Genomic DNA, 263,435 nt, shown 5'->3' with positions numbered 1-263,435 from the left:
ACCAAGCATCCATTTCATACACCTTTTGCTAGGATCTAACACTAAGTCATACTGTAGAGGTAGACCCCTATTTTCTCTGTACTATGGCTGAAGCATGGATGTAGTAGGGGCAGCTTTTGAAAAATCTCTTTACGGGCTCTGTTTCATGCTCTTGGAAAACTGGGAACTTAATTTTGGAAGCCATATCAGAAGGTACTTTCTCTGGTTACTTTGGCTGATATTGTGTAAACTATTTTGTAACTATTGCTGAATCTCAAAATATATGGGAGGTCCTTAGATCTAGATGCATCCCATGTCCTAAAAATTCTGTCTGTTGAAATGCTAATTCTGCTGCCAACCCTTGCTTACTCCAAGTGATGCGGGAGGGAGAAACGTAGTAATCCAAATTTAGAAGATAATACAAAACGCGTTAACTAACAAAACATATTGAGCGCATTTGCCTTTGACCAACCTGTTTCTAAACAGGTCTCTCTCAAGAACATAACTCATTTTAAATGATAGCAGGTAGAGAAGAGTGTGGTGCAAGGGGCATGTGCTATGCAGCGTGCACTCGGCATCACTGTGCTGCCAGCAAGGCTCTGGTTAATCCATAGTGCATGTAATCCACTCACCAATACTCAAGAGCTATCCACCTCATGCTAAAGGAATGAAAACAGTGACTGAGTTCTGTGACCAGAGTCTTGCTTTGTCAATTTATTTCTAAAAGCAGGAAAAATCCTCCAGCACTTAGTGTATTTTCATCTTGAAGGGTGGCTGGAAACCAATGTAACTGGTTCTGGTAGGAGAAGCAATACATTTTCATATCTTGAATTGCTTGGTGTGATCTGTTTTTCATTCTCAAAGTTAAACAGGTAAATCCTGAGAGTTACCATTTGCTTTTCAGGTCTGATATCACAACCATTGCCTTTACTCTTCATCGTTTCAAAGCTATTGCATAGAACAAATAGCCTAATACTGTTCACATGAACATCATCCATTATTTTTTTATATTTTCACATTATGTTTGTTTCATAAATTTGTGGCCTGATACGTATGTGGCAACAGTTTACTGCAAAAGATCCCATACAGCTTTATAGATCCTACAGGTGAGATACAGCAATGACTATGCCCATTGCTAACTTGCAATCTTAGCTTTTTTTAATTAGTTACTTTTGAAGGATGCTATTCTTTAAGACAGAAAACTAAGAAAAAAAAGAGTATGACTAACAAACTGGGGGGGGATAGCCACCAGGGTTAAATTTTTCAAATCTTGTCTTGCAGAGCACAAGTTCATTTTTCTGCTTGTAATGGGGCTACTGTTTTCTCTCTTAAGTTGTGTCATTTCTACATTAACTATATTATTCTTAATTACGGTTATGGATATTACTATATCTGGTAACTGCTGGGTGGCAAATAATGTTGCATCTTAAAGACCAAATATCTTGTCATAAAAAGACCTAATAATTAGCACCTTGCAACAGCTGCTGAGACAGATTCTCAGCAAAGCCTCCTCCTTGGTCTTGACCTAAGAAAAGAATTCAAATCTGTTATTGCTCTAAAGACTAGATATTTGTCTTCCCAACTCTAAGACTAATAATATTTAGGGAATTATTCTAGAGATAGATATGTACATAAGGAACAATTTCTCCGGCAGAATATTTTACTAGACTTATGATGCATTTTGAATCTTGTCTTGCAGCACGATCCATCCACCAGGAAATACACATGAAGATTATTTTATATTCATCTACTTACAGAGGTTCTCATTCTGCAGAGAAACTGTGGACACAGAAACAGCTGGTCCTTCATTCTGCACCCCTGAGAGGTGGAAACTCATGAGAACAGTGTGGAACTAACATTTGTAATGAAAGGAAATGTTTGCTTGTGTAAACAGTAACCAGTAATCTGCTTAGCGTGTATTAGCCCCTTCTTAACAATTGAAAATGCGGTAAGAAATTCTGGAGAGGAGATTATGGAGCTGAACATAGGTGAAGATGCTGTCAGCAGAGTGCGTGGGTGGGATATAAACATATGCACTGTGCATAAATGTAGGTCTTCGTTATAGTAGTCTCGGTTCCCTTGATTCTTTAAATACCAGGGATTTGAAATTCTTGGATTTTTTCCTTCCAGTTGGAGAAGGGAAGATAATTGTACCGAACAGTTACACCTTGCAGATGGCTAAACCAAGCCACAGGCTGGATGACAGAACCACGTAATGCCAGCACAAACAGAGCACGGACTTCCCAAGTGCCACAGAAGGTGGCACGTAACAGAGGGCGAGGGGAGCTGAGAGAGCGGGGGTGGAGGGGAGGCAGCCTAGATGGGGGTGATGTACGTTGCATGCCGCACACTCTTTAGGGACCTTTCTGTTCAAATCAGCTATAGTGGAGATCTGAGGGACTTAATGGAAGTTATCCCCGTGTCGTGAAGATGTTGGACAACCGGCTGGTGCCCATTGTGGCCAGTCACACTGAATCAATCCTGTAGCCTCTAGGCTTCCTGAAAATGGAGAGAAAGAAGAGACAATTTGGGCAGTCTGCCTTTTCCTGAAAGGTCTCTGAGGACCCTGTTTGTGGAGCTGGAAGTTTGGAGCAGCTATTCCAGAGCACAGCTAGAGAAGAGTGGCTGAAACCATCAGAGCTGGCTACGGCTTCATCTACAGGCCAACCAGCTGTGTTACAGGAGTTGTTGTAAGTGACCTTCCTCAGCCTGGACCTCTGTTTTAATCATTGAATTATAGTGCGAGGAGGAGGACTTGGGGAAGGCTCTTCACCCTCTAACTCTGCTTTAACAGGAATAGAGAGCTTTTTCATTTTGTTTAGAGAGGAAGGATGTTATTTAAGGTCAGTGAGGAAGGCATCTAAGCTATGCATCTCTCATTGGCTTAAAGTAAACATCCGTCCCCATCATCCTCCTGTCAGTTTTTGTAGGCAGCTAACTGTGCAAGGCTCTGGCTGTTGTGAATCCCATTTTGAAGAATTCACCATTCTGCCCAAGTGTTGCACAGGAAATTCAGGCACAGCCTTAACTCTAGGCTGTAAATTTTATCCCAGGGGATCAAGTGTTTCAAGAGAGCTGTTGAAATGGCAAATATAACAATACCTAATTCCTTTTGTTGGTCTAATTACCATTTCATTTTCATCTAGATGACACTAGATATGACCTCATTGTTTAGTAGGCAAATAATCTATACAGCAGAAAACAAGAACCTGTTAAGCTCCCAACTTAACTAGGAATCCTACAGAAGTTCACAATCAGCAAGAACATTACTGTAGACTTCCAGTGTCACCAGTTGTTTAAATGCCATTATAAATCAACAACTCCCTATCCATTGGTACTAGGATTTAAAAATAAACACCAGGTCCAGATCTTCAGTTGCTGCAAATCATAGTATTCACATTTCAAATCTGTTGGTGAATTTGCATTTAGTTTGAGAAATTAGTAAACAGCTCTGCTTGAATAACACTTTCACTTTGAGTGGTCCCCCTTACTCCAGTGATGCATTTCAGTGAGAAAAATAGTATGAAATTTGTACCAGAAAGACCAAGTGCTGTTCTGTACCCATAAAATAGGACAGCAGTGATTCACTGAAAGGAGACAGGCCACCTATGTGGTATGGTTGCCTGAACTTCAGTTGAGGAGCAGGGATAACTAGAAGAGAGGCTGCATGTAGTTGTTGTATGGTTGAGGTGAGGAAGGAGCTGTGATCCTGAGCAAACATGCTCCTGGGTGGTGAATGACAGGATGGGGACTGCTGCTGTTCTCTTCTCCCGCTAAAACATGTCCAGAGAAGGGGGCTCTAGCTCCATCTTCAATTGAAGAAAACAGCAAAGAGGAGGAACAAAGGCAGGGGCAGACAGTGAGAGCAGAAATTAAGCACATCTATGTAGTCACATTAGTTGTCTTCTACAGGTACAATGGTGACAAATTGCCCAGTGTCCCCAGTCAATGATTAGTATGCTCAGACCAATGCAACTCCTGATCAATTTTGAAACAGTTGTATGAAAATGAATTTCTCATAATACACTCAAACTCACACTCCAATCTTACAGTGATAAGTGAGGTCAATGAAAGTCTTTCCTTTGACTAGAGACCCTGGAGTACATCCTTCAAGCATGAGCTTAAGGCTTCAGAGAATTAAGGTTTCACACAACAGCGTAGGATGTGATGGTGAGGGCTCAGTTAAACAACCATCTCTCTACAAAGTAAGCATTCGTCAGGATTTACCACTTCTCTCACTATTGTGCAACAATCTTATAAGCAACTCAGCTGAACAAATTAACGAGGTATTTGAGACCACATGAGATGGCAATTGAAAGATAGATTCCATCCACCGCCCCCAGCCATTAATGTTTATAATTAAAACATAACTAGCGCTACTTCTTCAGCTAGAGACAATTTGCATAAGCAACATTAGCATCACGGTCTGCATAATTTGCGAAACTTCTATTGGCCTCCACAGGAAGAGACTGAAGGCCTCATTTAAAACACCAAAGTTGTGTGGCCAAAGTTGTCTAAATTGCAGCCCATCCAAAGATTCATATGCTAAAATACAAGCATCTCATCTCCGTTATAACTGAATCATTCTGAAACTAACTCACGTAGCTCATCCGGGAATTTGACATTGTATGTAGAGTGAGTTCATTTTAGAGTTATTTTTATAGGTCAGTGCTGACTGCTACAGAATTTTTTGTTGTTGTTTCTCAAGAAAAAGTTGCATGCACATTCTCATTGTGTATTTGCTGCTTTTCTACTTCTCAGTCATTCAGTTCAGTCAAATTCATACTACAGGGCTCGTTGTCTAGTGTTAAATGAATAGCCCGTAGCAATACACATTTTATAATACAGATTTTACTTTGATAAGCATATATGTTCAGAATTTGTCATTAGAGAAATAAATTCATACAAAGAGTTTTGACTAAATTCTTGAAGACTGAAGCAGATTTCCCAAACAAGCACTGTCAGTTCATACACTGTGCTGATGCTCTGCTATATTTTTGTTTCACTGCAGCATCTGATCTTGATTTAAATATTTGCTGCAGTTTGATATGAACCTTTCCCTAGCATGTTTTTCCTCTTGACTTCATATTCGTATCTGATAAATCCTATTCTTGTATCAGCAAAAGAGAAGCTGAAAAATGAGAACAGAATCAATGCATCCTCTTGTAGCTGTTTTGTGCTCCATTTTTTATGATTTTACAGCTTTGTTCCTCTGAGAAAGATTGCATTCTCATTTAGAATTTAAACCCAGATTACTTTCCTTTTGCTATGGAGAAGAAAATTAATGGTTATTTGGAAATATTTCAGTGTGAAAATTGAAATATTTCCCTTGAATAAGTGGTTTTGGTAATGTTAAAATATATGAAGCAAATTAATATTAATATGGAGCTAACACCAAGTGAGTTTAAATATTTTACCTTACTGGAAGTAAATTGGTTATTAGAATTAAATATAAGAGTTGAAGCAATTCTTTTGGTCTTTTATCACCAAAAATTGCTGAAACTGTCACATACCTGTGATTTATTATTTCCATGAGATTGAGTTTTCTGAAGGAAGAAACTGTTCCATGTTGTTTGTCTGTAATTTAGTTGGAACAGATATATAACTTTATTTTTATCTCTTCATCCTTTGGCCAGACTTGTAAATCACAAAAGTTGGAATAACCCTCCTCTTTGATCTTCACTTGTGCTTATAGGCAAGGCCAGTGACAATTAAACCGAGAGCCACATATAGGACGTCACAGCCTTTATTCACCTTAAACCAACTGTCCTTTTCTCAGTCTAATAGCAGCCATTGGCATCTACAGGTGCCCATTGTTTTCACAATAGAAATATGTGAATGTATTCCTAGGACATATGGGTAGTTGCTTATCACTTCTTGGTCCCTTTTTTTGTAATAGTTACTTTGTCCATTTTCTCAGTTAGATCTGCTCAAACCCCTCATGTAGAGGGACACCCTGTGCTCTGGGACCTTCCTCACTATATCTCATTTGTAAGATTTCTCATTCTGAAATAAGTAATTATGCAGCTTATGGTAGGTGTTTCTTTGGACCAGTACTGACATCTTTCCCAGCTCTGCTCTACTGCAAGACCAAGGACTCTTCACCTCCTGATACTTCCATATTTCTTCCCTTTGCCCCTTGTCCTGCTCCTGATTTCTCTGTTCCTTCCTCCTCTGCTGCCACGTTCGTATGGTCCCCATCTCCCTTTCCTTCTCCTGCCACTTCTCTGATCCTGGGCTTAGCCAATTCAATTACCTAAATTCAGAAAGACAAAAGTGAATAGTTTGCTGGATTTGAAAGCTGAATTGGCTTAGCAGGGAGCAGCTCAAGCAAGTACCAGAGGCAGTCTTCCCTTCTTGGCAGGAGCCAGCTGGTGCATTGGCTCTGTCTGTAGCATAACTTCACCTTAAGATGGGGGTCAGTGCAGCGAGGCCGTGGGTGCTGAGGCACATTTGTAATCATCTCGTGACTTCTGGGCAGCTCCTGCTTCCCTCCCTTGGGTGTGTGAGGGAAAGGGCACGGCGCAGTGCCAGCCAAAGCTGGTTAGTGGGTCAGTCAGCTGCCTCTGGCATGGGAAGAGACTGACCTTCACCTCCTCTGCCATTGCCTGAAAAAATATGCCATGGAAACTAGACTGCTGCTGCTTTTCGTTCTTTCAGAAGTCTTGTGTTTTGCAGTTTCTGTCTCTGCTGTGACAAAAGGGTGACAAAAGGGTGGTGGGTTTTTTTTTGTCTGTCCCCTTCTTCCCCCCACCCCAGTCTGCTCTCTGTATACGCCAGGCACGTATAAATGCCCCCTGATATACTTCCAATGTCTGTATGTGTGCCTTCTGAGAAATGCTGCAGTGGACCACACTGTTTACATTTTTAACCATCTTAAGTTGTGTACAAAACAGTAATTGTCACCTTCTCATGCCTTAAGCGCTTGTCCATGTACTGGGAAGGCTCAAAATCCCTACCTCCCCTTCCCTAATTAATTCTAATTTACGAATCTAGGCCACTGTGTCACACCACCACCCCATACTCACCACTCTTCCCCTTCTTTCCCAGCTGCCAAATGTTGGCTTGCTGTAGGGAATTTGGCTGTGGAATGATAGTCTGGTTATTTCACAACATAACTGACATCTGATCTTAATTCCCAGCTGGTACATTCAGAGAAAGTCTTAACTTCAACTTTAGCCACAGAGATACATCTGGCCCTGACTTGTCATGTGGAATGAATTATATTACTCCAAAAATAGGAGTAAATACAATGATTGTCCTTTCCCTAACTAAATATTTGCTTTGGTCAACCCAAGAAACAAGGTTGGTTGCTTCAGTCAATTTCAGAAGCAAAGAATAAAGTTTAATCTCACTGGAATCAAGTTCTGAATAAGAAAATTCCCTATTTCTATCCACCCCTCTTCCAGGGAGCGCTGTCCCTGTCTGCCAGCCTGCTGCCCACTAATTTCCCACTCAGCCCTTCTCAGTGTGCACACACACCTAGGCAAAGCATAGTCCCAGACCTGTTATATCTAGCTGAACTTTGCTCCTCATTTCAGCAAAGATGATGTTTGGTGTAAGACACTGCAGTCCTGATAGCTAGCAGATCAACCCCTTTGCCACCTCTAAAAGGGGATAGTATGTATCTCACTGCACAAGAGATGGGGCTAATACTGATTATTCCCAGGAAATACAGCAAGGTCACAGGAAGCTCATAAGGTCTGCAACACGTGCCAGGCAGAGGATTCACTCTCCTATGGCAAGCTCTTTTTTTTTTTTTTCACTGAATACAACAACAGTTTTTTTCCTACCACAGCAAAAGTGTTCCATCATTTCTGGATGCCCCATGGAAGGGGGAAGATAATTCTAGGCTAGCTCAGAAGAAACACCACTGCTTCTTTTTCCCCCACCCCAGGCATGCAACAGTACAAGCGAAGATTAACTGGGAGACTAGGAGGAAGAAAGAGTATAGGTAGTTAGGATAAGCAATCTTATCTTTAGATGACCTTTTTTAATCTCATTTGTTGCCAAGATCAACATAAGCACAAGTTCTGTATATTCAGAAAACAAAAAGACAACATGCTTGGTAGCTTTAATCTTTATCTTGCATTAAATTTGCCAAGCAGAACTAGAAGCTTAGCATGATTTCATGGGGGCATTTCAAAGGTCAGCTAGATAATCATGCCTTATGCACAGGAACATTTAGTGTATCATCAAGGTAAGCTGTTTTTCTGGCACAATTTAAGACACATATTTTGATATCTCTACTCAAAGAAGATTTTCATGTGGCTTTGCCTACCTCCATTCTACCATGAAAAAAAAAACCATATATATTTACAGAACAACTAACAGCATAAGCACTGAAATACAATTTTAGGTCTTTCGCTGCATCATAGGATTACAAACTTAGGTGTTACTCTATCACAAGCTATTAGCATAAATGATTTAACTACATAGACACATATATGCTTATAGACACACTTTCTAACTTTGGTGTTTGCTTACGTTTTTCAGCCTTTTTATGAGTACCAAGAGAATGCTGTTCTGTGTGGGGCCATGGAAATCCTGGCCCCAAAGAGCAGGGTGCACTCTCTGGAAATACCAAGATTCAGTCATGATTAGCTGCCACAAAGGTGAATACAATTTGTCTCAGTCCATGCCCATGGGCAGTTAACGGGCTGTTTATTCAATTTTGGCAAATCTCAGACCACAGCCTTTGCTGTAGACAAGCATATAGGAGACCATACTGCAGCCTACAGCAAGTGTTCCCATATCCAAAGCTTTATAGGCATCCATTTAATGGCTGCATTTCACATCTAGTAGTCACTGAGGTTGAGGTATGTTTAGTAACATAATTAAGATTATAATAGGGAACAACTGAAGTAAAGGTTACCCTTTCTATTTGCTATCCAGACATGATGAGAGGTTATTTCTTAAAGAGGTACTTGACAGCTGTGTGCTCTAAAGTCAGAGAGTTAAGGCATGCTGGTGCATGTAGGGAGCAAGGAAGCTGGCCTAGGGGCACATCTAGACAAGGGACGGGGTGAAGGTCAGAGAGAAAGGCAAAAAGATCAGTCTTGGGAGCACTGCTTTGTAGACACCTGGATCTGCCCTGTAGGCTTAGGAAGCCTGTTGCAACAAAGCGGGGTGACTTCTCATGACCCCAGATAGCTGTACAAGCTGCAGCACCTGCTCGGGGGTCATCAGCTGCTCTTTTCAGTGACTCATTACAGTAACTGCTAGAAGAAAAGGTGACACCAGCTGGGTTTACATTACCAGGACTACCATCTTCCTGGCATTAGGACTGCTACCACTTGTGCTTCTGCCTGTCCTTGAATGCCCTTCTTCCTTGCCCTTTTCCTTTGCCTTTTAGCCTTTGCAGGCAGCAGACTCCTTGCTCTCTTGCCGTAACACCAGGCAGCACTCCAGCCTTCCTCCAGCACATGCTGCAGCTCTGTTCCCATTAATCTGGCCAAAAGGCTTTTCAAAGTGGAAACATTGATAAACATGGGACTTTCTCCTGTTGTCAGATGCAAGCAATCTATTCTCTTCGTAGAAAATATCTGTTAGCAATGGGTAAGCTGTGAAAGCCAGCCCTTGACATCAATACTCCAAGGGCTGTCTGCCCCTTGGAAAATTAAAAATCCAGAAAAAAACTTTTAAGGGATGCCTTCTTAAAGAGGCATTAAGAGGTTTATTGAGTCTACAGCTAAAAATATTTTCATGTAGGTCACCTCTGATGGGTCAACTGAGATTAGTTATAATTCTATAATTCTTTCAAGGAGCATGTAGAGACAAACCATTCTTCCTGGATCAGTTTCTAAATTGGTGGGGTAGGGGTGTAGCTAGTTTGAAAGTGTCTTTAGACAAGTCAAGTTACCAGTCACTTTGCAAAACACAATTTCTTATAATCTACATTCAAATCCAGTGTCCAACAGAAAGAGCACATGGGAATTTCTTTTTCCCCATAGTTTGATAGGAAGGTCCCACTAGAAGCTCTTGGCTGTCCAGCTGTTAATCACTCAATGATGAATCCTAGAAGTACAAAAGGTCCGATGTCAGATGGAGGCCTGTTGTACACAGCTTGGCCAGTACACGTCCCAGACTGCTCACAAGCACTTTATTCATCCTGAGTTGTAGAGACCTAGGTCAGCTCTCAGTCCAAGACCTCAAAAAGCCTTTCAAAATGCAACCAACACTGATAAAACACATTCCTACAACTCCTAATCTTGTGAGTTGGCTGTGATGTTCCCTTACTGAGGGGATGCATCCATTCCTTTCCTTGTTATCTATTCGTAGCTTTAGTGAATCCAGAACTACTGTCCCAGTCTTCTACTTAAACCAACATCATCATTCCTTTTCCCTTCCTGAGAAATCAAACCAGACCAAAGCTGTAGTCCAAATTTGCCAACTCTCCTGACTGAAGCCATAGCATACTGCTTCCTAGCTCCGAAGAAAGTGTGCATACTTCCGATTTCGCTGCCTAAGAAACATCCACAGAAAACGTGGAGAAAAGAAAGTTGTCCCCTCATCTCATTGTGATCTTCCAGTTGCCGCTAAGTGACTAATTCCTAAGACCCCCACATCACCTTTAAAAAGAGCAAGAGAACTGAATGACTACTTAACTGTTTTCCAAATAAACCTAAGGAAATTTGTTCAGTATTGCCATCCTGGTCACCATGTACTATAAATTCAATATTAGATTATAAAATCTTTTTATTTTCCCAGAATGGAATGGACATGAGATTGTTTCCATTTCTGCCAAGATTTCTCTGTTCTCTTTCATGTATTGTTGCCCATCAGTAATGGACAGAATCTAAGTCAAAGAAACAGTGCCCTGCAGTACCAATAGGGAATAGTTCTATGTTGCATTGTTCCTAATACTTCTGTTTTTCTTGTAAAGAAAAATCTTATTCTGTATGACTCATTCACTGATATTCTGCCACCCAGAAGCCCAGCTCCCTAATAGAAAATCTTTCTGAGTTAAGTACTTACTGTCAACACCCTCACACCTTTTATTTCCCCAATAAAAACTCTGAACTCACAGAAGACTGCAGCTTATCCTCTCTCATCATGGTCTATTTTGCAAGGTGAACGAGCAGCCACAGAAGCAGTCAAAATAACACAACTGAGAAGCTGGCACAGAAGCAAATAAGCAAGAACGAACAGCTGAGTTTGGGGAAAAGAAGGAGATGGGGAAGTAACTGATCAAGGGAAAGTATGGCGGAACAGCAGTCTGAAACTGTTCTTCAGTATGCTAAGCTTTTTGTGGGATCAGGGATATGTACTGCCATTGCTCACAACAGAAATGGTTAAGTTTAATGCACACAAAATAGCTGCTTTAATTGAGTTTAAGAGACAGTCCTAATTCTATTTAAAGATTTTCTCTTTTGTTTAAAAACATTCCTGATGTCAAGCAAGCTTGATTAATTTGTAGTTTCCTGGAATGACAAAATAAGTTAGATCCTCAGAGCAATGCTGCCAAGCATGGCAATGCAACCAGGCTTGTCAAATGAACATTTCACAATTAGAAAATACTACAACATAGAGAAAGACTGTATCAAATGACCTTTAAATCTTGAAACAACTCTTAAAACAAAAATATAAGAAAAGAGATTATAGAGCAGAGGAGAACACTGCATGGCAGTAATGTCATTTTCATCAGTTCTTTGAGGTGTCTATCTCAAGCATATATGAATCTGCAAGTACAATCTACATAGCAGAAACATCTTTGCTGCAGCTTATAAGATCCAGTTAAAATCTCTGAATGTTGTTTGACTTTTAGTCCATTTTCTGTATTTCAGCAGTTTGATTTCTCTATGTAACAGCAGATTCAAAGGACCACAGAATGTTACCTCTGTATTCATTATTATTAGTGCAACTTCATGTGTAGAAAACATAACTCCTATTTTTCTCATTTTAACTCTTTTGCCTCCCTTTACAGAACAAAAAGCAGATCTAACACCTAACTGCTCACCCACTTCTTGCAAACCACACGGAATCATATATACAAACAGACCTTTTTTGGTTGATGCTTTGCACTTAAAACTAAGATTAGTTATAATCTAACGGGCAATGTATCACTAGATACTTACAGGAGGAAAAACATAGTGCTCAAGTATTTAGCTGATATAAATTGTCATAGAGCAAAAAGTGAATGGTGGTATAGCATTTACAAGTAAATACATGACAAGTACTCCAGTAACTATTGTTTTGCTTAACCCTACAGCTTTTCCTTTGTAATGCCAACAGCAGTAATCTGGAAAGCATGTCTAGCCACAGATTAATGCAGTCCTATTCCCAACACAGAGCTCACAGTCTCAGTAGCTGGAAGGTACACACACAGGCAATAGGAGTTCTGGTTTCTCAATTCCAAAGACAGCCTTATTAAGCCAAATTTTCCTTTCTTATTAACTTTTTCTGGTTTCATTTGCATGTAACAGCATGGAACGTAATGCTGATATAAATCAAGTGAGAGAAAAGCCAGGTGCAAGAGAACTAGAAATGGATTTAGTTTGTTGTGCAAGAAGGAACACTGCCTTGCAGGTCAGATTTTCAAAATCTTGCAGGATTAATTTCTTGATAAATTCTGACAGCCACATTTGACAGGCGCCTGGCTTTTGCAAATGCAACAGTATAATTAAAGGATTGTTTAACAAGAGTTACAAAGGTTAGGTCATGCGGTACTTAGAACGGGGCAAGAAAATAGACTCCCTATTACAGCTAAAGTGCCATTCTTTATTCTGTTTATTTGCTTTCTCCTTGCTTGCATTACTTACTTAGGCTATGAGGTGTCCTTTTTTAACCAAAAGCTGTTGAAATTCAAGACTGCTTTATCCCTGTGACAGAGGAGAGATGAAAAGCAATGCAGTTTATGCTCAATGTGTCCCTCCTGTTGAGGGATGACATCTGATAGTCACAGCTGTAGCCCTCAATTGGAAACCACCCCCTTGAAAGAGAAAGAAGCATCTGAAGTTGCATCAGTCACTGCAGTTTCAGTCTGTGAATGCAAAATGCGTTGCCTGAAACTGCAGCGTAGGAAACTGTACGCTTTTTTAAATTGCCTGGAATTATACTGCTATTGAGTGTATTCTCTAGCACTGGAAATATTGCCATAGGAAACATAAGTAGTGGATACTTCCTTATTATTTTTTACAATAAAAAGGTATTCATTTTGCAACACAGCAATTCTGACTCTGGTAATGACTATTGCAGGGCAAACCAAAAGCAATGGAATCACTGAAGACCAAGGATGTGCTATTCATTTGTAAAACATGAGCCTGGCCACAAGTTCATGCTGTAAATCTATGGAGCAGTTGTGTCTTGTTCATCTCCCTGCTACCCCTTTCTGGAGATCACTGCTCCCACATCAAAGCTGGTAAAAGCAATGGGAGCATACATTATTCGCTTCAATGTGGAGTCACACATTTTAGTTTAATTTGCTATGGAAATGCAAGGGTGACTGAGCTAGCCTGAATGACCTAGTAGTAAAGCAGATCAGAGGAGTGCTCACACAACAAGCATACATTGCTACTGCAGGACTCTGGCTGAGGAAGCAGGGACACCCATCCAAAACGTGGCAACTTCCCATCACTTGAAAACAAATGTTCTTTCTCCAGGTGATGGTCACATCAGGAATGAGTAAACAGTCATTCTGGTCAAAGATAGTGCTCCATTTGAAAAATAAATTTGACAAGAATAATGCAGGCTACTTGTTCGGCACAGCCTGTAGTGAATGTAGAGTGGTGCTTTGGAGAACCTTTACAGGCTATCTACAGTTTCAGTGCAATTCACAGTGTAAATACCTAAGTAGTTTAGGAAACATTAATGTTTTTTGAACATATGGCCCTCCATTATGAATAAGTTGAAGCTCAACAATGGATTTGGGCCCAATGGATTTGGGCCTATGAAAGGCAGAGCAGACCTACCCAAAGAGCATTTCGTGCCCAAGTGTACCACCATAGCTGAAGACTTTACATCGCTTGTTACAAAGGAAAGCCTTACCTTCAGCAGCAATCCAGAATATCACCCTCAGCTTGAGCTTCTGAGCAAAAAAAAAAAAAAAAATATCAAGCTGTACTTTGGAAGACTATAGCTGAGCAACAGAATAGTAAGGACTTGAACAATTTCACTCTTGTTAAAGTTTAAAGAGTGCCCCTGTGCATTTTCCTTTTCCTAGTGACCATTTCAAAAATCAAATGTAACTGTTGCAAAGCATAAAATGTTTGGCATATCAGTGCCAGTTGCACTTCACTACCTAATAGCAACGTGAACTTCACGGCTGCAGTATGAAAAATTAAGGCACTCTGGCTTGCTATTTAGAGATTTACATAACAATTTTTTCTATAGCATGCTAGCTTGAATAGCTGGGATTGAGAAGCTCATTTCATCTTCTCCTGTTTCTCTGACAGATTCCTAAGAGCACAAGACCTTTGGAGTTGCTTTTGCAATTGGAGTAAACCTCTCCCCAAATCACCTCCATGATGAAAGTACTCCTCCTGCCACAGCCCTTCAGAACACCCATCACTGACTTAGTAACTACTGGCTTAGACTTAAAATGCCCAGGAAGCTTTTATCTGTACTAACAACAGCTGGACGCCTTTCATGTTCATCTTCACGTAACTCCTTTAAGGACTGGCTTCTGTCTGTCTTCATGTTGATTTCTCATATGCATCCAAAGAAATATCATTTACTACCAATCTCAAAGTAGTGGCAAAGCGATTCAGTGACAGCTGAATTTATCCTGATTTCTACCTGCTATTTAATACTTTGCTGAGTACAGCATCTTCAGTTATGTGTAGAACATCTTCAGTTATGACCTGAGCTGTATTCATTATGAATATTCAGTGCAATTCAAGACAGTTGGTTTGAGGAACTCTCTGCTGTGATTTTTAAGAACAAACAGGAGAATGAAAAAATAATACAAATTTAATAAAAAAGAGAGCCCTAGAGCTGTGTACTAAATTCCAGCCTGCTCACAACCACATCACTAAGCCAGCCAATGCCCCCAGCACCCTCTTTACCCAGTACCGGCAGAAAGAAGCCAAAGACTCCTGGGATGCTCTTCTGAAGTTTTCCCTCCTCCTGGCCCCGAGACTTTTCTAGTCCGCAGCATCCACAGGAGGCATGGCGGGGAGGAGGACTCTTCATTCTCACCCAGTGTATAACTTGATGACTAGGCCACAGTCCAAAGAGATGGACGATGGGGATTTGAAGCTTTCTCACAAATGTGTTTTTCATCTTTGTTTGCCCAGGCCCTCATTCAGGGTCCTTCAATGTAAACACAAGAAATGCTCATCTGTGAGAAAATGAGACTTACTTCTGAGGCTTAATGTAGTCTGTTCAGATGGCATCTGAACACAGGCAGACTCAGACACCTTGCCTTCTGCTCCTGGAACACCTTCCTGAACAAGCCACTGGACATAACCAGAATTGCTTGCAGTACTAGGTCAGAAACTCCCAGGCCTGTCAGTGCAGAAGTTCTTGGGCAACAGCTTCTTTTTAACAGCCTCTTTCCCCAGCAATAGTCCTCTCTGTGTCAGTGCTTGATACAAACAAATTTCATTTCCTCTAAATCATTCCCACAGAAGATTTTAATTATATGCTTATTGCAGCTGCCTCTCATCTAAAAGTAAGTTTTTGCTCAGTTTTCCTAAGTAATAAAAGTAGCTCCCCTGTGCCTTAATTTCTCCTATTACTCTGATGCCCCCTTCCCATCTTACACAAATGATACTAAACATGTGGGCATCGGGTGTTCCTTGAGTGGATGTGTACTGTTCATCTCACTAGGTGGTCACACATACGTGTCCTGCTGGTGGAGTTACTAAACTTGCAACAGAAAACAAATAAGAGGATTAAGTTACAACAGTCTTGCAATGTCATTGTTGCTCTGCTGTGTAACTGAAGGTTGAACAAGTATGAAGGATGGGAGTTGGAGCTTGCAGTGGGAAGAGCACAGCACTGGACATGTGGTAAGCCCTCTCCCATTTAGTTCAGAAGAGGCTGCTGTAAGGGAGGAGGCTTTAGTAAATCCATCATAAAGACTCCAAGACACTAAGACAAAGACATTCTCTCCATTTCATAAGTATGGAAAGAGGAGGTTTAAGACCTTGAGTTGGGACATCAAGTAAATTAGAGCAAAACTGGGATTAGAAATGAAGACTTCTATTTCCCATCCACATGCTTAAACTTCAGAAAAACACTATCTCTCCTGGCGTACATCTGATTTGTATTCTCTTTTTAGAGACTAAGCCTACATCCCTAATTCATATGATCAGTCCCATAGAAACGAGTGAGAACAGAGTCAGGATCGAGCATTTAAATTGCAGTCTTATGGTTTTGTTGGCTTTTTCTTTTTTAACCCAGCACCTATGCTTTCTTAGCACTCAGTACCTAAGCTATGATAATAAAGATAATTAGGAACAATATCAGGTTACTATATTCCAAAGGCTCCAAATTATATTTAGCAAACAGGTACGCTTGCTACTGAAGGTATAATGTACAGTGTAAGAAACATATACAGAGCTATTTGCCAGCCTAATTAATGAGTCTGGTTAAGATAAGTCATACTACACCTGAACATATAACGTACTCTTGAAAGACTGTGACCTCTATACTCATTACAGGTCCACCCACAGGAGATGACTGGAGCCATTTGCAGAAGACACGTGACATCTGAACTATTCATGGGTGCTTTCATGATGCAGCTGATGATACATCCAGAATCATCCTGATACTGCCACATGCCAGCAGATACTGTACCCTAGTCCTTGTGACTGTCTGAAGAACTGTATTGCTAGCTATAAGTAGTAGGATCAGCATGGAGCTGGAGGTGGTCTGGAACCAAAAATCTCTGAATTTTGCAGTAGTCAACATGTGGATTTGGCAGCTGAAAGATGAACTGCTTCATTTCCAAATACTGCAAGTGCCACTAAAAGAGCCTGCTCTTCCATTTGTATATCATTTCAGAACTTGCAGGGCAGAGTGGCCTTGAAGCCTGGTATATAGTAATACGCAGTAGTAATGTGGTTTGTTAATCTCCATTACAGACGCCTGGGCACAATCAGGCCACTATGAATTGATACTGCTGTTCTCACAGAACCAGTCGTGGTATCTTACACACAGGGAAGGTTCAGTCAGTTTTGTGTAGTCACTCTTGGGTACCCGAGGGTTGTTCTCCCTGTGCCTTACGCAATCCATGCGGGCAATGGTGTAGGTATTGCTCACATCTCTCCCCGCTCCCTGTTGAACAGGCTTTCTGTGGTCAGAACAGCAGAAGAGCCTGGCTTCTCCCTTCCTGCACCACACAAGCCTTCAGGGAGCGCACTTTGCACAAGGAGCAACAGGCAGGATTGGAAAGACATGTCCTGAAGAATACTACGGTGGCTGCCACTACTCACACAAGAAGCCTTAGCAAAACATGGGGAAAGTCTCGGCTGCAATTTCTCAAGTGCTAACAGCTATTCTGTCTGCACTCCGTTCACATAATAAGAAATGCTATTCAAACCCTTGTATGAGAAAGTATTTCCTTCCCTTTCAGCAGTATATGCCTGCTACTGCACCAGTGTCTGGAATAATTGTGAAGGGGATTTACTCCACCCTGTGTTCACCAAGCATGGTCCACACCTGCAACTTGTACTCTCTACACTGTGAGCTGTAGGAGTGACATTTTGATGCTTTGAGTAACTATCCTCCTCAAGGCATCTGTCACCACACTTCCTTCTGCCTTTTCAAGTTCTTTCCAACCACTATGCTTTCCCACTGCCGAGTATTCTGCTAGAATCTAGCAGCCCCTTTTCCTCAGCATAGCTGCAGCAGCAGCAACTGGTAGGTGTCCAGGATATTTACCCCATAGAGGCTGTCATCCTGGACTGCCTATAATTACAGAAGAGGAAATAGTCACTTAAAATTCCTCTTGCTCTACCCCACACCTAGGAATCAAATGAGTGACTAGGAAAGAGCTCAGGAGACAAATTTCAGATTCAGACAACAAAAAACCCAAGGCTTCCTCTGAAGACTGGAAAGAAGCACTCTAGTTGTTTGATATCATATATGGTACTACCTACTTAGTCTGGAGAACGTGTGACACATGTTCAGCTGAGGACAGTGTTGGATGGCAGTACTGTTGTAGCTCAAGTTCACAGGTAACATGTATCAGGTACCGCCTGCTCCAAAGATGCTGACCAAAGAGAAGGAAGGAGGATTTTTCCTTGATTCTAGTCTGTAAGGATTATGTTCTTACAAACATGATAGACGTTTTTTCGCTGTTTAGTGTCTCACATAGAATGAAGGTAGTCCTTACCCCAGGATTGCCCCAGGAGTTAAAAATAAGAAGCAGGCATATTTGGGAGAACCATGCAAGCCAGTTTCTTAGTGTCCCAGATAAAGGCTTTCCCATCACACTTCCTGAGGTGTATGTTTTGAGGCTCAGGTGATATAACTCACAATACCAGACTCTCTGAGAATGCCTTTGAGAATGAGTCTAACCTTCACAACCGTCATGGGTATGTGCTCACATGCAGTCAGAATATAAAGTAGCGTAACTTGACAGAGGAACTGTCAGGACTCAGATCAACAGCAACTATTTTCTTGATCATCATAGTTAGCTTGACTCAAATCTGTTCTGAAGCAATAGATGACTAGTTAAGTGCATACGTATGTGATACATACCTGCATGAACATACAGAACATTGTCAGTTGTGTCACTAATGACATTGCTACTATCAGTTCCCACTCAGAGTTAGCACATTTTAACACCTTTATTATTGACACATCAATGAAATGAAGTATTAATGCACATGGTCATTTTAATATGTGAATAGCCACATTCCTGCTGATGAGGCTCCCGTAATTCAAGTCATGTATTCTTCAATGTCTGCGTCTTAAGTCCTAGTCAACATTTAGAGTAGTTTAGTATGGATCACATTGCTATATAAATCTACTCTTACCTTCTTTCAGGCCCCTTGTGTGGTGTTCCATCCCCCCCCCCCCCCCCCCAATTTCTGTGTCTTATGTTTCTGAGATCTTTAATGCTCCTGACTGCAGCAGGCTTAGTGCCAAGCCATCGCCCACTCTTGCAAGTAACCTGGCGCATTCATTTCAGCATCCAGATCCTTCCACCTCTAGCTGGTAAGCACTTCCACTCTTCCTAGACTGACTACCTTTATGCTGCCTTTCTGTGGTCATCCTGTCTCTTCCCTGACATTCTAGCTCGCTCACCTCAGTAGTGGACAAGTTTCTCCTTTTTTAATGGTTTCCCCTCAGTCTTTCTAATCCCTTCCTTCTGGCCTTTCCTCTCCCAGAAATTCATTAGTAAATGAGGCAGAAAGCTGCCTCAAAGCTGTGCATATCCATTCGGTTTTCTGTGTTGATGCAAGGCAATTTTTGTAATGACTGTGCAGCAGAGACTGTTGTTCTGTACCTTTCTGAACTAACATAAGAGACTGTCTAGGATGGCATATTTACTACTTTCTGAGGTAAGTAGTCTAGAACCATGAGCAACACCTGTTGATGATTAAAGCAACTCTAGACTCTCCTCAGAAGCCCAGTGGAGCAGCTCCTTTCTTTGCTAGGACCTTTTATTGCTATCTACACCCTCATTGTGAAAATGACTGCACAGCTATAGTAGCTAATTTCCTTTAACACCATTTTTTTTTTTTTTTTCCAAATTTCAAGCCCAGAGGCCAGATTTATAAAGTGTAATTGCTAGGGGATGCTGATCAGGTATCTGAGTGGTTTTACAAAAGTGCCTGAAGGGTAGGCATTGCAAAGCACACCACAAAGTCCCTAGTCCAATACTATCCCAAGCCTTTAAATCCACACACAGTTGCTCAGCCGCACACAGAAGGCTGAGCTGCTGCCTGGAAGCAGCGAAGCCTCCCTACATCACTACACAAACCTGGCTACACCACAGCCTGGCTTGTGCAGAGTCCGCTCAGTTGTCTTTTCATGTACACATGCTCCCAGTTAACTGGACGTGACATTCTGCAGCTGTTTGAACAGCAGAAAACTGATACGAAAGCGTGCATTTTAAAGGCCATTCAGGAACTCATAGGGTCTTGTGTGGTTTAAGGCCCATGACTTGAAGACTATCCATCCTCATACCTCTATGCCTGTATTTAGATTAAGAAAATACTAATATACTTTTAGAAGGATAATATAAATGAAAATTTTCTCACTGCTTCTCATCAGGGACAATTGTATCTGTGCCATTTCTACAGCAGCTTGCTTTGAGATAGATAAATTCAGAGGCATTTAGAAGGGAAAATAACTCGCAGCCCATAGCAGTAAAGCAGCCATATCCCGTTCACCTCCTATTAGGCTTCAGTTTGCGTGGTGTCGCAACCATAAAAATCACAAAAACTCCTGTAGAACTGATCTGGTTTTGTCGTACTGAATCACTGAGATGTTCAAATCAGGCTTCTCAAAAATAAATCAGTTTTATATGAGATAGCTGCACAACCTTTATTACGCAGAGATAGTGAAACCAGCATATCCAAAGGCCACTCAGTTGTCTGCCTCTCCTAACACACTGAAAACTAACAAATAGTTACTATAATACAGTGAAAGCCACACTAATTATTGCCTTGAAATGATCATTTGCCTTCATTGCCCTGATCTTACTTAAGTGACCATTTAAGTTATCCCCAAACTGTTTGTCTTCAACTTTAATGACACAAATAATGAACATAAGACTAATAATTAATAAGCATAATTAATTGATAGCATTGTTATATATCAATATTGAATTGTACTTTCTCCCATGAACACATAAATATGATCAACTGTCTCTGTCCCCCTTTAAAATGAAGGGTGACTGAAGCGAAGGGTGGCAAAGTAACTCTCCCAACTTCACCTATGGAAGCGGCAAGAGTTTGCAATGGAATCCAGATACCCTACATCCCAGGCCAGCACTGTGCCGACAAGGCCACATCGTGAGCATTTCCAATGAAACCTAGGGCAGATTAAGTTAGAAATTTCCTTTCTTTATGGCTCAGTCCCAGCCATAAACAGTTCTGCTACAAAAATTACCCCCAATTAAAAATTAGCCCTTTTTTTTAAATAAAAGCTGCTGTTAAAAATAGCCACAAATTCAAAATTGTGGGAGGATGGAATGGAGATAGAAACCTGCAGATAGCTAAAGCCATCCACAACCCAGTGGACAAATATTTACAGTGTGGCTAGCTGAGTTATGCAAGGTATCCCATACTGTCTCTGGTGGAATTATCATTGCACAATTTGTGGCAGGGGTTTACAAAATTCCAATCTGACCTTTCAGGAAAGCAAAGCCATTAATCCACAGTGCTGACTTATTTGCTGCTCATCTTCCTCTCACGTGATCTTTGCTTTGACTCACCAAAAATATGGGTGCACCTCTTGCGTTTTTCCTTTGAAGTAATACCACAGCTTGCTGATTATTTTTAGTTACTTGCCTTTTTATGTTCTTGCCCTTATTTCACGCGTAATGTATATGATGCATCAGCAAAGTGACCGCACGTTTCCTTATGCTGCTTAGGTTGGTGGTAAGGCAAGCTCATCTCCTCTGAATGTCTCTCCCTACATGGCCTGCTGGGAAATGTAGTGCTAATAATAAAGGTGATACATGACTTCTACGTGTACTCATGATCCAAGTCTGCTGAATTTGAAATGCTGTAGGGTATAATTTTAGAAGCACTGTAAATTTGTGAGAAATATTATATAGTAAAGACCTGCCTCAGAGTTGGCACACTGAGTGATTCGCATTGCTACTGAATTTAACGCTGAGTGGTCTTCTGCAGTCCGGGACACTGAGCAACGGGCTCTTTCAAGTACCAGTTATGAACACTTTAGAGAGAACACAAACCCTTGCATTCTGACCTTATTGATCAGGATCACATCAAAGAAATCATAATTTGCATCAATCCTGCCTCCTAGAAAGACCTTGACTCTTGTGCTTGCGTAATGAGAGGCAAGAGATTTATCTTCAGGTAGCCTTGTGAGGTGGATTACAGTACTTGTGCTGTTTTGACACATGGAAATTAAAGCACAGGGAGACTGCGTTAGTTAAGGTTACATAGAAATCCTAGCAGGAAAGGGATCAGATTCCTTAACATCCTGGCTATGAGGCCAGAGCACTCATTCCTGGTTACAAGTACCAGAAACAAAAAAAAAGATGGTGAGTGCCAATTGACAGCTTGATCCTCAGCCACATTCACTAGAAGAATTAAATGCTGTGTAACGATCATATGCTCAAACCTCATAGCTATGGCTCATGGTTGGGCTGAGTCAGTAAGAAACATTCCTGAAAGTTCACGTGTACTCACTGAACAGATGTAAACCACTAGCAGACAGCAGTGTTTTATAAACACCAATCTACTGCACAACTGTTTACTGCATTAATACAATATTACATGCTGTTGTTAGGGTACTACTACATCGGCTTCATGTAATACTTGTGGTAGCATTTACAAATTTCATGTCTAAAACTACACTGCAGTTGGCACCCCAACACGTGCAAACAGTCTACCTTCCTCTGAACATGCCCCTCCAACCTTGACACAGGTTGCTGTTACAATGGTTCAATAAATGGTAAGACAGAACATTGCCAGATTTATTTTTTTTCATTAGATAGATTTTGAAAGCTGAAACTCCATTTTTGTGTGTGCAACAGCATGCACACATCAAGACAGGGCAATTCTTTACAGTACCTTCAGCTAATAAATAGGCACATCTGACAGCAAAGACAAGGAGACACCTTCTGACTCTTCAGGAGTACAAAGGTACAGGAGTGCTTTTTGTAGTGACAGACAACAGAAATACATACCAAAACAGCATAGGAACAGCCAGCCTCTTCCCAGGGTTAAATCCTACTTTTGCAGATCTTAAAATGACAACGTTTTCCTAAGGCCAGCATTTCATTCTTTTTCTAAAACCATCTTCTTTTCCCAAGTTTCTTCTTACCCAAGTTTTATACAGAGGGGAGTCTAGTGACTTCTGTGAAGTTAGTCCCAGTTTACATCATTGCGAGAGAATCCAAACTTTTTCACCTACATTTCCTGCTGCTACTTCACAGGAACACCAAATAGCTATACATTCTGGGATCAGTTACATTACAGAATGGTCTAAGCCATTACAGAAAAGGCTGTGAACACACTCAAATAAACCAAGATACTGTTACAATTTTTCTTCTAAACAGAAAAAAGCAATCCACCAAAAATTACTTTGCAGGCTACATATTCTGATTTCCCCCCCCAACTCCTCTCTAGTTTGAGGGCAAGTGGTTCATCTGTTACAGCATATTTGATTTTTATTTAGCTCTAATACTGGATCATCCTCAGGTCGTTTGCACATACCCTTTGGTAACTGAATGATGTTCTACCAGCTTCACCATTTTTGTCGTAGACTACCCTGTTTGTGAATGATGCCTCTGAGCACAACGTGCTGACTGTAGTCTTTTTTTACAGGGAATTCCCAAACAAATGGCTTTCATGCATTTTGTAGTTCAGCTGTCTTTGAATTCCCAGCAAATCTGATGTGTCTCAGATATGTGAGATCTGAGTAAGCACTGGGTGAGCGATCTGCATGCACGCAGTAAATCCTGTATGTTTCATAGCCAGATGCATACGTCAGCTGTGCAATTTGTGCACTGTAGGTCCAACATCCCTACATTAGGATTTACCGCACCTGTAACACAGGGATGATTTTTCCAAGTGCAGTTAATCCAGGGCACTTGGTTTCTCAGCCACATTGGGCTCCAATTGCTCTTTCATTTGAAACATTATAAGGTAAGTGAACACATCCATTGCTAAAGAGATCACTCCAGTTATTGTTGCATCCCTTGTGGTAATGCCTGCCTGGCTTTTTGCTCTATGGAAGCTGATATTCCACCCCGAGATACATTTGTACAACTCCCATTAACTTAAAGAGAAAACAGAAACAGAGTTTTTCTATTGTCAATATGGCTCCCTCCACTTGATATATTGACCAAAGGCCATATCCATGCCTGAGGACTAAGTTAGGAATTTAAAAAACTAAATTGAAATTAAAAAAAAACAGTAATAGAGACTAGAACTCAAGTTTGTTTTGTTGGGCTTTAAAGTTATTTATTACTAGTATAGCTTAATGCTTTTAATAATCAGAAAAGACCAATAAATAAATTTTGCTTAGAAATTCGCTAGAAAACCTCACAACTCTACTTTCCACAGAAAATTGCAGCTTTGAATTATTTTGTTAAGCAAGGAAAAGAAGAAATCAGACCATTTAAAATGCCATAGGAAAGAAAAGAACAGGCACCAGTGCCAGAATGCCAGTTGCTTACAAGCTTACAGTATTATCTTAAAATACAGAATAATAGCTGCCCAGCTCCCTGTTATTCTTGTCAACCCACTTTTTATAAAAAAAAAAAAAATTAAATGGGAAAAGTTCTTTTAGATGTCAACAGATAGTTCTGATTTCTGTGTCTTAAAGAAACAGGCTCAAAACCAAAATTAGTATCACAGGGAATCGAAAATCGAACCTGCATTATTGACTTCTAGGGCAAGTCTTACTAGTCAACCATTGACTCTGGGATAAATTTTTCTCTCTAAAGGTTTTTTTTGGTGGTTTGTTTTTTTTTTTTTTTGCCTGACACATTCCTGCAAACCATTTTCATTCCATGAAACAATATCTTTGGTGTTAGTTTCTGGTGGAATTTTCCTCCCTACTCTAACCATAGTTTTAATGTCTGCAGTTTATTATTAATATGAACAAATGTAAGTAAACTACAGTAAAAGCATTGATTTATATATGCTGGTAAGATGGAACTATAAAAGCTGAAAGCAGTTACTGCCCTCAGCTGTTTGTACTGTTGCTTTTCCTGAGATTACTCCTGTAGACAGGACAGTTTGATAAGGGACACAATCTCTAGCTGGTTGCTGTTCACAATTCAGTAAACTTAACTGAAATTAGCTATAATTCACTCTCTAGTACTTAAAGACGTATGTTTTCCAAGTCATTGTACCCTCTTCCCTAGATTTACTGCTTCCTTATATGCTTATTTTCTTTCAAATGCACACCTGCTACAGACACTTTGTATCTGAAGCTCTCAAAGAACTTCTATTATATTTTAACACTATTACAGAAGTATACATTATTAAACACAAAATAAAGCAGCTGTTATAAGGCTAATAAGAGTAAACTAAACCAAAACTCATCACTGACCTTTCTAGAACTAACACAAGTCTTAATTTCATTGAACCACTGCTAGCTCTTCAGTTATACCAGACCAAACTGACCAAACAGTCCTCCTTTCTGTAATACAAACAGATCTTAATGGAGGTTAGAGTTTTTATACCTTCTTGTCAGGCACCAATAGGCCTTAAATACCCTGACAAGCAGCACCTGGGCTGTCTTTCCCACAAACCCAACTAGGAGTGCTGTTTGAGTTCTGCCCCAGGCCTCATCTGTACTGCTAGGTGGAGTGAGATTGGAGCTGCTGTAATACGAGGGATGAGCAGACAGTGGCCATGGTGCAGACTGTCCTCACTAACTGGCCACCAGCACTGTTGGGACAGGGTTGGTTTCTGCTGCCTAGTGACCACCAAACAAGGTAAGCTACTAAGTCAGCTCTGATGCCAGCCTGGAAAGTCCAGGGAGCAAGTCAGAATTGGCAGGAGATGTGCTGGGCCCCTGGGTGCTCAGGCCTGACCCCACCTGCAAGATGCCCCGTGCTGTAATGGAAGCTGTTACCCTGCCAGATACAGAGAGGTGGCACCCAAGAGACTGGGAAGAGGGGATCAGGATGAAGGGCTTATTATCTAAAATAACAGGTACGGGTATAAACCTGAGCACTGCAATGAGCAAGCGATGCGTGTTGCTGAAGAAGGTGGGCGTGTGCCCCCTTCCTTGCTCTCTCACCCTCCCTACGCATTGTGCTTGGGTTCCGAGCAAGGGCAGCAATGAGTCCCTAGTGCCCCGGCCTCCCGCTCTCTCTTCCGCGCGTCTCCTCAGCCTGCCATCTGCCCTCTTGGAAGCCGGGCCTTGGCGCTGCGGAGCCTAGTGCTGCGGGCTGAGCTCTCAGGTGACAGCCAGGGCGGCCGGCCCAGCGCTGCCCCAGCCCCAGCCGGCTGCCTCCCCTGGAGCGTGTTCCGTGCGGCGGCACGCCCGGAGCGGAGCGGAGAGGGGCTGCGAGGCGGGCGAGGCGAGGCCAGGCGGGCAGCCGTCCGGCGGCGGCTACGGCAGGCCGAGCGTTACCGGCCGCTGGCGCCGCGCGCTGCGGCTACCGCGCATGACATCACCGCGCAGGGAGCCCATGCGCCGCCGGGCCCCGCGCCCCCTCCCCGTGCGTGCGTGGGGGCGTGCCGGGGGCAGGGGCTGCCGAGCCGCGCCCGCCACCGCCCGCCCGCCCGCCCGCCCGCCGGAGCGCCCGCGGCCCCCGCACCTCGCCCCCCGCCCCCGCGGCCGGCAGGGAAGAGGATGGCGGAGAGCGAGGCCGAGACCCCCAGCACGCCCGGGGAGTTCGAGAGCAAGTACTTCGAGTACAATGGGGTGCGGCTGCCGCCCTTCTGCCGCGGGAAGATGGAGGAGATCGCCAATTTCCCGGTGAGGGACAGCGACGTCTGGATCGTCACCTACCCCAAATCAGGTAGGCGGACGGGCCCCGGCCCCCCTCCCTCCCTCCCTCCCCCGCCCGGGCTGGGGCTGCGCCTGAGGGGGTGGGCTGGCCGGCGGGGCGGCTTCTCCTCTCCCCCCGCTCGCTGGGCGGCCGGCGCGGGGAGGGGCGGGAGGCGCCCCCTCGGCCCCGGGCCCGCGGCGCCCTCCCCGCCCGGCAGCGGCGCGCAGCGGCGGCGGCGCCGCCGTGCCCCCGCGGGAGGCCGGGGCGAGGCCTGCGCCCTTCCGCCGCAGGCCTGTGCGGGGGAGGGGGGGGGGCTTCCCGTCAGGCCGGCGGCGCCCGGAGCCCGTCAGAGTTGGGGGGAGCGCCCGCCCCGGGTCCCGGGCACGGGTGGGGCGGCCCTGCCCTGGGGCGTAGCCGCCGGGTTTAGATAGAAGCCAGCGGCAGGTGCTGCCGCTGGAGGTCCTCGCCTCGGCGGTCCCGGTGCCTGCCAGCTGAACTGCTCGGGGGTGAAGGCGCTGCTCCAGGCAAGGGACGTCTCGCTCAGCGTAGATGTTGAATATCGGGAAGGTATATAGCGTGCATACGGATTCCTAATGCGGCGTCCAGGTTTGCTGTCCGCTCTACAGCCTTCCGTATTGCGCTCCCCAGGCCGCTCTGGGAGGACGTGTGCTCAAAGTACGTTCTTGCTGCGCTGTCTGAATTACCAGAAATGTCTCCTGTTAGCAGTGTAAGTGTGCATTTCTCCAGTAAACGCATCCTTTGGCTGTTTTATACCATTTGGGTGTCTGCTTTTGGTATCGTATTTCTTGATTTCTTACTCTCTCCGTTTCCAAGCAAAAATGTTTAAACAGAATTAACATGGATGTAGTGCTGCCTGCAAAGAGGCAGACAATATGGTAGCTTTGTAACCCACCTGGTAAATCCAGATAGACTCTATTAAGCGCATTTTTGAGTGACTTTTTTTTCCTGACAATAAGATGATCTCTTTCTAGAAAATTCAAAGTCCACTGGACGTAACAGATGTTAGCTCTGTAAATACCCTTGTAAAATGATGTTTCAGTATCATAGGATTCTGACTTATTTCATTGTTGTATGAATGGCTAATGCTTTTCAATTTCTTGGTGTGCTGCTTCAAACATATACACATTTTCTACAATGCAGCATCTATTATGTTATTTCTCAAGCAGTTTCAAATATTTCTCTTTACATCTTTTTGATCTTTCATTACTAATGATGCTGTTAAAGACTGGCTGGAGCTTGATAGCTGCATACGTTAGATAAGGGATAGTATGTAGACGGATGGCCCCCCAAATGCTAGGATTTGGAGCAGACAGCTACATCTTTATTCTTTTAAACTATTTTCTTAAAGATTTATAGCGTGTGGCAAGAACACTATTTAATTCTTTCAGTTTTAAGATTTCAGTTTTGCGAATCTGGGTTTACAATGTTTCTGTGTTAGTATCGCACCCCAACTTTGTATTGGTGGATCGTTAAATATCCTCAGCTAACCTCAGTTTTCAGCAGCCGGGCACAATATAGCGAATACATCAGCTGGCAATAGCTTAGTTTCAATGGCTATACAGTTGGCTGTGGAAAGCCAGCTTGCATAATCATATTTAATTTGCTGTTATTTTGTGAATATAGCAACATCCTATTAGGTCTCTTGGGGCCCCGGCTAAGGGCAGTGACAGTGAACTGTCCACTTACAAAGTTAGCAGCAGTACTTACTACAAGAGGATTTACTAATAGTCACTGTGGAAGAAGGAAAAGGAAGATTGAGAACTGGGGCACCAAAAGTGAAGGTACAGTCTTGTGTGGAGGAGCTGGGGGAACAGCCTTGGGATCAAAATAGGTGCCATAGTATTTTACTTGCCAGGAAAGAGAATACCTAGGTCTTGAGGAATCTCATGTCCTTGTCATGGGAATAGGCTCTAGACAATAATAATGCCTGCAAGCTCCACCTTTAGGTAGCCTGAAGTCTACTTGGAACTTGTTTTGTCAGCTGATCCTACGTGGCTTACAGCTTGATGCCTTATTTAGGGCCTCTGAATCAATTATCAAAGGGTCTGCTGACTAGGGACAGGCATGTCAGTAGAAATTAGGCTGCCCTAATATGGTTCCCATTGATTTAGCCAAGGTCATGCAGGAAGTCTACAGCAAAGCCAGAAATTAAATCCAGAACCCCAGGCTCCTCTGTATTACCTTAACTACAACTTCGTCTTCCTGTCTCTCAGTAGCATTGACAAAGATTTTTCTGTTTACTGGAGCTAATCAGAATTTTCATAATGTTGCTGTAATCAAAACAGTAGGTTTACAAAACAGATTTCATGCACAAAATATGATTATGTGGGGTGAAATACTTTGGCTTTTTTGGTAATCTTTAAAGGTAAAACATGGTTGGGACCACTTCTCTAGTTTCTGTTAATAAATTACATTTGAACAAAATTTCAAGAATATTTCTGACAACAGAATTTTAGGAAAAAGAAACATGCACCAATGTCAGTCAGGTTCAGTGGAAACCTTTGTTGTTGTTCTTAAGGAAATCGGTTTTGTTCAGTGTTTCACCAGCTCTCCATCTGCTCAGACTGTGCAAAATACACAAACAAGTCTGTCTGCTAGATGTGTGAGAGGCCAGAGCTTCTAGCTCTTACTGAGCCCTATGCTACAATCTAATAGCAGACGGCTTCATCAGTAGCTGTTGACCATATGTTGGTTTATCTGGCAAAGAAAATATCCAAGTGGCTTGTAGGGTCAGGACTGCTTCAGTAATCCTAGGGACTGATGAAATAGTATGTGTGCCATTTTGAAGACATTATACTCTGCAAGACTAGACAATACAGCTTTAAACATGTGAAATGGAGATAGTGCTTGGAAATAGTTAAGATATTGGTAAATTGGGAGGAAAAAGCTGGTCCAATAATGGTAGAAAACTGAATGTACCAGTGGCCTTACTGGAAATAATGTAATAAGCCTAATAGAAAATGACTCTGCTTTAATGTGATTTCCACTGATGGATGGCTAAATCATGACACTCCTTATATGTTTAATTATTCTTAACACCTGTGTCCAATGGTAACAGCTTTTGGGAGCTGCTGGACTAGGAGAAGCTTGTGCCTAAAACCCAGGGATTTATTTAGACATGTAAATATGTGAATGTGCATATATGCTTATACATATGCATATGGTAGAACTGTAATTACAGAAAACCTTTCTATCGTGATGCCTAATTTAAAATTAGGTGTGGTACTGCTCTTGAAGAAATTAAATCACAAGTTTCATCTTTCATGAAACTTCATAGTATAGAATGGGCAGGCTGAATGGGACACAGATTGACAGTAGCTGCAAATGTAAAATGGAATATCATTCTCCCTAGCATTAAATAATTGGAGCTCACGCAACAGATTGCTTCACAGATAAGATACAGATGCAACGTTCATAGGAAACACTGTGCCTCTGTCACAGCTTTCCTTGAACCCTCTCATACTGTGGCCTCTTGTACCCTACTTGAAAATTAAAATTCTCCTCTATGAACTTAAACTACAGAATTAACGAATAAGCAAATTCTTTCATGTCAGTCACCCCTTTCATTCCCTCAGTCACCATGCCAAGAGCTAGATTAGCTGTCTGTTCAGGTCAATGATTTCAGTGGAATTAAATCAGTCCCTAAAGTATAGTATTGAGTCCAGGTTCACTTTGTATTTTGCTGTGTCTTACGATGCTAACCCCTGACTGTACATGATCTGTCCATGTGCGTTACTCATAAGTGGTGTACAATAGCTCTCTTAATACCATCTTGTATCTGTTCTGAATGGATGTGCATTTTGCATTCTTGGGTCAAAGCCCACAAATTAATGCCTTTTGCAAAACTGGTAATTTGAGAAAGTGAGCTATTTACATTAATAATGAAGCTGTCTCTCCCACGTTGATTATTTTGCCAAATAATTTTTCTGGAGTTCTATGTGGGAAAATGTCAGTTGTTGGGCAAACATCAGCTTCAAGTCCAGGCAGTTCATGAGAACTCTTGCGTTTAGTGCCAGACAACAGGTCAGAAGAGCAAGTGCTGGATATGGCCTTTACCTGTCCGGAGGTGTTTTTTATAGATAGCATTTTGAATTTTCTTTGCAGCACTGGATTTTTATAACTACTCATTAGCTTGTAGGGAATATTATGGCTGACTCTAGGCTTTTGACTTAATGAAGTGCCAACAGTGAATTTGCAGATCAGTTCAAGGACAGCTTTCCTGTGTGTACATTCACTGAGTTCTCATCTTTCAAATTCTTTAATGCTTACCTCCGGTGTTATATGACATCAATCAGAGAAAGTTAAATTGAGTTGCCCATCATTTTATTTGCTTAAAAGATTCTGTATGTACAGAAGGTCATGCTTCTCATTGCATCTGTTGGTAAAGTACATTGCATGCATTGTGGGTTTTCTGTCTCCTCCTGTTCTTTGTGCCTCTCTCACTGCATGCATACCATTCTTTTATCCGCTTCCAGCACTCCTGAATCCAACATCTCCTTTTGCTGGGACACCAGTATGCCCCAGTCCCTTCCCCGGCTGATGGGAGGAGCTCTGTTCATTGCTCTGTCCTTCCTCTTTCTCTGCCACATGTCAGGGGCTCTGTCTGCGTTCTTCCATGGCCCATTTCCCTCATGCTATAATCATAGAATCACTTAGTTTGGAAAACACCTTTAAGATCATCAAGACCAACTGTAAACCTAACATTGCCAAGTCCATATCACCCTTCCTTCCTAAAACAGGCACCCTGCAGGACGCTCTTCCTATTAATCTTTCCATGCCAGGGACACTATGTGCCCCAGGCTTTTCTTCTGTTACGGGGAAACATTTGTTTGATCCATTGACCATTACAGCAGTGACAATCACAGCTGCTGGGCTGTGAACCAGATAGAGAGGGTACAATGTTAACCCCACTTTTCTTGTTTGTCTGATTATAAACTTCTGCTCATCAACATCTAGAATATTCTTTGATCAGACTCAGCACTCAAAAGTTACTACGCTTAAGGCAAAGGGAGACTTGAACCATTGGGGATGTAGACACACAGTTTTTCTTTGACTGTGAGATTAGTTTAAGGATTTCTTATCTCTGGCCTCTTCATCCGTCTTAGCTGTCTATGGGACCATGTTATAAAAATGTATTGGCAACATTTCTTGATTTAAGAAACACACCATAAAGAAAATGTACCAAATGACTATGTCTTGTGTGAAATGTTGCTTTGTTTGTCTTGTGCAATCTTACCCTTCATGTTTTCCTCAGACTATAAAAATCTCTTGGCAGGGATGTTATATTTATTGGCAAGGTTGGTTTCTGGTTCTTCTAAGTATTATTGTACTCCACAATAATACTCTTATTATTCAATATAAAGAGTATTATTGCTTGACTAAGGCTATGTGGCTACATGTGACATATGCTTGCAGGAGCGTCCTGCAGTCTAGGGACATCTGACCCACCAGCTAACTTATCTGCAGTTACCTGCCATAGCCATCAGTGAGTAGGTGACAGGTCTGCACAGAGCTACATCAATTGAGTATTATGTCAGGGAATCACTGTACCTGTGTCCTCTGTTACCTGCCTGTAAACAGTTATGGCTTGGTAAGTTGTACTTTTTTGGTGCCCTGGCTTGCTGCCTAACTGGCTAACACGTACTAGTAGCCTCTACGTGATGTGACAGACTGCTAAGCCTAAGCACAGGGAATCCAGTTCTTCCTACCTACCCAGATATGCATAGGTCCAACACTGCTGGCAGTCAGTCCTGATTTGCGCAGTCATAAATGAGAGGAGAATCAGGCTGAAAGGTTGTTCAAGGATGTGCCCAAGCTGTGGGAGTTTCCAGGCTGGGAGCTGTCAGACACAGTGGCATGAGGCAGCTGTGGTGGATTGCAGAAGTTTACCCTGGTAATGGCAAGTCTGAGATGGCCTTACGCCATTGTAGCTCAGGCTCCTCAGGGAACACTAGCATCTACATGGATATTTGCTAAATTAGTTGACTTCCCTTAATTTCCAGTGTTCTCATATGGAACTCCTCCCAAGAGTTTTGTTGGTATTATTTTGTAACAACAGTTTTGCAGTTACAAAAGAGCTAGATTCTGCTATTCTGGATTTATAGTCCTATTCTCTTTGCAGGATTTTGGTGCCTTGAGCTTAAAACATTTAAAGAATGAATGCAAATGTTACTGGCCCAGAGGCATGCCTCAAGAAATCATGAGGTGGGCTTAAAAATCAAGATATTTTTACACAAAATACATTTGTGATTCTTTTCCTTCGACCTCTGTTTCTTGAGGCAATATTATGCACGCTTACAAGCTCTTCCCTGTGACATGGAACGATAGGAAACCTCTGTTAGTTTTGTGAATGTGGATGAACAAGTTAATGTCTTGAAAATCAGAATATGATATTTAACTTTTTACAATAACATCACACTTACTTTGTTTCTCTGTCTTAAGTAATTTATAAATCTCAGAAATCATTCCATTTTAATGTGATATGAAAGTGTATCGGTTCTCATACCAACTGGCTGGAAAGAATGGACTTACGCAAAGAGAAAGGGAACAGCAAACTGCATTGGGTGATGGAGATGTGTTTTGTGAGCTGTTCTTTTAGGGACTGACGTACAGGGTCCATATTTGAATCTGATTTCATGCTCTTGGTGACTGAAGTCATCTTCCTTCCACCAATTAGAAGAGTAAATACTCTGCTTAAACTCACTCCATTGAGGACCACTCAGGTGCAGAAAATAACACCTGTAGTCAAGTGTTTGTGGGGGTTAGGGCCACTGGGTTCCTGTGCTTTGAAAGTCCTTTCGAAATGGGTCTATCTTTTGTTTTACTTATGTATAGCTCAAAATACCTTCTGGTATTGACTCAGTCTTAAATACTGCTAGGCAAAGAAATGATAAATACAAACATCAAATAATAAGTAATTGACGACAATGTTAAGTTTGCCACTGATGCATTTGACTTGATTTCAGTGGGAGTAGAATTGGATCGGTCCTTATGGGCCTCAAACAGGAAATAAAGGTGGAGAAGAAAAATCTGTTGTTAAGAAACTCGTTTTTGTTATCTAGCTAGCAGTGTTTCTCTCATGAACCTTTTATCAAACCAGTGAAGAGATGTTACTAGAGAAGGAACACAGTGTTCAGAAGAGGAAGAATTCTCTAGATACCTAATAGGTTTCGCTGGGTCTTTTGCAAATGTAACATAATTGCTTCCCTGCTGTGAAGTAGTGCAAAACTCAAGCAACTTGCTTTTTGAAAGCAGGGTCGGGGGGGGGGGGGGAAGAAAAAAGATTTTACCCTGTGTAAAAAGTGTATTCTGGACATGAGAAAGATGATAATGACCTCAAAGACGAAAGAATTAGAAAATTATGTACATCAGCCAAACCCAACAGCCAGTCATTCTCATTTCATGTTAATGCTCATCTTTCATAATGAAGATATTAATGAAAGGAAGCAAAATGCTTAAACATTGGACTGAATTTGGTTTAGCACACATCATTTTTCATTCTTATTATGCAGTCTTTTATTAAATGAAGACTTTCTCTTGTTCGGTACGGTAGGGATTCATACACCCTATGCTGAGGGGAAGGAACTACCCCCTGTATTGTCCCATCAGTGCCGCTTTAGAAGTGGTGCAAGGTTTGGTACACTGGGCATGTGATACGACTTTTTAGCTAGAGATTCTGTGACCTTGCATAAGTCATATAATCTTTTTGTCTACATTTTCCGCTGAAGGCATGTGGATGTATTTCTCTACCAGAATTTTTCATGTATGATGACAAGAAATTTTCCTGGACAAAGGGTGTCACCTACCATCTATACTATACTCTATATACCATCTATATTTTTATAGAGAAACTAGCAAATTACGGCTCTGAAATTGCTTTTAGCATCTAGGTATTAAAGCTGAGCACGTAATAATGCTAGTATGTAGGAATGTGTTTTTCTCCTCAGTGGCAGGGAGCAGCAGAGGATTAATAGCACCAAGCACCTAGCTTCTCATCACTTTGACTCTGTTCAGAGTTTCTGTAGCACCTTGGAGAATCCAGGAGGGTGGGGCACAAGAGCTGAAATGATTGTGGTTCTCTATACCAAAGCCTTTTGCAGACTGTTACAAAAGAAATGAACCATTTATGTCATGCATTAATCCTGTAATATATTGCAGATTAAGAAGCAAGAGAAGTGCTTTGCTGTGTGTGCATGCAGACAAGACAACGTGGCAGAGGAAACAGTCCATCATTATAACATCTCAGCCAAATTGGGCTGTAGGCTTAGGAAAGCCACTGTGAGGGGAGTGAAGGGGTACTGAGGAATGCCAGGAAGGAAGTATATCATGGGGCTGACAGTGTGTAGGGGAGGTTTAGCTCTTTAAGTCTGAGGCAGTGCCTGAGATAGTAAAGGATAAAAAGTAAAAGAAGGAGCACTGGAGAAAGAACTGAGGAGAGATTTTTGTCACTAAATGCCAAAATCCGTCTATAATATAAAAAATGCAAGCTGATTTCATATGTTTTTACCCACCTGCTGTTTATAGTGCAGGATGTGAAGGACATCATCCCTTATAAGGCTGCAAGTTCTAGATGATGTATAATGACATGGTGCTGAATTTGCCATTCACTGCATGAGTAATAAATTCATCTAAGCCAACAAAATGGGACAAGCGTGAAGCAGGTGAGATGAGAATCATGTTCAGAAGACACACACTGACTATACGTGCAGCAGTCCAGATTTGGCAGTACGTTGGCTGCTTTGCAGTGTCCTGTTGATGCAAGGCAATCATAAACCCAGGTTAACCATCCAGTTAAAAGCCTGTTTACTGCTGATCAGGGTTGCCAAAGTAGCACAGAACAGCCACAGGCATTGCTAAAATTGGATTGCTCAATGCATATATAGATGAAGTGCACATTAATGATCAGTGTCAGTGCTGCTATTGGATCACCAGGGCTTCCTATCAGAAATAGTGTGTTCTCTTCAAGGATTTTGCTGCAATACTGAGAAGACTCACGGTGATACAAATTGGCTGATCCCCTTTTATACTCCCAATTAGATCTATTTCCATTTCTAATTCTGAAGAGCAGCAATAGAAATAGAATAGAAGTGGCTGTAGTTTGCCTAAAACTGCAATTCAGCAGAGGGAATGACTGTGTGCTAAATAAGAGTGGGGGCATAGGTACCTTGCAAAGAATGGTTTTGCTTAGGGCAGCTATCATTTGAGGGGGATTCTGTTTGAGACAAAATGCTTTGCCCTGACCTTAGACAACCAACAGCTGACTAAACAGGCTGCGTAGTTTCGTGCATAGAGGGTAAACAATGTTTCTTGAAATGCTGAAACAAAAATGTGCTTTTTTTTTTTTTTTTGCATGTATGTCTCATCTGCAATGCTTTCACATTATACTATTGGTGTGCTGCCTTCTTGCAATTTAACCACCTAATACATGCAAATGCACATTAATGTGTAGGCAGATTTTGCCTAACAATTTTCCTGTAATCATTGTGCATGATGGAGCCCTGCTTTCCTGGAGATGGCTGCTAAACACCTGCCTGCCGATGGGAAGTAGTGAATGAATTCCTTGTTTTGCTTTGCTTGCGTATGCAGCTTTTGCTTTACCTATTAAACTGTTTATCTCAACCCACGAGTTTTCTCACTTTTATTCTTCTGATTCTCTCCCCCGTCCCACCGGGGGGGAGTGAGTGAGCGGCTGTGTCATGCTTAGTTGCTGGCTGGGGTTAAACCACAACAGTCTTAAAGAACCACCTGCAGAGTATTTTGTGTGAATGCATTCTAGTTTGTCCCAGGCAAAATTTGATAGGTGAGTTGATGCCAAAAATAGAAACTCCTTAAGCTAATTCAGCTGACTTAATTTTAAGTGAATTGGAGTAACTTCACACAAACTGCTCCATTGGTGATGCCATCTGGTGCAGGCATGATGAATGTCCATAGGCATGGACGTATTTTACCAGCCCAGCTAAAGCTTAGAGAAGAGTAAAATACTCTTCCCTTTGAATATCTGATACCAAGAAATACCAGCTACCAACCGATATCAGCTGTTAGTGAAAGACTTATGACAAAATTTGAGACACCTAGATATGATGAAATCACAGATGTGGAGACAAACATGAAGACACAGATCATGACTCATCAATTGAAGGCAAATAAAGACAAACCAGTGTCGTCTTGTTGTTTTTAATCCCTAGATTTTGAGCAATCTGTGGACCTGACTCAGTTCTTAGGGCTGTTAGTATACTGCTTACCTAGTCCTTGCTGCAGTGCATGTGAGGATGTTGTGACTTATTAAGAGGGACAGAAAAGAAACATTTTTAGCCCCAGCTGTCTTCAACAAGAGGTCTTTGCCTTGTGGACCCCTGCCTGCTGGGATAGATTGGGGTAGCCATGGGTTAGATGCAACGGTTAGGGAGTATGTGACTTTTGAGCTATTTTTCTTCTGATTTTTTTTAAAGTCTAAAGTAGGCAACATAGACAATCCAGTTATCTGCTTCACCATGGCTACACTAGTAAACATAACTGTGACAGAGGCTCTGACAGGCTGTCATCCATGCTATTTCCTTGCTAGGCAGCTCCCCGACAGTTTTGCTCTCCCCCAGACAGCGTGCTTCCCAGCATGGTGTGGGAGATAGCTGGAGCCAGGGACTGTTCCCAGGAAGCTGTGGATGAAGCTGCCTTGCTTTGGGAAATTGATCTCTCTGGATGTGGGTTTGGCTGTCCCACGTGTCCTCCCAGGCCCTGGTGTGTTTTATTTACTAGTGTTGCTCCAGCAGTAGGATCCAGCATGCTCAAAAGTGTCAGTAGGTCCTTTTCTCTGAGCTGCTTCTGTTGGTGTTAGGTGTGAAACATACTGCATCGCCTGCCTCGCTGTGTGGAAGTGGAGATGCCTCAACAGTTGGTGCCTGGTCTCACATGCGCTGTGGTCAATTCTGCACTTCTCATCCTGTCCTCTACTGAATAGTCAGTGTGCTAATAGAAAGGAGAATTAGGACTCAGGCCATTTTTTAAAAGTAGTACTAATGCATTAGCTGAAAATAACACTGTTTTGTAACCAGTTTATTAAAGCAGTGCTTTAGGATACTGTATTATACATAGTAGCAGTAATTCTATGGATAATACATGTGTGTAAACACTTCAGTGACAGCTTTTTTACCAAATAGGAAATACATTTTAGTCCTAAATAGAATATGGTTTTCATAGTTTCCTGCTTACGGCCTCTGGTGAAATGCATGCGAAACACAGGTCAGACCTAATGGACTAATTTCTGTGTTCTCTGATGTAAATCTAGTGAAAGACAAGCAGAATTTAGCCTATGTTTTAAAAGTCAGTAGCTGCAAGAGAAAAATAAACTGATTAATAAGTCTAAAAAGCCAACTCCCTGCTTACTGAATGTTACTAGAAATCATGCAGTTAACGCTTGTTTTAAATCCGATCTTATTTAAGCTGCCGCCATCAGTTTCAGAAGATCTGGATTCAGTTTCCTCATGTTGCACACTCCCTTGGCTGCTTGCTATTGAACTTAGGGGCATTTAGGCCAGGTAAAAGGGGCATTAGCCTTAGAGGATGAGTATTCAGTCCTTTTTGAAAATCAGGCCCTCTAATACATATTTAATTGGGCAGTCAAAAATGTTGGCAACATAACGTCACAATTTCAGCCTTTATTCTGAATCCTAGGTCTCATCTAGGAACAGAAGAATTGGAAAATATGGTGTCAAGGTGTATACATTATTTTTATTATTAAAACCCTAATTGATAATGAAAATCCCTATTCTTAAGCCGGTTGGAATTCCAAGATGTAGGAGAACTAGAACATGCAGACCTCAAGAGAAGATATTTTTATGGTTTGGAAATTGTTTTCTTCTAATGGAAAAATCTAATTTTCCCTCCACTGTTGTAGGGTGAAGATGAATCTGTCATACTTACCTGCAGATATACACTGAAATTGGTGAAAGGGGAATAAGCTTGCAGGCAATTAGATGAACTATGAGGAGAACTGCTTTACAGCACTTGCTAGGCCAATCTGACAGCTTCAGCAGCCCTCATTTTTAATGAGCACTTAAATCTACCAATGCTATAAAAAAATTATGAGTCATAATGGGTCCATTGCATTGTATTAGCTGAAACTTGATCAAGCATTTGTAGACCAAAGTACAACTAATTGGGAGTGCTAGAAAACTGTTAATAGTAACATGAGTATTTCTTCATTTTATTTTTCCATGTGGTTTCCAAACAAGGGGTGAATAAAAGGGGTATACTAAAGACCTTTGCCTCCTCAAGCTGCAGGTTTTTCCCATGTTAGCTGATACAGAGGGGAGAAAGTTGAAATAAACTACATTAGAAACCATGCAGGGAAGCAAAATTTCGCAGGAAATTTTCTGGTTTTATATCTGCCACTTCACTTTGAACAAATCTGTGCGGTTCAGTAGCTGCATGGGAGTGTGCCAGTGGCCAGAAAGTAGTGAGAGCAGCCAGAGAACAGCTGCAGTAAAGAATATTTCTCCCTCCTACAGAGAATAAATTTGATGTCAAAAGGCATCTAATGCATAGAAACAGAAAGGAGTAGCTGTGGTGTTTCAAAGTTTTGGCTATCTTGCTGTGCGGTCTGGTTGCTGATGCAGCACTTACTGCTAAGCAGAGGCAGTATAGCCGTGAACTGACTTTGCTATTGTTGCTGAGGCATTGGCCATGAAAAAGGGTACAAATGAAGAGTTCACATTCATCATAGAGGCTGCTGTAGGGGCGATAGGATTCTTAATGAGTCCTGATTTCCGTGCATTGTTAGGCATCACGGAAAAGGACAGTGCAGCCCAACTAGCACACTTTCAAACTGCTGTGACTTGGGTTGCTTTTGTACATGTTCTTATGCAGAGTAGAAATGCAGGTTCACGGATAATTTAAAAGGCTCTCCTAAAAAACTGCAAATTCTGGCAGTAGCTTATCAATGCTGTTTCCCATCCCATCTCTTTCCAGGTATTGTGTGATAAACTGGAACACTCTGTTTTCTCCTGAGGCGTTGTATGGACTAACACAGCATGTCAGGGAAGAGCATTTCTCGGGTACAATGCACTGAAGTTCCTCAGAATCTGACTGGCTCCATTTTAGTTGGAATTGGATAAACACAAATGAATTCTGTATCTGTTTTGGCAATATGACCTTGGAGGCAGCAGGGCCAGCAGTCTTCCTCCAGGATAAAATGTGGATCTGCTGCAGCTGGAAGAAGGAAGGGTAGAATTGCTGGGTACTTAAGAATGTTGTATCTGGTGCCTCATGCCCAAAGGCTGACAGATTGATCTTGTTTGTGTACTCTTTCTGTACCATCCCAAGTGTGGAGTGCACATACATGTGCATGCATTCAGCAACGCAAGGAGAAAATGATGGAAAATACTGGAGATACACAAGATCCACTGATTGTCTCCAAGAAAAACCTTGGCTTCATATGCATACATGCCAGCTTTTCCACTTAGTCACCTAATCCTTTAATTTTACTTAAAAAGTGAGGAACCCTCAAGTGACAATAAATCATTGTTGGCAGCCAGGCCAGAGATCTAGGGAGTATAAAGGTTAAATTCTGCACCTTTTTTTTTTTTTCTTTAGTTTCCTTCATCTTTTTCTTCTCTTGAACAAGTATCATCATTGTCCCTTTTACTAAGAAAGTTTCTGTGGCATTTAGATCTGGCCAAGTTTTGTGGTAGACTGGGATTATCAGAGGTTATTCCCATAATCTCCTTTGAAAATCTCAGTTTCAGCAATTTAGCTTTCACCCATAAAATGATGGTTCTTGCACATCTCCACAGACATCAGTTTAAGTTGGTTGGTTCCAATGCCCGATTTCTGTATGCTTTATATGCAGATGGGGAATCAGAGGCTATGGCAGAAGACTCACATTCACTTCCCACAGTGGCAAATTTAATAAATTCTGCTAGCCTCAGTCTAGGCCTGGGCCTCTCATCACATGCATAGGTACAGTACCCCAGTTTGTTTGGCTTTCCAGACAGCTGGTGTTCCCAGAGGCCAGAAAATCTTGCCCTAGCAGCTAGGTCTGGAATTTGGGCTGCTATTTGTCTGTTGCTAGGTTAAGCCATCATTTCTAAACCAAAAGAACTTTCAACTCTGTTGATATCTGTAATTTCATTTGAGTTGGTTTTAATCCTAATAGAGATGTGAGGAGGTTATATATACCTAATTATATATATAAAGGCTTTTAGCTCTTTTTTTTCTTTTTAAACAAATAAGCAGGTGGTGGTTTAGATTTTTTTTTTTTTTTTTTTAATAACAGGAGATCAGGTCGATGATAATTTTTTATATGGGGCTCTTGGGAATGTGTGTGTGTGGCATAAATAATAATTGATTAAGGGTGACAAATTAAAAAATCACAGTTCCTTCAAAAGTTAAATCTCTAGTTTTCATTTACATTAAGACCCTGGAAATCCTAAGCAGAGTAACTTGAGTGCTAACGTGGAAGGAAATCACGCTAATATAATGGGTGACAAAAGTGGAAACTAGCACAGAGATCATGGGTGGGAGAATTCAGTATCAGTGGTCCTACTGCAGGTGTAGGGAGGAGAAATTCTAACCTGCTGGATGGCAAGAAGCCAGACATCTCAACTGTCAGCCAGCAATCCTCCCCTTTGTAGAAGAGATACTGCAGAAATACTGTTTGCTATGTGAATTGGAATAGGATGCTGGAATATGTGCAGCACTACATACATAACTACAGTAATTTGTGTATGTGCATGCTAATAATTAGCACTGAGGTTCACAGATTTAAAGCACTGTTTTAAAGAACCTGTACTTGATGGAGGTTTTTAATTTTCTGCCTTGAGTACCTGCCATGTGCCCAGCATTACTCTTTCAATGAATCCCTGTTTTTGATGGAGGCACACTTAGGTGAAGACTTCTGAGCTTCCAAAGGTCCACTTCCTTCTGGATCAGAACCCTTCTTCCCCATGCCTCCTACATTAATATGTCATTTCCTATCTCTGCAGTGCTCCGTGGATCTGCTAGCAGTCAAGCCAAGTCTAGCGCATGGCCGTTGGTCTGAGCAGAACTAGGTAAGGCCATGGGGGCTGTGCTCCCTGGCCCTCGCCTCCTACTTTTCTGGTGGACTTTGTGGAGAGCTGGTAGGGAACATACTGCTCTCCTGAAGTTTCAGCATAGTTCTGCCTCAACTCTGCGGCCCTTCTGTATTCAGAGGCTCAATGGAGATGGACGCTTTTTGCCTAGAGAGCAGCTGAGTAATGAAAAATTAGGAAGTCCTGGTGGTGTTGTGTATCCCCATGCAGTGATTCCTTTTCCTTTTATGGAACAAGGTTGCTGTAATAGCATTTTTCATTGCAGGCGGAGTTGGAAATACAGAAATAAATTATGGAGAACCAGGGTGTCTCCTGTCAGGATAAATATTTAATGAGAAACAAGGGTTGTGCTCGTTCAGAGTCACAAGGACTGATACTTAATTTTAATGTATAAAATATATGCTTGGCCTTAAAAATAGAGACTGAACAGCCTTAAGGGCAGATGTGTATTAAGTCTGTGACAGCTGTCTCTGTGGGTGATGATAATGTAAAAATTTCTTTTTTTCCAAGTCATTGTAATTTACCCACCAATCAGTCAGGGAACGGAGGAATCTTAAAGTACTTACTCTCCAAAGCCATTCTTGGAGATGTGTGTTCTTTCACATTGTATCCAGACTGTGTTCACGCTAACCAGCCTCTAAAGTACATCAGCTTTTTTTAACTCTTCCTAGCTCAGATTAAAAAAAAAAAAATCTGAATAATGATACATTGGGGTTTTTTAGTGTTGGAACAACATACAGAAATTATACAAAATGCGTCTGTTAGTGTGTACAGTCATGCTAGTTAACATGAATTAACTGGTGACTGTTATAAGTTACTTGCAACTTACAAGTTATTTTCAAGTTAAAACAGGAATGAAAGGCGTGATCTTGGAGTTTGCAGCTCATCTTTCTAAGGACGTGGGATGCTGAGGCGGGCTTGGGCTTTGTAAAGAGTTGTGGAACAATTACTTGTTCCTTAGGCAACACGAGAGAGAGAATAAATCCCGGTCTCATTTTTCTTGCCACTAACAACTCTTAAGTATTTGTTCAATCTATCACAGTATCCAGGATGTCCCACACCTGTGTGACTTGTCGTCTAAAGTGTGGGGTCCCTTCCCTGCTAGCTCACTTTGATCTCTCCTCATTCTGTTCCTCCATCTCACCAAAAGCCTGTGCCTTTCTCTTCATAAGCCTCTGTCAAATATCTCTGAACCTTTGCCTGTTCTGAGGGTTTCTTACCTGCCTGAAGGTAAAGTCGTTTGAAATGTTTCCCTGTTCAAACTTCAATTTGGAATACCTATTAATTTTCCAAAGCACAGTCATTAAGGCTATAATAGCTAATGGTTGTTTTGTAAATGTCCTCGGACTGGAGAGATAAATGTAACTGGGGCCTCTAAAGCATATGACTAACTCACTATGCGTTGATGCATTCAGTGGTTTATCCAGTCCATAACGTGGAGGTATAAATAGACTCTCAAATCATTGCGTAACAGTAGAATTGCCTACAATTTAGAATAGAGGACACTGGCAGTCTCCCAGTATGGCCACTAATGCATTTTGTGAACTTGGATGATCTCTGTCTGCCTCATTTTTTTTGTTTCTAAAATGGAAATAGTAGTATTTGCCTAGCTAACATTCACAGTGGAAAAACTTTTTTGAAATTCTTTCCAATTCACAGGTAAAATGATTGGGAGACAGAAATGTATTTAAATTATTACTGAAGAAAAATCGGAGGTCTTTTACATGAAAGGAGATCTTCATGTGTTTAGAATAAAACTAAGGGAGCAGACATACTATATTAAAACAGTAGTTACAGACTTGTTCACAGCAGACTGTTAAGGACAAAAGTTATCATTATTTCTACGTCTAGGTCGCCCTTCATATGCTTCTGTTTAGATAAGAACTGTAATACAATCTGTTCTCTTTCATTGTTTGGTTTATGCAGGCACAGGCTTGCTACAGGAGGTGGTATATCTAGTGAGTCAGGGAGCTGATCCAGATGAGATTGGACTAATGAATATAGATGAACAACTTCCAGTCCTAGAGTACCCTCAGCCTGGTCTGGACATCATCAAGGTACAATTTATTGCAAAGAAAGTCTTTCAGCATTTGGATATCTTTTTCCTCGGTTCCATATTTATCACTTCATTTCATCCTGTGTCCTTGTCCTTTTTATCACTGGACTTGCTCAGTTTGTTGGTATGATTCAGAGTATTATTGGGTTATTTTAAAATTGCTTTTATTAAGCTTTATTGTACTCTATTTAATGCTTTAGATGTTTCTGCATGTCCTAAATATCTTGGCAGTGGGTTTTCTGAATAAAAGTTCCAGACCTCCCTTGCTTATGTAAACAGAAGCTGCCCAAATGAGGAAAATTTGCTTTGATCCCTTCCCTGAATTTGCGGAAGAGGAACTACAAATACAGAGATCTATGGATCTGTAGACCCACTGCTCTGAATTTACACGTCTAAATCCTTAGAGACCCAGGATCTGTGGACCTACAGATGCTGTAGGTGTAGTTTGAGGAGTTTGGAATATTCTGCATGAAGTGACTTCCACACTGTGGAGAATCTCTCAGAGACTAGTGGCATGGCATATAAGTGTGATCGTGTCATTGCTGTAACTGCTTCTGATGTAGGCATATCTTGGAATGACTAGGCGAAATACTGGGGTCCATCCTGTAACAGCTACAGTGTTTGTTGAATTGCGCTAGCTAAAGCTGGCATGGATAGATTTAAGCTGCTTCTGGTCAATGACAACTGCAGCATCAGCTTACTTGAGGCTGAGTGTATTTAGGGGTCAGGGGTTGCTTTTCTTTTTCATCTGTGTGACGCCTAGTCCAATGAGACCTCAGTGCTACCTTGATTCAAATAAGCGGTGGCAATAGTGAGAGGTTTAGTTTGAGATTACACATTTTTACCTATACTGTGTGCTAGCAACTTGATCCAATGTGGATTTATGCAGTTCTTAACTACTGGAAGATGATATGTGTCATAAGACAATTTTGTCTCAAATTATAGAAAAATACTCTGTTTGAAAGATGTTCACACACACAGATAAACCTTTGGATTGTTTGGACCTAATTTGGAGGATAAAATAAATTGCAAGAGTAAAATTTTGAAGTGAAGAAGTTAGGAGTAGGGTTTTCAGAGCTTCTAATATTTTTCAAGGAATTTTAGTGGAAGCATCACTAGAAACAAAGTTAGTTTGATACTAAGAATCGTCAACTATTACACTCTTTTTCTGAGAAGGTCCTACAAATGGAAGTACTTTGAAAACAAAAGGGGAAAAAAAACCCCAATACATTATCCAGCCTTTTGATATTTAAAAAACAGATGTAACTCCCTGACCTAATTTCTAGACCCAGACCCCTATTAATTTAGGAAGTGAATTTGTGAATGTGAATCAGCATAGTAAAGGGCTTCAAGTACGACAGTTCAGTACAGCTCAGGATGTGCCAAAAACTAATGCACTATAAGAAATGTTTGTCTGCTTTATTTTAGGAACTGACATCTCCTCGCCTCATAAAAAGCCACTTACCATATCGGTTTTTGCCTTCAGACCTCCATAATGGCAATTCAAAGGTAAAAATGAAATAAAATCATGTTTGCTTAACTATATTGGCAACAGTTGTTTAAGTGCTTTGGAAAATGGAGTGGAGAAAAAGCTTTCAGTAAGATGATTTTTTTTTCACCCTCATCATAGGTAATATACATGGCTCGCAACCCCAAAGACCTGGTGGTGTCTTATTACCAGTTTCACCGCTCCCTAAGGACCATGAGCTACAGAGGAACGTTTCAGGAGTTCTGCAGAAGGTTTATGAATGACAAGTGTAAGGAGCTGTTCTCTCTGCACACGCTGTTACACATTTATTTTCATCTCTGCATTCCTTCTGCAAGTACAGAAATGAACTGGATAAAGGTGCATTTGTTTTGCATATACAGCAAGGACGTTGCTACAGATAGTGCTGCGTGGACTTATATTTGTCCATGCAAACTATGGCCATGCTTTGTACATAATTGCCTCACAATATTTGACCCCATGGTCTCGGCAGTGTTCCACTTAGCTCAGCCAAAACTCTGGTCTACTCTTCTAAAATTCAGTTCGCAAGGTACCAGGTACCTTGTGAAAAGTGGTGAATACTCCCAGCATCATTTGATTTCAGTTGTACCTCACTGTTAGCTACTTCTCAGGAGCCTTTCTGTTCTTCAAGTTTTTTTTTTTAACCTGGTAATTCCTTTAATACTTTTATTTCATCCAAAACCTCAAGTTTGTCTCTTGCAAGATACCAGTTAACACAAAAAAATCTCTAGTTTGCATGAGTTTGATCTGGAGTACATCAGTAAGTTGAAGTGAGCCCTTGTAAGAAAGCAGTTGCAGGCTGCTACTGTCTGAAAAATACACCTCTATAATAATCTACTTTATGGCAACTCATCAGCTGCTCACCCAGTAACTCCTTTGAGCGAGAGCTGTTTCATGACACACCCACCCACTTTGTTCCTACTCAGTCTGCACTGTCTTAAGTCGCTCCATTGCGCTAGCTCAGTAAACTTACAGGGAGGACAAGCCCTGTGTTCTCACGTAACTGGCTGCCACTGGGCTGTTTGCCAATAGATTGTCACACTTTCTAGCTAGGAAGAGAAAATTTTTTTACTGCCTTCTACTTCTCTACAAAATCTTCTCTATGATACCGTAATGTGACACTAAGAATTCAGCAGGTACCTTGTGCTCTGAGAGCAGAACCTGCTCTAGATCCAGTGCAGCAAACTTTCCTTCAACCTGGAATTTGGAGGAGTTGATACTAAAGGAGCTGTATAATACTAAAGGGAAGAAAAAAGTAAAAGCCTGCCAGTGGAAGTTATTTAACAGGCCTTAAAAACCTTTGCTACTTTCTCCTGCAAGTTTGTGCAGGGAGGGTAAATGCTCACCTTCCATTCCAAGCCCACCTTCAGCTTTTTCTTTTGCATCCTCTGCGAATGGGATGTTTGTCTGTAGCCCATGATCAGGAACTTCTAGACTGGAGACGTATGAAAGACACATTAGAAGGCCTTCTAAGATAGGAGGAAGGTTCTGTATTCTTTTTCATATAAGTATCCCAAGAGTTATTTATATCTTCATCTTGCACCAGCTACCTGATTTATCACAACCTTCCAGAGTCAATAAAGTATCACAGCATGTCAGAACATAGGTAAACTCTAACATAATCTTAATGGATTCTTGCCCTGTACCATTAAGAGAAGCTAGGAACACTTTTTGCCTGACTGATGTGTTAGTTTCACGCGTGAATTTTATTAGGGGTGTATGGAATGGCAATAACAAAAATGGAATTTTTCCAATACCTTTATGAAAATTGAAAATGAGTCAGCCGGTTAAAATAATTTTCCTGTGAAACTGACCTCTTTGTCCATTGAAAATATTCCAGTTACCAAAATTAAACAATTCTTTTTCAAAGGAAAAATGTGCCTTCAAAATACAAAACTAAAAAGTTTTGCATTTTTCTGTAGCTGCTTTAGTGAAAAGATAAAGTTGACCAAAAAAACATTAGGAAAGAAAGTGAAAAACTGCTCACCATATTTGCTTAACTCCTGCCTTGATTATCTGAAGTACTTTGGGGGAACTTATTACTGGTAACAAAGAAATATGCAGAACGCATTTCCCTTTGGGTTGTCTTTCTGGTAATATTGGCAGCAAAAGACATTCTCTAATTAATACCAGTGTCTGAACCTCTGCTAGACACACATAAATTGACTGAAATCAGTGCAAATGCGGACATTATCAGAGAAGTGAAAAGCAAAGGAGGAAAGTTTTGGGGGGCGAGTTAAGACTTCCAGTAACCACTGCCTCAGCAGTGTTGGGAGCACAGGCTCTCCCATTGTAGCACCTCGGCTTCTCTTCAAGTCCTAAACCCCACACAGCAGATACGGGGAACTGAAGACAAGCTGCTGGTGGCATGCAGGAGGTAGGAGGCAGAAGCTGTTCATCACTGGCAACCCTGCACGGTGGGCCTGCTCACAACTTGTGATATATGGGAAGTACCCCATCACATCATGGTAAGCTTTTCAGGGCACTCAACACCTCATGGGCATCTGGTTGTAGTCTGGATTTATTGCATAATTGAGATAACTGATAAAAGTATAACGGAAACTGTTCTGGTATATCTACAGAAGTTGTGTGGAAGTGTTCAGAAAATAACAATAGAAGAGAATAGGTCTTAGATTTTAGCGGGGGGGGGGACACAAAAGATGTAATGGTAAATAGAATATTCTGTCAGTACATTCTACGTTTTGGGGAATGACCATGAAGCATTTTTATAGGTCTGTTTCCTCAATCCTCCTTTAATTAAGAAAGGACAATGGTTGTTAGCAATTTTTGGTCTGTAACAGAGGATGCTCTATGGAACTTTCCACAGATGCTGTATCTAGCTTCTCAGTGGAGGAAGCTGCAGTGTGATATGTTAACTGCAGGAATTCACACAGGTTGGAGCCACTGGAAATTTGCCTTCTGCAAAGCTGTCTGTGTTATTTTTATTTTGGCTCAACTTCCGTTCAAGAGTCAGGTGTTATTAATACTGAGCTCCAAGAGGTCCATCATGAAATATGGTGGCATTTTCAGTTGAACATTTTATCTTTATGGTAAGTTGGTTCTTTTGAATATTCCAAACTGATAGGAAAAACTCTTTTTTAATTACGTTCCTTGCTATGCATGGCAGTGGGTCAAAACCAGACACTTGTTCTCCTGGGGCTATGAATGACTCCAGTGAATTTTTTTCTCCTTTTTTTGTCCTTTTTCAAAAGGGCTTAATAACAAAACTGTTCATTTTCCTCATGCCAATCATAATGTCTTTGTAGTAGGATATGGTTCGTGGTTTGAACATGTGCAAGAGTTCTGGGAACATCACATGGATGCCAATGTACTTTTTCTCAAGTATGAAGATATGCATAAGGTAGGTTTAGATGTAGCAAAAAGGTATTTTAATAACATTTAGCATTGTAGTGTTTAAAATACATAAAGTACAAAATTTGCTTCTTATGTCCGTATTTGGGCTTCCTAATGTCTGATGCCATTTTTAAAGCACTGGCATTCAATAGCTTCTATCAACTTTCAGCACTTTCATAAACCTAGTAATTTACTTAGGAATCTGCCTGCATTCATAGGCACTAAACTACTCACAGAGAAGGTAAAGATGAGTAACTGTTCAGTGCTTGCTACACTCAGCCCTGGGCATTCATTTAAAAGAAATGTCTTGCTGTGTGTGCTGTATCAATGAGAAAAAAAGTATATCATCAGGGTTTTGTCCTATATATTTGGCACTTACTCTGATTATTTGGTTGTTCTTACTGTCTTATGTGAAACAATGTTGAAAACAATTAGGGATGATCGTGTAGCATAAGGGGAACATAATTATTGGGTCCTTACAGTATGCTGGCTAATAAATCCACTTTATTTTTAATCAGAAATTTAGTGGAAATACTACATAGAACATTGGTTTCCATTTCCTATTGCAATAATGTATTTTTGAGAATTAATGAAAATATGTCAAAATGTTTATTTGACTGGAAAATTAATGCAAGCATAGGAAAAACCCAGCTCCTATCTCTAAACCTAGAAAAAGGCAGAATCGGGGCAGAACTCAATAAAGCTGAATAAATTTATAATTTCAGCTTTACTGAGCATTGTGATGGAGTGGGATGCTAAAAGAAGATGTAATACAACCAGAATAATTTAAAAAAGTTTAGTAGAAATTATTTCAAACCCATGGTTTTAAATAATGGTATATTCCTAGCTGTGCTCACTGATGGATGCTGCCGAAAGCTGGTGGCCTCACAGTATCTTTCTGCTTCCTGATAAACATTGCTGTTTTGTCCTTGCAACTCCAGAAGTCTTACTCATACGGCGGAACCCTGGAGTTTTGGATATATAAATGAATGGCTGCTTATTCTCAGAGGCCACCTCACTGGATCCTTTCCATCTACAGGAATGCAGTCCCAGAAGCTAACAATGAAGGAAGGGCTGTTCTAACATTTGTAGTCATTTATTTTACCAAGATCAAAATCAAAGTAACTTTTAATTCCTCCAAAATACACCCGTATTCCAAAGTGATCAGTTAAGGGTGTGGTGTTGCCTCAAGTGGGAAGCATCACACTCGCTTTGCAGTTCCCTGTTCTAATATTAGAAGAAGTGAGCTTACGTGACCATGTTCTCTGCTGACCTGTCTTACCCTAATTACTTGGAATGTGTTTATTTTCAGCGAATTGGAAGGTGGCAAAATTATAAGACAGTGGTGTTTCTACAACTTCTGCATTTGTATTTTTCACACTCATCAGGATATAACTTATTTTGAAATATTTCAACTCAGGAAAAAAAGGTCATTTAAAATATTGTGAAATAAACTATTTTTAAATACTCTCTTACAGGACCTAGCAACAATGGTTGAGCAACTGGTGAGGTTCTTAGGAGTTTCTTATGACAAAGCACAGTTGGAATCCATGGTGGAACACTGCCATCAACTCATTGATCAGTGCTGTAATGCAGAAGCACTTCCCGTTGGCAGGGGTATGTTTAAAACCCACAGTAAAACTTTTATTGTGGAAGTTGCAAGAAGCAACTGGCAACTTAGTAACCTCCAGGATGCGTTAAGATGTTGGCAGAATATTGCTATGTAAAGGATGGGAGGAAACTGACTGTTGGTGCAGTTTTGGGGTTTTATTTGTTCTTAAATAAAGTTAGGTAGACGTGACTAAAAAGGATGGAAACATCCAAGATCAACAGTGTATATTCAACACCATGCAAAGCACTCTGTTAGAGAGTCTTTGGCTTACTTCAACGGATTGAGGTATTCATGCTGAGAAGACTGCACTGCTTTGACCTTTGGCATGTCAAAGCCCGCACAATTTCATACAGTTTATCCTGGCCTAAGCCCTTGTGTTTAAGTATATCAGATTTTCTAGAATAGCAGATAATTCTAATTTGAAGGCATCACATGACAAGGAGCTGTAGTTTTCCTTATAAGCTTTTTCTTTTCATTGTCTACCTCAGCTGTTTAAAATATGTTTAGCTTCTAGATGTTTATTCTGGTGAGGTCTTTCTCTAGGAACCTGAAGTGCCCTTTAAACTGCTGATACATCTGTCCTTTGATAATGTCAAGAAATCAAGTCCTTTCTCAGTCTTCCTTCTGATAAGCATAAAAGAGTGACCTCAGTAAGTCTCCCTCAAATTATTTTCTGCTTTACAGCACTTAACAGTTCTTTTAAAAAATGAGGGCATAAGATGAAGATGGAGAATTCCTATGTCAGCTTCACAAATGCCTTATCCAGACATAAAATCACTTTATCCACTGATTTAATCGAGTTTTCACTAGAACCTTCTCTCCCCATCTCCCTTGTTTGTCCATCCATGGCCACACTAGCACTTTTTGCTACACCATCATACATCAAGCATGTGTCGTTTATCATGACCACAAAGTCTTTTCAGAGGAACTAATTTGCAGGTTCTTGTCCCTTACTCAGGGAGCGTGACCTGAATACTTTGTTCTTAGGTTTCTGTGTAGGAGCCCTTTCCATACTACCTCTCTCAAGCCAACCTTCTTGTTATGTGCAGATTTTATCAGCTGTAATTTTTATAATTATTTTCAAATCTCTGATAAAAATACTGATATCGTCAGTCCTTCTTGATTACTAATTTTGAGGTAGCCAGTTTTTTATTCATTATCATGCATTTTGTTATTATATAGTTCTATTAAAAAAACACTAAAATCACATGCCTCACAAAAGTCTATTGCATCTTTGCATTCACCTTTAATCAGGCAAACTTCAACCTTACCAACACTCAGTCACGTTTGTTTGAGAGCAAGTTTGCTTTCCCATGAAAGCAGGTTCACTGGTATTCTATACTACCTGTGCGTCTTTCTTGGCAGAGCCTTATGCCGGTGTTCCATTACTCAGCTCAGACTATCGTCAGAGTAACTGACCCAGGATAACTTGTCCTGTTTGTATGTTGGCACAAACATTTCACAATGTCATACTTGGAAAAAAGCCATTGCTCACACCTCCTTGCTTTTATCTGTGACTTTGTGCACCTGGTATGGAAAAGCTCTTAGTATGTTATGTAGGGGCTATAAGCTCCAGTTATTACAGTAGGGCCTGGAAACCAGATTCCTATGGGCAGTTCTCTGCCATAACTGTGATATGGCACCTCATTTTGCCCCAGTTCACTTATGTTCTGGTAAATGACGACTTCTTGAAATAAATATCTCAAGTTTGCTGGCTTGAGGTGAAATTCCAGTGAAGACAAAGGAGTTTGCAGCTTCACTGAAAGACCTAATATATTCCCAATAGTTTCTGGTAGAGTCTCCACTGAATGGTGTGCTTTCCTGCTTAGTTTTCCTGCTTTCAACTCCCATCCTACCCTCCCCTTACTACTTCAAACTGAAAATTCAGCATGTAATACAACTTGTAGCTTGTGTGAAAACAGCAGACCATCTCATTTGCAGTAGGATTTTACAGCACGTTGCCGAACTGATTACCAACCCACTTCTCGGCTATGAAGACAAGATCACAAAATGCTGAGTCTGGCAAGACATCCTGAGGGCCTTGATTAAAGTGTTCTGTGTCAGTGCAAGACTTTACAAACAACAGAGCTGCGTTCTCCTCTGTTGACTTGCATGAAGTAACAGAAAACCCGAGGTTTGTTCCTCACCTCCACAATCTGGAGATCCGTGGCGCAGCAGCACTACCACATGCTATGCACAGCCCAAATCCCCACTCCTTGTCCACTGAAAGCCAGAAAGGCAGTTGCGAAAGAAAGGTGGGGTTGTAATACAAGAGAAAGGAGAACAGAGCTGCTGGTGAGACCTTCCACAGGCGGAAAGGTCAAATACTGTCTCTGCTGGCCAATGCATTTCCATCCAGACAAACAGGGTGATGCCCACTTTTGCTGCATGCACCGCTCTGTATGTGGTGTTAGTGTTCATTGTGCTGTAGTAGAGCCTGCAAACCCCCAGTCAAGGGTCAGAGCCTCTTGTTTATACCGTCTACAAATCTTTCAAAAAGAAGCCTCCATTTTGTAATAGAGAAGGAAGGGAGCTACAGCAGTTAATGTAATATTTTGTCATTTGTTCACTGTGTGCTTTTTATTAAAAATATCCTTATTTTGAATTTCTTCTGTTCTCTGTCTCTGGCTTTTACAATATTTTGTTACTTCAGAATGCAGCTTCATTAACAGTGCTTTGTTCCTTCTCTGTTCGTTTCTGTGACAAAGAATGGTGGCAGTAACATGACAGCTTATTGTAATTTGTTTCAAATATTTTTAATTTGTCATTAGTTACATTTACTTTATTATTTTGCTTTATTTTAGTTCTTCATTTTTTTTTCTTTTAGCACATTGATCTTTACTCTGAAGATAACCCTGAGCTGCTGTGAAAGCAGAACAATGATTAGATATGTTACTTATATTTGACTCTTATCACATCATAATTTACACAGTTGCATGATTCAAATCATAAACCAGGTGGGTGACTTTTTGACAAGCTATCAATTTATATGGTAAAAAAAAACAACCAATGTTACAAATAATCCACCGTGTATGTCCTTTATAAAACTTGTCATTTGTCAATACATATTGTTAGGGAGATACAGAAATAAAAGGCTTATCTTTCCCAAGCAGAGGAAGAAAATATTTTATTATAATTTTGAAAGAGAAATACAGGCTTTTATGTTTCATGCTGTACTTTATGCAATTATAGTTGCCAGAGCAAAATTGAAATCAGTATCAGATGTTTGTGATTACAAGCGGTTTTTTAATGGGTTTTTTTGATACAGGAGAAATTTGGTGAAAACAGTAAATGATGCATTTTCAGTCAGTTTCAGGTTCTTTTGATCTTTGGATCCTGAAAACAAACCAGAACCCTATCATAGCTTCAGGAGTTGCAGGAAAATCCTGATTTCATAAAACAGCCCTTGCCAGACATACTACACCATCCTGTTAATATGTAATTTGTATGTGTTTCAGACAGTTTTGTCTTTGGACTCAGTTACAGAGTTGCTGCATAAAAGCAATGGTAATTAAATTAAATGGGTATTCTTCTTATGCATTAAATGCATAATTAAGCTCCCTGCATGTAGTTTTGTTCTTGCTGTTATGGTTAAACTCTCTGGTAGCAGAGTCCCAATTCTCCTTTCATTTATTTCAGTTGAACAAACCTGGATTTTGTCTTTATTTATATCCAATATGAATGAGAAGAGAATTGGGCCTCTCAGTCTTGTTACTGCATGGGACTTATTCACCAACAAGTAACCCAGCTGACTTTGAGTTAAATAAATTTTGGACTGTAGTGAAACAGTGGTTAAGGGGGCTGCAGCCTTTGGTGGGTTCAGCAGCGTCATCAGGTTATGTTACTGGTTGGGTTCAGTAAAGTAGAATACTCCGTACAAGGAAAAAGTGTTCAGTGTCCATATTGCATCCACCAAAAGTTTCCTATTCCTCGTGTACAAAATTAAAATTTAAATGGCACAAACTGGGTGCATGGCACTTGATCTCTTCTGTTGATATAATCTAGGCACTCATATTTAACAAATAATTCTCTCCATATTGAGAAATGTAAATTCATCTGTTGAACTTATCTTTAAACATAAAATAATAGAAATTAGTAATGATAATACTACATCTCAATACTCAGAATTCAATAATCAGTTTAATACTCTGCATTCCATGTACCTTTTGGATAGTTCTCTAACCAGTGTATGCTGAAGGCACAGTAATTTTGAAATGTATTGTTGTTAGCTGTTGGAATTATTAAACAGCCATAGTTTGCACTGAAACCAGAAATGCACTTTTAATTGAATACCCAAACCAAAATCTGTATTCTTTTCTGATTAAGGCTAGAGCAAAATCTCACAAAAATCTGAATTCTTCCTGTACAATACTCGCCTGGTGCAGATGACAAGGTGTATGGTACTTACTTTAAGGCTTTGCAGGGGTTGTAGCAGGGGAATTGGGTAAGACAATGGACAGCCTTAGGTCTCGAGCTTTCAGTGAAAGCTGAGACTGATTAGCATCTCACAGATGATACTTGGTGCCCTGCACAATTAGACTGTAGATATTTGGTGTCCTGTTATGTCCGCTCTGACTTGTGTTCCTTCTCTATGTTTCAGGACGAGTTGGGCTATGGAAAGACATCTTCACTGTTTCAATGAATGAGAAATTTGATTTAGTTTATAAACAGAAGATGGGAAAATGTGACCTCACATTTGATTTTTATTTATAAAAAAGTGCATGCATATGATATCCAAATATAGCTAGAAGTGCTTTATGCATTCATTTATTACCTGCTGGACAAACTACTGTAGCTATTATGTGTAACAAGATTTAAAGAAAGAAAAACAATCTAAGTAAACCATATCAGATACAATTATCTTTGATCCTAAACAGCTGTTTATCTTCTAGTATTTTAATCCTTTGTCCACATGCAAGAACTTCCTAGACAATACTAGAATATTCAGCTGTTATGGAATGTATTATATACGTATAAGGTATGTATCATATATGCAACTAGAATGTACACTTTTTCAGCCCCACATTGATTATTTAATGTGTTTTATAAAAGCTTTTCACTAGAACCTAAATAAACGGCCGTAAACCAAATAAAAAATTATTTCAGAGGGAAACAACAGGCCAAAACTTGTATGCTAGAATGATCTCAGGGGTTAATCGTCACATTTATTTTTATAGCAGGTATATCAAGTATAAATAAATCCCATTCCAAAATAGTAACTGATCAAAGTGGGGTTCACATTAGGTTCTGCACACCCTTATCTGTATAATTTGAGTAGGTTCTGTGCAGTGGCATACTCTGCAAGACAGGCCTTGTTATGAAATATAGCTGTGATTGTCACTCCAATTCCAAAACCCACCCGTTCTTTCATGGATGACAGCACATAGCTGTCTTCCTGGTGGATGAAGTTCAGCTCCATGGTGAAGGTCAGCAAACAGAAGCTTCTGAAGCCCCCAGCTCTCATTCAGTCCCTCAAAATGGGGCTTAAAGGCATCTGGTGCAGGGTCTTTCTTGAGGAATCAGAGTCTCTGACCCATATCACTTTCCTGTGTAGATGTGAATTTCACCATTAGATACAGTAAGAGAAGATAAGGTGCTGGATATCCTCTAGTTCCACTAGAAGTTAAGGGCACTCAGCACTGTTTACAGTTTGTGCTGCTGGACTCCAGCAGACCTAAGTGGAAGATGAATATACATGCCAGTGTAAGCAGGCAGAGGAAACGGCGGCATGGAAGGAAGAGAGTTTAAAACTATGCCACCAGGTGGGAGTATTGCACAAATATTCATGCAGAGTACAGTTTCACGAATTGTTAGCCATGACTGATCTGGATTATAATCAGGATTCAAGTTTATTTCTGTATGTTTTTTTGTTCTCTATGACAGGTACACAAACGGCCTGAAGCAGGCTACTGTGACTATAAAGCTCTCCAGAATTATTTTATTGTTCCATTAGATAATGACATCTATGCTTTCTAGGTTCTCAGCTGCAGGAGGCCCATTTTTGCTAGTCAAATATTCAGGCTCACCAAAAGCTGTGAGGAAGGACTAGCAGATTTTTAGTGTTTCAGTTCTGTTGGGAAACTAACTGTCAGTTCAGCAACTGGCAAGTGGTGTAGCATGATGTGGCTTGACAGCACTTTTCCTTGTATATTTGTGAGTGAAAATGCTTTCAGTGAAATTTTATTTCTATTTTTATATTTTTAGTACTGTATGAATATTAAGCACTACACATTATACTTCTGTGCTTGCTTGCTTATTGAATAAAAGATGTGTTCCATGCATTGTGGTTTGCTCATTTTCTAGACCTCCTACTCAGGCCAGGTAGTCTTAGTGCAAGACAGAGATCCTCTCCCATACCCACAGCCCCTAACCCCAGAAAGACGGCATCAGCTCAACCACCATCTGACCCAATGAGCTGTCTCTGACAGCGGTCCGTAACGAATGCCTGTGCAAGAGTACAACAGAGAGCACAGGACTCACTGAGCATCGTTGTGTTTAATAGCCCTCCACAGGGTTTTCTTCCCCTCGTGCTGGTATTGACAGCATCCCACGGCAATGAGTTCTTCATCTAAATATACACTGTATGGAAAAGGACTTGTTTGCTTAGAGACTGCCACCAGATAGTGTCATTTGGTGTTCCTTTGTTTTTGCATTATGACAGATGATACACAGCCACTGTTCAATCTACACAAGATTTTACACGCTTTTATCTTCCAGTTCTCGGGCAGCTCCATGCTGAGGAGTCCTACTCGTCACTGTCATACAGGAGACCAAAACCCACAAACTACAACAAGCTGCAAGAAGACAGGAGTAGAATTCCTTCTTGCTACAGAGGAAGATAAAATCTCCCCACAGTTCCTGCAGATTAGAGTCAGAAGAAAATTTAATTAGCACCAAAAATCTACTTAAGTCACTTAATCCTGAGGACATATGAGCAATATCCTTACCAGCTGCCTGAAAGCCTTCTTGCATTTCTGAAGACACCAGAGAATCCCACTGCCTTTCCCAGGCATAGCCTGTCTCCGTTGCTACAGCAGATGACCACGCCCCAGCCCTCAAAGCCAAAAATGTTCCAAGGCCACATTTTTCACAGCCAGGTGTATACGCATGCCATTGCCAAACTGAGCCTGTGCAGAGGGCTGCCAGCTCCCAGGCTGGAGGGGGAACAGCTAGTTTGGCCAAAAAAACATTTCCTTATCGCAGAGCGTAATAGCCTCTGTGACAATCACTGTGCACCTCCCGCTGTGCCGGTGCTCCTTGTTTGAGACAACAAAGTTGCTGTGTAGCAGGAATCTGCTTTCTAGGACCAGAAAGACTGTCCTCAGCCAGGGCTGTTCTTTCCTACCCCTTGACTCCCTTGCCTTCTGTGTTATTAGGTGAAATTCATCCAACAGTCAAAAGTCTGGTCAAAATCCATCCCCATAAGCCATGCTGAAATTCTACCTTTGGATCTCTGGTCCTTGAAAGCATTTCAGTCTTCTGTTAAAATATATAGGTAGTAAGCTCCTTCCTATTTTGACAACTTGAACTTTCAGGACTTGGCCAAATGTCACCATGACTCTCTGTCCAAACACAGACACCCCCTGGGCAAGTACCCCAGATTGTCTCTGGAGAGAATGCCTCGTTGATACAAATGCACTGCAAATGAAGAACAAAAATACCAGAAAACCAAGCGAATGATTTTTTCCTCCCCTCAGCATTCAAATTTGGTAAGATGCTTCTGCTGAGATAACTGCCACTAAGTTAGCACGCTAGGGAGATGTATCATGGTTATGCAGCTGGTAGCCCATTTAGGGATACAAACCTGCAAGACACGGGGAGGATTTGGATGGCTTCATTGCAGTGGTATCTCAGATCACCAACCAGCAATCCCATTTCCTCTAAAGCACTGAGTACCCTCAACGTTAGTTCAAACCAGCCATCACTGGCCACGTACCTTCACGGATATAGCAAATACACCACCTCACTGGATCAAGCAGGCGCACATCAGGCAGCACTCGAAAGGCCTTAGCCGTAAGGCCCCCAGAACGCCCCAGGGCTGTGCTGAGCAGCGCTGTGGCTCCTGGCTACCCACCCCTGCAGCTTCAGTCAGTGGGGTGCCTCAAATGACAGCAGCATGAAGTGGCTCGCCTCAGCCAGCGCCCTCCAAAGCGTTAACGTGAAGGAACTGAGGGGGAACTAATCTAGATAAGAAATTTTTGCACGGTTTTGTATATAAAAGGTTTAAGTGTTCATTGCAGTGAAGCTGGGCAGTAAAGAGGAAAGACAAGAAAGCTAATGAGTAACCATTAAAGATTCTCAGCACTTTTGTATAAGCATCACAACACAACATGGCACCAATAATTCTGGCAATAATTATAAAGATTGAGTCACTGGCTTGAGTCACCGTTATTATAAGCCATTCAGTCTTGCCTGGGCTATAAATAACGCCACTCAGTAGCTACCAGCAAAGGTTTAGAGGAAGGATTAAGGAACAGCATTTGCCTCTCCAGTCAAAAGAAAAAGGCTAAAGAGAGATTCAGCTGAATCAAATAATATTAACAAAAAAATCGCAAACCCAGTGACCACACTGGGAAGGCCACAGTACAGAAATGATGATATCTAATCTCACAGCATCCTCAGCTGCCAGTGTGCTCACTACGTAATCCATTTGATTTCTTTACTGCAGGATCTGCAGACGGGTGTCCTCTAGTGTTTGAATTATAAAACATATGCAGATGAGCATTTCCTGCTACCTGTCATGGTGTATATCACACAGATAGAACGGAAATAATTGCAACCAATAATCGGCTTCATTCTGGCAATGGAAAGGGAGTCTGCAAAAAAGGAACACCTTCATTTAAAAATAAAACTTACCCAGATTTTGGCATAATGAGGTTTAGACCTCAAGTGCCCAGTCATACTCCAGTAAAAACTGCTGTTCTGTCTTCAGGGAGTGGCAAGGAAGTCAACAACGCTGATGCCACTCTGTCCCGGCCTATCTGCGTATAAATCACCCCTCTGAAAGATGAGAGAGCGATGGCAAATTCTGCAGGCAGACTGGAACAACGCCTCTTCCCAGATCTCAGGCTTGAATCGTACATGGGCGCACGTAACATCCAGTGTCCTTCTGAAAACGTCTGAGCTGTGTGGTCTTAAAAAGGAATGCGAGAAAAGTTTACAAAAATGTGGGGCAATTTTCTGTACTTTAGGACCCCAACGTGTGGGAATTACTATTAGCAGCGTAGGACTCCTTGCCATAAACTGGTTTTAGAAACAGCGAAGCTGTTTACACCACTCGAACAGAGAAAGGAGAAGCCTTTGTACTCCCTGCTAATGCAGGAAGCTAAATGAGGTTCCTTTGGTAAGCTGTGCTGCGCCAGTATAATTTTTCTGGATTTTGCCACCTCATCGATGATTAAAATTGTAAAGCTGCAACAACTTTTGCTGGAGTTCTCACTGTGCACAGATGACAGGCCCTGGCAATGCACGCTAGAGTAGCTTTAGAAGCTACCACCTCCAGCTGTCCACTCTGCCTCTCCGCCAGAAATGGCCACCATGGAGGAAAGACAGCAGAAGCAAATGTGTGCTGGCTCCTCAGCTGCTGTAATTTACAGGCTGACATATTAACTTAAACCGATATAGATGGTGTTTCAGATAACAGGCTGATTTGTGAACTGCAGCTGCAAGGAGCAAGCGTGTCCTCGGGTGCTGCCCTGGCTTGGAGGTGATCTCCCAAGTCCTTGTCAGAGATCTTCTGAAAGAGCTCTGCGATCGGCCGAATGCAGTCTCTACTTGGGAACGGCCCGTTTCACATACGGGCCGGGTGTCACCTGTGAAAGATGGTCTGTAAAGATGGAATTGTGTCCTTCAGCAAGACGGGGAGACAGATGCACACTGCCACATGGAGTGAATTAACTAAAACCCACTTTTGGAAGGAATATTGTTTTGTAGGAGGGAGTGCTGCAGTAAGACATGGTGTGTGACAGCATGCAAGATGCAGAAAGAACGGTAACGTAATGGCAGCTGACTGCTCAGACCGATTCCAATCACAACCACTAATGTGCCGACTTGCCTGATATGTGTGGTACGAGTGATATTCAAAGTAACTGCCACCCAGACATTAAATCCACTGTCACCATCTCTGTCATACACTCAGCTTTTGCCAGCACTGAACATAAGATGACAATTTAATTCTCACACGTAGATAACAGTAACGCACAGCTGGTGTAACAGTGTGCTAAGACTTCAGCCCTCGCAGGCCTTACATCTGCTTTCTTACGGCTTTGGAAAAGAGTCACCCATAAAATATGCGACAGCTCTAAGAAGTCAGCATGAGTGAACCAATTAGAACAAAACAGGAACCAAGGAAAATGTTTAGATTTCAAGCTCCACTGGGAAGACAGTATTTTATTTTTGCCTATACATCACATAATCAGATGGCTAGAGCTTAATAAATATATACAAATTTACCAGAGGAAACAAAGGTGATGATGAATATTCCCTACTCGACGCTTGCACCACACCAGATTTTAACTTTTCCCAGGTTATTCGTGTACCACTCTTGTTTGCACCTTAATTGTTTCTGGTGCTGCAAACCCTCCCAAAAAGGCAGTTCTAACCCTACTGAGACAGATAATCCTGGAAATACTGCAAGAGACACTCAGTTCCTGGGACTGCCACCACTCCATAGTTGAGAGGATTTCAACCCAGAGAGGAAGACCCACAGTGGGTTTCCAGTTCAGTTCTTTAACCACCCTGCTTCAGCCACACACGCTTAGGGGTCGGTCTCTCTTAACAGCCAGACCTTTTTGGACATGTTCATTGTTCCCTCAGTAAACCCCAGTGAGATTAGAGACTAAAACTAGTTCTGACTTTGTTTCTATTATTACAGATCTGTGTAAGCCTGTGTATTCTAAACAGGATGAAAAAGGAATATAAACAAAAAATATTACATGGGCCAATTCAAACTGTAAACATTTGGGTTTTAACCATGCAAGTATGGATCATTTGGTCACTTTCTTACTCAGTAATCTGGGGCAATTTACATGAAGTCTTTGAAATGAAGAAATAATTTCAAAACTATTCTCATTTTTCTTCTAGCAATAGCTATGAAACTATGTACAGCCATTACATTCCTGCAATCTTACATATTTCTGCTCAAGTTACTGTCTCTAAATCTACCACTGAATTCAAAGGGACCACATGAAAGTTAAGTTCCATGCCCAAATATTTGTGGGAATCACAGCTCTTAACGTGCCCTGCAGGGCATTAGTCTAAATCAAGAACTATTGAAATACTGAACTTGTTCATGGACTTTTGAAAATAGAAAGCATTATCAGTTAATTGCTGATGCATGGGCAGCGTGTCTGGACTCTGCAAGAGACAGTATTTTTTCCAGACAATGGCTACAATATAGTTTTCAACAAATCTTATTTTCTTAAAAAAAAATACACCAAAGCCTAGGGAAGGCCATAGAATAAAGGCCTCTTTTCTCATGTCAGACTGCAATAATTTATGCGGCCCTTTTGGAATTAAAAGGGCTTAAATCAAGACGGAAAACACCCTAACGATACTTCCCAGGGGTCACCACACCATGAAAAAGTATGTATTTTATACTGAATCAAACCTTAAAGGGCCCAATTTCTCACTGAAATGCTCAATGCTTAAACCAAAAGCACTTATGCAACAAAGGGGCAATCAGGTACCAACACCCGCTCGCCTGCTCCTCAGTTCTGGGTCCGGCCAGGGGCACACCACGGGGCCACGGCCACCAGGGCCGCGCCTGGGGGTGACCCCCGGTTCCCTACGCGAGGCTCCGGGCCCTGGGCCCAGCCTCCTCCTCCTCCTCCTCCTCCTCCTCCTCCCGAGGGCTGCGGTGGGCCCTGGACTGTTACTAGCCCACCGCCCGGGAGCCCAGGGTAGCGGGAACGGCTGCTGGGGCCCCTGGGGATGGCACAACGCGGCGCTACCGCTGCCGTTACCCTCCAACAGCCGGTGCCGGCCCAGCCCGGCCCCTCCGGCAGAAGGCCTCACCACGGCCCCGCACCCAATCGGAACCTGCCTTACTGTTGCCATGCGAACGGCGGCGCCTCTACCCAATCAGACGCGAGGGCCGTTGTTACTACGGCAACAGCGTCCCGGCACCAGGGAGCGGCGCGGAACGGCGCCGGTACCGGCGGGTCCCCGTTACTCCCGCAGGTAACGATCCGGGGCTGGGAGCCCGCAGCCTACCGCAGCCCCGTGCAGGGACGTGGCCGGGAGGAACGGGGTCCGGCCGGGGCGCGACGGCTGCGTTGCACCGCCGCAGCGGCGAGCGGGGCCTGGCTCTGGTCGTGAGGGAAACCGGCCAGCGGAGCACCCGCCTCCCTACGTGAAGGAGGGCTTTAACCACTTTAATTAATCGCTTTAATTTCCTGCCGTCTGATGATAAGTGCAGCCTGAAGCAAGGCAGAAGCCTGAAGCTTGCGCCGGACTGCTCTGGAGGTTGGGGTGGGGGAGTCTGCTGGCAGAGGGGAAGGGCGGAGGGAAAGGTGGATCTGAGCTTTGTGCTCTGTCGGGGTGAGGGCTGCAGGTTTGGGCTGAAGAACAGACAGCGTGGTTGTCAAAATCCTCCACTGTTACGTTGAAGGGGAGTAAAGAAAGAAAAGATGCTTTCTCAGGAGGGAGGCCGTCCCTAACTGCCCCTGATGAAGAAGAACCTGGTTTATTCCACAGTTCTGTTTGCCGGGAGTTCTTTCACCTTTTCTCTGAAGTACCCAAAACAGAGAGGCTTTATAGTTCAGGACCTTTACGGGCCAGTAGTCTGTCACTGTAGCCCAACTTAGAGCATGTCCTGATAATCGGAATGACCTGCTCCACACTGAGGAAGTACAGGGCGGTACAGGAGGCAGCCTGGGTGCTATTGAACTTCCTTATTTGATGTGTTGCAGGTTGGCTTTAACTTTGGGGGATTTTCTGCCTTTGGGACACAAAATTACACAGTCCCTGAGCTCAGAATATATAAAATTCTCTTTGCAAAATAAAATGCACATGCTGTAGGCTATCTCAGTCTTTTGCATTACTCATCGGAATTGAATCTTGGCATGGAAATTTCTGAATTGCTGAAAAGCCATCATCTGCTGTAGTAAGAAGGTTATCACCACAGATTAGAGTGGTGCCAGGTCCCTGCCTGATCAGTTGGAGGTATGTTTCCAGCTGTACCACCTTGTTTGATAAATACAGGAACAAGTGAACGTGCTCAGCCACTTGAATAACATTAGACCTTTTAAGGCACAGGGCCCTTGCAGGTGGTTTGTCCACGTGAAAAACACACGTGCCGGAATCCAGAAAGCTCTGCCTTAGTGTGTCACACAGGGAGAGCTTACATGCAGGAGAGGATATGGTACCTAAGTGACTGTTCATTCTTTCTAGAGAGAGCTTTCATGTTTATTTCCTTCTGTTTTGCATTTCCCATAAAGCAAGTGCTACTACTGTTTCCCGCGGATTGGATAAAGTAAGGAGAAAGCTTCTTTGGTCATCCTCTGAGTAGGGCAAAATCTGGCTCTTAACTAGTTGATATTTCTACAATCAGCCTTTCCCCCTCAAGCCATGGAGAGAGAATAGGGAGAAGTAGCAAATGCAGACTGAGAGTATATTAATTAAGGATTTCATAATTGGAGTTAGGGAGGTAAGAAAAGGAAGGCAATGAGACGACACCATCTTTACAGTGGATAGTCTTTGATTTGCACACCAGAATTTTCCCTATGGCTGACAAACACTAGCAAAGACACTGCACGCCTCAGAGACAGGGAGCTCCAGGCAGAGTTGTGAGGTGGGAGGTAACAGTGACTTTCTAGGAAGTCCCTGCTTCACCCACCGTTTGGATCTCAGGGTGACTTGCCCTGTGTATTGGGTGTAGGTGTCAAGGTGTTGGCAGTGGGGAGCTGCAGGGGCAGCCTCTGTGAGAAGAGGGCAGGGGCTGCCTCCTGCCAGACACAGCTGCTTCCAGCCAGCTCCAGTGGACCCACTGCAGGGCACAGCTGAGCCCATCAGCTGTGATGCATCTGTGAAAGCATATTTAAGAAAGGGTAAAAATACAGCACAGCTGTGTGAGAGGGAGGGGTGAGGGGAAAGAAAGAAGTGTGAGAAACTGTCCTGCAGACACCAAAGTCTGAGAAAAAGGAGGGGAGGAGGAGGTATTGCAGGTGCTGGAGCTGTTTCCCTTGCAGCCCCTGGAGGAGACCACGGTGAAGCAGGTATTCCCCTGCAGAGCATGGAGCAGACTACAGTGGAGCAGATATCCATATTGCCGCCCGCAGAGGACCCCGCATCAGAGCAGGCAGGCATACCCTGAAGGAAGCTGCAGCCTGTGGAGAGCCCGTGCTGGAGCAGTTCATGAAGGACTGCAGCCTGTGGGAAGGACCCACACTGAAGCAGGGGAAAAGCGTGAGGAGGAAGGAGTGGCAGAGAGGAACTGTGACAGACTGACTGCAACCACCATTCCCCAACCCCCTGCAATGCCTGGGGGGAGGAAGTAGAAGAGTTGGGAATGAAGGAGTGAAGTTGATCTTGGGAAGAAGAGGAGGGCAGGGGGAAGGTGGTTTAGGTTCTTTGTTTCTCACCATCCTGTTCTATTTTTAATTGGCAATAAATTAATTTTCCCCAGATTGAGTCTGTTTTGCCTGTGATGGTAACGGATGACTGATTTCCCTGTCTCTATCTCAACCCACAAGCTTTTCCATCTTATTTTCTCCCCCTGTCCTGTTGAGGAGAGGGGGAGAGAGAGTGGCTGCGTGGGCATTTGGCAGCCAGCCCAGGTCAACCCATCACACCATGGAAGCCTCTGGTAGCCCATTTCAGACCACGCAGGAGCTTATAGTCTGATGTAGCTCTGCTGCCAGTTGTTTGCTATAATCCCATCGTGAGAACAACAAATTGTACTAGAGCCACAAACTGTTCACCCTTGATCTGCATGGGGGATTTCATAGCCTTAATTGTTCTCTGACAATTGTAGAGACTGGCACTCTTTCAAGGGGAATAAAGAGAAATAAAGGACAAGGTTAGAGCAATCCTTTTACTTTAGGTTACACAAATCAAATGTGTTAGGCTTTTTTTTAAAAAAAAAAAAGCTAAGAGAAAATGAAGGTGAGACTTGCTATCATCTGTCTTGCCAAACACAATACAAAATCGTGAAGCTTTCAGAAACAAATAGAAAAAGCGTTCTATTCTAAAGCTTCATTTATCCTTCCAAGAAAAGGATATGGTCCTACGAAACACTGTAACAGATCCTCATTATTCTGTTAGAAACTGCCTTCTACGTTTCTGTCTGAACTGACCAGAAATATGTTTATGCCATTTGCAAGATCCATCCATTTTGTAACTATAGTGAAACATGCCTCAGGTGCAGGAACCTGGTATGTAGACACTTGGGAAACTCTTATCAATTAAATTATTGAAATGAGAAGAAATGAGGGCCAAATCCCTTAGTGGCTATAAATTCTGTAATTCTTCTGAAGATAGGAAAGCAAGCAGAGCTATTCTGATTTATGGTAACTGAGGATCTTGCCCTCGTACTAGTAGGAGTGTACTTAAAAATATAAGCAATGGATCTGATTTACAACCTTTTATGCACCAGCATGAATTCCAAGTAACGTAAATCAGGAGCTATTCAGTGCGGGTAAGTTATTCTTGATTCATGCACTGATATTTTGCAGGTGTAAAGGCAGTGTAAGTGAGAAGAGAATATAGGCTCAGTATCTGATGAAACTTTAAATTTGATTGCCCTGTATCAGTAATCTTTGACTTTCAGTATATGGACTTCTTATGGATCATGGATTATTTCTGAAGCATCTGTGAAAGATAGCTAAGAAAGGCAAGCTGACTGTTAGTAGACCAGATGGACATATACTTCCATCAGAAAACGTCTAGGGGTCCAGAAAAATACCAGATGCATTTGGTTTCTACAAGAGTAGTTTAGGGCTCCATCCTGATTTTCTGAGGTCAAAGAACTCTTTGCTAATGGACTTCAGCAGCAGCAGGATGTGCTTCTACTTACCATATTTTTGTTGTAGCCTAGTTACTAGGCCAAATAGCTGTTGCTGCCTTAGCTGTTTGAACGGTCCTTTTGCTAACAAATTGATTTAAATATGTCTACTGAACCTGTAAAAATTGCAGAGCAGTGTTGAAGAGGCTGTGAATTTCCCTCTGGCTTGGGCATGGTACAAATAGCTGGCACAGCCTCTTTAGTATCAAACCCTCAGTACCTGTGATAGAGCTTGGTGGTGCCTGAGGAGGCAACGGCAGAATCGGCTTGCGTTTGTTTCAGATACATTTATTGTCTGCCCATATTTATGATGGGGTAGATCCTGCAGCCAGAACCCGTTCATTTGAGCTCTTGGGCTCTGAGAAATGGCCCTTCCCTATTTACGGTTTCTAGGGAGCCAAACTTGCATGGGTGCCACTGCAAGTGTATCAGCCAAGCCTCTGTAGCAATGATGACACTTAGCCATGTATCAGATGAAGAAGAAAAGGTTGTTTTCCACCCGAATGGTGGAGAAAGAATGCTTGAAGGCTGATTTCTTTTAATGGATGGCTACAGAGCTAGGACATCTGCCAGGGGTTACTGCTGTAGATGGGTTATGCTAGTAAATTAAGTGTGCTTGTGACTGTTTCTTGGCACTGAGGTGAACTGGCATGAAATAGCCCATGCCCGGACTGTTAAAAGCTTCTCACCCTTTGAAATAGGATGGCTGCATGCAAACTGCCCATTGGGAATGGTTCCTGACGAAGCTAACTCCCAAAACATGTCCAAGAAGCTCTTTGTTTGACCCAAGCTTGGGTGAAAACCCAATCAGAGATTATTCTAACAATTTGAGTGTACAGAGGATGAAGACGTAGTGCCCAACAACAGTAGCCAGCAACTGCGTAATTTGCTGCATGTTAAGCAGTGGGGATGGTCTACTTAGATCTGCTTAATTTCTGTTTGATAACATGAAGACAAGATTGCTTAAGTTGTCAGAAATGTGTTGTTTTCCCTTCCTTTCTTTTCCTCCCCCTCACCCCCCTCCCCGCTTCTCCCTAGTAGTCCAAAACACTGAGCTAAGTAATGAAAACTTGAAGTTTTTGACCTGCGGTGGTTTTGTTTATTCATTTTGAATTTTTTTTTTTTGGGGGGGCGGGGGGGTGGAGAGAGCAGGAGGGCTTTTCTACCTGTGTAAAATGCTGCACAGTGCTTCATTTTTGCTAGAGGACTAGTAAGTCTCGCTCTTGTCCCGCTGTTTTTCACTTGACTCTGCAATATCTGCTGTATTTTTACTTCTCATCTCCCTTTACAGAGAATAGACCGGTTTTTGTCATTTGTACATAGCATGCTGTTTTTTCAGAAGGCTACAGAACTCATAGAATTCCCTGTGCTAACATTTACTTTCTGTACTGTGGTAATTGAATGGCAGGAGCACGCTGCAATTGATTGGCACGTATCAGAGAGAGAAAATATATTGTACTCTCTGACTGCCGTTCAGTTTGGGGAGAAAGCAAATTTCTAATTTTTAATTACATTTGTAATAGCGCAAACAGGGCCTTTTAAAATATTTCCTTTGAAGTCTGTTTGGGTTAAACTACGTAGGTATCAATAGAATTACCCTGTCATCCACTGCGTAAGACTGCCAATATTTGCAAGTATTTTTGTGACTAATGACTGTAAAACGGCATGGAAAAGATTGGGTGATAGCACCATCACCTAGATCACCCTTATTTTATTAGCACTCAAAACGCATTCCACACGGGCAAAGACAAATGCCTCATCATACCTGAATAAGCCCTAGAGCAGCATCTCCCAAAGTTTTGAGCATTAGAGCATCATGGGCTCTCAGCATTGCTACCGGGAGCTCGCATAATGGTGTTTGCAATCGCAGGCGCTGTTCAAGCTGTATGGTTGCACAGAGCAGATGCAGACCATTTAACATTGCCTAGCGGGTCACCAGCGAGCCACACTTACAAAACTGTTGCATATGCCGTGCAATACTCTCTCTGTCTGATTGTTATTTTCCCAGTTAGCTCTTCTGTTTATACTTACAGTATAGTTTGCCTCAGATTTCCTGGTGTGGAAAATTAATAATAGCTCTTCATAAAACAGAGTAATTAGTGTAATGAGCTGGTGTCTGGTACATGTATTTTTCTCCTGCAAAAGCCTAAAACTCTAAATAAACATCTAAGCAACCATACTGCTTAATAAAATAACAGGCTTTCTTAACTAAAAGGTTGTGTTTTTAAAGATTTTTTTAGAGTACTTTAATGTGCATAGCCTTCAAGATAATGGCCAGAAACATTTCCAGAGATAATTCTGTGTTATTTGGTAGAAGAGTTAATCTACCACTCTGGTCTCCTACTCTAAACTGCATATCTGAAAGTGCTGACATAGGAGGTAGTATCCAGCACAACCACAGAAATTGTGAACTCCTCTCATCTGGTCACTGCTAGTCAGCAAGAACTATCTCAGTCAATATTTTTATCAGCAAATTAGATCTCGTGTCAAGAAATCAGTTTTTGTCTCTCTTGTTGTTGTTGCCAGCCACACTGCTGCTTTTTGTGTCTGATATTCTGATGTATTCTCATAGTCCTGTTTTAAATCCAGGGAAACGATGGCCAGAGTGACAACTGCAGAAGACCTCAGTGCCTTGCCCCTCTCTTCTCACGGCATCACGTTTACCCCAGGACCTCATTCTACACAAAACAGAGCATCATTGTGTGGCAGCAGGTGGCGCTCAATTAAATCAGCTGCAGGTTTGTACTGAAGTCTCAATGTTTGGTCTTGGGACTTTAAATCAAAATCCTTCTATTGCTCAGAGGACAAGCATTGTGTAACTTGCAGCTGGCATCAGCCCCTCAGTCCTTTCTGTCCTACTGTTTGCTTGGGGTTCAGTGGTGCCTTTCCATGCAGCAAGTTGCAGCGGCCAAGGAGCCCGTGTGCTATTTAGGGTTTGGGGCACATTTCCCTCGCTACTTTGAGAGAAGTCGTCTGTTACAGATACACCATGTTTGCTGGATTCTGTGGACGTGAACAAAATCAATCTAGTTCTACTGACGGAGAGAGGGTGGAAGAGGGAGCCACGGCCCCTCTCACCCGAGTCTTGTTCCTCTTGCTTGTACGTGAGGAAACAGAGTCTTTACTTTCTTCCCTTCTCTGAAGTCCATTGGAACTTGAGAGAGATGCCTTCTTTGGGCCAGTGTCTCACTTCTGTTCTGAAGTCACTACAAGACCATTGTTTCCAATTATAACACATTACCAGATTTGATACACATCTTATCCTTTGGGAACTCATTTGAAATGACTATACGCTTACTACAGAAAGCTCATTTTCTGGAGCAGTAAGATTTATAGTTTGTTCCAATCAAGTATGAATTTGCTGTTAATCCCAATGTGGACATTCCTCTTGCAAGTAATTTTTAATTATTATCATGCGAGGCTTCCTCCATCATGATTTGTGTCACTTTTCCTCCTCTCTTTGCCATGTAGTTTTAGATTTAGGGTCAGATTCATTGTAGGAGTAAGCTGTGACAGCTCTATTGATTTCACCGAGGCTGTATCCAGCTGTGAATTTGAATGCTTTCTTTTGTCGGAATGGCTTTAACTTGAAATGAAATGTGCAAGGCATCCATGATTGTATACTTTCATTGTAAGGAAGGGATGAGCATAAGAAAAAATTTGGCTCTCATAAAATTGCAACAAAGCTGTAAATAACAAAAAGCTGTATTTTGCCATCTTGCTTTTTGTAAACAAAGCTTCTTCTGAAGGCAGTTATATTTTGTTTAACAGCAGATCCTAAATTAAAGTTTGGAAAAAACATAAATGCTTATGAACTAGCCCCAGTGTTCAGATTTGTGTACAAAACCTCCTTTGATTCAAGTAGAAGGTAGTTAAATGCCCATAGCTGTGGCTGAATTTGGCTCATTATGAATCCAAAAGAAATATCAGGCCAAATCTTTTGGTTCTTGTTTAGTTCTTGTTCAAGTCTAATGAGAGCCAGGGGTGTCTTAAGTAATATAAGGCATCCCTGTACACTATATTGCACTGTCAGGTACTTCCACTCTCCATTGCTGGTTGTGTTTTTAGTGGCAAAAGGGCTGGCATGCGCTAAAATACCGTAGACTCCATATACAGACAATGAATGTTGACCTCACTACTACATGACATCTCTGCCCAAAGCTCAATAACTGAATAAAGTCTCTAAATTTTACAGGGCAAAGAGATCCTCTCTGTAGTTTGAAGTGGGAGGGCTGCTGTCATGCAACACGTCTATGCACTGTAACTTTATTTATTGTTTTTTAACTTTTAAAACTTAAGTGTATATTCCAACTTACTGTTTTGGCTGTAGTAGCAGAAAGAGAAACCCTGGAATCTTTCATTTAAATACTTACAATTCAGTTTGGTTATTTATTGCTTTCAAATCATTGGACAAACAATAACTAATTTATTTATATATTTCTAGAAATTAACTGATTTGTATTGAATTCTAAGAAAAATATGTGATTTTCCCAGACTTAGGAGTAGCTGATGACTGTCTGATATATTTTACACCTACCCCTGTGAGCTCTGTCCCACATCCCACATTATTCTCCTGGGACATTGGGCAGATCTTACTTCAAAAGACAGATGAAAAAGAAGATGAACTGAAAAAAGCATTTCAGATGCTTGATGTTGGTCAGACCCTGACAGTCACAAAGGGTGAATTCAGGAGAGTGATTGAAACCTTTCTCTTCCATCTAACAGAAGCTGAATTTGATGCTGTGCTGGCAGAGGTACGCTACGTCATTGCTGTTTATAATCATTTAGAGGCTGTTCCTATTTATGTCAAGAGCAAAATTTCAGTGGCAGCAGGTTCCAGACCAATACTATCATAAAGATGCTAGACATGGTCAAAACCTTCTGTTCAAGTGAAAGTCATAGAAAACTTGCAAAAGTAACATGAGCTAAATTTGATGATTGGTATGTTTATATGAGGATTTTGACTGTGTAGCGTGTCTCGCTATTTGAAGGAGTTGCAATTTACTAGCAGATTTTGATTAAAAAAAAATCTCACAGCTTAAATTCATATACGTGCTGTGTTATGAATATGCATAGATTGGGTTGTGAACTCTGAGTCAGAGATCAGCTGGTTTTTGTCTGTATGGGGAGTTTCTCGGCTCACTTTTGGTATTTGTTACCTTATAAACCATCATCAGATTGGACTTGAAGGAACATTGGGTGTTTATATGATATCATGACTGACGCTTATCAAATATAGGGGAGGATTCTGATGCGCAATCTGCACCAGCATTATTGTACAGTTAAATTTCTGTCCTGAAAGTGTAGGTGACTAAGTTTTATATATATTTTTTTTCTAATGTACTTGACTCTTGTTTGTTTGTTTAATTGGGGTGAACTGATCTGTTACATTTGCATTTTAAACTAATCACTCTGTAATGGGTTCAGTCCATTTCAGCTAAGATTGATGTTAAATTCTTTGCTAATACTAAATTGTCATTAGGGGGACAAATATACACCTGAAACACACTAAATAGTCTTTTGGAATGAGGGAAGGATGCATCAGTGAGGAGGCTGATGAGAATGAATATACTTTCGTATATACATGTGAAAGATCATAGAGCTAGAGAGCTGAGAAAACTTTATCTTACACGATGGAAAGACTTGTAGGTTGTAACTTTTTTGGGAGGGATTTGCCAGATACTAAATTAATGCTTTGCTTAATTCTAGACAAGTTGCTGAGAAGTAGTAATGCGTAACACACAAAACAAAAACAAAATTATAAGATAAATTTATTTTTGCTGTTTAAGAAAAGAATGAGTAATGCAAATGAAGTATTTAAAAAAATCTGATATCACGGTAGGACTCATCCATGTGTATTGAAATACAGATCCCAAATATTGGCAAAGTTACTGTTCCATATCTTGACTTCCTGTCAAAGTTCACTAAAATTGCCAGAAACACCAGCATGCTCAAAAGGTAAGTAACTGTTCCATATTATGCAGTCAAATTGTTCCTAAATTGTAGTCATGAATTGCTTGCGAGTTGTCTGGCTCTCAAGGCAGAATCTAGCTACTAATGTGAGCTTCTAGTGACATAGAGATAAGACACACTTTTTTTCTACAATCACTTTTTCTGTATGTGTAATTGGCATAGTTGCCATAGGAATGTTACCTGGTTGCCAAAGGGAAAGGAATGGTCTGCTAAGCCACTGGTCTGCTACTGGAAAAATATGAACCTTTGAGACTAATCAGTCTGTTCTCTGAATTAACGATGAAAGTTGTTGTGTATGAAAGAAATAATAACTGATTAAGCTTAATAGGGATTTGAAAACATGCCACTCAGCTTGACTTGTCTTGAAGTGAAACACAGAAGCTAAGCCAAGGGACCCGGTAATAGGAAAGTTACAATGTTTGAGGATTCAATCCTTTAAGAGTAAATAACTCACATTTGTCTTCATTTCCAGTGCAAGTAATTTTTCAATAATAAAGTTGAGAAGACACCAGGTGTGTGTGAACTGGGATTAAGCTTGGATTCTTACCTTCCATGAAGTAAAATGGAAAGTAGAGTCATCTCTACGTAAAAATAAAAATAAAAAAGCCCTGTGCTCTCACAGTAGCTTTCTTAGTGGAGCACTAAATATTTTTCACACCACATCCCTCCTCCCCTCCCAGTGAAATATAAAGGGTGAAATTCTACAAGGGGATCTGCAGGGAAATTCCTTTTCCTTCAGTTTGTCCTGTGGGTTTGTATGATCTGGCCTTCAATAAAGACTTGCCTCAAAAAATATTCTGTAAATTCCAGTCCAACTTTGTTCCCAGCAAGTGCAAAGCTAAGAAAACTCTCAGACAAAGAGAGAATGAGGGAGTGCAATACTGAGGATACAAAAATGGGATTAGGACTTTGAAAGGAAGCAGGAGGAAGAAGAGGAGCAGCAAAAGAAAAGAAGAAAAAGGGAGGGACCTAAGCCACTTTCTCCCAGAGAGACAAGGGAGCTTAAAAAATTCTAATTAATTAGTGAAAACTAATTAAATAACAAATGAGGGATCTTTCCCGGAATAAAAGGTTAATCTTTTCTTTATTACATGCAATATAATAAAATGGTAAAGCTTTTTGTATGCTTGGGGTTGGATTTTCTTCCAGTGTTCAAGGAGAATCTATAAGATGTTACTCTTGATTTCCTTTTAAACTCACTAAAACGCGGAAAGCGAGGCTCATGCTTAGACGCTCTTGCCTTTTGGCCGGCTCGTTTGTCAGAGAACGGCTCTGGGACCGCCCGCAACGCAGGGGGGGCAGAAATAGCGGCAGGTTTGCGAGAGCCACCGGCATCCCCCGGTGTCATGTCACCACCGGAGGGCAGCACAGGTGCTGTTTTCCAGGAGCTTTGCTGGGCGGCATTGTCAGAGCTACTTTCTCTCCCGATTTAAAACTCAAGCAATTCCACTAAATTCAGAGGCTGAAATGATGGCAGAGCTTGGCTTCTAGAACTTCGTCCCACAAATACAGATACGAATAAAATGACACAAGCCTTTTCAGAAGCAGTTAGTTAAGGCTGAAACTGGAGAAGGACGTGAAACTGAAGAAGGTGGGATTTGGCACCTGCAGGACCCACTAGTGAAAGTAAACTTGGCTGGTAGCTGACTCCGAAAATGACCTGCTCTGGTGCTCGATGCAAGTCAATAGGATGAGGAAACAAAAGCAGAAGCAAGGCGATATATTTCTGAAAGAATTTTAGAAGGTACTGGTGACAAATGGATCTCAGATTTGTGCTAGGGGAGAAGGGGAGGAGGAGACTTGCTTGTTGTTCTCAGAAGAACAGTTGATGAGAGCAGAGGAGAGGAGAGAACTGCCACTATAACTTTCCTGACCTTGGGACTCCCAAGTACTCTGTCATCCCAAGGGCCAGATCATGCTGCTAATATCCCTTTGTGTCCCTTATGGCAGCCAAAAAAAATAATTCAAGAAAAAATATTTTACACTAACAGTCATCATGCTTGTGGTGGAGGAGCAGCTGCCACATCTCTGTTCTGCTCAAGGATCCAGATTTGTGGTGATTTTCTCCAAAGGCAGTGCAGAGGTGTGAAGAACAGTCACAGCAAAGGCAGGATCAAGCCACTTTCCTGCATTTGTAGTTGTTCACATGCTAAAACAAAACTCTCCCATTGATGTCCCTACAGTGGTCTTCAGTGGTGCTGTGATGCACGTGTGGTTTATGTTGATCTAATCTTTTTTATTATATTTGTTTTCAGGTTGAACAGCCACAGTCGCCAAACAATGACATTAAGTCAGCTGGAATCCCTGTTGAAGGAGAAAGTATGTTGACCAGGGTAATCACAGAAACCACATGCTGGGGTAGTAATTCGTTTCAGATAAGTAGCTGTTGCTCTTGGTGTACTGATGTCAATTTAGTAACATGTTTAAAAGGATATTGTCCTGTTGTTGTATCATGAAGATCTGGTCATACGTGTAGGCGTAGCTTTTGTTGTTGTTGTTTTGGGTTTTTTTATTATCCTGAAGTACTAAATAGTATTTTAAAAGCCTCTCTCATCCACACTGCGAATCCCTTTTTAGCGTCAAAAACCTAAGCACTTTTCTCTTTCAAGCAGTCTTGCAACAAATCTCTGGTGTAGGACTGGCACAGTCCCACTGTGATTTTATTTCTTAGTTACTAGATGCTTGTGGCTTGAGCAACAACACTTGACTTTTATTTAAGAAACTAGATTCTCCATGGCAGTAAAATTTCTGTAATTGTTTAGCCCTTTGCAAGACTGGTGTAAAACATTCTGTCACATCAGAAGAACGGCATTTTAGGCATTTTGTACTCTTTTTACTTAGAAGTATCCAGCCACCTGAGACCTCAGTCTACTTAAATCTCCACACAAATTTGAACAGCACAAAACCACATTTTTAAATTGAGGAGGAAATGGTGGTGTGACTATGGGAAAGCTAGATTTTTTTTTTTTTTTGCACAAACTGAGCCATGAAAATCTGTTTATCAACATCATGATATTTTATTATATTTGGATATTTGCAAGTTAACCTAATGTCACATATCATGCCTAATAACAGTTATTATTTACAAGGAGAGGAGTATTCCATGCCTTCTAGAGCACTGTGTGACAGTCTGTTGGCTCTACCCTGAGACTGTTCATAGAAGAAGAAATACATTAAACATAACCTGATGTAAATTCCAAGGAAAATCCAACCTCCTGCTGTGCTTGGCATGGGCTTGGCCTGTAATTTGGGAGGGGGAAATAAAATCTTTCTGATTTCACAGCTGTTATTGCACCTCAGGGCTGCAGTAGTATTTGCAACCCATTTGCTTCTTTTCCACTGAGTAGGACATCTGAATATATCCTCACTCTAGTCTGAATAAAATATTAACATATCGCAAGGCTGTTAGGACAGATTGTATCCAAGACAATCTTTTCTCGCTGTAGAAAAGCCTATCAATCATAACTTGGTATAGTTGTTATTAATGTCATAGCTTTTATTCATTTGGCTATATGCAGCTAACTGAAGAGTAACGTTTATGTTTTCATGTTAAGCATTTCCTATCACAAAAGAAACTGCTGAAATATCTTCTTATTATAGAATTTATGAATTGAAAATACCTTCTAAACTCCTAATTAGAGGTCTGGTATATTTAATTTACAAGGTTCTATGTTATTTTTTAACAGCATTGTGAAACAGAGCTGCTACGTATATTTTAGTACATTAACAGAAAACATCATTAACTTAAGGCAAGGTTACTGCTACATATATATCCCAGGAACAATTCAGTTAAATAAGTACTGCAAGATATGTAAATGCATGATGTACACAGATAATTATTCAGACACACTTAAGAGTTCCTATACTCTTTTAAATATTTATCTGTAACGTATCACAGTGGTTATTCCCAAGCCAAACCTTATTCTTCTTCTGTTTGGATGCATATCATCAGTCAAGGATACACTTATATTGGTAAGTCTGATCGGGTATTGAATTTGTATGTGTGTGTTAAAAAACAAACAAACAAACAAACAAAAAACAAAAAAGAAAAAGTTCCTAATGTCCCTCAGTAAAATAAGGAATAGTAATTTTCTCCTTGTATTTGGACGCATTTGGACCACCTACCACACATACCTGTATTTAGACATCATAACTAGCGTAATGGCCAAGATGAAGAAAAGCAGCAGGTGGTTCAGAGCATTTTCTAGTCAATGAAAAGACATAGGGGAACCAAGACCTGAGAGGTGGCCATGAATTTCTCATCACTGGCCTGCACTTAGAAACTCTAGCCACGCTGACAGTTCACTTAATCAAATGATCCAGGGCTGACCTTGTCTGTTTTTATGACACCGAAGTTATTTGTTGTATTTGTTGTAAGTAAGTCTTACTGCCTTTGTAGCCATTCTCACTTGCTCAGTAAGCATAGATAAGCTAAGAAAAGATTTTGAGTATTTCAAATGCCAGGGCAAAACTCTAAGTTTAGTTTTGACTATAGGAGTCCTTCCATCATTTCTAGTCAAATGTAATAAAATGTTACTCCTGAAAGTCACTGTCTTGGGAAAAGCACGTTTAAAGAAAAGGGGTAAAAAAAACCTGATCAAGAAAGAAAAGTAACAGTAAACTGTAGGAAAATGGCCACAATGTGTAGGATCCCCAGTGCTGCCTCCTAAGCAAAAACTTGGCCTGGGAAGGAGGGCCAAATGCTGAACAGATGTGTGCCTGGGAATATAAATGATGGTGCATGAAAGAGCTCTTTTCTACTGACTCAGCGTTCAAGGAAGTAAGGCAGCAATGTAATTGGGATAGTTATGCACTTCTTTATGTGCTGCGGGTAACAAGAGCCAGAATTTTCATACCATACCAGAAGTCCAGAACCTTCTTTTCCATGTTCCCGGCCAGCTGATGCCCTGGCTGCATGCTACTGCCCTGGCGCAGCAGAGACCTTTTCAATAAAGGGCAGCTCGTCTTCTAAGCACCCAAATCTACCACCTTTTTCTTTACAGAGTGTAATTTCAATGACTTGGCTGCTAGGATTCCAAAAATAGGGACAGGATTTGTTCCCCAGTAATACTTGCAGAAGGACATGGCACCACAGAAAGGAGCCTCAACTTCAGTGACACAGTGTTCCTGAATGTTAAAAAATAAAACTTTGTTCAAGAAGAACTTGCAACCTGAAACATCTTTTTTTAAAGACAGTAAAAGGAGTCTCCTGAAGCGAGTCAGCCCCTCCGGATAATAGTCTCCTTAAGAAAGGAATCCAGCAAGTATGAAAAAGAAATAGCTACAACTCAATTTGTCAGAGTGCAAAGATGTCTCTGTACTGCATGTGCACGTCCATTTTATATGGAAGTCTTGCACTCATAGTTATGGTGGGAACTGGAATATTATATTAGCTAAGTTCAGACCCCAACTGTTTCTCTTTAAAGATTACTGAAGTACTGGGATTGATTTGCATTTACAATAAGGCTATTAATGTAAAGCACAATGTAAAGAGGGCTGAAAATTGATTTCTTTTGTGTACTCACTACACAAATTTCAAGATCTCTAAAAATTGCTAATGGGTTGTAAAGGGCTGTCAATATGAACAAGCATCAGGCCCATATATTTTCCTTACTCTTCCCTACTCTTATCTCCCCTCCCCCATTAATTTTTGATTTTATGTTTATGAGGATCTGAAAATAGTCTAATTCTTTTCTATCTGGTTTGGGCCTATCTTTACCAGCTGGTAAATAGGAAATGTTCACTGTAGGAAGCCAATACTCTGCAGAGTGTAAACAGATGGAATCAATATAAAGTGACAAGTTAGACTGTGCTACTGAGAATACAGAGCCAAAACTAAGAGCATAACAGTCACGATACTTATTTTGTTCCAATTCATTTGGTACTGAATAGCACTTCATATATGCACAGCTGTGTCCTTCCGTTTTTTACTTTCTTTCTTCTGGTTTGATGATGACAATTTCAAAGAAAAACTTTAATTAAAGATTTTACACAAAATGGCCCAAAGTAGAATATAAGGAAAATGAGCACTGATGTGTTTATAGCAAGAGAAGAATATTTTTCAGGCATTTATTTTCTTTCTTTATTTTTTAACAAAACAAACAAAATCTGATGTGTGTATCTCTCTGCGTGTAATATGCTAGATTGATAGATCTTTGCAAATTGAAATCTTCCACTTCGTGATACGGTATATAACCACAACTCTAAAAGCTTCCCTGTCATCCCCTTTCTTCTCCTGGTGCCAGGGTGCCATGAAGGGCAGGAATCTAAGTATACATCTCTGCATGGGTGTGCTGGCCAAAGGGAAGGGGACAGTCAGACAGGGAGACTGCTACAGACTGTCCTGAGACATACTGGAAGCAGAGTGACTGAGGGTCTTCCTTTTCCTGCCCTGGCCAGCTTGGCTCACATGCACCTCCTCCACTCTCGAAGAGACGGGTGTTTTGGAGACGGTGGATCTCAATCACGGTCCCTTCAGGGATGGTTAGCAGGGTGGTAAGCTTCCAAGCTGTCCTGTGTTGCAGGGTTTGCCTTGAAAGCACATCTGAGCTCTAGTCCTTTTGCCAGAGAGAGTGCCAGGTGTTACAGTGTGGGTTTTTCTTTACTAATTTATGCATTTTTGACACATTTTCACAAAAATGGAAGAAGGCAGCATGTTTTACCACTCTGTCCCCAACTTATTCCTTACAGCATATTTCTTAAAGCTGCCATTAAAATTTTGCTATTTTTGCTTTCTTGGCAAATAATTACCCCAGATTTCCCATATGTTGTTTATTAGGGTGACTGTACAGCTCTAATGAGGGGCAGCAACCACAAGTTTGAACACAGATTTTGCTTCTGATCCTCGTGTCAAGGGCAAGCAGCTTTTGTTTCCTGCAGAGGAAACACTGGGTCTGCCCCAGTCTCCTCCATGCCTATCCCCCTAGATCGGCGAGCCATCGTAGCGCATCTGTGCGGAACTTCTCTGCCTCCCCATCCAGCCTGCTGCATTCTCTGCGAAGCACAATTCTTCTCGTAGCTAGGGGCCTGTTTATCTCAGGAATTCCCTGAAACCTCTCTCAGACTCGTTCAACACCAGAAAGGTGGTATATGTTACTGTAGGCAGAATTCAGGAGTTTGGGGTAATGGGAATGCGTGACAGCCCCTTTCCAGATCTCTTTCCCACCCTTGCCAAATACCATGAGCCACCAAGCAAGTTCCATAAAGGCTGGGAGAGGGAAGCAATGCATGATGCAGGTGGCACCTGACAAGCGCCAATCCATGGGAGACACAGTTGCTGAGGAAAATACCGTGATATACAGTGACTGGCAATACTTGTGTGGGTAGCAAAATGAGCTTCGGTGGTTTGTGGCAGGAAATTGTCTCACAGTAAGCTGCAGTCTGCATATGGGAGTGTCTGGAAGTTCCTCCTGTTGCGATGCCTGTAGAGGATGTGTTTTCAATGGATATCCTTTGTGCTTCTGAAGTATAAGAAAATATTTAAAATATTCATTGTCCTCCTTCTTCCCAAGGGATCCCCAAGTGCTTCACATGCATAAATGCTGCTGAAATGCAGTCACTGCTGGGGTGGGGAGAAGCAGCCAGCTGGCATGTGCCAGTGACAACAGAGAGCGTTATGCCAAAGACACCATGGCAAGGCCCTGTGGTTGCTAAAAGTGCTGTGATATCACTAATGCTCCGGAGAAAAAACAGGAACATTGCTTCTAGTGTCTCTGCTGAAAGATTCTGATAGCATAAACGGGTTGGTATGTAGCTTATCTAACCTGTAAGGACAAATGGTCGTATTAAGCTGGCAGAAAAATGTACTGCTGATGCCAGGCACCACAGTATCCAAACCTTCGCCTCACTCATTAAATAATACATTTCAGTTAATTCTGATTGCAGGGAGAAATGAATCAAGATTGCTGCATTTCTGTCTCCGTGAAAAGCTTGGAGCTGTGGTGTTTTGCCAGTTGTGGCAAGAAAGAGAAATCCTAGCCTACCCTGGTGAAGTCTAATCCTTTCTTTGAATTTGAATTTCCATTGTTGTTTTGTATCTAGCACTATAGAAAAAGTCTTTTTTAATGGATAAAAACTGTTTTTCCATCTTCACGTCTTTAGCCAGATAAAAAGCTTTATCCTCTTCCACCCTTTTTCTCCAGGCAGAGTTGCCAAGGAGTAGACAAATCTGCCTGATTCATAGCTACTTACTTTGGGCAACTCTGCTTATATCAGTGGATGGTTATAGCCACAAATAGGCCTATTTACTCTGCATAATGCTCTTTAGTCAGAGTACAGGGCTTGGAATATTGACTCTTCTGGTTAAAATAAACAAAATATGAAATCTTGGCTGCATTGGAGTACCAGCTCCACTGTGATCAGGATTTCCTCCAAGGACTTTCCTCCTTCTTACTCCTGGTAGCACTGCAGAGCATATGCAACTGAGCTGGATTTAATTCTGTCTCAGGCAGCTGCATTTGAGTGACTGAGTAAGGAGCAATGGTAGAATCTTTATTATTGCTTCTATTATGTAAGCCAGAAAGAACACAGCCTGACTCTCAATTCCCCAGTTTCATTTGCAGAAATAGCAGTTAAAACGAGTGATACTTTTAAACAAGGCTTTATTCTTGTAAGCTGAGCAAATTCAACACAGAACAGAGTAAGCATGGAAGCCTTCAATACTACTTTTATTGTCAGTTTTCAGTTTGTAAGCTTACTTTAAGCTCCAGGTTGCTGAGATTTTTAACAGACTTGGAGAAGAGACTTGCAATTGCTAGAATGCTAATATATTCATCAGTTTGTCCCATGTATATTTTTTCTTTCAACCTCTAAATCTTGATTTTGGTAATTTTTGAAGTGAAGTGAAAAAAAGAATGCTTTGGTATATGTAGAACAAATAATTCACTGATATTCTGAAGTTCACTGGTACTTACGAAATGTATACCTGTCTTGATCTTTGATCTTTGGTTTCCAGCAAATCTCTAGGTTTCAGTCACTGAAGGAAGTTCATCCTCTGCCTACTGTTTAAAATATATGAATTGTATCTGAAATTCATTGCTTTGCCTAAAAGACTTTTGAAGTTTACTAGTGCCATTTGAAGAAGAAATTGCCTTAGACACTGAGTAAATGCTAAATATTCATTTCTCATGGAGCGTTATCATAACATTTCCTACTGTGCTGGGGAAGGTTGTCCTGTATTATCAAAATAGGTATAAAATGGCATTTTGTATTATATGTTAGCAAAGCTTTCCAGTGCTTGCATTTGTGTCAGTTGTGTCAGTATTGGTTTCCTGTTCATTGAAATCACCTGTAATTTGTAGATTGCAAAGAATGTGAAAAACATTATCAGGTGCTGCAGACTTTTTGACTACAGCCGTGCAGGATGGATACAGAGGCACACACTACGGCAAATTCTTGAGACCACCTGTTTTAGGATGAAGGACTCAGAATTTGAAAAGTAAGTAAAGAAACAGCCATGATTTTTCTGTGAGAGTAATAATAACAATAAATGATGGAGTTTTTGTGATCTTCTGAATTACAGTGGCTGGGGGCTGCTTGCAGCAGGCTAATTTGCCAGTTTATCTTCTGTATGCAAGTTGCAGCCTTCAGCCTTTCTCTGACTGAATGGATGCAATAGTATGCAAGGATAAATATGTTGGTAATTCATTCCAAAGGGATGCATCCTGCATCAGAATTCATCCCAGTCAACTTGATTTTCAGGATGGGGTTTAAGATACTAGAGGGACAATGTGGGAATCCCCTTGCCTGCAGTCTTACAGAGTGACATTGGGGGTGGACGTTCTTGGCCTCAGACCCAGGACACGACTGAGGAGTCTGCATGGAGGTGCTGGTGCCTACTCCACTCTGAAAGCTGAACAGAAGAGATAGTGAGAACCCCAGAGGCTCTTCCAGAGGAAGTAGTGAAGAGAGGAAAGGATTTCCTTACTCTGCTTGTAAGAGGTGTAGGACAGCCTGTTCCTTGACCTCTTCAGTTTCTTTGGCTGACACAGGATATACGTAAGACCTTTTTGAAATGTTATTCAGCAGAACCAACGTATTAAGAAGACAGTGTGTGAGTAGGACACACCTACAGGAGCCAGGAACCCCTCCCTTTCACAGTTGATTTAGAATTGTTGGCTTCTGAATGAGAAAACGTATTCCCACTCTTGCTGAGATCAGTGAGTGGAGAAAGCCGAGAGCCATTGCCTCTCACTGGAAAAAGGATCCTGATAAGCAGGTGACTAGTGAAATCTTGCCTTTGAAAAAGGCAACAGCTCTGAGCGGCTGCTTCGTGCTTTTGCTGAATTCCTGGAGGTAGTTTGAATATGACTGTTTTTTTGCCCATGGCTTAGAAGAACACTGTTATTTGAAATAAAATACTACCGTAGCACACCTTCACATCCTGTGCAGCTTGAGGCGGTGAACAGCGAAATGTTGTATCATGGGTACTATGATCTGCTTACTCTCCCCTTAGCATGGTTTTCATGTTGAAGTGTCACAGTGAAATGGAAACTCGGAGACTGCCTCCAAGTAGGGTGAAGCCAGAAAGCAAGGAGAGGCTTGATTCAATGACCCCGTCATCTAGGCCTGGCAGCTGGTTCATCAGGAGCCTCAGAAGAAATGCTTAACCTTTTAGGGCTCTAGTTTGCACAGCTGCATAAGGGACTATTGCTTGCTTACCCCAGAGGTACAATGTGAACCTTGATTGATGTTTGTATAGTGTCTGGAAACTAGATTGCTCTTCAATGGCAGAGCAGTGGCTAAGTATTAACATTGGGAGTCCATATGTGCTTCAGATATGATGGATCCAGTGCCCCTACTAGTTTGTACTGACAGAAGCTGTAGCAGTGCCTGCTCTCTCAGAGCAGGGACGTGGCGGGGGGAAGTAGCTGGAGCTTTGACTGCAGTAGGGGTGGCAGGAAGAAGGATGGCCCAAGCATGATGGGGTAGGAGAGTAACATCCAAAGAGCATGTGGAATATTTCCTTAGTATCTTTGCCAATGGGTTGCTGTGAAATTGTGCTTGTAAGGCACTATGATGGAAATGTTGAAAGAGAACAAGTGATGACAATGCCTGTGAATTGATGCCAATGACATGCAGGGAGATCAGCTACAAACTGCCTTAAACCAACATGAATCTCATGTTACATACTCTGTTTCTGAAGAATGTTTAGTGTCTTATGATTTTGAATGACTTTCTGTGGATTTTGGAGTCTATGAAATCCATCAGGAAATACAGCTGGAGATACTATTTGCTGGATAGGGACCTAAAAGAAAATGAAGCAAATTAGGATGGTACTTTATTGCTCTAGGATTTTTTTTTTTTTTTATATTTTTTTCATTTTGAGCAACTTCCAAAATAATTCTCATCAGTTCATATCTCCTGGCTACACCATTTCACTTTGTGTATTTTTTCTGGTTGGGATACTTTCCAGAATTAGATATCAACAAAACCAATTAAATAATTTGGTACAGGCAATTATAGAACAGAAGCAATAGTCTTCTAAAGCAGGCAATCAAAAAACCAAAATGATGCTTTATTTGACAATAAACCTTGTGTTTGGCATTGCAATCTGAAAGGTAATAAATCTATAAAAATGTTCCTACATCTCATAAGTGCTGAATAATAAAAAAAGAACACAAATTTTTATTTTGGGGGTTTAGAGCTCTAAAATGATGAAGTTTTATCAGGAAAAACTTCTGAAGCTTAACAAATAAAAATAATGATATTGAGTCACCTCTGTGAAAGAATATCAGAAATAATACAAAGATAAAATATAACATTTATTTTATTTGCTTGCTGATGGAATATCACACAAACAACTGAGGTATTCTTTTGAAGAAGCCTAGTAAAATTGAGAATGTTTAAATATGCTCAAATTATACCCGAATTTCTTATGATGGATGAACCTTAAAGCAACTGAAAGTGTGTTTGCTTCTCAAAGTACAAGTGCAAGATAATTAATGTTAATAATATATTTAAGGAAGGATATTAATTCCCTAGTCAAAAGAATAAAATGCTTTTCTTTTGAAAGCATGGTTAAAATTATGGGTGAAATTCACTTCTGTGCTGATAATTTTGCACAGATCCAGTTAAACCTCCAGAACAACATAAATCAGATGAGTATACTCTGCTCCTCTGTCTGCACATTTATTAATGTACAAAAGCTATACCTCCTGAAATCATCATGCCCTAAAAGAACATTGTCCAAGTGAGCAACTTAGGTCTTATTAACTGTGTTTATTTTGTCTGTATCATAGTTGGTGGGGGAGGCATGGGCAACCCAAGAGATTTGAATCTAAATGTCCTCCACTATCTTTCAAGTATATCTGTGTTTCCCTCCGAATTCCTGATAAATTGGGTAAGCACAATACTTTTTTTTTTGCATGTTGGGAACCTTATTGACTCACTTGACCAGTCCAAAAATCTGTACTGCTGACAGTAGCGATAATGGCTTAGAAACAGGAAAAATTCAAAGCCAACAACAAAAAATCTAAACAACACATGGCACTTTTCTGGCCCTCCGTGGAATATTTAGATTCTCAAAATCACCATCTAGGAAATTCCTTGACAAAAGTATATACCCTCAGTCTAACACAAATCCTTGGGCTTCGTAGGTGTGTTTTTAGCACGTCAGGGGCAGATAAGCAGGCAGGCGAGTAAATGCTAGCTCTCTTTTTAGACTGTTTAGACCAGGTTGGATGAGGCTTTGAGCAACCTCTTCTAGAGGAAGGTATCCCTGCCCATGGCAGAGCTGTTGGAACTAGATGATCTTTAAGGTCCCTTCCAACCCAAACTGTTCTATGATTCTATGATCTATCCCCCTTTCTTCCCACTCAGTTCCCTTCCTCGGTCAGAAGCTTGGAGTGTCATATTCCAAACCCAGCAGCCTAAGAAGTCAGGTTCATCAGAAAGAATTTTCCTTCTATTTTTGAGATTCCCAGTGAGGTTTCTGTATATCTAAAGAGCCTCTGCTTCAAAGCTGTGAGTCCAGGGATGTTCTGGGGTATTGGATGCTCAACCAGCTGCTCTGCCATGTTTCTTTGATACTTTTGTCTATCACACTTCTCTGGACAATATAGCTTTCATAGCATGGGCCTCTGGCTGTGACTTTCAGAGAAAATGCATCTCATGTGATAGGGCCTGGGCCCCTGCTGTCCTATAGGTTTCTAGTTTTGAATTACAGTATAATATAATGCACTTAAAAATGCTTCTTTCTGCATTGATCTTGAAAAAACAAGAAAACAATATTGTTCTTTGGACCAAGTTCTGCCATCACTTTTCTTCCTGCTGTCCCTTCACAGTGTGGTCTCCTGAATTGATTTCTGCTTTTGGACTCTGCAGCTGTTTCTGATTCACGCCAAAGCCCGCTGAATATTTGCCTTGGATTGATTAACAAATATTTTATCCCATAAGCCTGATATGGTTGTTCTGGGACACAGTGTCGAGTCTCTCAATTAACTTTAATGGACTTTGGACCAGTCCTGTAATTATTAGAAGGGCTTTTTCTGTCGAGATCCTGACATAAGGCACTGCCCATACATATCTTTTGGGCTGGGGACACCTACTATATAGTCAGGGGAAAATATTCATTTTCAGAGATGTGTTTTGGATCCACAAACCCTGCCAGAGCGCCCTGTTTGCACTCATAGCATTTCTCTCATATAGGCCAGCCCAACTCCAGAGAGACAGAGCAATTGTATTACCTCACCAAAAAGATATTAAAAATTTTCTGGAAAAAAAAAACAGTAGTCTAACAGTTCTGAAACCTGGTTACTGCTAGGAAGAAGTAAACCCTTTTTAGATGGACCGCCCATCTAAAGATTTACTTGATTATGTGAAAAATATAACTCTCCTTAAGAACAGATCCCAGGTCTTCAGCTTTTAGGCTTTCACAGTTGGGCAGTCTTGATCACCTAGTCCTAATGTTTCAGGAAAGTTATTCAGGTTTCATACCAGGGCTACATTCTCCAGTGTTGTGGGAAAAACCACCCATGAAATATATATATATATATATATATATACACCCCCTTATTTCCTTAACATCCCAATGATATCCTGAATTCATTGCAGTCAGGCAGTACAAACCTTCATTGTTATATAAATGATTGAAAACATAGGAACAAAAACCATCTGACTTCTTCCTATATGCGATAACTGGATTTAATTTAAAAATCAGAGAAAGAAAAGGGATATGGCAGCAATTTTTAAATATTGAACTTAAAAGCTTTTTCTTAAAAGTCACATGCTCAAGACGAAGCTGTCCCTAGGCACCTTTAATGTACTCATGTGGCAGTTATGCAGCGAATAACTCAAGGTTATTTTCTTTGGCAGCAATTTCAGAGCAAATCTTTGCGTAAAGAATAATTTCTTTTCCTTGAACAATGGGCTGGATTCAGAAAAAGTATAATGGGTACATTTGTTTGTTTTTCAATTTTAGCAATTAGGAGGTATTCATATGTGTGTAAAAATAGAAAATAATGGATAGTTGTACTTATAATTAGCATATTTTAATACTTAGCAAACCAGAAGCCATTTCTACGCTTATTAAATGTGCATCGTCAGCTTCAATTTTTTTTAAAATTACTAACTAAAAAAATAATTTCAGATGAAGTGTTGCTTAAGGAATATATACTGAAATTAAAAGCAAACACAGACTTTAAAATGTATAGTACAATTCTTAGCTTTCTTGTACTTGTTTGTGTAATAGTCTCATCAGCACTGAGATATGTGCTAGCTTTCTAGCTTTTAAGCAAAACTTGGGCAAAGATCTCCCATTGTGGATCTGGGTAATCCAGCTGTATTCATGGTACTGATTCAAGTATCTTATGGCTACAGAGGGCTGGATGCTTCAGCCTATCAGAGCCAAAACTAGCAGTAAAGTTAATGTAGTTGCAATCCGTCTGCTCTGAAAGACTGTGTTTGCAAGAACAGGGCTTTAAGAGGGTCTGATCCAGTGTCTCTTGAATGTAACAATGAACATATTTTTATTGTTTTCAGCTGGTTTCAATCCAGCCCTTCCATCTTGGGTGTATCGAGGAAACTGTGATCAAATTTAAACAGGTATTGAACATAAGCAGGTACTGGAACCTTTTTTTTAGATGATAACCTATGAATTGTTTTAGGTTATATAAATATGGAAATAAATAGGGAAGTCATAGAAATAAATAGGGAAATCATTTAATGACAGGAAGGGCAAGACAATCCAAAGGCTAACTTGAAATACCTGAGGCTTGTTGCCCTTTCTAGTAAGTGAAAAGATACTAGCATATGCAGAGAGCAAGCAGATGACGACCATAATTTAGGATTTCTGAATCACTCTGTGGTAGTGCTTGTTATCCTCCTTCCCTCTATAGAGAAGGACGGAAGAGACTGCTGTCAGTGTTTAGAGCTAGTCTTCGGGAATACATTCCTTGGTCAATACATTTATGAAAGGAAACTAATCATTGTGATGATTAGGACTGATAATTTGGTTTTTTAAGTCATACTAATATAGATCAATCAAGAATGATGCTACATAATTTGTGTTCTCTTCATATGCCCAGATGAGGGCAATAACAAGTCTCCTATTGTTTTTTATCATTTATGTGGCCCAATTTTGATGGCTGCTGCAAAGACCAACTCAATCTCCATTCGTTACGTGTCCAGATTGTAGCCTGCCCCTCCTGTAAGGATATGGTTAACGGTGTGCAAAGCATGATGGTGATCCTTGCCTATTCATGGGGATCCTATATAGGAAGCTGGAGCATAAAGAACAGTGGGCAAAAGTGTAATTTTCAACCAGTAATTAGTTCTGTAGTTCTATTTGGTTATTAAATGGGATTGACTTTCCAGCCTTGATATATTCAGATCCATAATAAGCCATTTTGTTCAAAACAGCAGAAATTGCCCAGGAGTAACAGTAGAAAGTTCCTAGGGGAAAGAATGCAACTGTTTTCATGTGACAGAAAGCGGAGTACACCATGGGTTGCTGAAAACTGTCACTAATGTAGGATAATGACTGAAGAGCGTTCCTGTTCTGTAGTAAGGCCATGATAATTTGTGTATGCATCTGTTTTTTGTTGTAGGTTGGGGTATTTCAGTAAATCAAAAACTGAGCCATAAACAAGGGAGAATTTCAGATGATCTAAAATGTACCAAAGTATAATTCCTGATGCTGAGATTTGCTATTAACCTGATCTTTCTCATGGCATTTTCATAAAATAGAACTGTCAATCCCCAAATAATCCAATCACACAAATGTTTTTAAAATATTCCTTTTATTTTTAATGTATGCATGAAAAGTTTGTTCAAAGTGGAAATGCATCTATCCATTTTATTATATGTTTCTACCGCCCTTCACATATGGTAGAGTACTGTCTGTATATTCATTCTGTATTTCCATACGTACAATTCACAGCTAATATAATCTTAATCCCTTTAAAATTTCCTTGAAAATAAATTCACAGATAATCCTCACCGTCTAATAAGACTCAAAGAGAAGGCTCGAGGGGAAATAGGATGGGGGGAATTACTGGGGAAAAGAAGTGAAGTCCTCCATGAATTAAGCATATATCTATGGCTTACATGCATCAAAAACAGCTGTGTGGTTTATTGTGATAACCAGGATAGCCCCATGGATAGGGCAGGACTATAATTCAACTGTTACAAATGGGAAACTGAGGCAAGAGGCAAGTCAATGACTTCCCAAGTTTATTAAGTAAATTTAATATTGTGATTGGGAATTCCTGTCTTTCAGTACGCCACAAAAGTGATGGAATTATGATGATCTTAGCAGCTAATCATACCTTCACGCTTTGCCCTACAACCCAAAGAATAGAGAGGAAAACAGGGTATGTTACAGTGCAGCTCTCTTTTCTTGTCCCAAATGAAATTTGCCAAATGGCTAACCAGGTTCTCTTCTCTTTATCACCTAAATGGTCCCATAAATTGCAAGTGGAATTTCCCGCCCTTGCGGGTGGGAAAATGGGTGGTATTTGTCTTTTTTTCATAAGATTTTGGCTTCTACTATGAGGCTCTCCAAAAGGGTTAATGTCCCAAAGATGTCTGGAAAAAGTACTGAGCAGAAATAGGACTTTTATTTTCCTATGTTGTCAAAGTCAAAACCAGAACACAGCTTCAAATCAGGTGCTCTCATTCCCCGGATGTTGGAAAATTGTGCAAAAAAAAAAAAAAAAAAAAAAGCCACAATCATGATTCAAGGGATGCTGTGGATGCTTTAGAGCTTAATGTCAGCAGACAATCTGTTTAGCCTTTGAAAAAGGAGTTTAAGAGGTGACTACATTGTATGGTGCAGTATCTTCACTAGATAGACAAATTCAAATGAAAAAATAAAGCAATCAATTCTTCTGTTATTAGTCCTTGGAACAAATTCACCAGGACTAACTAGATGCATTTTTGTCAGACATGCTTTAATCAAACACAAGTTTTATTGCATTTTGAGATTAATTATGGGGCTAAATGCAAAGAAGGTTGAGAGAAACTTAGTTGCTTGTGATACACAAGATGTTCTAATGGTACCATTTTAGCTTTAGGCTTCATGGATCCTCTTTATGCAATAGAATTTTAATTTTCATTTTAAAAAATACATCTTTCTAGGTTTCATGATTAGGAAGATAAAACATGAGCATGAGTCACAGCAGTGTTTTCTGAAGGGGACTGGAGGAGATAAATCCCACAGCAATTTGTGATAAACCGGTCCTGGAATCTTGTTGTGGTTTAACCCCAGCCAGCAACTAAGCACCACACAGCCGCTCACTCACTGCCTCCCCGGTGGGATGGGGGAGAGAATCAGAAGGGTAAAAGGAAGAAAACTCGTGGGTTGAGGTAAGAACAGTTTAATAATTGAAGTAAAATAAAATAGAACAGTTAAATAGGTAAAGCAAAAACTGCGCACACAAACAAAGCAAAACAAGGAATTCATTCACCACTTCCCATGGGCAGGCAGGTGTTCAGCCATCTCCAGGAAAGCAGGGCTCCATCACGTGTAACGATTACTTGGGAAGACAAACGCCATCACGCCCAATGTCCCCCCCTTCCTTCTTCTTCCCCCAGCTTATATACTGAGCATGACATCATATGGTATGGAATAACCCTTTGACCAGTCTGGGTCAGCCCCCCTGGCTGTGCTCCCTCCCAGCCCCCCGTGCACCCAGTAGAGCATGGGAAGCTGAAAAGTCCTTGACCAGTGTAAGCACTACTTAGCGACTATTTAGCAACAGCTCAGCACTACTTAGCAAGAACCAAAACATCAGTGTATCAACTATTCTCATCCTAAACCCAAAACACAGCACTATACCAGCTACTGAGAATAAAATTAATTCTATCCTACCTGAAACCAGGACAATTCTCTAACAAGTTGTCATTCTGAAAGGTGAAAACTCATTTTTTCCAAGCATTTGGATACAATCTGAGGATGGCAAGTGTATACAGTATTAACAACTTCACTGACGGTCAAGGGAAATATCTAGAAAATAAATGCCTGCAATCAAAGATTAATTTCCAGGCTGTGGAAGTTAATACCATGTGGAAATTAGTTCTAATTGCAAAGTGAGGTTCCCATTTAACCCAGATGAAGCTGCTGCAAATTTTCCAGCCTGCTATAAAATCCAGACAACTTGCTACAGAGTTTAGGTACAATTTATCATAAGTTAGACTGGAATTTGTTTAAGAATATCATAATATTCCTATATTATTAGATGAGAAATGTCCTTCTGTAGATATATTAAAATTCATGTTCATGTAGATGGCCAAGAAAACGACACTGTATGTAGGATTTGAATTATATTATGCAGACAACTTGTACACTATAGATAATCTTGGGCAGAGGAAAGAGACCAGAGAAAAATGTAATGGGAAGGTAGAAAAAAACCAATTCATTGCTTATTTGTTTTTTCACAATCTTTAACATATTGTGTTTCTAAAGATTTCATAAATTTCTTATTTCTTCAATTCCTTACAAGTATGATCTAGAATAGCTGTGTTCTCTAAAAAATGGCTCTTTTTCTCTAGGCTGTGGAACCGTTACTGTGTTAGAGACTCTAATGTGATGGATTATAAAGAATTTCTGAAGAATTTTGGCATAAGTACAGAAACAGTTACAGAAAAAAAACACAGAAAAGGAAGTTCCAGGTATGTGCTCAGAAAAGGAGAGGAAACTTGGGTATTTTTCCTCTTCCCAGTTATATCAATAGAAGTATTTCTGTTGGCCTTGATGGATCTGGTTTGCAATTTTGTAGGACCTTGATAGCCTCTGATTCTCAGCAGATACAACCAGGACAGGGAGGAAAAGAAAGCCGGTTTCCTTTGGCCTGGGAAATTCTACCAACAGTGTGTGAAATCTGCCTTTAAAATCAAAAGGTTACATGTTACATGGGCCAAAAAATAAAATCACCATTACAAGCTCATAAACCCCAGATAAAGAATTTTTTACTGCAACTTGGAATCTTGTAGCATTTGGGAACCTCAGTTTTCACCCAGTATTCAATCATACTGAACTTCACAGGTAATCTTTGTAACAAAGAACTTACTTACACTCTAAGACAGTGAGAAGATGGTGAACTTGGACAGGTTGGGGAGCTCAAGGTGACAGCAAGATATTTTTTTGTCAGCATGACGGTAGTTTCAAGCATAGCAGCAACCAAACTTATGGAAGTGTTGGCAACTCAAAGAAGGATGTTTAAGAAGGATTGATGGTCAGTAATTAAGTCAGTTTGTGAACATGTATGGGCAGGTCCTCTGAAATATAAGGGTCAGAATAAGAGTAGATACAAAATATATTTGTCTGAAATTGCACGAACCAGACAGTCCAAGGTGGCACGAGGGGTCGTTCCTGAATGAAAGGTGATTGGCATGGAGGACGTGGGCTGTGGAGACCCTTAAAAAGAAGGCATTAGCTTATGTTTGTTGTCTAGGGAATGAAGAGTCACTGATAAGAGCAGGATACGGTTGTTTTCCTCAAAGACAGAAAAAGTGTGTTTCAGTAATTCAGTTGTTGGATGAATGGAGGCAGTGAAGCGAGTTAGCCCTGTAGGTGGATGAAAAAGGTTGTGTTTGAGAGGTTACACAGCAAAAATCTGCCAGATGTACCCATAATGTGTACATGAGGATCTATGGAGATGTGAATTTAAGAAGGTGCTCAAGTTAAGATGGTGAGAAAGGCCCTTCCAGTACATTTAAAAATAATGTAAATCTGTTTGCATATCTTGACATTTAATTTAGTGTATTTCACAAGGCATTTTCTCCATCACAATCACAGAATCACAGAATGGCTGGGGTTGGAAGGGACCTCTGGTGATCATCTAGTCCAACCCCCCTGCTAAAGCAGGTTCACCTAGAGCATGTTGCCCAGGATCGCGTCCAGGTGGGTTTTGAATATCTCCAGAGAGGGAGGCTCTACAACCTCTCTGGGCAGCCTGTTCCAGTGCTCTGTCACCCTCAAAGTAAAGAAGTCTTTCCTCATATTCAGATGGAACTTCCTGTGTTTCAGTTTGTGCCTGTTGCCCCTTATCCTGTCACTGGGCAGCACTGAAAAGAGTCTGGCCCCATCCTCCTGACACCCGCCCTTGAGATATTTGTAAGTGTTGATAAGATCCCCTCTCAGTCTTCTCCAGGCTAAACAGGCCCAGCTCTCTCAGCCTTTCCTCATAAGACAGATGCTCCAGTCCCCTAATCATCTTCGTAGCCCTCCGCTGGACTCTCTCCAGTAGTGCCTTGTCTTTCTTGAACTGGGGAGCCCAGAACTGGACACAATACTCCAGATGTGGAGAGCAGAGTAGAGCGGGAGGATAACCTCCCTCAACCTGCTGGCCACACTCTTCCTGATACCATTGGCCTTCTTGGCCACAGGGGCACATTGCTGGTTCAGAGCTAACTTGTTGTCCACCAGGATTCCCAGGTCCTTCCCCGCAGAGCTGCTTTCCAGCAGGTCAGCTCCTAACCTGTACTGGTGCATGGGATTATTCCTCCCTAGGTACAGGACCCTGTACTTGCCTTTGCTGAACTTCATTAGATTCCTCTCTGCCCAACTCTCTAGCCTGCCCAGGTCCCTCCGGATGGCAGCACAGCCTTCTGGTGTATCAGCCACTCCTCCCAGTTTTGTATCATCAGCAAACTTGCTGAGGGTACACTGTCTCCCTTCATCCAGGTCATTGATGAATAAGTTGAACAAGACTGGACCCAGTACTGACCACTGGGGAACACCGCTAGCTACAGGCCTCCAGCTAGACTCTGCACCGCTGATCACAACCTTCTGGCCATTCAGCCAGTTTTCAGTCCATCTCACTGTCCGCTCATGTAACCCACATTTCCTGAGCTTACCTATGAGGGTGTTATGGGAGACAGTGTCAAAAGCCTTGCTGAAGTCAAGGTAGACATCCACTGCCCTCCCCTCATCTACCCAGCCAGTCATGCCATCACAGAAGGCTATCAGATTGGTCAAGCATGATTTCCCCTTGGTGAATCCATGTTGACTACTCCTAATAATCTTCTTTTCCTCCACATGCTTAGAAATGACATCCAGAATGAGCTGCTCCATCACCTTTCCAGGGATGGAGGTGAGGCTGACTGGCCTGTAGTTTCCTGGGTCCTCCTTCTTGCCCTTTTTGAAGACTGGAGTGACACTGGCTTTCCTCCAGTCCTCAGGCACCTCTCCTGTTCTCCAGGACCTTTCAAAGATGATGGAGAGTGGCCTAACAGTAACATCTGCTAGCTCCCTCAGCACTCATGGGTGTCTCCCATTGGGGCCAAGTTCACCTAAATGATCTCTAACCTGATCCTCCCCAACCAAGGGAAAGTCTTCTTTTCTCCGGACTTTCTTTCCCACCTCCAGGGTCTGGGATTCCTGCAGGCTGGCCTTAGCAGTAAAGACTGAAGCAAAGAAGGCATTCAGTAACTCCATCTTTTCTGTATCCTCTGTCACCAGGGCACCCGCCTCATTCAGCAGTGGGCCCACATTTTCCCTAGTCTTTCTTTTGCTACTAGTGTACTTGAAGAAGCCCTTCTGGTTGTCCTTGACATCTCTTGCCAGATTTAATTCCAAGTGGACCTTAGCCTTCCTCACTGCATCCCTGCATAGCCTGACAATGTTCCCATGTTCCTCCCAAGTGGCCTGTCCCTTTTTCCACATGCCGTAAACTCCCTTCTTCCATTTGAGTTTTGCCAGAAAACGTGTACGCACATGTACACATATGATATTTTGGCAGTAGAATTTTTCATGAGTGTGAGGCTAACCGCTAATTATTTTTTCATTTATTTTTGTTTAAAAAGAAGAATTTAAACTTACTTTTGCTGAAGAAAGCTAGTAAAGACTTACCTGTACTTTGCAGGTTAAAGAGCATTAGCCTCAAACATCGTCTCTTTCATTTCTCCTACTCAAAATTTAGCACTTCACGAAGAGAATTACAGAAGAATAAAAAACATATCCTGGTCTAGAAAAGAGAAGCCAGCAGTCCAGAAGTCTGAATTATGATTATCCTCTTCCTGACAAAAGTCTCCCCTTGGGTGGTAGGAATTATTTTTGATCCAATTTTGAATAGATGGCCTGATGTTCAAAGGCCCTGAATACCGACAGTTCACATTGGCTTCAGTAGGATCAGAAGAATCCAAACTCTTTTGAAATCATGAAGTCAGCATATCTAGTATTTTAATAATACTTTTTCTTCTCACTGTTTTACATGACCATGCTGTGATTATATAGAGCTTTGTAAGTTTGTGCAGTACTATCAAAGATTATTTTGAAACCATTACTAGAAGTAAATATAACTATCAAAAATAGAGGATTTTTTTCCTGCATGGGGTACTGAAATTGTGGAGAAATAATCTTACGAATTAAGACTCCTCCTCTTTCTTATTATTCAGAGACCTGGCTTGTGGGGTCTTCCTGCAGCCCTACCCTACCCACACTGTCTTGAATTCGCCTCCTGCCCTCCGATTGCCAGTTTGATCCTTTTCACCCACCCACTTTGAGAAGTGGAGCCTTGTCCATGTAAAGTAGTTATAAAATTACTGATCAACACTGGTCTAAGAAGAGATTTTAAAAGTATCCAGATAAATTAGTGGTAACCTCTCTGGTTCATTTCTGAGGTGCAAAACTGAGTGATATTTGTTTAACAAATATTAGTACCCAACCAAAACTAAATTGAAATAGGACAGTTCTAAATGGAATTGAGCATTCACACAAATAATTTTCAAAAGTTTAAGTAATAAAAAGTATAGCTTTATTTAAACAAGAAGGAAAAGCTATGTTCAGCAGGCCACTGAGCAGGCAGAGGGAACAGTGGAGAGCATGCGCAAAGCACAGAGTAGTCACACTTTGGTATCCTTTTCCATACAGAACAGCATTTTTTTTCCTATACAGCACCACTGGAATAACCTTTGAAAGAGTTTGGTGCACATACTCTTTGTGCATAGGGTTCTCAAAATGCCTGTGTCTTGTCCTGTGGCTGCTATGGTCTGAATCAAATATAACACATCCATAGCAAAATCGTTATCCCAAAAGAGTGTACATGCCAACAGCACGTTAAGTAGAACAGTATACAACAAACCACCATCACGAAATGAGCTGCTCAGCCCAGCTGAAATAAATATTCCACAGAATTGGTTTGGTTTTGGTGTTGGGTTTTTTTGATGGGGAATCATTGAGGAAGGCTGTTTGACTTAGAGTAACTGGAAGCTCTTCCAACGACTGTGGGAACTAAGGACAGTGAGATGGGAGCATGTGAAGGAAATGGAAAAGAAAAGAGCCTTTTCAAGGTCAATAGGCATGTATATTATCAAAGGCCTATAAGGACACTGTCTTCCATTTCCTGAAAATGTATTTTTGGTAGTGGATCATTCTGGAAACATACTGACAAAGAGAGGGAGTTAGTTTCTAGTAGTACCTTCTGATATTAAATGTAATAATGTTACCTATTAAAATTGTAAGTTATGTGTATTATGTTTTAAAAGGAATATGAAATGAAAAGCTACTACAACAAATGCACAGATTAGTTAGCATAATTTTGAACTACTGATCAGGTTTGAAATAAAGAAAGTTGTATTTCAGGTTTGGTTTAGTCTGTTTGAACATAAAGATTTATCCAGTTAACAAAAACAGTCTTTAAAAAGAGTTTTAGATGGCTTTATTTCTTTGAAGCTGACAAAGCTGCAGACTTTGCTAAATCAGTTTTCTTAACAGCGCTAATCTGCCAGAAAATAAAAGAGAAGGAACAGAAGCAGAAAAAACTTTTTCTACAGTCTTCACCAGCTGAGTGTGCTGTGACAGAGTGCAGTCTGGATCGCACTGAGAAGGCATTTAGAGAAAAGGTAAGGGGGTGCCATTAATACTTCAGAATACTTTGACAGGTGGAGGAGCTGAGCCAGCATCACAGGAAAAGAAAATTGCCAAGCTTTGAGGCCAGTTAATTATGCCAACTTCTTTTATGAACAAATTCCATGCATAGGGTTTCTTGTTTGCTTTTAAAGCCAGCTAGCAGAAGCACCAGTTCTGTTTTATTTTGTGTGTTCCAGTCTTGCTTATTAGATTCACACCATTAAAAATGTATGTATTGGAACTGCAGATTCCTTAGGCTAAAAGAAAATGAGAGTGTATCGAAGTTCGATGGCTAAGGTGTTTCATAACGTGAATTGCTAGACTACTGTCAGATCAAAGTAAGTAATGAATTACACTGAGTAATGACTAGTTACCGTTGTCTGACAATTATTTTCTGACCTGTGTGAAATAAATTATTAGTGGATAGGTGCTACTGCAGAAACACATTTTTTATACGTGGTGGCAAGCTTAGAATAGAGAGCGGAACTGGAATAGACATGGCAAATGACCTCTCCACGTGCCCTTAGATGTGATCTTAACTGAAGAAGGCTGAGGATTGTGATGATGGAACGTAACTGTGTTCCACCTGCTTTATGGTAAGGTGAAAAGAAACAAATTTTTCCAACGCTAACTCTTGTGCCTTCCTGTCGTGAAAATCCTGACTCTCAAGGAAAAGAGAAGCTGATACTGTGCATTAAGACTGCATATTCTATTACAAACTCAATTACACAGACCTGTAACTGTGCTTTCTCAGCCTTGAAAAGACAGAAGAGGAGGGACAAACAAGGCTACGGGGACATTCAACATCTTGACCCTTTTTCATTTTGTATATCTTTGATATGGAGGTCAAGGCCTGGATTGGAAGCACAGTGCGTCTCACCTTACAAGGCCTCCCAGTCCTTGATGTTTATTTTGGGCTTTCTATACATTATCTTTACACTGTGATTTCAGCAGTTTTGAATGAACAATAATCAGCTTAGAAGCAGATGGGGTACTTGTCAAAAAATGGCAGGGGGAGAAAAGCCTCAGGGATGCTTGCAGTATTCAACAACCCGGTGTGAGCTAACATTTCGGAAAAACAAGCCAGTCTTCCTATTGTTTCATGAGCCTTATCAAAATCTGCAGTAAGTCAACTTTCAGGCATTGTACAAGTCCCATAAGCAAAAACACATCCACATAGCTCCTTTGCAACAGCCCATGAATTAAAAAAATAACCAAAGAAAGAAATGTGTGATATGTTTATACAACAGCTAGGTTAACTATTCCATGTCTTCTAACATTTTCCAGTATTCATTGTGCTAATGACCCATTTTAATTAAGGGAACTTTGATATTAGGTTATGCCATGGATGGTTTTAAAGTTACATTAAGACAGGTGTTATCAAGCAGGGTGATCCACTAAGTATTTTTAGCTCTGAATTTTGAGGCAGTTATTATTTGAGAAACTTGTCTGACTTGTCATTTGAGAGTGTGTGATTGGGAATACTGTTTTGTAGTGAGCTTATTAATTAAACATCTGACGGTCAGAGCATGCCAGGGTAACCTATTTGATCAGTTCACAGAGAAGAACATTTGAAAAGGTCTTGTAAAAAATGCATTATTGTTTTAAAAGCTTCATGAACTTGATTTTTCTGAACAAAACACTATAAATTGTATTCATTACAGCTGTGTTCAGCCTACCAGGACATTGAAAAAGCCTTCAGAGCAATTGATGTCAGTCGGAGTGGATTTGTGTCTTTGGATTACTTGAAGTCAGTCATAAATGGCTTTATATTTCCTTTGCCAAATGAAACTTTTCAAGAGCTAATGAATAGGTAAGAATCATATTATTTTCTTAGGGGACATTTTTTAGTGCTGCTGCCTTATAACTTTATTATTGCTTTTTGTGACTGCCATCATTAATTCATCTTACTTGTGCCTATGTTGCAGTATGTATGACACAGTATGTAAAAGCTGATATAGCTGGGTATAAAACCAAGTTTTTTGCAGTAAGGTACATAGGTTTAATGGAGTCGAAGCTTTAAGTTACTGCTTTCTTAGTTCTGTTTGCTCATAAATTTGTATTTAATTTCCGAAAGGGAGCATTACTGTCTTGCATTCAAATGACTAGTGATGTGGGATGGTGTGAATTTGCTGGAAGAGCAGCTTCGTGACTGCTAGAACCATATTTGCATGGTGACAGTGTGACTCCACAAGCCTCTCCCTTTTAAATATGCTGGTGTGGCAAGGAAAAGAGGAAGAAGTGAAACTAAAGGGAATGAATGAACTAATGCTGAAAGCTTTCACTCTGCACCGCTCATTGTCAGTCACTGGAAAAGATAACTGAAGGGACACTTCTGTGCTGCATAATAAAGCAATTTCATACCTGGAAATGTGAATTTAAGCTAAAATAAGGAAAAAATCTTTTGAACTTGGGTTTTGACCTTATAAATATTTTTATTGGAACTGCTGTCAAGGTTGAGAAATCATGCCAGCTACTGGATTCAAGTCAATGTACTATTTTACTTTAAACAGGCATCTTTGTAGTATTGTGACCAAAACTCAAATCATCTTGTGGGCGGTATAGTGTATAGAAGATAAATGGATAGAAAACATTTGCAAGCCCAGCCTCAAGGATCTCAGCAGACAGAGTTTAGGCCACACGACATTTTCCAAAATGTGATTTCCTGGACATGATCACTTCAGCATATGCTGACTAGCTTCCTAAACTCATATTTCCTTTTTAAAGCCAAAATATCACAGGAATGGATGTTTTTTGGCTTTTGGTTAAATCTAGACCAGGGTCTCTCATGATTAATCTTTTGTACTCAGAAACCAAAAACTGTGAGAAGAAAACTGCCAGAATATACTTTATACTTGTTGGCAACAGTGCCAAGGGCATATGGCCAGTCAAAGAGAATGGAAGAACAACTTAACTCTTACACAGCATTTTTACTCCAAAATATCGCTTAAGCTTACAACAACAGGACAAGGCACCCAAATCATACAGTGTGAGGAGGCCAGTAAGCAGATCATGCGTTACTGCTTAATGATTCCACAATTCATAGTTTATCTATTTAAATTGTTGGAAGAATAGAATCATCCATGTAAATAATCTGTTGAGTTATTTTTTTCTTTATATGCACTAGTTAGCTGTAAAGAGCTCAGTGCAGATATACGTTTTACAGCAGCAGGTGCTGTATGAGAGTGTCATCTGCAGTAACCATATTGCTTTGTGCATTCAGCAGATAAATCTGATTTGCTTCTAGTCATTCACAGTGTGATATAACAATGATCAACTATTACTTTGTCAAAAAATTGCTATTATAGTTTTTTTTTTCAATTCATGTCACTTGCTAGTTTAAATCTTAAAGTAAATCTTGTTCTTAAGAACAGTTGCATAATGGAAAGATTTCTGCATGTATTCTTCCACTGGAGCTTTCTCTAGCATTTGAAAAATATAGTGACATTTTAATGATGCTGTAAACAGAAATGTTCAAGCCTATGTATGCCATATCTCGTAGGTGATATTTCTCAGATAATGTAATTCAAAAGCTCCACCAGGTGAATGGAACAACAGCAAAAGTTCCTCATAGTCATCTAATTCTAATAATGAAGTAACTTCATTGTAGCTGATAATAAATGTAATAGTAATTGATGGGCAAGGGACATGATTTCAAGGTTTTTAAGATTCTGTTTAAATAATATGACATGAGATGTGCCAGGGAGTTGTTTATAAGAAATAATACATGACAGCATTTTATGGTTTTTTGAGGTATTTACATCTCATGGGCTCCTGATATAAAATTCAGGGCCCATTGAAGTTGATGCAATTTTGCCTTACACTTCAGCTAGGATTTCATCCTTGACTGGTTTAGGACCAGATTACCCACACACTTATCTCTCAGTATATGTCCCCACTGCAGCAAGATCAAATACATCAGAGGCAGACCGTTGAGGTGTACTTCATTCAAAGGACATCACTCGTCTGAGTCCCAAATTCCCTGAATTCCATCACTTCTACTCTTGAAAATTCTTTCACTAACAAGTAAAACATCGTGAACTTGAGGTTATATGAAGAGTTGCATAAACTGAAGGAATTAATTTCACAGTATTTCAGCATTCCAGTGTGAGAAATATTTTGGTCATGTTTTGGAGCTTTGCTGTGGATTGTGTCCCTTCACAGGTTGAAGGGTGTGAGGGAAGGGTATTCTTGTTGACAGCTGGGAGCAAATCATACATGACCAGTATGAAGGCTTTGCCAACAGAGGGCCTGACTTCTAAGACCCTTTTCTGGTGGCTGCCGGGTTTTCTAATTGGTGACTTTTATTTGTGATATGAGGTAAATCATTGTGCTCAGTTGATCAAGACTTTGGTGAACATAATATCAGTTAAAAACACAAGGACAGTTTTCAGCAGCAGGGGTAGTTTTAAACTTTTTGTATTACCCTCATGCTTTGTTTCTTTAATTTATGATTTGTATAAAAGTATCAGATGCTGAGGCACTGATGGTTAAAAATTTCTCAATGGGTAGTATTTTGTAAAGGATCACTATGAGATGATAAATCACATGGTTTTACCAGGTATCCATGTTGTTACAGCTCTAATCAGTCAATTCTTTTGGAAGTATACTCTTTTCTACTTGGACATAACCATAAGCATACTTCCAAAAAGCCATGCAGAATTTAGTTTTATTACTTTAATAAGTTAGCTGGCCTACTATAGTAGATAAAATGCTGGATTACCAGTCACAAAAGACAGGCATTTTTTCTGGCCCTGCACTGGAATGATCTTTCTATGCCTCAGTTATTCTACCTATGGCATCTAAACATTGTACTTATTGCCCTTCTAGCACAGCTTGAAATCTGAGGGCCAGTATTATAAAGAGGGATTGTTTTGAAATTAAAAAAATACTCCGAAGTCCTTCCTCAGTTTTTATTCCCGCAGATTTAGCTTTGTCTAAATAAGGTTTTCTTCAATTTGATCCACAAAACTTAATGCTGGGGCGTTCCTCCCCCTCACCCTGCTCCGGCCCCTGTGAGGGCCTGATTCATCTCTTTCCATGACAAAACCTGCAAGAGAAAAGTGCTGTGTTGGCCAGCCACAGGCAGAACTGGAAGAGCTTCATAATCCGTTACTCATTTTCAGAACAGGGAAAAACCACTGCACCTTGTGGACTGATCAATGGCACCACAAATCGTAGCTAGTAATGCCAGACCTTCACACATCTGCATCAGTATTTCTTCCTCAGGTCCCTTCACCTCCCAGGATTTTGGCAACTGTCAATGCTGAAGTCTGAGAGGCGACTGTAGGGCTTCTGAGCAAGGAGATGGAAGTGGAGAGATCTGTTGCTCTGATTGACGCAGCTTTGGCTGGTTGCTCATTTTCAGTGCAGAATTGCTCTCTACAGTGCGATTTGAGTGATTTAGTAGACCATAGACATTTGAGTGTGAAGGGCTCTCAGTTGGGGGCTCAAAATAACAGTTGTTATCTTGGCCTTAATTTTAAAGATCATCTGTTATTTCCTACTGTTTGTTTCATATTCATTTATCCAAGACAATAATCAGATATGAAATATCTGTCCTTCCCACAGCTTTTTTTAATAACCCATCCCTCAATAGTATTGTTGGCAAAGGCTTTCCCTGCAGGGAATGAAATGGCTCCCCTGGTGAAATCTGAATGCTAGCACTGCCTCTGTCTTCATTTACCTTCAGTGTCTGGTGCTTGGCCCTTCCCAGCCCCTCTTCTGGGCTCTGGTGCAATTGTGCTGCTTGTGCAGTGGGAGATGCTCAGCCCTTGAGCCACTGAGCTGTGGTGCGTGCGTGCGTGCTACTCACAGGCAGGACCACTGTAAAAAGTCAGGTTCCCTCCCTGCCCATTAAATACCCTGTGCTGTCAGGTTGCGGTTGACCAAAGCCAGAATGCTGTGATTCTTGTAATTTTTGGTTTTCAGCTTTGTTGGCTGAGCTTGAGAAACTGCTGGATAGTCCAAAAACTGGAGGTTTTTTGTAAAAGATCCAGGAAGTCTTGCATACCTCTGACTGCATTTGGTAGTTTTTTAGCTTTGTCCTATGCATCCTGCATTAGCAAATGCTCTAAACACCATCTGCCACCATTTTAAGGAGCATTAGGAGTTTTAAAAGCTTTTCTGAGATGACTAGAGTAGCGAGTCAGCATGTTTCGGATAGTATGTGAAGGATGTAATTGCCTACAAAGCATCATCTCAAGTAGGAGTGTGTTTAGCCATGCTCATTGGAGCTTTCTGCAGTACCATTGAAACTGAACAGGAGACATGCCAATGGTTTGGGGGGTCATGGGATCAGGTCCTTATTGATTTTAAAGTAATTATTCATGGAATATGATAGTAGTTAACTTCCCAGGATTTTTAACATAGCTTAACACTTCCAGTACTTTAGAAGTTTTCAAATTTGGATACAATGAACATCATAACGTTTAAAAACCCAACATACTATTTCCCCTTGTTATTTTCTCTACTGTTATGTGTAACTAATGAGAAGGGATGCATTAAATACTATCTCATTCTAGACATCTGTAATCTGAACGTCTACACTTGAACTGCTCCTCCTAGACTCCATTTTATAGTCACTGGAGAGAAACAACGGGCAGGATTCATCTAGCCAGTTTTAGATGCCTACTTTAGGATGAGATGAATCCTGTCTTCAAAGTGCCTGTTTCTCTCCGATGACTATAAAGGGAACTTAGACTGACTTGCTCAGGTGCAGGCATGTACATTTGGTTACATGAAGTCTCGCTTGGGGTCTAGTTCTTCCACAGCTAGACATTTGGAATTGAGAAAATAAGTCGACTCAGTTTACATATTTAGTAACAAAGAAAAGCTATGCAAGCTTACTCTAATTATGAATGTTGCACACATTGATTTTATAATGATGATGTGATGTTCTAACTCGAAATTCTTCTTGGAATTTAGAGTGTTTTTATAAGAAAATCTTTTAAAACTGTTTTCTTTTATAAAATCAGTTTCGGACTGAGAGCCACAGGTAAAATTTCTTGGCAACAATTTTTAGAAAAATTCCGGGATCCTGGGAGCACCTTTGAAAATAGGCAGACAATTCCTATGAGAAAAAAAACATAAGTAAGTAGGAAGTTCCTTTTTTATGTGAGTAACCTGTGGTATACATATTTAGTGGAGATGAGAAGCGTATCCACTTGATGGTCACCCTTGATTAAATTTGGTTAAAAAATCTTTTGGCAATGCTTTCTCTAAGTGCACTCTTATTTTAAATCCTATCAAACCCTGAGTCATAATGAGGTGATTTATTCTTCCTGCTCTGAGAAGAACATAGTGAGCAAAAGAGGGTGAGACATGAAAGCATTGCAAAGACTGTCTTTTTTGCTCTTGCAGAGTAAATCCAGCTAGAGGAGATGAAGCTTTCTCCAGTGATACTGTTGTTCAGAAGCTGTGCAGATACATCCAAGATGCTTATCCCTCTTTAAAGCAGGCATTCCTTATGCTTGATGAAGTAAGAGCAATTATTTTTAGGTGTTGCTTTGGTTAATTACTCTTACAGCTAAACATTTGTGTCTCATATTTGCTTCAAAGTAATCTGGTGGTTGCCAGTCTTTGTTTTCTTTTACAGCAGCATGCAGAGTCTGTTTTTTCAAGTTTCTTTAACATAGATATGTGCAGCCGGGGACTAAATAATCTGTAACAACCTCTCTGATAAACAGAAATTATTGACCTCCTACAATATCACTGAAGTTATATTGGCCAGTTCTTTAATCATCCCTGTGGCTGCCTTTGAAACCCTGCTAGTTTTTCTGTGTGTTTCATGAAATGTTACAGCAGAAATGAGAATTGGTGCTTTCATAGAAGTTGCACTGGTACCAGAAAAATAAATAACTTTCCAGATACTGCTAAGTGATCCCGTTTCTACATCCAAGGATTGCCCGAGTCCCTTATGCCTAACATCAATCTGGCAATTTATTTATGCTTTGATTATATATTATGACCTGCAAATCTTTAGGAGTAACTGCTTCTTATAATTAAGATTCCACTTCTATTCTGGCATATTTTCCCCATTTCTCAATGTAGGAAGCTTATTCTTTGCTTGTGCTTATTCTTCCCAGACATGCTGTGTCAGTGGTTTCTTCGCTTTGTCATTTTACCATTCCATTTGTCTTTCAGTTATCTATGGTCATCTGATGTTTTAAAGTTTTTCGGTTTTTTTCAGGTTATTTGTACACATGTCTATTTATATATGTATATAAATATACATAAAGAGAGAGAGATCTGTGTTTACTCTGTTTATAAACACACACATGTACATATATGTACCTGTGTGCATTAGAAGAATGTATAGCACAGGGCTAAAAATCAGCCCCTGCAAGACCTCATTAGAAAGAGACCTTCTTGAGAATGAGTTATTATCTATAATTACATTTGAAGGTTTCTGTTATCTGGGTCTGTTATCGATCACACTTGTTTGATATCTGCCATTTGCATCTGTAGTGTTCTCATTTCTTAGTCAAAATGGCACGCCACTGGGCATAAGTAAGGTATACCGTTTCCTCGGGCAGCAGACTGTCCCAGGACAACAGGCAGGGCCCCGCTGCCCATTTTGCCTCTGTCAGAGTCCTGGGCAGCCCTGTTAGTTGCTACTTCCAAGAGAGGGATCCAGATGCGTTAATTTGCAGTTGTTGACATCCCTGTGTTGACTGGTACCGTTGGTTATCTCAGTGTTGGGCATTATATCCTGATTATGCAGGGTTCATCTCCAAACCTGGCTCTGTGTTGCCTCTCCTCACTCTTCCTCCTGCTCAGGGCTGTCTCTGGGCCCAGGTGGATCACCTCCTCTTGTTGCCTACCACAGTCTATCATCCAGTGTGGCAGCTCCCAGAAAAGCTGATTTCCTTATTGGTAAAATGAAATGCAATACCTACTGGCTTTGACACTTAATGCAGAAGTAATACTATGAAAAATGTTCAGTCTCATGTGATCAACACAAGAAAAGTCTTCTTGGATGTCATATTTTCTTTTCACACTAGGGTCTGCATAGTAACATTTTAGCAAATACTATTCTCCTGCTCAGCTGCTGTATGTGATAGTTCAACAGAGCAGTGATCTCACCAGTGAACCCATTATTAATGTCTAAACGTGCGTGAATTTGTAACATTCCTAAATATTTATGTAACTGTGTGAGTGGGTTTTCTGCTATTATGAAAAACCCATGTAAACCAAGTAAAGACATTCTTTCATGTCTTAGAGTTAATAAAAGTAAGTTTCTTGCCTTTTTTTTTTTTTTTTTTTCAGGAGATAGAAATAGATTTGAACTTGAATGTCTTCTGCTCCAGGACTTAAATATATTCATGTTATTATCTAAAAGTTTTTAATAGATCCATGCAGCATGCTTCATCATGTCACTGCCCAGCACACAAGCAACCGCCTGCTCCCTTTTTCTTCCACCTGATTTTTTTTTCTGAAATGTTCTTGATGTGTTGGAATCTAAAATGCTACTGGTCCCTACCTGTTAATCCATATTCTGAGAACAAATTCCCAACCTAGTAGCAGTGCTTTCTAATGTGCAAGCTAGAAATATAATGTTCCCTGTAACTATACTATAAATTTGACTTTAAAATGTTGAATCAGATTGATGTTTTATAAAAGGATGGGTGAAGCACCATTTGTTCTTTTGTGAGTCTTGCAATATTTTGTGATTTACTTTAAAACTCAGATCCTAGGAAAAAATAATTATACAAGTGTTTCAACACCAAGGAATTAGCAATAAAACAACTTCTCTAGCCTCCTAGAATGTTTTCAGAAAAGTTTCTCCATATATTCTGAAACACAAAACCAAAAAGGCATTAAAAATAATTTGAGCCAATACTCAGTATAAATTAGTTAAACTTTTTTAAAATTAGAAATTATCTATATATCCTTATTTTTATACATTCCATTATGTGGAGTGCATTGACAGTTCTTGTTCTTGATCACATGTGGTGTGCCAGTCACCTAAAGCATTGGCATTTGTGCCATCTGGAGATGTGATATCATAGTTCTTTCAGAGTCATGTTGTTGTGTCTCCTGCAAATTTAGAAATTTAGAATTGCAGTATCAAGTTGTAATTTTTCACCTGCATTATTTAATTGGTTTTATTTTAGTCTCTTTCAAAAAGAGAGTGTTCATCTCAGGGCAAGGAATTCAAGTAGTATGGGAAAGTCTCCTAACTCAAGTTCCTACTTAAATGCATCAGATTCCTAAGAGAAACTGAAATGTTTTCTGTCCTGTGCTGAAATCTGGCATCAGGTAAACTTCAGAGAGTTCCCGGCATTGTAAAAGGTTTAAAGGAACAGAGTTAATGGTTTTAACATTATACAGAAGATATAAAACACTACAAAAATACTACAGAACATGAATACCTATTTAATGTTACATGCTAAAGGAGACCAATTAGTTGTGATTGACATTTAAATTAAAGATAGGCATTAATATGTGCAAGATAAGGCTACACCTTAATCCAAGATACAGCGTTTTGGACAAGGAGGATGTCATAAGTGTGTAGGTCCAAATACACTGCCTAGCAATGAATATACATCCCCATGGTCCCTGTGCACACAGGAGAAATACAGACAAGGCAAATCTCTTTTGATGAAGGGATAAAATCAGTATGATAGGTAAAGTTAATGAGAATCAGAACAGTGCAGTAATTATTATAAGCTCATATAATACACTATAAACAGAGAGTGCTATCAGGTATTTGTAAAAGGTTTCTGTTTGCAGTTCGTCATCTGACAGGTAGACGGCAACTTGTGTGTGACACTGACAATGTTGAGCCTACTGTTGCGTAGTTCACTCCAGTTTCAAAAGTAACTTCATCTGACTTTTTCTAGACTTTGGATTACCTTTTTGTGTTTAGTTCTGGAATATGACCTTTTGATAAAGAACTGTCTATCCTTACCAGCTCTGTGGCCCTCACGATGTACAGAACTATGCTAAAATGCCTTTCTGTAAGTTTTGATAGAATGTCATGATATGTATGTCCCATGCACTGGACTTTGTGATCAACCCTTGGACAACCTGGATTTTTTTATTACTTTGATTTGCTACATATTGCACTTCTTAAATTGTAGACTCTGTATTTCTGAATTGAATGAGCAAATAATAGACTGAAAAAATTAAAGCTCTCAGTCTGGTTGACACAAGCAAAGGAGCACTGGGGATATCTTCAGAAGTAGTATTGGCATTTTTTATTAGATGGTTTTATATAGATGATATATCACGGTTCCTTTCTAATATAATTACATAAAAACTGTTCTTTTTAGCTCTGGAGTATTTCATCTATATACATAAATATATGACCACAAAAAGAAAGAATTCACCCAGCAATTTATAGGAAAAGAAATCAGTTTCATACATTGCAGTAGATAATAATAATGCCTACAGCATTCAGGCCATGATTCAGTAAAGCACTTTACTATATGATTTTAATTCATTTACTGAACTGGAACATTACTGAATGAAATTGTTAACTAAGGCAGAAGTATTCGAGATGGCAGAAAGACAGGCTGAAGAAAGAACTATTTAATGCCCAACATCTAGAGGCTCCCACAGTGAAAGAAATACATGTAAGAATGGTTTATATTTATACATAACATCATGATTTTTTTGTTGGAATAGACCAACGCATCCCCAGTCACATCACTGATGCTGGACTGACTTAGATAATGATCTGGGCAGTAAAATTAAATCCTTTCAAACAAATAAAATTAAAATTGCAAGGTGGCCAAATAAGCAAATGCATTCTGCTTCATAAATCCTGATGTAGTATATCTTAACTTTCTCATATTATCTAAGGTTTGAACAAAATGTAATTTATTTTTATTGTAACAGATATTTCATCTTCATGGGTAAGATCTAGTCATTCTGCACAATGGGTTCTTGTGAAGTACAGGCTGTCTTTGTAGCTTCGGTGCCAGATTCCCAAGCTTATTTACTGGGGGAGGTAGGTATATTATCAGGTTTTGCTTCCATATGATTTAATGCAGTGACAACTGTCTCTAAAGAAAATTCAAATACCAGATAGTAGTTTCACAAGACCATTATCTTTTGATTGCAAAACTTTAAAGTATTTCCCAGACCAACTGATGAAGTAAATAATTGCTCATCCTCTATATTATTACTGCCACCCTGGATCTCTGTGGGGGACTAAAGGGAAACAGAATTTTCTTAGGGTGAATTTTATGAACAGAAAGATATTTGTCTAGTGCTTAGCCAGGAAAACTGAATCACTGAAGGAACTATTTACTCCTAATTTTTCTGTTATTGTTCCACAGCCTTTATTCCACTCTTTCTTCTTCTTTCCCCCCCATTATCTTTCCTCAGGTTTCTTTAGAGAAAATAAAGAAACAATTAAAAAAAAAAGTAAAAGTTCAGGAACAAATTTAAAATTATAAAATGCAATAGACAGTCATAGAAAAGAGTTGGTATAAACCCATGTTTAAAACTCTCCTACATAAATTATGGATATTACTTGCCATGGGAACTGAGAAAAAAAATATGCCTTAAGCATAGCAAAATAAAAATACCCTGATTCTGTTGCATGAGCACATCCATAGCCTATTACCTTACAGTCCAGATGAGTATCCATTGGCATGACAATGTGACAGGACATCAGACCCTGGATAAAGATTCTCCCTGAGAGCTGATTCACCCTCATTAGCCAGGTCAAGAATGCCAAGAGACCCAGCCTAGCAGTATAGCGCTTTTAAAGGATGCATACTAAGATGCAAAGGAAACATGAGAAAAGAAAGAGGAAGTCCAAGGACAGTAGGTCCCAAATGTTTTGGATTAACACACCACTGTCAACAGCCAGAATTTCTCAAGGCTCACCATGTACTTATAATTGCATCCGTAACTGAAATCTCTGTAATGACCCAAGCGTTTGCACAGCATTGACTCTGGCCTTATGGACCGTCATGGCCATGGACCACATCTGAAAACTGGAGCCCTAGAAAAAAGCTGTGCTCAAACATAAAATGTTTAGTTGAGTTTTTGCTTGTTGTTCTCAAGCTAATCATGAAGAAAATCCTGCCACAGATGAGTGAGTACTGATAAATGTAGGCTCATGTTGTCTATGAATATGCTGAGAGCTATATTAGGATCTAATAACAGACATCACTTGATGGACTTCTGCATGGACTTAAGGCAATGGTTGGGGTACATGATAACAGCAACTTAGAACCAACTTAACTCAACTGAGTCAAGTTCACTCAGATCCAGCAGCTATTCAGTCAGACACAACTTTGTGTGAACATTGATTCCAGACCAGGTAAGGAATCAAACGTAGCTGATAAACTGACGTGAATGTGAGCTGGTCTGTGCAAAGCAAGTTTACATATCTATTCGCTTGTGGCACAGTTTACCAGCAAACTAAATAATCTATCCCAAGGTGATAGAAAAGGCATTGTAGTTTCATTCCCATAGTTTTAGTCTTCCATCCAGTAAATACTGCAGTTGCACGTTCACTGGGAACTGGAGTAAAAGTACTAGGTTCAGTATACACAGACTATTGAAACAGCCACAGAGCTCTCAGTTATTGTAGGTCAGGATGATCTAGTGGTGTAGAATGGCATGTTGGAATCAGCATTGCTTTAGTAAACGTTCACTCTTTTTTATGCATGCTTTCTTTTTTTGTCTTAGAAACGAGATGGAAAGATCACAAGAAATGACCTTTGTCATGTTTTATGTAACTTGGTATTTCAAATGAAAGATAAAGACTTCCAGGAGTTAACTGACATAATTGATCCAGAACAGACTGGATACCTTGACTACCATGAATTTTTAGACTTGTTTGAAGTAAAAGAACCAGTAGTAAGTGTTTACTTTTAATTCTGTAGTCATAACCTCTTTTATAATGGCTGTGGCAAAATGCTGGATAGTGTTTTGGTAAAATGTTATGCTCTGCATATAGTTTTTATCTAAGTTAGTATGTTCACATTCTTTCCAGCAATGGAATAATCATAATCAGCACTTCTAGACTTTTCCTTCTGAAGCATCAATTGGAAAGCAATCTCACGGTTTCTGGAGGTTTTTGAAAACTCTAGCAGAATCACTAGCTCACGCATGTGTGTACAGCAGAGGAGGAACAGCAGTAGTACTTCTTAGCTTTCAGTTGTCAGATCTGTTTTGGTGATATTTTGCTGTTTCTTGTTTTATCTGTTATTCTCTATAATATACATTGGTTCAAAATATATGCTATATACTACACAGACATTGCATGTTTTCCTGGGTACAGCTTTGACACCTTTTGAATTTGAATTTTTTGGTTTCCTTTAGAACCATTCACTGAAGGTACAGAGAGGTTATATCCTGAGTATGTCCGTTTCCTTTGGCAGAAATAAGTCAATACTTTTTTGCTTACTGAATTATTCTAAGAAATAACCTAAGATGCAGTTTGCAAATCTACTTCCTAATATTAAGATGCTGTTCATAATTTTTCATAATTTTTAATATCAAATCTCTTTTAGGTTTGCATTAGTATGTCAACTGACTAACTCCTTATTTAGCTTTGTCTTAGGTAGTTTGGATAGTGTTTTTGAGAGATCTCAAAGGAGAGCAGTAGTGTCAAGAGAAGATACTAGATGCACAAAAAGAAGGTCCCATTGAACAGCCCTGAATGGTGTGCATTGCTTTGAAACGCTTTGATGTTAGGAGCTGAAACAGGCTGCTTTCCACTCTGATGGCTCCAACAATAGTAACATTTGATGCAGCAGTTCAGTCCCTTCCAGCTGGTTTTGAGTAGAATAATGGTCTGGCTGAAATTCTGGGGCAAATTTTAGTAGTTGTATGCTAATTTGCATGCTGGGGAAAATGCAAATGCTGACAGTGCCTACATGCGCAACTGATGCGCACACTAAGTGGGATTTACAAATTAAGCTGGTTAGGCTCATATTAGAGACGTATGCATACCTACCCATTTTTGTCATTTGAAATAAGCATCCCAAATGAAGTAAATGAAAGAAGGCAGGTAAAGGAAATGCTAAACATCACAGACCGTTGTCACCTTGGGATGAAATACCACCAGGGATGATACAGTAGCCACACATGACCCTGGTGGCTGTGGTTTCACGCTTTGAGAGTGACTCTGCCCTGTGGAGTAGGTCTGTTCCGGACTCTGTGGCTGGGTTTGTACCCAGATCTTGATGAAAAGCAGCTGCAAGGAAGCCTGAGTGTCTGGGAATCCTTCTGGTTTGCGTCCTGAGTGGTGATGCCAGCTCCATCAATGTGGCTCATCCTGTAGAAAAGGCAGATTACAGGTTGTACAAATGAAAGAGGACAACTTTTTCAAGAAATCTCTTCATTTTTATAATTTCTCAGAAATTATTTGGTCAGAGGAATCTTAAAAGCAGCAATGGGCAGAACCAGGACCTGGAATCAATCTAGGCCCCCATCCAGCTAAGACAATCCAAGGGGCATCTCCACCTCCTTCCTTTCACCTGAAATTTTGCATAGTACAGTGCTTGGTCAGATCTGCAATTATGCTGAGATTTTCTGTCAAAATGTGATCCTGTGTTTGTTTCTTCTCAGAACCTTCTGCTTTTAATGTAATCAATTTACAAGTGAAAAACACTTTTATTCTAACTGCCAGTGCTACAGACAGATCATAAAGCCAGTTCAGTAAGCCAGATTTTGTCATTATTTTCCCCTGTGCAGGACCATTGTCTTCAAATTATGCCCTGTGTAAGTTGAGTGCCGCTTGCAATTCATTCAGTCCTAGTGGATTTTGTTTACAGGACTGAGGGGAGAAACAACAGTAAAAGCTGTGCATTGTTATCAGTCAGTAGACATGCCTCTTCAGTCACTTAAAGAAGCAGATCTGTGAAGTGAGGTACACGCTTTCTTGCCGTCACTTTTCAGTCAGTTTTCAGAACAAACATTTTCAAGGGTAGATTTTGGGCCTGATGTTGCATCATGCCTTGAAATTAATACACTAAAATTGTTTTCATTGAACATAACTTTGTTTTAAATTAGATGGTTCATGAAGAGCTTAATGGAACAAACCAAATAAAGAAGCCTGCTCTTCTTGTTCTAGCTTGTAATACTGTGATAACATGGTTCATATTCAGTAAGTGGTTATCTTCCAACATTAGATTTGTCATTGTAGTACATTTTTTCATGTGGTAACGCTATCATGGTTTAACCTCAGGGATACTTTTTTTTTCTTTCCTGCATTACTAATTCATTTGATTGCTAGATGGAGGAGATCCTTTCAGATAAAATCACAGAAATCTGGAAAGATTTTCATAAGGCTTTGCAGTCCTATGATCCTAAGTGTACTGGCACTATTAACAGAAGTCATCTAAGAAAAGTCCTACAGCTGTGTTGTCCCTCTTTGTCAGATCAACAATTTATGAAGTAAGTTGATGATGTGTGAGTTGTAACAGATTTAAAGTAATTTCTTTTCTTACCGTATCTTTCTTCCTGTCTTTTAATATGACAGCTACAACTGGAGGCATTAAGTATTTTGGTTTGCCTTAAGCATACAGAAAAGAAAAGGTTGGTGGAAGAGATGCCCCATTCCTCATGCGATCAGCTTGTAAATCCCTTATTTATTTTCATAACAATTCCATGTTGGGAACTCTTGTGAGTTTGACATTATTTCAGCAATTTCAAAGGTGAGACAAGCCTTTTCTACAAAGGAACAACTGATGTGCTGGAGATCCAAGACATTATCAAACATTGTTTAGTATTTCAAAACACAATGTAATACAAAATGAAATAAATTAATGTTATGTCTTTCCTCAGTAGACTATAGTTGTAAAGAACAAGGAATTGAAATTTAATATTGTCAACATGAAATCTCATTTTCAATACGAGCAGGCTTCCCAAAGTGGGGAGTCAAAAGAGCTACAAGCATGGGGAGCATGGGGTCAAAATATCTATGTCCAAAGAAGAGGGAATTGTATTAGTCATTTTATTGCAATAACATTTCAGTCAGGTTATAATCGGGTCTAATCTACTCTCTCAGGAGCTCTACTTCTCTCTGCTTACAGCCAGTGACTTTCAGAAAGATGTGGAATTCTTTCCTACCTTTGAAAACATAATAGGAAAATCAAAGAAATCAATTCCAGTCTGACCCTTACAACCCAGCGTCCTGCTGATCATTGTGTGTGAGGAGCAAACACAACAGCATCAATAGGAAATGGCTTTTGGAAAATATTCTTTGATCCTGAAATATGAATGAGCATGAGCATGATCAGTAAAACCAATTGTACTGTATGCATTTTCCTTTCTATAAATGTCTTAGAGAAAATTTTGGGTGCTATGCATTGGGTTCATAAAAGTCATGTTCCCAGCACAGTGTGTTATAACCATATGCTTTCATCATCTGTCAGTTTTATAGCTCTGTGTTTTGTAGTATATAATCAGTGGTCATTGATCACGAACAAGTAATTATCCTTCGAATTACCTGGGACTCAGCAGTTATACAATTTTCTAAATAATGTTTCTACCACTATTTGTGTCAATGAGAGATCTGTACTATAAGGAAAGTCAGGAATTACAGCCACTTTGAATTGGAAAGTGGTCTTTACTTGAAATTCTAAACATTCCCTATAAGAAAATAATATAGAGTAAAGCAATGAAAGGCAAACTGTTAAGGTTTAATTCATTCATCATTGTGGTCAATGGCTGTTCTGCTTTTGTTTTAAAAGGATGCAAGCCTTCTGAGATCAGTCTAGCGAAACGCTCAACACTGAGGTTGTGTTCTAGCAAAGCACAGGAAGAAGTGGATATACTACTTCCAGGATTTCTGTTACGGTGAACATTGAGGACATTTGTGTATTTGCATTATTGAACTGTGGCATTGTTGAAAAGTGCAGGTATCTGATCTGTGTTTAGCAAAGTGAGATGTGCAATGCCATAGATTGGATGAGTTTGGAGTCTTTTTATAGAAATAGCATCTAAAATATACATCTAAAAGATAAGGTTCGGATTCCATTGTCAAAGACATTCAGGGACATACAGTGTTGCATTGGCCATGTTTAGTCCATGAAAACAGGGTCTCATTCAAACCATATTATTAATTCTTCTGTAGTAGGCATTTCTAAAGGCACCTGTTCTGAGCAGTATCGTTCATCAGGGTCGTGTTCTAGAGATTTGATGACCACACTGGAGAAGAAATGTAATTCTTATAATAAGATGAAGAGAGAATTTATACTCAACAATGCAATAGATGGCCTACTTGATTGGAGAAGTATTTGGGTTTAGGATAAATGAGTAACAGTATAGCTAATTAAGTTAGAATGGCTCATCCACAGGTGAGGAGATATTTTGAAAAATCTCCTTTGTTGTAATCTGTTTTTAGAGTTGTGATTCTGTGATTTAGCCTGAGTCCTTAAAAATATGTTTTGACTTGCATCTTTTTACCAATCTATATTTCTTTGTTTCAAATGTGGCATTAATTTTTATGTTAAATCTTATTTAAGACTATCCTAGGAAAATGTTGTGGATTATGCAGAGAAACAGTGGATGGCACTGTTCATTCGCTGCTCTAAAGTGGTAAGAAATGCCAGGTTTAAAAAGATTGTATTTTAAAATAATAAGCAAAAAAAAAAAAAAAAAAAGTAATTGACTCCTCTAAATGCATACACACTGGGCTTAAGACTATCACATCTGTGCTGGGAATGTCATAACCAGATTGGGGATTTAGCATGAGTGCTTTAAGGGATGCAGGGTTTTTGAGTAAAAGGTGATGAAGTGACTGAATTACATTCCGAATTCCAGTGGTTCAGCTACATCAGTCTTATTTATTTGAAATGATACTTCTGCTTTGGGGGGCTTCTACTATAATTGGACTTTTGCATTGATGTGACTCATCCTGAGGCACTTGAGGACAATACTGCTATCACTGCAGCAGAATAGCTGGCATGCTTGTCCCAGATGGCTTCCTGTGAGATGACATTCAGACTGGGGAAAAGAGGGAACAGTTTTTAAGGGCATTTGGAAGCCTTTTATGGATTACACTCACAAAGCAGATGTTGCTCTGTAGTGTTCAGAGCCATTTTCTGTGTGAAGGCTACACTTCTTTTAGCTGAGCAGGGCTTCACAAACACTAGAAAATGGAGACTCTTTCCCCTCCCTCTCACCCCCCTGACACTTTCTCCCCTGCAGGGTATATGATGTGGATTAGATTTCTCAAAATAAATGAAAGCTTTGATTTCTTTTTTTTTTTTTTTTTCTCTCCCCAGAAGAAAGGCATTGAGGCACTTGACACGTTAAGTTACAAGTGGTTTTTACCACAGGTATTTTTTTAGTGTCATTCTAAATAGAATGGGCACTTCTGATAAGTGGAGTGCAGAGAATGCCATGTGTCCCCAGCACAAGGACAGGAGCCTTCTGCTTTCATCCAGGAATGCCCCAAAGCTTTATGAACATGAATGAAATCCTGGAAGGCTGAACAGCACAGTGAAGCAGCGACACAGTGATGACAAGGGCTCTGATTCATGAGTTCTGTTAATTTATATGGCAGTGATTTAAGAGGGTAATTTAACAGGCCCAGGGAACTACCAACTCGACCTCTTCACTGGAAGTTACTCTCAGAATAACAGAAGGGGCTGAACAAACAGTGTGTCTGCTTCTGGGCTGCTAAGGTTCATATCTAGGAGTATTAACTTAGGCTGCTAGTGATTTAATTTTATATTCAAATGCCAGGCAGCAAGTTAAGGTGAACAATGGTTTTCATTCATAATTTCTGGCAGATTTAGTTGTGCAGTGGCTGTGATCTTAGCTCCCTCTTCCACCAACGCAGCTGAATTTGACAGGTCAGTGTCGGGTGAGCCAAGTTTCTTCCAAATGTCCACCATAGAATTCAAGTGTTAATTACACAGGGTATTCACAAAGGGTAACTGTAGGTAGGGGAGGCTTGTGTCCTTAGGCTCCTTCTAGAGTAAATGGAGCTCTTCCAGGTCATGACACAGCGTTTAAGTTAGGTTCTTGCTTTCTCTGTAGGCTACAGAAGGAGCCTGGGAAGGCTAGTTTCCAGTGCCTAACGACAGTATTCTGAATAATGCCCTTAACTGTATATGGAAAGGAAATGTCTTACTTTGATCGTCTTTCCTTTAAGACATTTGTATTATGCATTGTTCTCAATCTCTGAAATTATTTTAAATTCTTATTTTATCCAGGTTATGCTATAAATACAAGGATAACTCTTCTGATGGAATCTTTTACAAGATGCTTTTGGATAACTTAAAAGTTGCTGTTCTTTCTGGTGACTTAAATGGTATCAGCTCGCATATATCAAAGGAAAAACAACAAAGAAAAGAAAAAAGGCAAACAGAGCTTTCAAAAAGGTACTGTTATTACAGACAATTTTCTGTTTAATGTAAAGAAAAAATATGTATAGAAAGGAGACTTTCAGATAGACTGAGGATACATGCTGTTTTTCTAATGGTAAGTACTGTCCTGGGCTGATCTCTCATTTTGCAGAGATACATTCAAAATTGTACAACATTCAAAGCATTGCATCAGGAGAGCAAACACACGTGGATCATTCATCAAAGACTCCAGGATTCAAGTAAAAATGGTTGAGCTCACTTTACAGGGTCCACAAGGATGATATCTCACTGCATCATTCAAAAATTGGGGTTTTGCCCTCTAGATAATGTCTGAAGAGTAAGCTTGTGATCCTCTGTAGAATCAGTGTGGCTCATTTTTCAGGAACTGGATTTGAACATTCTCAGGGGATCAGGAACTCTGGCACATCTGATGGCTGTGACTACTGCAGGCCACAGCTACAGCCTCCAACTGAACCAGCATCACTGATATTGGCATCCAGGTTACAAAGGTGTACGGCCTATTGATTCTCCTCAATTCTTACTTTTGAATATATGTAAATGCCTGCATAATCTGTGGGGGAAACAATAAATTTTCCCTTACAATGGGATGAGCCTCTCTTAACAATATTTTTTTTTTCTTACATTTGCTTGATAATCTACAGGTATGGCCAGACCCAGGACACATGTATTTCCTTTCACTTGAACCCAGATAATGCTTTACTCTAATATGTCTATGGAGGTGTGCTCAGTGCCTACCTTCCCTCATTGTTAGGCTGGTATTCCATAAAACAGAGTGCCCTATGCAAAGCTCACATTTCTGACAACAGCTATCAAGACAGGAGTATGCCCTGTCTTGCCCCAGATTCTCCTCAGACTTCTTTGTTTCCTCTTCAACAGTCTGACCTTTTTGTGTTTCTTAAGTCCCCATCTGAATCCCCTTCAGGGCAGCTCTAGGAATTGCCTTGTCTGTGCATACACATGTCAGAACTGGCAGCTTATTCCTATGGCTCAGAAAGACCGTTTCTTTTCTCTCTATTCTGTTGTCTCAGAGCCTTGCCACAGGATCTCCACACATTTTTCAAAGGAGGCCAAATGTTTCAGGGACACCAAACATAAGTGTAAACAACGGCCTCTGAGCTCTGCCCCTGAATACCCATTTCAGTGCCACTCTTAATGCAGCCTGCAGCAAAGCTCTCACAAAATGGTTTGTAGGCCCACCAGGACCTCCCTGTTTCTGTCATGAACATAGAAAAATTGGCAGTGGATATTTGGCATTTGAATCGGCAATAAGAGGATTCAAATGCCTGCACAAGGACCCTGCCGAAGGACAGCTTGCACACACCAGAATTCACTTATGACTCTTTGCCAAGCTCTGCTGTAGAACAGCAAAGCAGAGGAGGAGAACGCAATCCATCTTCCGAAGACCTCTCAGGCACTGGGACGTCCTTCTGTCTCTCCTAGTGAGGTCTTGGGATGACAGAAGCCTTCTGGGATATTTTTAAAAAGACCACAATCTCCTTTACCTTCTTGCCAAGGTGATGTTGGACATGAGGCCTTTGAACTGCTTTATACAATGTCAGTCGCTAGCTATTGGGAGGATGTCAACTGTTTGGAAGTGTTACCTGGCTACCTGCCAGCAGTTCATGTGAGACGAGTTCTCAGGCACATGGCTTGAGTCATTTTACTATGTCAGGCCCACACAGGAGTGAGCCAATCCCTTGTGCAGAAAGCTGGGACCATGCTGCAGACATACCAGGTCTGACCTTTTATTTATGACATTGACAAGAACTGTTGGTTTAGGCATTTTGACAAGTTTAAAACAGAACCTTTGGATGTTTGATTCCTGAATTGATCAGTGTCTTGGAACTATGTCAGATGAGTCGCTCCTTCTGTAAGTTTAAGCAGTGGTTTACAACTTCCCTTCAGTTCCTCTTGTCCCAGTGATGTTCTATGGTGGCCAAGTCAATTCTGCTACCAACACCTTCTAAGCCTTCTAGCCTGGAGTTCAAGGCTTCTGTCCCTCCTCCTGAAATTGCTAAAATGAAATTTCAGTATCCTTATGAATCTTAACGTTAACTCTTTCCTTGTTATATAATGGGTGCTGTGTGGCTCTCATTTGCCAAATTATGTCTGCTCCTTTCTTTAGCGAGAATTCGTTACCAGTAATGGAAAAGAAATATTTCATGAAGTCTCTAGGAAAGCAAGCCCAGCCTCTTTCTTACTGAAGTGGTGATTTTGGACCAACAGTCTGCAATGGGTGAAATCTTGATATTTCCACGTCTTTCCACCTGTAAGTTCTTTAACAAGTTGGGGTGGTTAAGGTGTCCCTACCTGTGAAAGATCCTGTTCCACAATGGCCTTCATCTTAATCCTCAGGACTTCTAGCAGACTGCCTCTGTCTCTGAAATTCTTTCCTAATTTGCTTTTGTGAGACACAAGGAAATATCTAAGACCTTATGGCTGGCTCCTTCTATGCAATATTTTTTGGGAGCAGAGTGTTCCTGCAGATGCATTCCAAGATTGTTCTCAAAGCAGAATATGAGCTGTAGTTCAATCAAGAAATCAACCGGTTTGTTTTCTGCAGGCTGTTTGTCCCTCCTGTTCTTGAGGTCAAAAAGCCTTTCAGAAATTCCCCAAAGTTATTTTTACTGAGGTCCAATGCCATTTCTACTGAAAGACTGTCAAAGCAGAGAGCTGGCAAGATAAAAAAATGCAGATGACTCACCAACATGGAATACAGTTCTGTCAATAGGACACAGTACGCTAAACTCAAGATAAATCTGTGGCCTCACTAATAAATATCTCTGCCCCTAACTTCTGCTGAGCCACCATCTGGAGCTTTATCCATACCTTCAGCAAGCATTCTGGCACCCAGAACTGATGTGTTAGAGCAGACAGGTAGGTTAGGTTTGTCAGGCCTGAATGAAGAACTTTGAGACCCAGCCCCAGTGAGATGGGAATGCGCAGGGAGTAGGGTTTGGTGTCTCACACAGTTGGTAAGTGTACTTGTGGCTTATTACTTGAAGGTAGAAAAAGAACATACTTCTCACTGAGTACTGCAATCTGGCAGCTGGGCAAGAGACAGTACATGGCTAGCCCAGAGAAGCACATATGCTGATTGCTTGGCTAGCTGCTAACAAATGGAAAGCCTTCACAACTAGGAGAATGAAGAATCTCTCTCCTTTTCATGACTGTCAATTTCACAAAACTTGTAACCGCTGTATCTGAAGACCCCTACCCCTCTCAAGTTTGACTGAAATTGGTAGATGGACTCCAAATTTAGGGGAAAGGCTGACAGATGTGCATGAAACGGCTGATCGCATTATTCTTATTTCCCTAGGAAACCAAGGTAAAAGTGGTGCTGGTTGGAGGGGAGTATAATTTAAAATATAAGCTTGCCTGAAATCAGGGTAGATCTCAAGGATCCCTAGTGGCTCTTGTGTCTCTTAACAGGCTTTGAACTCTTTGTGACTCTGTAATTACTGCCTGAAAGCAGGAACAGATTTCTTAGAAATATGTCAGTAACTCTCCAGTTCTTCTCCTTCCCTCTTTTTAAAACTAGGTAGTGTGTTTGCTTTTCTGCATAAATTTGGGAGACAATTTTAGACATTTCTTTAAGAACCAATATGAATTCATAGCAATATTCTGTTATTTGTTCTTTCCTTATTTGTTATTAATATTCATTGTTCAAGCGACCTGCTTATATTTGACTTTTTATTGAGGACCAATACAAAGAGAGACTTTAAGTGCTTCATCCCCTTAATGCAATCTGTTAGTAGTTTTCTTTCTCTGTTGAATAGAAAGCCAAGTTTTTTCTTGATCCCTCTTATATTACTGAAGCATTTATAGAATGAGTTCTCATTACTTTTGATATTTTTGATATTGAATCTCACTTTGTGTTGTGGCCTTTCAGATTTTGGTTGTACACAGTCATGCTTCTTATATTGTGATGGCATGTTTCATTGATGCACTGCCAGCTCTCCTTAAGTTATTTTTCCTTTAGTCCCATTTTCCATGAGACTTTAGTTCCCTGAGAAGGTAGAAATCTACTTTTTTTCACTATTCTCCTGCCTTCTTTTTAGAAGTGCCATAAACTCTGTCATTCCATCATCATTCCTGCCTAAGCTGCATTTCACCTCTTTAAGCAGTTTCTCTGTGTTAATTCAGATAAAATTCAGAAAGACTTTCCCTTCACTAGATTTCGCAGCATCAACAGGATATCACTGACACATTCTGATAATCTGCTGGACAACCTGTGTTCTGCTGTAATAATAACCCAACCAATTACAACCAGCTCTTTTACCCTGGATGATTTTGCCCCTTTTTTTTTCCTTTTTTTTTTTTCTTCCCCCTCAGGAAAAAATCTCTAAATCTCCAAAAGCTTCAAATCCAAATCCTGTTTTCCCTGTTGGTGATGTACAGTAGGCACCCTACCATTGTAGCACTCATATTCTCATAGTTTTTTATCAGTAGAACTCTAAATAAGGTTTAATTTACTGAACTGTAAGATTCCAGGATCTTCCAAGAACCATAAGGACTTCCAGGTCCCCTTCTTTATACCTCGTTTCTTATATTCATGTACTGACAACCACCATGCTTGATCCATTCTGTCTGGTTTTGTCTCTTCTATGACCCCGTAATGTATAACCCTGTTCCAAGTAGTTTTAGGTCCTTAGCTTAGGTGGCTGTGGTAAATACCTTCCTGTGAGCTTTTATGTCAGTTCCTTTCTTCAATCTAGTCTAAGGCTTTCCTACTGGGTTATAAAGCTAGTAGATAAAGAAAGCTTTTTGTGAATAAGGCCCTGGCAGGGAAGACGGTCTTTTAGATGACATTCTGCAAGTAATCATTCATTTATTTCCAGGACACATCCAGGCTTTGCCTCAGTCTTGAACTTCAATAAGGAGGAAGGGTATAAAGAACATTTGAGTTTACCTTCATCATCTGTCCTGTAATTACTTTTTCATTTTCTCCGGGTCATTCATGGCAAGGCCTATGTTGATAGGCAGGAGAATATAATAATCAGTGGGATGGGGCAGGTAAAGTTGTTAATGTTTTGGCAGCCTCTTGCATTCCGGCAAGATAGTAGATATCTCAGAAGACCAGGTGCCTTCAGCTGAGATCCTCAGGAGGGAGTCAGCAGTCACTGTCATCTTTTGATCCCTTTCGGGAGGCTTAGAGTTAATCTTCTGTGTGCTGCTCAGATCAAAGTAAAACTCTTTTCATTAGCATATTTTTAGAATAAGAGTTAAAATGTTAAGATTATCTTCAAGTTTAGGGAATACTATAAAGCACACTTAATAAATCTATAAAATAAGACTGCTGAATATTTCTGCATTTTGCTTATATGGAAATACGTGCTCTAAAATTTAACAAAAATAATTGTTCTAACTTTCCTTTTCATGGGTTATAGTAAATCCATAATGGATGTAAAATAGGTACAAGTGGGACACATTACATACCCTTTAATTTAATTTCTTTTCTGACTTTAAAAGTTATTAAATATTTAATTGTTATTTATTTTAATGGCTTATTGATGAAGGTTGTGGTATTTCAGCAAGAAGAGTATATAGTCCATATCTATGGAGTTTCTTATAGGGCCTGAGAAAGAAAGGTATTCTGGCTATTCCTCCAAAGGGAAAAAGCATGGAAGTGACTTACTTGGGATCCAGGAAGAGAGAAAATGTCGTAAGAGATATTTTTTTCCTTTTAAAATCAATGGAAAGACTTTCATTAACTTCTTTCATGTTAGCTTAGCCATCTCGCGTTAACTGAGGAGGTACTAAAGGATAAAGGTGGCTCCTTAGCTGATGTAGAAACTTGGGCTCATTAGAAACTAAGCCTGTGATTTGGACGTCTAGGATCTCCATTTGCAAAAGAAATACTTCAGAGCAGTATCAGTCAATTTTTGGTTTGGGTTTGTTTTGTTGTTTTTTTTTTTTCTTCTTTTCTGTAAAGCAAGCTATACGTAAGAAATGATTGCACAATATAGGCCTTGGAATCAATGTGTGCTCTAACTTGATCAACCTATCATTTTGGTTTACATCAAAGAAGCTTCTTCCATGTCTATGTCTTATCTTTCATTAAAGCAGTCTTGTTCGTTACTGCTGAATCAAATGTTTGAAACTACAAAAAATAAGAAACTTGTCTTCATGCACAATCTTTCAATTTTAGAATCAACCAGATTGAAGATCAAGTTAACAAATACACCCAGAATAGAACTGTTGATGAAGTAATTAAAAGGCTGAAGGACAGAGTGATACAACAGGCAGCAACTATTAAAGACAGCTTTTTTGCCTACAATAAGCAATCACGGGGGAAAATTAATAAGGCTGGCTTGCAGAAGGTAGGAAAAATGTTAGCTATTTTTCTCTCTCCTGTACTTTTCCCAGAAAGATACTTATTGTCTTAGTAATGTGCCTGCTCACACAGCTAGAGTTAAATCCTCCAGGACTGTTTCAGTTACTGAGGAGCTAAACGGGTCTCATGCAGGTTATTGTATGAGAAAGATTCTCAACTTCTCTTTAAAGACATAAAATTGTCATCCTGTAGCAGCACTACACCTTGAAAGCTTCAACTGCTCCCAGTTGTCAAAAAGAACATGAATTGGGACTGGCAAGGCACAGCTGGGACTTGGAGGTTTAATGTCAACCAACAAAACACCTCTTATGTGAAGTGAGTGGGCATACCTTAAAGAATCACCTAAGCTGTAACTCAGAGTCTTTAAGCTCTCTTTGCAACTCCACAGTGGTAGCTGGTAGGTGAAGAATAAGATTCTTAGCTGATTTGGGTACAGCATCTCAGTGCTGAGAGGATCCACAATAATGGAAAGGTATTGAGATTGTATAGTTCTTACTTGCCAAGACTTCCAATTGAATTTTGTAGGTGTCTTTTTTGAGAGAGGGTTTTTTGTGGTGTTCCCAGGGCCCATCACAGCCTTGATGGTTTATCTGACTGCATGTTGTGCTTTGGGCAGACTTGTGAGGTCATGGATTCGGGATTGTAGCTGTGATGCTGATGGCACCCAGCTGTACATTTCTTTCTTTTCACATTTCAAAGCAAAATGCTTTGCTGAAAGTTGAGACTGGGCAGGAAAAGAGACATGATGGCAGTAATACTTCCCTAGTCTTAAGCAAGAGCTGCTGCTGAATATTGTTATGACAGTAATGCATGCTCTGCCCTTTGTCCGGGCGCTGAAGTAAGGTAAGAGTCAGCAAGGGTTAAGCCAGAACAGTACCTTTGAAAATTGCCTGCATATTCCCTTGAGAAAGTTTGTCCCAATCTGTTTTTACTCTGGTTCAGTAATAAACACCATCTTCCCATCCGTGTACCGTGGACTGTACATGTTTTCACCAGCTACTTTTGCAGGGCCAAATGTACTGACTGTAAGGGGGTGACAAGCTGTTGCCTTCCTTTTTCCCCTTCTCAACATAGACCCATGAGGTATGTGCTCCACATCATATGACAGGATGAAGGCTGTTACTATAGAGCCTTCCCCTGCAAACACTGTAGCTGCATTCAGCCGCACATCTTCTTACCCTCAGGTGGATAGCTTTCTGCAATTGCATGCAGAAATCACTTTGAAGTGAAGGGGAGGGAAAGAGGGAGGACAAAACACATAAAACATTTTCCATTTTTCTTAATGTTTTCTTGTTAATAATACACTTATTAAGAATGTGTTAAGCTGCAACCCTTCCTCTCATACAGATCTGACATCTGTGGCACATACCTTTGGGACATTGGCTTTGGTTGCTGTGATTTACGCTACAATGTGATACCTAAGAGGCTTATATGTTGCCTGCAGCTAATGCAGTAACGTGCATTTTGTCACTGTTAGGCAGAACAAACTCATTCTACCTGCTGCTTTTTCTTCTGCATTGGTTGTCTGCGTACAACTCACATTTAAGATATTTGTATAGCACCAGAAGCTATTGAACAGTTAGTCTTTGTGATTTCATTGTTCTTTTATTACACTATGGATGATGCATTTCTCAAGTTTTGGCAAGGCACAAAGGATAAAAAATCATCATGTACCTGAAGCCAGGTATATGCATCACTGCACTGTGATGTCCTTGGACCCTGCAAGCTCAGCGGAGTCCAGCTGGGTGGAATACTGCCTGGGAATTCTGCCTTGCTGCTGCTGATTATGGTCATTCAAAAGGGGCATGCTTCCCTGCAGTAGCCCTGTTCTGCCCTGCCTTGTGCTGAGTGAAATGAGCCTACCCCGGAATGCACGAGGATGAGAGCTCTGTGCGAATAAGGGTCATTGAAAGGGATTCCTCATTAGAACTGAAGTGACAGACTACCTTATGTCTCTGGGAACTGCCTGAGCACGTGTGTTTTCAGGTGAAATGCAGACTGAAACGGATTCTCCATCACTTGTGGTCTTTAGAGATCTCTACACCTTTTGCAAAAGAAAGGGTTTTTCCACCTCACTGTCTAGGTAGAGTTCCAACTGGGAGTTTTCACATTCTTCGTGCTTTAACTTCCCTGACACTTCTACCAAGATGTTCATCAATCCGTACCCTGGGAGAACAGTTGCTTTTCATCCCACAGCTTGTGGAGTTTCAGGGGTAGATAAAGAACATCTAGAAATGGGTGTCTAGCACCATTGTAGGCATTGTGGGGAATCTCCCCTGGCCTCCAACTGCTGCTTCAGAAGGATGTAGGACTCTCTGTATCACATCTGCCAGCTGCATATAGACGTTTTGGATACAGTAGGTTATCACAAATGGTGTAGGCAATGTGACGTCCCAAGTGCATTTTAGGTGAGTAGGTTGTGAGGCATTTTGGGGTACCACTGAAGTTGAAGTGATCTACAGTGGTATGCTGTTTTTTGACTGGATCCTGACTCTGTAGCTGGGCAGGTGTGCCAACACCATTGCCCACTTTATCGGCGCGTTTGAAACTGCTCCTCTGATCTACAGCTTCATTTAGAGCAGCCAAGCAGCTAGTGTACAGCTCGGCAGAGTTGCTTGTCCTCCGAGGTGGGATAGGTTACTCAAACAGTAATAGCATAGTGTAGTAGCGGCAAAGGTAAAACCATACTTGTTTTCTGATTCGTTATTCCAGGCCAAGCCATAGAAGTGGGCAAAAGCTGCTTGTCCAACTTGGAAGTGGATAAGCTCTGTTTATTTATATAACATTATGTTACAGCTGCATTAAGGGAGTGGGCAGAATGCACCCTTGCATTCCTCTGAAGGATAATTGATCTTGGTATGCCTGAAGAACCCAAAAACGCAGACATAAAATCACCAGGGTTATACCAATACTGTCAGTTCTCTGTGGTTTTCTTTACAGCTTACAGCATAAGGACACCTTTTAGTTGCTTGCCTGTGGAGTACCAAAGGTGTGAGGTGGCTTAGTGAAGGGGGATGCTGAACTCCACCTCCTTTACCAAAGAGTAATGTAGTACCTCTGGCGTCACTGGCCTGGCTCTCCTAGGAACTGGGCAAGAAGGCACAGACCCTGCCTTTGCACCTTTGGACTTGTCTAATTTTTAATATAGTTCAAAATCAGGAAGATGGTAACTGAAGCTCTGTCGGGGTCCTGGGGTAACATCCACAATTTGTATGTGTGCCTTCACTTCTGTGAAGGATTACAATATCTCCTTGCTGTAAGGCTGTCATGAATCCTCTTCCTTTAAATAAGACTTAGAAACTAAGCCTTTTCTGAGCCATTCAGTACAGGACAATGACCTAGTCGTACAATTTAATATGACTTAATCTTGTATGCAGTTTTGGCAGAGTTTTATCACTTTTTTTTCCTCTAGATGAAAGCGCTAATAGTTGAGACTGTAGTCACCAACATTACTATTGTGACTGATTCTCTCCAGCTTTGATTGGATTTGTGCGGCCAGATTTCCTTATCGCTGCTATTAAGCATTTGATCTGATGGTAAATACTTGTTCAACCGAACATAAAATGTGCTTGCTTATCCAGAAGCTTTACATTCATAGAAAGAAATGATAATTTGCTAATTATTCTCACTTTTTTAACACTCCTTATGCTGTTCAGCTATTTAATGATTTTTTTCTTTTAATCTGTACAATTAACTAAAATATAATGGCAAGAGTAATCACTGTAGAAACACTTGGAAAGTCAAGACAGAGTTGTGCAGGATAGTTTTAAAGAAATACACCCAAATCAGGAGTTACAAAGCAGCTGAAGGAAATGAAAGGTTTTGGAGAAATCCCTCAGGAGCAGCAGGGGCTGCAACTACAACTTTTCAGGGAAACAGGCAGTGGGAAAAGTAGAAGAAAACCAGAGACCCCTCCACAGTCGACTGCCAGGTAACATTAAGAGGGGCGCAAGGGGAGACTGCCGCCACTCCAGACTGCTGCACCTCTTAGACGCAGAGAGGTAGAGGGTCTACAAAAAAAAAGAAGGGGACATAGGAGGAATGTAGGAAGATCAGAAAGTTCCTTGCCAAAATAGATTACCTAAAATGGATCCCCAAATCTGCTTTGAAGAGCAGCAATGCAGAAGGAATCCTGCCTTCCACCTCGCTGCAGCTGTATGTGGTTCAGGGGCCTGAATCCATTCTGCAGCATTTCTTGTCCAGGAGGTAGTTATGGCAGGCTCGTGGGGAAAAGCGGCAGCAGCAAATTCTACAAATGACAGTTTTCCTCCCGTCTGCTAAATGAGCTAATGTCATTTCTTCTGGCACTTTTTATTTTCCAGGTGAAGTTTAATCTTAGCCTGTCACTTGGTGCTTTTGCTTAAAATGCCAGTCTCAAAAATATAGTCAAATTTTGCTCTCTGCCTTTTTCTATATAGAACTGAAGATGTACAGAATAGATCTATATTTAAATGGCTTACTGTAAATGTAAGGAAAAGAGATCAATTTTCAGAGTAATTTCAAGTTAAGCCATAGGATAAAACACCCAGATATTTAGTATTCAAAACAGCTTATTAAGCAAGAAAATAGGCCATTATATAACTAACTTTATTTCTCTTCTAACAGGTGTTGGAAGATCATGGCATGCCAATGGATGACAGTCAATTTAATCTACTAACAGAAAAGCTAGGGTTACCAGATGGAGGGTTGAGTTATTTGGATTTTGTGGCAATACTGGAAGGTAAAGGAATTTTAACAGCAATAAAGCATGAAACAAACCTTTCCTAGAAGATCCGGAACTTTTCTCTTTCGAGGAAAGGCTATTGGTGAAATTAGGAAGAGATCAGTGATATGATTTTTAGCACACGGATGACCTTCCTGCCTGTAGTTCTTTGACTCCTGATACAGCCAAGCTGCTGAGTATCTAACTCAGGACAAGAGGGAAACCACAACATGCGGGATGTGAACTAACTAAAGCTCCACAGATAGGTGCCATGGAGTTGTCACTAACAGATTGCAAAAAGTAACTGACCAATTGCTCTGCCTTGAGTAGATCCTTGTCCTCAGCATTTCTAACTCTTATTCACAGTCTTGGAATTATGTTGTATCCTAAATTATAGTGGATGACTTAGATTTAGTAGTGATGTCCAGTAACTTTTTCTTTTCTATGTAAAAAGCCAGAAAACAGTAACTAGTCCTTTCAGGAAAGAAAGATCTGTTAGTAAGCCATTAGTGATGAGTTTTAGTGGCAGTATATACAACTGGAGCTCTGTGGTGTGATCTGGTTACTTATTGGTTTATGGTTTTAATTTAAAGTGCTGCTTTTGAATGTTAAAGCTGTTAAGGGATGTTGCTACTAGAGAATGGTGAAATGTGGTTATCTGTAACATAATTGATATTTTTATTAGATTATCAAGAATCCTAGTGAGAGAGCAAGGTTTACTGTTTGTGTAGATATAGATGTATTGTCCACCCATATAATGAGGATGTGGTCTTCATTGATTTACTGTTGCAGAGGAATGAATATCAGAGGAATATGTTCATAATTTGGGAGCACATTTTTTCACCTCAGCTACTTGCCTTACCCCATCAGTAATTTCACTGATTTCAAGGCACTGTAAGGGGTTTGATTTTTAGCTCTTAAAAATGAAGCTGATGGAATCTGAACTGATTTCTTAGGGTGGAACTCTGAGTGCAAACTAAAGCTAGTAAGTAATTGATATCTCAATTTTTTATACTTATGCTTTAAGTCTAGATTTTGTGGGTAAAATTCTGATGCCACTGAAGTCAACGGCAGTTTTGCCATTGGCTTCAAGGCCTGCTTTAATTTCCATATTATGTCTCTGTTATTTTTCTCAGAGGTGCACATTTACATTTTTCACACTGTTACTATTATTTTCTGCTGTCATTACTTCTCTTTTAGAACTAAGACAAGAGGGAGGGCTGACTTGTGGCTAGCTGACATAATACTCTGTTTTTTCTTCATTCAGGCCTAGAAGTTTAGGAGTTTGTTAATATAGCCAGCTAATCATCTGTCCACCAAAATATGTGCACTTCCATCCAGTAGCCTAATAAAAGATGTTTGAAACAGGTTAACCTCAGGGAAAATGAGTGTGCCAGCTCTTTGATTTAAATCAAGAATCAACAGTGTTTTGTCTGTATTTAAAGTTTTTGCTTTTGCCAACTGTGAGGATCACAGCTTTTCTTTCCATACATTACTATGTCTCATAGTTGTAAAAGGAAATGTGACCCACATTTAACATAAAGTAAATCTCAGAAACCAGAAGGCAAAGAAAAAACCTTCCTAACTTTTCTTTTTCAATGATATGTGATTCACTGGGGTGGAGGGTGGCCTGTAGTTACAGAAAAAGAGACCTGATTTTCTTCTTATGAGCTTTAGTGGGAAGATAACACGAGTACAAATTTTCTTGACTAGACTTCAATAGAAACTGGAAATGAAAAAAGGGAAGGATAATGCATGTCTGTAGGGGGGAGTAGGATTTAACGGGTAAAATCAGGAGAAGTTGAAATGATGCAGTGAATACTATTTAGTGATTCTTCGGGGTAGTTGTACAGGCTCTTGTGTGTCGGTGTATGTAAATCTTTCAAAAAGAAAAGAAACGTTTCTTTAGAACAGACCATTAACTTAGCATTTTTCTTATCAATCAGGAGTAGGGTGTAGCGAAATGTCAGTGTGTACATTTTTCTTTAAAAGTTTTTCCCATTTTAAAATCTGATGTGAATTACTTTACTCCTCTTTACGGCTCATGAGTTGCAGAAAAATTCTAAAATGCTCAAAAGACTACAAAAGATCCTTAGTCTGTTTTTCCCCAGAAGCAAGGCAAAATACGTTCCTAGAGCATCACTGCACAATGAGCAGAAGGAATCAGATCTGGAACGGTGACCAAAATAGCTTTTCTATGGCCTAAAAGTACCCTCGCCCTTCAGGACTGGAAGTACATGGGTGCCCTGCTGGGAAGCTGGCTGACGCCCTTTCCTGATGCTGCTGGGCTGTGGGATAATAAACTTGTAACAATATTAAGCTGCTGTTTGTGCAGAACTGAGTCTTGCCAGAACAGAACATCACGCGGAATAGTTTCAGGGGTGATGCTCTGTTAAGTCAGGAGTGTTTTGATGGAAGATCTCCTGAAACAGCTCACAGTGGTTCAAACAGGAGGAGGGCTTAGCCAGGATAGAATTGCTCCAGGGGAGATAGTCTAGTGTGCAGCAGTTGTGCTACACAGTCGAAGACATAACAAATTACTTTCTCTGACACTGTCTGCAGCTCCCGTGTTCCCTCACTGAGACAGACAGGCAGTATGACAGCAAGTCACAGCTTCCGCAGTGCTCCTTTTCTCCTCCTCCAGTCTGATACCTCCCTTCCTCAAAGCAACCAGGCACCAGAGAAGGCTAAAGCAAAAGCAAAAGACCTTGTCTCAGCTGTGCTTTCTTCAGTTGAGATTATCTTCTTCACCTTGTGCTAGGAAAACTATAGCAGCTGAGGCCATTACTGTAAATTGGGTGGACACCACTAGTACTGCACACAGCTACTGGACTTTCTCATATTTGGGCTGTAAAGAATGCGATTGCAGGGTTTCTTGTTTTGTTGATGTTATATTATAGTGCTATTTATCAGATGTGTTTAATATAATCTTTTCAATATTTGCTATACTTTGATTTCATTATTGCAGATGCCAGATTGAATGGGCCAGGAGCTACGTTATGTAACAGCCCAAACCACAGAGTAAATGATGCTAAATATCACTACATGACTGCTGAAGAATGTCTCAATCAACTTAATGATAAGCTGATGGAAGTCTATGGGGTAAATACATTGAGCCGTGGTTTGCTTTTGGCAGTGAAGCTGGTGGTTATTTTGATACAAACATTTGTTTTAAAGTTGGTTTGGAGGAGCTGTCAGGAAAGTGACTCTAAAAATTATACTGGATTTCATGTCTTCTGTGTTCTCAGAAACTTCCAGTTCAAATACATTCAGTTTTCAAGGCAAAAACTTTTTTTTTTTTTTTCCCCTAATTGTCTGCTCTGCAGCCTCTGCCAGGAAAATAAGATCCGAGTTATTTTTTCGCATCCTTTTGTGAGCATAGCTATTAAAGATTCTGCCATTAGAAAAGAATAACTTTGTACTGTTCATTCATGGAACAGTCCATCTATTCATGAGAATGATCTTTCAAGAAGATGTTCTTAGTCCCTAAAGTTTGCAACACAGTGATCTTAATCAAGAGTTGTTTTCCAGCTTTTCTATGTTTGCTTATTATTTTTTGTAATTACCATTAGAATGTACTCCTTGAATTCCCACCCATGGATATGCACAGAATAAGAGAGATCACATTTTACAAAGGAGAGAAGCTGCAGTTGTTACCCTTTTGCTCAGTTCATCCCATCCTATCCCATCCCATCCCATCCCATCCCATTCCCTGTTCCCAACTGATGGGCCGGGGCCAACTGCATGAGGTTCAACAAGGCTAAGCGCCGGGTCCTGCACTTGGGTCACAACAACCCCATGCAACGCTACAGGCTTGGGGAGGAGTGGCTGGAGAGCTGCCTGGCGGAAAAGGACCTGGGGGTGTTGGTTGACAGCTGCCTGAACGTGAGCCAGCAGTGTGCCCAGGTGGCCAAGAAGGCCAAAGGCATCCTCGCCTGTATCAAGAATAGTGTGGCCAGCAGGACCAGGGAGGTGATAGTGCCCCTGTACTCGGCATCGGTGAGGCCGCACCTCGAGTCCTGTGTTCAGTTTTGGGCCCCTCACTACAAGAAGGACATCGAGGTGCTGCAGCGTGTCCAGAGGAGGGCAACGAAGTTGGTGAAGGGTCTAGAGCACAAGTCTTATGAGGAGTGGCTGAGGGAACTGGGGTTGTTTAGCCTAGAGAAGAGGAGGCTGAGGGGAGACCTTATTGCTCTGTACAACTACCTGAAAGGAGGTTGTAGCAAGGTGGGGGTCGGCCTCTTCTCCCTAGTAACGAGTGATAGAACGAGAGGAAACGGCCTCAAGCTGCGCCAGGGGAGGTTTAGGTTAGACATTAGGAAAAACTTCTTCACCAAGAGGGTGGTCAAGCATTGGAACAGGCTGCCCAGGGAGGTAGTTGAGTCTCCATCCCTGGAGGTATTTAAAGAACGGATAGATACGGTGCTTGAAGACATGGTATAGAGGGACTTGGCAGTGATAGGTTGACGGTTGGACTCAATGATCTTAAGGGTCTTTTCCAACCTTGACGATTCTATGATTCTATGATTCTAAGTGGAAAGATCAGTGTTCAGAAAAGGGATCTTCTGTTCAAACCAGCTTGGACACCCCTAGCAAAGCTGATTGTATTGATCAGCGTTACTTCAGATTTGTGAAGAACTGCACCATTTTAAAGGAGTTTGAACATTTTGCCTCTATTTTAACGGGAGAAGCTGTTCAGCTGGTAGATCAATTGCTGTAAAGTCTCTTTTCATTACAGGTTTTCTAAGGGTGTGCAAGGGTAGAAATGAGGTACCTCTCAGTATAGTACTGATGGAAAGTGGAGGTTAATTTGTAAATTTGTAAGGGGGTGGCGTTTTGATGCTCCCTATTTTTGCTCAGTTCTGTACATGCTTGAGATGAAAGCAATAAGACTGCAGTTTACTGCGGACTATCCTAAGCGTTTAGTAAGGCAGCAGTATAAATGCTTTGTATTCTCAAACTGTGTTAAAATATTAGCCTGTTGTCAAAACAAGTCTAGAGCAAACATTTGTTATTTATGTTTAAAAACATGTAGTTGATGTGTTAAATATATTTAGTTAAATATTCCTTGTTAGGACACCTATTCTGCCTTCCGTGAAACAGACAGTAACCATGACGGTATCATCAACATGCTTGACTTTCGGCAATTCTTGGAGAGATTTCTGTTTCATCTTAGAGATGAGGAATTCCTGCACCTACTTGGTTTGTTGGGAATGAACCTGAACTCCATGTTAAATTACCAAGAATTCTGTCAACTGTTCCACACCCAAGAATCTAAGGAGGTACCTCCTAGGCTCGTGCCATCTCACAAGTAAGAAAAAAAAGTCATGTAGTACCTACAGTAATCTGACGTGTTTACAGAAATGAATATGCTGTGTGAAAATTTGTATTGGGTATAATTGAAAAAAAAGATAGTATTAAAATACGTCTTTATCAAGCTGAAGTTAGGTAGCTTTACCAAGTTCTCAGTAATTTATGACTCCATTAAATCAGACATTGAATCCACCACTAGGTTAAAATGGCAGAACTACCCTGGGGACTGCTTAAATCTGTAAGGTCAAACATATATACTGGTGCCTGGGTTGGAGCCTTAGAGCTGAGCTAGCCTCCAAACTGGTCAACTTTGCTGCATCTTCCAAGCATGCAGAACTGGGGACGTGGTTCAGGAATCAGATGTCATTTTGGGTTGAGGAGCAGCCAGGGTGTTACCTGTCTGGCACAGTGTCTGTCAGTTCTGAGACTAATATTGCTGTCAGTGTACATTCCAGTAGCCTGAAGCCTCATGCTCCAGACCATTATGCTGCCAGGGCACTGAGAGTAGACCAGGTGAGGTGCACAGAAGCACTGAGGCACTGTGGAGTGGGTGGAGGACAGGGAGAAGAGTGCTTCAGCCTCCCTTCCTGTGAGAAGTGATGCTGCTTAAAACATCTGGAATTGTAAAGTTTAGCTTAACTTTAATGATAAATAGCATCCAGGCACTAAAAAATTTGTTCTAAAAACTCAGTGTGAAACTCCGTTTAACTATGCAAACAGAGATAAATTTGTAAAAATAATGACAAGATACAGCAGGACTGAAAAAGCTCCTGATCAGTAACTCATCTCCGCTGTGGCAGTGAAGATGTGATATATACACATAGGCTTATTTCCCAGTTTTTATTTGTCTCTTACAGCATTACTGTTGGCTCTGATGTTAGTAATATTTATCTGCTCGGTTTGTTTTTCTTTTTTCCTGAATTGGACAACTGAGTGAATCAAGGACATCAGTCTAAAACAAGAAAGGAAACTGATGATGATTGAATCTTGCTAGCAGTTGGAGTCGGAGACCAATTACTGTTGCGCTCTCACTTCTGTTTCAGTTTGGACTTAGCTAGATATTGAAACATTTTTAATTTAGCCCCAGAATTTCCTCGTTTCAAATACTATTACTGTTTCAGAATTCCAGCAAAGAAAATACAGTGATTGAAAGCCTTAAGAGCACTTGCATTTTCCCGGCTAAGTTTTTAGGCTATTTTTGTTGGTCAATTGTTTAGGCTTATGGAATCGTCTCTCAAGCAGTGGGAGTGGGGAAAACTCAGAAGGTTCCCAGGCACCTAAACCAGATTAATGTGGCATTCATGTTTCTAAATCCAAACGGAGCATCAGCAAAGGCTGTCAAGGCCCAGAGCCCCGGGAGAGCAGAAATGGCTGAATTCGCAGCGTTGCAGTTCTCCAGGACCTAAGTTTTGGTCTGCACGTGCCATGGGTGGTACAGGAACTCAGTGGGTAGGTCAGACGTAGTTACCACATCTCGCCTGGTCTGCAGAGCCAATATTCCTCTGCCTCTTGTTTGAGAATCTTGGTCCAGGGAGGGTATTCCTGGAGCGTAGGTGAAGCAGGCTCTGAAGACATATGTCTGCAGCATCTCCTTACAAAGCAATAGCCGGAGGAGAAACCGGTGCTAGGATGTAGCATGTGTGTTAAGAGAAATGACCGGCCTTTCCTCAGTTTTCGAACTGGAAGGGCTTAGAAAAGATAAAGAGAACTGGGCACCAAAAGAAGGGCTGCTCTTCTCAGGCGAGAAGAATGGTGAGAGGTAAGGTCCCCTTGATTCTCAGGTAGGTGTGTCCTTGCGTAGCACACAGATTTAGTCAGCTTTCTGTGTCATATGACAGCTATGCTGGATCCTAATCTGAGGCATCCATATTCCTCTGCATGCTTGGATTTAGCCAGAAGCACCAGGCCCCCAAAAGTTAGGCTACTGTAATGGTGGCTGAATTTGCAAATGTGGGTCTTACTCCCCAGACTTACTACCCATGCCTTGGTGACTCACAAAGATAGTTTTGATCTACGTTACTGAGGTAAATCAAGGATAATCTTCCTGGAGTCACTCCAGGATATAATTGTTTCTGGGATAATTAACACTTCCTTCTATGCGTATAAAAGATCCATGCTGGCTCTTGAATTTGAGGGAGAATTGAACAACACTGATTTGAAAATAAATAGGGAATTACAAAATTTAAAACATCTTCGCTAACCTGCAGCTAGGGAAATAACGCAGTATTTAAAGAATTAAGTTTACACAGATGTGAAGTAACAATCTTTAATGGGTATCTTAGAAACTAGGAAACAAACCCACCACTACTGTGAAGAACAACAAAAGGGAAGGAAACTTGTGGAGATTAAAGAGCCCACTAACGTAAAACATAGTTATTTGTTATTTTATTTTTTTTTCTTTTCTGAGAAAAAAACAGATGATAACGGATGCAGAGGTAGCTTGTGATCACACTCATTACTACCTTGTTATCAAAGCAAGAACCAGATGGCATGACCTAGCAAGGGTAAGAAGAATGTTTTCTTTAAATAAATAAGCAGCACTAATAGATTTCAGAACATTATACAATGTTGATCTTCAGATTCTATAAATATTCAAAGAGACCCTTGCAAAATAGCTCATTAATGATAAAAACGATGTGATTAAAAAAAATCAACAGTTTGAATAATATTCAATTTCTGTAATGTTGATTATGTAGCAGATGCTATTACAGTTATTTCTAAAACGTTCTTCATATTTTATTATTGTTGGTTTTATTTAATATTTCTGTTGTAAGAGTAATAATGGGCTTCATCTGAGGCCTGTTTGACTACGTGCTGTGCACAAACACACACCTACTCCTATGCTGATACCCAGTGTTGCCCAGCACAGCGAAGCACTGACTGCGGTGCTTACGCCATCCAGAGACTCTCACAAAATCGTCCTATAAAAATTACTTCTACCTCTTTATCTTTTTTAACTTGTTGAATAGTTGCAATATTTGGACAACAGAGTAGTACGAGGAAAAATTAATGTAATTTTTTCATTAAATGTTTGTGTAAATTAGACAATAGCGCTGGTAGTCTCAGTTTGCAAGATGAATGGTAAAAAACCCAACAAACCCAACCAACCAACCAAAATCCAAAGCAAAATCCAGTTCATCTTAGGTATAGAACAAGTTGGGGAGAAAATCTGCAGGTCTGCCATTTTCCAGTGCCCTCATCTTCCACTGGCATGCTGCAGCAGTGGGCATGCCCACAGCTATATGCACACCTCTCATGCTCATATCCCCTCTGTTTGCCATCAGTAAGAAACTTTCCACACAGAGTACATCACCTAAACACCTGTGTTGTCAGTCCCAATTCAAGCTTTTGAGAGTTGCACATCCATAACGGAAAGTAGGAAACAGTAAAAATCAAATGAAAAAACATTAAAAGATGAAATACAGACGTGCATGATTTTCCGTTTCTTTCTCAATTCCCATTATTCATTAAGCTTATACAGAGATCAAACATTTTGTCAAACTTGTTGGTTCTTGTTAGTGATGATTTATTTTACATTCGAGAATTTTCAGGAATTTGACAGTGAAGGAAATGGCATTATACAGCCAAGGGACTTGAAGAAAGTCTTGTTCAGATTTGGCATTCCAATCACCCCAGAAGAATTTAAGCAGCTTTGGGCAAGGTATGACAACTCTAAATGATTAGCTCTTTCAATAATGTATCTTTTATAGGATTACAGAGCCTTTGGTAGTGCAGCGAATGACAATAGATTACACTGCACAAGAAATCTTTTATTTTGTTATGATTGTGACCTCAGATCATGACAGTGTGTTACAGGAGGCTATATCTTATCATACTGAGCTCAAGAATACAATTAGATCCATCAGTTTCCAATAGGATTTTCTCTTATCTTCAGTATTACTAATCCCTTTAATTTAATATGCGTTTTCTTCTTGGATGGCACCTTAGGTCACTGGATAAATTAACTTGGTTCTCATCAATTTTGTTTATACACACAAACACCTACCTTAGTTTGTGATGGGGGAAAGTCAGTTCCAAGTGTCTTGGGTCAGCTGGGATCTGCAGACAAAGCTTCCATCGAGGAGCTCCGTGCAGGGTCTGTATTGCATACCCGTCTGAAGGCAGTGCTACCAGCCTCTCCTTTCCAGGGCACTAAATTTACTTACAATATTTTCAACCTAAATAAAAGTGATTCAGCCAAAAGAAAAATGCTATATACCGAACACATAACAAAAGAAAGTAAGGTAATTTCATGCTGTGTAAAGATGGCAAGTAATATCATGAAATGTTTTTATAGGCAAGTAATTTGTTGTGAAGTGGGAGAAAATACTTGTCTGCCTTCAACAAAGAGGAGTTGTGCTATAAACTGTGTTTGAAATGGCATAGATGTCAGCTGTATGTGCCATTATATAAAAAGCTACCTTCATTACAGGTCTATTTAAAAAAATAATCACTCTCCCTAACATATAGAACCTGAGTGTATTGCATTTTGGTTTCAAACTGCATTAACTATATAGTTTCTTCTTAGCACTGATTCATCTCTGAATTATTTTCTACTCCATTAGATTTTACTTTTCATTCTTATTCCTTATGGATGCCATGGCACATTGAAGAGTATCCTTTTCTTACAGTTATCTGCTGCACAATTTCACTCCCATCAGCCACTCCTTTTAGAGAATAGCTAAAATCTCTTACGTGCCTGATATGTCTGTAACTTGAATAAAGGAATTAGAGTGAAGCTGAGGCTAAATTAGGCATTACCATGCACCGGAGCACTAGCAGGGGGAGAAACTGCAGGGGAAAAATCCTGTGGAATGGTTTATACCTAAGAAAATATGAGAAGTGTTTATGAAGCTAGACCTATGTTTCTGGAGGATGATTACAATTCTGAGCATCTCAGATTTGTGTGACCAGTTTGAGACACTTGAGACTGAATTTTTAGGAGCCCAGTTCTCTGCATCTCAAGCCAGACACTGGAAGGCAGCAGTACTGAGAGCTGGAGAATACTCCTGACAGTTTGGTCCTCAGGGTAGTATTTTCAGAATCGACTCTGTGATTACAATGCATAAGCTCCTATCTTTCGCATTTCTCATAAAGTCACTCATTCTCAGTGTGATATGGCACCTCTATGAGGAAGGGAAGTCACTGAGATTTAAGCTGTTAAGTCACTTAAGGACATCTGTAATGCCTTTCTATGAAGAACACATGAATATTTAAAAAGAGCATTTCTTTTTCAAGGTATGATACAGATGCAAAAGGATATCTTACTCACCAAGAATTTTTACAGAAACTGGGGATAGAGCCTGCACCTGCTGACACAGGGCTCAGCAGACACATCACAGAAGACAGCTATGCACATTTACAAGCACATTATAACAATCAACAAAAGAAGCATTCAAAGCTGGAAGAGCAGCAGAAACAGCAAACTAAAGCTCTGCATGTAAGAGAAATTAAAAAGCAGATCAAGTAAGTTATTTATGAGTTTAGCATATAACTTCCTATGATTGTGTTTAGTTTGTTAAGATGACACTGTGTACAATACAAAAGTAATTTTACAAAAAAAAAAAAGACTCTGAAAAGGAGTCTCAGAAGGTGCTGGACCAAGCTCATCCATAGTGATATTCCCTTGAGTTGCTGGAGATAAGCCTAGCTCAGTGTGCACTGTGAGACTTTTTTAGTAGATATTCTCCATGGCTTATATTACTTATTTTACAGACTTTATGGCAGCATCTATACCGACAAATCGGAATGTCCAGAGACATTCGCAGACTCAGTCATCTGTGCTGCCTAGACTGCCAAAACAGTCCTCATCATGCTTTGGCCTGTGTCAGCTACTGTTTTGCCTGATCACTCCCAGCACCGTTTGGGAGCAAGAATGCTTCAAGGACTGTTCCTAAGAGGCAGTTTGCAGGCAGCTGCTCCCTTTTGGTGGCTAAGAAGGTTCACTAGCAGAGATGTGCTGGCTGGCCCCTGTGCCCGGAGCACTCCCTGGCCTGTTTATTGGTATCATCTCAGCTTGTGGTTCCAGTCCTAATGCTGCCATCAGCTCAGATTGAGGGAGAAGAGCAAGTGCAGTTTTTGTCACCCTGCAGGTCTTTTCTTCTCAGACTGCTTTGGGCAGCATAGACTTAGACCTACCTGATTACACTCAACAGGGGCTTTTCTTGCAGTTGGAATGGCTGGGCATGTAGGACACTCTGGTCCCATATTCTGCCCTGTCCCTTGGATGAGGGCCAAGTAGCAGTCACAGTTGGTTTCACATCCCTCTAGGAGCTAGTTAAATTATTAGTAAATGGCTTTGTAGATACGGCAAAAAACAGCCTCGACAAGGATGGACCCTGACTCCATATGACAGAAATAAGCATCTTGTCTCCAAGCAAGAGGAGTCTCTGCCTCAAACAAAATCAACACTCACAGAGTTAATAGGTCATTGCTCCTGAGAAGAGCATTTGACAAACAAATGACAAAATTATATCCTACTCAGAGTGGAGTCTAATGATCCATGCTTGCCCTAGTGAGTCAGCAGTGATTAGCCTGCTGCTGCTGTAGGATTCCTGCACCTGCCAGCAGACTGAGGCAGCAGGAGAACCCTCTGCCCCAGTACAGTGATGTTAAAACTTTATATTTCCAGGTTGTGGATAGACACCACCTGGATGCTTAACATGTTTTCTGCTTTTCTCTCTTCTCCTGAACTGTTGGGGGGGGGGGGTTGTGGTTTGGTTTGTTTTGTTTTTTTAGGACTATAAACCCTCAGGAGCAAATAACATGTAAAAATATACCCCCAAGAGCACAGATTTGCTTTCTTTTGTGCCCAGAAGGTGTCTGGACATTGTAGGAACTAATAAATTATTATTGATAAGAATGATAATTCCCCATTACATTGTTGGTAAAGCTGATACACTCATAAACAAAGAAGAGCAGCCTTATCTGGCAGATAAAGAGGCAGCTTGGGAAATCATTAGACAAAAAAAACCCCACAAAACACAGAGAGAAGCCTGTAAGCTAAGGCTTTTGCCTTCTTGCCCTGCTTTTTTAAATTCTGCTTTTCAGTATCCCAAATAGGCTGAAGGAATCAAGGGCAAAACTGTCCTTTCTTTTCAGTGTCACAACTCTCCCACCTGCATTGCAGCTCTCTGGCATAAACTGCACTTATGACACCCACAGGTATCAATGAGCATTCCACCTGTAAAAAATTGCATAATATACAACAGAGATGGTTAGGCAGCTGCTGTGTTGTAGGCATTGCTTATTACTGTATTTGTAACTGTCTGATGTGAAACTTGGGCCCTAACTGTCTCATAGTGGGCTCTTCCACTCCATTTTGTTGTACCAAACAGTTGTCTCTAGTCTTGCACTTGGATGAAGAGCTGTTTTGGTCAGGAACCTTCTATTTCTTTCCTGTTAGTGCAATGCCAAGTGCAAGGCGGCCCTGCCTCCAATGCTATAAATAAGAAGCAGCTCTGCAAGTAGGGAAGATGCTGTGCTGCAAGCAGAAATTATGCAGCGTGGCTCAGAGATGCAAATACTCATCCTGAAGCAGCTGGAGAGTAATTAAATCAAGGGGGAAGACATGCTGGGTAAAAATAAAACAGTCATGATGTGACACGCTGGCAGGTCCACATCATTTAGAATTATTTACTTTTGAGAACGTACCCTAACAACAACTATGTATATGGCAACAACACACAAATACATACATACAACTGCATAGCGATCGCTTAACTATACGTCGGAGGAGAACAGAAATTGGCAGACTGGGTCAAGTATAACTGTATTCAGTTACCTGCTAGCAACCAGAGCCAGATGTTTCTGGTTGAGGTGGAGCAGCCTTCGAATAGATGGACATTGAATATCCTGCCCCCTGCACTGGGGCTGTCTCATCCTGGGCAATGATGAAGCCTGCAGATGGGACTTGTATATCCTTTTCAAAAAATTATGTTCTAATTGTTTATTAGATTCTGGCTTTTCTTGATTTATATATGTAAGACATCCAGTTCTGTTTGTAATCTTTTGAAATTTCTGGCATCTGCAGCTTCCTTTGGGAATGACCTCACAGCTTAATCGCTCGTGGTCTGCAGAAATATGTCTTGTTATCGATTATTGCCACCTTTCAGTTCCTCAGAGTGTTCTCTTCTCATCTCCCACACTTCCTCACCCACCTCCTGGCCGGTGGGAGCAGTCCTGTGGTAGCAGTTCCTGTCTGGTTTTCTCTCTTGGAAAGCTGGAAGTGGAAGAGGAGTTGAATCCAGGCCTCTGAACTCCTCAGATTTCATGTAAGGCCCTGGAAAGCCCTAAATGTCTCTTAAGCCAGAGTTGTTGTCTGACAGATGAAATCCATCCGCGCGGTAGCTGTGAAGGCAGCAATCCAGCCGAGTGTCAGCCTTCTGCTCCAGGACCACCTAAGACAGCTCAGATACAGGTAGCACAGGTGGGCACCGTGCCCTTCCGCCATAAAGGTCAGCGTAAGGAGATCTGCTCTTGGTCAGGAAAACGGATGCAGTGGCTGCAAAAACCTAACCCTGGTGATCCACGTGGGTCTCAGCCCCCACTTCACTCTCAATGAGTTAGAAAACTGATCCCTTTCTCCTGTCAAATTTGGACTGGGAGAAGGTATTTGCCTGAGGTGTGTATTTGCTGGTTATAGGACCCACTTCAGCAGCACTGAGAGCAGTACCCACTCCCCCTTCTGTGATCTTGCTTAAGCCCTCTCATTTCTGTTTGCACAGTAGCTGCATCCAGCCTGTGCCCTTTCTTCTGGCTTTCTGCAAGGGCTGTGAACCTCACCCTAACAGCTCTGGAGCAGTTTCAGTGCCCTGTGATTACACACTGTGAGGCAGACAAAAGCTCTGGACATCTTACAATTCAAAACATACTGCTGTGCACTTTTTTTTTTTCCCTTTTGCTTTTGTTGTAACTCACAGGAACAAATCGCCCAAATTAGAAACAGACATTGAACAGTAGCTCTCCAGCTCTTCAAGAAAAATACAAAACATTTGCAAGAAAATATTATTTTTTGGCAATGTAGCTTGATCTATGGTTTTAATCCTCATTTTCTCCACACACCTGTTTACTGCTGTAAGTGGAACAATTACCACTCGGAAACCTTTTATCAGTCCAAAAATGTCGAATGCCTCAATTTTCCAAAAATATGACTCTCAAAAACTGTTTTGATGTTACTTCAGCCTTTACTTTCATTGGGAAGATTTAAGTGGAAGATGATAGTGGTGATGAAGAGTGCCACTGAAAGTAACACACAGTTGAAAAGGGTTCCAGAAACTTTCTGCAATGAGGGTACAATGTGGACCATATCACACCTTCAAAGCACACCCTTGCAAGATGGAAGGAGCAGTGCTAAATAGTCTTCCAGGGCTGGAGGAGATCAATCTTTCACTGAAATCACAAACTGCCCTTAGAGTGGTCAGCTGTTTTTGGCTTTTAGGCTGCTGTATCTTGCTTCTTAGGTGTGACTCTCTTGGTCTCTTACTGGGCCTCAGCACCCATCCTCCTCCACCATTGCCCCTTTGCGATCACTGTAAAGCTGTGGTTTTTAAACTGCGGCACATTACAGTAACTCAAAAAAAGCAAACCCTCTGTCAGGAGATTTTAGATTTGCTTCTCTGCTGGGAAGTCTGTAGGCTTCTGAACACAATAAAAGTTAAAACTCAGAGATGTAATTAGCAGATGTTGGATCTCTAGGGTCTCATATCTAAGATGAGGTTGAAGGAGTCTGAGCTGGTTAGCCAGTAATTAGATACGTGGAGATTCAAGACAGTAAAGCCAGCTTGAGTGCAATGCAAGTGCACTCTGACTGATGTGCACCCTCTGCAGCATATTTCTATGCTCTTTCCAATACAAGTCTTGCTTTGAGTGTAAACCAAGTACCACATGGTAACAGGAGCAGAATGTGAAAAAGAGGAAGGAATTAACTAGAAAAAAGAGATTTGAAAGTGAGAGAAAATGCGATCGCTCTTTAGGGGCTTTTAGAGACTCTAAAACACACTGGTAATATTGCAGTTTCCTTGAAAAGATTCACATCATGCTTTGAAACCTATATACAGTGGCTAGATTAATCATAAAGAAGCTCACAACTATTTTCTGGAATATTACAGGAGTAGGAGCTATCAAAGTTCTTAATAGCATGAAACCAAGCCAGGGTAAGAGGGCAATCCATGCAGCTACAGAAAGTAAGTTGAAGGAATATTGCACTCCCAAGGAAACTTGAACTTTTGAAAGACACAGGTTTCATATGAGAATGCAGAAGGAGGAATCCTTTGAAGAATTTTTAACTGGTCTTAAAATAACGGATCAGTCAAGTAGCTATGACTTTTTCAGAGATTCCATTTTAAGGGATCAGGTAGTGATTGGCATCAAAGATCCAAAGATACAGAAAAGATCCCAGGAAGGTAGGATCTGGAAAAAAAAAAAAAAAAGGATAGAAAAATCTGTTTAGTCAAGCTAGAACAGTCATAAGGGACAGTATGGAAATACTAGAAGGGGAGCAGGACATGCCATCTGTCAGGAAAAGAAACTAGGAGAGTTTTGAAGAGACTCTTCAGAGCTATCTGCAAGAAGTAGCCAAAGTGAAATTCACAGATTCGCATTATGTCCAGTTTAGAAATTCTGTGGCAGCTCTAAGAAACACAGTTATTTTGCAAGATCTTGCAACTGGAAGAGCAGAAGCAAAAGAGAATATCCTCCATATTCCCAGATCTATGTAATGGTGCACAAACCAACAATACAACAAAATACCATATAGAGATTCTGTGCAAAAGCTGCACAAGGGGGCTGCAGACTAAGAAAAAACACCTCTAAATTCAAAACTGGTGCTCAGTCAATGTTACCTCCAAACACACTGTAAAAAATCTGGCTCAGGAATCTCTACATATGAAGAAAGACTATTGAAACTGAGGATGTCTACTGAGAATCTAATTCCTACTAAAGGATTGTATGAACTTATATTGAAAAGTGAAGATAAACACAGTAGTTTATAGGCAGAAAGACCTAATATTTGGTCTAAAATATGCCTAGCCCAGGGCTTGGTTAAAGCAGTGAGTCTGATGAAGAAACCATAAACACAGGAGATGATAGGTACCCAGAAATCTTTAGTGTCAGAGACGAAGTAGGCACAGAACATAGAGCTGTATTTTTCATGGCAATGTGTGCTGCTAGGAACTTTCCTCTGGTTGTGAGAGAGAAGCTCGTAAAGGAGCTAGATTATATAGGAGTAATGGTGGCAAGTTTAAAAATGGAAGAGCCAATTAGCAGCAGGAAGACCAAAAGGCAAGTCACTGAGATTGCCCTTACATCCAATGGGGCTAAGTATACGTTTCAGGACAGACACTGTCCTATAAAGGATATTTTCAGGTAAAAGGACTGCATGTGTTTTTACAAATATTAATCAATTTTTACAAAAATTACAAATTCAGATTCTTCTGCTGGATTCAAGCACAATTCCTCACATAACAGGAGTTTAACACTATGTATTTTTAGACCAGTGTACAAGAGATTCTGCTTTCAAAGACTTCCTTTAGGCTTCAAGTCCATTCTTGAGTTTTCACAGGGAAGTGTAGGAAAAGCCATTCACTTGAAGCAACTGTGGCTGCTTAAATAGATACTGAAGATGTCAAGTAGAGAGAAAACCAGTAGGGAATCTGAAAAAAGTATCCAAGAGGGCCTGAGCAGTAGGATTAGACAGAAATGCAAATGTAAAGGCAGAGAAATAACATAAAAGATTAACTGTCAACAAGATAAAACAGAGTCATTGCAAATATGCCATCCACAGAGATAACAAGGGTGTCCAGAGGCCTGTTAGCACGTGAATGTTACATGAGAGTTCGTATCACACAGGCAATCTGTGCAAGTAGCTTTTGAGTTACTACACAAAATGGACATACTGGGCTGTAAATCTGGGAAAAGAATTCCCAGATTAAAGGCATTAATAAAGACAACTCCTGGCCTTATGTATATTGGCACTGGAAGACAGACAAAGTCTTCAAAAGACGGCTTACAGGCAGTATTATTGAAAAAATAATCAATGGAAATGTGTGGCCTGTGTTTCTAGGGCGCTTGTCAACACCATGATTTGAGGCACAGACTGAGAGAGCAGAGCCAGAGCTCTGCTCTCTGATAGTAAGAAATGTCACATATTTGTTTATTCACCTGTTATGGTCAGAGCTGAGACAAACCACTTTGTAGGCAAAAGAAAGACCAGCTTCCAGAATATAAAAACACTGTGACTTTTTAGTGTTTTGGGGTTTTTTTAGGTAAAACCATTCAATTTGACAATAAAGTTTAAGTTGCAGAAATAATTACTGGTCAAAAACATACTTTCTAGAGCATTCAAGAGGTCTGCTTTTGAAAACAACACAGAGAATGACATAGCATCTGGAAATAAAATTTTAAAACGTATTTTCCTATTTCAGAAGAAAGTGGGCTAGGTTTGGCAAGGCTGTACAGAAGATGACACAATGCAGAAAGTCGCGAAGGTTACCACGTGTTGCATAGCGAGGGCATTGCATACCAAGCCCATATGACCAATTCAGATCAGAGTTTTCTGTGTTTAGCAGCATATGCTTCAGAGGTAACAGCATAGTGATGTCAATGTGTTATGATCTGATGTGCATCACAGAGTACAGGACACTCACAAGGCTGTTGAAAAATGTGAGAGAGAAGACCATATGTTGATTCTTCTGAACCTGTTGTAAGTATCTGACTTGGGCATTAACGTGAAATTGCATTTGGATGGAATTTAACTTCAGAACACGTTACGGCATGCGCTAATGCTCTATTTGTTTGGGTATGGAGTCCCAGAAATTTCGTCTAGCAATGGTGCCCTGTTCAGCAGCTCAGACCTGAAATCATTTGTAAGGAATGAGGTATATCCAGATATCCTGAATACAACGGTGAGCTGAGTTAAAACTGTTAAAAAACAATTCAAGCAAGCCATGAAGCTGAGAAGTGATTCATACTTTCACTGAACTTGAGAGGAATATGGTTGAAAAATGGTTTCTGGCCAGCTGAAATTGGTTAAGCAGAGAGTCCCAGTACTCCCAATTTAGTCCATATAACAGTGGAAGGTACAATGGGTCTGAAGTATATAATAAATTGCTCACAGCCCACCTAAATCATATCATAATTCAGATTTTTTAAGGTAGGTGATGCTGTTTGCATACACCATGGTGTTTCCTGGACCCTGAGGGCTGTGGGAAAATTGCTCATTGTTCATATGAAGGACAAAGTCCAAAAGGGCAGAGTCTTAGGAGAAACAACTGGCAAGGAAAATGCATTGTTCTTGTAAAGGCTGTACTGAACTTACTGCTTCTTGAAAACAAACGGAAAAACAAGGATTCTGCAATGCTGTGAGAGGAAAGACAGCACCAGTAAATGCAGCTGAGACCAGATGCCTCTGAGGAGATCCATGAGAATCTGCAGAGCTCTGCAAAGACTTACTGAGTATTGCTAAAAAGCATATGAGATTTAGCATGTCCCATGTTAGCCTTATAACAACTGATTACACACCTGAGGGATGGGATGCCATCCAGAGGGACCTGGACAAGCTTGAGAAGTGGGCCCATGTGAACATCATGAGGTTCAACAAGGCCAAGTGCAAGGTCCTGCACCTGGGTCAGGGCAACCTCCGCTATCAATACAGGCTGGGGGATGAAGGGATTGAGAGCAGCCCTGAGGAGAAGGACTTGGGGGTACCTGTGGATGAAAAGCTGGACATGAGCTGGCAATGTACGTTCGCAGCCTAGAAAGCCAACCATATCCTGGGCTGCATCAAAAGAAGTGTGGCCAGCAGGTCGAGGGAGGTGATTCTGCCCCTGTACTCCACTCTCCTCAGACCCCACCTGGAGTACTGCGTCCAGCTCTGGGGTCCCCAAAATAAGACGGACATGAACCTGTTGGAGCGAGTCCAGAGGAAGGCCACAAAAATGATCAGAGGGATGGAACACCTCTCCTATGAGGACAGGCTGAGGGAGCTGGGGTTGTTCAGCCTGGAGAAGAGAAGGCTCTGGGGAGACTTTATTGTGGCCTTTCAGTACTTAAAGGGAGCTTATTAGAAAGATGGGGATAAACTTTTTGGTAGGGCCTGTTGCGATAGGACAAGGGGTAATGGTTTTAAACTAAAAGAGGGTAGATTTAGACTAGATTTAAGGAAGAAATTTTTTACGGTGAGCATGGTGAAACACTGTAACAGGCTGCCCAGAGAGGCGGTAGATGCCCCATCCCTGGAAACAGTCAAGGTCAGGGTGAACGGGGCTCTGAGCAACCTGATCTAGTTGAAGATGTCCCTGCTCATTGTAGGGGGATTGGACTAGATGACCTTTGAAGGTCCCTTCCAACCCAAACTATTCTATGACTATTCTATGAGGCACATGGCTGAATATGAGCCAGCAGTGTGCCCAGGTGGCTAAGAAGGCCAACAGCGTCCTGGGCTTGCCTCAGAAATAGCGTGGCCAGCAGGACCAGGGAAGTGATCGTCCCCTTGTACTTGGCACTGGTGAGGCCGCACCTCAAATACTGTGTTCAGTTTTGGGCTGCTCACTACAAGAAGGACATCGAGGTGCTGGAGTGTGTCCAAAGAAGGGCAACGAAGCTGGTGAAGGGTCTAGAGCACAAGTCTTATGAGGAGCGGCTGAGGGAGATGGGGTTGTTTAGTCTGGAGAAGAGGAGGCTGAGGGGAGACCTTATTGCTCTCTACAACTACCTGAAAGGAGGTTGTAGTGAGGTGGGGGTCGGTCTCTTCTCCCAAGTGACAAGTGATAGGATGAGAGGAAACGGCCTCAAGTTGCACCAGGGGAGGTTTAGGCTGGATATTAGGAAAAACTTCTTCACCGAAAGAGTAGTCAGGCATTGGAACAGGCTGCCCAGGGAAGTGGTTGAGTCTCCATCCCTGGAGGTATTTAAAAGACAGGTAGAGGTGGTGCTTAGGGACATGGTTTAGTGGTGGACTTGGCAGTGCTAGGTTAATGGTTGGACTTGATAATCTTAAAGGTCTTTTCCAACCTAAATGATTCTATGATTCTATATGATTCTCTGATTATATTCCTACAAAGGAGAAAATGTAAGGCTCGGGTGCTGACTGACTGACGGTGGCTTAACAAGGAGCAGAGTGAACTGGTCTGAGCTGTTAAATCCACAGACAGACTTGGCGAGAGGCTGAGGCAATGAATCATGCTTGATTATGTCAGTTACACTGTTGAACTCTGTTATCACTGTAATAAGCCTTTTATACTACAAATCCTGACTCTCTAACGAACCCAGCCTCCACGCTCTGTACGCTAGGGCTGTCAGAAAGACCAATCCCAGAGCAAAAGGAGTGCAGCTGTAGGTATTAACCCAGATCTAAACTTGTCTTTTTTGCTATAAGGGTATCATCTTGTAAGTGCCAAATATATGTACATAATTTATGTATACTTGGTAATCTGCATCAAGATGTAATCCACAACTATTTTAACTTACATTAATCTTAAGTGACTTTGCTAATTGAAGACATGCAGTAAGGAAAGATGTTTGTGCCTGCCTTGTCCTCTTGAGCCAAAATGCAGAGAGGCTCTTGTTGAATCAAGGGGCAGAGAGGGATATCGCTTTGGTTTCCAAAGCTTGATCAAAAGGACCCTGATGTCAGTGAAGTATAAGTGACAAAATAAAGTGGGAGGAAGAGTCAAGATTTTGAGGCCTCACTTAGATCATGTGTAAGAAATGATAAATATCTCAGAGACATTTTAAGGTGCTGATCCAAAGTCCACATGAGTCAGCAGAAGCTCTGCACTTCTTCCCTTGGGCATGGATCAGGCCCTGCACTACTCCAGGTTTTGCTCAGGTGTTAGTTCTTACTAGTCAAAGTTTCAGAATCCTCAAATTGCAGAAAGTATGCGGCCAAACCTTTATCATTTTAACAACAGTACTAAATATTTTGTAACTCCGATCTGTACAGGCTTTAAAAGAGAGCACTATGTTTTGTAGCTGCAGTTCTGAACTGGGAGAGTAACCAGTTAATCACCCAAGGATCATTTGTTTACAATGGCAGGCTTGAGCCATGCAATTCCATGTGCAAATTAAAAGGGGGGGGGGTGGGTTTGAGGTTTATTTGTGAACAATTTGGCAGTCTTTGAATAAATTATATGAACTTATCATGCACAAATAAGCTCAAAATCTTTCTCCACCCCTATTTTGTATATTCGTTTGCATCGGTTTTGTCTGATTTAGCAAAGGAGCTAAAATAAACATCTGCTCTCTTTCAGGGATAAATTTAGGGATTACTTCCAAGATTTCAATAAGGCCTTTCATAAAGTGGATAAAAATAGAGATGGCTATGTAACAGTATGTGACCTGCACAGGATCCTACAAGAATTCAACTATTACCTTGATCATGATCAGTTCAATAGTCTTCTAAACAGGTTTGTATTATTATCTCCTAAGCACCTCTTCGGTCACACCCAGCAAAGCCTATAAGCTTCTACTTAGTGTTAAGCATGTAAGAAGCTCTGTTAAAACTAATGGAGATACCCACATGCTTAAAACTAAATATAAGTGAAAAATCTTTTTAGTTAATGCATTGATTCCGCAGGTAATGAGAGTGAAATGGCTTCTTACATAAAAAAGTATGCTTTGAGTATGTGTATTTGTTTGCTAGTTTGTTTTATTTATTTATTTTCAATTTAATAGAACGAGTGTGTGAAACAGATCCTGTTCAAACTAGAAAGAGAATTAAATCAGGTTATAAAATAGCAATAATTTTCAAATGATTCAATGCTGCTGCCATGCAAAACTATCCTTTTAATTCTCTGTGATAATATGAGTAAGTAGAAAAATCTCTTTTGTAGAGGCTGAAGAACACAAAGGACCTGCTCCAACACTAGGTTTCTGGGGTTCTCTGCACCAAACAGTCCCCCAAAGGTCATATGCCTGGCAGCACTGGGTTTTGTTCGCCAGAGCCTGCCAGACCAGACTCTTTTTTGAAATAAAATTAACAAAGTCTTTTCACAGTTCACCTTTAATTGGGTGATCAACTTTTTCTGAATTGAAACCTTAATAGGAATCTGCTGCTTGTTTCTTTCTCAAAGACCTCTTGATGATAAACACCTCCATTCATTGTAATTTTGTGCAGATTATTCCTTTCTTGATCCAAAATAGTCTTTTCTAAATAATACAGAGTAGATTAGCATATGCATTTAGTTTTATTACTAAAATTTTAATGCCCACATGGCAATTTATTTCTCCACTGAAATGGTGTTGATTATTTCCTTTTCCACACACTGTCTCCAATATTGGAGCCAGCTTGACACGGGTAGTATGTGGGAGTGCTGTGCAGCTGCAAGATGCAAAATCAGGGCTCTTGAATATTTTTTTTCTTACTAGCAGATATGGGGTCTATAGTTAATTTCTTTTCCAGCCTGTTTTATAAAGCTTCCTCTTTGTTTTAGTGGCTCTCCCCATTAATTAGACATTCTTGTAACTGGATATTCTGGTGATTGGTGGCTGAGGCATTGGTCCCCAGTGATTTACTGTGGAAACAGATGATAAAAGTACGTTACAGTAATTCAGTTTTAAACAAGAAAATCAGGGTTGTGTAGTGGGGCCGTCTCCTCTGTCAAGTCTTGCCTCCTTAGGACTTGCCTTGACCATAATTCTAACAAAAAAGCTGAATGCAAGACGAAAAAGAGTCCAGCCTTTCCCCTACAACATAGGAATTGTCTACCTAATACGTGTGTAAAGAATCTATAGTTCTGATAATTGGCCATAAAATTATTAAAGTCTATTAAAAACCTCTCCATAGATGGTAACTGTAAGGTCAATCTGGAATAATTTTATGGGAGCCAATGGATCTACATCAAAAACACCCAACATATGCGGTAGTCTGGAGACTCTCTGATTGTCTTTCAATGATAGGAAATTCCATAAACTGACTGCACTGGCTTTATACTGGGGAAGAGAGAGCAGAGCAAGCCCCTGCTACTGTATCCCTTGTGGTGATGAACTTTACAGGCTCATTAGATGGGTTTGAAGTCCTTGTTTAAAATATACCAGGTGTCTTTTCATTAAGTGGTCACAAGTCACAGGACACTGGAGGAAAGTAGCTTTTCCTGTAAGGGTTAGTGCTATTCATCTTGTCTTAGTCTTTCACGCTAAATAACTTTTATTTTCACATATTTTCCGCGTATGTGAAGCTTGCCTTAATTCCAGTCTTTTTATGGTAAAACATCTTGGAATAAAAATTACTTTAGTTTGGTAACAAAGTCCTCTGCAAAAAAAAAAAAAAATTCCTCAAATCATATGCAAGAGCTCATCTTTCCCCATGCTGATATTTGATGCAAAAATATATTCACTGTTGTTACCCGGAGCTATCTGTAGTCAGCTCTGTAACCCACTGAATTTCCGATGTGACAGAACACGAAATTCCCCAGTGTCTGTGATCCAGCAGATGTTTCAGCTGACAGACGGAAATTCGGCAAGTTGTGAGTGCAGCCTGCAGAGCCCGCGGGCTGGGCTCCCAGGTACAGCCTGACCACAGGTGATCAGAAGAGAAACCCTCACCGGACACAGTGTGCCACGAGTCAATGTGGCAGCCCTCTGTGCAGCTCAGTGGACACACCAAAGGAGGGAGGGCCAGTGCCTGAGACAGAGTGAGGCTGAGTCCTGCCAAGAGCCTGTAAAATAGTTCTCTAGTGGCCTGCCAAACCATGCAGAGCGAAGTACAGGTTGAGAGGGAAGGCAAGCCCTTCTATCACAAACGTAAGGAGAAGCATTGTATGGAACCTGGTTTAGTTTCCTCCCCTGTGGTAGAGAAATCGTGAGTGAGTATAGAACTGTGCTGGTACATCCATGAAACGTATCACGAAGCGGTACTGGATGTCCTAGCTCGTGTCTGGTAACAGCTTACCAGGCTGTATGTGGCTTCTTTCTCTCAGAATTGTAATGATCATGACATATTGGGAGGCTTAAGCAGCACTTCAGCATCTGTGAATCAAAAGTATTTTTGTAAAGCAGAAAGTTAAGGGAAAGCACCGGCACGTAGCACAAGGAACATCTACTCTTCAACAGAGTCTATCAGACTGCGTTTACACTGTGACATGAAAAGGAGATTCAGGGTCAAGGTTGGGAGCCTACGTGTCCTCTGGCCACATTGGGGATGGTAAGCTCAGCAGGAGGTTGTGACCGAAATACTGTGCTGTGCTTAAAAAGCACAAAATTAATGCTGATGGACTGGAAGGTTGTGCACTCAGGCCAGGCTAAAGCAGGCCTCCTCTTGAGCATCTCAAGATTGGCCTGGATCTGCATCTGAGAGTGCAGTTGCATCCAATTGATCAGATTGGTGGCTTAGACCCAAGAAGGAGCCTGGGCTGAACTAACAGGATTTATACACTGACAGCACAAGCATACTCTGAAGTGCTGCTGCAGTACAAATAATACATCATAATAATTAATCACTACAGACAACAGCGAGATAATTATTTAAAATCATTGATATCTCATTCTGTGTTTTTCCCTTAGCTTAGGAATCAGCATTCATGACAGCAAGCTCTCTTATTTTGATTTCCTGAGAGCAATTGATGATGGCAGAGCATCTAAATACCAACAGAGACAAAAGCAGGCTGCACCACCTGCAAGCTTTGCAGCGCTCAGCTTAGAACAGACCCTAATTAAGATAAAAGAAATAGTTGCATCATCTTATGATTTGTTGTACAAGGTAAGTTTCATGTGGTCACCGCATCTTATTTAATCTCTATTTTTTTCTGCCTGGCTGGGGACTAACCCAAAGGTTTCAAAACTTTTCTGCTATTATTTGAGTGCTACCAACAACCTTGGCCTGTGTAGAAAGAGCATCTTCTGACAACTGCAGACTTTTTAACTGATTGTATTCTGGTAACTCCACAAAACAAGCATATCAAACCAAGCCTAGAGGTTTTGTGAAGATAGGATTGGAAAGGAAAAAGCAAATAGCAAATTACCAGGACCCTTCCTCTCTTCCCCAAACCTCTTTTCCTCCTCCAGTTGTCTGTAAATTGTGTCCCAAGCATGTAAATATCACGTCTTTCAAATAGCTCGGTTCAGTTTCCTAAGCTGAGACTTATTATATGTGGATATAATGTGCGACTGCAGGCAGGCATTATGGTTTTATCAGTGTGAGATGAAAGGATCACGCAGTAACTGAGGATACAGACATATGATCAGATGTGAGCACATTATAGTGGCTGCAGAAGTTAGCACCTGTCAGCTGGGGCTCTGCAACTATCTGTATTTATGCTCTTGGCCACTTCTGACACTGACACAGACAGATAAGGTGCATTAGCTATTGAGCAGCAAGTTTCCTGTTTTTTCCACCTGTGAAATGAGAAAAATAAAAATAACCACTTCTGTCTAGAATTTTGAAAGCCCTGAATGAAAAAACGCTGTGTATTAAGCAGTCTTAGACTGTTGTGTTGGAGTCTACTGAAATGCAGCAGCCTCTAGACTAAATAATTCTTGATGCCACAGTAAGATTGTTTTCAAGCATGGGAAAGAATAATCGAAAAGACCTTGAAGAAAACATTCCTTTCACAAAGAACCATAGAGCCATCTCATCTGCACCTGCAGTTTCAGGTCCAGTTTAAGCTCATGGCTTTAGAGGCGGGCTTATGCTTGCAAAGATGGTCTCGCTACCCCTGTGTCCCCAGCAATGTGGTCCTCCCGCCTGCCTTGTGTCAAAAGCAGCACTCGTCTTCCTGCCCAATGACCCGGGTCAGGGAACTTCAACCTGACAAAAGCCTCATCAGTTGTGTGTGGCCACAGGACAGCTGCTGCCCGCCCAAGGGAGGGGAAGGGAACAGTGGCTAGGAAGACGATGGGGGCAGAAATTCCCTGTCATCAATGGCTGCATTTCTGAAATCTCAATCTGTGGACTCTGTCCTGCAGTTAAAAATAACACAGGCTTCCAACAAAGATGTCACTAGTGAAGTCACTGGTACAAGCACCCCAAAAAAAAGTAGTACCATGGGACATGCTGTTTCTTTACAAAAATCTCTTTTCACACTATTTGGAGACTCCTGGGACATTTGCAGACTTATTGGGGTCATGTTCCCACTTTTGGCCAGATAAACTAACTCTTGAACAGGGTACTGAAATATTTATATAATCACTTTACATTTTTCATAGTAAGGGGAAAAAAAATCCTTCCTGTGCTCTGCATTATTGAAATAAGAAATAGATAAATTCAATAGCAGAGGTTAGTGTTTGTTAAACTTTATTAGAAGACAGTATCTGTCCTCTCATCCCTGTGCATCTTGGGAATGGAGAAGGTCACAGTTCTGTCTGCTGAGGATATAATTTGAAAATGACTTTTGGCATGAACAAATTGTCCATTTAGTCTTTTAGGATACCATTTGGTGGTTAATATAACTTCAGGGACCAAGGGATTTTCTCCATGGAGAGCCAGACTTTGTCCACCATGCTATGGAAAAGCAGAACGTTTTCTCATCTCCCTTACATGAGAAACTAAGGAAGTTCTCAATTTTCTTCTGAGCCATTTTTTGAGTAATAGTTGCTGCCACCTATGTGATGGAGGATTTTAATGACATAAGCTTATAACAAAATATTTTGTTAGAAGGAGGCAGATCTGAAAGCACAGTTCCTAGAGTCCAGCTAGTTGGAAAAAAAGAAACCATCACATCCCATCCACAGCATTTCTGCAACTGAATACAGACCTTTGAAGTTTCAGAACAAATAGTTTAAGAGTTCAGGTGGATCCTCTCTGTCAGTATAATAATTTCCCATTCATTTTCACCATACTCAGTACAATGCATACTATATACTCAATGCTTTGTTTTTCCCATAACTTTCAGTATGTAAGCAAAGATGAAACTTTCATATTAAGTTACAGAATCCTCTTTAGTGATCAAAGGATTCCTTTCCAATGTCCTTTGGATATGGTAGCATTTGTTTTGCCAGTAGATGTGGTTCATGTACATTAAAATATACATTTCTAAACCCATTATTTGTAACAGTTCTAATGCTAAAACATAAAAATTGCTGTATTACACCAACATGCTATAGTGTTAGCAGACTAATAGGACTTTAACCTGAAGTTTTGAAAAGTGTAATATTCATTTACATTCATGGAATCAGTGATTTATATGTGCAGCATCATAAATAAGGGGCAGAATAAAACAAGGGGGCATGGTAAGTTAGTATCAGCCAGGCAGAATGAGAGTTGATATAACCCACAACTCTTCTAGACCTTGGTATTTCTGCCACTCGTTTGGACTACTCTCTTGCATGCCTTCTGCTGCAACTGTGCTAAACTTAATCTTTTTCCCCTGGAAAACCTTTGGAAAATTCCCATGAAGAACAGGCTGGGCATTTTGTGCAAGGGAGGATAAGAAGAGAGCAAGGAAGCCTTCAGGATGAGCTGGAGCTAATGAGGATGGAGGACTATCGAGCCCTTTAGGGAGTAGAAAGCAAACTTGCCCCGCCAGGGACAAAGGGGACAGTCATTTGGGGCGGGGGGGAACAAAAGGCAAATTAAATGTGCCCAGGTGAGTTTAATTTAAAATATTTTGATTAAAATTATTTAAGGCAGCCCTTAAATATTTTTGTTTGCTTCCTCTCTTATCTTAATGACTACTTTTTCTGGAGTGTTTGGATACTTGATATAATGCCTTTTTGCTTTTACTGAAGGTTGTTGTTTATTTCCATATTTATATTTACATGTGGTACAGAAATACAGGCTATTTTTGGCTTATTTCAACAATTGCATCTCATTTTTAAAAGAAAGGAAAGCTTCAAACTAAGTCAGGTTCTGAGAACTGTGTTTTGTTTCTTCTTGTACAAAATACCTGCAAGTAAAAGGCATATGGGTCTCAGGTATTTCCAGGTGAACTGTGAAATGGTTGCTAAAAAAGACTTCTCTTTTGGAAGGTCTGGGTTTGCTTAAATAATTTGAATTCTTGCTTCTCAGGCATTTTCTCTATTTGATAAAGAAGGCACTGGAGTAATTAAAGCACTGGAATTTCAGCAAGTACTTGACCATTTCTGCTTTAAATTATCAGACAGACAGTTCAGGCACCTTCTCAAGAACCTTAACCTTTGTGAGGACTTCACAGTAGACTGGAAAGTTTTCCTGAAAAACATAAATCCCCTCATAGAGGTAAGAAGAGCTACCAAGCTATAATATATTTCTTTAAAAGATACGATCTGATGTGTTAGAAGTGACTGACTGACTGACTAACTGAGCACGCAAAATTCACATATCTTTCTGTTGATCTCAGTTGAACTCCACTGAAGCCCTTGTCTCCTTATAAAAGGCTCTCAGAAGTTAAGTCTTGCACTCATGTAGATTGAGCGCTGTACATGTGGCAAGCTGAAAGCATGACCACAGATACAGCCAGATTGCCCCAGTGGGGTGACATAGGATGTGGGATATCCAAATATGCCCAGTGATCCCTGACCTGCCTAGATGGACTGGCAGGGGCTGGACAGAAAAGTGAGTGGAGTGGGAAGCCCACCAGGTTCTTGGTGCCAAACAGTAATAGCAGCGTAGATGTAGCAGGACGGTCAAACACAGAGATTAGTCAAGAGCAGAGAAAATCTTCACTGCAGCCATGGACAGAGTCTTCTGATGCTCTGAATATGCATGTCGCCACAACTCAAATAAAACTAGAGTTGCCGTTTCTCTGTGGCAGAGGTTTGTGTCCACAGTGCCCCCCTTGGAGTCGTTCACTTGGTGCAGACTGCAGGAACAGATCCTTCAGTTCATAATCACATCCTTTTATCAGCTCAGCAATCCTTACCATGTTTGTAAATAAAGGAACATTATCACAAAGTGTAAGTAAAAGAAGTCTCTGTCTTCTTTTAATTTCACAGTCCTTCCCTTTTCCCTGGCTTCTCCCCTCTTAGTCTGCCTTAGCCAGCGGGACGTGGGTATAAGTAGATCTGAGGGTGCAGGAGTCCAAATGACATTACTTACAGCTCATTTCTGAACTTGGCTAAGGATGTGAAAGCTGGTTACTAGCTGGATAAAAAGCAGTTCTAAAAAAAAAAAAAAAAAGTAAGTATTAACTTGCATCTTATGTTCTAATAAGTAACTATGTTTCATTTTCAAAAGTGTATGCTTGAAGCACAAATAAAATGAGAAAAATAATAATCATCACCCAATGGAAAACCATATAAAAAGCCTACCACTTTATTGCCATGGCGATAATAGAATGTTGTGCTAAACAAATCCGTATAGAGCTATATGGTGATTAAATCTTGTGTCATAAAGTAGAAGCTTGGAAAACCAGTGAGATCTGTCTCAGCCTCTTCGTGTTGCGAGTCAAAGTCTGTCAGGCTTCAAATAATCACAGGTCTTGAGTGATTCACGAGAGGAGGGACCACAGGTTTCGAATGAAGGAGGACCCATAAACAGCTTCAAACACTTGTAATGTGTTGTAGGCTTTTGTAGCGGGTTAGAGACTTTACCTATGCGTGTCAGTTACCAATAGGCATAACTTTACCAAAGTGCTTATTAAAAGTGTAGCTTTACTTAAAATTTTATAAGGTTGCTTAAATGTATTTTATTCTCTGTAAATTTAGCATTAATATTTATAGTAGTGTTAACTGTTACTTTGTCCTTAGTGGCAGGACTACATTTAATTATAGTTATTTAAAAAATAGTTGGGGATTTTTAAATATTTGTATTTTCAGCTTATTAAAATTAAAATGCAATCTTAACAGATATAATAGATTACATGGTTCTCAAGTGTAAAACAGTGGAATACTTTGTACAGGTTAGAAAATGGCGCATTTCCCCCTGTCCTGCTTTTATGCTGATATAAATTCAATAAGCTTCAACTGAGTCATACCAGCACAAAGACCAATTGTATGAAATATAACATATCTGTATGATTATTTTAAGAATGTATTTGTGTGCTGTAATATTGACCCGCCAGCAAGCTTTCATGTTAACTTTAGAATAGGTAGCTTCTTTTGTTAGGGAAAGTTTTGCTGTAAAGTCTTCGCATCCTCAAAGTAGGTGCTAAGCCTCCTTAACAACTTGACAAGCTGCACAATTCCTGGGATCAAACTCCGCAAGAGTGTACGTTTTAACGTGAAGTCTCTTTAAACTGTTAGTCCTTCAAGACCCCAAATACTTTCCACCTCAGCTTAGCAAAAAAGTAAGCTACCTCCACATCTTTCAGGAGGTACTCGGTCCATGACAGGACTGGAGCCTGTTCTGCTTTTTTCAATATTAGGCATTCACCTTGAACAGTTTTCTGTGCTGTGTTTGTTAGGGGTAGAAGGGATAAATCCATCATTAAAAACTCAAATTAATCCACAAGGGAACATTTTCGAAAAGACAAAACAAATACGAACCAGGTTCACAGTGCTGGTTCAGCTTCCAGATGCTCTCAAATTTCATGTTTTCATTTTGGGTTCAACCCAAAATTTCCCACGCCTTTGCAATTTCATCCCACCCTGGGTTCACAGGTATTCCTGGGCTCCTGTGCAGGTTCTGAGAGGAGACTGGTTGTTAAATTATTCTCTTCATCCAAACACGCTACAATTTTGGCCTCTAAAGTATGTATCTAAATTAATGAGGTATGCAATGCATTCAGGCACGTTAGGAAAACTGATCATTATGCTATACAATTTGATCACTGAAGTATATTAAAAAGTAACAAGTAAAGTATGCAGCTTGATCATTAAAGTATGGAAAATTTACTGAACTAGTGAAGTATGAGCCTGGGATGACTTTTGTCTCAAATGGCACCTCATAAATAACACCCACAACCACAAAGGCAAACATTCACAAACCCAAAAGCCATACAGGTTTAAGTTGTATTTTTTTCCTTAGAAAACAGCTGAATAAGGGGAGATGAAAAAAATCTTGCAGAAATTATTTCTAAATGTTTTATACATCACATGGATCTTTTGATGGCTTTGACATATGTTGATGAGCTTTACGTTCTGATTAACTCTCTAGAATACACACTACAGAGCTGTATATGAGCAGATGCCCACTGAAATACAGCTCTGTAGAGCTGTAGGGCTATACTATACAAAAATAGAATTAAAGAAACGTAAAGTATTTTAAGCAATATGATTGCATCTTAATATTCAGATAAGAAAGAGCCAAGGTTATGGCACTTAGCTTGGATGTTGCTAACCAACTGCAGAAGAGCTGAGGAAGGAGACAGAGAAGACATTGTCTTAGGTGGGACGCTATTAACCATCAGTGGGCTCTCTGAGGATATTTGTAGAAGTCCAGACCCTGGAGCTTGGAATATGCATCATGAACTTTTCTTGACTGACCTGCCAGTCTAGTGATTCATCAGGCCTGAGTGGAGCTCTTCTGCATTAAAATAAGCAGCTAATGCAGTCCAGCTTAATGAAAGCTGCACTTGGGAATCAGACCCCCCCAAAAGAAAATGTACTCGCATGTCATTACCCACTGTGAGCTATTTCAGATGTGGAAGGGGAAAAAAGTAAAGAACATGTTAAAAGCAGTAGTTCAGGGCATGCTGGTCAGGTCTAGAACAGCAAGGTGTCCATACGGGATCAGCACAGCTGCGCTACAGTGGGGAGTATATGGGGAAAGGAGGGATTGTGATTAGAGCCAAACAATTTGTTGTTTAGCCTTTCTGGAGCCGAGAGTGCTGAGTGATTTGCTGCAAGCTTAGTAAACCTTCACCTGTCAAGTCCAGCAGTGAGTAGAAAGAGAGCAGGTCAGGTTGAGGAGATGACAGAAGGAAGGGACAGATCATCACTTGTGCCTGTTCAAGGGCAGGAACTGAGGTAATGAGGGGTTTGCTGACACGTGTGTCTTTCAGCTCACAAAGGGAATTACTGGAGTGAGTGGAAATATATTCAGCAAAGCTTTTTTTTAAAAATGTGATTTCATCTAAAATGATTAAATTTGGAAATCAGATTGACGTCCAGGACTTCTTTGTAGAAAAATTTGCAGAACATTTCAATATCAAATCAGGCATTTGATTTAGCTTCATCCTGAACTTTCTGTTTCCACACTAAATTCTCCATTTTTGTTTGTATTTAGCTTCCTGTTCTGAGTTTCTCTGCTGTCTGTCTCATGCTGCAGAGTGCCTTCTTCACCAGCTGAGCGCATTTTGTTTTCAGCCAGTTGCATCTAATCAACCTTCCTGCAAAACTGCTGGCTGCTTTGTTCATCCTTGATGCTCTTCCTGACAGAGAGAGCATCCTGCTTCTCCTTGGACCAGTACCCATGAGAGGATTCCCCTCAGTACAGCAAGTTCACGTCTCTTCTCGAAGCCTGGCACTGTGAGAACTGTACCTCCAGGTCCCAGGACTGAGGTCCAGGACTAGTTTCTGCTATTCGCTAGTGAAAAGCACGGGTACATCGTCACTGTCTCCATCTTTGTTGGGCATATTTCTGGTGGAGAGTCTACAGAGCTAAAGCCACTTGCTCTCACGTCTCATTGCTCTCAGCAGTGGCTGCTACAACCCCTTCCTGTAAAATACAAACAAAACAGCTTCTTTGTGATCTTGGAAACTATTCCTAAATCAACAGAGGAGACAGCACTGATACAGCTTACCAGCTCCATGAACAGAGGGTGGCTGTGCTGTGACTCCCCAAACATTGATTTGCCTGCAAGTGATGAAGTGCGCAGAGTGCAACTCTACAGTGTATCTGTTGTAACCATGTTGTTTTGGAGCTCAAAAAACCCACACAACAGAGAAGTGACATCCTCAGTCTTTCCGCAACCTTGCTTCCTCAATTCAGCGGTGTTACTAACCCTGCCCCTGTGCACTGTGTTCAGGCGTGGGGAGCTGAAGTTCATTTTGCTGCCATGATCTACCTGTGAAATTGCAGCAGCAATACATAAGGACCTGCTCTCCAGAGGCTGTGCTTTTCCCTGTCTTGGGGGTGGGAGTTCTACAGGTTTATTCATTACTCAGTGTCCTCATCTGTCGAACCTCTGGGCCCTCCTGTTCTGGGCCACTGGTTTGATCAGACAACTGACTGTCATCAGTCATGACCCATTGCACCGGCAGCAGAGATTAGCAGGCCTGCTGATTATGTCCCTGTCCTCAGTCAGCAGCGCCACAAGCTTTGTCTGTCCTCACGTAGAACAGCTGAGCTCCAGGGAAATACCTCTTCTGGCATACCTGCATGTTTGCATCTATTTTTCCAGTGTTACATCTGCTTTAGGCTGAGAAACGTTAAAGCTTTCCTTATGCCATGATCTAACTCCATGCTTCTCTTTATCCATAGCAAAACTGGTTTGAAAATTCCCCTTCCTTGCCCCTGCTCTCCTGTGCAGTGCTCTCCCCAAGACTACAATGTGCTGTCCCTCATTGTGCCAGGATATCTGGTTTGGGATCTTTCCCCATTGACAAGCCTGCCAAAGCCATACCCCTCTTTCCTTCTCTGTTCTGAGTAATGAAGAAAAGGGTCTAATGGCATTTTTAAATGGCAAATTGTTCCTTGGGATGGAAGCCTTTCACTTTATATTCACTAAGAGTAGAGGAGAAGGAGAAAGTAGGGATAATGGAAAGTAGGGAATGTACTAGTAGACCATCAAGCGTACTGCTGATGGGCTAGACACTGCTGGGGAGACAGAGGAGCGGGGAAGCCTCAGTGTGGCTCCTGCTTCTTTATCCAGTTGTACCTAGGCTTAATATTTCATAGTTATTTAACACAATAGGTATTTTAATTACATTTAGAGGAATGTGGCTTTTTTCTAGACAAGGCAGAGACTGGCACGTAGGCCACCTTTGACTCCTTGTGTCAAATCGTTTTGTCAAACCATCGTATACCATTACATATTTTAAACACTACCGAGAGTATTTTATCCTGCAAATGTGACCTCAAAACTTGAATCTGTCTGTTGCAAACAGTTGGTCAAAAGGGAAACGGTACATTACAGAATGACCCTCAACGGAGTTTTCATCTTTTATTTATAATTGGGTTTATTATTGCAAGCTCTTGTTGCACACCAGCTATCAAATCCTCAGCAGGCGTAAATCAGCACTCAGGTTAATGGAGCTAAACTGATCACTGCCAGATGAGGATACAGCTCTACTTGTAACCCAGGGATAAAATACAAGCTTCTCTATAGTGCTGAGACTCTGAGAGCTAGAACAGGCTGGCTAGTGAATTACTGGTTAGCTGAACATAAGAGGAAAACGCATTTCCACCCCAATCCATGCTCAGGCAACTCACTCTGCTGCTTCCACACATCTTTAGGGAAGAGCATTTATGGAAAACAACTTGAAGATATATGTTGTTAGGGTAAAGGAGGGCCCATGGGCGAAGGACAGAAGCCACTAAAGCTGTGTAAACTGTCAAAAGGATGATTACTTCTGGCAAAGGTCATTCTCACGTACAAAGAGGAAAATGCATCCTTTTTCAGGGGAAGATATAAGGGCCTTCTTGTGTAAGCTCTTTCCCAAGACCTTTGCTTTCTGAGCCTCCCCAGAAAGCGAGAGGGGTCAGACTTGTGACGGGCAGGGAACAGGACCAGAGAAATTGTAATTTATCTTGATGTACTGATTTACTTTCTAATTAAGAATTCCTCTTAATAGAAAAATCTTCCAGAAACAGGAAGGAGCTGCAGGAATGGAGCTTCACTGAGCAGGTGTGGGTGGCAGAGCCTTCTTTTATTACTAATCAGCATAGTTATGCCATTTATAGAAAAGGACATGAGGCTGTGCAAGGAACTTTCTAAAGAAGAAAAATACACCCCTGCTTTGAACAGCAAGCGAGCTACATAGGGTGGCCCATAAGAAAAGCCTCGTAATAATGCCTCCCCTGTCTTGGTGAAAGCAGGAGGTGAAAGTGGATTTACACGGTACTCCCAAGGCACTCTCAAATTCTGTTAGGAAGGGCGAGAAAGCCTGTGAAGAGCTGAGCAGGCCAGTCGGGTAATCTGGACTTCACAGCTTACGGCGGCAGCTGGCACGTGGCCGTGGTGTGGGGCAGGGACTGCTCAGAGGCCGTGTGGCAGTCTGAGAAGCCACGAAGCGGGAGCGGGCCGTAGAGTCCCGGCCCCTGAGTTCTGAAGTGATGTACATACAGAGCTCAATGGGACGAGTGGAGCACATGGCAGCAAATATCAGGAAATCCCTGAAAGAGAAGTAACACCTTTTTCATCCAACAAAAACCTTTCTGTAAAGGTCTGTAAGCACTGCTAGGACATACGCTGCACAGCTCTGGGACAGCTTCATTCCCGTTGCTCCCTTTCAAGGCTGAAGTGAGACACAGCAGACCTAAGAAATGTAGCCACGCTGTGTATAAGGTTAGTTTCAAATGGAGAAATGGCACTTAAATGTCCAGAGTCTGAGATTTTAGGCTCCAGCTCCATTATTTCAGCTAAAGGAGATTATTTTAGCAGTGCATGATAGAGTCATAGATACACACTGAATGTACTAACTGCATGTGGTAGATGAGTGTAACGCAATAACTGAATAAGGTTTTCTAGTTTTCAATCTGTAGTTAGCAGGAAGAGCAAGTGATTTTTTTTTTTTTTTTGTTGGCTCTCTAACCGGTTTAAGATCAAAGCTCATTAGGTCTTATGAAATAAACAAAAAGCTCTTGAAATTAAATATGTTAGGAAAGCTTACACTTACAAAAGATGTTTCTTTAAAAGGTTGCAGGGCAGTAATACTTTCCCTAAGTCTTTGGCTTCATTAGAATAATTAAAAGGGGTGGTGCAGTGTTTTTTAACTGCAGTAATGTTAGGCAGGCAGAAGGTGCACCCTGTGCTGGACCGTGTCCAGCAACCTTCGTTTCCTGACTACGGCACAAACCGGCTCCCACGTCTGCATGCACGATTCCTCTTCTCGTATTTCTTCTCTTAATAATAATGCAGCCGTAATGTCTGTCCCACACGTATGTTTTATGTAAAGCATGGTTAACATTGAAAAGTGTTATTTTCATCTGAAGATAGTGGAGTCTTTCCTGATTAGGAGGCAGGTTTCTTGCAGTTCTGTAAGAAACATATTTTCTTTTCCATCCAGTTATAATGATCATGTGAGATGTGACAAGGAAACAGGAGCGCAGGACCAAAAGCCATCTGTTTCTTTTTTGGTATTTCATATTGCACGGAGCAAGAAGGTGGCAAAGCTTATATGCTTAAACATGGGGGTATAAAATATGATAGTAACATTTAACATGCTGTAAAGAAATGTCTTTGAACCAAAACCAGATTTTTTTTTTTTTGTTTTTACCAGGACCCATTACCACAGCTATAGTAAAACTGGCTGCCACTTGTCTTTGTGAAAACTTTGCTTATAAGATATGTTGCATATTTAGTTTAGACAGTACAGTGGGTGGAAAGTCAGCTTCCATTCCTGAAAATAAGTAGTTTCTTCTTCAAAATTCTGATACTGCTTTTTTTTATCATTATTATTCCACATTGTGCCATTCCTGAGACTACTCTTATAAGTAAAACTTGCTTTCATTCTAAAAACTGAAGTTTACTGCTAATTCTGGAGGTAGAATGTAAATGTTGAATAGATTTCATTGATTTTTAACTTTATGAAATGTAGCCTTTTGCACGCACAGTTAGACTTTTGGTATTCTCAGGTACGTCCATACCAAAGCCTACCAGTGCTTTACTCTGCAGCTTATTCCAACCAAGTGTATTTTGTCCTTTTTCTTTCTGCTTGCCATATGACCTTCTACTGTATTTACCCAAAGTGTGGATTTCCACCCTGCAAAATGCATAATGGGGGTTTACTTAGCAATAAGCTCCAGCGGTGGGTTTTAAAAGCCATACACCGGTGTTAGATTTGAAAGCAACACACTGAAAAAAAGGGGTTGTGCACATCTTGTACTAGCATTGACACACTCGTACCGAACCCCTTCTCTGCTTTCCCCTCACATATTCTGTACCTTTGCAGCCTTCAACTGCATCGTTTAGCTGCAGTATCCCTACTGTGGATGACCAGATTAAAAAGTACCGCCGTAAATATACCTGGAACTTAGAAAGGAAAGGGAAATAATTGCCCTCTCTTTCATCTTGGGACTAAAGTGCCTTTTCAATCAAAGAGATTTCCACTGCGTGCTGAAGACTATTCAGATGAGAAGAATACGTTTGGGATATTTGGGCTAGTTAGCGCTCACTTCCCTTTTTTCTGCATTAACAGAATAGCCCTCTTTGTAAGATCACCCAATTTTTTAGACCTTTGTAAAAGTTTAGGTCAGTCTTGCAGTCCTGTGCTTTTGTTGGCCTGTCACCAGTTGGATCCCGTTTATAGAGAGTCTATTATTTTTCCCTTAACTACTTGCATAGCCCCTTTTCTCTTTTGTGGTGCAAGCCAGAATTCCTGGAAGCAGGTTTTACTGCCTGCGGGTTCTCGAAGGCCGCCTTCTCCACGGACGTTTCCCTCTTCAACTGGCTGAATGCCACACTGCAATTTATAATTTATTCAGTGGATCCATTACTGATTCTCTGTGTATGTTTTTTGTCTAGACTGAGGAAGGGCAAAAAGTCATTCCGCCTAAGTCTTCTCGGGAGCTGTCAGAGAGAGGCATCCTCTCACAGATACAAGAAGTAGTAACTGCTGGTTTTAACACAATTGCACACGAGTTTAAAGATATTGACTCTTCAAAAGATAATACAGTATCAAAAGAGGAGTTCTGGGATATATGTAACTGACATTTTCAGCATCTAAGTGAAGAAGACGTAAGAAAACTATATTATTTTTTCTTGTTAATTTAAGTGTACAACTGGGTAAATTGGCCTTGGCTAGAGATATGCGTTTGCACACTGTTGTGTATAGGCAAGTAGTTTAAAAATTTGGATGAAATGAAAATGTTTTAAGACTATCATTCCATGAACAGTTGTTGCTACATTTGTGGGAGATGATTATTTTTTTCCTTATCTCTGAGTATGGCTATGAACTATAATAATCGCAGGCTTTCTAAAGCAAAGTCACGGAGATGCTATTGCTAATAGGAAGGTGTGAATTTAAAGCACAGTAGTTCTCTTTCACTAGTTCTTTATCTGTATATTTGCTATTTTAAAAGTTTCTTTTTTCAGTTTTAAGTTAATCCACTTCCAGTTGATGGGGAAAAAAACCTTCACAGCATGGAATAAAAAGCACTGCCATGGGGAGCTAATGCAAATTCCTTTTTCTCAGCAGCTGTTTTGTCCTGCCCTCGTTGGACAAAGAAAGGGGCAAGCATATGACATTTCCCGGCCACCTCTCAGCTACTTTTCTGGGTTAAAGATTCCCCCAGATTAGCATCAGCAGAGTTGAAGTAACCTTGAATTTAGCTTGAGTGACTGAAGTCATGGCATGAATCTGGCAGCACAAACCATCCAATTAGCCCAATGCTAATCTCAGGGGAACCTGAGAGGCCAGTCTTTCATAAGATTCTGCTTCTGCTGGACTTAAAACGAAAAGAGCCATTTTTTATCTTTGCTAGTGCTGGTTCAATGTGATTTTTCCTAGTCCAAACACTAGGTGAATAATAAAACAGAGGGAACCTTGACTAAAAGATTTCAGATTTTACTTAACAGCACTCTAACCTTCATGCTCAGGACTGCATCAATGCCATTTGGCAGCAAACTGAAGGACAAGACACAGAGCCTTCAAACTCATATGCATGTCTGCACTACAGAAAATTATTTCAGTACTTTGCTCATTCAGACATATCCTCTGATTTCTTGGCCCTGTACTTCCCAGCAACATTTTTGACTACAAATTGCAGACAGGAGTGGGGCCTGCTTGTAATTATAGCAAAGATATTGCACAGTCTGCCATGTTAGCAGGTGCTGCTATGCATGTGCGAAGTTGCAGATGAAAGCACTGCAAAAAATCAAAATATTTTCCACTTCCCCCTTGAAAATAGCAGAAAAAAATGCAAATGACCTGTGTGCTCTATTCCTAGGAGCCCCACTTCTGGTGAGGTACTAAGTGCAAGTGCCAGTTCTGAACCTGGAGCCTCAACACCAGGTGAAAACAAAAGTGAAAATGTGGTGACACTCTTTCCTCATCCCTGGGAACCGCTGAGCAGAAGCACCAGGGTGAGCTCGCGGCTGACCCCCGGCCGAGGCAGGAGAACGCACACCTTCCTGAGCTGTGAAAAATCTCAGGTTTTTTTGTTTTCTGGAAGCAGCAAGGCAGACTAGATCCTGTCTACTTTACGCTCAAGAAGCAGCAAAGGGACACAGGAGCTATTTTATACTTAAAAGAACCTCAGACAACTGAAGAAAAAAAATCTTGATAGAAACTGTCATCCATAATAGCAACGAGAAGCAGGCCTGAGGAGCCTCATTTATATAAGCAGCAGCCTCTGTGTGAGTGAGACTCAAGCCCTGTATCTCCAGAGATATTTTGATTTTGACAGGCCTCTCAAAGATATGCCTACGTATATCTATATGAAGATGCCCCAGGAGAGCCTTCCAATCTGGGTACAGGGTTTGCCACTGCTAATCCAAACCCCTGTCGTTTAGGCTGTTGTCACTGCTCAGAGTTGTTACAGAAGTGTTACTAACAGTCATAGTCTGGATGACTTCACAGAAAATGTCTTCTTTTATCCTTTTCTGGATGATGGCCACTTACTGTTTGCTGTTAGTAAGGCTCAGCTGGGATCCGTATCGAGTAGTGGATGAAGAATTTCTTCCTGAAGTTTGGCTTCTTGGTCTTCTGAATTTCTGATGCTGTCACCTTTTTCATAAAAGGCTAAGGATGGTAAACAAGCTGCAAGCAAGGTGTTGATTAATATCTTGCCAACTGACATCCCCCTTTTTATCACAGGCGCTCTTCTCCTCTCTGCTTGAACTTCCTTGACTTGCTTGAACTATCTGCAATCCCCCAAATGGCTAAACTTTGTTGGGTGTTGAAATAGTTTCTAACTATAGCTAACCCAGCTCATTAGGGTATTGTTCTATTTAATTGAAGTTTGTAATACACTTTGAGATCCTCGTATGAAGTGTGAAGTATAATCACAAGCGCAAAATAGAATTGTTTATAATTCATAATGTGGTAGCAGCCAGGCCAATGGGGGAAAGTTAAAAGGAAATTCAAAATGTATCCTTTGCCCTTTGAAGTTTGACTGCAACTTGGCACATGCATCAAAGAGGTGACTGGTTTCCTTTAGGGTTTAAGTCTCTGCCGAAAAAGATCAAATCAAAAGCAATCTGAGGTTCCCAATTAGATTTACATTAAAAATCAATAAAGACGACCCTTAAAAAGGCATACTGATCACTCTTGAAACACTCACAAAATGAGTGCAGCTTGTTTAAGGGCAGGCTGTGATAATCCTTGCTTTGATTAGCAGCTTATATCATGAGTAGTCCCATTTAATTCAGTGCAGCTAGTTACTGAATAAAGTGCTGTTCAGCGGGAAATCAGCCCAGCCTCGTCCTTACGATTCCATAAGTAGCCCAGAGGGTGGGCTACCTGCCCTGTGTTGGGCCAAGCAGCCACACGGACCTCCACGGGCAGCAGAAGTGAGGGTATCAACAGCTGCACCCAGGTCTTCTGTAGGCTGGCCGTATTGTAGAGGTACGGTTCCTGGCCATACGTTGTAACTGTATGTGATTCTAGAGGCTGTAAAGATTTCCTGCTATGTTCTTTCATGCTGATTCACTTTTGCCCTCAGGGTGAAATAAGTTGTTGATGCAAATACAATAACTGAGGAACCTTAATGGCCTCCTGAGATGGTGGTATAACTTAGGCACACCTGATAGCATGAGAAATTCGCCCCAATGGTACCTAGCCAGGATACAAGTGCACCATGTATTTGATTTACATCTCATGTTAAAGCGTTATTCTTCTATACTGCAGCTCAATCACTGTGTCTAATCACAGGGTTTAGTACTTTAAACAGCACACTAAGGGCCCAATTCAATTAAAAAATGTCCTGCAGAAATCCCTTTTTCATTGTTTTCCCAGCCTTGTGCAGGCTTCTGCAGAGAAGCTGTGATTTTTTTTTAATAAGATAGGCCGTAGGATTCCTTCTATTCCAAGGCATCCTCTCCCTTTCTTTTTGATACGTGTTGTCATATCCTTAGTACATAAGGGGGTTCTGTTGTTGTAAAACTAGCATTTACAAAAGTCATCTTTTGCTTCTTCATTAGTCTGAAAATCTTTGGAACACAGTGGATGTCAGCGCTGACGGACGGTTGAAGTATCAGGACTTTTTGAGGAAGTTCAGCTCAGAACTTGTAACGATGCCATCAAGCACTCCCAGTGCAACCAGGTCTGCAACTTCTATCAAGCCAGCTCCCGGTGCCGTGCAGGAGCCACATATGTCTTCTCAGCCTGAACGTCCCAAGACATCATCTTCTCTAGTAGGGCAAAGGAGCGTAAGTGTGGTTGTTTTATGAATTTTCTGGATTTTCATTTTTGTGCAGAGGCTGAAAATAATACCTGTGGAACTCAGTGAAGGTATTTCTATTGATTGCCTGTGAAATCAGGCACAACGACCCGTCAATAAGCAAACGAGGTAATTTGCAAAACTGTGTTATAATGACAAAAATTGGGCCAGACAGTAAATCCACTAAAGTCAAAGGATATATGTCAATTTATACCAACAGCATTCCCTGACATTACCGTACACATATCCATCAGACCTCTATGGCAAATAAAATTTCTGTGTTTAAGCACAATCAGATTTCTGAGAAAAAAGTAAACAGCCCAAATTACAAAGGCCCAATAGCTGCAAAAGCAGCATAAAAAAATATAGACAGCTTATCTGTGGTCATCTGACAAAGCTAGGCAGGATTGGCAGTTGCAGTTTTCTAGTAGGCGTTTGCTGGCCTGTCCAAAACATTTTGGTGGTCTTCCCTGCTTTCTGGTGGATGCCAAATTACAGTTGTTAATGCCTGATAGTCTGACTGATAGACTTGCCATGAAGGTCAGTGATCTGAGAGAAGTAAGAGAAGTGAATTAGGAATGCAGTAGTTTTGCTTCATTTTTGCATCCATACCTATACTTCATGTCAATAATGCACTTTGGTCCTCTCCACTGCCATGCTGGCCTCTTACCCTGGTGCTAGAATTCACAGAAAGGTGGGGAAATCATTACAGGCAGAAAAATTAAATATCCCCCTTGTGGAGCTGCACCTACCTATTCCACGTTCTTTGGCTAAAACCAAACCTACAACAGAAAAATAAAATATTTAGAATTATTCAGTGTCTGGAACATGCTTGGATTTTCTTACGACTTCTACATGGAGATGTTTAGCTACTGAAAAAGAAATAACAGATTGAGCAAATTAAAGATGCAAACAACTTGTCAGGGCTGGTAAATCTAAACATTGGCCCATTGCTAGCTCAATTATTGTATTAACTATAGGTTCTTTCTTGAAAAGCCCAGACAATTAGCTACATGCATCCTTCATGCTTTGATCCAGTTCCCAGAGAAAGCAATGGAAAATTCCTTGTTACTGCCTGTGAATAAGACAATAGGAAGGGAACTTAAGTCTCCCCAAACTTAGGGATGTTGGAAAGACCCCAGCCAGCCTGAACGCTGATCAGGATGAATGGTCCTGCAGCATTCATTGCATGGAAATGTGTGTGAAGGCCTCAGCAAGTCTGCACCAGCGAAACCCTCAAGTGAGCACTGGGAAGTCTCACTATATATGAGATTATATACTGGATCTAGAAGCATAAATACCGCTTGTGCACGTACTGTACAGTGATAGGCTGAGGCTTTGCTTCCAGCTCACCCACAGCACTGCTGAAGCAGCAATCAAAAAGACACTGAGCACTGGGATCCTCTCACGTCATTCCTTCTGTGGCTCTGCATAGGACCAGGAGTTCTCCCAGTAACAAATCAAAGCAACGTTATTCCATAATTCAGTGACTTTGCACTGGTTTAGTTGTTTGTTCTAAGATGGCGCTACATAGCTTTTTTTTGAACACGGTATCTCTCATTTAATAAGAAACAGTTTGGAGAAACTATAAATGATTTACAAATTAAGCCAAATAAAGAAAAGGTGGTCAAGGCCCATTAAATGAATAGCATCATTTTGACACTAAGAGTGTTCTCATATTTTTACCTACAGTTTTGCAGACACAATACAAATCAGACTTAGAAGTGGCTCAAATGATACATTAACCTGAAGTTTGGAAGACTAGGAACTGGATTTGTCATCTGGTGGTTTGTCTACACAACCAGTAAAACTCAATAGAAAAAAATTACCATTATCTCTTGCTTTTAGATACCAACATCCAGTCGTCCTCAGACAACAACAACTTGTTCTACACCTATCCTTAACTGTGAAACAATAGAAAATAAGATAAGAAAGAACATCCAACATTCCTGGAGAGGCATACTGAACGCGTGCCAAGAGAAGGATGTCAGCAAGCTAGGAGAAATCGCAGTGTCAGACTTCCTAGGTTTGTTATCATCTGAAAAGTGCTTTACTCATTCTCAGATGCATTCTGTTTTCTTTCTGGTGTCCCAGCCATAGGAATATCTGGCCTCTAGTAAGTGGCATCCACTGCGCGATTGCTCCAGGTACCACCCTGCTATTGCAAAGCAGAATAGCTTACAGTAGCCTTGGGTGCAACACATTCACCTCCCTATTCAGAATTACCTGCTCCTTGGAAAAAGCGTGCACGGCTTTGCTTGTGGGTATGTACGGCATGTACACAAGTTTCTCATCACCTTCCCAATACTCTACCCTTGCTGTGCCTGGGCATATTTGAATAAATAGATTCACCAGTCTTTTCCTTGTGGGTGCTTCTGGTTGCACTGGTCTTGATGGCTGAATGCCTGCTGATTTGAAAGGACCCTGGATTTTACTCTTAGAAGAGCTGAACTATGCTGCTCTTCTGTTGTGTTCTCTTCTAGAGAGAGGATTTTCTGTGCCTTTGTTAGGACGCTTCCATGTGTGATAAGACAGCGTGCACCTGTATAATCAAATGTAAAGTCCTGGCTATAAGAACATGTTAGCTTATGAGATCTTTTATCTCAGTTAATGTCAAGGAGTACTTGTTGTGCATTTAAAATCAAAATGACATGTTATCAGTCCCCTGAAACCCTGTAGAATGTGAACTGCCACCTTGTAAGTATAGGCGTATGCATATAGCTGCGTATAGCAAGAACTGCACAGCACACTTACGCAGCAGTCGCTGCAACTGATGACCTGTCAACATATTCCTGCTAGAACTTGTGAACACAGGACAACGACTGGCTATTTTTAAGAATGACAAAATGAGTATTCTTTCTTCGCATTTCAGATATAGCAGAGAAGTTCAATTTGGATTTAAGTGAAGGGGAAATTAATCAAATAACAACAAAATATGCTTTAAAGAAAAATGGAAGATTTGCATACTACGATTTCCTTCAGAGTTGTATCTTGTTGTTAAAACCACAGGAAAGGTCACTGCTACAGAGGGTAATTATACAGAAGCCACAAAACCCGGTAGGTACAATGTTCATAAAAATCAATATTACGATTTTTTTTCAGTTTCTTCTGTACAGACAGGATATTTCATGGCCTGTTTCTATAGTCACTTCATGCAGGGACTTCCCAGCATTTTCTTATTTAATCCCATGATATTAATTTCCTAGTATTCATTTGGTATTTCCTTCAGTTGGAGGATTTAACTCCTTGGGATCATGCTCTATGTGTTCAGGTTATATGGTAAATTGGCTAAATTTGCTCGAATTTGGAATATAATTCCAAATAGAAAACACGGGAGCTGATGGTGTAAGAGCTTTTGTTGAACTAAATAAAAATCAAGCTAGAAATAAAAAGTGCATGGGATGTGTCTTAGGATGGCCCCAACTAGAGATCTTGTCAGCAGGCTGTGCCTCTGCTCCCCACCCAGCACTGTAAGAAAAGCCCAGAGGAAGCTCTCACTTGCACTGCTGGTAACGGTCACTAAAAACATCTAGTAGCCAGGACTGGTCAGCACACGTTGCGCCCTTGCAGCTCTCCCTGCCACACATATCTGCTTCCCAAGCTGCAATGAAGAGGCAAAAGAGTCCCAGCAAGGCAGCTACACACAGGCTGTTTCCCTCTGCCCACAGTACCGCTCTAGGGCGGAAAAGATCAGAAGAGACACAAAAATCTGGCTCTCGTGGCCCAGAAAGGAAGGCATCGGTAATAGCATCCCAATCAAGTTATGTAGTAGGAACAGTGCCAAATTCCAAATCTGCTCATTCAGCGAGCCTGTTACATTTTTAGGCTGTTTCTGACTGTGCCTAATTAGTTTAGATATGGTTAGTAGCAGCATTTTATAGAGAAATTACATTACCGAACTGTTTTCAGATGTGGAACGAACAGATTGCTACCAAGGTATGAAGAGAGTATCATTAGGAATTATCAAGTATTCACTAGCAGTAGGGAGAGTAAGGTAAAACTATTAAGTTTTGCATCAAAGAACTTCATTATCCATAAGGTTTCTTTTATACACAAATTTGAGGATGTAAAATTCCATCCCAGTATTCTAGAGTGGATAAAGCAGTAATTTTTAAGTGCCTATCTAGTTGTGTCAAATAATTTTTATTTTATTTATTCTATTCAGAAAAAATAATGAAGGTCTCAGTACATGTTCTGAGCACCTTTATATAATGTAATATTCAAAGTGAAATTTCCTCATAGATTGCTCAGCCCATTCTACCTAGTAAGTGCACAAATAACACATCAAAAGGAATAATAAAAAAAACAAATAAAATCTTTTTTTTTTTTTTTGGTGGCAGGCACAATTCCTTCTCTTTCTCAAAAGCCTGAGAGAATAAATGGCCTAGGGCTTCATGGAAGCATCCAGGCTCTGAGCTATGAAAATAACCCAAGTTGAAATCATCGTAAAGTGCCCTTTCCCTCCCTTCAGCTCACAAGGATACTCAATACTTTGGGTTGGAAACTGCATTATTCATGTGCCCACTCATTCCTCAGCTACATAGTCTGAACGAGGCATACCCCAAGAGCAGGGAAAGAAGGTGCCTCTGCCCCCCAGGCCTCTTACAACTCGTGTAGGTGCAGCACAGCCTCTGTGTCCACATAGTAGATGTATAAAGCCAACCGTGCATTTCCTTCACAAGGAGATGCTTGTAGGGACTCCACTGGCACGTGCAACTGGCACAAACAGGGCGCTATCGACTTACCCAATTCCAGTAATAAACACCAGGAGCGTGCAGGGGGAAGCTGAGATGGAGCTGTATTTTAAGAAAACAGTAGAGCAGATCCAGACGCTGCAGGTGGACTGGGGCTTGCTGACTTTTCCCAAAGTCCCTTACTCATCACTCCAGTGTTGAAGCTTTGTACAAGCAGAATTAATTTTACCTTAATGAATAGTTCTGCCGTTCACATGTGTTCAGGGTACACCACTGTAATAAGTTTAGCCAGGCTAAAATAACAGGCCACAACATGTCCCAAGGAAAATTAACCCTATGGTCCAGCTGTGGAACTGCAGAGAAGTTCAAAATATTTTATGTACTGGGAAAAGTGTACAGTAGGGGTTTGTTTCTTCTTTACTACCGTACCAGTCCCACAGTTGGCTTATGCATTCAGTCACTTCTAAGCAAAAATTTCACTCTGAAAAATGAACACTGCAGAGAATTAAAAATGACTGAAAGAGGGAGTTGAAACAAGGACAAGCATAATACATATGAAAACACTGAGATCTCGGCAGAAGTAACACTGACTTCAGAATCAGTTTCAAATAATAAAAAGTTAGGGCTTTGACAGTGATTAAGTAAATATACCATCTGCACTTCCCAAGAATATCAAAATGTTATAGGTTAAAATAATCTTGCGTAAACAGTATCTTGCAATAATTTGTAAACAAGTATTCAGCAGCCAGTCGCAGATTAAGGCAGCATTACAGTCCAACACCTTTTCATTCTGCATTATAGTTGTGCCCAGTTGTGCTCATGATGATGTTAGTAAATGCGAGTCTTTCTCATCCCACTTTGTTAGATGAGTCCTGGACCACAAACCACGTCATTCTTCAGCGCAATGCTGAGAATTCAGCCCCAGATCTTGCGCTGCTGGAGACCAATGAAGCAAACTTTTAAATCCTATGACGAAAGTCATACTGGACTGTTAGATATTGCAGACTTCAGACAAGTAAGTTGCATTTAGCAATTAATAGTCAGAAAGTCACAGTAGTCTAATCTGAGCTTCCTGACTGAAAATTTTCTGAAAAATGGTACTGACCCAGAATGCATAGACTCATCCCGGCCCCTCTTTGTGACTTCAGCTCTGACCATTACTCACGGTAATCTTTCTCCACATGTGACTACAATTCCTTGAGGTCTGAGGTCTTAGTGGCGTCCTGAATAGATAAAACAGAGAAAAACTTTGGTCCCTGTAAAAAGTTTAAATGCCTATCTTTCACAAACATGTGGGAAGGGAACAGAAGCGTACCTTCTGGTAGGTCTCCCTTCAGGCATTACTACAGCTGCAGGATCCTGTGACCCTCCAACTGGTGCGGTCCCTTCTAAATGTGGAACGGGATCAAGGAATCCTCACTTGCGAGCCTCTGTTTCTGGTTTCTCTCTCTGCTCTTCTGAGTGCAGCATAGTTTTGTATTAGGCAAGGGATCCATATCCTCTGTAAATATTTTAGTACCTTGTATCTCCTCAAATACGCACCTGTGTATTCTGGATATCAGTGATTCTTCATCTAGATCCATGGGGAGCTTGATTTTTGCTTAGCTGTACTGGTTTCAAAATCTTTGATGTTGTTTTAACTAGGAATAATAATCATTATCTGTTCTGGAGTAATTCTGAATATTTGTTATTCAACTGCAAGAAAAAAAAAAATAGCGTGAGGCCCTAAACCCATTTAATGGTGCGTGCATTAGGACACCCCTTGGTATCACTACTGCTTCAAAGAACTGACCAACTCGTGGACGGGATGCTCAGTCACAGCAAGCCAATGCTTGGCTGCAATAAGCAATGACAAGGTGTGCTTCTGACGCTCCCCTTCCCCTGGAGCTGCAGGAAGCCAGCTTGCTGCCTGGCAGACTGCAAACCTGGTCAATTAGACCAGTCACAGGAGTGCTCTTTTAAATCTTTACTTATTTAGGACTGGTGGGAATGTGATATGTTCTAGCACTGCCGCATAGCTGAAAGCTAAGTCCCTGCCTGCTCCCCTACGAAGGCTGAGGAGCAAGATCTATCAATGTGGCTGTATATCAGCTTCATGCCTGAGGCTCCCTGTCCATCACTGCAGCTTTCTGACTGCTTGGCCACTGCCTCAGCAGACCAGGCTCAGGGGAGAAGGAGTGAAGATCAGGCTCCTTAGCCTTTGATTTTAATTTGTCATGTTCCTCTAGGACGTGTGATGATTACCATTTATAGTTAAAGCAATGTCAACAACTTTCAAATCAAGCTTTCTAACATGATGTAAGCTAAGCAAAAAAAAAACAAAACAAAAAAACAAAACAAAACAAAAACAAAAAACAAAAAACCAACCAACAAACCCACAACCAAAAAACTAACTCCTCGTGGATCTAGATCAAGAAGAAATCCCCAATTCCAAAATCCTACTACAAAGGTGTTAATCTGCTGTTTGACAAGATATCAAGTGATTTGTGGAGGTAGAGATCCCTTTATCTCCTAGGTAACTTAATTTACTGAAACGGAGAAATTAGCTCTCTACTAACTTCAGTAACACTGCTATTTATGGCTGTACTATCTGCAAGGGGCCATAAGCAATTTCTGATACCGAGCTGTTAAGAGGGAAAGGGGGAGACTAATCTGAGTTTGCCAGAAAACTAATGACAACTGGCATAGCACACAAGGACACACCACGTTGCTGGTCACTTTCAGGGTTTAAATTCCCAAGTGTATCTAAAACCAGAAGTAATCCTCAGAAATTAATGCACTATTTTCTTTCATGTTAGGGCATTGAGAACATTTAAAACTGTTGAAGTGCTGAAAAAAATGCCCCAGGTGAAATATTTGAAAGATGGAGGTATCTAACCTGGCTTTCAGCATCAGGTGAACCAGATGCATCCTGTTCAAGTTGGGTTCTCACTGAAGTGTTAGGACGGCACGCTTACAGGCTGAGCATTTGTCCCATGGAAATTAAAAGCACTGAGTGCATCACGGGCATTATAATATACATGGGGGTTTGCACAGTTTGAGTGACTGGATTATTCCTTCTGTTTCTCCGGATGCAAAGGCTGCAGATCATCCAAGGAGGATGGAAAGGAAGATATTCCACCTCTTCGTCTCATCTCTGGATAGTAGTGGAAGCCTTTTAAACATGTACTTTTTGTAAATTAGCTTCTATGCTCATGGGTGCTACGCATTTCCCGATGCTCCCTCAGGCAAGTGCTAGTTGGGCTAGTGGACAAAACCCCTGCGTATGCAGGTTTTCAAACATGCATCCCAGGGAGCCAGTATTGGCATGGAAAGAGTAAGAGATAATAAAGGAAGGTTTGATTTTCTAATATTCTGAGAAACCTAAGACAGAGTGGAACTGAATCATCAAGTTATTTTGTAAAGAAATCTTAGCAAGATAAGCGAATGTTTTTGCTTCTTGCTCACCCAAAGCACTGGAACAAATTTTAAAGTTGTCTCTGTCTTTTGTAGGTTCTTCATGAGTACAACATCAACCTAACTGAAGAGGAGTTATTCAACATTTTGGAATATTATGATAAAACTTTGTCTTCAAGAATATCCTATAATGATTTTCTCCGGGCATTCATACAGTAGGATTTGGTCAAATGCAGGAAACTGTAGATAAAGACGGTGACTGATTTATAATTTCAAATTTCAAACTAATAAATTAATTGAGTATGGCTTTTTTGTATCTATTCATTAGAAAACTCAAAATACTTTAAAATTCTGACAGTGGTCCTGTGTTGTGGATTAAATCTACACAGTGAGGGAATTAATTTTGCATAATCCATTTATCAAAAAAGAAAAAGACAACAATTAACATTGTCAAAATAATGCTTCCCAAGACGTCTCCAAAAGCAATTCATTTAAGGAAATTCTTTTTTCAATTTTACACATTTTATTAATGACATACTCTTAACTTCAGTAAAAAGGTTTACAAGACATACTATTGAATTTCCTCAATTGTCATTTTCCAAATGTATTACTTTTAATACATTAGCCTTCATTATTCAACGAAATCATCCCATTTCTCGGTGCATCTTTTTCCTCTACTTGCAGAGTCATATGTGTATTGTCAAAGACAGGTTAATATCGACCGGCCATTGAAGTCTGAGCAGATGTCAACTGTGTGTGGACACCACACCTTTCTCTGTTAAAACTGTTCTTCTACATCCTTCAGCACAGTTTAGAAAAGAAGGTACTGTACCAATAAGCATTGGCTGCTTAACTGCAGAGAAATATTCCCAGTGTTAGCCATGAGGTTTATTTTTTTAAGGATACTATATATATATATATTTATACAATAAACAGTGAATTGCAAGTAAAAACTCTGGTTAGATTTCCCAGGTCTGGAAAAATTCTGTTTGAACATCTTGTGAGGTACTTAGATCTTGGTGAGGAAATTAAAAGATAATTGTTTGACTGTTGAACTCGTGATAATTAAAGGATAATATGATCATCAGAGCCTGCTTTCTGGGATTATATCAACAACTAAACACTTACCTGCTCTGAAGAATTGTTAGATAAACATTTCACTGTTTGATTCCTGAATTAGTTTTCATTGGTACGCCAAAGAGCCCTGTCCTCATCACTTGAACTGATTTGCTATCTTTCTTTCTCCCAAGAAATATATAAAGATAAGTCAACAGAAATTAATAAAACCAAAAAAAGAGAGCAAGTTATGGGTGTACAAACACACATGCACACACATCTCTCTCTCGGGAAGTGTTTGGAATGGGAAAGAGTAGAGGAACATAATCTTGGTTTTCTTATGATTTATAGTGAATGAGTGAACCATTGTGATGAATCTGAAAGATTCCCAGTGCAGAACACTTTAATGCATGTTTTTTCTGAGAAAATGTTTCTTTGCATTTGGAGCTTTTCAGGAGACATTTTGAAGATTTTGAGTAAAAGGCATTGGGGAGGTTTCAGGTTGGATGTTCTGTATTGTTTCTCTTTTAGCTTCTAAGATTTGTGTAATTTGTACTCTACTATAAAATAAGTGCATTTGGAATTGGATATATTTGAAATAGTAACATAAAAAATGCTTGCTAGACTTTTTTCCAAAACTGATGGGTATCTGCTGCTTAGATATTTGATTAACAGAGGAGACTGAAACTACCATTATTTAAGGATGGTCTCCCATACTAAATCAATACAAAAATTCCTAGTTCCATTAATAGAAAACAGTGGGTTTTAAGAACACATGTACATATGTCAGCAAGTGACTAAAAAGGGCTGGTCCTGGTTCAGATGCCTGAATACAGGCGTGACTTAGCTATTCCTGCCTGGTCTCCCCGCTAGGTCCTGAGTTAGCAGCATCCAGCCCCACAGGGATGTCTCCAGCATCAGAGGGCATCTCAAACTGCAGGAGGTAACTCTGCTTCAGCAACTGAGCTGAGCCCAAGAGGGGTTCAGTTTTGCCCTACTTAAGATCCAATTAGCTTATTTTTGTTTAATTTTATCCTTGTAACTGGTGTGAAGCCTCAAAGTGCTCTCTTCCTTAATGGAAACTTCTTTCCTTCTCACCAGTCAGGTGCAACATGCCTGGCTTAACTTCTGTTATTATTTCATACAGTTCATGTACTGAATTAATCATTCATATTCATTAAAGAATTAATTGCTGTTTGGAATACCTAAGATTATAACACAAATATTACATTAATTATTTTTAAAATAGTGGATTTCACTGTACTGATCTAACCAAGGAGAAAAAAATAAACTACTAAGTGATCGTTGTGTAGTGTTGTTTGGGTTTTTTGTTTCATTTTGGTTTTTTATTGTTGGTTTTGGGGTTTGTTCCCCCCCCCCCCCCCCAAGTCTCCTATACCTCCTATTTGATAATTGGGTCCAATTTTATATCAAATACAATAAGACCCCCACCCCCACGCTGCTTTCTGGCATGGAGCATGGCTACCGTGTTTCAGGAAGGGTTGCAGGAGTTGTGTCCCTTGCTCCGCCATTGCCAAGATACCTGCTGTCTTCAGGAGAGGCGAGGGGGCGTCGCTGGCTTTCCTGACACATCCTGCTAGAGGATTTTTCATTAGTTCCACTGGCAGGAGTAGCAAATCCAACAACTCCAAAGGGATTAAAGAACAATCTTTTCACTCTACAAACAAATCAAAACATGCTGGTTTTTTTAGTGAGTTCTTAAAGGCGGGGATGGCACTTACCAACTGTTTATCCAACCTCAAAAAAAAAAAAACACCAAACTGATTTTCAACTGCTAGCTTTTGAAATAACTGAGGTAATTTTTCATATTAAAATCACAAACTGCTGGAAGGATAAACTTTGTAAGAGGAGAGGGCTTTATTTTTTTTGCAGCCATTCCCCTTAACGAAGGGTCAGCCACTTGGCCAGGAGGGGCTGGCAGAGATCCCCTGTGTTTCCACTGCAAGGCAGGTCACGTCAGTGGGATTGAGCATTATCCCAGGGTAATGGTCTCCCACTGCTGTATGCAAAAACGCTGCAGCAAAGCTGAGGCGGTTATGAAAATAAAAACATTGGTGCAAAGCTAATGAATTTCATTTCCAAGCAGAGGACATTGATCCCGTGCCTGCTCAGGATCACCATTTTCTCTCTTGTCCCTGGAGCAGCAGCGTGGGCACGAGGACATCGGCCCAGCTGCCGCCGTGCTGCCCTCAACCCGCTGGGCTGCTGCTTTGGGCGGGAGGTGAGGAGCACAACCCCTCAGAGGGATTTTGGCAGCACAGGTCCCTGCCAGCGCTCCCTGCGAGGCGGCATCTGCTGCCACCGAAACACAGCAGCAGCAGGTGACAGCCTCCTCCCTGCCCCTCGCCGGCCATCAAGCCGCAGGGAGCCATCGCTGGCTGTTCCCTCCAGACGTCCCTCTTCTGGGCTCAGTAGAGAGAAGGCCTAAAGCAAGGGCTCTCACCTCCCTCCCCGAGAGTCCTACCGCGGGCGTTGGCCCTCACGGCCAGGAGCTGGGGCATGGCCTCCTGGCTGCAGCCCAGCCGTTGCACTTGGCTTTGCGGTGGGCTGCCATCAAGCCTCTGACTGGGCTCATCAAGCTCAATGCTGTCAGGCACCCCACGGGGCGTGAAGGGAGGCCAAACAGACCCCATAATCAGGGGAGACGTCTGCCTTCAGCAGCCTGACCAGAAAAGCCCGGAGAGCAGCAGACAAGGACCCCCAGGGGTTAACGCGGCTGGGGACAACAAGCTGCTCCCTGGGAGAGCAGCGCCAGGCCTCTCCACCCACCCCCAGCATTTCCCTGCTGCTCTCTCCCCGACACCAGCACCAGGCCCTGTGACTGCTTACGTGCCTCTTCTGAGCTGGAGACAAAAGGTTTGCTAAGACTAAAGGAAAATGTGTCCTTCAGCAGTGTTTTAACACCATTATAAGCTTTGTTTCCTTCACTCCAGAGCAGAATAAGCTAACTGAAGGAGGCTGAAGTCACTAACAAATCTGCTGCTACACGGGAGCCTCACGTCACTGCCAGATCACCCACCCACCAAATCCATCTTGTCTCCCCACCTGCATGTCCAAGTTTCTCTCATTGCTACGTCCCTCAGCAAAACGGCCACTTGCACATGGCACCTCTAACAGGGGGCTGGCGAGCAGGCGCCTCCAGCTCACCACTACCAAATTACATACCCTGACTGTTCCGAAAGCCCTTTACAGAAAGAAAACACCACAAAGGAATACCGGTCACCAGCATGGGGAGAAGCCCCCCAGAGCAGCAGCCTGCCCAGTAGGACCAGGTCACCACCAGCACGAGCCTGCACAGCAAGAAATCTCACACCAGTCAAACACCATAGGGCTTCCAGGCAATTAAAATACAATATAAGTATCCCTCACCACACAGAAAGTCAATTTCATGTATAAGCAGACTATAGAAGAAGAGACAGTGTCTTGCAGTGAATTTTTTTTCCTCCCCATCTTTCCTCTCAGGTTTTTCTCACTTCGAAGCCCCTGTAAATATGGATGCTTACCAGTAACATGTGCTGCTCATTAGCACATCCTCAAGCCCACCTGAGCTACTTGGCCTCTCCAAATCCCCTGCCCTGAGGCCAGCTTGCTGCTATTGCCAAGAAGCAGGGGCTGCTTTGGGGGAGGGGGGCAGCTCCCGGAGAGCCCTTTTGGAGCAGGGCAGAAAGGCTAAGGCACAAAAGCTGTTTGCTAGGAGCATGAGGAAGCAGGACAAGGGAAATGAAAGATGGGAATCAATCAGAGGAGGGAAGGAAGAAGAGGTTTGTAGACTCTCTACCAGGTATTTCTATCCTAGGGCTTGGCATGGAGCCTGCAAGAGCAGAAATAGAGCCTCTCTGTGCTCAAAGGATGAAGAAGCAGGGAAGGGCAGAGGGAGGGCTGAGGTTAGGCGAAGGGACAGGAGAGAAAGGAAAGAAGGAAGAGATTCATATGGGCCATCTTCTACATCAGCAACTGGCATAAAGCCTGCAAGACTAGAAATACAGGGCTCTTCAGAAGGAAAAAAAAAAATCAAACTTCTTCAGAATGCAGTAATTTCATTCGTTTGATTAAGGCATTACTGTGTGAAGTGCCTGTATCTCTGTGCAATTACTGTTTTTATCTGGATGATATGCAGCAGGTCACGAGCAGTAAGGGATGCTCCAAACATGGGAAAATGAAAATCAGATTAAAAAAAAAAAGAAATCCATTTTCTAAAAAATAATTTTCTTCTGTTTTTGAATTTTTCTATGCTAAAGGCTGTCATGCAATGCAAAGAGCATTATTATGCTGTAAAAAGAGTCATAAAAAGAATTTTGTATTATATCAATACTTAAAATATGCAAATATGATATCTTCACAATGCCCCAAAATTATGCTTGGCATGAATTCTTAGCAACAATACAAATATCATCATCTTCAAATAAGCAGGTATAACACACTGCTCAAATAGCTGTAAAAACAACCTCATCACAGCTCTGGGAGCACCCAGATTTCATCTTTGATGTAGGTAGATTTTAAGTAGGAAAGGGAAGAAAGTTGTCTTAAACATCAGGGTGTATTGGGATGAGCCTTAGTGGAGCAACTGCATATTTAACATGGAAAGGAGACCTGCTGGCATGCATTTACAGAGCTGTTGTCGTTATAAAAACCCGGTTCTGGTACTGTGCGGGCAGAGCTACAGGGGCTGAGCACCACGGCACAGCCTCCTCCTTGCTCCCCCCCCTCAATCCCCGTTGACACAAGATTATCCCTAGGCTGCCGTTCAGTGCATTTGAGCCTTACGTTAGCCAGTATCTGTCTTTATCGCTACATGTAAATTGGCTGTGATTTAAAAAAAAAAGGGGGGAAATGGTAAAAAACAGTATAATGCAGAGGTTTCATTGTGGGGTGGATACCCTTCTGTACCTTCTTTCAGTGTATTTTTACAGGGCTTGATTCTGATCTCGTTAAACCAACGTACTGCAACTCCTCTGGCTTCAGTGGATTTATCCCAGCATTTGAGATCCGGATCAGACCTCGGCACCTTATTTTCTCCCCCCTCGCCCCCCGCCCCCCCCGGCAATCAAGTTTTCAAAAAAGTAGCAGCTATTTCTGCTCACTCCAGAGCAAGAGTGGCGAGAGGGTTTTGCCCGAGGAACAATGCATCCTTCTCCATACACTGTACAGAATTCCCATCTTGTGCATTAGAATAGATGTAGAAACAGTTCTAATTAACGTTTTTAATTTGCATTTTAATTGCCTGCCAGGGTGTGAAATGACATGTCTGCGTAAAGGAGCGTTTTTCTTAGTTCCAGTGGTTTGCACAGTCCCAGCGAGGCGATGGGGGCGGAAGCACCCTGGCCACTGGTCATTTTGCAGCACTCCCCATAATTATGGCAGGGCCTGATCCAAAGACCAATATGTTAAGTTGAAAGGGTTTACATGGTTGGTTGGTTGTTTAGTTTTAATGAATGGGACTCCCATAATTAATTTGTGTCTGAAGATACATATCAGATCTTGATTTTAAAATTGTCAGTTGCAAAGAATCAGTGCAATCATTCAAAGGTTGTTTTAGTGGCTAATTACTCTCTTTGTAAAGAAAACACCATCTTTAAGATGATGTTATTTCAGATATGAATTTACCTCTGTGCAGCTTTCAGCTTGTGCACCCTACAATTACATAAAAGTCACGGCGAAATCATCCTGAACCTCTTCTTTTTTTAGCAAGACAGAGTGAGCTCCCCAGATTTTCACCTCTTAGGGCAAATTTTCCAGTCCTTTTCCCATTTCCACAGGTCCTCCTGGTGTCAATTCCAGATTCTCAAAATCTTGTTAGAGTTGGAGATGTCCGAACTGGGACGTTTTCAAATCTCAGCCGTAGGGATGCCAAATGCAGAGAACATGTAACCTCCTTCTGCCGACTTTGCCCACTCAACTGCTGCCTTTGCTCTTCTGGCTGCGGCACCGGCTGGGCACACCAGGCGCTTTCTGCCAGCCAGACCCATATCCAAGTCCTTTTTTTTTAGAGCTCTGCTCCCCGAGGCAAAGTCACTCTGGTCCATGTCCTTGTGTTTAGGGATACGACTTCATACGTGGCCATACTGAAGTGTAAACCAATTTGCTGTACCTCATTGTCTAAAAAAAACTCTAGAGCAGAGTGTACCTGTGAGCCGTCCTATTCAGTATTTCCTGCAGTCCAACACTTGGTTCATCTATAAAAAGTTTCAGTAACACCTTTTTTTGCAGGGGAGGCAGGTTTCCCGGTCGAGATCTAGCAGTTAAATCATGTCAGGACAGGAACCACTACCTGGAGGACCCTACAAAACATATAGCCTCTTAAAGATGATTCCTCATTTAATTACATCGGTTAGGTGGTTTTTAATTCATTTAACGTGTGCCATGTCAAAATTATATCATTCCCGTTTCCTCCTCAAAATACTAGGCAATGGTGCCAAGTCATGTGCCTTACAGAAGTCTATTACCTTAACACTATTTCATTTGTCATCCAAACTTGTAATCTCATAAAAAGATATCAAATTAGTTTGAGAAGATCCATTTTACTTAAACCCACCTTGATTAGCATTTAATTTTATTAGCCCCTTCTAATTCTTTATTACTCAAACCTTGCACAATCAATCCCATCACTGCTTTTTTCCGGGGATCAAAGTCAGGCTAACGCTCTCTCACTTTGGCCATCCTCTCTCCCTTTTTAAAATATTGGCACAATTTCAGCTTTCTCTGGACTGCTGAGACTTCTCTCATGTCCTAACATGTCTGAAAAATTCGTTATTAGTGGTTTAAAAAGCTCCTCAGCCAACTTCTCAGATATAAAGTTCCCGATTAAAAAAAATTTGGTAATTGCTGTTTAACATGCTGTTTAAGGACTGCTGGGCTGAAAAGCACTTGGTCACCAGCACTGTGTAATGTCCTGCTACCACCTGGCCTTTTTGTCTGCACAGAGCAAAGATATTTATTTAAAAATTCCACCTTTTTAATAATACTGTTGATGAATCTCCCATTCCCATTTGCTTTTGTATTCTTATAATTATCGTTTCAAGCCATTGATATTCCCTGTGCACATTTGCTTTCCTCATCAATTTTTAACACAAACTTCTTCCTTCGTCAGTTTGGTATACAACTGTATTTTTTTCAGTCTGGTTTTCTTTACCCTGAAAAACAGAGTGGTTGGGGTTTTTTTAAACCAGTTTGGGTTGTTCCTGGATTCTGGGACTGGCAAACTTTTTTAAATGGTTTGCAAATACCATCTATGTTTTCCTGTTTAAACAGTTTTTCTCCCAACTGATTTGTTATTTTTTGGCTTTGTGAAATTCCCCTTTCTGAAAGACAAAGAGTTTATCTATCTGACTTGTTCTATCTCCTTGTTTTACGTTCACACAGGGGATGTGATCGAAGTCAAGGCTGCTGATACCTCAGGCTGCTTCAGCATCGTCGTTCCATGAACCACTTCTCCTCGTCCATCAAGATGAGATGTGATGTAGATGTTGCTCCTGCTGGAAGTAGCCTTTTTGTCAGAAAATTGTCATCTGGGGGCTTTATAAATTCTGGAAGACTAAAATCTCCAGTGTATATCATTCAGAATGAACTGCCTCGTAACGATGAGTGTGAGGTATGTTGCAAACATTATTGATATGTGTTTACGTAGTAGTCATCCTCTGTGGGGATGACTCATAAAACTTAATTGAATTTAATAGCGTCAAATGATTATCACCTGGAGGGACACCACAAGCTTTACTTCTTAGGTCCAGTGGATGAATAAGTATTCCAGTTGACTGACTTCATAGTTGCCAGCATCACCATTTTATACTGTGAGCCAGTTTTATTTCCCTTTTTCCAAGTTGATCTTTTCTAAAGAGATTATAAACAAGTTAATCAACATTCCTGTCATGTGTCATCCTATTAGGGTTCATTAATATTAGCTAGTTCGAATGCATGTTTCTAAACGAGCAATTTCTATTCCTTGCATTTATTACCTGGGCTTCTAATCTTGATACATAATCAATTTATGGATTTCTGCACAGCATAGTCTTTGTCTCTGTTACACATTGCCAACACAAAGATTTTGTACAGTCTGAGGGTTTGGTGGTCTCTTCTTTTCACACATTTCCGTTGATTGAAACCCCTCATTACAGCTCCAGCCAGCCCGGTCTTCTGCAGAAGAGGTGCTCTTCCAAACTGTGCGTTTTTTCTGGTGTCCTAAAAGCCCAAATTCTTTAACATATACCTCCTAGTTAAGCAGCTTTTTCACTGCCAGGTCCTTGCATCTTCTGATTTCCTTCATTTTCCTTCAAGAGGATACCTCAGACATCCCTCTCCTTCAGCTCCTTTTGGAGTGTAATTTTTATTAGGATGGATCACGCATCAGTGCAGTGGTGTCTTCTGATTTCATGAAGTGTCATCCTTTGTGCTGTGACTCTTTGTGTCAGTTCATCACTCTCGTGCCAGCTTGTCACTTGACGAACGTTTCTTCCTCCTCTTCTCCATGGAACCGGAGTTGATCTGCCTCCCTGATTTTGTCCTTTTCTGCTTCTTCCCGGTACCCAGTGCAGGCATGCTCTCTGCATTTCACTGTCCCAGTACACAAAATTTCTTAGAGTTGTCTCGTGGAAATAGTAAAGATTGTGCACCATATTTACTTATCAAAGGCAATTGTCGATTGAACTACTTCTAAAGCAAAATCCTTCCCCAAAGAACAAACCTTTCTGCTTGCTGTAGCTCAAGTTCCTGCATTTGAAGTCTCATATCCCAGCTAAACCTGAACCAAACCGTCACAGTTTGCAAATAACTACATAGCCCTGCACGCCGAGCGTCTGACTCTTACAGGGATAAAACCGCAGTGATGCAGGAGCACGTACCTGTGCCCTGCTGATGAGTTGTTCTGCTTTGAGGATGTATGCCCTTGGAAAGCTGAAACGTCCCTTGGAAAATGGTCTCAAAAATAAAGTGCAAGTGGGTTGTAAATTCAGGCATAATGAGCACAATCCTTCATTAAAACATGATCAGAGTGTTTTCCCTGGAAAGGAGGCTGCTCTCATGTGGCCAGGTGAAGCACAGGTCCAGCACAGAGGGTGTCTCTCTTCACGACTCCAGCTCAGCTAGACAAGGGCACAGTGCAGAGATAAACATGGCTACTCTTGAAAACATCCCGAAAAATTGCATAAGCCTTAGGGTGCGGTCATATTAGGATGCTCTTGGCTCAAACTTATTTAGATGCTCGTTTTGCTGAGGTCAGTGCTTATACTTCTGCTGACTTCAATAGGATCGAGACATTTTCCAGCACACACTTCTTCAGAGTAGGTTTTCTTTCTGCTCTCCCAAAACAACCAAAGCAAATCAAGTTGTTGCACTGAAGACATCAGAGCAGAAGAAAGAAAAAAATAACAGGCTCCAGGTTTTTGCTGTGGCTCTCCATGTACATTATGTTTTGGAGTGGCTGGGGCAGCCAGACGGACGTGCCGACTGCGTGGAGGCCACGTGCCAGCTCTGAGCCAGCCACCGTGCAGGACATCACCGTGCAGGATGTCACCATGCAGGACATCACTGCATAGCCATGCGGGCTGAGGGGCACTGGAGATGGGGAGCAGTGCAGGTGGCTTCTCTTGGGAATGCAGGACATGAGCTTTCCCTTCTAGAAGGAGAAGCTTTTTACACCATGAGGGTGATTAAACACTGGCACAGATGCCCAGAGGGGTGATGAGCTCTCCATCTTTGGTGATACTCAGGACTCAGCTGGAGGAGCCCTGAGCAGCGCACTCAGCTGGATGGGCTTCGAGCGGGAGGTTGGGCCGGGTTCCGCCAGAAGTGCTCCAACCTGAGTGACTCGGAAACAAGACTTGGGGTCATTTTCCTCCTCACAGAGTAAGTTGGTTTCCAGATTCAATGGACCTTGGGCTTCTGACAAAAAGTGTTGCACGGATTCAGCTCAGCTTTGCACTCCCACTGGTATCAGCACCCTCTTCTTGTGGGAACAGCTTTGCAGGCCTCTGTGGCCACGTACACAGGAAAGGAAAAGCCACTGTGAAGCCACCGAGGAGTCAAGAGAAGTAAGTGCCTTTTACATCTATAAAGAACTTTTAAAGAATAAAACCAGTCTTTTTTTTTCCTTATTTAAAGATAAAAAAATAAAAAAGCTACATACCACCTTTCTATTTCAACTCTGCGTGTAGGCTGTGACTTCCTGATGATTTTTAGACCAACAGCACAATTGCAGAACACAACCGGTTAATAACACCAGTGCGGAGACTACCAAGACAACATTGTTCTTTAAAGAACACTCTCCTTTTGCGCTCAGAAACAGAAATGAGGCCAATAGGGAGCACGAAACGTCACCGTCACTTCTGAGAGCCCCATTCAAGTAATTTGCTTTCATACATTTTGTTGCTTTCCATCTCCTGGCTTTGAGTTCCTTTTGTTGTTTCTGATAGATAACACCAGCTTCAAAGTTTGGAGGAACCGTTCCTCTTCTGCCGCTGTTGTCCTTTTTTCTTTTATTCCTTTAGCAAATGTTGATTTTTTTGCAAGTTAAAAGGAGCTGCTTTAACAAAGCACATCCAGGATCCAGGAGAGCCGGGTGTCTCGCGCTGCGGCGTCGTGAGCTTGTGGAGGGGTGGAAGGAGTCTTTCCTGACCAGCAAAGGCAGCTGCACCCTTTGCTCCTCTGGTCTACCCAACCTTGGGGGCTCAGCGGAGAAGGTCCAACACTTTAGATTAAAATCTGTGCACTAAAAGTTCATATACCTTTATTTTAAGGAATGGTATATGCTTGATAGCAGGTGAATTAAAAGCAATTAAGAAATCCTCTACTTTTAACTTAGAAGAGAGCACGATATTTTCAAGTTTAGCGCAGCATTAGTGAGCATTCGCTGATTACAGCTGTCATGCAGCCAGCTCAGCCAGTGTCAACTCTAGTGCAACACACTGACGCAGAGCTGAAGGCAGCTGATGAAGTGTCTTCATCATAGTTTGCCGAGTGTCTTGTCTATATTTTCATGATTTATTACTTCCCTGACTTTCTTAGGTGTTGGGAGGAACAATGAATCAATCCAAGCATTTTCGGAGCAGGGACTGCTAATTGCGTGAGCTCTGTTGACTGCTCAAGAGCTCCAGTTTTGACAAGTCTCTTGACCGCATGTTAATACATGTGATTAATTATTGTTACGGGCATCCGCAGAAACGAACCCAATAGGTAACACTTCAGAGCTATTATTTCTTTCTGAACAAGCAATAAACAGACTTATGTACACACTGTGTTACAAGGCAGGGAAATAAGGTGCTTTTGAGGGTGTGCAGGTAAAACCACCTCTCCCCAGCTTGCCCAGCACAAAACCCAGAGAGCACCAGCTGAAATGATGGGGCAGCACGTTCGAAGCAGTTACTTCTCCTGACTCCTTGGTGGCTTCACAGCAGCTTTTCCTTTCCTGTGTATGTGGCTACAGAGGACTGCAAACGAGGGAAGAGCTGCTGCACCACCTGGCACGTGCATGAGGGGTGGAAGTTGCGGTTAGAGCGCTGCAGGCAGGCCACAAGATTATCGAGGTGCTAAACCTTTGCACTGTTTCACAAATGGATGGGACCCCAGTGCCGGGAGCCTGGGAAACCCTGCTGGGCACATGCCTCTGGAGGCTTGCCCTGCTCTGCCGTGCTTTGCCTTGCCCACCCTGGCGAGGAGCTGCCTTTGCTCTGGCTGGCATTGGCATTTGTTCCCAATGGAGCAGGGCTCTTCCCTCCCTGCGGAGCGAACCCACCCCATACGGGGGTATCCACTCACCTGGAGACACTCAGGGTGATGCTGGGAGATGTTCCCAGGCTCACCCCAAGCAGGAGGACCTGTCCCCCTTGTCCTACACTGCTCTTGGCTTGTTGCAGGTCCTTGGAGCTGATGCTAATGGGGAAGGTGGCAGGGTTTGTCTGTGGGCTCAAAAGCAAGACCAGGATGGGGTAAGGCTCACACATCATCCCTGGGGAGACCATAGAGGTATCCAGAGTGGGGGTGCCCATGGTGAGAGGCTGCTCGGGGAGCCCCACCCCAAGCAGCATGAAGCAGCGGGGATGGACCGACCGTGGGAAGCAGAGGAGTCGGTGACAAAATAAAGGTAATCGGCAGCTGACACACATCTCTCTGAAACAGCTCTCTGTTCATTTTAAAATATCAGGTAACAGATGCAATCAGAATGGATGTGCCTTGCAACAGCCTTATAAAACTGCAGAAGAAATACAAATAAGAGTTTAATTGCCCACTCCAGTTAAATTGCTTTATCCTGCATAACTTCCTTATTTCTAGAAAATTTGGCCCGGGCCATTATGGTGGGAGATAAAGTTTGCAGGAGCCCATGAAATTTCCCACTGCAGCAGCAGCAGCCTGCCGGGGCAGGTTATTACACAGCGCAGATGCGAGTATTTCTGTTTGCACAAAGCCCTCTGTCAGCACGTTGGAGGCGAGGCGCAGCGCCGCGCAGCTGGGAGGCAGCTGGAACCCAACCGTCTCTTCTTCACGTCCCTTGTGTCTGTCGGTGGAGGGGCAGCACCACCAGTCTGAAATGGAAACCCAAAAGGATGGGGACAAGCCTCTCTCTGAAACCTACAGCAGATGACACCAGGGTCAACTGGCTCTGCGCCGCACAGAGGTGCGGACAGAGTCACCTACCGCATGCCATCGGCTTTGGCCCCACGCACCCGCAGCGAGGGTCCCCACCGGGGCGCACTCTGTGGCATCCCCAGCCATTCCTCCATAAGCAGGGGCCACTTGTTGGGGGAAGGCCCCCCAGGGCCCTCTGCGACCTCTTCCCACCCCTCTGGTGGCTTCTGTGGAAAGGTTTGTACCATCAACCCCAAGAGCCTCTAATATTCCCATGGGACACTCATCAGGGAGTGAGGCATCCAGCCTGGACCCGCAGTGAGACCACGGGTGGGCTCAAATTGTGGTGGGGAGTGAGGAGCCAGAGCTGAGCTGGCAGGAGGGTGCCTCAACGTTACCTTCGCCTCTCCCCAGCCTTTTCTGGGTATTGCATGGCTCAGCTGGTGGGGTAGAGCATTTTCCTTACCCTGATTTTGCAGTTTAATGCTACCATAAGCCATTGCAGTGTGTTTATAGCATCCAGTGTTTTCCCATCTGGCCCTGCCCAAGCTGCTCATCCCATCCAGAAAGCAGAAAGCATTAAAAGAAAAATGTAATGAGAGTAAGTGAAATGGCAAACCTGTCTGGGTTGTCGTTTCCTACAGCTGGCCCCTCTCTTCTGCAGCTCGCTGCAAGCCGGCAGCACAACCTCATGGTGCAGCACCGCTCCCCGGGCAAAACCGGGGAAGAAGCAGCCACGCTACCAGGTTTGCTCTGGGCGAGCGAACGGCCTCTTCTCTAGTGGCGGGAAGCGATTTGTCCGCTAACTGGGCCCAGATTGCACTGCATCAGAGCAAACAGCACGAGTGCGAGGGCATGTTGTGCGCTGGCCCGGTGGCAGGTACCGAGGTTAATTACTCTGCTCAGTTTGGGCCCATCGTGCTCTAGAGGGGGAATACACTTCACTGGACCGCAGCAGGGGAAACAAAACCAACTGGTTTGTGGAAGAGAAAAGCCTGTTCCTTTAATCTCTTTGAAAGCTTTTAGTACATCAAAGTCCTGGCAAGAAGAGATATCTCTGATATAATTGGTGTGGACACTTGCAAAGGTTTTGATAAAGACCTTTGTGAAAGAGCTGTTCTGGAGAAGCAAAGAAGGGTCATGGGTTAGGCACTAGCCAAGAAACAAAAACTCCAAAAGCAGGATGAAGACTGGGCAAATGTCAGACAGCTTCGTATGCCACCCAGCAGCACCCCCAGCCCCAGGGCTGCTCACCACACACGGCAGACGAGGTGCCCACGACAGCAAAGCCCAGCCGGGGGTGACAAAGACGGCCAAGAGCACCACCAGAGCCAGAGGAACAGCCCAGAGCTGGGGAAAAGGATCACAGCCTGGGTAGGGCTCCCTGGGGGTGATGCTTGTGAAAACCAGGGAAGTCCTGATCAGCTGTCACCTCTCAAAGAGAAAACCCAGCTAGAGGCACGGACAGCTCACCACAGTCCTCCACTGGGGGCTGCAAATATGCAGTTACCCCCAAAATCCTAAACAATTGGATAAAGATCAGGAGGGAAAGTTGCAGGGAACTGTGTCCAAATGCTCGGATAGGAAAGAACAGGAGGTCCTCTTCTGGCATCGCTGCCTCTCACCAACTCCCAAAGGACACATCAAAAAGAGAGGAGGGGAGCATTTCTGAGATGGAAAAGTAAGAGGGTTAGAAATAGAGTCTAGCTAGAATTGAAATTATTTTAATTTCCAGCCAAACTGAGTAAAAAGCAACATAATGGCAGTATACAAAATAACGAATGGCACAAAGAAGGTACATATAAGTACGCCTATTTACACTTTTCACATAAAAAGAGAACAAAGGGACAGTCAATAAACCCGAACGGCAGCACATGTACAAGGATAAGCGAAGTACTGTTCTTCTAATGCACTGTGCACAATCACCCGGGGAGCTCACTGTTCCAAAATATTGCTAAAATTGCAGATGCAGAGAGACTTTCAAGAAAGGGACAGGAATGTACCTGAAAGAAAAGCACATTTGCAGTTATATTTGGTATATTTGAGTTACATTAGCAGTGAGCAATAATATGGGGTTTTAAGAGAGAAATTCTCATACAAATAAGAATAAATGGGAGGAGGGCAAAGATCCCCATGGGCAGATTAGTCCAAAAATTGCCTTCTAAGGAATGTCTTGTTCCTCCTTCCTCTGAAGCATTTATGTTGGCTATTGGCAGCAATCAGCGAATGGGGAGGATGAACTACTTCTTCTGATCCCCTCTGGCTCCCTCCTGCATCACCTTCCCACCCGCTCCGTCCCCGTGCATCGCCCAGAGACGGGGACTTTCACCTTCCCTCCCCGCAGCCACCTCGCCGGCGGAGCTCCCGGCAGGGCCAGCCCGGCGTGCTGCTGCTTTGCTCCCTGCAGCGACTTCCTTGAAGACCGTCATAGTTTTGGGGTCTCTGGCTTCAGGGGCTAGCAAATAGCATCATCTGAAAGCCTAAAGCCAGTTCCCCCGGCTGGGGTGCAGCTGCAGTGGGTGGGGGCTGCCTGGGAAAAGGCAGCTGCTCGGGAGGGTGCCGAGTCCCAGCTCGCTCGTTCCTTGTAGTCAAGGAACATTTCACATCCTCCGCCATATGTGTCTGAGAGAGGTAAAAATAATCGTGTCTTTTTTCGTTGACATGCAGTGATATCTCCCCTATTCGTCGTCAAAATGAACCGAAATTAATCTCGGTAACAATTCTGCCTGGTGATGGGAACGTACATGTTAGTGATACACATCAGCACCCCTTCGGGAGTGAGGGTACCGAGGCAGGCACAGTGAAGGTCAGCAGTGGGGAGGTGGGGCGGGAAATGTCTTGAGACAGCATCCCTGAATTTAGAGCTGACAATTGCAAACTGCGTTTGTGGAAAACTTCCTTTTCATGGCCTCGCTAATCTGAGGCAAGACGACTTGCGGCAAGAAGCCCAGGCCCTGACTGGGCCCACAAAGATAAAAAAAAAATACTGGTCACCTCGCCGTAATCTCCCTGTGAGGGTTGTGTCCTCACTCAACCCAGAGCACGAACCATTCTTCCTCCGACCGCCGCCCATTCCCAAAGGATGGCATCCCGGTCCCTGACTGCTTCACAGCTCCATTGCAGCACTCCTTCACGTTAACTTTTCCCTGCGTCACAGGCACATCTGGCACACTGCCCCCCCCCCCCCCCCCCCCCAAATACATCAGTTGGAGGTGGCGGGTGCTGTGTTCCCCTCTCTGCAACCCCAGCTTCCAACTTGCTACCTTCTGTAGGAGATGTGGCGGCCCGAAGCTGGCAGACAGAGCGGGCGCCTTGTGCCCCTCGCCCCCAGCCTCTCTGCCAGCTGCCCCTCCCCAGCCGATCCGCAGCCCACCACGGTAACAACCTTAATGTCCCACAGGCTGGCGCCTGCCCCTGGAGGAGCTAGGCAGCCTTTCCCACATGGAGCTGAATGCATGAGGTGGATATAAAGAGGCCTTATTTTTTATTGGTTTGGTTTTTTTTTTTAAGACTTTATTTGTCTAACATGCTTGACCAAAAATTACAACAACAATCAAGTTATGCCAAAATGATTAAATAACCTTTAAGCTTTCATACCTCAAGTACTTTAAATGGTATTTTGAAGTAACAGCTGCTTTCGTATCCTTTTCACATAAAAATACACAGTATTTTGAAGATACCTTAGGAAAAATTATTTTTAAGAGAATAGTTTATGGTCGACATAGAAATTTTGTTGAGGCTAATAAAAGGACCTCTTCCCCCCACTTTAACATTTTAGTCTCATAAGTGCCGTGAGCGAATGTAAACATTTCGGACTTCTTTAACATACAGCCAATTTCCTGCCACATTTGTTTCAACCCACTTGAATTGTGACTAGCTAAGACACTTTTATTCTAACTACACGCTATTGCTCATCTTCCCAATGATGGCAGGAGTTCATATTCAACTATGAATTTCAGTCCTTGCTGATTTAGGAGCTAATCCTGCAATTTCTACACCAATAGTTTTGACAAAAGTGGCCCCATCTGAATTCATGGCAGAGCGCTCATGCGCTTGTGAACTATTAACCCAAAAACCAGCTGCAGGACACTGACAACTGTTTTGGGTTTCGTTTCAGGAAAAAGCAGCACGTTAGTTTAGACTCAAGTCACCCAACAGCTTACAAGAAATGACAGACCCACGACTCGTCGTGTTTTCTGGTGGTCCGGTGGCTTCTGGTGGGTCTCCAGCGCCAGTTAGTTACTGGGCTCAAATGTCACTGCTCCCAGCAGCAGCTGGAAGAGCTGCTGCTGCCCATGGGAAGCCAGTGAAATGCAATGTTTCTGCCTACCTCGCTTAGAGTTGAGGCTGATAGAGCCTGGTTTTGCGACACAAGTATTTTAAATTGTGTATGCATATAAATTACATGCTGCTGCTACGTGAAGCTCACATTTACATCCATGTATCAGGCAAAAAGTAACATACACAATTATCCGCTGCGTGTGTGCAGATGTGGGCTATGCACAGACCTGCTAACAACCCTGTATTGGTAGTGCGATGACTTGCCCAATGTGCGTGAACAAGACTAACATCTAGATGCCGTCAGCCCCAAATTCAGCATGTCCACGTTCAGAATACAGCAGTTAAATTATCTCCATCAAGGCAAAAAGGCTCCTCTTTGAGCATGGAGATGTTTGTTAGTTCAAGGCAGAAACCCATTTCTTGTAGGGGACATTTGAAGCACTTTTTTTTTTTGTTGGGTTTGTAATCAATTCTCAAGCTTCTGCCTAGGACGGGACTGAAATCCCAGCAGCTTCGACACCTCTGTTAACCTGCAGGGCAGCTGCATGGGCGGTACTAGCACTGGCCATCCCAACCAGCTCCTGACATGTCCCCCGCTCTGCCTGGCATCACATGCAACGCGACAGATGGATTTCAACTCGGTTGATGATTTTGTCTTGGGCCTCTCTCAGCAGTGTCCACGAGCGGTCAAACATCAACGACAGGTTTTGTGAGGTGACCCCTGCCCTGTACCCGTGGGCCTGTACTCCTCACTCATCGCACTTACGCTACTACATAGCTACCCAAAAGTGAATGCCCAAACTCCTCCTTGAGGTGACCCTTTCCGCTTGACATCCATAGCGTTCCCCAAGGACGAAAGGATCACAATGACATTTAATCACTTCTGACTGGGGCCAAATTCAAACCAGTAATCTCATCATTGGCTGCATGTCCCAATAACAGGTTTTAAATAGTCCCAATGGGTTTTATTTAAAATACCGCTGCTGAACATTGGGTGCGGCTTTTGTGGGGCTTTTTTTTTTGCTTTTTACATACAATCACATATCGCCTTACCATATGAAAACATGGTTACATTTTTTTCTTCTTTTTTTTTTTTTAAGGGAAATGTCATCCTTTTTTTCACAGGCGAGTCCAGGTTACAAATTCCTGAGTTTATACTGCACTTAACGCAGTCTCCCTTCTTGAATGTTGAGCTGTTTACAGCATGCCGGCAATATGCACCATTTCCCTTACCATCTGTAACGCCAGATGTAGTAAAACTTCACTTCAGTACAGTGAATTAGGGCCTCTATTGCATTGGTTTGGAATAGATGCAAAGACTTAGACCTGGAGGACTTGAAGTAATAGCTTTCCTCCTGTGACTGGTCATTCATGCACCATCTTTTCTATTTGCCATGTTAATTAAGGGAAAACATCTTTACCATCATTTTTCTTTTACCAAGAGCTCACTGGGAAACATCTGAAATGAGGAAATCCTAGTCTAAACACTTAAGTTTAAACTGCAAACTTTCTTAAAGAAACACTCCTTTGAAAGACATTGTTCTTTTAATATGTCCAATATAATGTACGGTATATACAAAAGTCCCTACTTGAGAGAGAGAGAGATATGTGTATGTGTATATATATGTGGAATGCATTCACTTTTCTGTGTTCACAAATATTTTACTGGTGAAATGTTAAAGTCTTTAATCTGTTTCTGGCACCAAAATGTCTTTGTTCCTCATCCACCTTTGTCACTCAAAATTTATCTGTGAAGAGCTAGCAGGGAAAAAAGAAGAAGGTTTTTGCTTTTTTGTTGAATGGTTCCCTATTGGGATTCTCAGCCAGCAATATAAAGTTCCTAATGCGTTGGGCACAACTTTAAATCCTCATTATAATCATGTGTTCCTTGGAGTAGGTAAGTCAATAACTATAGGTGGATTAAGTGGCTGGTAATTCACAGTGCACACAGATGCATTCACATACGTAGTAGTTCCATCAGCCATGACACCATAACCTACAAAGAAAGAAAAACTGGTTACTCTCATTATTCATTATTATCTTCTTTTTTTTTTGATTATTCACCTTTATCACACAATGGTAAGTGCCACATTTATTACACAGAAGGAATTTAAAAATTCTCTTCATGCAAAACATAAAGGTCTCCTGAATTAATACCATCTTTGTCCTACAGCAGAACTTTTTGTCGTCTTTTAAATTGTGTAAGAAAAGCAAAATGACCCTCACTAGCCAGTGGCAGTAATTTCTGGCAGCCAGCTAGCCAAACCTCCTTAGAAAGACAGATATTTTTCTCTGCAAAGCTTTTTCCTTAAAACCTTCTCAGTTTTGGAAAGGATGAGAAAATAGAGCTTAGGCAAGTACAGCATTGAAAAAAACATCTGATCATTTAGGTTTGCAGTCATCAGTGCAGTAAACTTTGGGGAATTTTCATCTTTCCACCTTTTTTTTCTGTCCTGTGTTGTACATCTTTTAAGCAACCAATGAAGAAAAAGCATTGCCTGATGAAGGGAAGCATGTATCAAGTGCACCTGGGTGGGATTTGTCTAGTAGGAACCTCTTCTTCCCATGCCTTTGAACTTGTTGACCAATTTCAACCAAATTTGATGGAAAGACACTAAAATGCCCGCCCAGGCAGAGAAAAAAAAATGGCTTTATTAATGCATTCTCTGACAGACAAGGTGAATTCACACCCTAAGACACCATAACATTTCCAAGGGAGAAAACACGCTTCTGTATGTCTCACCACTGGTGAAAAACCTTTAACTACATCTCATGTCTGACTAGACACCCAAGCCAAACAACTCCAGAGCTAAATCTGCAGAAAATCAAACTTCCAGCTCTAATACCTGTAGAAATACAGTGAAATGCTGTTTCCGAAAGTGAAGAAGCCCTTTAAATGCCCTGGTGTTATGAAAAAAGTAGACACACTCTCCATTGTCAAAAATCTTTTCATGAATGACTAGGAAAACACATAAGCTTGATTACACTGAAACGAAAAGCTTGATGTTGGAAACTTGCATTGAAATATTAAGATAATATGAAGAAATACATTCACAATCAGAAATATATGATTTTGGGGAAATCACTTGGTAGGAAGCATTTGTACCAAGATTCAAATCCCAGGTACCTAGGATCCTACAGTTTTTCTGAGTGCAATTTTGTGTCTTATAAAAGCATTGTTATTTGCAGAATTTACAAACAAAGAAACAGTAGCCAAATTCCTTTCTTTTTTGTTCCTTCAAATACCCTGAATAATGCAGGGCCTCCTGGACTCCCCATGGAAAAACCACACTATAATTAGGGACTAGGGAGGGAAGAAAACTCTGTCAGGTTCCTGTCACAGACATTTCTTTAAATCATTTGCTGTTTGCCACAGAACAATTGTTCTGTGTAAAACACAAACTGCACGGAGGACAGTGAGCATTGCTGCTGGGACTTTCTGTCTCCTCGGCTACACGTTTGGAGAGAACAGAACCAGCTTGCTAATATGTTCCTTTTGCTGGAAGATACCTAATGCTACACTTTTCACTCCTACCCTACTGCCAGCGGAGTTTCCTCGGCCACGACCTCAGCCAAGTACTGGCTGTAACGGGCAAACCAGGATTTCAGACGGAGTCCCTGCCATGCTGCTTGTCACTTCCATGGGTGCAGAGGTATTTCTTGGCAGAGACAGCAGTGCAGAGGGGGAAACATCTCTTCTAAGCATCTCTTCCTCCCGGATGTTCAGTAAATGACTGCTGCAGATGTAGCTATGCTCAGTCAGGGGAGGAACTCATCTGTTCAAATCATGCATTCTCTCTACAAAGAGCAGCTTCGTTTGCACAGGCTGTCTGCAATGGGAATTCTCCTCTGCAGAGATTTAGCATCCCACTGCAAAACAGGCTATGCAGTTCCTCATTTGTTTTCTATAAATTATGATAGTTAACAAGAGGAGTACCTTGTTTCTGTGTTCTGATACCTACTGTGCCAACTGTATTAATTCACAAGATTTACCATTCTGTGGAGGTGCCATTCTTTTCCCTTGGGAGCCAAAGTTGGGCTTGGTCTTACCAGATGTGATTTTGTTTACCTGCCTGAAGCTTCGTGGCTGGCTAAGTGTTTGCTTATATCCCCTGTAACCCACTTGGCTTACGATTTTTGAAAAGACGGTGAGTTTGAACTGTATTCATCAGCTCTCTTGTACGGAATCTCAAAGACTGCTATGACAACACAGAGTTAGGAAAAAATACTGCTTATGCGTTCCTTGTTTACTCTGTGATGTAACAGCACCTTGGACATGAACTAGACATTAACAGGTCAATGCAGATGAGACACATGAGGAGAATGGACTTAATCCCTGAGCTGCAAAATAATGATCTGAATGTCTTCTCCATCAATTTTACACCAGCACACCTCTCACCCACGTCACTCCTAACCTAGCATGGTGAAAGCACCGAGCAGCAAGTCAGAGTGGGATTCCTTGGGAAGGAATAGTTCTTCACAAAAACAGAAGTATCTGAGTGCCAGCTACTGCAGTTTTTCTGTTTGTTCATTTCTGCACTGGTGAGACCCACAGGTATCCTTCGAAGGCTGGAGCAGTCCCAGAAGCAGAAAACTGGCAGTTGTGGAGCACCTTCTCCTGCCAGTAAGCTAACATTGCCAAGAACTAAGCAGCTGATAATACGTGCTGACGTGCCAATGGTACACTTCTGCACAGCCCAGCGGTTTCTTTTGGCAGGGGCACTGCTTGAAGTCCTGCTGCCATGATATGTGAACAGGACAGACTTCTCTATAGCAGACAGCATCTACGTTTCCCTTTGCCTGGAAATGAACTCCTACTGTCACTGACTTCAGTGGAGTGTATTTGTCACCATTTACTGACTTATGTGAAGGGAACTAATTTTTTTTCCAGTTAGTCAAGAGAACCACTTTGTTTTGTCCGGGTACAAAATGTTTCCCCTGCCAAAGCAAATAAATACATGAATAAATATCTTGAACTTCTACACAAGTCAGTGGTGACATCCCTCTTGATTTTAACTTCATATATGCATTGATGGGGAGAGACAACCTTTATTGTACAATCTTGAAGATTAAGCCTTAGAAGCAACCCCAAAGCATTCTTACCCACTTTAGAAATACAGAAACTGAGACACAGAGAGCTTACATGAATTATCTTAAGTCACAGAGATTCAGCAGAGGAAAATACAATCCATCAATCCTAATATTTAGTCACTTTCTGTAACTACTGGGCTCGTGTTCTTATTTTAAAATTCACAGTAATCCTCTCTGTGAAGGAGGCATCACCCTGTTTTATAGATGTAGAAACTGAAAGAGAAGCTGAAGAACAAATATTGAAATGTGGGTATCAGCCAATTTCATCTCTATATACGCAGCTAAATAAGTATCTGAATTCCAGAAGTGCTTCAGTTCAGACATTCAAGTTTGAAAATGCTAGTTAAACCAGATAACTTCTGTGTTTGTGGTTTTTAAATACATACAGAAAGAAATGTGTTCTGACCTTCATGGATATGTCCAAAAACATGAAGCCTTGGCTGTATTCGTCTCTGGACTGTGTTCAGCAGCTCAACACATCCTACCCGTTGCATTTTCTTAGGAACCCAGTCTAGGAAACCTTTGGAAAAGAAAGGAAAGCTTTAAAAGAAGACAGATTATCTGCACAGCTGTACTGCTATACAGTATTTCTGAGATTTCACGTCTCGTGGCTTTTCATAAGCAGCCATAGAAGAATTGACAGGGAAAAAAATAGTGTTTGCCTTGGTAAGTAGAAGAGGAAGGAAGGAAAAATACTTGAGGAAAACCATAAAAGCTCATCCAAAGAAAAAGGACTATGATAACTCTTGCCAGTTGTTTTTCAAGGAAAAAAAATCACTGCAATTAAAGCATTTACATTTGCACTGCTGTTAATGGGAAAACGCAATGCTTCACCCATTCTTCTTCCTTTAAGAGAGTGAGGTATAAAGAGCAGTATGTCCAAAGTGAGTCTCTAAAGAATCTAAATCAACATTTAGCCATTTAAATCTAGTCCTGGGATCTAGTTTTTAAAATTGAACACTTTAACTGATGCAATGGAATCTGTGTTGCTAATAATAAAACTATATTGTCATCACATTGAACCTTAGAGTAGTGGAACTCAGGTGAGGAACCCACAGCATGCCTAGAAACAACATCGTCAAGTAAAACTGGTTTAAGCGCTTCATGGCACAGCAAGCCTCACTAGCCTAAATCTATGGACCTCAGACAGGAAGAGAAACTCAGCCCTTCTGCAGTAGATGTTTTTAAGCGCTACATTTACTTTCATGAAGCTTGTATAAGAATGTATTTATGAATAGAGACAAAAATGTACACCAACTTGCTTATATGTCTAAAAACATACTGCAGGGGGATGCTTACTGCCAACTGAAGTCTCAAGTTTCCTTCAAAGTAGTGGTATAAGAAGGATGTTGGTGTATTAGAGGGTTTGCAATAACCAATCTTGTTTTCCTTCTATTATTCTGCCATTTTTATCAGGCTCAAATTTGGAAACCTAAAAGATATAATCATTCTGTTTTTCTTTAGTTGTTCAGGTACCTTCCCTATGTGCCTGTCATAGCTTTATATCTCTGACTTAGATTGCTGCAATAGCATGAATATATTGTGCCTTTGAGAAAACGTTTGTCACCCAGAGAGGTATAGAGTCTGGACTAGTTTTCACACGTTTACTTTTGAGGTCCACTCAAGCATGGCTAAACAGCAGCTAACCAACTGGCTTAAAAGACCACAACTGTGGTATTCAAGCTCTTGGAAAACCTCTCAGATTTGCTAGAGCTTCAGGGTAGGTTCACACATTGAGAAATACCTCTTTAGATGCCAGTGCTTGAAAACTGGGCTCAGTATACTGTGGGGTTTTATTAAAATGGTAAAAATTTGCCCTTGTATCATGTTTACTTAGAGAACTAAGTCCAATTTTCGGAAATGAGTTGGGAATGCGGCATCCCAAGTGTCAAAAAGAGGAAGTTCTGACAATGGCCATAGACTGCTAATTCATTCAGATGCCTCTGAAGACACTGCTTGGCTCCTGTCGGGGGGATGTACAAAAAGAAAGCCCTGCTGAATTACAGACAGAGCAGAGCAATGCTCAGTTCTGGTAACTGATTTTACCAGTCACTGTTGGTATCCAACGCAGGTCAAAATTCACCGTAGGAAATAATAAGTATTTAAGATGTCAAAGTGCAGCCAGCAACTCTTCTGGAATCCAGTCATGTTTTTTTCAGAGCAAACGTGTTATAACCATAGGTTTTGTTACTTCAATGATTTGAAACAGTTAATTGTCAAAATGTCTGTGGCGAACATAAAACCTAAAGTATTTCCACTTCAAAAACTTCACAAACAAAAATCCATAAAATTAACTTCTCCATTAAATTAAGCATTATTTATGTTGAACATGTTTTTGTTTACATGCATTATCACCCTTCTGAAGCTTTCCCATATGTTTGCAGCTTATTATATACACCTGACTACACAAACTAAGAATAATTGATTACACCTAGCTAACAATTAGAGTTCATCTTAGGGTTTTTTTAATGTTTGGTTACTTGAAACAGGTTTCTGCAGCTGTCAGGAAAGTATAAATCTTTGTCACAGACAATCAAGCAGACAGCTACAAATGAAGACTTAAAGGTGAAATTAAATTAAAAACAAACAAAGAAAAGAACAGTGAACTTTTTGAAGAGAAATAAAAGAATCATAAAGGCAGATCTTTAGGAATCAGGGAAAAGACATTAAAAGTTATACTATACATAAAAGTAACAAAAATATGCTACTACAGAAATGAGCATTAGCACTGATCCCATAATCATGAATACCGTATTTCATAAGGTATGAAAAACCTGGCATATCTTTACTAATAATAAACAGGTTACTGATACAATGGTCAATAATAGCTGTTTTAACCTTTGTTTTCTCATCCTGTATGAACCTCCTGTGTATCCCTGCCCTGGTTTCATCCCAAAGCACTACTCTAAAACAGAAAAAAAAAAAATTACTCAGATTTTTGTTACGTGCCTAACTGACTTAGAAACACAAAGTCCATTAACTCTTAATGGTGCTTCTGCATCTAAATCATGCAGGCAATTTTAAATCTATCTAATAATGTAGTATTAATTAGTTTAGGAGGATATGCGCTCTTTTGAAGTGAGAGAATGAGAAAGCAGCACAGAAAATGGATGATGGACAGAATTTAGGCAGCCATGCTGGAGAAAAAAGAGGAATTTGCAAGAGCACTGATTGCTATTTGTGATCATTAGGAACAGCTCTAGTGATGCTGTCCAAGATCAGAACAACAGTAATCAGCTTTCTGGTTACAATAATTGCCTGGGAGGGTCAAGGAGGATCCTGTCTCCCAAAATGTCTGTGGACAGAGCTACACAACAAGGAGGTTCTGTAAGTTAGGCAGAGTGCTCATTTCTTTTGAAGCATCATATATTTGTTGCCATGGGTGTCAGGGAGACCAACAGCTGATGCCCTCAGGCAGAGGGTTCTGTGCCTGAGCCGTCTATTAATTCATCAATAAGAAAAAGACAAAGAAATGGGAACTTTTACAAAAGAAAATCCTTGGAGGACAGTTAGAAGCTTAAGAATTAAAATAAAAAAGAGAACAAATACTGAGACATGGAGATGAGGGGAATTCACGTTACCCCATTACAGTCAGTGGAGATGGCTGGCTCTTCCTCAGAATTACTACAATTATTAAATTACTTTTCAATTACTAAATTTACTATTAAATTTATTATTAAAGCATGTCTGTTGAGTGCCAGCTCTGCAGTGCTCTCTAGAGGTTCTCCTCCCTCTGCTGATCCCAGAGGCTGCCTGGAGAAGCCTGGTGGCTCAATTAACAAGGTGGATGAAGCTGGGTGCTGCAAACCCCTCTCTCCACCCTCCAACACTGGATTTCAAGTGTTGGCAAATATAGGGATATTCTTTGGATCAGCTGAAGGCTGGATTTCTTTACAGCTGATCAACTACTTTTAAAAATGGCTTTCAAAGTGCTGAAAAAGCTTCTGAAAAAGTTTTAAATATGACTTATAAGTAAAACTATATCAAAGACCCAGCGTCATGCCTTGGATCCTAACAGTGATTATCCCCAATACGAACCGTTTGGAGCTGATATCTCAAGGTCTAAACAATTAATTTCTGCCATCCACTTTTACAATACATGTCCATATTAAAATCAGTCTATGGCATGGCATGAGACTCCACTTAGGTGAAGTATCAAAACACATGCCCTTACTGTGAGAAACTGTGCTCACAAAGAAGCCCTTTCCCCCAGGATTAGTGAGCAGTGGAATGCAAACACGTCTTTCTAAAGAAAACAGCAAAACACAAACCCTTTAGATAATTTCTCCTCCAAGCTCTGTAAGAGGAGAAGAAAGAGTGGAAGACAAGAGGGTTTTAGCTTCAGGAAATTGGGGAATCTAAAGGTTTAAAGAAACCAACTGCCTTCATTTCACACAAAGCACTCCTCTGCAGTAAGACTCAGCAGCACACTTAAGTACATGCTTCACTTTCATGTCCATTTATTAAATTAGTGAGAGTTAAACACAGAGTTGCATTAAATATAGCTTCCTATATGTTAAATATGTTGAAAAACATGTTAAAAGCCTTAAGCCTTTACTGAATCTGGACAAGTTTCTGTCATTATATTATTTCCGTAACACAGATAATTTCATTATTATCTAGGAATACAAGAAATCTCTCCTCACTTTTATATCACCTGTATTAATATTTGTAAAACATAAATGCAGAATTATTTCTTCTTGGACCGTTGGTGTTGCCAGATTGTATTAAAGACAGGCAATTCACCCACGCTGTCCAAAGAACAGGCAAACAATGGCAGCATTTGGGTTCGTGAGGCAGAAGATGCACCAAGTCAGCATGATGAGGAAAAATACGGACTCTGGGTACTCGGTGGGGGAATGCTACTGCAAGTGAGGGAGAAAGCGCTAAAAAAATAAGATCTCAATCCCGCATTTCTTTTCAAGCAGGCTCCATGCTTTAAATCTACTAATTTCACCAGTGGCAGAGTGGACAGATGCATAGGAAAACTAGATCTTGCTTATTTACAAAGCTCATTAAGGCTTTAAGTGTTAAGGCTTTATTTTTTAAGCCATTATTTAATTCCCTACCATTGAGCATAGGTAATCATGAAACATAAACCTGAGCTGAAGTCCCGGTGCTGCTGCACTCAGTATGGATGTTACTTTTGACTTTTGTAAGTCAGGATTGCACTCTTTGTCTACGGAGAGCCATCAGTTACTGTATAATCATCTGAAATACACAGCTAGAGCACTAGTATTTTCTTACCGAGAGGTGGTCCATGTGTTATAAGAATATCTATTCCATCTGGAATAAGGTTCCATTTCTCTAATAGTGCTTGGCCTCGTGGAAGATTAAAGCCCCAGCCATAAAACCAAGGTTGCCTGCCAAGAGAGGAGGAGAATGTCTTCAGTGCTACTTCCATGTACTGGTTATCTAATTAAAATATGAAGATTGACTCTCTACTAGCATGGAATTTGGAGACACAAATAGCATTCATTTTCTTCTTTGTGTGCACAGTAAAACCCTCTTTCCATACAACCAGTGTTATTTAACTTGTGTGGCAAATCAGTGCAGTCCTTACCACTTTCAGTAGGCAGCATACAGTAAAATATTCACAGTATTCCTGTAACTAGGTGAAAAGTAACTCTTACAAGACCTGGATACCAAGATCTCCATGTGTGGATTAGCATGCTGGACTCCCACAACATCTAGAGGAACACCTGTCTCAGACACCTAGGTGTGGATATATGTTTCTCATTGGCTCCTGTCACGTTTGGCCCTTAGACCATGACCAGCTGGGCAAGGACAGACCCTGGCACAACAACAAATCCCAGTCCGAAGCTGGAGACATCATTTATGCTGTTTTATTTCCCTAACTGGAAGCATTCCATCAGAACAAGAATACTGCTTCTTACATATAGTTTTCTTCTGTCCTCTGGTGTGTTGACTTTCCATATTCAGGATTTCTTATCAGACAGGCATTCACATTTTTTAGAACATTTACGGAGCAGCTCATCATGGAGCAGTGGGACCATAACACTGCCAGTCAGAACACCATTTATCTGTATCTTGCTATCCCATTGATTAAAAAACTATATTTCACAGCAATTATATCACAGTGGTAAATTATGTCTTGCTGACTATGCTCTAATTCTAGGTCATAAAATTGAGGGGTTAGTTTTAGGTTGGAATTTTTTAATAAATTTTTGACTGACATGTTCTGGCCATATCCGTATTTGGAGAACAACAAATAGGCTGCTGTGATTTAATAAGGTTTATGATAATTGCAGCCTTAGTGTTTATAAATACATACACATCAACCAGAGTTCCTTTTGAGATGTTACTTTGTTGAGGAAAGCTTTACACTCCCTCACCGCATCAAAAGACAGAAAGAATTCTTTCAAACAAATTCTCTGAACTCCGCTTTACATCATGTATGGCAAAGACAAAAGAAAATGCCCATAATTCATTCATTATTATTCATCCTCTTCCATTACTGATGCTTGACTAACATTTCAAAAATTAGCACGTCTGCAATCTTCATGATGATATATTTCCCACTTTTCCTTTCGGAATGCTGTAAAGCACATGTCTATTGAAAACAGCTTAAAAAATAGAGCTTGCTAAAATATAATGGGATGTGGCTTACCCGAGGGAAGAAAAGAAAATTCTGCTACAAGGAAAGGAAGAAGGGGTCCTTGCAGAATGTTTCCTGCCTTTCTTCCACAGATAAAAAAAGCCTCAACTTTTCTAGACAGATGACTGAAGGGCTTTCTGTGTCCACAGTTAAGAGCTCATCTCCTAGCTCTTCATCACACAGCGCCCTGGATAACCAGGGTCTGGATAAACAGGTGTCCCAAGGAAAAAAAAAAAAAAGGGTGAAACTTTGTACATCTGCCACTGGGACCAGAAATACATCCCAGCCTCCAGAAGCTGTGATGAGGGAGGTGAAGAAGGTGTGTGAAGAAGAGATGCTAATAGCGGTAGCAATGAAGCAGAAACCTTGTTCTGAGTCAGGTTGCTCAGACCAGGGCGGCTGGCTGAGAAAAAGACATATCCCTGTACCAAGTGATATGAAATCATGCTTTTCTGGTTACCTGTTCATCTCCTACCAGCCCTTCCTCATAGGAAGAATGGCACCTGGCTCACAGGTACGTGACTTCTCACTTTCCTGCTGCTGAGGTGGTAACTCACGGTCTAGTTACTGGCTTATTTTGTGGTAAGCTACCAGCGACATTCCTGCATAACACTGTCACGCAGACCCAAACTACAGTCTTTGGAGTTTGACCAGCCTGTCTTTATGTTCAGCTCACCATTGACAGAATGGAAGTATTTTTATCACACAGGAATGCCCTGAAAATAAATAAACTGAAGTCTGCAAGGTCCTCAGATATTACAGAAGTGGGAGGCTTTATAAAAATACACAGAGGTTAGGTTTTTTCTAAACTCTCCATCCATCCTTGCCTTGGGATTGCATTCCACACCTTACATGCAAAGTATCTTTCTTCACCACAATGAAAATGTTCAACTGTTCGGCAAATTGTCTTTAGGCCCAGAGCAAATTTTCCAGGAACAAAATCTCACCGACAGAAAATATTTGCAAAGGCAAACAGGAGGTAAACAAGGTGTAGGCATAGCAAATCATGCTTTTAAAGCCACTGACAGATTCAGTGAATACAGGCCCCTGCTGCCACCCGTCACTCGCCCCGCTGCTGCTGGGCACGGCCAGGACCGTCCCCATGTCCCCGGTGGGAAGCGAGGCGAGGCACCATCCTGCACCCCGCAGGTGGGCCAGACACAGCAGGGTGGGCCACGGCCGCTCCACACCCCGAGAAAGAAACCGAGGGGAAAGATCAATATTTGCCCAAGAAGAAAAGGTCAAAAACCTATGCCGTAATTATTTTAAGGGTACAATGAAGCATTTATAAAGAGAAATAACCGCGACTGTCACAGGGCTCGCCAGAAGCCAGCTTAATCCTGCTGAAAGCCAAATGACCACGAATGGCATAGGCAGCTGTGAGAGTCTCTGCCTGCCTCTACGAGGGCTAGCCTGTACATAGCCACTTTTTGAAAAGCCCGTTTCCCCTTATGAATAGGCATGATCGGCTTATTAAGACAAGAAGCACTTTCCCCCGTCCCTCCCTCTCTTTGTGGTGACTGCAGCGCGTAGCCGCCTGAGCGCAGGGCTGGTAAGTTATGCATGCTGGAGCTGTTCTTTTGTGAAGGGGAGATGTTACAACTTGTGTGATTTGCCATTATGCTGTCTTTTGTGACAATCCCAAGATCGAAAGAAATGTCTGGAATATTTCTGGCAAAAAAAAAATCTGAAGTCCAAGAAAGGATTCAGTGGAGGATGTTGGTGTGCTTTACATTTGAGAGAAGAAAGGCAAATCATACACTTCAGTGCCCCCACCCTCAAAGCAAAACCATCTTTATATGCACACAGGGATTTTATAAACCCCTAAGTCCCTTCTTCCAAAAATTTATTGCAAAACAGCCATCAAAGTTTCTGAGTAGGGAAAAAAAATTTTCTCTAATACCCACTAACAAGTCTGTGACCTGGATATCATGCAAAGACAACTTTGTCTAAAATTTCCATTTATGATGCAACCTGAGAGCAAAGTTAAAGTATCAAGCACTGAATTCCTGGATCCCCAGTTACTGCTTGCTCAGGGAAAGTGTAAATTTTTAATAAAGTTCTTTTCAATAATATTTTACATTTTACAGAGAAAATACTATCATGTATGTTCTATAAGAGAAAAATCTACTGTTCTCAAAAAAAAACCCAAGAAAAATGTATTTGGCAATTAAAGACATACATCATGAATGTATTTCACCTCTGAAATGAAGCGCTCACATGTAGAAATGTACTTTGATTTAGGTCTTCTTGAAGCAAACAGTTTGAGCCTCTCCACATACTACTGAAATTCAGGGGTATTATTATTATGATACGAATGATTGTCTACATGTGAGACTCTAGGGGGAAAATATATTGGAAGTGAATTTGTTTACAGCATGATTAACCTTATGTTAAAAACATATGAACAAGTTTTGCAGGTCAAATAATCTACCATAGAAAAAGGGCTGAATTACCAGAATTTGTGCTAGCAATCGGATGTTGCTTTATGTACTGAATTTCTATCTTTCTGCTCTAAAGTAACCATTGGAATAATTTTCTTACAGAATGATAGTTGCTATGACAACCATAGCAAATTTTCCTTTTCTGAAACAGATGTCTCATTTAGTTGAAAATTAGAATGTGAAAAACCCATGGGAAAAATTAATTCAAACTTTAACAGAACACTGACTACAATGTAATCTCTTATAGGTTAACCCCTTAACATCTTTCTGCACTCTTATAGTAACCTTCTCATAAATTCTAATTAAACCAGTTTAACCTCCCAGGAATGACCTTCTTAGCTATCATTAGCACTTTAGTTGTCTTTGAAAGGAGCATTTCTGTTACAATAATAACAGAAAAAAGTCATACTAAAAAGAAAAGTGGTCAAACCTATTACCGCCTTAATTATTTATTAGTTTTTCTTCTTTTATTCAGCTACTACTGGAGAGAGCTACCATGTAGTCCAAGAATTCTTTTGTCATTTAAATGGGGCATAACTTAGTTTTACATGTGATTTACTGTAAAGGGCGGTGATGCACTACACAGATTTGACCTGTAATTTGGTTTGAAGGTTTTCAATTTTCAAACCACTGGTACCCATCTCAATCTGCTCAGCAGACATACAAAAAGGGGACACAAAAAAGGATACTTGACTGGGGAAAACTATCAATGTGCGTGGATTTTTCTATTACAAGCCACGAGAGAGTGAAACCTGATTCTCCATCACCTTGATTCAATTTAAACATTTTAACTTAGAGAACGGATTCCTTCCTCTCTGTGCACTTACCAGCTCAAGGGGACCCTCCACAGTACTTGGTCATCGGCTACAGATGAACATGGCAGGCAGCCAGCAGGCAGGCAAAGAAACATTCTCACCACAGCACTGCCCGTAGTGCTTGTGGGGTGTCAGCTACCACAAGAACTTCAGGACTGCAAGATTTACTGCATCAGCTGCATCTGTGTTGTCCAGTTGAATAAGACAAATCCTGCCACCAGTAGGCACGCAATTACTCTCTTTGACTTCAAGGGAAAACTCCTTTACATAGTCCAATACCCAGGGAGAGCTATGGGTGGTAACTGACTGAATACACATTAGCGTATCAAAAGGACTGGTGGGCAGCATCTTGCAAACACCTTAGTAGCAGAAACCACAGAACTAAACCACAATGTGCAGATCATTGCACCTCCTCATTTCTATAAAGTTTCCTACAGAAATCTTTTTTGCAGCTGAAAGGCAAGTCCTCTCGCTAGAATTCCTTTGCTTACAAAATAAATTTCAAAGGTTCGCAAACGTATGTAACTTGCTCCAGTCTTTCCTCCACAACAGTTGTCATTTTTCTCCTATTGGAAAACAAACAGATATTGGTCGGTGACTGTAAAGAAGCTCAGTGGGAAAAGAATGGACCAAACCAGTCTTCTCATTCCTGCAGAGCTGCATGTATTCAATATTTGGAAGACTGGACTACGCATGCTGAAAGTCATACTGGTAAAAGCGACCGGTCAAGGGCCATGGAGCACCAAAAAGCAGTTAGATTCAGCAGTGGCAATTGCAGGCAAAACTCCAACACATCCTGACTCCCAGCCCAAGAAATCTCACTGTTGGACATATAAGTCTAATTTTTCCTGGTCTTGATTTAATCTTACTATTATAACTAGCTACAGACCTGCAAACATTGGTATACAGTACTATATACACTGTATATCTTCCTTGTCTGCCTGGTGTTCACATCCTTCAGGCGTTCATATTTTTACGTTCTCCATCACTGCACTGTTAGTTGAATTTACCCAGTCTCTGGAATTGCCTTTTTAGCCTTGCCTCAGTACGTAACTACGCCAGTTCACTGAGTATTTCTACTGCTTTTTACTCAATGTTCTCTCCAAGTAAGGATTCATAAAAGGTCACCTTTTTATTTTGTGGGGTATTGGCTGTTTCTACATCTAAAGTAGCTGTGAAATAACACTCATCTTTCTGTCTTTTCTTCCTCTCATTCAAGAGGACCATATTAGGCCATTAGTGACAAGAAGGACTGGCAGGGCACTGTTTGTTTATTGGCTTTGAAATACAGTTCAACATCTTGGCATCTGAGCATTTTAAAGGCATAGCTGAGATTTAAAGAAGAACAAACGGGTTTCAGAAGTTTTGAGGAGTATGAGGAGACTAACTTCCACGTGAGAGAAACAAGGGTGGTATGATTTTAAAGAGGAACAAAAGCAGTGTACAAAAAGAACTAAAATTACGCAAAAAAGAAACTTCGATTCACTCATTCATAATATTGGAACCAGGGCTTTTTTACTGACCGCTAAAGCATTATACTTAAAACTAATAAATGCAAATGATGGCCATGAAGTACCCCTCAGCAGGTGGAAAGGAGAAAGCAGAAGGGAGGGGAATGTAGGTGCTAAGACGCTAGATGGCTTGCACAGCGTTACTTTGGGAGGCTGTAGTGAGCAGCAAATTGAACTCAGATCCTCTATCAGTCTGCTGGCCACAACAGACAACATTTCTTCCATGGGGAAGTTTGCTGTGTTCTTGGTTTTTTTGCCTTACTTGCTTTGCATCCCAGGTTGTCATTCTTGAAACTCTGAATCAAATTAAATTACTGTTTTCACAAAAGGAAAGGAGGGTAAAAATCAGAATATGGCCTTTTGTCAGTAATTATTTCTTTTGCAATTTGAGTTACACATGAAATCATTCATCTTTTGTTTAGTAAAGGATTTCATACATCTCTTACTGGAAAGAAGAAAGAATGAGCTGTGACTAATAGGAACTGATCATTTCTAAACATTAATCTGTTATAAAACAATGAAAAATAAAATTAAATCTACTTTATCTTCATAGTAAGAAAACAGAAGATAACAGGTAAGGAGAAAAATTAATGAAAGACTGAATTTAAAACACGCCAACACCAAATGCAAATAGTTTAATTCATTCTGCTGGGAGCCAAATGATAATATCCCATCTGATATTTTTTAAAAATAATAAAATAAACCCAACAAACAAACTTAAAAGCTGATTTGGAATAATTAGCCAAGAGATTCAGTGCTGAGGGTACAGATGTAGGACTGTACAGACTTTCAGTAGGTCTTACAGGTTTAATCCAGGGCTAAGGTGTCAAGCTTCTGACATCTGAAGAGTCTGTTCCCTCAGTCTCTCTGATTCTCAATATGTAAAAGTGTACGTACAGCCAGGTTATACTGACAGCTGATAGTCACAGAGAGAAGAAGGGTTAAGAGAGAGGAGGAGTTAACAGCCCCTCTGTCCACAATACAGTCACCATCTCATTTTAAATGTAAAACTTGCCATGAATGGGCCAATCAGTACGGAAAAATAATTTGAGGCCCATCTATGCATGGCATCTTTACAGTTTTTCACTATCAAATGACCAGACAGCTAAAGAAAGACAATGTTCTTCCACACATCCAGTTAGTTAGTGTTTACTGTAGTCCTCTAAGACTTTGCAGAAGTTTGCTAATGAGGAGAAGGAATATCCCTTCAAATGGAGATACTACAGTTGTGGGGTTTTTTATGATGCAGCTCCTGGAGCGACTGTCCTGAATGAGACATGACTAGAATACGTAGGATGTGTAATAGGTGCATTGAGAATCGACAAAAAAGGCCCTCACCAAAGCCACTTCTCAGTTTAGTAACTCACCAGGTTTACACTCTTTTCTCAAAACACCAGGAGTAATTAGGCCATATGGACTAACTGTCTGCCAGTTCTTTTCTTTTTTTCCTTCCTTTTTGTTTTGTTACCTTCTTTTTCTTAGAAAATTCAAAGACATTTTGAGTTAAACAAGCATGAAAATGCTTCCAAAACTAATAAATTAATACAGCACATGTGCATATATGCATGAAGTGTATTATTTTTAACATTTTCAATTTAGCAACAGATGAACTTACTTCTTGTTTAAAAAAGCACATACTGATACTTCATATGCCATGTTTCTACCTGAACTGAACAACACCCGAGCAATCCTAAATTCCAAATTCATGTTTTCCTGCAGTCCTAAATTCACCCCACAGTACAGTGGTGGAAACCAACTGCTGCAATGTAACTTTCTATACCAACAAGGTACAGCTTTAACACCTGGATGCTCATTCAGCTAGCTAGGAATTCTGAGATAACCTTAAAAAAAATCATATACTCATCTGATGTAAATTACGTAATCAGAAATTTTTTACACACACAGATGCAGCCCTCTGTTTTAATATTGGTTCCAATTTATTCTAATTTCTTACTGGGGAAGAAAATCCTCATATTAATTCATATTAAACAATCCTAATTTATTAAATGAAATTAATTTATGAACAACAAATCCAAAGGAAGTGTTCTGATGTTAAACAGCTTCACAACAAGTGGTAAATTACTTTTCTCCTTAAAATCTGGTCGGGGAAAAGACAAAGAACTCGGATAACTGTGTTACAATTAGTTCCTGTGATGGTGGCTCTATTTACAGTTCTTCATGTAGAGTAGAATGTATAGTCACCATCTACTTCTTGATGTAGCAATGCATCTACTGTGTAAAAACCTAGGGAAAATGCATACATACAAGCTACTGTGAAGTAGGGAGGCTGATTCTCACCAGGTGTAAATGGCTCAGAAGCCAGTGGAGCTCTGCCAATTTTTACTCCAGCTGAGAATCAGCTCCATGTAGATCTGCTCCAAACTAGTTAGCTATTTGTGTTTCTCTTGGAATATCGCCAAAGGGCTCATCACAGTACCCAACTGTGTTTACATCTTTGAAACATCCTGAAATTGCCACTGTCTGAAACTACAGCCCAGACTACAGATAGAGCTGGTAGTCCTTTTGTTCAAGAAAAAATGGGGAAAAAAGCACCAAAATAACAAAAAAGGCACTTTAAACTTTAAAATCAGCTCTGTCTCATAAAATTAAACTTTCAAGCAAATGTGAAAAATAAAGAGAAAACTGCTGTGGGGGATTGCAATTTCACTCTTGTGGTTTATGAACTGCAGGAAAGTGAAGCCAATTCCCTGTAGTGAGATTACAGGTCTCCTCTTCTATAGGTCTTAAATTAAAAACCAGCTGAATCCAAAGTGAGCTAGTTTACTGGATCAGAAGATTCAATTATTTCTGCTGAGTAACTGAATGTGAACTACTTCCTTTTAATAATATACAACTAATAATTACTGCCCAAGAAAGGACTTTTTTCTACTGAGCTAATTAAACTAAAGCAATATATTTTTCGACTGCGCTTGAATTTAACTAAAGATAGAAACATTTGCAACAAAACAAGCAAATGCAAATCCCAACTCACATACAGAAATAAAAAGCCACACAATGTGTTCAGACATTACAAGAAACAGGACTTGCCCAAAAATGTGATGTGAAATCAACATCACTTCTGGTCTATATTCAGCATACGTGCACACAGAGCCAGTGCAATGTCCTGCACACTTGTACAGACACAGTGGAGGAACACGACCGCAAAGTAGATGCAAAGCATCTTTGGCTTCAGTAACTGATGAAGCTCACTCTGCAAGAGGTCACTGTGAAAAGTGTGAGAGAATTGATCCATATCCCTAATACGCAAACACGGACAGGTAAGCAGCATGCAAAGGTGTTTGACTTACTGGTTTTCCTCTACTGTGACTATTCTAGGATTGAACTGTTCCAGACTCCTCGGCCCTGGGCAATGTTGGGAAGAAATTTTATTTGAGAGAAAACATTTTCTGGAACGTTTGTTAACAAGAAAAGAAAAAAGGGATATTCTAAACTGCCGTGACTTTAAAAAAAACTCGTGGGGAAATGGAAAAATAAAATTTCTCAGGAGCACATAATAACTAGAATTTATCACATTGGTCCGACTTTGATGATATTTATGGGCTACAATAGGTGTAGTTCAGTTTACATTTTCATTCGCTCACATACCGATTGCAGAGTTTAATTAGTTAATAACAACTATGTTCCTTTAACACGCTATAGAAAATTCACTTGGAATCTGAGAAATTTTTCTTTTGTGTTCCATACACCTTTTTTTCAGCAATATTAATGATTCTTGCTAATTCATTTCAGTCACTTAATTTGTACTGCAGTGTTCATTAAGAAGATTTCTCCCGAATTCAGTATGATTGCTCACATGAGCAATATAGCACCTGTATACCTAGGGTCTACTGAATGAGACTCGCATTTCCTGTATTTCCAAGTCATGTAAAAAAACCGCTTTCCAAGACGTGTTTATCACATGAAATGCACCAATTTTAGCAAAGTGCCATTAGTAAAAAAAGAGAAAAAATGAGGAGAAAAACAATCCAGTGATCTGCTTCTGATGTTAGAACAGCCAGAATGCACTCTTAAGTCTCACTTTCTGCCGCTGGAAAACCTTTCACACTTCAGGAGTTCAATATCTTACGTTTCTCCCCACCACCTTCCCTGAACAGCTGAATTTAATAGATCAAAATCATTTTGCAGGAAAAGCCATTCTTATGATCTTCCATATGCTACAAACGAAACTACAGTGTATTGTGGTTTTAAGTGTTTTTAGAAGCAGCGCTTTCCGAAATGGAAAATGGTTTCTGATAAGTATGGAAGAGGAAATAAAAATATCACTCCAGCATTCTATTAAAATACAATTAAACCTGTATCTGTGTGCCTCAGACTGTTAATTAATATATTTTAACAGGATGATGAATTTTGCTTTCTCTCTTCTAAACACATTATTTCTTACACACCTGTCACATCTTACCTACCTTTTACTGAATGCCTGAAATAAAACGCCTTCAGCATTCTAACCATAGTAATGCAGCCACATCAGGCAGGCTTAGATGCCAGCTTTCTCCCCAAAATTTCTGAAACTTGAGATGCCTCAATTCTAAATAATGAGTGGAGTCCATTATTCCCACTCATTATTTTAATTTTCTTCAAGAACCATGTCAGTCCACCTAAATTACTCACTTATACTGCCTGCCTCAAAGCCACTAATTAAAAAAGCTCCCAATAGTTCCCAACTATAAAAATCAGGGAACATCCACCATTTTTAAAACATATTTCTGAGCAACCAAAACCCAGCACTCTGTAGGATGTCCACATCCTGCATTTCCACATCCATCCATACAAAACTGTAGCACTGACAGAGCTAGACATAAAAACAAGCCACCTGCTCAAAAATCTACTTAATCTGAGGTTTGCAAGAAATTTAGAGTGGTATTTTATTGCTTTAGAAAACAATATAGAAGCAAATGCACTTTAGTTATTCATATTTTTATCTTTTCACCAAGTGAGGGTGCAGAAAGAGGAGAACATAGGAGGATCAGCTATTTTACTTCGAAAAACTTCTAGTATGGTTTTCTCCAATAACACAAATTTTTGAGTCCCTATATGTTTTAGTCATGTGCAAGGTGCTGAATAGTTTTTTTGCAGATTTGAAAGGGGGCATAAGAACTAAGAATCAGAGTGGTCACTTTGAGGCAGAAGTTGTTATTTTCTGTGAATTTTACAGGGAATGAAAGCTGCAATATTACATCTTGCACTGCTGCTGCTGCTGCTCTGTCTGGAAGCCACACTCCCCACTTGGGAGGTATATTATGTTAAATGAAGTCAATATTTTATTTTAATACAGTTTCATTTTAATTGATGTTCACCTCAATGACTGTAAAGATTTGTACAAGGTCTGGGAAAGTAAACATTAGATGATTCATCACTGGCAAAATGAAAGCGTGTCCCTCTCGTGAAATGAATCTATAAATCTTTGCTACAGTATTTTACTGATGGGAACTGACTTCAGTGAGGAATGAAAGAGACTATTATAGCCGTTCTTGAAAAGATGGAGGAGGAAGGCACTGAAACAGAGACCTAGGGTATGGGTGGCCTGGAGTCTGTGTGGACGAAAAATAAGTCTGCCTCATTTTGCCCTTTGCATGCTCTTTGAAACTACCCAATTACACATGGAAGTTATCAGTCTTTCTATCCGAAGTGCACACGTGCATGCATGCGTACACATACACACACACACACACACAAAGAAGAGAGAGAACATTTGAGAAGAAGTGTAACAAAGTCACCTACTTTGTGATGAAAAAACAAATCAGACAAGAAAATAACAGATCAGATGAGAGTTTTATACCTACAGCTAAGCACTACTGGTCACACTGGACTATACAGCTTAAGTAAAGGCACTTGGCTGCATACTGGAATAGTACAGATAGCTGCAGTGCACCAAGAAAAGGGCCAACATGTTGGAACAAATTTCCAGCCCTCACACCAAAGTGGGATGATGATTTGGAGAATAAGCCCCCTGTAAAGGTTGCTTTGGGCTGAGCTGGTGGCTGACACTCACTAATACAACTTACAGATTGATGTCTTTTACACCAGAAGGAATTCAGCCATCTTCTCTGACACAACCAGAGCTCACTGAATGGCCCTGACACAGAATGCTAACCTCAGGAAAAACAATACTTGATCAGAAAAAAACCACTCCCCATATACACACCCCTAACTTTCTTCACTCCGTCCCCATTATCTGAACAACGATGTTGTACGAGAGCTGTTGGCCCGTGTGTAAATGCAGGGGCCACATCTCATCAACGTTCCATTGGAGAGCAGCTACAAAAACCCAGGAGTCCAGCCTGGGCGCCTGTCACTTCAGGACAAATGGTCACAAATGCCTTTCTAGGCTGATATTAATCTTTGCTCTCCCATTTTCCCTGACTGGGAAATGAAAGTTTCTGAAGTTCCAAATGGCCTGTAACAAAAGAATGAAGGAGGAAATGAGAATACATAGACACTAGAAAAAAACGTAATTCTGCGAAAAGAAAAATGAGGTTCTGTTTCACAGGAATAGATCCCTCCAGATAATCAAAGCCAAGCAAAAATCCACTCTCTGGATAATGAGTCTGGAGGCAATCTCATCCTAAAGGGCTTCTTTAAGCTATCCAGGCCAATATGTCATTTAGAATAATGAAATTGTCATATGTTTGGCAAGAGGGCTTTCATTGTCCGTTCCTTTTCCACATTGTGGAAAATGAAAAAAAGCGCTGAAAGAGATAAAATGCTCTCCTGCCACCTTGTATGCCTGTTTGAAAGCAGGAGGACCAAAGTTTCTCCTGCAGTTGTGTACAGCTGCTCAGAAGCATTATGGAAATTCAGTGGTTAGGAAGAAGATGTTTTCCTTCTGCCACTTGCATTTCTCTTGCTATGTCAAGTAAAATGTGTACTCTTACACTGCCATTAATGTACAATAATCCATCTTGCAACAGAAAATGCCACTGGAATTCCTGCCATTTTCAACAAGATCAGAGCATACGCACAGAATACCTGTTCTTCTGCAGATGCACATCTTTTCTATAAATCTGAGGCAGGGGGACAATATTAGACATTGGGGGATCAGCCAGTATAACCTTTGCACAAACAGCTGCTGATGATTGATCAGGGGTCAATTCATTAGTCTTCAGGTCTTATCATTAGTTATTGCATGCAACAGGAGAACAGAGCGCCAAGTTACTTACTCATTGAGTTGTAAAAAACTCAATGGAAGAAACACGTAGTAGGGCAGAGTCAATTACTGGAACCTTGTGCAGCAGACAAGCAGATGTAGCAACACTCAGGATCACACATGCAAGTATGAACCTCGGAGAGGTGTTCTCACATTGGTACAACAATGTACGTGCACCTTTATAGACATTTATTTCTACATGGCAATTCTGAATAATGACTATAAAAGTAATAATATATAGTTGACTCATTCAGCAAGCACAACAGATCTTGTGCACTGAATGCATTAGGGCTTTTTGTGCAAACACAGTGTGTAATTGTGCAATTAAAATCTTCAGCAGTGCAGAGGCACAAGTGGATTGTATAGCCTACCTTCATTCCAGCTGTAGCTAACACTAAAACTCTTACCCGCAAAATAATAACACATTGTGGGGGTAACGACCTATAATAGAAAGCTGAAAACCCATAACTGAAATACTCACTAATCATTTATTAATATGGTTCCATGAATGATGTCATCATAGAGATAATACCCAGTCTGATGACACAGAAAAGACTTCAAATACAAACTCAAATTTCCACTGTTACCTCAGCTTCCTGACTTCGAAATCACCTGTCAGGACCATCGACTGCTTGTAGGGAGTTTGATATCAACAACAAAGCTCTGTATTGTAAGGACTTTGTTAATACCTGTTCATTTCAGGGATCAAGACTGACACCTAGCTCTAGCTTCATAGTGGGACTGACAGAATCACAGAAACATTGCTCAAAAGGGACCTCTGGAGATCTTTAGTCCAACCTATCACTGCCTACCACTCACCACCACTAGATCTGGTCAGCCATGACTGTCTAGCCAAGTCTTGAAAACACCTAAAGACGGATTCTCTGCCACCTCTCTGGTGTTCCTGCTTGCCGTATTTTTACTTCAATGTTACAATTTTGTATGTTACTGAAAAGCAAATGAAACCCCTCTGGAAAATGGCCTCCTCTTTGGGAAGGCTTAGCAGTCAAAAATACATTATATAGAATTATTATATAGAATTATTTGGGTTATTCTATCTGCCACTTCGACTTTTCTCATAGCACTCCAGAATAAATTAGGGTGTTTAAAAGTACTTTCCAACCAGAAGCTTTCCAATTTACAGCAAATGCTATTGAGGAACCAAAGTCTTTGTTTTACATTCATAGCAACTATGGCTATTCTCTACACAAGATTGCTTCCAGGTCTGTCAGTACGTTCTGGCCATGTCCTGGGTTTTGCTGGGATGAAACCAGAGTGCATCTTCCTGTTCCTAGCTTTTTATGAAAAAAATCATGGTGCCCAGGCTTTATATGGGGAAAAAAACCAACAGTTCGCAGCATCTGGGCTACACTAGAAGAAAGCACGTTGCATTCTTATTGATGCCCTGCTCATCCAGATCTGGCAACCAACACTGCATGGTGCACTGTCAAAAGCATCAGCCCCCTAGGCCAAACATAGCCACCCTTAAAATTCAAGATTTCTCTGGACATATTTAACATCTTGATATTCCTAAGTTTCTTATGAAGCATCTAATGTTTTTATATTCCTGTCCCTCATCATCTATACTGATAATCCATGGTCCAAGATACCAATGTTGCAAATACTAATTCCTAAATAGTAGCTTTTGTGCTTTGCAGCTTGCATTTCAAAATGGCTGCTCCCTCCTTACTACTAGCGTAATTAACATTTAAGGCAGTTAATTTTTCGTTAGGGAGTAGAGGCTCAATCTGGCACTTGAAATCTTGCCCTTGGAGCCCAGGAGAGTTAACGCATTGGTTTCTGAGACAAAACAGTGTCCCATTTCTTCTATGCAATTAAAAATAACCACTGAGTTTTAGATAATAATAGAGGTCAAAATACCCAAGTGCTATTGAAAATATTTAACCACACACAAATGGTACATATTTAACAGGCCTTAGAGACTGGCATGTTACACAAACCAATCAAGCTCTCATAGCTTACTTTGCAACTAAAACATCTTAAGCAGAAGTACAATCTAATTGTGTACAGGTCATATATAAAAACGTAGATGGCTACAGGTAAACACACTAAGTTAATGCTGGTTGGCATTCCTCAGACCTTACTCCAGCGTTCTCAAAGTACTTTGCAACTATTGATTAATCTGTTTTATAAAGGAGGGATATCTCTAGCTTGTACTTATTTTTACAAAGGGTGAAGTAAGACAGAAGGTCACGGCTGTAACCAGAAATGGAAAGGCAGGATCTGAGGCCCCAGTCTTTCAATTTCTGGTTAAACTCACCTTCTCATTAAACAGAGTCATGTATGGACAACAAACATAAACTGTAATTGGGAGTTCTCCAATTAAACAAACCCATTCAAAAAGCTAGATGCATTATTTTCAAGGCTGGAAAAGAAAATTATTTTAGGATACTAAAATACTAAAACAAGCAACTGCATGAAATTTAGCTTGCTTATTGAGTTCTGAGATCTTAAAGAACTCTAAATTTTGAAGTCTTGACTAGATTCATAAGCATTTTCTAAAGGACTGGCTTCATGATGCAAGGGCAAAAAAAGATTCACCACAGAACGTTTACCAAAGTTCTGTAGCTTTTTAGAGATTACAATACTATGACGCAGAAAGAAACTGAAATTGATTTCCCATAGAGGCTATGACAAACCTCTCTTTTCAGGGTGAATGAGGTATAGAAACAAAAAGAAATGCGAAAGAGCAGTAGTGATCAGTAGGCACAGACTTGTACTACAGCCTTCAATCTAGCAGGCAGCTAGTTTAACCCACACAAAATAGCTGTTTCAGTTTTCTGACTGGTGGGCTGGCTGATGTGACTTTTGTCACTTCTGCATCTGCTGTTCTGATAGACTAATGAAGAGCGACTTATTATTGCTATTGTTGCTGTTTCCGCTGGACATGACATCAATTAGCATGGAAACTTCATTCAGCATTGCATTATAACAGGCAAAAAAAAAACAGTTTGGCTGGAAGACTTTCATCAAGACTTTCTCCCATATGGAGTAAGCAAAGATCTTCAAAGGACCTTACAACACTCATCTTCCAGGACCATAAGGGGGTGGGAGATGAGTTAGCAACACTGTGAAACATGTAGTGTGGAAGTTTAGATATAACCTGAAGATGCATAAAAGATGGAAAGCAATCTTTTTTCACGAAGAATAGGTCATGCCAGATAGCTTAGACAAGTTGTGCAAAATGACAGGATTAGCGCACAAAGGGAATGCAACAGATCTGATTTTACAGAAACATTATTAATGGGCTAGTGGGTGGACAAAAGTTTTCTCAACAGATTTTTACAGATCTAATCATACACAGGAAGTTCAAATGGTTTCCTTTAGCCTCTACTTAGTGCTACTTTATTGATAGTGTTTTGCTTTAATTTAATTTATGTAGACTTTAATGAGACTTTTGGTACTCTACTGCCTGGAAAATTATTACTGACACTGGAAATATGGTGCCTGGTTACGAATATTGCAATGAAGATATGAAGTTGCCAGACATATTGTAAACAGAGCATAATTACAGTATTTACAGTTGAACATCAAAATGGGAAGAGATGCCAAGTGGCATTTCTCAGAAGTTAATATTGGGACTGATACCATCTAATATCTTCCCTAATAATTTGGAAAATGAATTAAATTGTACATTGATTGAATACACAGTAGACACAAGAGGCAGATGAACTACAACACAGCAGGTGGGTAGGCTGAAAAAACCCAGAAAGATCTGGAGATCTAAGAGGGAGAGAGAGAAGGGTGCATTTAGGAGGGAAGCTATTTAATGTAGACAAATGTAGAATAATAAGCTCAGAGAAAATTAACACCCATCTCAAGTAACCAAATGGGAAAATGCCAATTTTCATTAAAAAAAAAATTCAAGAGACTTCACAGTTTATTCACACTGCAAATTCACATTGGGGTATATGCATCAGGTTTGACAACTTGTTTGCTACATTCCAGCCTGATGTGATTTTAAAAGGAAGAATAACAGATTCCCTTAAAAACCTGCCTTTTAAAATAATTTTTTACTTATTTTAAATGTATACTGAATGCTCATGAAAGACCCAATTTACAGTCCTGTTAGCAGAAATAACATAGTAGTAATGTAACGTAAGTATGAAACACAGAAGCAGCATATGAGCTCCAAGGTAGAGGTCAGGAAGCCAAAGCCCATCTGTCTCCAATACTGTCAAGGAGTTCTAAGTGTTCACTCTATGCAGCAGAGCAGAATGCATGAAATACTAGGTTGCTACTGATTTGTTGACTTTAGTTTAGGAGCTCAACTATAGCTTGAGGAAAGCTATTACTGTATAGAAGAAAGTAAGATTCTGAGGGATATTAAAAAAAATAGCCTAAACAAATACTGAAACAAGCTTGCTGCATTAAATGACTACTGTATACACTAATGAACCTTAAATATTATCTGTAGGATGGAAATTGTCAAAAGAATGCACCCTTGCATTAAAATTAACCTGTAATTATATAAACTCACTAAGTATAGAAAACATATTTTATGACACAAAAAAACCCTACATGGGCTGTTAGAGAACTGCTCCTGGCTGAGAGTTTAAAGAGCGTACTATCTTTTTCCCATCATTATTTGGTTAACAATACCCATGGTACAAGTACATTATTTTGTCACAGGAATGATTCATTACAAGAAAATATAAAAACTTTTATCAAACTGAGTATTACTTTTCTTCCTAACACAGCAATTCAAATATAGCTGATGCATACAAAATGGCTGATGTGATAGCAATCAACAATATTTTTTTATGTATGCTTAAAAACCTGCTTACCAAGGGGAGCCATATATTCTGAATCCCCTCACCGTCACTTCAGAGTCTTGAAGATAGATGCAGTTTGTTAGAAGAGACTGTACATTTTCATAGCTCTCTGGCTTCAGCTTAGAAACAGAGGGGAAATAGTAAAAGTCCTGCTTGATTAAGTCAGCCATGAATTCCTGGTCAAAGGTCAATTCATGATTTCCTGCTATCACAATCTTGTATTCATAGGGCAGGCTACCTAAAACAGTGAAAAACAAACAAATTACTTGTTTTATGGAAAATCTGATAAAAGAAAACAGACAGACTCACAAACTGTTTTTGATTCCTATAATATGTTCACATATTTGAAACAATTGAGCATATCCCTACTACGTGTTACTGTAATTCCTGGTGATTTTGGGTAAATGACATTACTGTCTTTTTCAGGGCACCCTATGATTTAGCACGCTTAGCATTAATGTGTTGAAACTACTTTCAACTCATCAACCTTGAAAACCAGTCTGCAGACTTCTGCTCTACTATTTACTTCTAGTTAATTGCCATTTGTGCTGCAAGTATCACTTACTGTGACAGTGATGATAACTCTCTGACAGAAATTAGGGTTCAAAGAAGATCGGCCGTAACGCTTCATAAAATAATGTCAGCTCTCTTCTCCCAGAGCTGTGGTCTTTATCAGCTTGTACTAAGGAGGTCTTAGAGAGTCAGAACTTGGGTCAGCCAGAGGGGTCTGCTGCCCTCTTTGCCCTGACATTAAGATCAAGCCTTCAAGCAAGACAGAGATTGGGTTTAGCTGTCAAAACTCCACATCCCACAGAGAAGTCTTGCAGTTTGCCTCTATCCCATGTTTTTTCCTGCTCCATTTTCTCAGTGACTTCCTTAGATCCATGGACTATAATTTAAAGTGACTCACGCTCAAGAATATTTTACAACTCATACTTAGTGAAAAACCTTACAACAACCTCCTGCTGAAGGCAAGAATATATATGCCCACACAAATGGGTTCTTCCTGAGAAGAAGAACTGCAACAGAAACTTTCCACCTCACTCCACATTTGGTTATATCAACTGGATTCTGCCCTTGAGAGCAGGCATCACCTGTCTCAAAAAGCTCAACAGAAACCTTCTAAGTATATTTGAGAGGAAACAAAGACAGAAACTGTGTAGAGCTGCATTCATTAGCACTATTAATTTGCATCAGGATGAAGACAGTCAGAACAGGAGACTGGGAGCAGAAAGAAATATTTTATTGAAAATGAGACCCACCTTGCATAGCAGCAATCTTGTCATTTTTTATTTTAAAAATGTATTGTTGATAACATAGTAACCTTTAGTCACGACCCCAAGCCTAACCTAGAGATAGGATATTTAGAGAATGTAAAACACCAGTGCAAAATGCAGTGGCAAAAGTTGGCATGAGTAGGACTTAAGAATAAAACGCAACAGTGCGATTCAGAGTTACGGAAAGAGAAGACAGAGAACAGTGCTAGCCCAGAGGAGATGCTGCATGGCTGAACTTATTATTTGCCAAATGAAAACATCTGGGCAACTCCAAAGTATAAGTTTCAGACACATGTAACACCTGTATTAGGAAAATTCATTGTATAGGTTCCAGTCTTTCCTGTGGACCCAATACACATGTGCCTTTAGAATATTTATTAACAGAAACTCTTTTCAGATATTTATAATTACATGTTGAATGTTGGAGATTCAATTATTTACCTGAAAGACAACTGGAGATGTAAATTTTGTCATTTTTGCTGCTGAAATGCTTAGCATTTTGCAGATGTGTACTCCATCTCTAAAAGTTTTCCGGGTGTGTGCACACATAGACACACACAAGTTGAAAATGTTACTTACATGCTACAATATATATGGGCACCTACAGGCCTTAAAACATTCTTGGGAAACAGGAAAATAAAGAAATCCTGTATGCCGCAATATTGTTAACAATTCCATTTCTATTCTGTTTTGTAAATCTTTTCCAGCTCATCTGATCCATCCATCTAGCAGCCAAGAACCTGTACGAGCTGGTTATAGTTGTTGCTTCCACTAATGTATTTATGTCATGTTGCTGTCTGTGGGTGTTACTTAGGCAAATTAGCAAATTACTCTAAATGTACAGTTACATTTATTATAGTGTCGGCCAGAAGCGCTGCTGTAGTTAGAGGTCTGTCAGCTTTTCAATTAACAACTGTGGTTTTGATGAGTTTGCAGCTCAGGTTTTTTTCCTTTCATTCCATAGCAGGCGGCAACTTGCTAAACCTATTTCCCTCTCTTTGTCTCCACAAGCCTTCTTTACCCTTTAAATCTTAATTTTTTGTCTACCTTTAAATCTTAATTTTTTGTCCAACATGGGTATTTTTTTACTGCTTGCACATAAATTCAACAATATTTTGTTTAAACTTTGTTCCTTAGAAGATTTATGAACGTGCTTCACTTTTTACTCCAAGTGCTTTCAAAGTGCAAAGTCAAAGTTAGGTATAAATCTTTGAAACCTTGTTCTTGGCTGGACACCGCTGTCATGAACTATGTGTGTAAAAGACACCAGTTGAGCAGCTGCAGATGAAGACCTTCAGCTATCAGACCACAATATTGATTACCCATTTCCCATCTTCCCTGCTTCCATATTTACCAGTGCTCACTCTAGTCCACATGCAGAAGTCAACGCTGAATGCTCAACATCTCTTTGCACTAAAGGCATGGTCCTCCTACCACTGACCTCAGAGGGACCAACACCACCTTACTGCAGCAGAACCACTGTCCAACATGGTGTGTCAGCACAATCCTAAGAAATGTTGAATGTTTCAAGTGCCTTTTATAGCATTAAGATCCACCAAACATTAGCAATATTTGATCAAGATTTACCTAAAAATTACCTCAAAGCAGCAACTCTTTCCTACTTCTGACCTACAACTTCTTACTTTTCCTTTTTATATGTTATTTGAATTATTCTGTATTTTCTTATTCTGTTATGTCCTCCCAACACAAATACATGGATTTCCATCCGTAGCACAGACTAATGCACAACCTGTAGCCTTGGCTTGGTCCCTGGCTAGGACCAAGACCTCCCCAAGAGCACACAGCCAAATAGCTGTTGTATGGCTGTGTTTCTATATGTGTCTATAGCTTTAGAACAACCACTTTTCCATCTATTATTTTTTGTGCCACCAACTCTTGACCAGAGATAATTCGAACACTTCCAGGTTGATGAGTTTATTCCCACACCTGCTAGTGAGTGCTAATGACAAGCGGGGCAAAAAAGACATCAGGCACATTTCCTGTCCCTTGGTAAACAAAATGAGCTGAGAATGTTGAATTCCCACTCATGCAGGTTTTCATGGCTTCTTGTAAAAACTGCATTTTGCTAAGAAAGATTCCTACCGAAGACAGCAGTGGCCACAACGTACCCATTGCACTGGGTTCCTTTTGTCTTCCATTTACGAACTCCATGAAAACAAGCCTAGTAAAGGCACCGGCTAACATTTTCATTTGCTAAGCTGTTTTCCTTTTTTTTCTTCTTTTTTTTTTTCAAAATAGCCATATGCTAAACATTAAGTTCCCAGACTGCTTACCCGTGTAGGCACCAATGGTACCATCCGAGCAACCCTGAGCTTACCAAGGGTGACTGACAGCCCTGAGATAACAGCGACGGGTATGCGGCCCTGGTGGTACCTTCTCAGTCCTCCCAGTGAGGAGGCTCACTGCGCAGGTGGGAGTGGATGCATCCCACAGTCAACACGATGCTGCGTGGCTGGTGCTGCAAGCAGGGCTCCAGCTTCTATGACCACAGGACCCTTTTTGAAGAACAAGGACTGCTGTGCAGGGATGGCATTCCCCTGGCAAACTGAGGCAAGAGCGTCTTTGCCAACAGGTTCACTAATACAGTGGGAAGAGTTTTAAATTAGGTGTGTTGGGGGAGGGTTGTCATGCTGTGAAGAGAAGTGAAGGCATGGAGGCAGTGAGGAAGCAGCTGGGGGACAACAGGATGGCGAAGGCTCTTGCATTACCCTTGTAAAAGCAGCCTCACTGGGATTCCTTTCAGGTACCTGTATGCACACCCACACAGCCTGGGATGCAACCACAAGGAAGAAGTCCATGCGCAGTGGAGAGCTGTGACATCTCTGAGATTATGGAGATGTGGTGGGATAGCTCACCTGACTGGAGTGCTGCAATGGATGGACACAGGCCTATCACGTGTCTATCACAAGTCTACCACCTTTGAAAAGTCAAGGGGATTGGAGAAGTTCTCAATGGCTGGAAAAAGGCAAATGTCCCACCCATCTTCAAGAAAGGCAAGAAGGGGAATCTGGGGAACTACAGGCCATCAAGCCTTACATCAGACCTGGGAAAATTATGGAACAAATACCCCACAAAGTAATTTTCCAAGCACGTGAAGGCCAGGAAAGTGATTGGGAACAGCCATCATCAATTTAACATGGGTAAATCATACCTAACGCAATTGCCTTCTATGAGGAGATGACTGGCTCTGTGATAAGGGAGAGCACTGGATGTTGTTTGCCTTGATTTTAGCCTTTGACACAATCTCCCATAGCATCCATATAGCCAAATTGGTGAGATAAGCATGGATGATAAGGTGGGTCGAGTACCACCTGGAATACTGGGCGCAAAGGGTGTAATCAGTGGTACAAAGTCCATCTGGCAGTCAGTCACTAGAGGTATCCCTCAGCTAGTGATGTTGGCGCCAATACTGCTTCCCTTCTTTACTAATAGCCTGGATGATCTAATGGAGTGCACTTTCAGCAAGTTTGCAGACAACACCAAATTAGGGGTGGGGATCTGCCAATCCACTCTGGAAGGCACGTCTGCTATTCAGAAGAACCTCCAAAGGCTGGAAAAACAGGCTGTCAGGAACCTCATAAACTTCATCAAAAGCAAATGCAAAGTCCTGCACCTAGGATTGAGTAACTTCATTCAACAATGACTCAGCAGTGTGTCTTTGTGGCAAAGACAGCCAACCACATCCTGGCCTGTATTAGTAACAATGAAACCAGCTGAACAAAGGGAGTGATCTTTCTTTCTATCTAGCAATTCAGAGACCACATCTGGAGTGTGGTGTCCAGTTCTGGCTTCCTCAGTAAAAGAAAAACTACTGACAAACTGAAGCAAGTCCAGTGGAGGGCTGCCAAGATGGTTGGGGAACGTGGCATACAGGGAGAGGCTGAGATCTGAGTCTGTTCAGCCTAGAGAAGATCAAGGGAAGACCTTACTGCTGTCTGCAACTACCTGATCTCAGGATAAAGGCAAGGCAGAGCTAGGTTCTTTTCAGACGTGCACACAGATACAACAAGAGGCAACAGATACAAGTGGGAACATGGTATAAGGAAAGAATTTTACCATGAGATGGTCAAAAAGTAGAATACATGCCCAGAGCAGCTGTGAAATCTCTGCCCTTGAAGATACTCAAAATTCAGCTGGACAAGGTTCTGAGCAGCCTGCTGTAACTAGGCCTGCTTTGAACAGGAGGTTGGACTCAATGACCTCCAGAGGTCCCCTCCATCCTGTGTGATTCTAGGTTTCTGTAAGTCTACACTGGAAAACAAACAAGAAATTTAAAGAGCCTGTAACGCTGAAAGAAATTAAAAACTCATTTCGTGTTCTGATTCTAATGGAACAAATCTATGGTAGCGAAGCAATTCAACAGGACTAAAGAGTATGTTCCATTAACTTTGGTATAAGTTTCTCGTACTATCCATTTAGCAGATGAGTAGGACTAAATACCCAACTGATAGCCAATTAACATTTGATGCTAGCATATGGCTTTGCTGGTGGGCAGGTAACAAACTTGGTATTAATACAGAAGCTCTATGTATACAAAGATATTAAAGAAAATTTATGGCTGTCACAGGAATTCTGCACACATATCCAGGACAAAAATCATTCCCCAGTAAAATTAAGGCAGCAAGCATGTAAGAAATAGATCTGCCCTTCAGGAGTGCCAAGAAACACATGCAAGAACATATGCTATAGGAGTCAAAAACGTATTTTCAAAACAAAAAAAAAGGAAAAGTTATGAATTTGGGGGAAAGCTACATTTTTTTTCTGATCTCTTATTTTGACTAGCCAAAACAAGACAAGTGGGACCAGGGATCCCACTGTTCTTGGCACCTGAGAAGCTTCTGCTAAAATATCCCTATAACCTGGAGATGAACTACAATTACAATTGCTTGGAAAAATTTTACCTGAACAGTTTTCTGTATTAAAATTATTAGAATACCACTTGGATGGAATGGGATATATTTGGAAATTCGTGTAGTGATTCTGACATTGCCAAGGAAACAAAATGAAGCAAAATGTCAGTTTAAAATATTTTGGGGTGAATAAAGATTTCATTTCTAAGCAAAATTTCAGATTTTTTTCTAAAATAAGGGTTTTTTTCCTCCCTTGTCTAACTTGCAAGAAATTATTTTCCTCCATAATCAACCTCTAGCCACTTCATCCTATTTGAATTTGGAATCAACAGAAATGTTTACCCATCAAAATTCTGTCAGAACCACACTGGCTCCAATTCAGTCCTGGGCTTCAGGGCTTTCTTTCAGGCCATATCCAACTTTTGCCTTCTGCCAATTTGGAATGGGGCTCCAAGCCACCATCTCCTCTTTCAGCCTCTATCTTAACACGGGATGAGAGTTTTTTCTCTCCCTTTTCCTTCTTCTCTGCTACATGGTTCTTCGTCTTTCCTGCCTCATTTTTCCCTCTCCTTTCCTTTTTGTAATCTCCCACATATGCAGAAAAATGCTGGAGACACATAATCTTGCATTTAATTTAGCAGTTTTAGCTTTTTCTTACAGAAACAAAACTTGTAGAAGTACAATGCTTTAGACTTCTGTATGCTTGTCTCTCAATACCCCTCTGAAAATGCCCAACAAATTCAAAAGTCATTTACTATATTCAGCAGAGGAGTAAAGGCCTCAAAGATAATTATGTTCCCTTGAGTCTCCTGAAAGTAAGTGTCTAAGAAGACTTATGCCCAGTCTGAAGGAGAGAGTTCAAAGGAATGAGACACCTAAGAACCCACAGAAGGTCTACAAGACAAAATCCAAGAAGTCGGGCAGCAGAGGTTCTGCTCCCAGAACAACTCATCACACAAAAAAATCTGCCCTAAATTTCCTAAATCAATTATTATTCTTTGCGATTATTTTACTGTCAAAAAGCCTGGGATATCATATTTACCTTACAGAATCATAGAATAGAATCATAGAATCATTTAGGTTGGAAAGGACCTTTAAGATCATCAAGTCCAACTGTTAACCTAACACTGCTAAGTCCACCACTAAACCATGTCCCTAAGCACCACATCTACGCGTCTTTTAAATACCTCCAGGGATGGGGACTCAACCACTGCCCTGGGCAGCCTGTTCCAATGCCTGACTACCCTTTCGGTGAAGAAGTTTTTCCTAATATCCAACCTAAACCTCCTCTGGTGCAACCTGAGGCCATTTCCTCTCGTCCTATCCCTTGCTACTTGGGAGAAGAGACCAACTCCCTCCTCACTACAACCTCCTTTCAGGTAGTTGTAGAGAGCAGTAAGGTCTCCCCTCAGCCTCCTCTTCTCCAGACTAAACAACCCCAGCTCCCTCAGCCGCTCCTCATAAGACTTGTGCTCTAGACCCTTCACCAACTTCATTGCCCTCCTCTGGACACTCCAGCACCTCGATGTCCTTCTTGTAGTGAGAGGCCCAAAACTGAACACAGTATTCGGGGTGCAGCCTCGCCAGCGCTGAGTACAGGGGCACTATCACCTCCCTGGTCCTGCTGGCCACACTATTCCTGATACAAGCCAGGATACTATTGGCCTTCTTGGCCACCTGGGCACACTGCCGACTCATATTCAGCCAGCTGTCAACCAACACCCCCAGGTCCTTTTCTGCCAGGCAGCTCTCCAGCCTCTCTTCCCCAAGCCTGTAGCATTGCATGGGGTTGTTGTGACCCAAGTGCAGGACCTGGCACTGAGCCTTGTTGAACCTCATACAGTTGGCCTCGGCCCATTGATCCAGACTGTCCAGATCCCTCTGTAGGGCCTTCCTACCCTCCAGCGGATCAACACTCCTGGCCAACTTGGTGTCATCTGCAAACTTACTGAGGGTGAACTTGATCCTCTTGCCCAGATCATTGATAAAGATATTAAACAGGACCGGCCCCAATAGTGAACCCTGGGGAACACCACTCGTGACCGGCCGCCAACTGGATTTAACTCCATTCACCACCACTCTTTGGGCCCAGCCATCCAGACAGTTTTTTACCCAGCATAGAGTGCACATATCCAAGCCATGAGCAGCCAGTTTCTCCAGGAGAATGCTGTAGGAAATGGTGTCAAAGGCTTTACTAAACTCCAGATAGACAACATCCGCAGCCCTTCCCTCATCCACTAAGCGGGTCACCTTGTCATAGAAGGAGATCAGGTTAGTCAAGCAGGACCTGCCTTTCATAAATCAATGCTGACCAGACCTGATCCCCTGGTTGTCCTGTACGTGCTGCATGATGGCACTCAAGATGATCTGCTTCATAACCTTCCCCGGCACCGAGGTCAGGCTGACAGGCCTGTAGTTCCCCAGATCCTCCTTCCTTCCCTTCTTGTAGATGGGCATCACATTTGCTAACATCCAGCCAACTGAGACCGCCCCGGTTAGCCAGGATTGCTGATAGAGGATGGAAAGCGGCTTGGTGAGTACCTCCGCCAGCTCCCTCAGTACGCTTGAGTGGATCCCATCCGGCCCCATAGACTTGTGTGTGTCTAAGTGGTGTAGCAGGTCACTGACCATTTCCCCTTGGATTATGGCGGCTTCATTCTGCTCCCTGTCCCTGTCTTCCAGCTCAGGGGGCTCAGTACCTGGAGAACAACTGGTCTCACTATTAGAGACTGAGGCAAAGAAGGCATTAAGTACCTCAGCCTTTTCCTCGTCCTCTGTCACTATGTTTCCCCCTGCATCCAATAAAGGGTGGAGATTCTCTGTAGCCCTCTTTTTATTGCTAATGTATTTGTAGAAACATTTTTTATTGTCTTTTACGGCAGTAGCCAGATTAAGTTCTAGTTGGGCTTTGGCCCTTCTAATTTTCTCCCTGCATAACCTCACGACATCCTTGTAGTCTTCCTGAGTTGCCTGCCCCTTCTTCCAAAGGTCATAAACTCTCCTTTTTTCCCCCCACGAGTTCCAGCCAAAGCTCTCTGTTCAGCCAGGCTGGTCTTCTTCCCTGCAGCACATGGGGACGGCTTGCTCCTGCACCTCTACGATTTCCTTCTTGAAGAATGCCCAGCCTTCCTAGACTCCTTTGCCCTTCAGGACTGCCTCCCAAGGGACTCTGTCAACCAGGCTCCCGAACAGGCCAAAGTCTGCCCTCCGGAAGTCCAAGGCAGCAGTTCTGCTTACTCTCCTTCTTACTTCTCCAAGAATCGAAACTCTATCGTTTCATGATCGCTATGCCCAAGACGGCCTCCAACCGTCACATCACCCACCAGTCCTTCTCTGTTCACAAAAAAGAGGTCCAGCGGGTGCCTTCCCTGGTTGGCTCCCTCACCAGCTGTGTCAGGAAGTTCTCTTCCACATGCTCCAGGAGCCTCCTAGACTGTTTCCTCTCCACTGTATCATATTTCCAGCAGACATCTGGTAAACTGAAGTCCCCCACAAGAACAAGGGCTAGCAATTGTGAGACTCCTCCCAGCTGCTTATAGAATATTTCGTCTGCCTCTTCACCCTGGTTGAGTGGTCTATTACAGACTCCCACCATGATACCTGCCTTGTTGGCCTTCCCTATGATTCTTACCCATAAACACTCAACCCTATCATCACCACCATTAAGCTCTAGACAATCAAAACACTCCCTAATGTACAGGGTTACCTCACTGCCTCTCCTTCCTTGCCTATTCCTTCTAAAGAGTTTATAGCCATCCACTGCAGCACTGCAGTTGTGCGAGTCATCCCACCATGTTTCTGTGATAGCCAGATGGTATTATCATCTTACTAACTTCTTAACTACGTATATGGAGGTTTTGTCAGTTATGGCAAGCCCTCCTCAGAAAGTCTCTTAGCCTTTGTTTACTTAGTATAAGAATCTAATAGTAGTTCTGGTAATATAACGTGTATAAGAATATATATATTGTTTAGCTAGTAACATCTTTGTTTATTCCTTTCATTACTGTAGATTACTAATTAAGAAAATCAACTGAACATCTAATTTTTTGCATGTTTATGCACCAATTACAAAATTATTACAGCAATTCTTAACTTCTAAACTACAGTAGGTCCTTTTTATGGTGAACATAATTTTTACAAAATAACTTGAAATGCTGGGGAACCATTACTTGAACCACAAACTGCATAATGCAAAGCACTGAACAATGTGCCTTTGTTGGCTATTTCGTTGCATCTGAGTTTGTTCAAAGTAGAATTCTGTGTCCTTAAAGGTTCATCCCATTCTATCAGCAAGTCGTCTTCTCCATAAATTAGATCAACACTGCAAATAATTCGAAAGCCAATGCATGATGTTTATATTGAAGGCTCCTCTTGTACTAAGGGGTTAGGCATCTTTATCAACCAGTGACCTCCTCTGCAGCTTACAATTGTTACCAACTTGCAACTTCACCAAGATAAATGCAAACTTGTACAAGCAGATGTGCTTTGCTTCGCTCCTGGTATTGTAATGAGCAGAATTTTTAGTATTCATTAAAAGCAGTGACAATCATATAAGTGCCCACTTAATGCTTTTCCCCTCTCATTTCAACCTTTTAGAATACAGCAGTGAGCGATATAGTAAAAAGACTGCATAACTGTCTCAGATTGCTTTTTAGCATCTCTTTGACAGTTCTGTGTTTAAACACTGAGGCTGATGTCTGGGAAATTCACATTAACATACTTTTTGTATGGTGCGTAATCTGGAATAACATTGTAAATGAACACTCCCTCCTAAGTCATCTGTAACCTGCTAGCTCTAGACATTCTTGCATTGTAAAAGCCAGTAATTATATCAAACACTAAAACAGCAAACACATACAATACTGCTCACATTTGCAAAACAGGATTTCTTAAAATAGACAAAGGGAAATCAAACTAAAAAATACCTGATAATAGTCCAACTTAGGCTCTTTGATATACTGTGTTTTATACACACCCACACACATGTATAATAATTGGCCAAAATTACTTCTAAAGGAAAAGTGGCTTCCTTTTACCCTCGTTTATTTAATTACCCTGTAATTATGCAGAACCAACCCAATGCATGCTGCAAACTAGGCCATTAGAGTAGCTGTAGTGAGTCACGCCAAAAGATTGTGTAGCTCTGTACCTTCTGTCCACTAGTGGTCAGTAACAGACGCCTAGAAAATTGTATGACTGCAAGGTTTGTCTAGACTGAACGTGCCTTTGATATGTCCCCTTAGATTATGGCAACCGATGGTTTGAGAACCCCCAACCACATAAGCCACAGGGTCCATTTTCATAAATATTTTTTTCTTTTTTACTTCCTGGAATAGTTATAGTCTTAAATAATACCTTTCTGAGGAGATAAAATTTCTACAGCAGCTTTTCTGCCCTTTGGAGTACTCTAGTTTTGGTTTAAAACATGTATCTGGGGACAACGAAAGCAAAGGAGATAGAGGAGAACTGTGTTAGAAAGTAACAATTAAAAAATACTTCAGACTTCCTACATAGGTCTCTCTGCACACTGATACAGATTCCTATTCAGATCTTCAGATCCCACAAAGGTGCTTTCAGTATCTCCCAGTTGTCACCTTCTGGAAGGGAAGACGACAAAGAGCTGTGTGTCATGTCACCGTACGAGGTGCACAGCACTAATAACAATGTTTAATGTTTGCGTATAGTGCTTTGCAATAGGCATTCAAAGTGCTGTACTGAGAATCATTAATCCTCCAACACATTTATGTGGTAGGTGGATCAAGCATCATTTTCACAATTTTACAAGGGGAAACAATACAGAGGCTGTCAAATCTGAAGAGGACTAACTAGAATTCGGTTGCCTATCTTCCTTAGCCTCTTTCAAATATCTCCGCCAGAGGCAATGACAGTTCACAGAATCGTATTCCAGATCCTACCGTTCCCTGGTTGCTCGCCACACTTCTGGGCCGCACTGCCTTCCTAAAGCTACACTTGTCTGCTAGTCTGGAATAAGACTGGGTATTTTTACTCACTTGCTTATTTTGGGGGTCAGGGATCTCAATATTTAAGAAATTCACAGGACATTTTTAGGTGAGTCATCCCAGAGACTGGCAATCTTGAAGTTTGGCTACTTCCCACTCCATCAGTGGAAAGAAGCAACCTCAGTATTAGTACAAAGTGGAAGAAATCCCCCAAAAGCATACGTGTGTTTGGAAGGAGGGAATGAAGGAAAAATCTTTTAGCACCTACCACTGCTAGAGCTTCTAGCATGGAAGGTAGGTATACCTGGAAAACAGTTGTTCTGGGTCATCTTCCCAATATAGGGAGGTAGCTTAAATATTCCCCGAGACTCCCGGCAGCCGGTTTAACGTCCAGAAGTCTTCAGGACATACTAACTCCCCAGAACTGGAGAAATACTGGAAGAGTGTGCACTTTTCTGTGCTGCACTGTCTGAGCCTTAGATGTACAAACAGATCTGAGCCATCACACATTTAAGAAATGCAATAAAAACCAATACTTTTTTTTAGTATGCCCAGTCTTTTAAAAATGACATCTGTTCTAAATCCCTACACAGCTCAATGTTTTTCACTGCATTTCCAAAGCCATTCTTTTGTAAATAGATAATTAGTGCTTAAATACTTCTTTCAAGGGGTTTCTACATTAACATAAAAATAGTGTAATTACCGATGGTCAAAATGGCATGACTACAATTTATAAATTCTAATTTCTTTTGCTGCTCTGAAGCTGATTTTCTTTCTTCTTCAACACAATTTTAATCTGTTTTAAATGTGAGTATTATTGAACCTAAAAATATAGAATACCTGTTAAGAGAGGAAGAAAAATAACGACCATCATTTTGCAAGATTGAACAGTAAAGCAAAAGTAAAGCTAAGCCTAGTGTTTCAGGCTTTTCTGAAGATCTTTTATTTTTTATCAAGAACTTAAAAGTAGGGATGATGTTTATTGACCAAATTTAGCTGATTTTGTTCTACAGTCTAATACTAGAAGCAGCTAATTCTGGAAGTGCTCGTTACTATAGCTGGGAAGGCACTTTCACTCTAAAATACATTTTAGACTGAAATAAAAATATTACCCTTTGAGCTGAATCTGCCCAGGTCAATTCCTGAAGTGCATGTCAAATAATCCATTTTTTTTGTGCGTGTACGATATGCAAGTAAGATCAACATTTTCAGGAAAATACTCTGAAGAGCTAATTATTGTTTTTCACTACAATGCAAAGCCACCTTCTATTTTTTTATTTCAAATTTAGCTTGAACTTGAATTTCAAATAGGAAGGCTGTCTTTGACATTGGAAAATCTCAAGTAAACACACTGAAACAATGGATATTATAAAATGTGTTATTTTAAGTAATCTTTCCAATCCATCCACAGAAGAGAATTCTCAGAAAGAATAAGGAAGTATGTGTTGCAGCTTATACCACAGATTGGCTATTTAGTTAAATTTCCAGGAAAGTAACCCACAAGCTCAAAGTGACAGTGGGTCCTGGAGCATACACAATTTGGAAATGATATTACAGACCTGAGCAAGGGGAATTACAAGAGCAACTGAGCCAAGCAGGCAATTTCCAGTGCCAACAATATGGGAGATAAAAAATAGACATGGCTTTGGAGTCATTATTTGATGAGCCCACTAAAGCAGGACATGTGTCTTTGTATTTGTCCTACAAGACATTTGATTTATATGCAGGTAGGGAATAAATAACAGAAACAAAAATAATGAAAAAGCTGAGTACAAGGATAGCTACAGTGCATAGTGAGCTTGATTATCTTATGGTATAATCTACCTTATCTAGCCTTGATTACACAGAATCATAGAATGGTTTGGGTTGGAAGGGACCTTTAAAGATGATCTAGTCCAACTCCCCTGCCATGGACAGGGACATTTTTCACTAGATCAGGTTGCTCAAAGCCGCATCCAACCTGACTTTGAACATTTTCAATGATGGGACATCCACAACCTCTCTAGGTAACCTGTTCCATGTCTCACCACCCTCATTGTAAAAAATTATTTCCATATAGCCAATCTAAATCTACCCTCTTTCAATTTAAAACCGTTGCCCCTTGTCCTGTTGCTACAGGCCCTGGTAAAAAGTCTTACTTCATCTTTCTTATAACCCCCTTTTATATACTGAAAGGCTGCAATAAGGTCTCCCCGGAGCCTTCTCTTCTCCAGGCTGAACAACCCCAACTCTCTCAGCCTTTCTTCACAGGAGAGGTGTTCCATCCTGCTGATCATTTTTGTGGCCCTCCTCTGGACCTGCTCTAACAGGTCCATGCATTCAGAAACAATTCCACCAAATTATTTTTTGGCTGTTTAAAGTGATGTCATTAAAATCTCCTGGACCTAGTGGAAAATTAGCATATGTCCAAAGCTGTCATACCATGCATCCTTATATTGTCATTAGAAACTTTCACTGGCCTCATGGCATTCCGTCTGCCCCTACTGTAATACGTATTTTGTACTTCATTTTTCCTGATTGTCCAAAATTGGATTTTCACATTTGGAAGAAAAATACAGTCAGAGAAGAAACTAGGTAAAAAAAGGAAAAGACTAAATATAAAAACAGGAGAAAGGCCAATTTGGGAAAAGAAGGGAGGGAAATGACCAGGTTGGCACCATTGGCAAGTTTTGTAAACTGACTATTCATCCCTTTTTCCCTTCTTTTTCTAAGCTACCCCGAATAAGGGTAGCAAAATAGAAATCTGACTTGCAAAAGTACATCATGATACTGCATGACTGGGCAATAAGAGGACAGACAAAACTGAATATAAATTTATGCAGAACAATTCAAGTGCTGGAAAAAATATACCAACTATAGATACACACTGATGGATTCTGAACTAGATATTACCATTCAGGAAAGAGCTCATAGAGTCATAATAGGCAATTTTATGAAAATGCCATCTCATTGTTCAGTCACAGTCAAAAATAAAAACAGAATAATCCACAACACTGGAAAGGAAAAGAGAACAAACTAGGAGATTTCATTATGCCAGGGGATAAATCTGTGGTGTTCTCAGATCATGTGCAGTTCTGGTCTCACCATTTTTAAAAGGACATAGAACAAAGAGGTACATAGAGTGACATAGATGATCAAAGGCATTTAAGGACTTCTAAAGAGTCTTCAGCCTCAAAAATATCTTAAGGGCAGATATAGGAAGATCCTATAAATTCTTAAGCAGAATGAAGAATGAAATTGTTCACTTGCCTCTTCCAGTATTAGGAAATATCAAATGAAACTAGTAGGTGACAGGTTCAAAATAAGCAAAGTTCTTCACGCAATCCATATCCCATTGTGGAACTCTGATGCAAGATAGTGCGGCACTCAAAATTTGCATAGATCCAAAAGGCAATTTAAAAACTCAGATGAGAAAAATCTATATATTAAATGCAAAGTAACACTGTGGCTCAAGAAGTCCCTGGACTGCCTACCAGAGAAAGCTGAGAAAATGTACACATCCAGTTATCACCAGCATTTAATCCCCGCCATAGAGTTACGCATCAACCTAGCCCTAGTAAAACCTCAAATCCCTCCCTGGGAAGGAGGGAGGGGGCTTTGAGAAACAGAAAAGTGAAAGAAAACAACTAATTACCAAAAAGAATGAAGTGAAATGAAATGAAGTGGAGGGCTTTAGGGGTCAGAGGATAAAAAGTATAAAACTAGGTGACTAAGGGGCAGACAAAGCAGAGCACGTTGGCTGCTAGCCACAGTCAAAGACAATACTGGGCTAGAGAGACATATTATCTGAGCTGGTAGAGGCCTTCCTGTGTACCCACATACAGTTAGCCTGAAAAAGAGAGAACATATTTTAGGGTATGACTCAGCAAGCCAACGTGCCTCTTAGCACAACACTTGAGCATGTGCTCGATATAACCATAAGGTCCATGGAAGTTAATGATGTTAATGTAAACTATACTTTGCATCAGACAGGCACAGAAATTTTATGTAGAACGGAAAGATACAATCTGAACTTGCTGAAGGGCCTCTTGAAAAGATGAAATAGGCCGACAGACCAGAGTGGTGAAGACCCAAGAGGGAATGACAGAGCAGAAAGCTAAAAGGTAGGAATCAATGCTACACATAAAGACATGGTGCAAAGGCAGGAGTAGGATATGTATCTAGGGCCCAAGAGGAAGCTGAGATCAAAGGAAGGAGTAACAAATATTCTAGGGTTTATTCCAAGGCATAAACAAAGTTATAGTCTAATGATGGCAGAGGACATAGATTTGACACAGAACAAAGTAACTAAGTGGGAAGGTGAGCCCTGTGCTATGGGATGAAGGAACGGACAGGGAAATTTAGTGGCAGCAGATAAGAATGACTGTGGAGGTAAAAGTCTGTGCCAGAGTCTATCAATTACTTTCTCAAGAAACTAATAAAATGTTAAGACAAGGAAGGAGAAGGTTGGGTAGGCTGTGGGAGTTGCAAAATCATGGTGCATACTGGAAGCAGTTATCTAGAAAAATCAAAACTGTTGAAGACTAGTGCCTTTCACAATAAAATGGACAACCAGCAAAAACTTTTGCAATTTCTTCTTCTCAGAGTGAACACTTTTAACCATTCTACCATTTACTATAGATTTTGCAAACACTCAAGGTATTCAAGAGTTGATAAATTGTTCATTTAAAAAAAAAAAAAACTTTCAAAAAAAGCTAAGGTTTCTATTTTGAAATCTCATTGACTGCAATTCAAAAAAAAAGTTTACAATTTTGAACTGGAGAAAAATTTTAAATGCTAGCTGAATGAAACCTATGTAGTGACCCCAAATTATTTTTCTATTGGATTTTCCAGAATGAATTAAAAAATTAAGTTAAATTTTGCATTTTTTTCAAATTGCCAAGACACTAAAAAAAAAAAAAAAAAATCTTTAACCTGCTAAATTTGCATGTCTCAAAGACGTTCTTGCAAGAACATAACTCAAACCACAAAGATCACCTTTTCCCAAACCACACGCTACCATGAAATTGGAAGCATGCCTGAAAAGTCAGAAAATTAAGCCTTGTTTTGGAATAAAAATGATGAAAAGACCATCACAGAAATGCCTTGGGAAATCTCCCTACCATACTGAGAGGATTTCAGCTTAAGGACTTCTTCAGAACACTGTACAGCTGTGACCAGCAGGGAGGCAGATGGAGAACTAGGGAGACAGAAACCATGCAGCAAGTAATGTGGGTAGCCCCCATCCTTGCTCGCTAGCAATATCCCAAAGCACTTTTCTTCCCACACTGGCAGATAAATAAAATGGGTATTATTTAGAAGGGATAACCATATGGTTTGTATAATCTTTATATGCTATTTTCAGTACATGATTATAATACATGGTAGAGACCTACAAAATAGGATTAAAATTTGCTTTCTGTTTTACAACCAACCTGTTCCATTTGGGTACAGAGACAGAGGTGAGGGCACTGGAACAGAGTATGTGACTTCCACATGCTGTCCCTACCTTAATACTCATAGAACAATGCAATTGTTCCATGTGGAGCATATTATTGGGTTCCCGAGCTCAAATATTTATCAACCTTGGTGATAATTATTTGCTAGTAAATATTTGTTTAAATTGTGAAGTCCTGACTTTTTTTTATATTCCATTTCAGCCTACATGCATCTGTCTGCTTTGTGCCTTCCCAGTGTGGAATGCTGTAATATGTAGCAAAAAAAAGACAGGAAAAATGCAAAAATATCAACTACGGGAAAGAAAAATCAACCTAAAAACTGAAATCCATTACCCTTGAACTGTGTCCTTTCTCTCTCCAACTCCTTCATTTCCTCTCACCCTTTTTTTGATAATGAAGTATCAGAATCCAGAATCCATTTTTATTCTAAATTAAGGTACCCACACTGCTGCAGGAACAATACCGATCAGGGTTTTTGTCTGGATACAGTGTATGCTTTCCAATTTTCACTGTCATTTTTTTTAGCATATACAAAACATTGCAGAAGCACATGTAAATCACCACTCTCTTGCCCAGTGGAACAGAATTTCAGTTACCAATGCCAACAGTTGCCTACAGAAGGCATCTACATCTGGTCTGCTACATCCAAGACAGCAACCACAGGCACACGTTTTGCTTTGTTTGGAATTCATCACTGTGGTGCAGCTGAGCCTCAGATAAAAAAACTATGAGCCTCCGGGGTTAAACAGACAAATGTTTTCAGTCACAACAACTTTTTTTGCAGGGAAGCAAAGCCATAACAATGTATGTAAGAGGTTTTATGTAAATCATTAAAGGCCTACCGACTTAAATTGTTACTAACACCAAGAAGTTGCTTAATGTACACTTGAGAGTGTGAAGGCAGAACAGATGAATAGTCTCACAAATCTTATTTGCTCAGTTGAAAAAATGCAAAAATATTTGTAAAAAAAAACAAGAAAAAAAATCTGATTCCTGCTCATTGCCATTCAAATTTAAAAGTCAAATTAATATTCATAATTTCTGAGTGCATGATGGTTTTTACTGGGAGGCAGAAGGGGCAGACACAATCAGTAAACAAATTTACTTTCAAATCCACACAGAATTCAATACCTACCTAGCCACTCGTTGAATTTTTTTACTTCACTAGGAAGTCCCAGCTCAGTGAAATCACCAGCATGTATTAACACGTCTCCATATGGCATTTGGATGGGATCAGTTCTTGAGTGAGTATCAGAAATACAGACAAATCGTGTATATCCTGGAGGCTTGGGAGCATCATGGGGCACCGGATCAACCCTGCAGGAAATGCATCATAACAAGGTTACAAAGTACTTATGTACTTCTTAGTGTCTACTTTGCAATTCTAATACTACTTTTTACCTTTACAAAACATTACACAAGACTTCTAGATCTGTCTGATGGAAGGGATTTATTAAAACAAACCTAACACTAATGGGAGGTGTAAAAATTCTTGATGTTCACATCACAACATTTTCAGTATTTGTTGGGTAGATGGATTAATTTAAAGAGATTAAGGAAAAGAGATTGAACTATGGCAGTAACTCTGAAACAAATACTTACAAATAAATCAAAGGCACTGCCAGTTTCAAAGGAACAGTACTATCCCGTTTCATTGTTTAAATATGATTACACGGTACACAGGGAAAAGATTTCTTTTAGATACATAAATACATTTAAATGCATTTTTTCTAATTATAACTTTTTTCTGCAAGTTATATAATTCCAGCAAATTTAATTAACACATTTTGGAGATACGTTTCAGTGTGTTAATGCAAAGCAAGATAAGAACTCTCCTGACAACTGCTATAAATGTACGTTCAAGCCTGACTATTGTGAGGACCAATGTGGCAACTTTCTGGGCTTAATTACACTAAATGAAATCAGATGCTGTGAGGGGTGAGGCTGCATTGTTCAGAGCCCAATCTCGATATTCAAAACTGACGAAACGAAAAGATCTGACCCAGTTTGATGAGACTTACTTATGATTTAGAAGAGGAAAGGAGAGAACACCTCTCTGCTATATGAGGAATACTTATTTTCAACTCAATCCTTTTACCCTCAATCCATATTTTGTTAGAATATATAGAAGCAAATGTATCATCTATATGAAGCTATACCATATCTGCTATTCCAGTTAGGGAATTCTGGTGGAATAAAATCGAAAAGCTAGAGATGCAAGAGTTATATTTATGTCACTAGAAACTAGAGAGATATACAGAATTGTTACAAATTATTTTACTTTTACAACATTTATTTTGAAAGGACAAATAAAATTAGTTTTGTTCACTGCTGCAGTATTTAATACATATTCCTATCCCTTGCTGGTTGTGCTTCAATTCAGGAGCTTACTGTCATATAAATAAAAACTCAGAAAAAAAGTTAGAGATCTTTGCTATTAATAATACTACCCCTGTTTACTGGGTAAATTTTCAGAAGTAATTTTATTGCTTGAAAGACATACGATAATCATCTTTAATCATGCAATCTTTTCTCTAAGTCAAAGAAGAATTCCATGAAATTTATAGGCGGGTAAACTGAGGTGTTTTTGACAGCTTCACAAGATTAGCGAGAGCATGAGGAATAAATCTAAAACATTCAAATGCTGTTAAATATAGAAAAAGTTCTTAGCATTTTCTACAATATAACTACAAAACTAGAGTATGAACAAATTAGTTTGTACCAGTCTTTCCTGCACCTTTTCAGGAAGAAGAAATGTTGGGATTTTTACAGCAGTACTGGAAAAACAGCCTTTTAGTATAAGTACCTTGTAGTCATCTTTCTGAAGTTCCAGTTTTTGAGCAGAAAGTAACCAAACATGAGGTAAGGAGTAAAACCAGCTGGGATCAAATCATACCTAATGAATACCCAGCAGTATGTACATGCTAGTGGGATATGTAAGCAAGCACGTACTGGAAATTGTAATACTTGGCTGACAAAGAGTGCAACGTTTGGACCCCGAGAGAGAGCAGCTGCAAACACTGCATGCAGGGCAGAGGGAGTGTGCAAGTTGCGAGAGGACTGCAGGCACATGTAGAAAGGCAGATGAAAAAAGAGAGTTAGATGCAGGGGGAGTTAGGCATAGGAGGTCACAACCTCAAACAGTGCAGCTAAATGACTGCCATCGCATGTTAAAAATGCCTCTGTTATGGAGGGAAGAGAGCTGCCAGAGAGTGAGCTCCATGGGTGGTGAGTGGAGGCAGCATGGGTGATAAAGGAATGTGGATGGGGAATGGTGGGATTTGACTAGTGAGTGAGGCTTCTCATAAGGTGCAAGCTGTGTTAAGGGTAATGCATTCAGTTCATGGAGTTCCTCCTCAAAATGAACTGTGATGGCTGGATAAAAATGAGGCAGAGCTGTCCCTGGCTGTCATTGCAGCCATTTAAGCTAAAAAGATTAAACATCAGTTCAGTAAACAAATTTCTGAATACTGCTCTCCCTGCCCAGCACTTCCCAAAGTGAGTTACAGGTTGTACTAGTAAGCCAGGTTTAAATTATGCATACTACCCTAGCACAACACAAGGATATGGCCGGGTCTAAACACCACTTTTTGACTTTATGGTACAGCAGCCTTTAAAGCAGGTGCTTCTTCTCCTTCAGAAATCTTTTAAAGCTCAGCACAGCAGTAAGTTGGGTGTTGGGGAGTAGCATGCATTTCACACGTTGCTCCTCTGAAGCTGAACGGAAAAAACAACAGACTTACCATTGCAACCCATGCAGCACATAATACACATGCTTTTTCTTATAGTTTGGATGGGGATGGGGAAGATGGGGACAGCATTTTCCTGGTTGCTGAGGTATGTATAACTTTTAAATCCTGTGCAATGGGCCAGAGAATTTTCATGTGAAAAAGGCATCAATACAAAAAAAAAAAACAAATAAATGAGATGCAGATTTTCATGTTGAAGTGATATGCACACACTGAGGCCGGATATAGGTAAAAACATATGTCAAGTTTCACAAACGCATCTAAGTTGTGTTACTGGAAGTAATTTCTGAAGGCTCGATCCCCATATTCTTGTGTAACGCATTCCCACAGCAGCTGTCACACCAACACCCAATGCACTGCTTGCAGCGTGAGCAGAGGAATAAAGATCTGCTGATTATTTTTGTGTGAATGCTTTTGTTTTTCTTTAGACCAGTATGAAAACTTGCAGAGAAACTGAAAAGCAAAGTTAAAAATTCTCAGCGCAATACCCTGCCAGAGGCTAGTTTCTACACTAGATTTCAGTGGTTTCACAAAGGAGTAAGACAGGCACTTCCCAGAAACTACTGATGGACTTGAAAACCCTTCTTGTCAGTGGCAACCAGTCATCTCACAAGCACGGGGACACCATGACTAAGATGGGGCTAGGAAAGGGCTGTCAGCAGGTTATGGGTGCTGAAAAGTGAAACAAGAAATACAAAACTGCACAGAGGACCAAGGAAGAGCTGCAAGATTGAATTCAGAAGAAAAGGAGCACAAAAACCCCCCTGTGGTTGAAGTAGTTTACTACAAGTTCAAATGTTAACAGGTCTATATGAAATCTGTTTATGATTGCCTGCAACATCACTAATTTAGGTATTTTGACAAAGACAAGGCAAAGCCCTCACCTCTCTGAAGTTAACGACAAAACTTGCATGGACTACAGCAGGGCTAAGATTTCACCCGTAACAATCATGTGAATAAAAGGTGCTTTTGTTACACTTTTTATGTCTACTTTTCCCTTCTTTGTTACTATTCTATTCATTGGTAGGAGGTAAAAGCAATCCTGCTGGTATTCAGAAACATTATTTACAATTTCTGTACCAAGAGAAAGAGTAGGTCAGATTGTGGTAAACGTTGCAATTGATTTAGCCTGTTTTTCTATTTGCACAAGCTTCTTCAATAGTATTAATCATTCATGAGAGATTGCTAAACTCTTCTGAGGAACCGTTTTCTAAGGACAGCTTATTTTCAACTACTTGCTTAGGTGCTGAACTTCTATCATGCAGTTGATTGTCTAAGCCCTCCAGTAATATGATTTGTTACTGGTTAGAAGTTTAAACAGCATATTGTTGAGTACCAAGTGAATTCTAATAAGTAACTTATTTTCAGCCCAGTAAAAAACATTCAGCTTTTAAGACCACTGAACAAATTCATGAGTGCCCAGGAACTGTCTGAATATTCACAAAGTATGGCTAAGCCTGGACAAATACAGCAACCTGCATTTGGCATTTTCATTTGTAAAAGTATTTCTGAACCCACATTTGTTTGTTTGTACTTTTGTTACCATTTGCCAGCTCTATAAACAAAAGATGTTTCCCAGTGCTAACACTCAACTCATTTTACTGTTTGCGTTTCGGTAGTACCTAAAAACCCCCAACGCAGACCATAAGCTACTACACTGCCCCCAAAAACTGAGTGTTTGCTCACCAGCCTGGTATATCTGTTAGTCTTCAGATTTTTTTAATATAATATCTAATTTATGCTGAAGAATGTACGTAAGCATTCACTAAATATATGCATAGCATTCAACCAGTCATAATTGCTGAGTTTTTTAACTGCAGAAATCATGGCCTATGTTTGTAAATTACCAAATCATATTAAACACCAAAAATGTGTGAATGAGGTGATACTTATTCAGTCTTCCTAAAGGAACAAAAGTTTCCTTTAAAAAAATTAAAACCAGCCTTCTGATGTAAAGATAAGGCTGCTTCTGCCTTTAATAAACACAATAAAATGGTGCAGACATTTTTATTCCCTATAAAAATATTTTACAGTAGAATTTTATACTTAATTTATTTGTAATAGCTTTACTGTTTTGCTCTTCCTTCTGGCTTTAAACTTTATGGCAGGTTTCATTTTGTAATTATAATTCTCCACTTTACATTACAAGTAAATCATTTAGAGCAGTTAATTTTACTGATGTTGTCATTATATAAGAAGTCAGAAACAAACACATTATTTTAATTACTCTTTAAGCACTTGGCATCTTCAGCACATCGGTATGAAAGTAAGTTGTCGGATGGGTGCCCACACTATTTTACTTATTGATGTGATTTTTCCCTTTTATGTAGCTGTAATATAACTAACCAAACAGTATGTGTCGTACAGATACAGGCTTGGTATTTTCAACAACTATTTACATCAATAAGCAAGTGCACAATGCAAACAAACATTATTAAGATTGCAGAAAGTATCATCCTTGTAGCATCTCTTATTTTATTACCACTGCTTGTTGTTTATTTCTCTTTTTAATACACAAGTATTATGTATTAAAGTTATGCTAGTGGAGTGCTCTTTCTCCCATCCTTTAACAAAGTACTTGTACTTTCCAAATGGACTGATTTTGTATCATTATAGTAATTATTATTAGAAAGGCAGCAAACAGTGTTCTTTGAATTCTTTTTGACTGGTCCATCAAATACCACATCGACAAGGCAATAACAATTTAGAAGGCTGTGCTAGAGCAATAACAAAACTATAATACTTACATTTGCACATGTGGGGGCTGAAAACGTCCCTGGTTAATGTTGTAGAACGTGAAAGCCTGTGTGGGGTTGGAGCTGTACTCATCCACTTCAATTATGAGTCTACTGTGCTGATGCCTTCTAGCTGCCATAATGTGCGACTGGGCGAAAGCCATGCTTGCACTGTGTAGTTTGGCTTTTTCAGGCGATCATATCTGCTATCTTCCTACATCGACGGAAGAAGACCATGACATCTCCTTACCTAATCAGCACACTCCCCTTCGAAAAACCTAAAAGCAGAGTGAAGAGATGGAGCGTAACTGTTTGACAGTTAATCTATTTGGAATTTGCTTTATTTAATATGAGATGAAGATGAAGGGGCGATATGCAGGGATGAAGACACACACCTCAAAGAACTCGTCACAAACCTTTCCAACTCAGCAGTTTGATGAACGTACTTTAGTTGGGGGTGGGAAGCAGGGAGTGGAAGTAAACTTGCTAAACAACACAGGGGCAACTTGCTTAAGTATTTCAGACATTCAATACAAATCTAAAAGACAAGGCAGTCATTCTTCAAAATGGCGCGTCAAATAATAATGTTTTGTCAACACAATCACTTTCTTTTTTTATTGCATTGCTGAATGTTTATTCCCCATCCTCCCTCAAAAAAAACACACCAAACCTGAAACTGAATACATGGCTGTGCACAACTAAAATGCGAGTAAATTAAACAAGAATCAGTTTAAACAATTCTTCAGAAAGTCTGCACCTTTTTATTACAAGGAAGCATTGCAAGGGGCTGTTCTTTACATCCAAAGGAACAGAGCAAACGGCCTTCCGTCCACTTGGTCCTGGTTTTATAGTATCACTGAAGGAAATCCTGACATAGATATGAAGGGCTCCCCCCTTCAAACACATTCTCTTCTCAGTCAGCACTAGCCCAACATTCTGGATTGACTGGAAAAGAAAGTGATTCAAAGGCTAACACACAGTTAAATGTTATTAAATATTAAAAAAGAAGTAAAATCCATACAGGTTTTATGTTTGGGAATAAATTTTTCCCTGAAGGTTATGCAAGTCTAGAACAGCAGCACTGAAAATGGGTAGAGGAACAGCAAAGTGAAACCAACTGGAATGCAAAGAGTATTCCCTAGAAACAGCAGAAAGTAATTTAAATGTGAATTTTACTTTTATTTCCCAGTTTTAATAAAAAATGGATTATAAGCTATAAAGGTGGATATTTTTACAGTATAATTCTGCATCCTTTTTAAAAGTTGTCTGTCTTAAATATTTACTTTCATGCAAGTGAGGGCTCTTTTCTTCTAGGGAATATAAGTAATCTGCTTCAAAAGACGTATTTCATGAAAAGCCATGCTAGAATGCAGAAATTCACTTACTATGTGCAGTTTCTGGAAAGCAGGACTACAAATATTTTATGTGACCTTGCTCTTCCATTCTGAAGAGACCACTGCCAAGAGTGATGGATGAGGAATGTCTTCATAGTCACTCAAATTTTTAAAGCTATTTACAGGTACTTTGGTCCAATTCAGTTCTAGTGGCAGTCAAGCACCTAAGCATCTGTAAAGATCTGGGCTTCAGTCCTTTGCTTAACTACTACAGATGTTAAGTGCTCCAAGAAGTGGTGGTGTATTTTTGTTTTGGGAAATCTTGTCCTTAGGAAACTGAAATGAGAGATTCAGCTCAGTTTTGTTACTTGCTGAATGGCTGTAAAATGATGACAACTTGCTGTCACTAACAATCCGCTGGAAAACAGTTTGAGAACAAAAAAGCAGATTCCTTCATGCCCTCCCCTAGAATTGAGTGGTAAGGAAATGGCAGAATAACAACAAAGAAAATTTTGGATTTTAAACACTCTCAGATGCCGTGTTCAGGCTATGGAACAAGCAGCAGCACAAAGGACTGTGCCAGAGCAGGGGGAGGGAAGGGAGGCACGATCCTTGTAAGAATAATCAAGTACAAATTGCTGCATTTAGGAAATAAGAAATTATGATGGCAGATGTGAAGAACCCTCCCTGAGGAGCTTCCTGTATTAAATGATGCATTTGTAAAGAAGTTTGAATAGGCAAGGTCAGAGATTTTATAGGGGGCAAACTGCTCTAAGTGAACCTACTTCTGTTTGAAAGAAACTATTAGAACTGGTGACCTCCAGAAATATTCTCCAGTAAGATTAATAATTTATGATTCCACAGCTCTACATAAGGGTTTCAAACTACCTGAAAAACAAGGCCTTTGTTTTATAATTCAGGGATTATACCCACTTTACACACAACTGAACTGCAGTTACAAAGGAGCTGAGGCACTGCTTTAGGGACCTAGAATCTCCCTTTGGCCTTAGTAAGTTCTCAGGAGCTCACAGCAGCTGAGAAAACGCCTTCTGTCAGCCTCCTCTTTGGGCCCTGTCTTTTACGACTTCTCTCAAGTTATACATCAAATCTGCTGCAGAAGTAGCAGATGTGTGCAGGTACCCCAATATCCACTCTTACGCTCTGCTTCCTCTTTCTGGGTAAGCGGAAAGTATCACTAACCAACACAAACTAACCACAGCCAGCACACCACTGATAATACCCTTTAGTGCTGAAGTGTTCTTTTAAGCAGGGGATCAATCCTTGCACATGGGAGTGTGTGTGAATCACACCATTAGGCCCGCTTGAGAGGATGCTAGCCACAGACGTTCAGCAAGAAGTTCGCCATATAAACATGTAGAAAACGGCAAGACAGCATATTTCACTTGCAGTAAGAAAAAAAAAAAAAGGAAAAAAAAAGAAAAAGATACGCCACAGCACTGCTAAGCCTTCTGCCAAATGACAGTCACCCAACGTCAACCCTGGACACATAAAAAGCATCCAGGACTGGAGAAGAGAAGAAAAAGCCAGATCCTGCAACAAAAATAAAATAACTAGCAATCACATGAATAGCCTGTGCTCAACAAGAATCAGATATGTAAGACACATAATCAGTAAGCATAATTCAATAGCAAGCTTCATTCAAGCTCATTTCAGAAACATACACAGATGTCTTTGAACCTTACCTTTCAGTCTAGGGTTTTCTTCCTGCATAAGTGGTTGGCTGACTACTAACATTCTTGGTGTTCGACAGAACAAGCTGTCTCTTTCCAGCTTGACTGATAACCAGACTGACACCCATTACTCCCCTCTTTCTGTTTCCATTTCCAATCGTCCCCCAAATCATAACTTTTTCTTTCTTTTAATATGCTGAAATTTTTTCCTTTCCCAAGCCAGAGTATAAAATGCAGCAGGGAAATAATTATCCGCTTCTATAGCATGCAAGTTTTAAAATTATATGCCCAGCATTACCAACACAGAGCATTAAGACTCAAATCCCCACAGCAACAACATGCTAACCATCCTCTTCCCCCAGACTTATGGAGCTGCGGGATGTCTGCCAGGGAAAAACAGAGAAATGTAAAAAGGACTGCAAGAACATGAATACTAAAATAAATATCACAAACCTGGCTGTTAGAATCACAGACTGAGAAAAAGCTATTAAATCAGCTAAGCCATCTTCTTACTGATGGCAGGAATGTTCTCCATACATTATTTTTCTGCTGCTTTCTCCAGCATGTGTTCAAATGTTCACAGAGCTCTGACCCAAAGCCCACTGTGTAGAATGGACACTGCTCCACTGTCTTCAGAAGGCTTTGCATAGGCCATAAACTATGTGGACTGCAACATCTCTCCTGAGGAATTACTGGACTAGGCAGGTGCTTGAACCCAGACGTATATTTAAGTCCTTTGATGAGGTCCTCAAATAAATCCTTGTATTAAGATTTTTTTACTTTTTCAGCCTGAAATTTCCAGTATTTTCGTCTCACAGCCTTCTTGTATAGCTGGCATAATTATTTCCCTCTTTTACATGAATTTTCCAGCCTATTTATGTATCCTGTTTCTTTTTTTTTTTCCATTTCCAGCCAACGTTTTCTTTTAATCTCACTTCTTCACTCACAGATTCTGCTTTATTCTACATTCATCCTTCAGTTCACTCTCATGTCCACTGTCTCTCGCCGTATCTCATTCCACCGTCCCCTCCACCACCTACCCTTTGTCTCAAGCCTAAAAACAACACTGAGACTTCTTGAAAATTATTCCAGCAACACGAAATATGAATCTAGACTTGAAAACAAGATGGCTCAAGCAGATGTCACTGAAATAATAATTAGAAACCAAGAGAAAATATTGATGACGATTATGATACTAAAAAAGAAGTTAAAAATTGAGAGAGAAAACTGTGAAGGAGTTATCTGTTGAGCAATGAACTTCGCTAGGTTACAAAAAATCTGGAGGTCAAGAAGCACAACATGGCTATAGCATACCCCAGCAACAGTTGAAGAGAGGCAGTTGCCAGATTTTGCACTAATAACAGTGAGATAACATAAAGAAAGAAGAGGATGCTGGGACTCTCGGCAGTACCAAGATCAATGGCAAAGAGGTAGCTACAGAAAACATGTTAGTTTGTTCAGAGAATCTGACAAGCTGGGATTTGGGGAGGCAATGAAGAAACAAAATGTAGTATCAAAAAAAAAAAAAAAAAGGCGTTTTCATGCAGCTATAAAACATCAAAGCCATATTTTTTCAGGGAAAGCCAGTAAGGCAACAGCAGTAAAATACCTTTAAGAAACGCGTGAGTTTGTGACAGACCACATAGTGACACACTTGCTTCTTGTGCAAATCTTGGATACTGTTAACCAGAAACCCTTCCAAGAGCTTCATTAAGGGTTCAGGTCTTCCCCTATACTGCATTACAGTGCTCTTCATAAACTGTCAGGTCATCCTTTACACAGGGAAGTAGACCCTTTATTTAAACCTAAAAAAAGCGCTACAGAATATTCTGCAGCAATGGTACCAATTGTCATAGTAACATTCCTATAACCACTAGTGATTGGCTTCATTATCACAAATTACTATTTTTGTTTTAAGCCCCCCTCAAAAAGCTCGTTGTAGACTGACCAGCAATAAGCGAACATACTGAAATCAGTAAGGCAATCACTTACTATGAGAAATAGGCTGAAAATGCTGAAGGGTTTTTTCTGTCTAAAATACCCATTTCAGATACTCCAGATAAAGCCAATCAATGGAATTAGTCTATCTTCAGTTCTGCCATCAGGAAATGAATACTGAAATAATCCTAAAAAGGCATTATTCTGTGGGAAAGGATGAGCCAGGAAAATCACTCTGCAGATGAATGCTTTTCCAAAGGGATACACTCTCCTCTTCCTCCTCTTCATTTTCTGAAACAGAATGGAAGCCCTGGCAAACCGAAACCACTGAGTCTCCCCTTAGCAGACCGGTTTGGACTCACTTGATGAATGAAGACTTTAAAGTGAAGGTAGCATAATCAAATGTCATTGAGACACTTGTAGATTTTAAGGTCGATCATGCAGATTTCTACTGATGGAATCATCAGGCTTTCTAAAGGAATACGATTTGTCGTAGACAGAAACATTTCCCATTGCATTTAAAAAACACACAAATAAAACTGCAATGTATTGAAGTGAAATATGCACTTATAAGCCCCCTTTTCCCAAAGCAAACGCTTTATGTACCTGCAATTTGTGTCAATGAGAACTAAACAACAGAGTTAAAAAAACAACAGACTCCTCAAGGATAACTAAATTGCTATCTCAACCTGTGGTGCCGCATAAGGTGTTTACCACCCTCACAAAGCTCTCAGAGTTCTTCATGACGAATGTAGTGACCTAGAAATCCTGCCGGGAAACCTAACCCTACTTCAGCTACAGAAGCAGTACAGCATTTGAGAGCATTAGTTTTTCTAAATGCCAGTTTAGCGGTGGTGAAACGTGCCAGGGTGACAGCCGTCAAGCCTGCAGCCCTCCATTCCCGGCACAGACAGAGCGTGCGCCGAGGGGCTGGCACCCGCGTCAGCCTGGCGTGCTTCCCTGGCCCGCCGGCGTGCCTCAGGCCTCCGCTGCGGAGACCACCGCTGAAGGGCAGCTCTGACTTCGTAGCCACACAGGCTAAGAAATCCCCAGTTTTAAGCAGCAAATAAATGGACAAATGAGGGTGAGTTTTGTGATGCAGATTTATCTCTGCAAAAATAATGGAACACACTCACCGATCCGTTCCGTGAGTACCATGAGGCGGCAATATATACTGCTCCATCTGCTCCTCGGGGCATAACGTGTAGGTATATTGCTGTGCAAGTCTGTAAAGTTGTCTTAAGGTCAAAGATTGGAATAAAACCTTTACAGGTGCCTCTTTACCGTGGCTCTCACCATGGATTTCACAATCTTCACCTGGTAACTACAGCACATATGCTCCACTAAGGTATTTTCAAAAACCTTTGCCTATGGTGTGTCTTGAATTGGATGAGATCTTAAGCATCCCATTTTTCAGTCTCTGCTCTCTTCAGTGGCTTCTGCTGAAAGAAGTTATACCATCCCTGTGATTTATTAAGGGGACTCTTTGGGCGGTCTTTTTAAAACATGTCTGAGATGGTTTTCTGTGCCAGCAAATCTAAATTTCCTAACTGTTATCAGTCAAATAATACTCACTTCTGTGATCAAATCTTTTCCCTGGAAGTCAGAGCTATTCCCACTCACACACCAAAACCAGAGGGCATAATTCTGAGTTACCTGTATGCCTCAAAATCCTACTGACTTCAATGAGAAGAAATGGAAGATCTACCACTTTCTGTTTAGAATCTCCTATTTCACCTACCAATGAATACTTCAGTGCCTCATCATATATATCACATTTTTGTTAACTGCAGATCTACAGGACACTGAGCAATCTATTTTTTAACGTGAAAAAAAATCAGTGACTTAAATAAGACCTCTTATTTCTCTGTAATTACAATTAACTTAATCTGCATTAGAAAAAAACCAACAAAATCTCCCAAGATATTTCTCACCATGCTAAAACACACATCATCGTTCTCCTTTGCTGATTATAATGACCTGTCAAACACTGTATGACACAATTCTTCACTGAAATTAATTTTTTTCTTCAAATTAGCTTTCTTCCATTGCTCTCAAACACAAATATTATATGTTTCTCTCATTACTTTATTTATAAAGAACACTAACGTACTTGTTAGCTTTAACTGTCATAAAAAGATTATATAGACACAGCAACTAGGAAATGAGATAAATTATTTGTCTTTTGGAACTATGCCCTAACATCCACTTCTGTGGAGTTCCCTCCAAAAATATACCGTACCTACTATATGCCAAAGTTCTGACCTGACATCCAGAAAAAGAGATACATGAATGAGTTCAGAAAACACAAAAGTTGAACATTTGCGTATGAAATCTAATTTTGTATTTATTTAAAGCAGTTACCACTTAGAAACCTTCTTAGCTAGTCTTATTTTGAATGATGATTGTATGATTTTAAATTATTTTTCCTCATTTCCCTACCTAGGTTCCCAAAACTGCAGTAACTGAATATTCTATTTATGAAGATTTAATTTTATTTTGGCTCATCAGTATCATTTTCTGAATCAAATTCTCTTCCATACAAATAACTGTTGATTTATTCAATTTAAAAAATAAACACAACCAAATAATATGGCTTTGTTTTCACCTTAAACTTCTACTTTACAATATATCCAATATATTTTAGATTTAAACACTGCAATACTCTAAGATTTACAAATAGACTGAACATTTGTCAAGGCTAAATGCATTATTGTAATCCTACATACGATCTTGCCTGAATGTATAAAACATTATCATATTTGGATAAAATATTGAAACGGATACATTTTTCTTAAGTAAAACCAAATCTTCTCCCTGAAAAGTATACTGTTTTGGCTCAATATTACCTGTATTTATCCAAAAATACCTGCAGAGGTAGCTAATCTATTTAAGTAATTACCTCTAGGGAAGGAAATATTAAATAAACATCTAAAAGCCACAAAACTGATTCCTCACTCTAAAAAATCTGCCTTCATCTCTTGCAGTATTTCAAAATCTACATTACTGAAAATCATGAGTATACACTCATAAAAGACAAATTACAAGTCCCAAAATGCTAATACTTATTCTAAGGGAAAATAGTTAAAAATACAGGTTATGTGGGAAAATAATCAAAAACGTACATTCCAACAGGAGTAAATTAGGGTTGTGAGGATTTGATTCTATATTTCAGTCTGCAATTTGGGCATGTCATCTGATTAAGCTCTTGAATCTCTTAAAATATTATTTACTGAGAAGACGACTATGTAAGTATTGTAACACTATATATATTTAGGAAGCAGTTTGGTTTAATTTTTAAATGAAGAATGTTCTTTTTCTTCACCCTTTTCTGACAAGTGGCCTCACATTCATTTCCTAGCCTTCATCTGTACAAGCCCCTCTGGGTCAAGTCCCACTTGCCTGCGACACGTACTTTATTCAAAGCGATTTCAATGGAAATTGTGTATAAACGCACAGAATTTGACCAGTTTGATCATTCATGCATATTTGAGGGCAGAATACATCCCATCTAGTTTAGCGTGTTCACTCCGATACCAAAATTACACCAGAATATGTCAAAGCCTAATACTGAGCAGAAGATTGTTTTAGTAGGCAGTTCAAGTAGTTTTCATGTAAGCATTCAAAATGAGTGTTGGTCACCAGCAGTATTAGTCTGTGGGTCAAAGTACAGCAGAGGTGCCGGGGTGGCTCAGGGCAGAGGCGAGTGGCACACAGCACCCCTCGAACAGCCAGCAGCAGAGGCAGCAACTCCCCTGCTCTGAGCTTCGCAGGAGCCGGGAGCTGCTGCTTCACACACAGGCAAGTTAATACTGGTAAGACAGTTCACAGGGTCTTCCCCTTTTGTGCAGCAGCACCTCTCGGCTGCGGATGAATTTCTGTTGCCAATATTCTCATCCGATTTCAGAAAGAAATCTAACACTAACAGATCTTGAAAGGTTGCTGATCTCTATGTCAATACACAAGAATGGAAAATAAAAGCAGCCAATCTATTCCTGTAATTCAAGATGAATGAAATGCCAAAGTACCAGCACACAAATATATATATAAGGTGGAATGCAGAACACAGCTTACATGTAAATATATTTATAGTGATACTACTTCTGAGATCAGTATATCTTTTTCTATTAAGGCCTCAAGTTAAAAGTATAAAATTAATCAAGCAAATCCTTAACAGCTACACTTTTTTCTCTTAGACACAAAACTTGGAAAATGAAGTATACTGTCCTATTAATTTTGTCGTTTCCGCTTTTCACTCATTTAGCTGCATCCATCCCATTGAAATCCTTCATGTCATCTGAATAATGTTCAGGGAGGGAGTCACTGGGTTTGTTCTGTTTATTTTTCCAGGTATCCTCCCCAGGACTGATACAAGGAAAAAATACTCCACAGTTGCTTGGGCCACTCACCCCTCCTACCCATAACGTCATGTCCACAAAGAGCTCCCTGGGCACGGTCCACAGGAAACGGAGACAAAGGCAACTAAACCCTTTCCGTCAAAGAAAACGAGAGAGGAAAGATAGTACGGGGAAGTCCTAGACACACAGTCTTGAGAGGGAGCATTTCAGGTCAAACACCACTGGATATTCTTCAGACGTAAAATGGATCCTACTGATGAGCAAAGGACCCAGTCCTACAGTGCCTTTCTCACACGGGGATGCTTCAAACCACTGCTCTCCCTGAAGCTGAAGAGGCTACTCATCAGCAGCAAGATTCAGGAGAAGAGCTACACTGAGAATGCACTCGCGGTACTCCCTGGCAGCTAGGCTAGCTCAGGTGGAAGCTACCAGACTGCAAAACACGGCGCAGGCTGTGCCAAGTGACAGGAATAGCTGGTCAGTGACTGGGCTGGCTGCCTCCAAACTGTGACTCCGAGCTGCATGCGCTGCACATCAGCTGATTCACTGGCTGCTTGAAAAACTCTTTTGAAAATTTGATGTGGACCGACTACAAATTTTCGTGTGATGCAAAAGATGCTAAAACAAAGCCAAACAGTTCTGGGGTGAAAAGTAAAGGGAAATCAAAATTAAAAAATACTTAGGAGGAAAGTATCAAAGTAGTGAAATGAACCCACTTACATACTTTTAGGTTTTCTTTTCCCTTCTGTCTCAGTTAATCAATCTGGTGAAAACAGAACATTTTTTTGGTGTTGCCAAATCTGAAGTTTCCACTGAAATGTGTTGAAGCTGACATATTTTTTTTTGTTTTCGTTCTTTTTCAAGGTACTACATTGTTAACTACTGGCAGTAGCTGAGTTTTAATGCATCCCACTCCCGCTGCAATAAGCAAGGTATCTTGAACTTCACCAAAAACTACTCACGCTAGGGACAAAGTGTTGAGGGGCAAAACTGAGATATACCTCAGAACAGCAACACAGCGAAGATAAGCTCTGAGCAAGAAATTTTTTTTTTATTTACTACCAAAGAAGCAGAAGAAAGGCTGTCCCACAAAGCTGAAATAATCCTAGTATTACTATTTATTGTTACATGACTGTCCGCAGACAAAGTGAAATCCAACAGCAAACTATGCTAGGCACTGCACAATCATGCAGTAACAGGGAGCCTCTGCCCCAAACAGCTTACAGGCTCCGGAAGCTCAACAAAGGATAGGGGAGAAAAATAATACAGCAAGGCAGAAAAATGATCAGTGCAATGGCAGAGCACTGTGTTCCTTCTATTTTCTTTCTCGAAGAAGGAAAAAAAAGAAGTGGGATTAGCATCACAAAAGACAAAAGCAGAGAGAAGACGGGATACGGTAGAGTCACTGAGAGGAGGAAAAAGGTGATAAGAAATAAAGTGGCATACAGGATGTTTGAGCTATACAGCACATGAAGCTAAGTGATGTGACTGTGAGGGCTGGCAAAGAGGGAGCTTGAGCAAAACAGCCAATTAGGAAAAGGCAGAGAAAAAACAGTCAAAAATATCAGTAACCATCGGTCTCCTTCGTATGCTGCTTCCACAGCTGCTCTGCTGGCTTCAGTCTTTGGTTGAATGGCAAGACCCTCACCTTCCATGGGGAAGCTGGACTGGCTGTACGGCAGAGGAACTGAATTTAAAAGGTCAAGAAGGCATGCCGCATAAAAAATAGCTTTCAGAAAAGTGATATATGCTAAATATAGTAATCTAGGTTTTAGGAGAAATGTATAAATTAAAAGTGTGTAACAAGTAAGGGCAAATACTTGCAGTTGAAATGTATTATGCACACGTATTACACCTCTGAATCTATGTAAAAAAGAAGACGAGTCCTTATTACACTAATATTAGTATGGCTCTCCATAGTCATAAAATCACAGAATCATTTAGGTTGCGAAAGACCTTTAAGATCATCAAGTCCACCCGTTATCATGCATTGCACAAAATTAAATTAAAAAAAAAAAAAATCCGACCATGGCTGTAACACTGATTTGATTCAATCTTCAATTATTTCCAAGCCAAACTTAAAGGTACCCCAACAAGATTCCCACAAAACCAGTTTCAAAGCTGAAATAGAACACTGAAATGGGAATGATCTTCACTGAAACAGATTAGTATCACATACAATACAGCGTATTTAAATGACATTATGAACCCAGTCTTACTCCCATGGTAAATAATGGCATTTTAGATAGTGACTGAATGGAAAACACTAAGCATTTTGTATTTAGGTTAGTGTAATGAATCCCAAATCAGTTATGACTGCAAGTTACCACACATATGCCGTGATGGTTATTTGTTAATTCTAATACAATTTCCACTGTCGTATCAAATCACAGCAAAACTGTCACACTTGTTGACAGTTTCAACAGTGAGGTCAAGCAGTGAGCAGTCACAAAGAAGGAACTGCTTTACCCTCCAGAGGTGGCCACTGCAGAAGCAGGTGAACAGCCCATTACCCTAACAGCTCTGCTCCTTTTTGCAATAGATCTGGACTGTCATTCTGCAACCTTGCCCAAGCATTACATTCACATGTTATTTTATTTGTAATAACATCAGCCTGAAAAGATGACTCTCTAATAGGAAGTCAAAGGACAACAGTCCAGTGGCCTTAAAGGACCCTCTTAAATTACTAACCTTGCTTCTATTTTGAAACACAATCTAGAATACCCAGAATTGAAAAAGAAGCATATATTTAAGTTAGAAATAACAATTAGAGACCACTTGGCTCTCAGACACTCTCATACAGACCCAGTTTACCCATGGACAATGACTGCAGAATCCAAACTGGTATATGATCCAGAACATCCAAATTAAAGTTGCCAGCACTATACTTAGTCTTATTCTGAGAGCTCAAACTGCACATGGTAATATTCTAATATATCTTAATGTAACAGGAAGATGTGAAAAGGCTCTTCCCTCAGATTACCTTACACATCCCCTCTAAATTCTTCAAAACAAGGTTCAGCAAGAATCAAATGGATTGCATTGATTTATTTTTACTGTGTTTATTAATCATTTAAGATGAAAACTGTTTTCATGGACAAAAATAATAAAATTCTCAATTATAAATGCATTTTTTTATTTACTGTTCGATATTGTTTCCATATGTCTCAAAAAAGAAACTGCCTGGATAATCAACTAAGCAGTTACCTGGTTTCAGGGAATTTGAGTCTCCTTCCTTGTAATTCAGTGGCAGAACTCTAGCTGACTTGAAAAACAGTAACCTTTTTAGACACTTTTTAGACTATATAGAAGAGCCCACTCCTGTGTAACTCTTTGGGTGAGGAGGACTGCACCTGAGGCAGCAGATCTGATCATATTTGGTTCATAAAAGGACATAATCCTGACATTTTTTTCTAATTCCATATAATAAATTCAACTACATAAAGACGATCACCGACAACAGTATATACTATGAACCATTAACTCAAGAAGCAGAAACATCAATGTCAGAAGTGGCTATGTATGCCAAATCAGAACTCCAGTCCGCTTTACATTCCTGCTGACGGTTCCTGTAATGAGCACACAGCATTAAATAAAAACCATGACCTGTTTAAACAAAGATCAGAGCACCAGCTTTATCTTTGCATTCTCTCACGTTTGTTGTTTGGCATCACAAACTAATACCAAAACAAGTATCTTATTAACACCAGCTCAATATGTTTTCATACAGGGCATGAGGGGTTTGCTCTCATCTACCAAGAAGATTTGTATATCTTTAAAATGGGCATTTTTCTTCAGACAAACATGTACAGGTATTCTCAGTGGTTACTGTGCTTTAAATTAGACGGAAGGAGAGCAGGGAGAGAAGAGACAGAGGAAATAATGTAGAAGCAAGAAATTTTAAGATTCTTCTCAGATAGCTTGAGACAATGAAATAAACCAGAAGAGCCAAGCTAAAACTGTTTAAACATACTGTTAAAATTTCATGGGTAATAATTAATATCAATCAATTCATGTATGTATCATACATGGGATAGCCATTACATTTAATAATCTCAAAAAAATATCCATATGTAAAATAGAAATTAACCCCCCCTATTGGTGTAGTACACTACCAGAAAATTTACAGTGCCTGGCATCATGAAACTGTTTATTACGAATGGGTGCAACACAGATTACCATCATATAATGACTCCTTAATTGGTCTTCTCAAAAGATAAAAAAACTCTTTTTTGGTAGTCAAATTTCAGACATGCACATTTAAAATGTAGTCTTGTATTTTACGTATTTACTGATATCATTTTGAAAAACTGAGAGTTCACTTCATCAGGAGCCTATCACAAACTTTAATAATCTTGCCTAGTTATCAGTTTATCCACAATATCCAAAGCTCCTTCATATTAGTCTAAATTACGTCCTAAATTTACTAAGCCGTAACTGAAGTTGAAATGGCTATCAATACCACACATTATCAGCAGATCTCTTGATTATGATATTGTCAAGGTATAGATTGTGTAAGCAGAAACCTTCAACTATTGATCTTCCGCCAAAGAGAACGGAATGTTTAAAATCTGTACAGTTTCTGCATGTTTCCCATCTTTAGCCTCTGTTATCCACAGGGAAGTATATACATTTATAAATGTATTCCACACTACCCATCTGAAAGTGCAAAATACACAACGCAGGTATTAAAAAAGCAATGTATTAAAAGCAATGAAACCCCTACCTAAACGTCCCCAATCTTTTTTTCTGCTCCACTGCTTTGAGTGTGCTGGGAACCAAATAGCAGCGCAATAAATTACACGAAAATTAGCACGAATCCTGAAAAACTTATCGAACCGTTTCCTCCCGGAACAAAACTTTGGAGGTCACTAAATCCTCTCCTACGACAAAGGAAAGTTCTTCCACCACCCCGTCCCCCAGCGACGCGGGGGAAGCGATCGGGGACGGCGCACACGGACTTTCCTCGGGGGAAGTCTCCGGTGGCGGCTGGTGACACCTGAGGACGGGAGGAGGAGAGCGGCACGCCGGGGCGCCCCGCGGGCGAGCGGGCGGCGGTGCCGGGCGCCCGGGGGTGGCCACCGCCCGCCCGCCCGCGGCAGCCCAGCCTCCGCGGGAACTCTGCGAACAAAGTAACTTGCCGGCTGGGCGGCGGGAGGCGGCTGGGCAGGCGTGGGGCAGGGGCTGCGCTCCCCCTTCGCTAGCACGCACTCGCGGGGCCGGGGAGAAAGGCGCGGGCAGGGCAGCGGCAGCCCTTCCCCGAGAGCACGGTGACAGCCCTTACCTTCGCACACCCCCTTCCGCACGCCCGGCGGCAGGCAAGCGCCGGCAGAGCAGCGCTGAGGCAGAGCACGGGGAGCTGCCAGGCTCTCGGCGGCTCTCCCTCCGCCTCTCTCCCGCTCCTCAGAGAAGCCCTTCCCTCCCCCCCACCCCACCCCCCCGACCGCCTCACTCTCTCTAGCTTTGGGGCATATATATATATATATATATTTTTTTTTTTTTAAAGGAGCAAAGAGAAGCCACGGGGAAGCTTGGTTGGGAGAAGCAAAGCCCTGAGGCGCTTGGGGGGGCGGGGGGGGCGGGGAGGGGTGGCTGGGGGGGTTCCGGACCCTCGCACGGCAACACAGGCGGACCCATCCCCCCGCCTCCTCAGCCCCCAGCCGGGGAAGGCAGCGCTGAGGCTTGAACCTCGCTGCCTTCAACCGATCCCGCACCAGGGAACGGGCCCTGCGCACAATCCCCCCGCCCCAAGCCGGCGGGGAGACCCCGCCCGGGGCGGCCGCAGGCGTCCCTCTCCCGCCCCCCATCCCTGCAGGGGCAGGGGGCGGCCGGGGAGGGGGCTCCCGCAAAATACTCACCCTGCCCGCCGGGGCTGCTTTGAAGACGCAGGATTTTGTGCGAGCGATCGTCTCCTTCTCCGGGAGCCCAGCCTCCCCTCCCCCCCGCCTCCCCTCCCCCGCCTCCCCCACCTCCTTTGGGGGGCCAGGAATCCCCCACTGCCGGCCCTCCCCTCCTCCCCGCCAGGCCGGGGAGCCCCGCCGGCCGGCCGTGCCCCGCGCCGCCGGAGCGGTGAGCTGCCGGGGCTGCGGCCGGGCCGCGGCCGGAGCGGCCCGGCGGGCTGCGGGGCCCGCGGTGCTCCATGGCCCCCGGCCGGGGCCGGGACGCGCTGCCGGCCCGCGCTGCGGCGGAGGCGCGGGTTGGCGCTCTCCCGCCTCGGGTGGGGGTCAGCGGGGGGCGGCGCGGGGCCGCCTCCGGCGGGAGGGGGAGGCTGCGCCCCCCGGCCCTCCGCCTG

At 40.9% G+C, this 263,435-nt stretch overlaps 3 protein-coding genes and 1 long non-coding RNA gene across 9 annotated transcripts; 3 read left to right on the top strand and 1 right to left on the bottom strand.

Moving 5' to 3' along the window:
• Window positions 1-26,323: 26,323 nt before the first annotated feature.
• Window positions 26,324-56,424, top strand: SULT4A1 (sulfotransferase family 4A member 1). 2 transcript variants are annotated; one of them, XR_015706744.1, is made up of 8 exons: window positions 26,324-26,560; window positions 43,543-43,673; window positions 45,101-45,181; window positions 45,303-45,429; window positions 48,446-48,540; window positions 50,012-50,150; window positions 52,973-53,102; window positions 54,746-56,424. XR_015706744.1 is itself a non-coding variant. In XM_087767031.1 (7 exons), exons 1-7 carry the CDS (start codon window positions 26,392-26,394, stop codon window positions 54,856-54,858), a joined length of 855 nt encoding a protein of 284 aa, XP_087623157.1. In that variant the 5' UTR covers window positions 26,324-26,391; the 3' UTR covers window positions 54,859-56,424. The 2 variants fall into 2 exon arrangements, 1 of the variants encoding a protein (XP_087623157.1); XM_087767031.1 differs by lacking the exon at window positions 52,973-53,102.
• A 12,320-nt stretch (window positions 56,425-68,744) lies between these two features.
• Window positions 68,745-177,660, top strand: EFCAB6 (EF-hand calcium binding domain 6). The gene is given in 23 exon segments (XM_087766019.1): window positions 68,745-68,886; window positions 70,643-70,902; window positions 74,377-74,454; window positions 98,075-98,223; window positions 103,773-103,890; window positions 110,067-110,237; window positions 112,621-112,781; window positions 122,877-123,048; window positions 127,668-127,782; window positions 130,733-130,866; window positions 132,840-133,075; window positions 135,485-135,581; window positions 136,620-136,738; window positions 138,316-138,543; window positions 149,325-149,480; window positions 152,575-152,770; window positions 156,017-156,205; window positions 165,495-165,707; window positions 169,113-169,340; window positions 171,200-171,377; window positions 172,224-172,408; window positions 174,911-175,060; window positions 177,538-177,660. Coding segments are annotated over 23 exon segments (3,798 nt in total).
• Window positions 89,790-96,383, top strand: LOC148054712 (uncharacterized). Its single transcript, XR_015706671.1, has 3 exons — window positions 89,790-89,926; window positions 91,112-91,231; window positions 96,276-96,383. It is a non-coding gene; the product is annotated as an uncharacterized LOC148054712 (long non-coding RNA).
• A 16,877-nt stretch (window positions 177,661-194,537) lies between the features above and the next one.
• Window positions 194,538-263,081, bottom strand: MPPED1 (metallophosphoesterase domain containing 1). 5 transcript variants are annotated; one of them, XM_087767414.1, is made up of 7 exons: window positions 263,002-263,081; window positions 247,835-248,100; window positions 242,474-242,655; window positions 223,805-224,030; window positions 205,690-205,805; window positions 200,849-200,962; window positions 194,538-197,347 (listed from the first exon to the last, which is right to left on the bottom strand). In XM_087767414.1, exons 2-7 carry the CDS (start codon window positions 247,984-247,986, stop codon window positions 197,229-197,231), a joined length of 909 nt encoding a protein of 302 aa, XP_087623540.1. In that variant the 5' UTR covers window positions 247,987-248,100; window positions 263,002-263,081; the 3' UTR covers window positions 194,538-197,228. The 5 variants fall into 5 exon arrangements, with proteins under 5 accessions (XP_087623540.1, XP_087623541.1, XP_087623544.1 ...); XM_087767415.1 differs by lacking the exon at window positions 263,002-263,081 and adding an exon at window positions 262,428-262,555; XM_087767418.1 differs by lacking the exon at window positions 263,002-263,081 and adding an exon at window positions 261,870-262,012.
• Between the last annotated feature and the right edge of the window lie 354 nt (window positions 263,082-263,435).

Source organism: Nipponia nippon, unplaced genomic scaffold (assembly GCF_047370975.1).
Source record: "Nipponia nippon isolate SJK-2023a ecotype South Korea unplaced genomic scaffold, ASM4737097v1 scaffold_3, whole genome shotgun sequence".
Taxonomy (NCBI): Eukaryota; Metazoa; Chordata; class Aves; order Pelecaniformes; family Threskiornithidae; genus Nipponia; species Nipponia nippon.
This window is presented reverse-complemented; position numbering and strand designations above follow the sequence as displayed.

Excerpts from the sequence above, each read along its gene's own strand:
- SULT4A1 (XM_087767031.1), top strand. The coding sequence starts at position 26,392 with ATGGCGGAGAGCGAGGCCGAGACCCCCAGCACGCCCGGGGAGTTCGAG. Across the intron at positions 43,674-45,100 it reads CTGGTCTGGACATCATCAAG|GAACTGACATCTCCTCGCCT; the intron begins GTACAATTTATT and ends GCTTTATTTTAG. Across the intron at positions 48,541-50,011 it reads AGTATGAAGATATGCATAAG|GACCTAGCAACAATGGTTGA; the intron begins GTAGGTTTAGAT and ends ACTCTCTTACAG.
- MPPED1 (XM_087767414.1), bottom strand. The coding sequence starts at position 247,986 with ATGGCTTTCGCCCAGTCGCACATTATGGCAGCTAGAAGGCATCAGCAC. Across the intron at positions 224,031-242,473 it reads AAAATTCAACGAGTGGCTAG|GTAGCCTGCCCTATGAATAC; the intron begins GTAGGTATTGAA and ends TCACTGTTTTAG. Across the intron at positions 205,806-223,804 it reads AGAATATATGGCTCCCCTTG|GCAACCTTGGTTTTATGGCT; the intron begins GTAAGCAGGTTT and ends CTCTCTTGGCAG.